Below are 204,049 nucleotides of genomic sequence, written 5' to 3' on the forward strand. Positions count from 1 at the left end.
TTCATCACCCAGGCTGGAGCACAGCGGCGTGATCATAGCTCACTGCCGCCTTGACCCCCTAGGCTCAGGCCATCCTCCTGTCTTAGCTTTCTGAGTAGCTGGGACTATAGGCACATGCCAGCATGCCTGGTTAATTTTTAAGTTTTGTGTGTGTGTGTGTGTGGAGATGGGGTCTTACTATGTTGCCCAGGTGGGTCTCAAACTCCTGGCCTCAAGCAATCCTCTTGCCTTGGCCTCTTAATGTTGGGATTACAGATGTGAGCCACTGTGCCCCACCCTATGCTGCATGTTTCAGTGGGGTAACAACAGAGTGGGATTTGCAAAAACTGTGTGTGGGAGAGACATCGACTCCCTTAGCCTTGGGTACTGGAGGTGAGGCAGCTGCAGAGAACTGCACTGGTGGCTGGGGGGCCATACCCCATCGACCTTGATGGAACAGCTGAAGGACAGGGTCGTTTCTACTCTGACGCTGGCTTTCTGCTCTTTGCTCTCAAACGCCTCAGTGCTCCTTCCACAGGCTCTCTGAGTATCCCTTGAAATATTCAGAGGAAAGTGACTCTAAACTTTATGTTGGCCAAACACAAAGCCAGTGCCCATCACGGAAAGAACTCAAGAACATGGGTGTATTCTTGCCTCTTATATTTGACGTTTTGCCCGACTCCAGTCTTTTATCAACTTTTGGACTTATAACTTTTAGAAGTTTTATTTCCCCTGCAGTGAGGGGGCTTGATCTTGTCCTTAGTCATCTCTCCCACCAGCAGGATTTACCAACTCTGGCTTAGCTGTTTCTTCCTCCACTTACTGGCTTGCCTTTGTCCTTAGGAGAGTAAAGCTGGCTTTAACACATTCCATATCCCAGGCTGGGCACAGTGGTGCACGCCTGTAATCCCAGCACTTTGGGAGGCCAAGGTGGGCAGATCACTTGAGGCCAGGAGTGGCCTGGCCAGCATGGTGAAACTCCGTCTCTACTAAAAATACAAAAATTAGCCGGGTGTGGTGGGGCATGCTTGTAATCCCAGCTACTCAGAAGGCCGAGGCACGAGAATCACTTGAACCCAGGAGACAGAGGTTGCAGTGAGACGAGATTGTGCCACTGAACACCAGCCTGGGTGACAGAGTGAGACTCCACCTCAAACCCCTGTACCCCCATCTCCCCCAAAAAAACCCATTCCAAATCTTTTCATCTCCTCTCTCTGTGGAGTGCTCTCTGTTGCTCAGCGCTCCATGCCCATTGCTGTGGAGCTGACCTGGGAGTGACTGATGGCTCCTGAGGCTGAAGGGTGGAAATAGCAGGAGGGCTCCTGGCTGCCCTGCCTGTGGCAAGAGCCAACCAGCCTGCCAGGTACCGTGAACAGCAGCTGTGGCTATACAACCCTGAATGAAGAGGCTCGAGTTTCCCGAGTGGGAATGGCATGGCAATGACATGCTGTTCCTGAGTTGTCTGGGATCTGACATCTCTGCCAGGCCTGCTGCCAATGGGGCCTGGTGAAGCAGGGTTGGTTGGTGCTGGGAGTCCCCGCAGGTTGGATGATTTACACTGTCATCCAGCCAGGGGGAACACCATGACTGTATACTTCACCCAGAGAGGCAGGTCAACAAGAGAAAAGCATGCAGGTTTAACGTGTCTGAGTGATAGCACGGGGCTGCTTGAAGTTTATAGAAGTGAGCAGAAAGATGATCTGAGAACTTTAACTTCTGTATTTTCTTATGCTTTCCCTGAGTGCATTTGTGGAACTCACAGTGGTTGAGGTCTTCATGGAGCCGGTGATGCTTTAGTAAAAGAAGTACAAACTCAAGATACCTATGAGAGCCAGGTAGGCAACAAATGAGTGAAGCAGGCCTAGTGTAGGACAATAGGGAGTGGTGGAGACTGCAGTAAATTGGAGCATGTTGGCCAAAAAAACAGAGCTATCTGAAAATCAGATTCAGACTACCAGCCACCTTCCCACTGCAGACCAAAATTGTATATCTAATTGTGTTTCAGACTGCTGAATTAAGAAACTTATTAGTAAACATTATTTTGCTTAATGTAAAAATAAAGACAAAAACTAGATTCAGTAAAATTGCTTAAGCGCTTCTGCTGTTCCACTTTTCATCATGGAAACTGGTACTTCTGGAATGCCCCAGTTTAAACCCTTGAGTGAGTAATACCATATGTGAAGGGTGGGCCCTAAAGTCAGCACACATAACACTGGGAGAGTGAAAATTACCATGAAAATCTCCTGGGAAGGTACCATGTTGGGCATTAATAAAGTGCATTTCTTAGGAACTCCACATGCCTGGATGCTAAAAAGTGGAGAATGTTTTTCAGTTGAGCAGCCGATGAGATTGTTGGCTTGTGTTTAGGAGCCAAGTTGTTTGAAAGATTCGAGTGTTGTACCTTCAACCACCAGGATCACTCTTAGCACACTGGAATTGAGGCTGAGGGAGTGGGATTTTTATATCTTCCGTCTTCCACTCATTCTTAGGCATCTGTTTCCTGGGGAGAAGGGGAGAAGGGAGAATGGTCTTTTCTTTCTACACGTATACAGGTGCTTCTCTTTTCTTTGCCAAACTCACAGAGTTGAATTCACATAGGCCACCACACATTTAATGTAATTTCAGTGTTCTGAAGCATGGTCCCAGAACCTAAAAACCTCACATGTGTACAAAGAAGAAGGAATTGCTGGTCTTGCATTGAATCTTCAGGTGTGTTTCAGGCACCCAAACCAGCTTTGACTAATGACAAAGTACCATCCCATATTATACCCAAGAGTTTAAGTTGTTGCCAGTGAAGCAAGGGAGCAGGAGGGGAGCAGGTACAACTGTAGGGAATGTATTTACAGAGAAATAAGCTCTAGGGTTGGGCTATATCCTTCAGGGAAGTCACATATTTGCCTCATGGTTTATGTGCAGGCCTGATTTTGAAACGCAACTCTGCTAATTATCAGCTCTGTGACATGGGTACATTAGTTTATTTCCCCAAACCCCAGTTTCCTTACCTATAAAATGGACATAGAGCTACTTCACAGCTCGTTAAGAGAATTAAATGTGCTAAGTAATTGTTATAACTTTAAAAAAAATTTCTTTTAGCATAATTTGGCTCTGTTGTTTTACTTGGTCTTTTAGAAGGAGAAGTTTATTTGAAATAGGGGGAGGAGGACTGTAAGAGGTTTTAGTGAGAGTTGTTTAAATAAGTTTTTGTATTAATTTTTGGGCACAGGGTATGATGCAGTATTTTATGAGAATAATTAACTCTATTTTAATGGCTAGAGAGATGAGGATTGAGGACATAAGGTTTTTTTATTTACTGAACCAATTTTTTATTAAATTTGTGAAGGGATTGTTTAAGTTCAGAATTTTTGGCTAGCTTATTTGATAGGACAGTAAGATTCTGTAATGCTTTAGTTATGGTTCCATTGGGAGTAGTGTTGTTAGGCATATAAGTACAGCATTGGGTTTTGATTATGACACAAACTCCACTTTCTTTTGCTAGTACTATGTTTAATGCTATTTTATTTTTCCAGGCCATTTGACTGGCAGGTCCTAATTGTTTAGCTATTTTTTAAAATAGTATTTTTAGTATAATTGATAAATCATTGCTGATTGTAATACATGTAATTTATTCAATTTACATTTTTATTTACAGTTAACTATTAGAAGAACGTAGATTCAAATCCAGCAGCTATTTGGTTTTGGGCCTTAAATTTATTTGACACTTTTCTTGGGACTTCAATGGCATTTATATAAATATGAGAATTGAAGAACCTATGGGGAGCCTCTTTTGTTTGATGATATTTGGTTTTTATTTTTTCCGGTTGATGAAATGCCAGGGTGAAAGGGATGGCCAATTGAATTACAGCACAAATTTTGCTCTAGTTATTTGGCAGAGTGTTCAGTATTGGTTTATTATAATATTACCACACATCTGCTAGAGGATGGCTAAGGGCAGACTGATGGGTAAGGTTTTGGAAGGGCTAAAGCTCACTGAGTTTTTGTTAAGGCTCCCAGGAACGCTAAGTTTTTTTCCCAAACCCTAGTTTCCTTACCTATAAAATGGGCACAGAGATACTTCACAGCTTGTTAAGAGAATTAAATGTGATAAGGTATGGACAGCACTTACTGCAGTAACTGCCACCTAATAGGTTCAATAAATGTTGGTTTCCCAAGGTTCCTCCATGGACCTCAAAGGGTAAGTCGGCAGAGGTGGTTGAGTGGTTACGGTGATTGATGATTGACTGTTCATCAGTTGTGTGCTGCAAACATAACTTTCTATCCTAACCTAGTTAACTGTTACAGATGCGGTGTGGAATAACAGAATCAGCAATAAGCCTAGGGGACCTGTGTTCAAATCCCAGATTGAAATTTTAATTGTTGTGTAACCTGTAGCAAGTTATTTACCTTTTCTATATTCCTCCTATTTAATGGGTAATAGGGCTTTGTAGCTGTTGTGAGGACCGATTGAAGTGATATATATAAAACACCAGGCACATCCTAAGTACCCAATAGTTGTTAACCCTCCCTTTCCTGACCTCACTCTCCTTTTTCTTTCACCATTTAGGTCAATTTTCTAATGTTCATCACAACTGTCTCTTTCTTCCTCCCCCAGGTATAGAATCTCCAGAGATGTTACTGGTACCAGCATTTGAGAAGGATTTATTTATTTATTTGAGATGAAGTCTCGCTCTGTCACCTAGGCTGGAGTGCTGTGGCGTGATCTCGGCTCACTGCAACCTCCGCCCCCCAGGTTCAAGTGATTTTCCTGCCTCAGCCTCTCGAGTAGCTGGGATTACAGGTACCTGTCACCATGCTCAGCTAATTTTTTGTATTTTTAGTAGAGATGGGGTTTCGCCATGTTGGCCAGGATGGTCTCAAACTCCTGACCTCAAGTGACCCACCAGTCTCAGCCTCCCAAGGTGTTGGGATTACAGGCGTGAGCCACCGTGCCTGGCCTTGAGAGGGATTTTAAATCACTTAGTCTAACCATTCATTTAGAGATGAGCAAAAGGAAGTCCAGAGTATTCAAGTAACTTGACTGAGATCACACAGCTAAGTTTGTGGCTATACTTGATAGAGATTTTCAGGTCTACTAACTTTGGATCTAGATCTGATTTGGTTTTATTTATTTTTTTCTTTCCTTCAAGCATCCATGCACCTAATTTTTTTTTTTTAATATGGTCAGACACTTTTCTAATCACTGGAGATGCACTGGTTGAAAAAGCCAGTGAATGGAGCTTACATCCCAGTGGAAAGGCCTGGCTGCCTTCTAAGGCAAGTGGGCACATGTCTCATTTCCACTGTACCCATGAGAAGGGCATTGTCCCACCTGGCCCCTCACCAGCTAAACCTTTTTCCCTGCAGAGCATCAGGGGGACATAGCCTCTGCATCAGGGCCAGGGGGAGCAAAACCATGTTGAAGAGAGATGAATGAATGTGACAGAAATCTGCCTGTCTTCCTCCATTCTTTAGTTATGAAAGTAATCGGGTTCCATTTTTATTTGGAAAAAATGACTGATTGAAAGTGTTTTCTAATCTTGGTTGTGCTTTTCCTTTGGAGTCAGTAGGGTCCAGTAACCATGTGGATTAATACCAAGCTTATCATTAGAATTGAAGATGCTGCCACTTCCAGAAAGTTTTGTTCCTTGGGGAATAAAAAAAAAGATGAGATTCATTCACTTCTGAACCCATCTGCAACCATCCAAGCATGGCAGCTGATTTCTAAGGACAGAGCCAAGGAGGGCAGTAAACACTCAGTATTCACCCATCTTTGAGGTGTAAAGGGGAGTAAAGACTTGGACTGTAGGCCCAGAGCAGACCTCAGCAAGTAAGAACAAGTGATGCTGGCCATTTGGTGTAAGCCTCCACCTTTGCTGATCCCAGGCTCTAAATAGAATTTGATTGTGGACTCCACCTCTCTGAATTTGCTCCTGCCTTCTTCTGAGTGTTGAAGGATCCTGAACTATCATCTCCGTTTCTCCTTAAACAACAGCTCCTTAAGTAGCAGGCTTTACTCTTGCAGTTTAGTGTGATACAAGAGTTGGCCTATTTTTAGTCGGCTTTTGTGCAAATGAGTGCTCTGCTCCAAGCTCTGAAAGGGGAAACGTCACCACTCACAGGTAGCAGAAGGGCAGGCATTTGGAAGGAAGTTAGTATTTAGTGGGGAGGAGCTGGAGTTTTATTTCTTTTCTTCCACTCATATGACCCTCTTTCTCCCCTCTTTCAGATGCTGTTTGTTTCATACCAGTGTATCTAATTTGCAAAAAATATGTAGAACTTATGAAAGGTTGTTTAGTAGATGGGGGGATAATTGGCTCACTGTATGGAGAAAAAAACAGCAAAACTTATCCCTACTTAACACTGTAAAGGAAATAGGACAAAAAATGTAGGTGAATATCATGAGAGAGGGATGGGGAAGGATTTCTCATACAAAACTTCAAAAGCATAAAACAAAAAAATTGATGAATTTGATTATATTAAATTAAGGATTTCTATTCAACAAATACCATGGATACTTTTAATAGACACACAAAGGATCAGAAAAGACCACCACAATGTCTGAAACCAACAAGGGTCTATTATTAGTCTAGAAAAAGAAGGAACTCCTGAAAATCAATAAGAAAAGTACAGAAACTCCATTAGATAAAAAAGCAAAGAAGTCGAAAAGGCAATTTTCAGAAGAAGAGTCCTAAAAGGTTGCACAGGCACATGAAGAGATGCTTAATGGCATTAGTAATGAGACAAATGTCAATTAAACAACAATTAGGCATCCCTTTACATTTTTCAGACTGGAAAAAACAGATAGTGAGGCAATGCCAAGCTTGGGGTTGGGGAAAGGGATGTAGAGATGCAAGGACACTTCTGGAGGTCAATCTGTTTGTGGGTCTACACCCCAAAGAAACTCTTCTATGGGTTCCTAGGGTCTCTGGAGGGAGGTGGAGGCAATTGGGACAGTATGTAAGTGAGATATAAGACATCCTGGAGTACGCAGCGGCTAGAAGCAATTGGGGCAGTAGATAAGATTTACAAGAGGGAATTTGGGAGGATCTGAAAAACATAGTACTAAGTGAAAAATAAACAGATGAGACCTATACTACAAAAGCATTTGCACACAAAACAATATGCATTTTATAAGAATGTATACAAGCAAAGGGCTTCATGTTAAACAAACTAAAATAGTTAGGATGGGGAACGGGATTGTGGATGAAGGAAACAAACTCAGGGGCAAACATGAATGAACTTCAGAAGGCGTGTTCTTATTTCTCAGGACCTGCAGAGAGAGTGGCAGATCCATTAGGGAGGATGGGAGGGACAGAACTTCCCGGACACTCAGCTTTAGCGGAATGCCTGACACTCAATAGTTGCTTAATGTTTCATGAATGACTATGAATACAAGTCCAACTGGTGACATCATCCAGGATTTCACCAATTCCTTGATGTTATTCTCCTGGAAGTCTGAGGCAGAGGAATCCATGAGTTTGCTTGGCCCAGGGAAGGTAGTAAACTGACCCAATCCTTTGTAACTATTTTCTACTAAAAAGTCCTTTCTACATAAAGTACCAAATTACACGTCTAGAAGATACAGTTTGTTCAGTCCTAAGAAAGACACATATAAAAGCTGAAGCTAGATCAGTTGTCTATCCACAGTCTAGCAGCTTATTGGCACAAGTTCTTCAATAATATTGGTAAGAATTTATTATTATTATTTGAGACAGACTTGCTCTGTTGCCCAGGCTGGAGTGCAGTAGCATGATCTCAGTTCACTGCAACCTCCGCCTCCTGGGTTCAAGTGATTCCTGTGCCTCAGCCTCCCAAGAGCTGGGATTACAGGTGTGCGCCACCACGCCTGGCTAATTTTTGTACTTTTTTTAAGTAGAGACAGGATTTTGCCATGTTAGCCAGGCTAGTCTCAAACTCCTGACCTCAAGCGACCTGCCCGCCTTGGCCTCCCAAAGTGCTGGGATTATTGGCATGAGCCACTGTGCCGGATCTGTTGTCACTCTTTATATAAACTATAATCTAAGGAAATTACAATCATGCCGGCAATGGCATTTAGCTACTCTTACTGGTAGGAGCCATTCAAGGAATCTAAGCATGAACCTCGGGGTTCAAATCTGATTTTTCTGAATTGGAGATATCAGATCCTCTATCATCAAGGGAGAAATGGTAATTATTTCACAGCTTGTACATAGAATAGGAATTTAGCCTGTTGCTGGGCTAATCTGTTCTCTTCTAGTTCTATTTCTTCCTCTAGCTCATCTCTCATCATTAATCTCCTTGATGGTTGTCTCATTTTTACCTTCTTATTGGCCTAAATCAGCTTTCTCAAACTTGGTATATTGGGCCAAATAGTTGTGGACGTCTGTCCTGTGCCTTGTAGGATGTTTAGCAGCATTTCTGGCCTCTACCCACTAGATGCCAGAAATACTCCCCAGCATGACAACTAAAATTATCTCCAGACATTGTCAAATATCTTCTGGGTGCAAAGCCATCTCTGGCTGAGAGCCACTGGCCTAGACAAAGAACCTGGAACACACCAGCGCTTTTGTGCAAAACCCATTTTAGAAACGTTCTTATTAGTTTTCAGGATACAAGATACAACATTCCCTTTGCTGCTTCTGGCAAATGTCTAAAATTAGAAGATCAGAGATGATTCTAGGTAACCACCTGGCCACATCTACCTGTGGCAAAAGGAAGGTTTGAGTCCACTTTCTGAATTAACTCAGAGACAAAACAAAATAAAACACAAAAACGTAATCTCCAAACTGAATTAATTATTTGAGCAAATGTGGTTTTTGGGTCTCTATTTTACAGGGAAATTGGTGTGTTTTCCATTTGCCATGGCCAGGCATGAGCTGACTGCACAGGTGGAGGTGATGAAGAGAGAGAGTTTGGAGAGAGCTGAATGTTTGTTAGGATTCTGTCTCTCAAGCTTTGCCAGTGAATAGGAATATTTTTTCTGGGTTTTGTAAATTTGCAAAAAGAGAATGATCCTGGTATTCTTGAACTGGTTCTTTCGACTCAGTGGCCATATGAGTGGAAAAGCATGTCCCAAAAATTAAGGTCCATAGAACTAAAAAAAACAAAAAAGCGTGCAAAAGTATTGAGGACCTATCTGACATAGTTCAACCAGACGAAATGAGGAAATCCTTGGTTGTTACTGTTAATAGCCCAGCACATCAGAAAATGATTGTTGTTGATCATGTAGATGATTGTGATAAGAGAGGGGCAGGGGGAATTAGGTTTCAACCTGCTCTTGCTTAGGAGTTTTTACAGTTGTAGTTGTTCTTTCTAATTAACTGATCCAGGACCAGGTTTAGGGAGATTAGATACCTCAAGAGGGTCTTCTAACTTTGCACCAGGGGTTCTAAATCCTCTAGATTTATAGTGGAGAAAACAGAAGCAACTACTTTTCTCCAGTTCCATGTTTTGATTGAGGGGATGGAGACACATAACGGGTTAGAGGAGGAGTTCATTGCCATGGTGATGAGGCCTAGGATATGGTGGACAGTGAAGAACTATGACAAAAAACACTGCAGAGAAAGAAGATGTGGGAGGAGTTGGGAAGCATATGAAAGGAAAAAAAAGCCAAAAGAGAAATGACTACATTAATAATTTGGAAGCTTAATGGTGTGTGTCTTAGAAGAAAAGTTTTCTGAGCCAGGCACAGTGGCGCATGTCTGTAAGCCCCAGCTTCTCCGGAGGCTGAGACAGGCAGATCTCTTGAGATAGGGAGTTCAAGGCCAGCCTGGGCAACATAGCAGGACCTGTCTCTAAAAAAAGAAGAAAAGCTTCCTGAATGAAAGAGGTTAGAATCCTGTAGAATAAGTAGATCCTGGCAAACAAGTGACTAAATGAGGAAGAGAAGAAGGGCTTTTTCTGAAGTTCATAGTGAATCCATGGGAACATTAATCCCCAGTCATGCTTGCCATCCATACAGTGCTGCTGCATTCCCAGCCTCCTCTCACGACGCCTCATGAAGGCCCAGTGAAATGAGCCAGAAAAGAGCCCATTTTACAGATGAGAATAAGAAGTTCAGAAGAACGGAGACTTGTTCAAATTTATAAAGGAAAACACTGGTTTTCCTTATCCCATTATAACACATGGCCACTTGGGCTCAGTAGATTCTCAGAGAGTAGATTTTATGACAATAAGATCTCAGAAAAATGACCTAAAATGGAATCAAGCAGGGTGTGGTGGCTCATGCCTATAATCCCAGCACTTTGGGAGGCCAAGATGGGTGGATCGCTTGAGGTCAGGAGTTCAAGACCAGCCTGGCCAACATGGTGAAACCCCGTCTCTACTAAAAATACAAAAAAATTAGCCAGGTGTGATGGCAGGCCCCTGTAATGCAAGCTACTTGGGAGGCTGAGGCAGGAGAATTGCTTAAACCCAGGAGGTGGAGGTTGCAGTGAGCAGAGATTGTGCCACTGCACTCCAGCTCTGGGCGACAAAGTGAGACTCTGTCTCAAAAAAAAGAAAAAAAATTGAATCAATTTATCTGGAGAAGAAGGAAGCTAGAGGGGAAAACACTAAAAAGAAGAGGTGTATTTTTAAGATTTAAATAAATATTTACTTTCCTGGCAAATTTTACATTTCTCCATTCCATTTAAAATGTTTTCCATAGCTTAGCTGAACCAGGCTGAAAGTGGATGCCTGGAGTGGTGGAGGCGATACACCATGAAGTAGACAGGACAATAAAGGAAGGGGAGATAACAGCCTTCTTTGTTTTGCTGGGGGCCAGTCATCTCTAAAATTCTTGGAAAATTGGGAAAAAGTTAGTGGGCCATTTCCTTACTGAACTGCAAACCCCAGCATCAGGGCAGAGTTATCTCTACAAAGCAGGGAGAGAACGCAACAAAGAGAGCTTGGCCTCACCGCACTCTCTGGCTTTTGGATCACATTTAATGTGAGAGAGTTGAGCCTGTTCTTGGAACGGGCAAACTCAAAAGATTAAGCCACCAGGCCATGTGACCATTCATCCAGGTGGGTGAAGGTTCCAGGACTCAGGGAAAAAGGAGCTAGGTAGGCAATGAAATCAGGTACATGAGAAGAAATCATTTTGTTTTCTTCAACCATGGTCTGTGTTGAGTAAAAACTCATTTTAGAATTAATAGAGAATTTCTTCATCTGCTCTGAGCAATTGCTGGCCTGATTTTATAGCTGAATTCAACCACATGGGCTCATTGAGCATGTCATAATTTAGTTTTCATTGCAAAGAGAAAATGAGAGTCTATCTCAAATTTTGAAGAAATATTGAGGAAATTAAATAATTATCTGGATCAAAGTGCATAAGGGGCATGTGGAAGCAGAGATAAATGAACACTGCCAGCCCTTCATAAATGTATTATTATATTTGTGTATAATTTATCACCTTGGATTTAGGAATGAAAACTGATTATGTTTCAAAAACAGCTAAGTAGATACTTACTTGAATTTGAGCAACCGACAGAGCCAAAGAGAAGAGAATAGACAGACTGAAATTGAAACACCCAAGAAAATAGCATTAAGAGCCTGGTGACTGGGAGAAGGTTAGGGATCATGCCTTCTAGAAGTGTTATATTGGCTCTTGATCCCATAGTCTATACGTAGTGCTTTGGGAATAACGGGGCTTTCCCAGGTGCTGACACTACCAACCAACATAGAGAACCATCAAGGTGTAGCATTTCCTCTAATATTATTTCTTTTCAGTCCTTTAAGAAAAGTCAGTTAAAGTAAATGTCATTGCTGTCATGCAGCTTGGAGGCCTGGGAGATATGAGGTCTTGTGAAAATGTGCTAATTTTAACATTGCTTATCAGGAGGAGTTGGGGAAGGGAAGGAGGGTCCTGCCAACTTTTTTCTGTCATGAAAAATGAAGAGGACTATGGCTGGTACTCCAAGCTGGAGCAATGCCCCTCTCTATGAAAGCATAAAAGACGCAGGGAGGCTTGAGCGGGGAGGACCCAGAGAGGCCCTTGAGGCTGGAGAGATTTAGCCTGAACCTGTGAGTTGGGCATGCCTCCCTTGGGGCATCCTCCAGAATGCTGGGCAAATTGCTGGCAGATTCAGGGCCGTACACATAGCACAGGGCAGTGAGAAAGCATAATGGTTAACAGTGTGGGCTCCTGAGTCAGATAAACCTGGGTTTGAATATGAACACTGTCACTTCTTGGCTATGTGATTTTAGGCAAATACCTTACTTCTCTAAAGCCTGTTTCTCTTGTCTTTAAAATGGAAATAACAGTATATCAGTCTCGTAAGATTCGCTGCTGCCTGGAACAGTGTAAGCACTCAATAAATGGTAGTTTTGAGGGTTATTTTATTTTTAAAGCCATATGTAGTCAAGTGCCATCATATGACAAATGGTAAGTGCAGCAGTTGTAAGGCATGGCCTAGGCACTTGGGAGCCCACGACAAACAGCCGTCCTGAGAGGTCCCTGGGAGGAGTACCAACATCCGATCCCCATTATGCAGCTCTGGACCCCATTAGCCTCCCAGCTCCAGTATCCTACCTCATTCCCAAATGACCCGATAGACACAGTAACTGGTCCCGTGTTGCGACACGATTAGGATTTTTGCATAAGAGTTCAAGTTAAACAGATGTGAGTCATCTTATTCTTTGGTTCCATAGCATTTGGCTATGCAAATTTCATATTCTCTTGGCTTCCTTTTTCTCCAGTGCCCAAGACCAAATAGTGGAAGCAGAAAGAAATGTCAATGGCTGCAAGGACATGGGGGGAACCATCACTCCTATATGCCTTCCACTGGAAGTGAGACTGGAAGGGTATCAGGCTGGATTTGTTGACACTTTTGATGATTCTGTAGGAGGCTCTGACAATGTCTTATATTTTGAAATTCATGGCAAGACATAAGCAACAGATTTGGCAAGAGGAAATATTATAACCTGAAAAATGGGACAGATTACTAGAAAAGCAGCACAACCAGAAAGAAGGGAAGGGAAAAAAAGGATGACAGAATAAAGGGGAAAGAGAGAAAAGTAAAAAAGGAAATTGAAGAGAATTAAGTGTTCTGGTGCTGAGGAAGCTTAAGAATCAGGAAGTGATAATAACAATAATCGTTATAAAAGTAGGAATGAGATGGTTAGAAAGCCTCAAACAAAAAAGTTAGGAAGGAGGGGGTCTTTCAGGCATTAGGTGATCCATCTCCTTTCTTTATGGCTAAAGAAAAAAAGAAAGAGAAAAAAGAAGAGAAATAGAGAACCCTGTGTGTCTGGGCCTTTGGGTCTAGGGGATTGGACTATGATCTATGAGACTCTTTCCACAACTAATAATCTATGAATTTATAAGTCATGTATGTTTTTCAGATTCCTTTTTTTTGGTTAAGACTTATTTGGCTAAGTCACTGTGGTCTGTGTAACTTCCGATGAAAGCCATGTTGTGATGGACGACGTGAATGCGTTTGATTTTTCACAGCTCTCAAAAAGTCAGGATCATAATGCCCTTCAAAGTTCTAAGTAGCTTATACAGTGTGATCATGTTTTTAAAAAGTCGACCAGCCTTCAGGTATGTCCTGGGCCTAATATGCTGCTTTTGGGGAGGTAAGAATCTAGGCTAGAACCAGGTCCTAGAACTTTGCGGCACTCATTTGGGTGATTCCTCAGTTTCCTTGTTCAGCTCTATGATATCTGTTTCCTTGGTGTCCAGGTTTTCCATTAAATACAGCATATCAGGAGAGACTCGAGAGCCAGCCACAATGTTGATCCCACTGATCTCTGAGGATGTTTCTGTGTCAATTAAAAGAGCTGGCTGAGAGCTCATGGGGTCTGGACTTAGGTTTCCCAAGGAAGTGGGGCTGGACTCCAGGAATCCCGGAAGACTCCACCTTTTTAGAAAGGTATCACCAGGGTCTTCTTCACAGTTGAATATATTTTCCTCAGCGCTGGCTGAAACAGTCTGGGGACTGGGGCCTCCAGGAGGTGTCTCCTTCTCTGAGGGAGACAGGATGGATCCCATGGGGCCCTGCTGCTGCTCAGTCTTGCTTGGCTGAACCCCTGTAAACTCAGAGCTCAAGATGGAGGTAGCGGAGTCATGGTGGTAGCCGCCTAATGTGGGCACTGGTGCTTCGGCCGCTGTGATCAATACCTCAGGTACCAGTGGCATTTTGATGGGGGAAGTTCTCACACTGGACTGTGGGGTCAGGCTCTGTAAAGTGCTTGTCTGGCTGGTCTCCCTGATGGTGGACAGCTCTCCCATGCTGAAGTGCAGCGTGGGGCTTCCTTCTTGGAAGCAGGATTTCTTCCAGGTGGGTGAGGCCCTGGGGGGGTTTCTTGAGGGCACATCCAGTAGGTCCCTGGCTGGGCTGAGGTCATCTCGGGGTAAGAACATGGAGCTGTCACTAGTCTGCCTCCTGTAGCTTCTTCTTCTGGGGCTGGAGGGGTGTTCGTGGGCACTCAGGAACCGCTTGACTCTTCTTATCATGGAATGCCGATGGCCATGCTTCTCATAATCCCACAGCCACTCCTCATCAGGAAAGTCGGACCCAGACAGCCTGAAACACACAATGACAAGATCCAGGCAGAGTAGCTTCGGGGGCCTAGCTTTGGGGGCAGAGTCTCAAAGTTAAGAGATGACTTTGGTATTTTTGCCTTATAGATTTTTTAAATGGGGGTTTGAGGACTTGAGATAGTCTAGCAGAGGCTCACACACTTTTTGATCTCAGATCCCTTTTAAACTCTTAAAAATTATTGTGTATCCCAAAGAGATTTGCTTATGTGGGTTATATCTATTACTCTTTACTGCATTTAAAATTATAACTGTGGAATGTCTGAAACACAAGCATGTACATGCACACATTCTGTTGACTGCTAAGTGATGACATCATCACATATCTTGTGGCCTCTGGAAAATTCCACTGGACACTCTTGACAGAATGAGAATGAAAAAGGCAAATAACATGTTGTGCTATTATGAAAACATTTTTGACCTTCAGGACTCTCTGGAGTGGTCTTAGGGATCCCCAGATATCCCCAGATTACACTTTGAGAATCACCGATCTAGAGACTTGGACATTAAGAAATATCTATATATCTATATCTATGAATCTATCTGTCTGTCTATCTATCTATCTATCTATCTATCTATCTATCTATCTATCTATCTATCATCTAGTATATGTTCTTTCTCCCTTAGTACAGTTGAATTAAGGCCAAGTTTCCCAAGGACCCATAAAACCCCCCTTAACAATGGATCATAGGTAAATTCACGAGCGTGCAATGCCCAGCTCACATTTATTGACTATATACTAAGGCCCAGCTAAGCACCTCCTATGCATTGATTCATTTAGTTATCACAATAATTAGATGAGTTGGTATTAGTATTATATCATTACTATACAGTGAGGTATTACTGTATTACTATAAAGTGAGGTATTAGTATCCTCACTTTACAAATCAGGAAACTGAGGCCTGGAGAGATTCACTAAATGTACGTAGCTAGTTAGAGCAAATTCGGAAGTCTGGCTCCAAGCCCTTGCTCCTAATCGCTTTGATGGAAAGCCTACTACACAGGGGTCAAGGGATGAGCTAGAGCCAAGGGTGGAATAGTGAGTAAAGCACAGTCCTTGCTCAGAGGTAATTTGTAAACATTCCTGATAAGGCTTTGCATTTCTGTCTGTACAATTAGGGTTAAAAAAGAGAAATTGGAACCTTGTGGAAAGGATATATTCATCCAGTTAGGGTGAACTCGCATCGCGATTGGGCTCTGCTTGTGATAAAATTTGATGGATCGGCTACCAAGAATTTCCTGCTGAATTTTTACCATTTAAAAAATAAAACAAATAATTCTACCATTTAATTAGTTAATTTATTTATTTGAGACAGAGTCTTACTCTGTCGCCCAGGCTGGAGTGTAGTGGTGTGATCTTGGCTCACTGCAACCTCTGTCTCCCAGGTTCAAGTGATTCTCGTGCCTCAGCCTCCCCAATAGCTGGGATTACAGGTGGGTGCTACCACACCCAGCTAATTTTTGTATTTTTAGTAGAGACGGAGTTTTACCATGTTGGCCAGGCTGGTCTCGAACTCCTGACCTCAAATGATCTGCCCACCTTGCCCTCCCAAAGTGCTGGGATTACAGGCATGAGCCACCACACTTGGCCAAACCTACCATTTTAAATCTCCTTCAGGACTGACATAAAATGAATAATTGAGGTGAGATAAGCCTGTTTGGTAGTTTGGTCTACTCTGGCCTCGGATTACATAGTTATTTGCCACACATCTCTGTGGAATTACAGCCTTAATGGGGTTTGAAGAACAACTTAAAGCCTTGTCCTTGAACTACAAATGCTCATCATGGTAGCTCTGGGAGCAACAGTAACCAGCTGGTCCCAGTTCACTATTGGTAGTGACATCTCTGGTGACAAGATGCCGGGTGCATTTTATGTGACATGAAGGAAAACATTGGGACAGTATAATATTGGTGTAACTTGAAAGGGCAAAGCAAGCAGCCAAAGAAACGTCGTTCCTCATGTTTATGAATAAAACATGGATGACTGAGATGATTAACCGGCTGAATGTCCCGGGACGGCGTTCGATTACAACCTTGTGCTGTTTTTCTAAAGCTCCAGCAGCGCCCTTGGCTACCAGATAGCCTTCTGACCCACCCTCCACTGTGTGAGGGTCAGATTCTATTACATCGACTTGAGAAATGCAGACTCATGCTTCAGTGGCCTTGGTGACCCTGCTGGGTGGATTGCATTTGGTCAGCTCTCCAGTCACACTCCACAGGCACCCATTTAGTTAGGGAGGAGGACACCCGAGGAGTCACAAGTGAACTTGTTCACTAACACAGCCACTCCGGATGTGTTCTGGGAATCAAGGACAAGCTGGCAATCTCTCTATATAGGACAGGCGTCTGTCTTCCATTTGGGATCTCAACTATTTATTTAGGATTTGTTTTTTTAAACTACCTCTAAAGGTTGCAATCTTGTAAGAAAGACAATCTTCTAGGAAAAAAGTTTATATTTTTAATACTTCAAAACTTTGTGACTCAAAAGACAAAAACCTTATGCCCTGGTATAGGACATATGTATTATACCTTCAACTGCAGCAAGAGGTATAAACCCCTGGGTCATAGATGGGGGAAAATAGACAAGTTGCAACAAGCAAACTGCAAAATGCCTGGTGCTCTTGCTAATGTCGTACTGAATCATAACTGACATTGGGTAGGTCTGCCAAGAAGACCCTATTGTACCTTCCTGGCTCATAAGACTATGGAGTGGATGCATGAGGTTTATCTGTTTATTCACCCGACTAAATTTATTGAGCACTTATCATAAACAATTTGTTGCATTAGGTACCTTTAAATTATCACTTAAAAGGAGAGAGAAGACATATAAATAAATATCTACATTTGGGGCAAAGCAAGTTTTTGAGCTGGGCTTTGACACTGAGTGGGAATTGGATAGATAGAAAAGGGACAGAGCATTCCAGGTGAAAGAAGTGACTTGAACAAATAAGGCAGCGGGAAAGTTTAGGGTGTTTGTGAGAAATAGGAGATACTTGAATCTGTGTGAAACACACAGAAAAGTGTCAGGCCTAGGCTGGAAAGAGGTCCTTGGACCGTGCCATGAAGAGTCGTATACCAGGTTGTGGGATGTGAACTTTATCCCGGAGACAGAGGGCAGCTGTGGATTGTCTTTGAGAATGGAGGGCATTGCTAGGGTTGTGTGGTGTGGGTAGGGGTGTCCATGGTGGAAGGGTACACAAAAAGCAACGTTGATGACTGCTTTAGATAAGAAACATGACTTGAAAACTTTTCACTCCTTTAGTCTGAAACAGGGTCTTTAGAAGCACACTTGGTGATCAGTGCTCTGGGGGGCAGTTTTCAGTATCTTACACTGAGTGGTGAATGATGCCCTCCAGGTCTTAATGCTGTAACAGAGCAGTAGGGAAACTCCCCAGCATGACAAACCTAAAGACGTTTCTTCTAAATGCTTCCATGGAAGATCTCATTGCCAACACACAGTGTTCATCTCCTCCTTTCTCTGGTAGCCACTATTCCCAATATGACAGCAGAAGCTGTGCTTTAAGAACAAAATAGTTTAAAATAGAATACATATTTATTTATTTATTTAGAGACAAAGCCTCACTCTGTGACCCAGGCTGGAGTGCAGTGGCACAATCATGGCTCACTGTAGCCTTGACCTCTTGGGCTAAAGTGATCATCCCACCTTAGCCTCCCAAGTAACTAGGACCGTGGGCGTGCACCACCATGCCTGGCTAATTTTTTATTTTTGGTAGAGATGGGGTCTCCCTATGTTGCCCAGGCTGGTCTTGAACTCCTGGCCTCAAGTGGTCCTCCCGTCTTGGCTTCCCAAAGTGTTGGGATTATAGGCGAGAGCCACCACACTCAGCCTTAGAATAGTTTGAAAGAGTATTTCCCAAATGGGAGGCTGGAGTATAAATTTTAGTTTCTTTTATGTTTTTTTTTATGCTCCTTATTTGATATTTAAAGTGTCCTCTTAGTCTAGGGTTAGTACAATCCTCAGGCTCAATATAATACCACTTAACCAACTAATAGCAGAAATATTATATGATAGAATAAAAGTACCCTCATTATATTCCTATGTATTAGGGAGAGTCAGCTGAAAAAGCTAGGTTTTATGTTCTGGAACTTATTTGGACTGAGAGAGGCAGGTAATTAGAGATAGGAGGACATTCATGGAAAGTGTCATGAGGCCATCAGTTTCCAGGGATAAAATTTGAGCACTGTCTCTGTGGTGGGAAAAATAATTTATTTTGAGAGCTTGCAGAGCCAGGATTGCTGTGTCTATGCTGACACCAACCAGCTGTGTGATCTTTGGGGACTCATTTAATCTCTTGTGACTTAGCATCATTCTTGGTAAGCTGGTGATAATTATCCTTTACCTGCCTTTTAGGTTGTTTGAAAGTTCAAAAGGGGTGACCTGTGTAGAAAAGCTTTGAAAGTAGAAGATGTAAAAAGGACTCTGTCAATGACTGGCAGACTTTCAGAAGTGGTTTCCAAGTTATCATTGACTTCTCAGACAGGGTTGGAGGAGATGATAATGTGTGTCTGAAGGTCACTCCCTTTTCTTTTTCAAGATTGTCCTTTTAAAAATGTTACTACACCTAGGAGATATCACTTAACAATTAACACCTTCAAAAGGGATGACTTAGCCATTTAATGATAAGCCATTTAATGATAGGGCACTGGGTGGGTGAAGAGGAAATATAAGAACTGGAAGAAGCCGGGTTATTTGAGGGAAGGAAGAGAGGTCTGCTCCAATGGTGAAAATTGTGGAGACAGACTGCCCTGACCTTGCCTCTCAATATTGTTTTTTTTTGTGCCATTTGCCAAACATCATCAAGCCCTGCAATACACACTTATTGTGCAATAGAAACCATCAATACAAAAATATAGAAAACATGAGAATGAGAACAGTTGTGTCACATATTGGGCTATTTTTGAAAGGGAGAAGAGTAAAAGAAGAAGAAAGAGAAAAGATTATGTTAAGCCAGTCAGGCTGGTTAGTTATAGTTGAGTCCAGAAGAAGGGAGAGCATGCATTATTTCCACAGGTTAGGTAGATGTCTGGATTAAAATTATTTTAATCTCAAGTGTTAATAAAAAACCCAAATTTCAAAATACATATGGAATACCTACACAAACATCAGCCCCACGGTTTCTCTTGCAAATGACAAATATCCGAGGGCATAAGCAGCCATGATTTAATTAGAAACTTTAAAAGATGCCTGGGCTGGTCAGGGGTGCAGAAGAACATGCTTCCCCCTCTGCTGCCATAACAAAGAGGCAAGAAACAGGCTGATGAAGATGTCATCAGACTGCTATACTTGTTGGGGTGTGTCTAATATAGGAAGACAAAAATAGCCCTGATTGCTTGAAGGATTTAATGCATTTCTCCAAAGAAAGCTTTTTGCAAAGCAACCCCCTTCTCACGAGAGTGATTAGGTAAATATAGAGCTTCAAAAAGATTGAAAGATAAAACTGGATGATGCTTGTCTCTCTTTCTCTGCTCTACTTTTGAAGCGGTATTTTGACAATTTAAATTCGAATAATAAGAGGCCTTTTTAACAGAATTGAAATGAGGAATTTAGGAAAATGATATTGAGTATGATGAATTCTACTTCTCACTGCAGATTTATTGTTTTCAAATTGCTAGTGTACTCACAGTCAGGCGACTGCCTTGGAGGGAGCCGATAATTTGCCTGAGAATCTATCAGGGCAGAGACATGTGTGGAGAAGCATTTTTTTCATGGGCAAAGCAAAATGTACTCTTCAAACCCATCTGAGGCGCATGCGGCTATTTTTAACCATCTGCACTGCAGAATCATCATCAAAGCTGTAGCCAAGGATTTATAAAATGGGCAAGGCAACCCTCCCTCTGAGCTGGGAGGTGTGGGGCTAAGGGTTATGAGGAAAATCCAGTGGACCAAATATTGTATTCATCCAGCCTCCCTCAGCCCTCTTTCAGGTGGACAGTTCCAAGCTCCAGAGCATCCTAGAAGGTAGCCCAGAAAGCTGCATTTAGGGCTGATGACCCCACTACTACCCGTGTTGGCCTATCTGGTCATTGAACCAAGGGCTTTGGCAAATCTGGTTGAAGAAGTGGCCTCTTGTGCCTTTAAAGAAGCTTATCTAGCTACATCCTACCACCCTGGTTATGTTCTCTCGGCTCTTGCTGGCTGACACAAAAAGAAGTTATGGCCAAAAGTGGGGGTTCACTTAAAGTTCCCTCTTTAATATTGTTATATTCTATAGGAATTTTGTTAAAAAAGGAAATCAAGCCATGTACACATCTGATACCATTTAAAGATGAAAACTGATTGCCCATGGTGACCTCACATCACGGTATGAAAGAATCCTTGAGTAAGTTCTAAAATTATAAACTTAATGCACATTCATCTCCTTGGAAGTTTCCATTTCTCCTTCCTTTCTGGTACATTAAGTGAAAAATCAATGTTCCCAGAATACACTTTTGTTGAAGTTAGTAATTCAGAATTTGAGATATTTTTGGTAGTTTGTAATATAAGCATGCAATCGTATGTATCAGACTACGTATTTTCTTGTAAAGCTAAAATATTTGAATATAGTTGACTAAAAAGGATTACTAAGTATCATCAACATAGAAGTATATTTAACCACGCTTTAATAAAGTCTTCACTCACTAAAATATGTATTTTGCTATATTTGAATTAATATCACTAAAAATACTTCTGACCTACTGTATAATCCTAAATATTTTGTGCACATTAAGTACATTTGCATGTTTGTATAATTACCAAAAAATCATGTTATTGTTACATATTCCTAGAACTTTTCGAATAAAGATAAGTAGAAATTATTATTTCCGACAAAGTTTCATAGTACCAAATATGTCTTAAATAAATTCCTCAACTCCTAGCCAGAAGGAGCTCTTTAAAATTTTGAATATTTTTCCTCTTTACTAAGTGGATCCTTAATTGACTTCATAGACCCCCTTTTTAAGATTATTATATATGTGAGAACATTTTGACATAATTATTTGAATTATGGCAGAAGAGCCCAATAAAACAAAGCTCTTTAAATGGGATTACAGTCAGCAGTTTAAAGTTTACAGGCTTGGAGCATGCTTTTAGATTAGCAAGACAGTTAGAGCAAGCACTCTGGACACACTTGAGTGATCCATTTCATAAGCAGTTACAGCCTCTCTTCTCCAGAATTTCAAATCCTTTAGCTGTTATGAATGGATAGTTTGTTAGGGTTTTTCCAATGCCCTTAAGGGATTATCTTCTTTACTGTTGGCTGTTTTGATTTTCAAGATAGGACTAAAGGGCATTATGAGACTTCAGGTCTTAAATTTCTGTGTTTCATTCCTCAGAGTCTTAAACATTTGTGTTAATGGGTAATCCCAAGTAATTGAAAGATAGTAAGAATTTTGAAGTGACTTATGATGATATAATCTGAAGACAGGCATTCTAACTCTACCTCAAGCCAGTTGTGACAGGATAGTTCTGGACCTTGATTTTTGTTCATTTGTTTTTAAAAATTATTTTCAGCAACACTGGCTTGAATTTAAGCATTTAAAATTTCTTTGGGTAAAGTTATTTTTATTATGCATGTGTTTATTATTGTCCCAGGAAAACTCATTATTGCATTAGGGTTTGGGTATATTTTCTCGCTGTGCATCTTACAGACAATGTTCTTTTGGCTACTTGTGGGTGTTTTCTCGATCTTGGTTAATAGTATCTCCATAGTTAAGCTAATGAAAAGATGCCTTAATTAAAACGCAGATCAAGGCTGGGTACGGTGGCTCCCACCAGTAATCCCAACACTTTGGGAGGCCTTGGTGGGAGGATCTCTTGAGATCAGGAGTTCAAGACCAGCCTGGCCAACATGGTGAAACCCTGTCTCTACTAAAAATACAAAAATTAGCTGGGTGTGGTGGTGCACGCCTGTAATCCCAGCTACTTGGGAGGCTGAGGCAGGGGAATTGCTTGAACCCGGGAAGTGGAGGTTGCAGTGAGCTGAGATCATGCCACTGCACTCCAGCCTGGGTGACAGAGAGAGACCCTATCTCCAAAAAAAAAAAAAAAAACCACAAAAAACCAAAAAAAAAAAAAAAAAAAGCAAGTAAAAAATATGCCATTAGCCTTACCCAAGACAAAACAAAAAAGCCATCCCTAGAAGTCTGAATTGAGGAGGGAAACAGACCAGAGTCCCTGTCTCTTAGTGAATACAGTCTGGTCTATTTACCCCATCAATTCAGACTTCTCAAAAAAATAGTCCATGGATACTTAATGAATTGAGGAATTATATGCGTTTTGGGTTTGTTTTATTTTTGTTTTTTTAAGTATGAAAATGGCATTATGATCTATTTGCTTTACCATGATCAAATGGTGGGGAAGATAAAGGCGGGTGGAGAATGAAACAAGACTGGCCGTAACTTGATAATTGAAGGGGTGATGGGTACATGGAGCTTTTTCATAGCTTGTTCTCTACCTTTGGAACTGCTTAAACTTCTTTTTTTTTTCTGAGACAGGGTCTCGCTCTGTCACCCAAACTGTAGTGCAGTGGCACGAGCTTGGCTAACTGCAACCTTCCCCTCCTGGGTTCAAGTGATTCTCCTGCCTCAGCCTCCCAAATAGCTGGGACTACAGGTGTGCACCACCATGCCGGCTAATTTTTGTATTTTTGGTGGAGATGGGTTTCATCATGTTGGCCAGGTTGGTCTCTAACTTCTGGCCTCAAGTGATCTGCCTGCCTTGGCCTCCCAAAGTGCTGGGATTACAGGCGTGGGCCATCGTGTCTGGCCCGGTTTGAATTTTCCTACAACAAAATTATTTTTTAAAAACAGCTTACACTGGCAATTTGACCTTCTTACTTATCAGTCACTTCTAACCTACTACGGTTTAATTTCTACCCCACACTCTCACTTAAGCCTCTGATGACCCTAACATGCAAAACCTATGGCATGCTTTTCAGGCTTTATTTGGAAACTTTGTACCTTTGGCCTCTTGACAGGGCATTTTCTGGGTTACTCTGCATCTATATTGACCATTCCTACTGTGACTACCCTTTTCCTCTGACCACCCTTTCAGTAATAGTATTCTACCCTTCGTATTCTGCTCTGTTTCCTTGATACTGTTCTGATTGCTCCCACCCACTCTTTGGTTCTACGTACTGATACCAGTAAAATGCATCTTCTGTCCCTGGACTCACTGCATGCTGGCCATCTCCGTGTGAATTGCCCATAGAGGTCTCAAATTCAACACATGCAAAAGGGAGAGCTCATAATCTTTTCCTTAGAGCAGTTTCACCCTTACACTCTCTCATCTTTGGTTTATTACCGTTCTTCACTCCTTCTCCTTTCTTGAATCTGTCCCTTCTGTCACCTCTACCGTCTACATCCCTTGTGATACACCTACTTCAGGCCCTTATCCTCTCCTGTTTAAATGACAACAGCCTGCTAACTCTGGCTCTGGTCTTATCCTCAGCTATCTGTCTTTCAGCCAGCTGCCAGGCTAATCTCTCCAAAGCAAAAATGTGACCCTGTCACTTAATAGCTTTGAATAATGGCTGAAACCCTTACGTGGCCTATAAAACCCTCCATCTTCTCCCTTGCCTCCTCTCCAGATTCATTTCTTGGCTCTTCTGCTTTGCCTATCAAATTGTTACTCTGAGTACACTATTTATTATTCCCTTCTGTCTTTGCCCATATTGGCCTGAAATGTGCCCTCTGCTGAATCCCCTCAATTCTATCTGTGCACTGGCTCCTAATTCATTCTTTTTTTCTTTTTTTGAGATGGAGTTTTGCTCTTCACTCTTGTCGCCCAGGCTGGAGTATAATGGTGCGATCTTGGTTCACTGCAACCTCCTCTGCCTCCTGGATTCAAGTGATTCTCCTGCCTCAGCCTCCTGAGTAGCTGGGATTACAGGCTGTGCCACCATGCTCAGCTAATTTTGTATTTGTAGTAGAGACTGGGTTTCACCATGTTGGCCAGGCTGGTCTCGAACTGCTGACCTCAACTGATCCACTTGCCTCAGCCTCCCAAAGTACTGGGATTACAGGCATGAGCCACCATGCCCGCCTCCTAACTCATTCTTAAAGATGCATATTAGAGTCCCTGACTCCAAGAGGCTTTCTTTGCGTCACCAGGCTGGGTGAAGTGTGTCTTCATTGCGTGTGTTCCCATAAGGCTGAGCGTTTCTCCACTGTAGCATTTACCACATTGTATTGTCACTTTTCTCCGCCTTACATCTGTGAGCTTGGGAGGTGTTTTTTTCTTTTCTTTTTTTGACTACCTCTAGCATCTGGCATAGAACCTACCTCATAGTAGGCCCTGAAAAAGATTTACCAGAATAAATAAACGAGCACATTCTGTATGTGAGGGTCCAAGGGAAAATATATTTTAAATTTGTGCTTAAGATAGAAAGAAGGAAAATTAATTTATTTGAGTTATATATATTTGGTAAATATGCAGAAAATAGGGCCATGTTTTGAACATGTCCCTTAATATAGAGAGTAAAGACATTGTCTCCAAGGAGTTTCCTTCTGAAGTGGAAATGAACAGTGTGCTGAATGTGAACAGCGCTGTTGAATGTGCTGGCTGGGAGGCAGGTCTTCTTGCAGGTGGCCCTTGGAGAGTAGTACTTTTGCTCTGTTCTTGAAGGACATTGCTTTGATTTTAGAATATCCGGGTTATGGGAATTGTGGCTACAAACCCAAAACATTGATATGAAAAGGTAAGGAAAATTTGATTTCTGAATTAAATATGCTGGGAACATACACCTTAAACAGAATAAGAAAATTTAAAAAAATCTCATCCAGGAAAGGATTTTATATGGTCATCAAGAGGCAGGCACTTTTATAAAATGGAATGCTTGTGTCTACAGCATCTTGACACGTGATCTTCACTCTCATGCAAAGAGCTCATTGGCTCAGTCAGCACCAACAAGACCACCAGTGCTACAGTTCTTAACTTTTACCTTCCCCTTGCCCTTAGCCTCAGTCAGGTGGCTCATTTGACATTGACCTTGTATTTGGTGAGGGAACCATTCATTGCTTAGGGAATTATCTTCTGTGATTTTAGAGAACATCTACTGTTTTTGCTAGCCCAGCGAAACCATTCACTCTTCTGCTGATAATAGCACCCTGCTTTTTCTTGAGATATCACATACTCCATATGGTTGGACGGGGCTGACTAGAACCCTTGGTTCAAAGATGGACCTATAAACCAGCCATGAATAGTCAAAATATTGTCTCCCTGTTGACGGTAATTAGCTCAGAAATGGATATGTGAACCCGAGCCCAGTCAGTCATAGCAAATCCATCACTTCAGTTTCAAGAGTTGGAAAAGAGACGTGCTCTTTCCACAGGTTAGCTGAGAAGGTAAGCTGTAAGCCTGGAGCTTGCCATTTTGCCATTTTTGCCCTCAGGATGGGAGAGCCTGCCTGAAATCTGAGCCAGTGGAGAGAAAAGCAGACCTGAGAGGGACGGGGCAACAGTGAGTCTTGGTGACATTCTCTGAGCCTCTGGATCTAGTGACACCCAAAGCTAGGCTCGTCTCTGGATGTGACACTATAAACCTCCTTTAGCTTAAGAAAGTTTGAATTTGGTTTTCTGTCATAGGCAACCAGAAACACTTTTTCTAATACCACAATCCTAGGAAAAATAGGCATTAAGAAATCCAAAGGGGGCCATTTCTATCAACTCAGGGCTTCTGATCACCTATTTTCCTGCAGTAAATTTTCCTGGATTGTGGTCCACTTTAATGGTCCTCATTTATACAGAAAATCAAGATCAAGTGAGCTTTTGCCTAATTGTTTCTTTGAACAATTGGTTCTAGCAGATCGAGTTAAACCTCTCACAAAACCCTCTCCCAATAGATTCTGGCCTTTGTCTGTTCCTCTCTCCATCCTGCTGGTAAATAGGCCATTTTAGTTGGAGGACTTCTCTCTGACAACTGATAATTTTTTGCTGCAGTTTTAAATATTGTACCTCCTGGTTTTCTCTCAGTTGTTTTATTTTCTGTACCAAATTTCCAGGGTAAGTTTAATATGAAAAATAGCTTAAAGTGATTTAATCTTTCTCTGCTTCAGTCTGACATCCACAAATAAAACTTGACTAGGTGATAATAATCATCATGCTCTATGGTTTTATATAGAGCATCTTAATGTTTACAATCTCATCTAATCTTCCCAATGATCTTTTGGGGAAGGAATTTTCTCTGAGATCTTGTCAATCCCTATTTCTGTTTCTGTATTTAGAAACAAGAGAAATGTGTTTTAATATTTGCTAAAGAACATGAACATTTATGTAGTAATCTGCAGAATTATGATGATTAGGATGAATAAGTAGATCAGGATAAAAATTTTGAGACCTTCAAAAAATTATCTTAACCATGGGGTAACAACAACTCAATGGACATAAGAAATAGAGTGTGTGGAGCATTTGCAGTCTAAATAGAGTCATCACAATGATGCTCTGATTCTATCAGTATTGCTGGTCTCTTTTCTTTCCAAGTTAAATCGTCAAGTACTTTGCATTAATCAATGGTGAGAGTGAGGAGAAGGATAAAGCATATTTAATTATCTAAAATCAAACTCACAGAAGAACAGCTCTTATTAATTCTGAAAATTGAGATGATTGCTGGATGTCCATGAAGCTCTGCCCCTGCAGAAGGTATCATGAAGGCTGAGACATGCATACAACAAGAGATTCCTATCCATGGAAACTGAGAATACACTGAGGGCAGGGATGAGCTCTCTGGCCTGGAAGGAGCCCTGGGTGGGTGGGTCTGGTCTTAGAAGGCTAGCTAGAAGCAGAACCAAATCTAGCCTGGAGTAGGCAACCTTCTCTAAGATGTGCTTTGCGGGCAACAAGGCAAATCTCCTGGCTCCTAAATCTTTCTCATTATTTGCTGGAACTACTGAAATTCCACTCTCAGTCTTCCTTTTCTTTGGGTCTTGAAAGGTTTTCAGCCTCAGAGGCCCCTTTGGAAGAGAAGTGCCACAAACCATCACTGATGGGGATTAGGAGACATTCGGCAAAGGGAACAGGGTTGAAGCGAGATCTCCTGAAAGTAGAAGGAGGAGGGCAGGCCACTTCAGGGAGGAGGGAAAGAAGGGTCACAGGCAGCAACCACAGGACACAAACCCACTGCACAAATCCGCTTACAGCAGGCCTCAGGGAACTATGAGCCACAGTCTTGCCAAGAATTATAAGAAAAATTCCACGAAAGTTTCCCCTTTTGCTACAGTTTTTTTTTGTTTTGTTTTGTTTTGTTTTGTTTTGTTTTTGAGTGGAGAGTTTCTTACTTTCTGAATTAGTCTGTGCTTTTCTCTTTAATTTACTTGGAAACTGTGGCATCTGCCTTCAGCAAATATACTTAAACTTCTCCCACATTCACACAATTCTCCAATATCAAATACATGCTCAGACTTCATGAAATTATTATAGAACTGTACCTGATTTACTTCAGGCCTCAACTCATTTATTTAAAGCTCATTATACTTAGGGGTGATAGCTGTGTTAAAACCACTGAACAGAGACTGACTTACATACTAAGCCTAGGTAGAAAAAAATGCCAAAAAAGGTAAAAAGATTAGAACAGTGATCTATCTGCTCATTTCCTAGATATTGGAGATATTTATTTTAACTTTCGTGAATTAATTAATTATTTTTCTTGAGACAGGGCTTCACTTTGTCACCCAGGCTGGAGTGCAATGGCACAATCACAGCTCACTGCAGCCTTGAACCCCTAGGCTCAAGCAGTCCTCCAACTGCAGCCTCCCCAAGTAGCTAGGACTACAGGTGCCATCACAGTTGGCTACTTTAAATTATTTTATTTCTTTTTTTTTTTTTTATAGAGACAAGGTCTCACTATGTTGCTCAGGCCAGAAAATATTAGAGATTTTTTAAAAATGCACTTACCCCATCTGGACTGTTGACCCCAGAAATGAGGGTATGCAGTAGTCAGCAGCTGCCAATGTGTATGGTGGGCGAGCAGCAGAATCGTCCCAGTAAATGTCCTTCTTCATCTTGGGTAAGCTCATGTGCATTTCGTCCACAGCTAAAAGAGAGACCTAAAATCATTGTTATATTGTTAGAATAACTCAGATGTAAATTAAATAAAAAGGAGAAGTTTTTGTGGGCAGATGAGAGTTAGAGTGGCCTAGGACACAGTCTAAATGAGTGAATATACAGATGTCTATAGTTCATACTTGCCATGACCACAGCTGCCACAGAGAGTTGTATCTGTTGTTTACTACTCGAGAGCACTTGGCGATGAGGATAAGTGGGGCTTGAAGCCTCCCACACTCCGGGATCAAACCACACACTCCAGAGTGGAGCTGCCTCTTAGCTGGAGGGAGGGGAGCCATCTTTTTATTCTTTGCTCACAACTGTGGTGTTGTTTTACCTGATAGCACCTACTTAACCCCAAATGTTACAGAAAGGTGAAGATTCCGCTTTTCATTCTGTTAACCCTGTAAACACATTTTTACTTGACATCACTTCTTATATGCCCTGGTTTCTTGTTCATTTCTTTGTTTGGAAAAACATAACAAGAAGTCTATACTGCTCAGTGCTATGGTGCTCTCTCCTCTTGGCTTTGACAAAGTGATGCATGAATACATTATTAATCCTCTGGGATTCCAATTTTGACAAAGTGAGTGACCTAGGCATTATGCATCCTCCCTAAGAGACTGACATTGGGATCTACTGTGAGATGTTCGAACTTACTTAACTGCCGAGTAAGGGCTTGAAACAAATGAACAATGTGAAGGCCTTCACAGGGAAGAGAATGGTCTAGGGAGAGTCTTGCCTAAAAGGAAAATTCCTTAGTGCTGGTTCTTCATGAAAAGCTCTCTGGAATAGTGCTTCAGGGTAAGGGCCCTGGGGCCCATTTAGTGCATTTCATGCAGATTTGAGACACAAGCTGGCATGGCCCAGGCTCCCAGTGTCCAGCTGGTGGCTATCTGACTGCTGGGACTGATGTGATACCACTTGGGAACTCCCACCAGCTTGTGTCTGGATGCCATTTTAAGTCGCTATTAACCTCTCTGGTTGGCAACAGAAAACAAACTAAAGATCAATTTAAAATACTCCTCTATGCTGCGATGAAAGAGGCTGGAAAAAGCTAATAGAGAGGCTTACAAAGAAAATTGGCTTGAAATTCTACTTAAAAGGAACTAAGTTTCACTGGAGCTGAAATCTCGGATGTGTAAGCTTCCGAAAGGACCTGAGACAGCACAGTGCACAGCCAAGCCTCTTTCATTTGTGGCTAAAGCTCTGAAGCCAAGGGGTGTGCATTTAAAATCTGCTGAGATTTGAAATATCGCAAGTGATTTATTATTAATATTTGAAAAAGAAAGAAAAATTCCTCTAACCTGCAAATTTCTGTCAATGCACCAGTTAGTTTCAAAATCATCATCGTCTTCTCCAAAAGGGTTGATAAGCTGCTCTGCTACCTGTAGTTGAGAACATAAAATAAATCCATCATGATACCTGTGAAAACTAAGAATAGAGACTGAAGATGATTCCTGTTTTCCTCTCTGCTTCCTTGTGTGACTTTCATAATATGAAGAGTAGAGGGGAGTAGATTGTTCTACCGAGATATTTATTAGCAAGCAAGACATGATTCTCAAACCATGAATGATGCACCTTTGTAGGTATGCTCTCCAAATGGATCTGTCCATTCAGCTGGTGACAATGCAGGCCCTATCAGGGGAAGCCATGTCCTATTTAGGAGCCAAATCAAATGACTGAATAGTGAAGGAGAACCAACTATTTGCAAGGCACTCTGAAGGGTACACAGGCTATGCTTTCAGGGAATTACAGGGCCCAGATGATAAGACAAAATGTACACAGGGAGAAGGTTAAACAGTAAAGAAAGACTTAAATCACAAAGAAAATAATATAAGAGGCTTTCAAAATTTATTTTTATTTTTATTTTTTTAGACAGTGTCTCGCCCTGTTGCCCAGGCTGGAGTGCAGTGGCATAATCACAGCTCACTGCAAACTCTGCCTCCCAGGTTCAAGCAATTCTCCTGCCTCAGTCTTCTGAGTAGCTGGGACTACAGGCGAGCACCATCACATCCAGCTAATTTTTTTTGGATTTTTTTCAGTAGAGATGGGGTTTCACCATGTTGGCCAGGCTGGTCTTGAACCCCTGAGCTCAGGTGTTCTGCCCTTCTTGACCTCCCAAAGAGTTGGGATTACAGGTGTGAGCCACTGTGCCTGGCCGAGCTTTCATAGTTATTGAACGTAACTGCTAAGTAAATGAGTTAGAGAGCTAGTAAGTCCTAAAGTTGGAAATTGAGGCTTACCTAGTTTTACCCTAAAGGATTTACCCTTATCCAGTAAGTTAGTTTTCCTGCCAGGAAAATGTTAGGTAGCTATTGTCACAAATCTTTTAACATTTGATCAATATTAAATATTCTTATCATGTTCCTGAATTGAATAGCCTTCTTGATGAGAGGTTTATATGTCAAATACAACTCATCTATCATTTTCCTTGTTGAAAAATTTCCCTTGGTTTTTATTATCTGGACATGCGTGCATGCTCGTGTGTGTGCATGAGAGAGAGAGACAGGGAGAGAGTTGGGGGAGAGGGAGATTTTACATTGAGTCTAGATGGAAAAAAATTTTAAATGTGTAAAATAAAGGCACCATGTGATTAGTTTCTAGAGTCTAAACATTCTAGATTCTGAAACTATTCAGTAGAAAATCTACCTACTTATCTTTTAGGATTTAAGTCAACGTATTAATACTTAGAGCAGTTTTTTTCAACCTTGGCTGCACATTAAAATCACCCGAGGAGCTCTTAAGAAAACCCGACTGATGCCTGGGTCCCTCCCCGAGAGATTCTGATTTAAGCAGTGTGAGGTTGAGCCCAGGCATCAGTGTCGGGTAAAGCTCCCAGGGGATTTTCATACGTGGCTCTTATTTTAAGTGCCTTTCCTTAGTCAGGTCTGTGCCCTGAATCAGTAAGCCTCACAGTGATATCTATGTTGAAGTTCTTGTCACTAGTTCCACGGGGCTATCTGCCCTTTCTTGCCTGGAGATTTACTTAGATTAATTAAGGGTACTGGTTGAGTCCTGAAACCTATTTTTATTCTATCCAGATTTTCATTTTTATGCAATCAGTCCTGCATGTATTATCGTAGTCTACATTAAATTGACAAAATGGCATGTATGTTTCTGAATTGACCAATCTCAAAATATATCTTTTATTCCACTGGGGGCTGCATTTTCAGCAAGTAACTGAGTGATATACTATTCATAAGGTTAAGATGGCTTTTCTACACTTTGAAAAGATTTATAAATATCCTAATTGTTGAGACAGAACAGCTGTTTAGAAATGGAGGCACAACCCATTGGTGTTTAGATTTGCCTATCTTTTTTTTTTTTTTTTTTGAGATGGAGTTTCGCTCTTGTTGCCCAGGCTGGAGTGCAATGGCATGATCTTGGCTCACTGCAACCTCCGCCTCCCAGGTTCAAGTGATTCTCCTGCCTCAGCCTCCCAAAGTGCTGGGATTACAGGCATGCGCCACCACACCCAGCAGGTTTGCCTATCCTTTAATGGAGCTAAGATTGTGCCTTTTAATATTTTGTCTTTTAAGATTTATTTTTTTATTTTAGACAGGGTCTTGCTCTGTTACCCAGGCTGGAGTGCAGTGGTGTGAACATGGCTCACTGCACCCTCGGCCTCCTGGGCTCAAGTGACCGTTCCACCTCAGCCTCCCAGGTATGTGGGACTGCAGGCATGCGCCACCATGCCCGCTAATTTTTTGTATTTTTTTTTTTTGTAGAGATGGGGTTTCGCCATATTGCCTAGGCTGGTCTTGAACTCCTGAGCAGTCCTCCTACCTCAGCCTCCCAAAGTGCTGGGGTTACAGGCATGAGCCACCGCACCTGACTTTAAAACAGTTTATAAAGGAAAAGGATGTATATATTTTAGAAAGCATGTCAGAAGGAAGGAACCATTGTCTGCTCTTTATAGGCTGGTCAAGCACCTTACATTGACACAAAACAAAGAATAAAAAGCTTGGTGCAAGTCGGGGAAAGAAAGAAAAGTACTTTTTGAGAATGATTATTTGGGCCACTGTGGTGATTTTATATTTATAAAGCTAAAGTCTACTTTTTCCTCTAATGGAAAATGAAAGTCATTAGTCTCTTCTGCTTTCTTGCTCTTACGCAGGTAGAAATAATTAAGAATCACGGTAATCTGATTAAAAATTCTTTTACCATTTGTAAGGGACTTGGCTTTACTCTTTGGAGTATAATTTGAAATATCAACATATTATTTTTTTTGGTGAAGAGTCAAACCAATGAAAGGAAAGGCTTCTGCAGGGAAAATTGCACTGCAACCTGAAGGCCCCAGCGGGTCACGACAACGTATGGCTCTTTGGAAGGCCAAACATTTGAAAATTCTACTTTACGAATATCATCTGCATATCATCATTGCCTTTCAATGAACTTAATGAAGCCATTGTCATTGATTTTTTTCTATCACATACTTCCCATTTGGAAGTTTACAGAGGTGATGGAAGAATCAGGTCTCTGATATTGACACACATACATTTGAGGAGGTGGTGGTGAAGGGAGGGGAAGCAAGGAAAATTCTACACAGATAGTTAGGCAAACCATTCTCACCTCCTGAACCTGTTTAATTCCCTGGCAAACCAGATGTTGTCATTGTTTCTGGTGTTTCTGATTCTGATTCTGATGAATTCTGAGTCTCAGTTCTGGTTTTGAAAATGGGGTACATTTAGACCAGGCGCGGTGGCTCACGCCTGTAATCCTCGGGAGGCTGAGGTAGGAGAATTGCTTCAACCTGGGAGGCGGAGGTTGCAGTGAGCTGAGATTGCGTTACTGTACTCCATCCTGGACGACAGAGCAAGACTCTGTCTCAGGGAAAGTAAAAAAAAAAAAAAGAAAATGGGGTACACTTAACGTTGTGGGACACCTAGCAGAATTTCAGGGAATTGCAATAACTATTTATAGAGTTGAGCAGAACCAAGATTCTACTACAATATTAATGGTTAAGTCTGATTTACAAGGCTTCTTGTTGACTCTTTTACTCTGCCTAGTTGCTTGTTGTGGTATACAATATCAATTCAAGTACACTTACTACTTTAGTTACATTATTATAATCCTAATGGGAACACACAGAGACTTAAAAGAGAATTAATAGCCATAAGAGTGTTCTTCTAATGTCTTTGCACAAATGAGCTGTTTCTATCCCTCTCATTTGAATCTCTGGGAGAAAAGTAATAACATTGCTGAGCCATTACATGTTAAATCTACCTTTGACTCACTCATGAATGATTTGCTAAAGACTCAGTAAAGGATCAGTGTGGAGAGTCTGGAACATAACACATTACAAAGTGGGGCCCTGAGACCGTTGGCTACCTTAAGCCATCCTGCATAGAAGAAGAATTGTAGGAGGGTGAAGATGGGAATGTAAAGATCCAAGTCATGCCCTGCGTAGCCTTTGGTGGGATCCAAAAACTGGCGTCCAATCAGGCACGCAAAGAAGAAGGTGTAGACAGCAAGAGTGACAACCTGGAACAGAGAGAGACCAGAGTGAGGGGACAGTGCTGGCCTCCCGCAGCAAAGCTACAGTGCCAAGGTAGGCAAGTAGAAATAAAGAATTCCGTGCAAAGTATTTCTTACCTGGGTGTAAACCAGCGGAATCCCAACCCAGTCATAACCGAATAAGAGGCTGCACCAAGAGCGGTATCGATTCATTTCCTAAGCCAGAAACAGATCAAGCATGATTTACTAAGATGACGGGTGTGGTAATAAGTACTTACTGGGACTCAGAATGTGAGCATGTCTTTTACAGGACTGACTGTAAGGCTAGTAAATTGATTCCCAATGATACTCCAAAAGGAAAGTTCTAAAAATGACAATCAATCAATGAACATCATTGGAGCAATGAGTTTGTTGACAAGTACATTTGGACATTTTAAAAAATATTAAAATAAGTCATGGCCAGGTGTGGTGGCTCATGCCTATAATCCCAGCACTTAGGGAGGCCGAGGCAGGAGGATCTCTTGAGCCCAGTAGTTTGAGATAAGCCTGGGCAACACAGAAAGACATTGTTTCTACAAAAAATACATAAATTAGCTAGGCTTGGTGGCACACGCCTGTAGTCCCAGTTACTCCAGAGGCTGAGGTGGGAGAATCACTTGAGTACAAAAGGTCAAGCCTGCAGTGAGCCATGATTGTGCCACTATGCTGCATGTAGCCTGGACAACAGAGTGAGACTCTATTTCCAAAAAAAAAGGACTTCATAGAAATATCCCCCCGCCATTCTATTGAACCCATAATTTCCAAAATGTATATTGGCCCAAAGTCATGGTGAGAAGGAAATTGTTAATATTTTAAATAAGTAATTTTTATCGATATTGGTAGGTAATCTGGAAAGCAAATTTTTTGTTTCTCTCATTTTAAAACATGCTTACTGTAGATCTTAGAAAAGAGATATAATTACTCCTGTTTCCTCCCACAAATGGAGACTATAACACTCATATTGATAGAAAATCTATCTCTGAAGCAGGAAGGACAGGATTCTTTGATTTTTTTCATCGATTGCACACAAGTTATTATGGAAGACTAGGGAAAAGAGTTCACATCAATTTGGGCGCTATTTTTAAACAATTCACTTCCGTTAGCCTAATCCAGGGAGGGGACTGTCATGGCACAAATATACCCAGCCCTTACATAAAAAAATTTTTTTTCAGATGATTTCAGGGTTATTTTGATTAATGAAAATACTATTTTACTTACTAGAGTATCTGAAAGGCTGGCTTAACCTCGCGATATTCCAGTTTTGGGGAAATATTAGGCTGGGGAGGTTTATTTCTCCTCCAGGTTTTTTTTTCAAGGATCCTGGAGCCAGGGATGGCAAATATACTACATGGGCACCATAGCTTTTCGAGCCCTTGGCGACCCTTGGCTAATCAATCAAGGAATACTTTCTTACAGAGCCTATTACAAAGCATGATTCTGTTTAAAACGCAGCTTCCAAGGAACCATTTCCAAGCAACCTGAGTTTAACCTGTGTACCACCTCTGTCCTGCATGTTGAGGGGTCTGACACTAGTCCAATCTTTCCAGTTCCTCTGGAACCAGGACTGAACAAAGCTGACTCTTCCTGGTCTAACGTGTTATATCCAGGTCCTTCTTGGTCTCTGATTAGCGTATTTTTCTTATGATTTATGATATACTTACAGTCATCAATGATTGCAGATCAACACTGTCTCTGATTCTACCTTCATTCCGGGCTTTAGTTGCAAGATTTCCAAACCAGATGAATGGAACCCAATATTTCAGATGAGGAGACTTGAGGTGGTTGAATAATTTCCTTTCATCTGTTGTCATAAAACCTTTACAAAAAAATAAAAATAGGTAGGTATACAGACTTAGTTTGACACTAATACGTTACCATATTTCAGCATCTATATAAAAGCATATAATGAGGGGATATTAAAGAAATATGGAATAAAGCTTCCTGTCTCAAGTAGTTTATACTTGCATTAGAGTTAAGGAATGTGTGTGTGTGAGCGCACATGCACACACACATACATATACATGCACACCCACAAGTTATATAAAATCCCTGATAGAGGAGGCCATTAGGAGGTAAGGAGACATTAAATGTGAACTAGAACATTTGGGGAAATTTCTTCTTTAGGTTTTGGTTTAGTCATCCAAAGTTGGGAACCATAATACTTGGAATTGTTACGATTAAAATAATAAAATATGATAATGTATATAAAGCACTTGGCATAGTGCCGAACACATGATTCACATGACTTTTCTCCTGATCTCTCCTTTCCAAGTCCTACTTAATCATGTCCTCCTCTCTGAAGCCTTCCTTGAGTCCTTCTTACTCTTTCCTGAGGGATTTCTTCCCTTTAAAGTTCCCACATGGTACTCGCTCTTGGCTTGCATCATAGTAATATTACACATAAATGTTTCCCTTACTATGACCCTTTTGAAGGGCAAAGAGTATATTAATGTTCATCGTCCCCATAGCATTTTGCACATACTTTAAAATTGTTTCTTTGTGGCAGGGTGCAGTGGCTCACGCCCTTAATCCCAGCACTTTGGGAGTCCAAGGTGGGTGGATCACTTGAGGTCAGGAGTTCAACACGAGCCTGGCCAACATGGTGAAACTCCATCTCTACTAAAAATACAAAAATTAGCTGGGCATTGTGGCACACGCCTGTAATCCCAGCTACTGGGGAGGCTCAGGCATGAAAATCGCTTGAACCCAGGAAGCAGAGGTTGCAGTGAGCTGAGATTGTGCCACTGCACTCCAGCCCAGGTGATAGAGCGAGACTGTCTCCCCCGCCCCAAAAAAAGGGTTTCTTTGTGTGTGTGTGTGCATGTGTGTATGCATGCGTGTGTGTGTGTGTGTGTGTGTATAAAATGCAATTTGCTTGGGCTTGCAGTGACCTCTCTGAGCCTCAATTTTCTCATCTGTAAAAGAGAGATAATATTTGCTTCACAGGGATGTTGTAGAATTACCTGACATGATGAACATGTGTCAAGATGTTATTTAGCATAATGCTTAGCACACACTTAGCACCCACAAAGCACTAAGGTATATTGTATGAAACTTTAATTTTCCTCTGCCTTCTCCTCCCTCCCCAAACACCAAGGGAAGGGGAGATTGAATGACTGAATAAGAGGAATAAGGTAACAGGTTTATTTAATAAACATTTATTGAATGCCTGCTATATACCAGGGTTTGTTTGCAACAAGATGCACTTTAAAACTTACAGTTTACACTTGATCTTCTTTTTTTTTTTTAGATGGAGTCTTGCTCTGTCACCCAGGCTGGAGTGCAATGGCGCGATCTCGGCTCATTGCCAGCTCTGCCTCCAGGGTTCAGGCCATTCTCCTGCCTCAGCCTCCCGAGTAGCTGGGACTACAGGCACCTGCCACCACGCCCGGCTAATTTTTTGTATTTTTAGTAGAGACGGGGTTTCACCATGTTAGCCAGGATGTCTCAATCTCCTGACCTCGTGATCCGCCCTCCTCGGCCTCCCAAAGTGCTGGGATTACAGGCGTGAGCCACCGCCCCAGCCGATCTTTTCTTTTTAAAAATTTTGACTGAATAATTCAAATGGTACAAAAATCCCAAAGGGCCAAAGGACTGTTAGTGGAGAAAGTCTCCTTTTCCCAGCCATAAAGTTTCCCTCCCTGGAGGAAATCACGATGATCTGTTTATTGTGTATCTTTCCAGAGAAATCTCATGGATTTTCATACAGGCCTATTTTTAAAAACACAAATGATTTTATACTACATATGTATCTGCCATTTGTTTCTATTTTTCAGGTATATCTTGAAGATTTAAAAAATTAATATATAGAGAGCAGCAGCATTCCTTTTAATGGCTGCTCTCTATATATTAACATTAATTAATAGTTAATAGTATATAATATTTTATTTAGCTAGTTCCTTTTTGAATAGACATTTAAGACATTTAAGTTTTTTTTTATTTTTTTGCTACTAAAAATAATGCTGTAATGACTCTCCTGGTATTTACCCCCTTGGCTCTTTATTTTAAGTAGCTTTTAAATGTTAATTATGATTTAATATAAATAGTGTTTTCTGAATTAAAACTTACTTCTAAAACTGATTTTTATTAGATATTAATTTTTGAGTTTTTTTTTCTCAGAAATGCAATCATTTGCTTATGGAATTCTGATACTACATTCAGACGAAAATCAACTTTTGCCCTAATATAACACATTTTTCTATCTTTAACCATCTGTAATCAGTTAACAAATCTGGTTGTCCTATTTAAGGTAATCCTTTTGCCGGGTGCAGTGGCTCATGCCTATAATCCCAGCACTTTGGGAGGCCCAGGCAGGAGGATTACTTAGGCCAGGAGTTTGTGACCAGCCTAGGCAATATAGCAAGACTTCATCTCTAATAAATAAATTTAAAAAATCCTCCCTCCTTATGATGCAGGCCAAATTTTATTTAAGAGGTAGTGTTTCAGTAAAAAAAAGTCAAAGGAGGAGTGAGGTATGCCCATTTTTAGAGTCATCAATTTATAGAGCTTTGGTGTTCTCTAGATCTTTGACGTGACCTAGGCTGTTGTTCTTAAGAATAAGATCCAAAGGTCATAGGTCTGAATCACCTGTGATATCTATCAAATATGGAGAGGCCTGGACCCCGACCCTGACTACTAAATCAGACTCAGTAGGGCACGAGTTCTCAACCCAAGTCTGCACCTTAGAATCTCATAAGGGGACTTTTAGAAAATACCAATGGCAGCAGGGAGTGGTGGCTCACGCCTGTAATCCCAGCACTTTGGGAGGCCGAGGCGGGTGGATCACTTGAGGTCAGGAGTTTGAGACCAGCCTGACCAACATGGTGAAACCCAGTCTCTACTAAAAATACAAAAATTAGCCGGGTGTAGTGGCAGGGACCTGTAATCCCAGCTTCTTGGGAGGCTGAGGCAGGAGAGTTGCTTGAACCCGGGAATGCAGAGGTTGCAGTGAGCCGAGATTGTGCCATTGCACTCCAGCCTGGGTGACAGAGTGAGACTCCGTCTCAAAAAAAAAAAAAAAAAGAAGAAGAAAATACCAACGGCTGGGTCTTATATCCTTAGAGATTCTGATTCAATTGATCTAGGATGAGGCCAGGCATCAGCATTCTTTTAAATTTTCCTGGGTGATTTAATAGAATTGGGTCTAGGCAGTTGCATGTTTACCAAGCTGTGCAGAAAATTCTGACATATAGTGGTGTTTGAAAATCACTGTCCCACTAACTGAAGGTTCTGTTTATTCAGGATTTGAAATAAACAAAGTAACAACTACAAAGCCAATATTTACCAACAGGAGACTAGTTTTAGATAACACTCGGGTTATTTATACTAGCTTAGAAGGGTTCTCTCCATGTCTGGAGAATGGTACTCTCCCTGGAAGTGTAAAATAAAAATGAGCTTGGTGATTCTCTTCTTGTTTCTCAGTGCATCTCAGAGTTGTTGCACAATCTAAAAAATCTGTTTTGTTGTTTGTTTTTTAAAGAATTGCCGAGTATGATTAAATCTTTTTTTTTCAATTTTTAATGGGACAGAGTCTCCGTCTGTCATCCAGACTGGAGTGCAGTGGTGTGATCTTTGGCTCACTGCAGCCTCAACCTCCCGGGCTGAAGCAATCCTTCCACCTCTGCCTCCTGAGTAGCTGGCTCTACAGGCGCATGCCACTATGCTGGGCTAATTTTTGTATTTTTTGTAGAGACTGGGTTTCGCCATGTTGCCCAGGCTGGTCTTGAACTTCCTGGGCTCAAGTGATCTGCCCACCTTGGCCTCCCGAAGTGCTGGGATTACAGCTATGTGCCACTGTGCCTGGCCAGTTAAATCTTATTGGACGAAGTTAATAGATAAACTTGATCTGTCTTGGCTTTATGCTTAAAGACTTGCTGTAGCCTATTCTCACATATTCCATATCAATTGTCTAAAAGTTATATTCTTGAGACCTATAGTGCAATTTTAAAAAATGATCTCATTTATATATTGGCTTCAATCTCTGTCATTTGACCAAAGAATAACTTTATCTCTGGTTATTTTTTATTCAGAAGCATGGATCAAATTGTGCTAGCAAATCCTTTCTTAGCTTCTAAGCAGAAAGCAAATATGCAGAGTGAGGGTTTATTTGGTGCAAACACTAAAGCAAGAGATTGAAAGAGGACAAGTACAGCAAGAAGAGCTGGTGATTTTGTTTTTAGCACAAATTTATTGAGTATTTTGCTAGGTGCTGTGAAAGATGAATGACAATCACTGAGACATTAATGTATCCTCTAAGAATACATAAGCAGAATAATTTTTGTTATTCCTTGCAGGGTCACACATCTTACTTATCCAAAGTGTGAAAGGAAAATATCTTGGGTCCCCAAAATCACTAAGCTAAAGGGAAAAGTCAAGTTGGGAACTGCTTACGGCATACATGCCTCCCATTCTATTAAAGTCATTGCTCCGTTCACTGAGATAAATGCATATCTGATTTCCTCCTTTGGAGAGGCTAATCAGAAACCCAGAAGAATGCAACCATTTGTCTCTTACCTACCTATGACCCGGAAGCCCCCTCCCCACTTTGAGTCATCTCTGGCTTTTCCAGACTGAACCAATGTTTATCTTACATATGTTGATCGATGTCTCATGTCTTCCTACAATGCATAAAACCAAACTGTTCTGACCGCTTTGGGCACATGTCATCAGGACCACCTGAGGCTGTGTCACGGGTGCACAACCTCAACCTTGGCAAAATAAACTTTCTAAATTAACTGAGACCTGTCTCAGATTTTGGGGGTTCACAAAAGTAACTCCACCTTTGGAAATCAAAGTCGGTCAACTGAAAGAAAATCTCTAGATTGCTGGTCAAGTCCATTCCAAAAGTATTTGTTATGAAATGGAATGTCACCCTTATCAGGACTTCAAGCCATTTTAAGCAGAGACCAATATATTTTTTCAGAATATGATCATTATTGTCATTGCTGAGGCTATGCTAATTATAGTTACTGATTTGCTACAGTTCGGCAACACTCTGAGTGGGCTTGTCCTCCCACCACTTGGTTCCCTGCACGTGTCTGTCTCCATGCCATGCTCTCCTCAGGCCCCATCACACCCCTGGCATAGCTATTTTATCCTGCCGTTGCATCTGCCTACAGTTTCTCTTGCTATCGCTTTTTCTTCTGGCTGGCTCAGCTCTGCTCAGCAATTTTCATATTGTTTATCCCCAAATCCCTCCTTCATCTTTCTAATCAGAGTAAAATCTATCTCTCAATATAGACACATGTTTGCATTTACTCCCAATTGAGTTGTGGTTTGATGGAGCAGGATCTGCTACTTTAAGACAAAATTTTATTGCCCTCGAGCCAAAGGATTAATTACATCCATTGATAGACAAAATTCCAGTCATCATAGAGATTCTGCCTGCTGTACAGTTGCTCTATTTTTCCTTGATTGAAGTTGAGGCAGATGTCTTTTGCCTTTCAAGCAGAGTATTCAAACGAGGCTCTATTAGCAGAGGAACTAAAAGCTCTGCATCTCAAAACTTGAAGGCAGAATGGGTTTCATGCCAGTTCTTTCTGAGAGAGTTGTGTATTCAGCATCTGAGCCCTTCTCCAAGGGATGACACTTTTTCAGGAAGAGTGCAACGTGCCTGGCTTGTTTTTATCTCTGTGTTTTCCAAATGAATGGAATGAAGCCACCAGCTTCAGCTACAGCTGTCCTTTCCATTCAATTGAAGAGGTTTAGAAATCCCTGTCAATTGGGAAAATCAAGGGGGGAGCAAAATGAGATTGAGAGAGGGATGAAATCACATTGCAACAACATCATGCAGCGCAGGATGTCAACCAGGTTTTTTTGTTTGTTTGTTTTTTTACCATAAACCATAGTAAGATATATGTTGTTCACAAAACAGTTATTGGCCCTGCCACATGATGTGCTTTCTGCTGTTCTATTCTATTCTATTCTATTCTATTCTATTCTATTCTATTCTATTCTATTCTATTCTATTCTATTGTTCTCCATTCCATTCCACTAAAAATGCTGGTTACAAGCCATTAACCTGATTTAAGAATCCCATAATGAGTTACAAACCACAGCTGGAAAAGCCTGAAATAGGCTACGGTGGAGCAAAATCAGTTTCTGGGAGTAGCAATAAGGAACAGAGACAGACACTCCTCTATTATATTGATATGAGCAAATCTCTAGTTACCCATATCCTTGTCCATAAATTAGTATCCCATCTGGTAATTCACTGCCTTCTCCATAATCACACACAAGAAATAACATACAAAGAAATCAGTGCTTTTAAATCCTCATCTGCACAGTGGCCCAGAATTTTATTTGCCCTGGGTAGAATAGATCTGAGGCAATTTGCAGATGAAATCGGAGGAATTAATTGATGTGTTCTAGTGCAGCTGTTCCTAAACTCTGCTATACATTACAATGGTCTGGGGAGTTTTGAAAAATCCTGGTGCCCAGGTTGCTCTACATACCTAATGAATCCTAATATCTGAGAATGGGAGTCAGGCATCAGAATTTTTAAAAGATCACCAGAGATTCCAACATGCAGCAAAGTTTAGGTTGAACAACTGCCCTAGTGCTGATCATTTCAGCATTCTCAGTCTGGGTCAAACATCCTGCAGTGCTTCTAGGGAGACTGTTTAAAATGTCAGTTTCTAGGTCCTAAGCCCTAGATCCAGATTCTGATTCCCCAGGTTGCCTAGTAACCTGCAGTTTAAATAAGCACCCTGGCTAATCAGTGAATGTGGTCTGCAACCATACTTTGAGAAACATTGAGTGGATAGCCTTTATTTAACTCCTGAAACAGAAATGTGGGGGGAACCTTCAAACACTGACCAACCGACACTGCCTATCCATGCTATTAATTCAAGAAGGGCTAGTTTTGCATGCACTTTCTCTCATGTGCAGAGCAACTACACATAGGTGAGTCAAGTTTCACTCGCAGGATGACATTCTGTCTGTTCCAGACTCATCATGTGAGACTACAGAGGGGTGACTTACTCAGCCTCTAAAAGTTCAGCCAACAGAGGAAAAACTGGCACAGCTGTGAATACCACTATCCCCTTGGCTCTCACTCTTGTAACACAAGGCAGTGGAGATTCAGAGACCAAGGAGCCCCAGAGCTGTGTAATGGATCAGGAAAAAAAAAAAAAAAAAAACAAAAACAGCCCACCCAGGGCAGAAATGTTATACCAGATTCAATTAATTTTGTGAATGTTACATAATATGTTATATAAAAGTCATTTTAGTTTACCTAGTGAGAGAGGAGAAGATCACAGATTAAATGATCTATCTGTGCCAGAAACGCAAATGTGGTTCTAACACTATTAATTCCATGTTAGAGAAAAGCTTGCTTGTTTGAATAATATTATTGTTTTCCTTGAGTTTGTACATTAGTCCCAAAAAACAGCCTCAAGAAAACAGGACCTTCAACAGAGATAAAAGAAAATATGCTGGCTGGGCTCGGTGGCTCATGCCTGTAATCCCAGCAATTTGAGAGGCCAAGGTGGGATCACTTGAGGCCAGGAGTTCAAGACCAGCCTGGCCAATATGGTGAAACCCTGTCTCTACTAAAAACACAAAAATTAGCCGGGTGTGGTGGCCTGTGCCAGTAATCCCAGCTACTTGGGCAGCTGAGGCAGAAGAAGCACTTGAACTGGGGAGGCAGAGGTTGCAGTGAGCCAAGATTTCAACACTATACTCCAGCCTGGGCAACAGAGCAAGATTCTGCCTCAAAAAAAAAAAAAAAAAAAGAAAAGAAAAAAAGAAAGAAGGAAAATATGCTGACCAACAGCTCTGGGAATGGGCTGACTAGCCTGTAAGAATATGCTGATGGCACCTGCAGAAAGTCGCAAAACTTTCACCAAGAAAGCAATGATTAACTGCCCAGCTGACTGAAACTGCTCACATTTCACAAGACTGTTTTGATCTTCATTTCTCTTAATTTCCCTTAGAAATCCTTTACCTAGAGGCACAATTCTGAAAGGTGGCCTTTCAACCCAGTTCACTGCCTTCCCCTGGTTGCTGACTTCTCAAATAAAGCTAACGTTCATTTTACCAAAGTTCCTGAGTTGTTTGGCTTTTAAGCAGTAAGTGACCCAGACCTGAGTTCCATTTATAGGGCTAGACTTATAGCCAGAGCATCTGAAGTTAGAACTTTTATCTCAACATCCATTGACAACTGGTGGCTTGCTTGGTTATATTAAGGTCTGTTAACCATAAGTGTCACTGGAAATTCCAGTGGAGTCTCATCAGGCTCCCTGTAGTCATAGAAGACAGTCAAGAAACTTTACATTAAGATTCCAGGGCAGGCCAGGTGTGGTGGCTCACACCAGAAATCCCAGCCCTTTGGGAGGCTATGGTGGGAAGATTGCTTGAGGCCAGGAGTTCAAGACCAGCATAGGCAACATAGTGAGACTCTGTATCAAAAAAGAAAAAAAAGAAAAAAAGGGATTAAACAAATAAATAAGTAAATTGGCCAGGCACAGTGGTGCACATCTGTAGTCCTAGTTGCTCAAAAGGCTGAGGCAGGAGGATGGCTTGAGCCCAGAAGTTTGAGGTTACTGTAAGCTATGACCGTGCTACTGCACTCCAGCTTGGGCAACTGAGTGAGAACGTGTTTCAAAAAAAAAAAAGACTCCAAGGCTTTAAGAAAATTAAAGGGTGTTTTTTTCCTCAGAGGTTACTGTCTTATAACTACTCTTATGAACTACTAAATACAGACAGAAACTATTTATTTTAGAGAGAGAGAATTGCAACGCAGAGATGTAAAGTTTAACTGTAAATATATTTGTGCTTGTTTATGACAATGATTAATTTAAGATAAGATTTGTAGTAAATTTTACTAATCCTTGAGGATGGGGACCATATTTGTTCTGCTTATAAGGGTATTCCCAGTGCCCAGCACAGTGCCTGGCATATATTGTACACACAGTAAACCTTTGTTGCATGAGCAAAGGCATAATAGATCTAGCACCAGCTTGGTAATGTTTCTTTAAGAGGAATGTATATAATTTCCTATTACGTATCATTGTGCTTCTGGTAAGTAATTTTGAAGATAACTACTTTCCTCTCCTGATGCTTGTAAATACTAGATAAGATGTTTTGATTCAGTATGAGACCATACTATATGCACACAACTAAGGTCATCACTTGACTCAGCCAGGATCTGGAACTGTGCATCTGACTTGACTTGGAATGAATGACATCTCCCAGGGCAGGTGATTGGAATGACTGGAATTTTCCAGAGCAGATTTGTAGCCAATAGGCAAAAGTAACAGAGACTGTTGCAGTTTCTCTGATAAATAACTGATCACAGACCAGTTCAGGGACTTTTCAGCATAATAGACATTATTCCAAATTCCACTGTTCTATTTTTATTTTCATATAAGCAGAAACAAAAACTTTTTTATTTTTAATTTGAGAAATTTAACCTGTAGCATCAAATTATATATATTTCCCCAGCAGCATGTGTTTTGGTCTTGTTATTTTTCAGAATAATGTAACTTGACTGTCCAACTTAAAAGCAAGAAAAGTTCAAGGATGAGCAGGTATGTGACCTAGTTCATCCAGCTCTAGCCAAGGAATTGCCACATGCTTCAGAAGGAGGTGCTGGTCCTCACTCTTGGCCCTCTCGCTTATTTCCTTCTGGCCAGCACTGAATCTATGGAGGCAAAAACCCTCGCAGAAGAAAGAGAAGCTGGAGGGAAACCGATTGCCTCAAAGCCCGTTGCTTCCCAGAACACAAGCCAGGGACCACCAGCCTCAGAGTCTCCAGGAGTTTGTTCAACACATTGATTCCTGGAGCCCATTCCAGACCTACTGAGTCAGAATCTCTGGGAGTGGTATCGTGGGATCCAAATTTTTAGCAATATTGATTTTAACAATATGTAATGCACCCTGAAATTTGAGAACATGTACTTTTTCTTACAGGTGATTTTATGTAGAGAATTCAACTGACAAGAAGGTCCTTCGTACCCTTAACCTTGTCCCCACCCCTTTGGGGCCCTCAGTGCTTTACTTACCAGTCCTCTCTGCCCTCAGGCAGGAGCAGGTGCTCCGGCTTTGGACTCAGGGGATCTGCCAAACATTTTCCGCCATCCCTGAACTTCCTGTTCTTCCCAGAAACCTTGGCACAGGCAAAGGACAGTCAGAGAGTGGCGGAGGCATATGCCCAGTTGGAAGAACTTGGAAGCAGACCCCATGTGCAGACTCTGAGTCAGCCCTCTCTGCTGGGGAAAGCAGCAGGAAGTTCAGTGAGTCAGCGCTGCCGGTGACAGCAGGTGCCGGCCTGGGGCAGCCAGGAAGACAGGCCTCTGAAGCGTCTCTCCTGGCTTAGAGGATAGTGGCTTGGAACCTTTGCCCTGCCGCCTAACACACAATGCGTGCGTATAGTATGGTCTTACACTGAATCAAAACATCTTATCAAGTATTTACAAGCATCAAGAGAGGAAAGTAGTTATCTTCAAAATTACTTACCAGAAGCACAGTATATTCCTGTGGGGACAAGCTGTACCTACTACCTCTTTTCTGCCTTTTGAGAAAATACTTAGGAATTAATGAGAGCAACTGGGACCTTTTCACTGAGATAATCAGTGATTGTGTCACAGGACCCTTGGAAAGGCTTTCACCTCATCACAGCTCCTCTGTCAATTCTCTTCTCCCTTCATCCGCTTCAGACAAACCAACCAAAAAGTTTAAGTCAGAACAATGCTTGTTACATCCAAGCAGGTGGAATTCAAATCCCTTATACAGTAGCCTCCCACCAGACTGCTTCCTCAAAGCTCTTCTTTGTAATTCATGACCCTCAAGCTGAAACCTCGAATCCATCCTTTCTTAATTGCTGCTGCTTTGTTATCAGTAATGAGTTGGTGGTTGCCAAAGCCTTTTGCCCCAGGAGTGAGAAAAAGGGTTTAAAAAATAAGCATCCCAGAAAAGATGCAATACTTCTCAAACTTTGGGGTACTGAAAAAACCAACACAGGAGCATGTTTCACTGCAGATTCCTAGGCCGTACATCCAAAGGTTCTATTAGGTTCTATAATAATTCAGAGGGACTGACGTGGGTGGGACCCAGGAATATGCATTTTAAATAAATAAACTCAAGTTATTCAAGATGTAGAGGGCCTGTGGGTCTGTGGATCACTCCTAGAGACTAGTTTAAATGTCCATCCAGAAGTGAAGGACTCATTTTGAGATTCCCTTGGAATGGCAGAAACATTGGTAGCTGAGCAGATAGAAGTATTGCAGTATTCCACATGCCTTGGAAAGGGAAAAGTCTGAATGCAAGTACATGGCAGACATCTGTACAAGTTTGAGAGGGAGTGGGCCTTGGTATTCTGAAAAATACACTCAAAGGAAATGAAATCATGTCATTTTCCTATTTGCCTCCCTATATCTACTTGCCCCTCAGACCTGAGCACAGCTCAGTCCTCGGAGCTCATGTCTGACCAGAGGCCCCAGAGGCCTCTCCATTGCCAGCCAACCTGGCTTCTTCCTGGTGTGCTTTTAATATGAAGGTGACACTAAGAAGATGAGATTTGCTTTGAGGATTGGACCCGGCATCTGATTCCTGTCAGAATGCACTCTCTTCATTTCAAGGATGCATCAGAACTAGAGAAACATCACCTCTGTTCATCCAAGTAAACTTTAGCTCATCAACTTGGAATAGGTCATACGTTTCTTGTTTGTTTTTAGGTCTTTCTTAGAGATGGTAATTCTTAATCTATTTGTTCCTGGAGACATTAAGGTAAGATAAAATTGAGCTGTCTAGTAGCATTTTTAACTAGGTCATTCTGAAACAGTATTCTACTTTCATATTTGGAGGAAGGATGGCAATTAATTTTTTTTAAAGTTCCTACTGGTTTTACATTATCATATACCTGTACATGTGCCAGGCCTTCAGACCCTCCCCCTGAATCCCCCTTAACCAACTCCTGGCACCCATTACTTTCTCATATCTCACTCTGCATCTCTAACAACATCATCTACACCCTTCTTCCTTATTTCAACCTTGACATTCATAACCTCTTGATCAAAGTAGATAAAAAAGACCTGGGATATTATATTAATAACAAGTCTTCTAAAGTGGCTAGGGTGCTATGTTATGCTGTTGTTTGAGATGTAATTTCATTACAATGGCAAGAAATTATGCAGCACTTACTGTGTGCCAGGAATGCTCTAAACATTTTGCAAATGCTAACTTTTTTAATCCTCATAACAAGCCTGTGGGATATATGAGGTAGGTGCTATTATAAGTTACTTTAAGTCCATTTTATGGATGAGGAAACTGAGGAACAGAATGGTTAACTAACTCAGACAAAGTCATGTAGCTAGTAAGCTGTGAGATAAAGTTTCAAACCCTTACTCCGTGTTCTTAATCATTGTGAAATTTGATAACATAATTGGGTCATTCTTGTCGTACCCAACTAAAACAGAGTCAAGAAGCCACCAGGAAAAAGCAGTTGAGGCCAGGCATGGTGGCTCATGCCTGTAATCCCAGCACTTTGGGAGGCCGAGGTGGGCGGATCACAAAGTCAAGAGATTGAGACCATCCTGCCAACATGGTGAAACCCTGTCTCTACTAAAATACAAAAAATTAGCCAGGCGTGGTGGTGTGCGCCTGTAGTCCCAGCTGCTTGGGAGTCTGAGGCAGGGGAATCGCTTGAACCCAGCAGGCAGAGATTGCAGTGAGCCAAGATAGCGCCACTTCACTCCAGCCTGGCCACAGAGCAAGACTCTGTCTCAAAAAAAAAATTCTTTGCAGGCCTGGTTACTGAAACTGCCTGCTATTACTTGAAACCAGTTTTATAGTTGCTGAAATGATCTGCTGCAACTTGAAGACTAATTTTACCCACCTCATCACTCACCAGTCAAAACTTGCCAGCTCCCCCAGAAACTTACTAGTGCCAGTGAACTTTCTCAAAGAGCAATATGTAACATTTCTGTCTTTTTATAAAACCTCCAACCTTCTCTTTGTATTTTGGACATACTGAATACCATCTGGTCTGTGTGTATGCCTCAAACTGGAGTTCTTTCTTCTCAAATAAAATGTGAAATATAGACATTCATCTCTACAGTTTTATTTTGACTTCAGTAGTTACTATCTGTATTAGCCATTTAAGAAGGCAAAACAAAAACAACAACAACAAAAAAAGCCAACACAAACTCCAAAACAAACAAAAACTATTATCTGAAAATATCTATTTTTCAGGACATGTCAGAAAAGGAGACTAAATACTGCAAACTAATGTGAGACTGGACTCAATGTGAAGGCAGAATCACCTCACGCTTCTTATCCATATGTGCCAAGAATTATCTCATTTAATCCTCGCCCTACTGAAGGCTGACTTAACAGCTTCTTTGCTAAATATTTACACACCAAAGAGAATCATCCTTTAACTATCTACATCTCCTTTGAGGCACAAGAGACAAGAGGTCCATACTAAAACAGCTTTTGACTGTCACCTCTCAGTGTCTGCCTAGATGAAACTGACATTGCCAGTTCCTACCAGAATCTATTAGAAAGTATTAACTTAGGAGTTTGGAGCCTAAATTTTAATTCTGGCTTTTCCACTGATCAGCTGTGTAATTCAGGGCAGGTTATAACCTTTCTGAATCTATTTTCTACCTTTTTCATGTTTTCTTGAAGTCCAAACGAAATAGCTATAAAGGAGACAAACCGTATAGTGCTGGAAAACTGTAAGTTAATGTGACAGATTATTTTTATTTTTTTTTGGGGGGGGACTGATGGGGACCTTGTCACCCAGGGTGGAATGCAACGGCATGATCTTGGCTCACTGCAACCTCCAGTTCCCAGGTTCAAGCGATTCTCCTGCCTCAGCCTCCCGAGTAGCAGGAATTACAGGCAGGAGTCAGCAAGCCCAGCTAATTATTGTATTTTTAGTAGAGACAGGGTTTCACCATGTTGGCCAGGATTGTCTGGAACTCCTGACCTCAGGTGATCCACCCGCCTGGGCCTTCCAAAGAGCTCGCCCAGCCAGATTGTTTAATAAATATGATAATTGTTATGTTTACCTTAAGGCAACGTTACTATCTGCCACTTTCTCTCCCCCACCTCTGAAGTAAACTTGAGGGCAGGAACCATGTCTTATTCATCTTTGTCTCTTAGTTTGCTTCTGGCACATAGTAGGTAATCAATAAATGTTTCTTTTTCTTTTCTTTCCTTTTCTTTCTCTCTCTCTTTTTTTTTTTTTCTCTTTTCTTTTTTTTTTTTTTTGAGACAGCTCTGGCTCTGTGGCCCAGGCTGGAGTGCAGTGCTGCAATCTCGGGTCACTGCAACCTCTGCCTCCGCCTCCCGGGTTCAAGTGATTCTCGTGCCTCAGCCTCCCCAGTAGCTGGGATTACAGGCACATGCCACCACGCCCGGCTAATTTTTTCTATTTTTAGTAGAGATGGGGTTTCGCCATGTTGGCCAGGTTGGTCTCAAACTCCTGACCTCAGGTGATCCGCCCGCCTCCACCTTCCAAAGTGCTGGGATTACAGGCATGAGCCACCGCGCCCAACCAATAAATGTTTCTTGAGTGAATAAACAAACATAAAGAATTTTCAAAGGAATTCTGGAGGTCCTGTCTCAGCTGAGAAGAGCCCATGGAAGGAAAAGCCATTCATAGTACCTGCTTCAACCACGTGGTCCATTGTGGGAAATCTTTTGTACACAGCAGTGCTCACCGAGCGAAAGATGAGCAGGGAGGTGAGATTGACGTAGCGCATCAGCGTCCTTCTAAGCAGGCGCCCGTGCTCGTCGCTTCCGTGAACACTGCTGGAGATGAGGAACATTAGCCTGTCTGGCCAGGGCAAATTCACAAACTGGTTCCACCATCGGTTCACTACCAGAGTAACATAAAACCCTGTAGAATAACAGGAAATTATAAAGCAGTTTCTTACAGCAGACACGTTGGTGACACTGATGCTTTTAGCTGAATTTTAGCCTTTTTAGAGGTTGGAGGACAAAAATATATTATTATCCATATCTTCTGATTTTGCCTTCCAGAAAAAAAATGTCATTTGTGCCTGGCAATGCCTAAGCACCCTGTAAGTGGGTATTAGATCTCAAATATTGACTGCAAAAATGGAGAGTTAGTGAAGAGAAAGCTTAAATGTCCAATAGCAGATTATTTCCTCAAACTTGTTTGGTGTTAATTTCGCAAAAGCAGCCGTGAAGGCAAACCTTATGGATGATTCTGGTTCTATTGCAAGCGGTGGCTTTTCAGGCATGCCTCTCAGCTTGGAAACACTCCCATGCAGAGTCATCGGTGTCATCCTAACGGAGACAGCTATGTGGCTGCAATCTGCGTGTGACCTATACTTACCAAGCACAAAGGTTACTGGAATTTGTTCAGCATATCTGTCACAGTAAATTGATAATTTTTCAAAGTAACGTTTTTGGGCTCCTGTAAGTAACAATCTGGAGCAAAAATAAAATGCACAGCCCTTTATGATATTATACTTCTGCACCTGCTTTGCAAGTGACATTAAGTGCAAACAATTAAGCACAAATAATCTGTTTTATTTTTGAAGGATCAATAATTTTTTCCTTTTTTCTTAAACTGATGTGTCTCAAAAGCTTTTTAATTGCTTAATGTCTCAAGTGCTAACATTTTGTAAACATGATTAGCTATTAAATAGTAGGATTAATTAATCATTTTATTTTAAAAACTTTATATTTTAAAAGTTTTATATGATTGATTCATTGGATTTAGAGCAAGGTATGTTACAAAATAGTTCAGTTTTCAATTATTCATCAGGAATACCTTAAAAAGAGTGTATTATTGATTAAGTATGAATTAGCATTATTAAGTAATTGTTAAATAATCACACTGAATTTGACACCTTGATATTTCTCCTGAATATGCAACTTAGCACATTCTTGATTATCATGTGTATAATATCCCTTCAAGGGATATTATATCTGTTCATTTTAAAGCCCAGAATTGTTTGGAGTCTAAAACAAATTTAACAATGAGAAATGAAAACTTTCATTATTAAATTTAGTCACTCTCTCAAAATTTATATTATAGATCTAACCCAATCTGCCCAAACCCCATTTTCTGGTATTGTTAAACATAAGTGCATTTAATGAGACCATTATTGATATTTACATTGTAGGGAAGAGATTCAGAGTCTGGAGAAATGTTTTAAGGCAAACTAATAATAATGACCAAAATACAGGAAGGAAAGCCAAACAGATGAATTTGAATAAATCGACGAGTGTAGCTGTTCCAAAGGAAGAAGGAACTCAAGGAAAGATCCATTATAACAAGCATCAAAGGCTCATTTGGGTCAGTAGAACTTTGATAAAGGAAGCAAAGGGATAATGAGATAACAGTAAGCAACCAATTAGATTGCAGATAGAGAGCTGTTGGGAGCTGGTCCTGACAAAGAAGGTGTGTGGGCTACAGGGTGAGCTTGGAGTTCCTGCCCCAGCTTTGGAAGAGGTGTTAGAATTACTGAAGTCAGGGAAAGCTGACAGGAGAGGTACCAGATTGTTGTAGAGGTCTATCAGGGTTATGCTGATGACAATTACAGCCAGAATGGTTTCTGATGTTCAAATAGACATGGTCAAAGACGATTTAAATGTGGAAAGCATGGACCTTTTTTAAGGTCAGACAAAGCCAGATTTTAATTCCAAGTCTGACACTTATGAATTTGGACTTTCAGCATATTTTTGAATCTCTCTGAGTCTCAGTTTTCTCATCTGTAAGTGGGGATAAAAATATCTATATATAAGAGGTATTGTAAAGATTAAATAATATATGTATACATATATATAACCACTTAACAAATTGTCTCATACTTAGTTAATAATAAAATGGTTCGTATTAATAGTTGGCCAAAGAAAAAATATTTGGCTAATAGATGTAGAAATTTTAATAGCTAGAAAGTATTTCAGAAATTATTTTGTCAAATTCCTCCAAAAATAGAAATAAATGTAATCAAATTAATGAATCTGGTTCCTCCTTATAATTTTTGTTAGGAATAATTATGTACCTATAATAGAGCTAATAAAGACTTAGAGAATGAAACTACATCTATATTTTTCTATAGATGTGTTTGATTTTCTTGACAAATTCATCCTATAGTTCTTGGTATACCTTTGATTAAGATAGAAAGATCTATTTTAATAAGGTATTACAATTGAACTTTAAAAATTTAAGGATGACTTGAACTGATAATTTTTGTTATAAATGTAAGCCCTCTGCTTTAGAAGAAATATATGAATAAAATGTTGTGGGGTATAAGTATGATATTGGAACAAAAGTTGAGGCCCCAAGGAACATTTCTAGCTGCATTGCAACTGTACTAACGGCTATTCTGTTCTATTCTTAGCAGAAGTAGCAGCAATAAATTCACATTAGTAAAAATGAACTAATGAGATAATTATCACGAAACACCATTGTATCTTTTACCATTTCATATTCTGAAGGCTTAGGTGATACCTACCTAAATTGCCAAAATAATATCATATTATATGACATGTCTGAAAAATTATTAGAGGTTGTTAATAGGACTTGCCCTCTAAAAATATTTTGTCAAAATATATACCAATGCATACACTTGCTTGGAAGGGTTGTTTTGACGTATGGAAAAATAGCTCTACCTATTTTACTTTTAATAATTATCAGTCAACTACATTAATATCCCTCTTTTCCAAAGGAGATCCTGTTGCTGCAAGGAAGAATGTGAGAGCAATGAAACACAAATTTGTTTATCTGTATGCAGAAGAAAAATAACAAACTATGAACATAGAAAAAATGGAAATACAGCCTCAAAAACCTTTAGCTTTCCTGTTTTAAATTTTAGCTTCCTCCAGAGAAGAAATTTATGCATTCAATTTTAATAAAAAAAGCTTTAAAATCTCATAAGTCTTCCCTTTTATCATACTGATGAAATTTTATTAAGACTATAACTTTTCATCATAAAAATATTTCTTGGACTTGATATTGCTCAAATTTCCTGTCAATCTGACAGGCATATGTTGTAATGTTATAAAGAATAAGCACCTCCTTTTGTGAACATAATATACCCTCAACTCAGAAAACGGAAAGAAAATAAATTAGTCTACAGGCCTTTGCTTTAGTTGAGGTACTGTTAAGTGTGGCAGGCATCATCCTGGATAAGATATTTTCATTCCAGTCCAAAAGAAGGAAAGCTTTTCCCTGACATACAGCAATCATGAACATGTTGATTATATAGGTAGTTGCTACAAGCTGTCAAATCATCAACTATGAATGACAAGTTGACAGAAGCACAAATAATTATTGTCTGTGGACTTTGCCCATTCAAAAATCTTTACATAGTAAAGATCTAAGGATAATCCTTCCATTTTGTGCCTATTGCAACAGTCTCGAGGCACAACTGGGGCTGGAATGAAGGCCACCTGAATCTTACAGTGAGGGTCTATTTTACAACCTAACAATGGTTAGTGGTGGATTAAAATCTGTCCTGAGGGGAAGAAGACAAAAGAGAGGCTCACGCAAAAATGGAGTTACATAATGCAAAGTCAGTGGCAATCAAAAGGTTCAGATTTTTGAGACTGTATTCTTACACAACATCTGATGGCCATTTAAGGAGACATGCAAAGAAAAGTACCTGTACACCAAACTTATTGCTGTATAAAGAACAGCAAAAACAATAAATTCCCTGTACAGTAGTTTGTAGATGCTGCCTCTCCACTTGAGGAGTAACCTATGAAATCCAAAAAAAGTTGCATTTGCTACTTTACTGGAGTAAGTGACAGTCATCTTGGACAGTTTTTTCTAGAAGAGCAAGAAGACAAAACACAAGTAAAAAAGCAATGTTTAAAATAGGGCATAAATCTGTATGTCTGTATATCAAGGAAATTCAAGCCAGCAACTAGTCAGCCATATCTCTGTTTTGTCTTTCTTAGTTTCTATAATTCGGAACTTTCAGATAACCATTATCTCAGTTTAGCAGAAAGCAGGAGGAAAGCAGTCTCTGGGAAGAGTAATATTAGACATCTTAAACTTGCCTTAACTGTTAAATATTATTTTTAGATTATATAGCTATTGGTCAATATATATTTGAATAAACAAATGAGACAAACAAGGCCCTCGTGAGAATTTAATTGATGGGGCACTTTTGGTGGGTTTGATTGCATGTAGATGTCTCTCTAGTGGAGGTCCAAATGCATCATTAGCACTCATTGCATTTCAAAAGGCAGCCAAAAAGTTGGGTCATAGTGATAAATAAGAATGGTGCAGTTTCCCCATGACAAGTTGTACATAAATGCTTAGGGATGGTTCACATTCTCTTTGGAGTTGAACAAAATGAGGTCATTATTTACAACTCTTTCTACTTGAGTCCATTTCATGAATGTGGTTAGGATGAGCACTGGGCCCAAAAGCCTTGTTTTCGGTGAGTTCTTTGGAATTCCACCACTTTTCACCAAGACATTAAATATTCAGGTTTTGAAACAGACAGCGCAAAGCTAATCTTTGAAAATCCTGCTCAATTACTGGCTAAGATAGAACATATGCAAATAAAATGAGATGTATTTAAAATCTTACTTTTCTCAAAAGGATCTATGAAGAGAGTCTTATAGAGCTACTTAGACTGAAATCATGAAGCTTTTAGATAGAATTGTACTAGACACAAAAAATAAATTCTGTAGCAGATTTCTTTTGTAAAGTAGCCTACACCACACATTTTATCATAAACAAGAAAATTTTCTATCTTTACTCATTGCTGGAAAAACAATTCAACTCTGATTTGCCTATTTTCCCTAAGGAAATGAAACTCTGGAGCTACATTTACAGCATTTTCTAAAATCACAAACTTAGCTTTCAACATTACTGATTTTAATAAAGAAGGCAGGGCCTTTTGGCACAAGTAAGTGGCATTACAAAAGGATGGGACTCATGCCACAAAACCGGTTTTATTTTTCCATCTTTACCTTGTCTATTTGCCTAGTGCGAATACAGCCAAAATTGGGAGAGGAGCATAATAAATTAAACCCATTTCATAATTTGTTCTCATGGACTCCCGGTAGTTTTAAATAACCGTCCTTAATTAACTTTCCTTTCTTTCATTTAGTAGTTCACTCTTCTTTTCAAGCTCTGCCAGGAAAATGAAAATCACAGCAAGTAGAGGTCAGAATTAAAATGTATAGGTTTACTCTGGGCACTAACCTATTTATTTGGTTTGTAGTCTCCGACAGGAAAGAGAATCTTCAAATTTCGGGCTCCCCCTGAAGAGGTGCCTTCAGGTCGGTGCTGCACGCCCGGTGTCACCCTTCGCTCGTGCACAGTCAGATTTGCTTTCTGTTCTCTGGCCACTGAGAGGACCCAGAGTGTGACAAGAACAGGGGTTAAATGTTTTTCCACTTGTAGAGGCCTGTTTATGCCAGTTTACCCACTGATGACAGTTATAGCTGGGAACAAACAGAAGCAACAGCTGCTGATGCTGCTTTTTTCTAAGCTATAATTATAACTCCACCTGCCGCCCCAAGTACCCCTTTGAATGAGAAGTTGGCAGTGACATGAAGGGTGTTGGGCCGTTTGTCTGTTAGATTCATTTTGACTCCACCCTGGGATCAAGGAAGAAAGGTTCATCTGGCCCTAAAGAGTTCAAAAAAGAGGCCCCACCAGCCAAAAAAAAAAAAAAAAAAAAAAGTCTTTTTGTGCTTGAAATGAAGATTAAATTCTTAAAATGGGGCTGGAATGCGGTGGCCCACACTTGTAATCCTAGCACTTTGAGAGGCCGAGGCAGGTGGATCACCTGAGGTCAGGAGTTCGAGACCAGCCTGGCCAACATGGTGAAACCCTGTCTCTACTAAAAATACAAAAATTAGCTGGGTCTGGTGGTGGGCTCCTGCAATCCCACCTATTTGGGAGGTTAAGGCTGGAGAATCACTGGAACCCAGGAGGCGGAGGTTGCTGTGAGCTGAGATCACACCACTGCACTCTAGCCTGGGCGACACAGCGAGACTCTGCCTCAAAAAACAAATGAAAAAATTCTTATGAAGCCATAAACTGGGGCAGACAAGAATATAAACAGGATTTTTGCCACTTGAGAGGTGTTGAAAATGTTCTTCAATTAAAAGCAACGATTATGTGTTAGTGTGTGTGTGGTGTGTGTTTGTGTGTTAGAAGAGCACATAGAGAATCATGATATATTGATGGCTTAGTGTAGTGGGAAATAATAACACATGGATTCATCACATTTTTTTTCTTTTGAGATGGAGTCTCGCTCTGTCTCCCAGGCTGGAGTGCAGTGGCACGATCTTGGCTCACTGCAACCTCACCTCCCGGGTTCAAGCGATTTTCCTGCCTCAGCCTCCCAAGTAGCTGGGATTACAGGTGCACACCATCATACTGGCTAATTTTTTATATTTTTGGTAGAGATGGGGCTTCACCATGTTGGCCAGGCTGATCTCGAGCTCCTTACCTCAAGTGATCTGCCTGCCTCGGCCTTCCAAAATGCTGGGATTACAGGCGTGAGCCAACGCACACAGCCAGATTCATCACATTTGTTATCCTTCCATGGTCAGCTAGGAAATTTTTTCTTTTTTTTTTTGAGATGGAGCTTTGCTCTTGTTGCCCAGGCTGGAGTGCAATGGTGCCGATCACGGTGCACTGCAACCTCTGCCTCCCGGGTTCAAGCGATTCTCCTGCCTCAGTCTCCTGAGTAGCTGGGATTATAGGCATGCGCCACCTCTCCCAGCTAATTTTGTATTTTTAGTAGAGACAGGGTTTCTCCATGTTGGTCAGGCTGGTCTTGAACCCCCGACCTCAGGTGATATGCCTGCCTCGGCCTCTCAAAGTGCTGGGATTACAGGTGTGAGCCCACCGCACCCAGCCCATAGTTTCTTTCTTTTCTTTTCCTTCCTTCCTTCCTTCCTTCCTTCCTTCCTTCCTTCCTTCCTTCCTTCCTTCCCTCCCTCCCTCCCTTCCTCCCTCCCTCTCTCTCTCTCCTTTCTTTCTTTTTTTGAGACACAGTCTCACTCTGTCGCTTAGGCTGGAGTGCAATGGCACAATCTTGGCTCACTGCAACCTCCGCCTCCTGGGTTCATGCAATTCTCCTGCCTTAGCCTCCCGAGTAGCTGGGACTACAGGCATGTCCCACCACACGTGGCTAATTTTTGTATTTTTGGTAGAGAGGGAGTTTCACCATATTGGTCAGGCTGGTCTTGAACTCCTGACCTCGTGATCTGCCCTCCTCAGCCTCCCAAAGTGCTGGGATTACAGGCGTGAGCCATCGCGCCCAGCCCCATATTTTCTTTCTTAAAAGAGAGAATTCACCAGCGTTCTTTAAGTAATAAAATAAATAATTTCAGGGCCAATTCCTGGGACTTTTCCAACCTTCTAAAGTAACTTGTGCACCCTTGCACCTTAACTTAAAGAAAATGTATTTTTGTGGAGAAAGATATAGAAAAAAATGCTTATTCTAAAATTAAGGTTACATATAATTAAATTTTTCTAAAACATTAAGTTTTATATGCATTTCGCTGGATTCTTTATCAAATTCTAGGTACCTTAGATTAGAGCAAAGCCAGGGCTGTAGGTATCTTTTTTAATTTCTTTCCCCCATCCCTGTTCATAGTTCCAGTATGGAGCCCTGTGAATAATGAATATTTAGTATGTATTTGCTGTTTGATTATTCCTTACCTTCACTATTATAATTCTGTTGGTTATTTGAGGGAATTTGTGAACATTTAAAAAGCATATATACAATGTTGCACATCTTATGTTGTGTTGCCATGAAAAGTGGTCTGATAGATCTGATGTTATGTTTATAAAGGTTTGCAAGACGAATCTCAGCAAATCTAAACCCAAATGCTTATGAAATAGGAACATCGGAGGTATTTTGTAAAATTCTCACTCTTGCGTCTCCTATTGGATGTGTGGTGGCCCTGACAGCTGGCATATTCCCAGCAGCCATGACTGCATAGCCAGGGGATCTGCCTCTGTGGGGCACTGTACGCACTGTTGGTTGGTTTCATTTCTAAACAGAGATAATTATGTTCCTCTCTCCCATTGGGTTGTTTTGAGGAATGACTAATTAATGGTTGGAGACAGCATTCTAAATGCAAATTAGTCAATAATGATCAGATTGAATGAACAAATTCCCATTGTTGAGCTCTGAATCTGGTGGTTATTTCTAACAGGTACTGAAAGAGGCCTTGTCGAAGTAGCCCTGCTTAGAGGAGACAAGCCACTAAAGCTTATTTTAAAATATCCAACAAACACCGGATTGCAAAGTTGAAGGCTCATATCACTTTTTAAATAGAACTTTAAAGTTTCTTTAGAAATTTTTTCCAGATTCTAAAAGTAAAATATGATTATTAAAAAATAAAAAGGAAAACAACATATAAAGAAGACAGTGGCACTCTGTCCTGCCACACTAGAGGGGTGGTATCATTTGGCATAAAGTTAATCTTGCTAGACTTTTGTGGAAAATATTTTAACCCTATAATTAATAGCAAACAATATGATAGACGCTTAGGCAATTTCAGGGCTCTATGAAATAACTATACCAGCCGTATTTTCCCTTGACAGTAAACATCAAGTTATGTGATTTTGACCACTCTGATTTTCAACAGTCCAGAGTAGCACATTTGTCTTTGATTCCAGTAAACCTCCAATGACAGGGCAATTCATAGAAAAGAACAAGGAATCATTTCCACTTGGAATCCTGATATTCACCTATAGATGTCAAAATAAATCTCTTTGTTCCTTAAGGAAACAGGAAATAGTAACAACAACAACAAGTTTACGTAGCCAATACCACCTTCTACTTGAGAAGCAGCTATTTAGAAAGCCCCACATTCATTTTAAACTGATTTGACATGTCTCCACTGACATGAGAAGTCTCTTGTCAAATTTCTTCTGAGTGATTAGTTGAACATAAATTGTATGTAGATAACACATGTATTCAAGTATTAACCAAAGACCAGACGTTGTATTTTGGAGGATTTGATTCTGAACCTAAGACTTTGGGACATTACTAAGTGGGCAATCAATCAATGTTTTTGACGGGGAAAGGGTTCGAAAAAATCTGAGCTGCAGAAATGTGAGTCTCTGGGAAGAGTGTGTGATGAATTGGAGTGGGTAGGGACTATAGAAGGGGAATCAATTTGAAGGTTATTTTGGTTGTTCTGGGATAAACTGGGATGGTGGGTGGGTGGGTGGGTGGAATGCAGAGGAAGGATGGTGGGAGAGAGCCCAGGGGATAGCTACCACTGCAGGGAGGGGAAGAAGAGTAGGGGTAGGCGAGAGGAGGAGGAGAAGGAGGAGGAGGAAAAGGAGGAGGCAAGAGGAGGAGGAGGAGGAAAGAGAAGTATCATATGACACTTCCTTTGTCCTTTGAGCCTGTTTGCTCATGAAGAACAAACATTATGGAACATGATTCTCAAATTTGTTCAGGTATGCTGTTCTTGATGACATGCCATGAACTTTTGATGTGTTTTATTTTATCCTGCAAATAAAAACATTCTACCAGCAAAAATGGATACAAACTCAAGTTTCAAGTGGGAGCCCATGTGCCCATAAAAAATAAATTTGCTGAATTAAGTATGATTAGTCTGGCCCAGGCACAGTGGCTCACGCCTGTAATCCCAGCACTTGGGGAGGCTGAGGCAGGCAGATCACAAGGTCAGGTGATCGATACCAGCCTGGTCAATGTGGTGAAACCCCGTCTCTACTAAAAATACAAAAAATTTAGCCGGGCATGGTGGCACATGCCTGTAGTCCCAGCTACTGAGGAGGCTGAGGCAGGAGAATCACTTGAATCCAGGAGGCGGAGGGTGCAGTAAGCTGAGATCGTGCCACTGCACTCCAGCCTGGGTGACACATCAAGACTCCGTCAAAAAAAAAAAAAAAAAAAAAAGAATGATTAGCCTGCGGTCAGTGGTCAGTTTTCCTGTTAATACTTCTTTCTGGAACTTATGTTGCTATGTGCTGGATTTCTCTAGAAAAAAGATAGCAAACAGTGCTAAAAGTTCAAGAAAAATTCAGAGTAAAACATAGAGAACAGTCTTCATTTTTTTTTCCATAGCAGAATACACTGGTTTGGTTAGTTTCAGAACCACTTATAGTGATCATGTTTTCCTACAGGTAAATTTTTATTTGCCCAGTTGGATGGTGATCTTCTTGAGAACTCATGTCCTACTCTTTCTTGTTTTTTTTCTTTTTTTCCTATTTACTGCCTGCAACAATGGATCCAACAGCTGCATAACAAACACTGTTTGGGGTAAATCATGTGGCACTCCAGGTGTGCAGAGGTTTCTGTGTATGTCATTGGACATAGAACTGTGCCAAAAAAAAAAAACCAAAGAGGATGGAAAACCTCTTCAATTAATTTATTATCTTTGATTTCAGGGGAGATATAGTGAACTCCTCAGACTAGAAAGACTATTGAGTTTTATTACAGCTGAAGCTCTAAGCTCATAAGAGACTGGATATTTGAGGAGTCATCATTACTTTCCTAGCATAGAGTAATTGCTAACTCAACAAAACAGAAATGCACTAGTTCAAATTTTGAAGGTTATCTTTTTCTAATGGAAGGTATGGAAACTTTGTTCTATTTTAGAGATGAAAGCTTAGAGTCTAGAGTATTATGATTATGGTGCTGAATGTGTATCCTGTACTCTACAATTGATGACTTTTTAAAAATGAATGGTATTATTCATCTCAAATACATTCCAGATTGCTAAAGAAAAAAAATTTCACATAGAATCAATTAAAAATCAGCTTAATTTTACAAGAAAAGGCACACAAATCCAAGAATATTGTTTATTCCAAACAGCTGTGAAATTCCGTTACTTTACCACTGTGATTGTAGAAGGTAGTGGAAATTAGGTTACTGTATGGGTAAAGGCAAGATATAGGTAAATAGAAAAATGCTATGCATAAATATGTGGGCAATTCTAAAATACCTTTTTTCGTGTAGTAAAATGCATGTGGAAATGAAAAACCCATGTTGGTTCTGGTTTTCTTTTCTTTCTTTTTTTTTTTGAGACAGAGTCTTGCTCTGTTGCCCAGCCTGGAGTGCAGTGGTGCAATCTCGGCTCACTGCAAGCTCTGCCTCCCAGTTTCACGCCATTCTCTTGCCTCAGCCTCCCAAGCAGCTGGGACCACAGGCGCCCGCCACCACGCCCGGCTAATTTTTTGTATGTTTAGTAGAGACGGGGTTTCACCGTGTTAGCCAGGATGGTCTCGATCTCCTGACCTCGTGATCCGCCTGCCTCGGCCTCCCAGAGTGCTGGGATTACATGCGTGCGTGAGCCACCACACCCGGCCGGTTCTGGTTTTCTAATATGGTATATTGAGCATTCTTCAGACATCTTTTCAGTCCTTTAACATATAACAGCTCCTTAATAGTGGTTACTGCTGGGGAGAGTAGTAGGTTTGGAGTAAGGGGGGGAGAAAAAAACTTCAGTTTTTGCTCCATATAATTTTATATTTTAAAAAGTAACATCTATATTTTAATATGTAATCATATTAAATAAATGAAATAAAAATCAGACTTGATGCCACTTCCAAATTCATACCTCCAGCTCAGATCTTCCACCCAACTCCAGACTTACCTTAATATTTCCATAGACATCTCAAACCCAACATGCCCAAAATGGAACTCCTGGCCTTTTCCCACTAACATGCTCCATCTGTAACCTTTCCCATCTCTGTTGATGAACATTCCTTCCTTCCAAAAGGTCTAGAACCTTGAAGTCATCTTCAGCTCCTCTCTTTCTCTCACACTGCAATCCAATCTTTCAGCAAATCGTATTGTTTCCACCTTGAACATATACTCAGAATCTGTCATCTCACTATTGCACAGATAGGGAGCTATCTCCACTGCCCCTGCCTCTTCAGAACCCGCATCGTGGTTTTCCGGGGTCACTCCAGCAGCTTCCCACAGGTCTCCCGGTGTCTGCACTTGCTCCCTGCAGTCTGTTGTAACACAAAGGCAGAAAAATCTTATTAAAAGACAAGCCAAGTCAAGCCATGTCTCTCCTCTTGTCACAGAGGAGTGACAAGCCATGTCACTCCTCTGCTCAAAACCCCTCATTCACTCCCTGCTCTTCTCAGAATAAAAGCCTACATCCTTCAATGGCAGCTAAGGTCTTCCATGACCTGCTCTCATTTCCTCTTTGGTCTCATTTCCTCCTTGGTCTCATTTCCTATTACTTTCACCTGTGGACTCATCTCTAGCTGCATTTGTCTCCTTTGTTTCCTCAAACACATAGGCATGTCCCCAGCCTCAGTAGCAGTGAATCTACCTGCCTGGAATGTTCTTTCTCCAGGTATCTGAGGCACTGTCTCCTTCACCTCTTTCAAGCTTTTGCTCAGGTATCTTCTCAATGAGCTGATGACTCTACCTAAAACTTCGTAGTGCCCTGCACACCTCCCTCCCCACAGCACTCCTGATGCCCTTACCCGGCTTCACTTGTGCTCTTTCTCCACACCATTCTCCTTTGTATGTACCTTGTAATTGACACATTTGTTGTGTTTATTGTCTTTTTCTCCCTACTAGAATGGGAGTTCCACAAGGGCAGGGAGCTGTCTGTTGTTCACTGATGAAAGCAAACTGCCTTGAATAGTGGCTACTTCAAGAAATATTTATTGAATGAAAATTTAAAAACAGCCTAGAAGGGTTTCCACTATTTCTCATATGAGAATGCCAATGTCATGAGGACCAGTTCCATGAGTATTTTGTTAATTACTTTATATCCAATGCCCAGCAAAGTATCTGCCATTAGTAGGCACTTAATAAATGTTTGTGAAATGAATAAATGAGGATGTATTTTTTATCCAGATGTTTAGCCCATCTTTTTAGTATAAATGTGGGTTTATTTATTTATTTATTTTTTTGAGATGGAGTTTCTCTCTTGTCACCCAGGCTGGAGTGCAATGACGCGAATTGTGCTCACTGCAACCTCCGCCTCCCAGATTCAAGCACTTCTCCTACCTCAGCCTCCCAAGTAGCTGGCATTATAGTCACCCACAACCACACCTGGCTAATTTTTGTATTTTTAGTGGAGATGGGGGTTTCACCATGTTGGCCCGGCTGGTGTCAAACTCCTGACCTCAGATGATCTGCCCGCTTTGGCCTCCCAAAGTACTAGGATTACAAGTGTGAGCCACCACACCCGGCAATACAAGTGATATTTACTGAATAATTTTTTTTAATCTCAGCATTTTTCCTCTGGAGGTGTGGGTTTTACAGCATTCTGGAAAGCTAAAGACAGGCGTTATTCAGGGACCTCTGAGTACCAACTTTGCATTCTGTCTGCACCGTGGAATGCTTCATCTGCATTCTGTGTGGTTACCTCTCTTCTGAGTTTCTGTATCCTTAGCTACTTAAATCAGAAACTTAGAGTGGGGATGTGAGTGGCCTCTTGTAGCCAATCCATCTGAAACATGGCCTCTCATCTCTTTTCTTTTCTTTCTTTTTTTTTTTACTGACCTCAAGGAGATTTAGACTAGACTACTGCACGTTAAATAGCAATATAATATTTGAATGGATAGAGGCAGAAATAAATTGATTCCTTCTACCTCCTGTTGACTACTCCATAATATCATTACGTTATAGGCATTGGACTGGGCACTCACATGGTGAGTGATAAATGCATTGAACACCCCTTAAGATAGCAGTAAGCAATAATAATGAAAGGATGGACACAGTAAATGTTCTTTGATGATGGTCTAGGTGGTGGCAATATCATTCTTGTGGCTCATAAGATGCCTCAGGGTTCTTGACCTTGAATGCCCTTCTAGGATAGGAGGGTTTTGGTGATGATTAAATTATAAAGGTCCTTTAGTGAAATTTGACTGACTACATTCCAACAGCAGAGTAATAGTATATAAGAGATACGGATGTTCAGATCCACTGTTAAGGTGGTATCTCAGAGCACATTCTGATATGTTTTAATATTTCTGTGAGAGAAAAATGGAAGTAAATTGAGAATCGAGTATACTTCCTCTTCCCACACCTGGTAGTTTGGAGATGACTTGTGTTCTTGCTCATCCTGTTTTTTCTCACAGGTACATAATTAGATTAAATTAAAAACATAAGAATGAGTTGTGTAAAGGATACTCATAGGACTCAGCTTCTACTAGAGCTCATGGCATTCTATCAGACCATTTAATCCTGCCTTTAGGAACATAAGATCTGTTTGCGTGCTGACAGGGCTACTTTCCTTAGCATAGCATTATCTTGTTATAAGAAGACGAAAGTAAAAGGTAAGTTGTATACACGTTTCCATTTCCTCAAAGTGAAAAACCAGGTGGTTGTATCTCTTGGGCTTCCCTTCTCCAAGCCCTTGTAGAAAGAGTTTGTTTTTACATTTGTCGTTAGAGTAAGACAGCCAGGATTGTTCCTTGCTAACTTCATTAATAACTAACAAAATTACATATGAATTTACCTTTTGACCCAGCAATTCGGTTTCCAGGAATCCACCTAACGCACACTTCCAATAATAAAAAAATGCATTTGCACCAAGTTATTAACTGCAGCATTGTTTGTAACTGAAAAATGCTGGAAAAAATCTAAATGCCCCTACACAGGAGAGTGGTTGAATAAACTATAGCACATCCACAAAGTGTAGTACTGTGCAGCTGCAAAAGGGAACAAGAAAGATGTTTACGAATTGATATGGAGTGATTTCCAGGGTATACTGATGGGTGGAAAAAGTATAAAATAAAACCTATGTCAATAAACATGTGAAAAGATGCTCAACATTATTAATCATTAGGTAAATGCAAATCAAAATGACAATGCGATACCACATCCACCCACTAGGATGGCTATAAACAAACAAACGAAACAGAAAATAACAAGTCTTAGTGAGAATGTGGAGAAACTGGAATCCTGTACATTGCTGGTAAAATTGTAAAATGGTACAGCTACTGTGGAAAATGGTTTGGTGGCTCCTCAGAAAGTTAAATAGAATTATCCTATGACCCCAGCAATTCTACTTCTAGGTGTATACCCCAAAATATTGAAGACAGATATTCAAAGATGCATATGTAATGTTCATAACAGCACTATTCACAATAGCCAAAAGGTGGAAACAGCCCAAATGTCCATCAGCTGATAGAAAGATAAACAAAATGTAGTATATCCATTCAATGGAATATTATTCAGCCATAAAAAGGAATGAAGTACTTACACATGCTATAATGTGAATGAACCTTGGAAACATTATGTTAAATGAAAGAAACCAAATATAAAAAGGTCACGTATTATTATGATTCCATCTATATGAAATTACCCAGATAGGTGAATCCATAGAGACAGAAAACAGACTAGTCACCGCCAGGGCTATAGGTAGGGAGAAATGAGGAGTAACTACTTGATGAATATGGGGGATTCTTTTGAGACATTTTTGAGAAAATTTTGTGGAACTAGAGAGACATGGTGGTTAGAGAACATTGTGAATGTGCTAAATGCTACCAAATTATACACTTTATTATTTTATTTATTTATTTTTTTGAGACAGAGTCTCCCTCTGTTACCCAGGCTGGAGTGCAGTAGTGCAATCTCGGTTCACTGCAACCTCCGCCTCCTGGTTTTAAGCGATTGTTGTGTCTCAGCCTTCCAAGTAGCTGGAACTACAGGTGCGTGCCACTATGGCTGGCTAATTTTTTGTATTTTTAGTAAAGACAGGGTTTCACCATGTTGTCCAGGCTGGTCTCGAACTCCTGGCCTCAAGTGATTTGCCTGCCTTGGCTTCCCAAAGTGCTGGGATTATAGACATGAGCCACCATGCCCAGCCTGAATTGTACGCTTCAAAATGGTTAATTTTATCTTATGCAAACTGAACCTCAAAAGGCAGAGAGAATAGCGATAGTGTACTACCTTTCATGGAAGAATAAAAGGGGAGATAAAATATGCATGTATCTGCTCACTTATGGAAAATAACTTTTTACAAAAATAGATGCAGTGAGATTTGGTTATTCAGAGTTTGAGAATGAAATGGAAAGAAGAAGTGGAATGGGGTAGTGGTTGTGGGGTGACATGGACTAGATAAACTTCTTGTATAGCTCTGACTCTTAGAACCAGGGAATGAACCACAAAGTGCCCCCTACCCTGTCCAAATAATTAAAATCTACAGGATATGGGAGGAGCCCAATTAGAATGCAAAGGGTAACAAGTGGATCTAACTGTATTACAAATGAATATCATAACCATACTTAAAGAGTTGGGGAAGAACCAACTAAGTTTGGAAAACAGTATTTTGACTGTACAATATAAAGCTAAAGACATAAAGAACTGTACAAAAATATATACTCTAGTTGGTAAATTTGTTTCCACAGACAGAGGCATGGGTTAGCAACTCTGAGACTACTTTATGTATATATTAGGATTGAGCAAATAAGTAAAGTGTTCTTTAGAGAAATAATCAATTCCAGGAAATATATAAGATGAGCCTGAACGTTTTATGGTGCCAGAAACTAAGGAAGTACTAAAAAATGATGGAGTATGTCAAAATGACACAGGAGCCATATCGAAGGAGGTCCCAGTGAAATTTGGGACGAGGTGTGCTAAAAAATGGATAATCATAGTAATGGATTATAACCCATAAAATACAATAAATGTTCCTGAGTCCATACTGATATAAACAAGTAAATGAATAAGTAAATAAATTAATGAAGCAAAGGGCCAGCTCTTCTTTAATAAATATAGAAGGAATAGATCATCCTGGCTAACATGGTGAAACCCCGTCTCTACTAAAAAATACAAAAAATTAGCTGGGCGTGGTGGCAGGTACCTGTAGTCCCAGCTACTCGGGATGCTGAGGCAGGAGAAAGGCATGAACCAGGAGGCGGAGCTTGCAGTGAGCTGAGATCACCCACTGCACTCCAGCCTGGGCGACAGAGCGAGACTCTGTCTCAAAAAAATAAAATAAAATAAAATAAAAATAAAAATAAATAAATAAATATAGAAGGCAGGATGGAAATGGAAAGTCACCATTAGCAAAGACAGGAATCAATATACACTAATAGTACAGAGAGAAGTTGTGTTAAGAAACAGGGCATTTGCATGATCTCAAAGTATCTCCCCATAAGATACTTTTAGTTACAAAGGGAAAAGCAGTAGCCTTATAGAGATGAAACCTGTCAACTACCACAGAATCAAGTGACCAAAGTTAACTTCACCAGTAATGCCATATTGACGTCAGGGATTCTTAACATGATGCACCGAGAAGGGCACAACATCACTTCTGTGATAGTCTTGCCCAAAATGCATAACCTCAATCTCATCATAAGGAAACATCAGACAAGTGTACATTGAGAGACTTTCTACAAAATAATTGATTAGTACTCTTCAAAAGTGTCAAGGTAGTGAAAGACAGATTGAGAAACTGTCACAGATTGGAGAAGACTAAGGAGACAGGAAAGTTGGACCTTAGACCAGTTAGGACATTAGGGGACAACTGTAACATTTGGATAAGGTCTGCAGATTAGTTAATAGAATTATCTCAATACTAACTTCCTGGTTTTGATCATTGTATGGTGGTTAGGGAGGATGTTAATATTAGAGGAAGCTGGACAACAGGTATATGAGATCTCTGTATTGCTCTGCAACTTCTAAAATTTTTCAAAATAAAAAATTAAAAACATAAAAAAGCCTTTTTCACTTAAACTTTTTTTGTTTATTTTACTTATTTTGATTTTTAACTGGGCCCAGATTTTAAAAATATGTTTAGAGTGACATCATTTACTTTTCCTTTCAGAATACTTTAATGGGATTAAGGAAGGAAATTGAGAACATTGAGTTGCCCCTGGCCCTTTCCCTTCCTAGAGACAAGATTCAATCCCAACAGGGAAATGGTGGGGCAGTAGGTGGTGGAGGATTCAGGGTGGATCCAGTGGGATGGAATTTTCTGGGAAAGTATTGTCACTCCTATGCCTGAACGACAGAGGGGAGGGAGAAGTTACTGGAACTCAGAGAGATTAGCTGAATGAAAAGAATACTGGACAGTATTCATGGCTTTCAGGGGCAGGACGCAAGCAACCCACAGCAACCAAGCAGCTGGAGCAGGTAAATAAATCGTCTAATTTTACTTCCTTTCTGCCTTCTGAGCTCTTGCCAGGGCCTCCCATTGACTGAACCCAATCAGAAGCCACAGGGGGAGGGAGCCCATTGATACAGTTTAAACATATCTACTTCTAGTGCCCAGAGCAGGGTGGAGAAGACTGGAGAGTACATCTGGAGAAATAAAGGTAAGGTATCCAGCATGAAGATGATCTACTCCACCCCTCTCATTTTGTAGATGAAAAAATCCTCAAAGAAGTGAAAAGATTTATTCAAGGACACAATAAAAGGCAGTTTGGTAGAGTTGAAACCCATTAATCTGCAAGTTGGAAGACAGGTTCTAGTCTTGGATGGGCCACTGCCCTGGGCTTTAGTTTCTGTATCTATGAATGAATGGAGGCAGACTAAAGCAACGGTCTTCAAACTGGGGTATCCATACACCTGGGTTTACTTAGGAATTTGTAGGAGGTATAGGGTATGGATAATTTTAAGTGAATTATTTTCCAGACCCACAGCTTCCTTACTTACACTGTCTTCTAAAATTAATCTGCTTTTCCCTTTCATAATCATCCTTCTCCCACTTGACACAAGAAAAGCATGCCTTTCATGTATCATACATATGACTATAGTGCATTACCCCAAGGTGTGAAAATTTTGAGACACCAAACAAAGGGGCATTTTGAAAATGCATAGCTTTTGAGACAGATTCCTCTTACAGTACACCAGACAGCTTCAATTAAGAAATACTGAAAGGGGCAGCATTTACTCATGGCAAGTATGCATCGGTACATAGTCTTTCTGAGAAGGGTTTGTATCTCGCAAATGAATGTTTCACATTTCAAACATAAGGTTGGAAGTGGGTCTTTGTTCATTTAGGAGGAAAGAAGATTCTAATCTGATTCAGATGATGAGCAGCTTCTAGGAACTGGTTGTGCCACATGCCAGGCTGACTGGCACAACCAGGAGTGATGATATGTAATTATCTCTACCTCTCATACACATGATTTTATTCTTGTATAGTGCTCTGTCTTCACAGAAAAACCAGTTCACAATGCACTAGATGGAGCCAGGAGTTTCCAAGACCAGTTGTCACTTCCCTTTGAATATGTTTAAACTAGGACACAGCAATTGCCACACTGGGTCAGGCTTATGTATCACTCGTCCCACTCTGTTGTCTATTTGGAGAGCAGCAGTGGTCTCCTTGGTGCTCACCTTAAGGTTAATAATTTTCAAGTTTCTTTTACTTGCCAATTATGACTCTGCCTTCCTTACATTTCTCTATAATTATCCCTCCAATTCTTGAAAATACTATTATTTTGTTAAAATGACAACATGCTCACTAAAAATTCAAACAAATTAGGGAGTATAAAAAGGAAGGACAAAAACATCCCAAATTCGACCAATCAACAATAACCGTTAACATTTGGTGACTGTCTTTCTATGCCTAGACACATTCTCTGCCTAGATACACATGTATATTAATTCCATAAATAAGACCATACCACACATGCTGTGCAATAACCTGCCCTTTCCCTCAACAATGTGTAATCCGTATGCAGCATATCACATATGTTTTATTTATGTGCTCAACACTCCTTTATTGAAATCCATTTGGATTACTTCCAATTTTCCACTCTCTCTATGCCATGATGAACATCCTTGTGCATATTTCTTGTCATACTCTGAAAATATCTGTTTGAATTTATGAATTATATTATTTTTGGATCATAGGCTCCTTCAATAATCTAATGACAGCTGTAGATCACCTCCCTTCCAAAACACATGTCTTCGTATAACTCATTTTGTCTTTGATGTTTGTTTTTGTGGTTCATAAATATGCCCCCTAAAATTCATCCTTGGACTTGCTAAAGATCCATGAGCCCTAAATTAAGAACTGCTACTTTAGGGTTAACTCCAAGACATGTAAATTTTAAATAACCTTTAAAGTAGTTTATGTTAATTTATCACTTGTGTGAACACTCATGTGTCCCTCTGCCTCTTTTAGTTGGTGGGTTCACCCTCCAGTCTGTGCCCAACTCTGGAGGTTTGGTGATACAATAAGTAATCAGATTATATAAATTTCCATTGACTACCACAGGGGCTGAAGGGATTTTGAACACAAAGCAATGCATTCAACCTTACTTCATAGCCCTTAAGAAAGTTTCATAAGTCAAAAAGTTTTATGAGGCCAAAAGTTTCATAAGGTGCAAAAAATGAAAAAATGTATTTGAGTCTTTGCTTCCTTCATTCAACAAAAAGATACTGAGTAACAGCTTTGTGCCAGTCCTGATTCTAGGAGCTGGGGATACACAGATGAAGACTAGGTTCTGCTTTCAGGGAATTCCAGGTCTAGGTGGGCGAACAGACATATACACAAACCATTGTCAGGCAGGCAGAGATTATAGTTGGCTATAATGAGCAGCATTAAGATAAAAGTATGAAACCGCGTTGTGTACTCAGGTCATCCTCCGTGAGGTTTATTAGCAAACATGCTTCCTTCACATGGCTCATTCTTCATCCCCACCCATGTGAATCTTCTTTCCTTCTCTCCATCCAATATTTATTTCACTTCTCAGGGAGACTTAATCTAATTTGAAACTCAGTAATTTCTAGGGTGGCTGAAGTGAATCAAGGAAGCTGAAGAATGTAAAAAGTACTCAGGACACATGTGGCAAGGCTACTGGATGACAACATTCACTTTGCAGATTTGCAAATACAGATGGCCTAGTAATTAAGTTACTCCAGCAGATGAAAAATAGAAGAACTTCAAGTCAAACTTACACATGTAGATAAGTAGATTGCTTGCTATCCAGTGGAGTGTATAATTATTATAACCACAAAGCAATAGGCTATCTAAGAAGCTTATTTTTGTGGTTATTATTATTATTATTTGCCAAAGGTACTTTATACCTTTCAGCTCAGACTTACTCAATAGTTGAGTGCCCTTAGAAATAAGCCATTTTATTTGTTTCCGTCACAGCCCAGGGATCTCTTCAGTAGCTTGATTTTCGTTTTTAATTTCTTTATTGAGTTTTTCGGTTCTAGCATTTCTATTTTTTTAAATAATTATTTATTGATGCATAATAGATGCGCATAGTTTCAGGGTATAGGTGATAATTTAATACATTCATATAATTTGAGTCAAAGATCAAATTAGTGTAGTTGAGATATTCATCACCTTAAATATTTGTCTTTTCTTTATGCTAGAAAGAATTTCCTTTTGAAATAGGTGAATCTAGCCTATTTGCTGTGAGTTTGATGCCATTTGGTCCTCTGCCTATATCCATTCCTCTCATTTTTTCCCATGTTTTTATTTTTCTTCTTCCCTTGCTGACCACCATCTTCTCTTTTTCTAAGCTTCTCACATTCAAATTGTCATTCATTGGTAAATTCTAGGTCTTCACATTTGCAACAATCTTCAGTCACTGCTTACTTGTCTCTCTGAACCAGGCCCTGGGGTTCCGAGGACACAGCAGGAAACCATCCCTCAGTTAAGGTCTTTTCCTGTATCTGGGAATGAGAGGAAGAAGGTGAGGGTAACTATTTCTCCCAAATTCTTATTTCTTAAGGACAGTACTCACACAACTATTTTAGTTATGTTGATTTCCCTTAGAATTTTGATTCATGGTTATTTTCAATAAATATTGATTTTTTTTTAAAGAAAATGTTTGGGTTGTGTGCACTTTACATTCAAAATGAAAGTATCTGTTGATGCATAAAATGTGTTTTTAATACATGTATTAATTATTTACAAATATGAGTCATAGGCACCTGAAATCAAGCATTCAAGTCTATCAAGAACAGAAGCCATGGTATTTAAATAGTACAAAGGAGGATGGCTGTAACATCTGTCAGCATCCTTGCTACACTTCTGGGTTAGACAGTTTTTTTCTAAGGATTCTTCATGATACAAATAAAAACATTTAAAAATCTCTACAATATTTCTTGCACATTCAGTGCCGACAAAAATGTTTTATGTTAGCATCTCATATTACTTAATTTGTTTTTGATGTAAAATGTAACTTATTTCCCTTAACTTTTTATATTTCATTGATGTTTTGTGTTTTTCAAATCTAGTTCACACTTACAGCCAGAGATTCTCTTTTAGGTTTGAATAGTGTTTTATGCTATGTTTTCATAATTAGTATAACTTCTGTTTTCTCATTAGTCAAAGGGGGATCACAGTAAGGTTGTCACAGGATCATAGGGTTGTCATGAGGTTAAATGAATCAATACATATAATGGTATAATGACAGCAACAACAACTAACATTACTTGCATACTTCCACAGGCTAGGCACTATGTCATGTGTTTTACGTGTATTAACTCATGTACTTTTCCCTACAACTGTATATGGTAAGTACTATTATTATTATACTTTTTCTCTGTACTGTTTAGGAAACTGAGGGCACAGAGCATGTCAGTAACGTTCCTAGGTTACAACAGGTAGCAAATGGCAAAGCTGGGATTAAAATTCAGGCAGATGGATTTCAGAGCCTGAACTCATCCACTGTGCTCTACTGCCTCTCGGGTAAGATAATACTTAAAAGAGCCAGGCTGTGGATAAGTAGGAATTTTTATACAAATTGAAAAGTAAAACCTGGAGAATACGAAATGAATGCTTTTTATCTTGCTAATGCTCAGTACAGTCTGGCTAAGGCACCTCTAGTACTTAATGGCTGCTATTTTAATAAATTTTTCAGGTCTCTTTCTTCCTTCTTTTCCTGAATGTTCTTAAACATCTGACTTCAGGGGGAATACCAGTGGAATGAACGTGAGGATTTTAATCAGAAAGGGTTCTACTCTTTACCAGCTGTGTGACCTTGTGCAAGTCACACGCCTATCTGAACCCTTATTTTCTTATCTGTTCAGATGGCAATAATATCTACTTCAGCTTCTACAAGAGGAGGCATGAAATAGCTAAACATTAAAACACAGAGGAAGGCAATCAGGAAACTTAGACTATGAATACAGAATATGACCCTCACTGATTGGGAGTAAGAACATTGCCTTAGATGCCTCCAAGTCTCAGGGTTCCACCAATTCTCAATGAGGATGGAAATTAATGTCATATGGAAAACTGTATATTTTCCTCAATCCTTAATCCATGTAATAATTCCTATTAGATCTTGTACTTTTTTTTTTTTTTTTTTTTGAGATGGAGTCTCACTCTGTCACCCAGGCTAGAGTGCGGTGGCATGATCTTGGCTCACTGCAACCTCTGCTTCCTGTGTTCAAGTGATTCTTCTGCCTCACCCTCCCGAGGAACTGGGATTATAGGCACACACCACCATGGCTGGCTAATTTTTGTATTTTCAGTAGAGACAGGGTTTCATCATGTTGGCCAGGCTGGTCCTGACCTCAGGTGATCCACCCGCCTCGGCCTCCCAGAGTGCTGGGATTACAGGTGTGAGCCACTGCGCCCGGCCAGATCTTGTAATTTTTATCAAGTCAAAACATGAAGAACTCTTTAAGGTAATTTTATAGATATTTAGAATTTGTACTTTTAGTAACAACTCTGGTGTACAAATAATATGAACAAAAATAGAGAAAATGCAATTAGGTTAGTCAGTATATGGGAAAATGCTAGGTCTCTGTAGAAATCAAAGAAACGCAAAACAAAAACCACATGTTTCATATATGAAAATATTCAGTGCTGGTAAGAGTCATATTTATTTTTGATGGGTGTGTAAACTGAAGAAAAACCTGTTGGAAGGCAATTTTAAATATGTAACAAGAACCTAAAATATGTTCATTTACTTTAAGATAATTTCAGTTTCTGAAATCTAGCTTCAAGAAATAATATGAACTACCAAATGAGCTTTTAGTATGAAGTCTTCATTGTGGCATTATTTATAATAAGAAATCGGAAGCAACTCAAATGCCCTACAAACTAGGAATAGTTAAGTAAACAAGGTGTTTCTCACATAATAGATTACTGTGATTAGGCTTATAAACAATTCATAATGGGATGGCAAAATATGTGTAATATAATTTAAGAGAAAAGCAGGATAGTTAATATAGTACGATCACAATTAAGTCAAAAATAGTTGTACAAATACAAACATTTGAAAAAATACATCAGAATGTTACTAATGGTTATTGGTGAGGTGATGATTAAGGGTGATTTATTTTGTTTTCTACTTTTCTATATTTTTCTAATTTTTTGTAATGAGCATGTATTATTTTACAATATTAAAAAACAAAGCTAATGATATGAATAAAGATTTTGTTGGTAGGGTGGGCAGTAGTATCTGTTCTAGCATGATATCTTAACAAGGCACACCATTCCACAGGCTTTCTGTGAGAATTAAATGTTCGACTATGTGTAGCAGCAGCCAATATATATTGCATGTATTAAGAAACTGTTATGGAAAATTTAAACTTTACAGCCTTACATAAAAGATAGTAAAGTGTTTTGTGAAACTTTTTTTCTTACGTTTCCAGAGAATTTATAGTTAAGAATTTCCTTAATTAGCTAGCTTTCCTATATATTTGAAATTTCATTTATGTAACATGCAATTTTTCAGGACTTCTTTTGTAATCAATTATCATTATTATTATTATTTTTTTTAAAGTTTTCACCCCTTGTTCGGTGGTGAAATGTAGAGTCCTGGTTTACACCTGTTGTCCTGGTGTAATTATTTAATAGCGCCTCCTTTTTCTCTCCTTTTTCTCCCGGACAATAGTTACATGGTCACCCTAGCAATATCAGATATGGGGGGAAGGGGAGAACAAATCATATCTTCTGGATGCTGACTCTGGAGTGGGGATGAAGGGGGGCGGGGTGGGGACAGCTGGCTCCTGACAACCAGCATGCAGAGAGAAAGAACTGCAGCTGCACCAGAAGCGTCCTAGTTGCCTATAAACACTGGCCCACGGCTGTATTACTTAGTCTAATCAGTCATATATCTATTACTTGAAAGTGATTCTGACAGCATTGGCTCTATCTGAAGGTGTAAAAGAAAATCTATCTAATTTATTTAAGATATCACAGACACACCTGCCCCAGGTGTTCTTTTCCACCAGCCCACTCTGGAGCTCTGCATTTTTACCCATAGCGTTATTATAATTAAATGTGATCAAAATAATTAAAATTCTATCTGGAGAGAAATGGCCCCAAAAGTACAGAGGCAATAACACTATTAAGAAGTTAGAAGGATCCTCATGTTGACTCTGCTCTTCCTAGCTGGATGACCCTGGGCAAAGGATGTAACTTCTCAGACAGTCTGTTCAGCAGCAAAAGGAGGAAAATAAAACCTGTTGTGACTATATCACGGGAGTTGGAGTATGAATAAAATGGTTACTGTAAGTGAAAATGCTCTGTAAATACAAAAGCACTCTGCAAATATCAGAGACTATTAGTATTACGAAGTTATTAAAATAAAAAAACACATTAGCTGAGCTAACAGCCTTGAAACACAATGAGCAACTCCTGGGGGAAAAGACACACAGCTGACCAGACACACAGCCCAGAGTAAGTCTTTGGGAGGGGTGGAAGTGGGAAAGCTGCTAAACATGGTGCAAAAGGCTTCTAGCCCCAAGGAAGGAAATGACAGAAATCTTGCTTTGACAAGTTTTTTTCAGAGCTGGCTTTGCTAGGAAACTAAGGGCTACAATGAATTTTTGATACCCTTGGTTACTGTTCCTCCAATCCACTCCCCTCCAATTCTAGAAAATAAACTCCGTGTGGGTGAGGATTTTTGTCCCCTTTCTTTACTGCTAAATTCCCAGCACTTAGAACATTTCCTGGCACAAAGTATCAGGATAATTCATATTGCATAAGTAAATATAATTTGCCTGTGTCACCTGTGTTCTCCATTCACGCCTGTCATTTAAAGTTGGACAAGTGTTGTTATTGCAGTTCTGGAGCTACTTAAAAGGAGACTTAGACCAAGTTTTGGATACAAGGCCTTGATCTAGGTCACAGAATGATAGCTCTCACTTGTAACTGCTATTTCCACCACTAACCTTAATTATTTGGTCGTATTCTGTTGAGAAGTCTTAAGAGCACCATTTCACAAGGGACCTGGCAAAGACATAGCAGATGCTTGGCAGACATGTCCACTCAGCATGCAGGACACCTCTGGAAAAGCTGCAAGAAGAAACCACGCTTCAGAGTAGCCCACTGCAGGAAGAAAGGGGAGGGATTTTTTTCTCCTTGGTACCCTCTCATATCCCATGGGCCAAATTTCACCCCCTAAAAAGATAATTTCCTATATTTCCAGCCCTTGGCAGACACTCAGGAAGCCAATCCTGCCCCCTGCCCCACTTGCTCCATAGTGTGGCATTTCATCTAAACCTAGAAAAAGAGTGACAACTCAATGCTGATAGGGCTCAGCATGTCAGGACTAATGGCCATGCAGGCTCAGGGTTCCAATCGAACTCCAGCCAGCCCTGGGAGCTCAGTAAAGGCAGTGGTTGTGGTAGGGGTGCAATAGGGGTGTGGAGATTACTTTCAGAAAAAAAAGAGGCAGTAGAGAAAATCTGAGGAGGTGCACAAAGATTGCATCCAATACACTTGTTTTGCAAAACTGAATCGTATTTTCCTGTCCTATTTGCTTATTTGTTAAAAGCTCCATTTTTTAATGTTAGTATTTTGAGATCAAACTTATCCTTTTTAACAAATGCCTAAGACTCAAGAGAATGGATATGCTATAATTTATTTTGCCATTTCCCTATTGATGGACATTCAGGTTGTCTCCCAAGTTTTACATTATTGTACGAGTCTTTGGGGAGGACAGCTTTAACGTACAAGAATAATTTGAAAAGAAAGATCTTATTTAAAATCAGTCACCATGCCTGTCTGGAGCTTTACTGATCGGATAGTTGTGACTGCATTAAAATGATGGCCCATTGCACTTTGCCCTGGCTCTGGCAGTTGAGCTTATGCCCCTGACTGGGATCTGCTAGCTTTTCAAATGGAGGTCTGTGACATTGATAAGGTATGCTTCTCTCCCAGGAGGCTCTGAACCCTGAGAGGAGATTGTTTTTTATTTTTGCATATTACCAAAGCTTTTCCATTTGAGTTACTTTGTTAGTGAATAAGTGTCTTGAATGGATAGAGAAATAGAATTCTATGGATCAGACTGCCCAGCCTGGTTTTGTGAGCCCTATCGTGGAGGCAGATGAAATTAGTCAGGCAATGGCTAAAAGGTGAGACCTTGGGAGACAGGTCACACTGCATTCCCTGACAAGGGGTTTCAAGTGTTCATTGATAAGAAAACTACCACCACATGGGAAATTTTACATGTCTTCCACATCAAAAGCACCTCAGTTTTCAGGCTTGTTTTGGAGGAAAACCTTTTATCTTTTGTTTTTAATCTTGTTAATGCTTTGACATCTTGACAGTTTTGAACTTAATGATCCCTTATGGGAAAGAACAGGAATTCCATCTGCTTTTTCTATTTTCTAGGCAGCTCTTCCTTCTCTGTCTCCAACTCACTGCTGAGCCTCTGAAGATCACTCTGGTACCCTTCCCCCAATTACCCTAAAATATTTAACTATAGCATTTCTGAAATCTGCAAATTTTCCTGACTTTAATGAACCCTGTTACTTTATTTTAAAAGTCAACTAACCCCTTGAGATAGTAATTGTATTACAGAATACAAAATATTCTTTCTTCTTGTACCCTTTTGATTTATTTATCAAAGAAGCTTAATAACATAGACTTTGCTATAAAACAAAAGGCAAATTCTGCATGAAACTGTTTAAAAATTGATCAGACCAAATAGACAGGACAAAATTCTGTGTAATCCAGCCCTGAAAGGTGCTTGACTAGTAATGTTGAGTGAACCAAAGAGTGCTTCCAGACTCTTAAAAAAAAATCTAATCTGACCACTAAATTTAGAACCAGAACAATATGTTCCTATTTTACATGATATTATTTAATGTTTTTAATGTAAACATGTTACACTGTTGATTATTTATCACATAGTCAATAATTCCAGGTAAACAAACAGCAATATATATCTTTTAGTTATGATATCCTAATAATGGAATATATTTTGTGATTTTTAGTGGTAAAATAATTTTATAAATTATAAACAGTACCTCCTGGATTCAGTGACTGTCTACAATTGAGAAAGACCTAGAACTTGCCTATTCTTGGAATCTACACTTGGGTTCATTTCTCTTTAAAATGATGCACGTTTCTTTATTAATCAAAGTTGTATAAAACCACCTATCACACTTCTGGTCGGCATTGAGTTCATATTACATCAACTCAAAGCTAGAAAACATAACATTTCAGTTTGCTTGTGCAGTTTTATTAAGGATGGATGTACAATTGCTACGTGATATCTTTTTGAAATGTTGAAAATAGTTCAATGAGCTCCATAACTACTTTAAGAGTCCTCAAGGACCCAGAGATCTCCAGGTTGGGAGCTACTTCCTTAGCTAAGGGTTGACATGGATTCTCAGATGGCACTAGTGTTGTGATACTTGTACCTTGCCTAATAGTAGTGGCTGTTGAACCTCATCTTCTCAAAGTGACCCAAAAAAGGTAATTTAATAACTATTATTCGGTTTCTGAGTCAATGGCAAAAAACAAGAGAGAGTGATAAGAGGGAGGTTGAGTATTTATTTCCAAGGTTCATCCCTTGCAGTGTCACCACCACAGGTTGGCTGCACCTTCTGGCTGAAGGTGACAGCTCCTATCAGGCAACCCTCTCCATATACTTCTTCGTTTCCTGGCTCAAGTAACTGCTCCCTTCCTTAAATACATTTTTTTTTTTTTAAAGACAGAGTCTCACTCTGTCACCTAGGTTGGAGTGCAATGGTGCAATCTCGCCACACTGCAACCTCCACCTCCTGGGTTCAAGTGATTCTACTGCCTCAGCCTCCCAAGTAGCTGGGATTACAGGTGCCTGCCACCACACCTGGCTAATTTTTGTATTTTTAATAGAGATGGAGTTTCACCATGTTGGCCAGGCTGGTCTCGAACTCCTCACCTCAAATGATCCACCCACCTTGGCCTCCCAAAGTGCTGGGATTACAGGCGTGAGCCACCACACCCAGCCCTTAAATAATTTTTTAAACCTAGCCTTTTCAGATGTACATTTGGTTGTTTATAATATTCTATCAGGGACAATGCTGCAATAAATAACTTTGTATATATGCCACTTTTCCCCCTTGATTAAGGCTCAAAGGATTGTTGTCGTGTGTATTAGTCAGGGTTCTCTAGAGGGACAGAACTAATGGAATATATATATAAATATATATATATTTATAGATAAAAGGGAGTTTATTGAGTATTAACTCACACAATCACAAGGTCCCACAATAGGCCATCTGCAGGCTGAGGAGCAAGGAGAGCCAGTCCAAGTTCCAAAACTGAAGAACCTGGACTCTGATGTTTGAGGACAGGAAGCATCCAGCATGGGAGAAAGATGTAGGCTGGGAGGCTAGGCCAGTCTCTCTTTTCACATTTTTCTGTCTGTGTATATTCCGATCTTGCTGGCAGCTGATTAGATGGTGCCCACCCAGATTAAGGGTGAGTCTGCCTTGCCGAGTCGACTGACTCAAATGTTAATCTCCTTTGGCAAAACCCTCATAGACACACCCAGGGTCAATACTTTGTATCCTTCAATCCAATCAAGTTAACACTCAGTATTAACCATCACGGGGCATCAAAGGGAGTAAATTGGAAAGACGGAAAGTGAGATGTCAGGGAATAGAATGATGAAACTAAGATAACTAAGTTATTGATAATGACACAATCTAGAGCATGACCATAGGGTGAGTGACTGAGGTATGGTGGAGAACAAGGTTATTTGAGCAAAGAAGTTAAAAAAAAAACTAACAAACTATGGTGTTGGAAGGATCACCTACCTTAGTTGTTGAAATCACTAAGAATTAAGACTAAAGAGAGATATTATCAGACTGGAGCTAATAGCACTGAGAAATGAAAAAGACTGACCCAGGTGTCAATAGATGACAGCAACAATGAACATTTTTGGGTGAGTTAATTTGATAACATGCGATTTAACTTGGGAGAATTTTAGGGAGACAAGTGAGAAAAGTCTGAAAGTGGCAACAAGGAGCAAAGAGGTGGCCTTCCCCAAATGTAGGCCCAGATATATAAGGACAGTGGAAGAAAAAAAGCAGCCACTATGTAAGATGGCTTCAGGGGAAGCATATCCTCAGGAGAGAGCTGGTTTTCTAGAGCAAGAGGGTGAATGAAATGTTCAGAGAAGAGGCTAAGGATATAGGGGATTTGGCTGGTGATGGATGAATTCCAGGAGGGCACAAAGGAAAGACATCATTCGTTAATGATACAATGTTCACAAGCAGTCCTTTTACTGGCCTTGTGTCCATTATCTCTTGTTACCTAAAGTTCATCTTTAGTAGTTTTCCTAAGAAGGTCTAATAGAAACAATGCTAGCTGAATTTTTGCATATTTTAAACTCTTTGTAGTTTTTATACTTGAAAGACAGTTTGGCTAGACATAAAGACTTTGTGTCCACTTTTTCTACTTGAGTATCTTGTATACATTGCTCTAATGTCTTCTTGGAACAGATGTTCTTGTGTAGAGATTTAAGGACAGCCTGGCACTTCCCTTTATAAGTGGTTTGATTATCTGCAACCTCTACAAAGGATTTGATTGATTATCTGTAACCTCTCCAAAGGATTATTTCCTTTTCATTGTAGTCAGTAATGATGTCAGGTAAAATGCCCCTGGCATATACTACATCCTTTCAATAAATAGGTGTACTTTTTTTTTTTAGAAAAGTTTTCTTCAATGATATCTTTAAGTATTTGTTTGTTCCATTATTTTGGATCTTTTCCTTGGGGGCACTAGTTGTAAGTTTTTTTTAAAAAACCTCCTTTGCCTGTTTTCTGTATATATTATTTTGTGTCTAATCCTTTCTATTTTTCATTTCATTTTGCTTTTTTTCATTTCTTTTCTCTATATTTCTTATTATCTTCCCTTATGTTTCTTTTCTTTCTCACTTCCCTTCTAATTTTGTCTTTATTTCTGTGATGGTTTTGTTTTTTCTACTACTTCTTTTCTGAATTCTTCCGTTGCATTTTATCACCTCCTATCTCTCTACATCTTCCTCAAATTCCTATATTTATGTTTTATAATTGTATTTTTATTGGGGTTATGGTCTCATTCTTTTCTCTAATTCAAGGAAAGTTATTTCTAAAAATTTCATCTGCCAAAGCTACCATTTCACTTGTAAAGCATTCTTCATCTGTTAGATTTTGCTCCTTTTTCTAAAATTTTGTTATTGTTTCTTTGTATTGGTGATGTGCTACTTCCTTTCCCTTTCCTATTTATTATCATTGAGTCAACTGGGTCTTCCTGGACCAACTATTTGCAAGAGTTCTGGTATGTATGGGAGCAAGGTTAGGAAGAAGCTGTTTTTGACTAAGTGCAGACTCACTTCTCTGCTGCCACATGAACAGACTGCTTCCTGTGAATATGGCTTATCTGTGTGATTCTTTGTGTAGTCTCACTTGCACTGTCTTTTTGAATCAAACTGGGTACAGGGGACTTTTGTTGCTAGCATGGTTTGCCCCAGTTCCCACATCCACTTTTGTAAACAAGGATAATGTTTCTGTAACTCAGGATATGTCTCTTACCTTCAGGAGTTATACTTTTGCTTGCAGCGTCTAGCTGAACCTTCTTGCAGCTGAGATTGGTCTCTGTGTTTTTCCTATTTTTTCCTATACAATTTCTGCTCAACCTCAGCTGATTTTGTTAACTCTTATACATGTTTTAGAACCTGGGCAGTATATTTGTGTTGTACTCTGCAAAAGAAAAAAAAATGGACTTGCAGATTTTGGAGGGTGGGGTTTGTGTTTTTATCCTTTTGTATCCAGAATGATTTTCAAATATAGAAAAGTGAAAATACGAATATACCCACTCACGTTCATGCCAGAAGTCTTCTCTAACTCTTTAGAATAGTAATGTTCACATTTTTGGAATAATTAGAAATCTATAAGCATGTGGCCTGAATTCTCTCCTAATCAACTCTTGTTAATAAAAATGCATATATAGCCTACCAAAACTAGGTATGACTCATATCTCTTGGCTAGATGTTACTCAAAGCCTAATAATTGGGCTGGGAGTGGTGGCTCGGGTCTGTAATCATAGCACTTTGGGAGGCTGAGGCGGGCAGATAACCTGAGGTCAGGAGTTTGAGACCAGCCTAGTCCAACATGGTGAAACCCGGTCTCTACTAAAAATACAAAATATTAGCTGGGCGTGGTGGCAGGTGTCTGTAATCCCAGCTACTCAGGAGGCTGAGGCATGAGAATTGTTTGAACCTAGGAGGTAGAGGTTGCAGTGAGCTGAGACTGCACTACTGCACTCCAGCCTGGGTGACAGAGCGAGACTCCATCTCAAAAAAAAAAAAAAAAAAAAAGCCTCATAATTGCAATATGCTGGAAATTTCAGGACCCCAAGAGACAGATCAATTAGGAGTATGTGCTGTTCATTTACTTCTTATAAAATATCAGGCTAAACAATATTCAGGTATTTCTAACACTGTTTCCAACTCTTTGCCTCAAGGTCAGGTTCTACAATTACCTGAATCATCTGAGCCCTAAGTTGGCATTGCTAGCATTGAATTGGGGACAGATGCCCATTTCTTGTGGCCAAAAGTGCCTGCTTGTCTGGCAAGAATAATTTCACACAGGGATGATGTCAGAGTATTTTTGGTCCTGAAAGATACTTACCTGATTCAGAAACTTGTTAATTAATTTTGATTATGTCAATGATAATCCAGTTATACATGTGACTAAACAATTCTTGAACCATCTAGACTGTATTCAAGTAGCATATAGCTGAATTTCTACTCCAAATTTTTGTTTCTGACAGTATGATTGCCATCAGTCTGGATTTCAGTAGTTTCATGGAAGAATAAAATTTAGGATAATTTTGTGATTCATATACCACTACTCAAATTCTAATTAAATTTTGTCTTTTTTGATAGCATGTTTCCCTTTCAGGTCTGTGAAATTAAATTCCTCTTGCAATCAAGCTGCACAGATAGGGGAGACACTTGGTAATTCAAACACATCTTGGGGTTTGCACACCAAAAGCAGCTGCAGAAACTTAAAGTATGATTCACGTTCATCAGAATATGTCTTCTAAAATTCGGACTTTATTTCTACCAAAATAGTACAGCAACTCCTCAAAATCTGTAATTCCATTAAGCTCAAGGCGGTTGACCTGAGCTCAACTCATATGCCTGGTTTATGCCTGAGATTTTTACTTTCTGAAACAAAAGCCCTTCCTTTCCCCTGTGATTTCAAGTTCAGTATATTCAGATGTTTCATCAGAACAAGAAAGCACAATCTCTTGGGCCCCTGAATGTTGAATAAGTTGGGCCAGTGAGAGCTCTTTAATTCCCCAAAGTTCTTGACCTCAAAACATCTCTTTAACAAGTACCCATAACCTACACTTCTGACTGCATTCAAATAAACCCAGACTGCATACGCTGTTTTGTCTTTGCCCAAACTGATGACGGTTAGGAGTACAGGCATGAAGAATGTTGACAACCATGATAATTTCTATTCTTAGACCAGGAAAAGCTTTCTTGCAAAGCTCAAATCAAAAACACACCCGATGAATGATGCAAGGAGCATCAGACCACTTTAATGCTTAAATTAGTATTAAAGCATTTCTCCCCTCTTTCACTGTAGATACCCCACATACAATAAACATCCATGTTTACACCAAACTTCTCAAATTCCTTTTTGAGATAGTCTTTGCAAAGTTTCTGTGTTCTACCTAACCAGGATCAGTTAGATCACATACTGGATACTGCTGCTTTGGAGCATTCCATTCCATATATTTTCACATGTGATGTACATCTTAAATTTAAAATAAAATATATGTTTACATTGTTATTTAAGTAAGTGTGTGTCATAATGGTTTTCAAACTTTTTTTTTTTCCAAGCTGGAAGTTCAATATGCAAATGAAACAAAAGAGAAGCTAGCTGCAGTTAAAAGGAGTTGAGAGAAAAGACAAATATATAGACAGAAAACAGATCAGTGGTTGCCTAGAATTGGGGTAAGAGTAAAATTATTGCAAATGGACATGAAGGATCTTTTGGGGATAATGGAAATGTTCTTAAACTGGAATGTAGTGTGGTTGCACAACTCTATACATTTGCTAACAATTATTGATTCATATACTTATAATGAGTGAATTTTATGGTATGTAAATTATACCTTAATAAAGTTAATAAAGAAACTAAATATAAAATAATGCAGGATGGCAAGAAGTTGTTGGAGATATAGATGAAGCAGATTGGTACTTCATTGATAATTGTTAAAATTGGAAATGAGTGTGTACAACCTTATTTCACTCTTTTTCTTCATTTGTGCTCATTTAAATTTAAAAAAAAGAGCTGAATTAAAAAAATAAAAAATAATAAAGGGGGCTGAGAATAAAGGAGCATTTCCCTTGTCCATTAGAGACAAAATTTTTAGGCCTATCTGAAGCACCTTTAGATACTTAATGTTTGTGACTAGTCTATGGTACATGAAAAGAAAATGTATTATTCTCGCTCACATATTTATATAAACTTATAAATATATAAATGTACATATACAATCTACCTTGCTAATTATGTTATTTAGGCCTTCTATATCCTTACTTAATTTTTGACCACTTGATCTGTTCTGGATGAGATAAATTAACTAGTCATGTTTTCTGTGGATTTCTCTTTGAATTTGATGTAGTTTTCCTTTATAAATTTCAATTTTATGTTATTTGGTACATTGATATTCATAAGCATGAAATCTTAATTTTGCATCTCATGTTTTATAAAGTGCCTATCTTTGTCTTATTTAATACTTTTTTCTTGAATTTAACTTTGAGATAAAATCTTGATCTTGGTTTTAATTTGCTTGGTATGCCTTCACCTATCTTTTTATTTTCCACCTTCCTAAATCATTTTGTTTTCACTGTATCTTATGTATATAGCACAAGGTTGAGATTTGCCCTGATATCCCAGTTCAGAAAATTAATTGAAAATTTTCAGTGCTTACTGAAAAGAAAGTCATGTCATGTTTTATCTTACTTTACCTATCTTTTGATTTTTGTTAGGTTTTGTTTGTAGTGCTCATTTATTTTTCACTATATGGCCTGTATATATATTCTTTGTGTATGCATGTTTTTTGAACTTGAAAGGTTTGCATTTTTGTTCCAGTGGTCATCTTAATAACTTTGAAACTATTTTTTATATATTATTGAAAGCATTGAACAGTGTATTTCCTGTTTCTCACCTCTTTACCCTCTAATTATATTATTTTTGTTATGTTTACCTTATTTCTTTTCTCTTTCAGCTTTTGTTGGTTGTTTCATTGTGATATTGTCAAGACTTACAATGGTTACTTTCTGTTCTATGACCATAATTCTCAACGTTATTTTAGACTTACTTCTATAGATAATGGATTTAATGATTGCTACCAGTCTCCTCCCACTGCCCATATTTCTAAATTCGTCTCTTTGGTGGTTGAAATTCATTCTCTATGAATATCCTATTAAAAAGGGCAATATTAAAACCATGTTGCTTGCATGTTCAAAAGTGTTCATTATATTTTTATTTGAATAAGTTTCTCTGGTATGAAATCCTTGGGTATGAAACCTTTAGAATTACATTTTAATTTTTTCCCCCTTATAGATGTCTTGATCATTTTGCTCTGGATGCATGAAAGATTCTTTCATTATCTTTGAAATCCAGTAGCTATGCTAGACTAGGTCTTGCTTTGATTATTCCTGACATTTTTTAATTTGGGATATGATATGCTCTTTCAATCTATAGATTTAGGTCTTTTATTTCTGGAAAGTTTCTCAAAATATTTATCTGCTTTTTTTTTTCCTGTTCCAACTTCTAGATTCTTTTGTTAGATTATATACATATTGGATTTCTTTTGTTTCTTTCCACTTACATAATTTTCTCTCTAATCCCTTTTTTTCATTTTCATTTCATTTAACTTGCTTTTCTCAATCTGGTATTTTGTGATTCTTAAAACATTTTTTATTTTGCTTTTTTTCCCCCCCTTAACATGTGTTTATTCCAAGTTTGTGTTAATTTTGTCTTCATTTTTTAAACAGTTATTTTTTTCCTCTCCCTTTTTCAATTCGTATTTAAGTTCCTTTTGTGGTTCTGCTGCTTTTAAAAAAATTTTCAAGTGAAAGGACTTAAGAAAGTTGAGTTAGTCATACTTATTAGTTCATGCCACATTACCATAATTGATTCATGGAAGGCTAGTTTTATTTATTTGTGGTTTCCTTTTTATTCTTATTCCTATCCTCCCCTGGATAAGCAATCATACAAATGCATCAAATATGTAACTTTTTGTTTGCATATATTTTTGTAAAATGTGTATAGTTTTTATATACGCACTTTTAAAATTAAAAAAAATATTTTAGAGAGAATCTTACTATGTTGCCCAAGCTAGCCTCGAACTCCTGGGCTCAAGAGATCCCCTACCTCAGCCTCCCAAGTAGCTGGAACTACAGGCCTGCACCACCATGCCTGGATGACTGATTACTTTTTGATTGATTGCTCATGTTTGGAGGAGAGGTTTTCCAAGAAATGCTGCTTGCAGAAGGTTTGTGCTGAGAGGCCTGGACCATGTTTCAGCCTAATAGGAATTCTGCTTATAACACAGGGGTTGTGTAGATGAGTTCCTTTAGCTTCTACTTTTAACTAAGAGAAATTGGCAATCACAGGGCTGCTCACATCACAGTCTATATATATTTTTTCCATTTTGCCTCACAAACACAATGCTTCCTGCATATGTGGTATGTCTGAATGATTCTTCTTCCAATGGCGCCCTACCACCTTCTCTTTTATGATAAACCAGGTTGAGGGAAGACACTGCTGCCTGTCCACATACTTGATTCCTTTATTTCAAATGAAAGATTGTTGGTTTTGTCTCTAAGATAAGTCACTTACTTTTGTGAAGTGTGCTTTGTTGATGTTGTCTTCTGCAGTCCGTAGGCATTTACATCTTTTATCGAAGTATTTCTGCCATTCACTGTATTTCACATATATTGTAGTTCAGGGTTTCAGGTATCTACTGTTTTCAATGAAAATGAATTTTGTATTATTGTCATTATACTTGTTACTGAGTAATTTCTGGGAGGTGGAAGAATAGAGGATGCTATCTTTACTCTCTGGATACATTTTTAAAATCACTGTTTTATGTATATATTATGTTAACCCAACTAGATTGTAGTTTGGAGAATTTTCTGCTTTACTTCGTACCATGCATTCTTTACTGTTGATTCCTAAAGTGTCATAAAAATTGCTTCTAAAGTTTGTTGAAAAATTTCAGATAGGGCCCAATTCTTAAAGTTTCTGATTCATAAAGCCTGAGTTAACTAAGTATCTCAGGTGATTCTGATGCTAGTGGTTCACCAGCTGGATACTGTACCTAGTAGCCACTCAATAATTAACTGAATGACTTACAAGGGCATGGGTATTTATGTGAGAACGCTTAGTATAGGAAACAGAGTAGATATTGTTTTTATAAATAAGACTGGCTGAGGGTACACAGTAAATACATACAATTTTATCTGTCACTTTAAAAAATAAAAAAACACTGGCTGAGATAAAATATGCAGCAATAGTGGGGGTACTGAGGCAAGAATATTTTCCTTGGAGAATACAGAAACTTCTTTTTTCTATCTCGGGAATATTCTGTCATCTGTTTAATTGAATATTACCTAGCCCACTAATGACACACAATAAATAACTGATGAATGACAGCATCAAAATTGGGCAAACACTGAGAGACAAGACTCCCCCAAAGTAACCCAAGAAATACAAATTATCTATGTGTTTATGTGAATAATCAGGCAAATACTACCTTAAGGTTAATTTAAACAAAAGATGAATTGTTCGTTAATTTGTGGATGTGTTAGATACATCAAAGTGTAACTTCTTCCCTGTTTCTACTCGTACTTTTTTCATTTTAATTTTTATTATTTTTTAATTTTTTTTTTTGTGGCAGACTGCTAGTTCTTTCTTCCTGAGCAGATGACTGCTGACATACAGACCAAATTTTCTGTCTTCCCTTATAGCCATGTTTGGCTATGTGATAAAGTTCTCATGAAGTAATGAGTCCTGCTTTATTTTTCTTCATAGCACATATTATTACTTGACATTATGTTATATATTTATGTCTGTATTGACTGTCTCTTCCATTAGAATGCAAAAGCTATTAAAGCAGGGACATTATTTTATTCTCTGTCACTTTCCAAGTAGCTGAAAAGTATCTGGCATGTAAAGGACACTCAATAAGTCAAGGAATTCATGCATAATTATTGCAAAAATATAGAGATTAGGTATTACAGGATATGTGGACCCCAGTATTTCTATAATGAGGATGTAGTAAGCCTAATGAAGAATAGTTTATCTTGATTTGGGTTACCAGTTGAACTTGAATGACCACCCTCTGTGTGCATACTTAGCATTCATATTTGCAAAGGGAGGGGGACTGACTGGGTTGATTTCCCTCGAAGGAATAGAGGATCCCTATTGGGGAGAGCTTCATGCCACTTCTAAAGTTTGGCCTCTCTCATCTTCAATCTAGCCACACAGGGTTGCTTTTGGCTCAGGTATCTAACCAGGTCCAGTTATTACTGGTTAACACAGCATGGCTGGTTTCACTTAATGTACAATGGCATGAGTCACAACAACACTATGCAGAAGACCATCTATCCTCACAAGAATATGGTGAACATTGCTGCCACTCCCATGCTTTCAAAATAAATATTGTCTTTTCAAAATAGTTGCTTCATGGGAAGTTGTCTGTATTTGTGTTATATGTATCTCAGATGTACTCAACAACATTTTTTAGATGTCCTGTTTTGAAGTTCAGGATGATACAATGGAAATACATAGACTAGTATTGCAAAGACCTGTTCAAGACTCAGCTTTGGGACATTTTAGCTCTGTGACCTTGGATAAATCACTTCCTCTTTGGGGGTCTCAGCTTTCTCATTTGTGAAAATAGATGTTGAGGGGAGATGACTTAAAGGTCTCTTCTAACTCCAATAATCTATGACTCTAATTATTTTCCGAGTTTTCATGGCATTACTGTGAACATTCCCAATCATACAGAACACCTTTTCTTTCCTTTTCTTTTCTTTTTCTCCTCCCTCCCTCCTTCTTTTTCCTTCCTTCCTTTTCTTTCTTTCCTTCTCTTTCTTTCTTTTTTGAGACAGAGTCTCGTTCTGTTGCCCAGGCTGGAATGCAGTGGCCTAATCTTGGTTCACTGTAACTTCCACCTCCCGGGTTCAAGCGATTCTCCTGCCTCAGCCTCCAGAGTAGCTGGGATTATAGGCGCCCAACACCACGCCCAGCTAATTTTTATATTTTTAGTAAAGATGGGGTTTTACCATCTCTTGGACAGGCTGGTCTTGAACTCCAGACCTCAGGTGATCTGCCCAACTCAGCTTTCCAAAGTGCTGGGATTACAGGTGTGAGCCACTCTGCCCAGCCCCAAACATCCTCCTCTGAATGTAGATTTGATTTTTTGGAACAGATAAAATTGATCAGAGCCAAGTCTGGGTAATACTATGTATGGCAAAGGTAGATGATACTATCTTTAAAACTTGGAATTCTCATTGATTCCTTTCTCACCTTTATTTCTGTATATTCAGTTGCTAGTGACAGAAAACCCTACATAATCTGGCATAAGCGAAGAGAAAATTACTGGTTCATGTAACTAAAAATTCCAGGGTCTCTGGCTTCAGTCACAGGTTGATCCAGGAAGTAAAATGATGTCATTAGGACTCACACTTGGTTTTCTTCTCTCTCAGATCTGCCTTCTCCATGTTAGTTCCATTTTTAGGCATATTCTCCAATGGGGGCAAGATTGTTGCCAGCAGCTTACATTTGATTTTCTCAGCAATCCACATAGATTCATTTTTCCCAACATTAACCCAAAACTCCCAGAACTGACTTTTATTGGCTCTACTTGAGTCATTTGCTTATCAATGAATCCATCACAGAGACTAGGATTCTCTGATTGGTCAAGCCTGGGTCACATATTCACCCCTGGAGTTGGGGGAATTCAGTTCCACTGGAATCATACAGACTAAATATGGTGGAAAGATGCTTCTCCAAGTAACATCAATGTGCTGATCTCAAAAAGGTATAATGGACGCTGAGTAAGCTCTGTGTGTGAGTGTGTGTGTGTGTGCATGAGAGAGGTGTGAGACATCTAATCACTTGTTGCATTAGACACCCTTTGAAATGTTTCCTCTTCTCTGTTTTGATGAAGTATAGGCACTATCTCATTGTAGCTTCCTATCTAATTTCCTTGCCTGTAGTCATTCTCTCCTCAAATATATTCTAGGCATTGCCAGCACAAGTCTTCCTAAAGCATTGTTTTGATCATTTTACTCTCCAGCTCAAAAATCTTTCAGAAACCTTCTTCTATCAAATTCTATATTCTTCAGCCTGGCATTTATGATCTTTCCACAATCTGGCTCCTGCATATCTTTCCAGGCTTATCTATCCACCTGCACTTGTTCCATGAGCCAACTAAGCTGCATTGCTTACCATCTCTGAACACACTGCATGTTTTCCTAACACCGCCTTTGTTCTATTTGTATGTTCTACCCCATCACCATTTCTCTCATCCTAAGTCTCATGCCAGGTGATGAAGTAGAGACTGCTAGTTCTCTTTAATATATGTTCTCCCCTTCTTCATTAGTGTTAGAACCACTGATTTTTAGCTGGGCACATGGCTACCCAATAGAGACTACACTTGACCAAGAGAGCATAGTGTAGTGATGTATACAACTTCTGTAAGTGGCTTAGAATAGACGCGTGTGTTCCTTTCTGCCCCTACCTCCTTTATGCTTGCTGGAAAAAGGATATAAGGAACTTGAACAGCCATGATGGATCATAAGGTAGAAGCTGCATTTCAGGATGGTAAAGCCACATGATGGAAGGAGCCCATGGATCTGCTGATTAGAGAGTCACCTACACTGATGTGAGAGTAATACATTTTATTTTCTTTAAGCTACTGTTACTTTGAGCTTTTTAACTGCTACGGAAATCAATCCCTGTATGAAAATATATAGTTTAGGATAATTTTCTGGTGGCAGTAATAGGAATCATTCAAAGCTATGTAAAGCAAAAAAGGGAGAATTATTTTAAGGACAGAAGGATTTCTCACAGAACCTATGGGAAGGGATGAAGGAAGCCTCAGTAATAGAGCGATAGCTGGAATTAAAAAGTAAGGGGAGGCCAGGAAGCCCTCTCACTGTGTCTCATCTCTCCTTCTCTTCCTTCTTACTGAAAATTATTTACACAGTTGTCACAGAGAAGCTACAAATAAATATTTGTTTGATGGATGGCAATTTGTGTGTGTGATAAACTGGATCTAAAGTCAATTCTCAAAACGTTTTGTTATATATATATATGTAGCTTGTTAAAGTGATTCTTTTGAAGGGGGGAATCATACTTTTTAGAGTCTAAGCTCTCTCTTAAACCCTTTCTCTCAGCTTTCCAATTTTTCCCAGTCACTTATTCCAACATCAGAAAGGGGGCCTGAAATACAGGATTGTCCATAATTAATATCATGACAGACACTTTTGAGATTGCTCTGCTTTTTTACAGGAGTTGCAAAAGCCAGTTTTTATGAGAACACAAGCACTGGCACTCACTAACTATTTTGGCAGACAAGGAAATGATAGATTAATTACTTTTGGTACATTTTTCCCATAACTGTCTTTTTTTTCCATTTCATTTTTGCATTGTTATTATTTACCAGTCTGGGTTCTCACTTATACCTAGTTTTTGCCCTTCAGGGTTTCTTATATTCTTGCCAACTCTTTGATATGTTTGATAAGATGTTTTATATATATTTATATATATTGCTTTTGGTTTGAGAATCAGCCAGAGCCTCTAGTCTGCCATACTACTGGACACAAAAGTTCAATATGTTTTCACTTCATTCGTTTATAAGATATTAACCTGCATTCCAAACACCAGGGCCCTAACTCTGGTGGCCTAAGCTCCCCATCCACAAAAATGAAGAATAACTACCTTTCCACCTGCATCAAATTGTTTTTTGTACAAGACTCATGTAATCATTAACATGAAGTCAGTTTGCAACTGGAAAATACCATGAAAATACACATTTTCTTAACTCTGAAAACAAAACAGAGGCAAACAAGTAATAAAAGTTATAACTAAGGGTAACAACCTTAGAATGGTTTGTTCAATTTACAATGTCTATATATTTGCACTCATCTGCTTTTTTTCTGGCCCAAGGTATAAATGAGAAAGTCTTAAGATAAAAAAAAAAGCAATATTATTTTATACGTTATATTTGGCACTAATTGTATAATTTACATTTTTAAAAAATAAAGAGAAAAAGGCAACCTTGAGCACACTATAAAATCTTTCACTCTTTTTTTTTTTTTTTGAGATGGAGTCTCACTCTTGTCACCCAGGCTGGAGTGCAATGGCGCGATCGGCTCACTGCAACCTCTGCCTCCCGAGTTCAAGTGATTCAAGGTTCAAGTGATTCTCCTGCCTCAGCCTCCCGAGTAGCTGGGATTACAGGTGCCAGCCACCATGCCCGACTAATTTTTTATATTTTTGGTAGAAATGGGTTTCACCATGTTGGGCAGACTAGTCTTGAACTCCTGACCTCAGGTGATGTGCCCACCTCAGCCTCCCAAAGTGCTGTGATTACAGGTGTGAGCCACCGCGTGCGGCCTTTTGTTTTGTTCTTTTGAGACAGGGTGTCACTCTGTCGCCCAGGCTGGAGTGCAGTGGCGTGATCTCGGCTCACTGCAGCCTCCGCCTCCCGGGTTCAAGTGATTCTCCCACCTCAGCCTTCCAAGTAGCTGGGACTACAGGTGTGTGCCACCATGCACAGCTGATTTTTTTTTTTTTTTTTTTTGGTAGAGATGGGGATTCACCACATTGGCCAGGCTGGTCTCGAACTCCTTACCACAAGGATCTGCCCACCTTGGCTTCCCAAAGTGCTGGGATTACAGGCATGAGCCACCGTGCCCATCCAAATCTTTCACATTTTTAAATTTTGTGAAATAGCTGTCCTTTTTATATATGGGTAAGCTATCAAACTTAAGATGCTCCCAGCCCTTTACATACTTTGTAGGCTGAGATTCTGAGTGTCTAATATTCTGTAATGTATCTTGGTCTCTGTGCTGCAAGAACACTGAAGTATTATTATAGGTAACAATCTATATCACTCTTCTCAAACAGCGCTAACAGGTTAAGTATTCAAGAGGAACATCTTTCAGTATATTTCAAAAAGCCTCATGGATGGTAGGTGATTTGTAAACGGACCAACACAGGACTCAGGCATATATGGTTACTGCTTACTATTTCCTATAGATCATGATGTCTTAGGTCTTATGTAGAATATATCATAGGACTTGTCCTCTAAACATTCACATACCAAGACTGCACTCTGCATGCACGCCATTCACTCATTCTGCATTTACTGAGTCAGTCCTACTGCATGTCAGACCTTGTGCCTGTTCTCAAGAAGCTCGCAGTCCAGGAAAATGGAGAAATACAGATACAATTATAACTCTATGTGATAAGTGTTACAAAGAGATACGGTGTTATGGAAGCCCTGGTAGGGGCACTTAGCCCATACTGGAGTGGCTGGGATAGGGCTGAGTGGCCAACAATAGGGAAGGGTTCACAGTGGAATTGATGTCTAGGCTAAATAATGAATAACAAATAATTAGCAAGGCAAGGAAAAGGTAGGAGATCAAGACATAAAAAGAAACAGCATATGGAAATACAGGGTTGTATGTGAGTACGGCAAGACTGGGGAGCCTAAGTGGTTTGCTGTATATTTAATTTATTCATTTCACGTTGCTACTATTGACATACTTGTCTCGCTATATATGTTTGAGTCCGTGGATGGTGGGGACTTTGTAATGGTTTCTCTGTCCCTATGTCTAACAGGAGGCACACAGATGGAGTGCAATAAAATGTCTGATGAATAAATGACCAGCTATGAAGTGTAAGGGAGAATAGGAATCCATTAATGAGAAAGGTCATTTCTAGTGGCAATGAATATCAGATAAGATAGATTTAAGAATTATTTAGAAATTAGGATGAATAAGACTTGGTGATATATTGGCGATGGGGTATAAAATAAGAAAAACTGACTTTCTAGGTTTCTGGATTACAGATGCATGATAATAGTTATAATGGTATAATAACAATAGCTAATATTTATTAGGCACTCTGTGTCATGAAGTACGCAAAGTGTTTACATGAATTAAGCCATTTAAACTCTTAATGACTCAGTGAGGCCAGTAATTCTGACTCCAACAACCATACACATAGTCTACTTTTCTTTACTGCCTCTAATAGATGAGATTAATACCCAGAATGATGGTCCTATTCAATAAGTGTATCACATAAATGCACGTTTCTCTTTTGCTAAACATAGAGACACATACTATGACTGCCTCTATTATTATTTTTTTTTTTTTTTTGATTTTTGGGATCTTGGCTCTTTCTGTATTTTTCCTACCTGGAAGACCTAAAGTGGGGTAGAAGTTTGATAAAACAGTTGGCAGAAAAGATGAGAGAAGACAGGTACAGACATGACATTCTCGAACGCTCTGGCAGTTGCTGGAATGATGGGATCTGGGTTCTACAGGATTCCTCCCCTCCCATCCCCCGCCACACACACACACGTCGTAAGGTGTATATGGCCGCGGAGTCTCAGGTTGGTTCTAGGAGTCCTCCACCCACGGCAAAGGTGCCTCTTCTCCCTCCTGGAGAGCCCAACATGCTTGAAGTTAACCTGAGGCCGCCTCTCGGGCCCGGCGAAACAGAGCGCAGCTCCGGCTCGCGCTGGTTCCCAGGGAAACCGCCCGCGGAGGAACCTGGGGCCAGGGCCGTGACACCTGCGACGAGCCCCGCCTGGCGCCAGGGGGCGCGGAAGCGCGTCCGCCCCCAGGCCCCATGCCGGGCTCGCCCCGCCCCTGCCGGCCACACCCCCCCTACCCCGCCCTCCCTCCGTGAGGACCGGCCGCTCCCGGCTCCCGGCCCCCGGCCCCGCTTCCGGCGCAGGCGCAGTCCCGCGTTCCCTCGGCGGCTGCCGGCGTAGTGAGCCCGCCGCCGTGGAGTGTAGCGGAAAGGGCTCGCCGTCCTCCTCCGTTTGTCGCTGCTTCGGGACGCGCTCTCTGCGGCTCTGTGAGCGCCCCTGAGCGCCGGCAGCGGCCGCGGTGGGTTCTTCAGGTGAGTGCGGCCGCGGGAGGGAGAGGCCCGGAGCGTAGAGCACCGCCCCCCTCCGCGCCCGCCTCTGGCGAGTCGGCCAGGAGGGGCGGCCGCGGCAGGTGCAGGTGCTGGCGCCGTGGAGGGCGCGGCACGCGGGTGTTTGGCGGGATGCCCAGGCCCGGTGAGCTCGCTCTCCGCTTGGGCACTTGGGCTCCGGGCCCTTGGGGGCGGCGTGTGGGGGGGACCTTGGCGACCCGGGTCAGCCGGCCGCCCCCTGGGCTGCTGGTGGGCGTCGGGCGGCGGCTCCTCCCCCGGGCACGGGCGCGTTACACATTAACTGCGCGGTCCCGCGCGCCCGGGGCAGGGAGCCCGAGTCCAGCGGGTTACCCTGGCGGCGGGCGGGCGCGGCCGGGAGCGGAGGGCCGCGGTCGCGAAGAGGGTGAAGAGAGAGTTCCCGAACAAGTCGGAAGCAGCTCACAACACCGGACGCCGCGCGGCAGGGCTGTGGACCTGGGGTGGTTTCGTGCCCCAGTCTTAGGAAACTACGCGCGAGGCACCGTGCTGAGGCGTAGAGGTCACCCTCGGGAGGTTTCGGTGAAACCTGGTGGGAAATTCCGGGTAGGCGCCTGGAGTTGTGCCCAAGTGGGCAGCTGCGTGCCGCCAGACTTGTGTTCGGGGGAGTTGAGACGAACTGCACGGGTGGGATTGCATGGCTCTGCCCTCCCAGCGTTGACAACTCGCCCCGACCGCCCAGGAAGCGCGAGCTTCCTGGCTCCAGAAGTGATGATGCTGGGTGGAAGTCGCAGCATGTGAAGAGTTGCCGGTTGTTATGGGATTAAAAAAGATGAAAGGGTAAGGTCTTGAAAGACACGAGCGCTGAGTTAGTACTGATCACTGAGAGGCAATTTAGTTTCATGGAAACGTTGCCTGTTCGGAGGCTACCTGTTATACACTCTCCTGTTTCACCCCAACTCCTTCCGTTCAGTGTCGGGTTAAAAGCCTTGTAATCTCTTGCAGTGGAATGATTGCATAATTGGAGGAGGGGCCCATAAGAGGATTACAACAAAACTGTTCCATTGTAAATCAGTTGAAAGACCCAGTTCTTGTTCATTATCCTTTTTCTCATTTTGTTATTCATGAAGGTTTTTTTTTTTCCAGTGCTGAATGACAAATCAAGGAGAAAAGAGGCAGAATAGGGTTGTAGACCAATCGTAGTAAATATTTGATACTGTTAAATATTTCATCAGTTTTATGGGGCCTTGTTCTGTTATCATTTGTTATTTATTTACTAGTACTGTGCATTTTGATAGGACTTTTCGTGTTTGGACAGATAGTGTATTCCAGATGCGGCTTATGTGATCTAATCCTAAAGCCCTTGTGGAATTTATAGAAATAAACAGTTATACAATTAAGTAGTCCATTTTTTAACTATTAAAGGAAAAGCCATTGCATTTTTTTCCATTACAGTAATGTTACATATTAATGTATACCTTTGTGAACCAAAGTGTTTGATACAACTCTTCCTTCTGTGTTTGGTAAACAACTCATCTGTGGTACTGAATACTTGTAATCTTTCACCAGGATGGCCATTTAATGTTTAGCTGCTTTGTGGGATTTCTGAATAGATCCTATTGTACTTTTTGAATTAGTGTAGTTATCCATATGTTTCCTTTAATATTCTTTACCTTTGATTTTGTCTAAACTCTCATCCTCCCCCAACACACACATCCTCTACAAATAATTTTTAAAATGGAAAGGTTCTTAGAAATCTGTTTCACCCCCTCATTTTTTAAATATGGCAGGAAAAAATACGTTGTAGATTACAGTAGTTTTATATGCATTATAGTAGTTGCTATACTTTTTTCCTCCTCAACAGGAGTCAGTGAACAAATTAGTGAGCTGGCTGAATGAAAAATTATTTAATGTTCAGCTCCATCACTTACTGTGCATAAAACCTTGAGTAAAACATTTAACCTGTTTGAGCTTATTTTCTCCATTTGTCAGTGGAAATACTATTAGGTTGAAATTGCTAATATTCTGCTGTTTTTTATGTTTCAACCTAATATGAACTTCATAATGGTAAGATGAGGATTTAATAACATACTCCATTAGAGATGTGGGGAAGGGGAGAAGGAACCAGTGTGAGCTTGATTGTGTGCAAGGCACTGTGTGTGCTTGTTTTCGATACCTTGACTCCTCAGTCCTCTGGACATTCCCGGGATATAGGTGGTTTATCAAATTTTACAAGTCAGGAAATGGAGGCTTAGAAAGTTGCGATAATTTGTCTGTGGTTACTTAGTTGTAGGTGGTCGTACAGCTGGCCAGTGACAGAGCCGGTATTAAAAACTGTATCCGACTGCCCAAAATGGAACGTAGTGCTTTTGTTTCTTACATTCCTGGTCTGCACCTTCTATTAAAGAGCTTTGTAACTATAAGGAGGCACACAGATGACAAGTGTTACCATTTGTATTTCTGGTTTAAAAATATCCAAGTTTTCTGAAGACGGTGATACCAGCATTGCTACTACAGTTACTTTTAAGTCTAGTGCTTATCAAGCCAAGTCCTGGTATAAGCTTTATACTTATTTACTCTCAGAGTGAGCGAGGAGATAATACTTTATCCCTGTTTTGTAGTTGAGAAAATTGAGACTCTGAGACCTTATGTAGTTTGCTCAAGGTCACATAGTTAATTAAGTGACAGGTCTAGATTAGATGTCAGACAGTTTGTCTTCCATGTCTGTGCTCTTAACCACTACAGTCTGTCATTTCTTCATGTATAAATGGTAATGCTAAAGAATTGTTTGCTCATAATCACTACATTATCACTTCTTTATGTGTAGCTTTTAATGCTGAAGAACTGTTTGTAATTTAGCTTTTATGAGATACGTAATGTTAATGTAATATGTAATTCTCATTGTGTCACCAGAGATTTTTTTAAATCAAATACTCATTGAGCATCTACTCTGCAAGTCACAGTAGGGGTTAAAGGAAACTGTTCTTAAGGAATATGGAAGGTAGGGCCTTATAATCATTCCCGTATCTTTTATAAGTTCTTCAAAATGTAGAACGCACTTTACATATTTTAATGAATGTCAACTAAGACAAAGTGCTAGGATAGTTGAGTAGTGGAGAGGAAGGACAGATGGATAGTGGGTAGAGATATTTGTGCATTGAGGTAATGAGGGAAAGCTTTGAAGATATTCCAAGGGAGTACGCTTTTTCAAACTAAACTTTTTTCCGATATAATTCTGATTAAGATGCAGTTCATCAAAGGATAGTAAATTGGTTACTACGCATTTGATATCCTAAAAACAAAATATCTGAGCTTTTGTAAACTGCTTTCTAGCTTGTTTCTCCTTTTTTATACTACTATCCTTAGTTGTACCAGATGGTACTCTTTTTAAAAATTTTATGCTTTTATAATACTGAGTACCTCTTTTTTGGTATTTATGAACTTTGATATTTGTGTTGTATTTGTAATTGTTTCTAGGGCCCTAGAAACATGTTTATTGACAAGGTGGTCTCTTCCTCTAGTCTACAAGTGCTTCGAGAGTAGGGCTTACCTCATTTTATAGCTTTAACATCGGGCCAGGTAAGTACTGTGCTGTGTTTGGTGATGGATGATCAGTTGAGGAATGTTAGGATGTATTGAAGCTGCTCTAGCAGTAGAAATTGAAATGAACATTGAGAAATGAAGGGACAAAGGAAGGAAGAGGAAGATATTTATACAACTGGGAGCATTAACTTGCTATCTCTATTTTCCCTTCTGCTTTCCTTTTCAACTTGCCACTAAATGAGGTAGTTTTATAAGTTTACATCGTACATAGTCATGGTTAAAGTGGAAAAAGTAATCTGATTTATCTTAGAATATAGGGCAACACGAAATTAGATAACTATAGCCATAAACTGATATTACTTAGAGGAAAAAGAATGAAAATTATTCAAATAGTTCAAGTTCATGAAAGATTTGATGCTTGTCGTTAACAGTAGGATTGTAAATATAATCATAATGGCAGTTGATGAAATTCCCCTGAGGGATATGGATACATACACAAATAAGTATATGAATTGACAGCTTAGTATGGAGAAACTAAGAATGTGAGAATGCCCTATGAGCATAAAGGAGCATATAGATGATAGCTTACAACCACTTAAATAAGTGAATTGTAATTTGATATGCCCAGATAAAAGTAATAGTATTGAATATTTGTTTGGGAGCATCTGGTTGTCAGATAAGGCTAAAGTATAAAAGAAAAACCAAAATAAGTTTGAAAAAACAATAAGCAAATGTGTATCAATTCCCTGTGGGGAAAAGAATCATTTGAACTACATGCCTCATAAAGACTAGTTTTCCCCTTCTTTCCTTTTACCTAAGATAAATAAAGATACCTTCTGATTTGTAAGACAAATCCCTCAGTATGCTTTTGCTGTTTCCCCCATTACATTTTTTTCTTTCTTAGATCTTTATAAAATCATACATTTGTGTTGTGCTTTACAATGTATACATTTTTACATTGATATGCCATTTGATTTTCTCAAATGTAGGCAGGGGAGATAATATCACTACCATTATAGAAGTCAAAACTGAAGCTTAGAGAGATTAAATGACTTGCGTCAGTTCACACAGCTTGTCAGTGACAGAATCTGAACTAGAAGGAAGGTTTTCTGAAGTTAGTCTGTTAAAATGCTCAGGTTTTCTCAAACTTCAATTTCTCCAGTTTTGATACTCTTGCAAAGTATTTACTGTTTCATTTCTATCTTTTTCAGCAAAAATGTAGCCTGAATAACTGTCTCCACTCTTTACCGCTTTGCTATTCATTCCTTCTCTAAAGACTCTTGTTTATTTATTCAGTCAGTGCGTATTTCAGCACCTGTTGAATGTTTAGTTGGCATATATTCTTAAGAGAATATGTAAAATGAAGCTTGCATTATTGAGAAAAAGAAATTTGGAAAATGTTTTTTTTTTAAAATTATACTTTTAAGTTCTGGGATACGTGTGCAGAATGTGCAGGTTTGTTACATAGGTATACATGTGCCATGGTGGTTTGCTGCACCCGTCAACCCATCATCTACCTTAGGTATTTCTCCTAATGCTATCCCTCCCCTAGCCCCCCACTCCCCCACGGGCCCCGGTGTGTGATATTCCCCTCCGTGTGTCCATGTGTTCTCATTGTTCAACTCCCACTTATGAGTGAGAACATGCGGTGTTCTGTTAATTTAAATAAATATTTAATTACAAATAATATTTATAATTAAATATTAGCTCATATTGTATTATTACAAATAATTATCTGTAATTAAATATAATATTAGCTCTTAAGTTCAGAACATTTTCTGAAAACTGTCAACATAACACACTGCAATAACTAACATCTCTACACATGTCAGGTTGTACATTGAAGTATTGTGGAATTAGGCCGGGCATGGTGGCTCACACCTGTAGTCCCAGCACTTGGGAGGTTGAGGCAGACAGTTACTTGAGGTCAGGAGTTCGAGACAAGCCTGATCAACATGGCAAAACCCCATCTCTACTAAAAATACAAAAAATTAGCTGGGTGTGGTGGCAGGCGCCTGTAATCCCAGCTACTCAGGAGACAGATGTTGCAGTGAGCCGAGATTGTGCCACTGCACTCCAGCCTGGGCGACAGAGCGAGACTGCATCTCAAAAAAAAAAAAAGTATTGTGGAATTAGTGGGAATTCATTTGTGATCTATTATAATAAAAATGGGAAAATCGTGTAGCCTGATTGACCATTTGACTAATTTTGCCCTTGGGCTATTAATTACATTCACATTTATAAACAGAATGCTTCTTAAAAGATAAATGTGATTTTTTTTTGTCATAACTAAAATGCTAGTTTGGGGAGCCAACTTTAAAATTATTATGAAAGCTAATGAAAAAATGACTTTATATATATATACTTGTTTTGTTTTTTCCTCCTTTATTATACAGTATTTGAATAAATTTTGAACTTTCCTTTTTATTTTGAGAGCACTATGAATTATGGAGAGTTTCAAATAAGGTAAGTAGACACAATAGTATAATGAACCTAAAAGTTTCCATCATGTAGCCCAGTAACTATCAACAATGATCAGTCCTCATCCATCCGCTTCTCCCACTTCTGTATTATTTTGAAACAAATTGCAAGTCCTGTGTAATTTCACCTGTAGATATTTCAGTATTTCCCAAAGATAAGAGCAGTTAACTACAGTACTTTTACAAACTTTGTTCTTTATTTATTTTTTCATTTTAATCTACATTTCCTTTTATTATTACAAATTTTAAAAAATTAACACTAATTCCTTGGTATAAAATATCTACACTTTAAAAAAAAATACACAGGAATATGGGTACTATAGTAAATTCAAGTTTCTGTTTATTTTGATTTATGTGCTGTTTTTTTTTTTCCAAGTCCTGTAAGGAGCTGAATAAGTATTTTAAATTCTGGCATAGTAACAAAACAGAGGAGGAAATGATAACAAAAATAATATAGGGGAAAATAATAGAGCGCAAAGCAATAGCAAATGCTCATTTCAGTAGCAGTGCTTTAGAGAAACTTCAGTTTTGTCTTTGTGAAAGTAAGAGAAAGGTTCAGAGATTAAACATTATTATTCTATTTGGATTGTTCACTTCTTTTTTTATATACTTTAAGTTCTGGGATACCATGTGTAGAACATGCAGGTTTGTTACATAGGTATACACGTGCCATGGTGGTTTACTGCACCCAGGATTGTTCACTTCTTAGAGATCCTTTGCTGTGATTTAACCTTTATTCCCATCTCCCTACTCCCTATCCATTTCGGCTTCTAAGTGTATCTCAGATGTAGTGGAGTTAGGTGTTAGAGTCAGACACACCAGAGTTTGAATACTAGCTCTGTTACTTTTTGTCTATTTGACAAAATTAATCTCTCTCAGCCTCATTTTTTTTATATCTGTAAAATAGGGATAAGAACCGTTTCAAATGAATGCTCTGAAGGTTAACTGGAATAATTGTGTGTTTGTGAATAAATATAAATGAAGCTGTTCTGAATGTTTTCCATACGTATATATGCCTCCATCCCCTCATTCCCAGTGCATGACCTTGGCATTAGATCAGACAGTAATCGTTTAACCAGCCTCTAGTCTCCAGTGAAGTTCTCATTGCCTTGGGAGTCATTTTTAAATGACTACATTACAATACATCTATACTTTCTAAAATGTAGATCTCACCATGTCTTCAGGATAAACTTTAAGCAACATTTTCTCTTTTAAAGAAGGCTTTTAATGGTCTGTCACAGTCTGCCTCTCCAGCCAGCTTTTCTGTTACTGTCTCCTTTGTTAGTTTTGTTAGTGCCAGACCCTTATTCCCTGACTGTCCTATCCTATTCCCCTTGCCCATCTACTGGACTTGTATTCAGCATTGAAAATCTGACTTATATTTTACTTCTCCTTGAGACATTCTCCTCTTCCCTCTTCCATCCCCACAACCCTCAGAATAATCATGCCGTGGCTCGTAGAGGCTGTGTGCCATCTCTTTGGTCCATTTGTATCTGTATTCTTAGCACTTAGTATCAGGATTTGCCCGGAGGTGTTGAAGCTGGCAATCATCCTTCCATTCCAACAAGAATAAATATAATTTATCACATATATGTATGAAATAAGTGTATTTAATATATATAGTAAATGTTGAAGGTTTTTAAAGAAGTGATGGAATTTGTAACTAATTCATGGAATTTATAACCGTTCAATTCATTATATGCTATTGAAGTAGCAGTCTCATTTTTAATCTCAGAAACTGTTTCTTTCATAATTCATGTTAAATTAAGAAGTCATTTGGGAATTTAAAAAGCATCTGGACTTTCCTCCCTGCCCCCCTTCCACAACTGTCTGTGAATAAATTGAAAGAGGAAAATAGTGCTTACATAATCTTTAAACCTTTTCTTTTGACATGTCTTGGAATATTTAATTTCTATTATTGTGATAATACAAGTAAAACAAAATTATACTACAGTATTTATAGATGTTTACTTTTTTTGAGGAAAATCACTCAAAACAATAAGCTTTTAAACCCAAACTCAACAATCATTGCTTTTTGTTCTTAGTGATAGTGCTTGTGCTGATACAATATGATCAAAATATTTGACCAGTATTAGGAAATGTCCTAGAGATCATTATAATAGTAAGAGCCAGTCTTAAGTGGTAAGTGCCAGATATGGTGCTAAGCTCTTTAATTCTCATGACTACCTTAGGAGATAGGTACAGTTATCTCCCCTTGCCCTTTCGTGTGTGTGTGTGTGTGTGAGAGAGAGAGAGAGAGAGAGGGTCTTTCTCTGTTGCTCAGGCTGGAGTGCAGTGGCACAATCACAGTTCGCTACAGCCTCAACCTTCTTGGCTCAGGAGTAGCTGGGACCACAGGCGTATGCCACCACACTCTGCTAATTTTTAAATTTTTTGTAGAGATGGGGTCTCGCTATGTTGCTTTTGGTTGTTGCTTAAACATCTTGGGCACAAGCAACCGTCCTGTCTTGGCCTTCCAAAGTTCTGAGATTACAAGAACCACTGTGCCTGACCTGTCATCTCCATTTTTAGATGAGAAATTGAGACTTAGATCTCCAGGTCACTTTATTAGTAACTGGTGAAGCCAAGATTTGAGACTGATTCCAGAGTACAAGCTATTTCATGAGATAGTGAATACTGGTTAAGTTACCCTGTTGGCTTTTCTTCTAGTAGACAAGTACATTCCTTTATCTATCAGGATTATTTGATCCAATTCTGCACTGAAATAGATGAAGATATTTGGGCTCAGATAAGTTACCTGCCCAGGTTCATAGATAGATCTCAGAGCTTGATCAGGAGCCTTAGCTTTCTTCTTCAGGTACTGATGCTTCTACTCTGCTGTGTTGCCATATTACCTCCTTTGTTGGAAATGATTTACTTTCTGAGTGTAGTGCTTTGAGGAATTTTAGTAAATATAGAATTCAAATTATTTAATTTTCACATATATTAAATTGATATGAAAAAAGATAAAAATCACAGCTTTAGTTTTTTTTTTTTTTCCCTAAAATTAAAATTCTGTGTTTCCCATTTGTCAAGGTAAGTCCAAATTAGGGGAATGTGCTTTTTGTGGAAAAATGGATTTTATTTTTTCTTTTGGACTACTGATATAAATCAAGTTGCTAGATTTCATTTAAAATATGTATATGCATTTTATTCATGTTCTTCAGATGTTTCATTGAAAATATTTTCCCATTAATCCTGATTTCTTGAGTTGTCCTAGGGATGGCTTTTGTTTTCAAGAAACATTTTAAAAATTCACTTTAATTAGAAAAAGTAAATTTCATAAGTTATTAGGATCTTTCTAGGTATTTATTAAATGAGTTAATATGTATGAAATTCTTAGCACCACTATCTGACAACATAGTTAACCTTCAGTAAAGATTGGCTGTTGTTTTTGCTGTGATAGTACTGATTTCGAGAAAGAAAAATTAACAGGAAATGCATATTAGGGATCAGAAGCAAATTGTTTTGATCAACTTTTTCTTGTGGTCTGCAGTCTGCTTTATTACCTGGAGCTCAGTAATAAGGCCAGCCAAGTTGTGTTGGTAATTCACCCATAAGAATTTAATGTGATCATCTTTTTTACATATTGGTCATGATCCTTGACAAGTTTAATTTACTAATTGGGATAATCAGTTGAAATTAGTTCTTTTTGAATCACTCATTGCTTAATGCAAAAGATACTACTGCTTAAAAATAGTAGTTTATTTTACTCTTATAAAGACGTATGTGAAATAAATCTTAAAGCTTCTATATATTTAAAGGGCAAAAGATTTTCAGACCAGTGAGATTGGCAGCTCATTACCAGCTAAATTACATTTTATGGAAATTTTACGTGCTTGAAAAAGGGATTAAATTTAATCTCAAAATAATCTCCTTTTCAGAAGTGACTTGAATTTAGACAGTATTTAAATGTATCCCCCAGAAGGGAAACATTGTGGGTTAGAAGCACTGCTCAGAGGCATTGTCCTAAGTGCTATATAACAGGGGTCCCCATTTCCTGGGCTGTGGACCTAAAGTGGTCTGTGGCCCATTAAGAATTGGGCCGCACAGCAGGAGGTAAGTGGCAGAAGGTAAGTGGTGGACAAGCGAGCATTCCCAGTTGAGCTCCACCTCCTGTCAGATCAGCAAGCTGCATTAGATTCTCATAGGAGTGCGAACCGTATTGTGAACTGCACATGTGAGGGATCTAGGTTGCATGCTTGTTAAGAGAATCTAATGCCTGATGATCTGAGGTGGAACAGTTTCATCCCGAAACCATCTCCTCCCATCCTCTGCCCTGTCTGTGGAAAAATTGTCTTCCACGAAACTGGTCCCTGGGGCCAAAAAGGTTGGGGACCGCTGTTATATAGTATTATCCCTTTTAATTTTCATTCTGTTAGGTAGCAAAACCAAGGCACAGATTTCCAGATGGGAGAACCTAGGCTCAGATTGTCTCAGTAATTTGACAGAAGTGGGATTCAAACCTGCCTCTCTTCGAGACTTGTACTTTATATTCATAGCTTGTGCTCCAGCTAATGGAGTATCTGCGTTTTGTATAAATGCTTTGCTTTCACGTGGTGGACATGTCTGGAAAGCCCTTACAAAGGTTTTGTCTTTCTCATTTCTTGCTTGTTGTTTGGATCTTTCCTTTGGCTTTATTTTTTCGGGAATCCTTTGTCTCTGATTTATTTGTCCTTCCCGTGTGGTCTCTGAGTTTATTTGCATCTTCTGTGGCATTTATCACATATCATTGCCTCTACTTGTCAGTCTCCTACTCTAATAGGCTGTTTGAAGGCAGAGTAGATTTTTCTTCTTTCCCCAGATCCTGGCACAGAGTAGGTCATTAGTAAATACTTGCTGAAAGAATGGCTGAAATACTGTGTTTATATGTGGGAAAAATAGGGTTAATGTTGCAGGCATGATGGATTTTAATTCAAAACTAAGAGAAACATTTTCACTAGAACAGTGGAACAATGGAGTGGCAAAGCAGTTCTACTTGTAAGTGTGTCATGGTGGTTAAGAGCTTGGACAGTAGGGTCTAATAATGGTAGGCTTTAATTCTGACTACTCTAAGCTGCAGTTTCCTCAACCATAGATGCGCTATGCTTAATATTTAGTAAGTGCTCAACGAATACTAGCTGTTATGGGAGGAGCCACCTTAACTTCCTGTGAGATTGGGGCTGGTAGTTGAATGACTTGGCTCCTTGGCTTCCCATTCCCTTCCTCTCTCCCTGGATTATTTTGAAGCAAATCCAAGTAATCTTATTTCATCTATAAATACTTCAGTGTGTATCTTTTTTAAAAGATAAGGATTTTAAAAATACAACCATTATACCATTATTATCCCTAAAATTAACTATAATTCCTAATAACATGATTTGTTTTTACAGTTGGTTTATTCAAAGAAGAATCCAAACAAGGCCCACAGATTGTGTTTAGTTACTTCTCAAGTTTATAAATTCCCTCTACCTCTTTTTTTTTTTTTTTACAGTTTTATTGGAAAAACCAAGTAGTTTGTTTATGATGAGAGTTTCCCAAAGTCTAGATTTTGCTGTTTTTTGTCCCTGTGGTGTTATTTAACATGTTCCTTTCTCCTCTGTATTTACTATAAACTGATGACCATCAAGAGGCTTGTTTGGTTTGGGGTCTTTCTTTTTTTTTTTTTTTCTTAGGCCAGAATGCTTTATTAATGGCAGTGATGTTCATTTCTTATTTGCCACATAATATACATAATGTTTGATTGTCTCTGTTTTTGTGACAAGATGTGATCAGTGAGTTCAGGTACTGTCATTCTGATTGATTAACTATAAAGTTCCTCAAACAACCTTTTACCTTATGGTTTTAATAGCTATTTAAATAATTATTGCCCTAAATCCATTATTTCATTAGGATTCCAAAGTTATATTTATTAAGTGGAATTCTGCTAAAAAGAACTTTTTCTCATGAGCTGTTCAGTTCCTTGATATACAGGAAAGCCAGATAAAATACTTCATTCTTTCATTTTATTTACCAATTTTGAAAATAATGAATTGGTTCCATAGCATTGATCAAAGAAGGCCAGTGAGGTACTTTGCTTTATTTTTAGTGTCATTATGACCTCATGGATTTAAAAATATTTGCCTTTCAGTTCTTTGCAGATACTATCCTTTTTGATGTTCAGATTGTCCCGTTTTTGGTTAGTGGGAGTCCGTTTGATATCAGTCCAGTAGTTTTTGATGGTGTACTTGCTTTCTGGTATAACAATATGTTCCAGGGTCCTTTCGTACATTTCTGTCCCAGGCTGGAATCAGCCATTTTTCCCAAGGAACCTGTGTTCTATTTTTGGAGGACATGGTATTACTCTGAGTACATGGGTGCACGTTGCTCCTGAGTTGGTCAGCGTTGCTATGCTGACCAACTTTTCATTGGATAAACTTAGAATTTTTTTTCTGGTGTTTCTGAGTCAAATTTAGGCCTCTAGGATTTAAATTCTTTGATTTTATATTTGTATTTTTTCTAATATGCTGAAAATCTTAGTTCCAAATGACATTAGCATAACTTATTTGCTTCATCTTATAACAAAGTTTCAGAATCACAGTATCAATATTACTACTGTTATTAACATTGAAAATAGGTTATGACTTTTTTCACTTCCTTTTGCTTTTAGAATGCATTCCATTAGGGATATATATTTATGTTGTTATGTTTTAAAATCACTTGAAGTAGTTCTTTTCTGTGTGGTTAAGCTACCATCTCAGTACACAAGTTTATTTGCTTTATGTTTAGGGATTCTTTTTTAAACTTTAATTTTTACTGTTTACATGGTTCCAAGCTCAAAATCAAATCTGTAAAGCAAGGTACTTACAGAAAAAAGTCTAGCTTTCATATTTTTCACTCTGTCATCTCTCCTTCTTTTTTTTTTTTTTCCTTTTAATTACATTTATTTTAATGCTGAATTTACTCCCGTGCCATAAGTTTTTGTTTCTTCAGTTTCTTCTGGGATATCTTTTTCTTCTGGGCAACCTCCTCTTCTGGTTTAGGAACAATCTGTTCCTTTTCTGTAAGGATCATCTCAATGTGGCAGGGAGAGCTCATGTATGGGTTAATCCGACCATGAGCTCTGTAGGTCCGGCGGCGCATCTTAGGTGCTTTGTTCACTTGGATATGCTCAATGACCAGAGAATCTACATCTAAACCCTTAAGTTCAGCATTACTCTCTGCGTTTTTAAGCATGTGCAGCAAAAATTCAGCACTCTTTTTGGGCCACCGACCTTGTGTCCAGCCCCACTGCTTGGCCTGCTCACACCTGCCAACTCCACCATTGTAACGTCGGAATGGTACACACTGTTTCTGTAAAGTGACATCTTTCAGATACTTCGTGGCTTTTCGTATATGCATACCCTTGATGGCCTGAGCAGTTTCACGAGTGTTCTTAAAGTGAACACGAAGATTGGAACCTCTTGATTTGCATGATTTCGTGGGGTTCTCCGGGTCAAGTGAATAGCGAACCATTTTCACAGATTACCTCAGGCTGCTTAGAGAAAGAGCTCTCTCCTTCTATAGGTAACCATTTTGCCTGCTTTTTTTTCTTTTGTTCTTTTTTTTTTTTTTTTTTTCAAGATAGGGTCTCGCTCTTTCACCCAGGCTGGAGTGCAGTGGTATAATCAAAGCTTACTGTACCCTCAAATTCCTCAGCTCAAGCCATCCTCCCATCTTAGCCTCCCAAGTGGTTAGGACTATAGGCCTGCACCATCACACCCAGCTAATTTTACAACTTTTGTAGAGACAAGATCTCACTATGTTGCCCGGGCTAGTCTTTTAACTCTTGGCCACGATTGTCCTACTGCTTCTGTGTGTCAAGTTTTTGGGATTACAAGTGTGAGCCACTGAACCTAGCCTTTCCATTAAAAAAAAACTATATATATATATTTATTTATTTTTATTCTCCTTTTTTAGATAAAAGGTAGTTTACTGTTATTTATCCTGTTTTTTATCTTACTGGTATATCTTCGATGTCACTTCATAGCGATACATGGATATGTATTTTACATCTGTGCAGTGCTTCATTATGAGGATGTACCCTGGTTCATTGAATCAGTTTTTTGCTATTACAAAGAGTGCTGTTGTCATGTTGCCAGTTTATCTTTAGGATAAAGCCCCAGGAGTGGCATGCTGGGTCACAGGTTTAATATCATTTTGAAGTTATTGCTAAATTTTCCTCCATAGGATTTGTACTATTTTGTATTTCCAGAAATGCAAATGCTTTTACGTTTTATGATTCAGTGAACCTTCAGGATATAAAGAGGTGAATTCATAGTATATGGGATAGAAGAAAGAATCATAGTTACTGATTAAAATGTCAAAATTTAATGCAAACGTAATACAAAGGTTTTTTATGTTAATGAATTGGTTAGTGTACTTGCCTGAACTATATTCAAGTGAAAATGAATTATGTACTTTGAATATAGCAGTTTTCTTGGTATATGTGGGTATATGGATTATGAATAAAAAATGAAAATTCTTTTGGGTGAAAAAATAATAAATTTTAATGGAGTATTAAACACCTTACATTCCGTATTAATCTCATCTTTCATTTGGCATAGTGAATATTTTACGTGAAAAAAGCAAGGACTAGTTTCATTTTGAAGAATAAATCATTTGCTATTAGTAAACAGCTGATTGGATTTGAAATTTGTCATTTGTAGATTTAATTGTTGCACTTTGGGTTGTCTATATGCTGACTACATACTAATTTGTAATTTTGAAATGATACTGAGTCAGATCTCTTTCAACTTTGCTGAAATCTTTTTGTTTTTATTCTCTACTTGTATTAACACTTTTTATTAAGGATTTGAGAGTTAAATTTTTCAGCTAGTTTAACAAATGACTACTTCTGTATCTTATGGAAGAAATGATGTGCTATATTGTTTGGTTTGGCATTTTTTTTATTTTTATTTTTTGAGTTGGAATCTCAGTCTGTCGCCCAGGCTGAAGTGCAGTGTCTCAGCTCATTGCCACCTCCCGGGTTCAAATGATTCTCCTGCCTCAGCCTTCCGAGTAGCTGGGATTATAGGCATGGGCCACCATGCCCAGCTAATTTTTGTATTTTTAGTAGAGACAGGGTTTCACCATGTTGGCCAGGCTGGTCTAGAACTTCTGATCTCAAGTAATCCACCCGCCTCGGCCTCCCAAAGTGCTGGGATTATAGGTATGAGCCACCAAGCCTGACCTGTTTGGCATTTTCTAAGTTCCGGGAAGATGTTATCCACAACTGTCAAAGTACTATCATAGGAAGGAAAAAAATTGGAAAGAGAGATTGGATTCAGATCCTAGAAGACCTTACTTTTTTGGCTAAGAAGTTTGGTCTCTATTCAGCAGACAGGGAAAATCAATAAAGAATTTGTAAGATGCCATTTAGCTTTGAATTCTTCAGAGGAAAAACTTGAGTGGTACACTCAAGTTAGTTTCCATGTAAACTTTGTGATGTAATTGAATAGTTACATGAACTGTTTTTTGCTTATGGAGAACCTGAAGCATATGTGGTATTGTTAGTGCCTGGGCTATGATAATTCAAGTTTATTGAGGCCATACTCTGTGTCAGGTACATAGTACTCTACAAAATACTTTACATGGATTGTCTCCTTCAATCCTCACGGCAACCAGGGCAAGGGAGGGGCTGGTGTTATCCCCATTCTAATCTCATCAGAGGAGAAATTTAAGGCTTATAGAAATGAAACACATCCAGGATTGGATCCTGTACATATAAAGGATATTATTGGAACAATTAGTGAAATTTGAATGGGGCCTGTTGATTAGATGGTAATTTTAATCAATGTTAACTTCCAGATTTTGATGATGATTTTGTGGTTAGATAGAATGTCCTTGTACTTAGGATACACACACACATACACAGATACACGGACACACACACACACACACACACACAGTGTATATGTATACATTGAGATATTAAGTGGGCATCATGTCTGAAACATTCTTAAATGACTCAAAAATATTAACAATTTCATAATCTGGGTGACAGGTATGAGAGAGTATGTGTGTGTCTTTACCGCCTTTCTACTTACTCTAACCAAGGTCATGTATAATCAGAAAGTTAAATATAAATTCAAGAGATCTATGGTACAGCAGGATGACTGTAGTTCCTGACGATATATTGTAAATTCTTGAAAAATGCAGAGAGTAAATGTTGAGTTTTCTCATCACAAAATAATGGCATGAGGTAATGCATTTGTTAATTAGCTAGTTAGCTATTTCACAATGTGTATATGCCTTCAAACATGTTGTACATGATAAATACAATGTTCTCTGTTAAAAAAATTATTTTAAGAGTTTCACAGCATAATTGTTATTGAGTCTAAGATTGCATAATACTGTTAGATTTTGTTTTTAGCATTTTCATATTTAAATAGTATACTAATGAGATAATTTATTTTAATATGAACGTTTAATAATTTTAAAATATTTTTAAAAATTAAGCCAATTTTTATTCATTCCTCATACTAATTGATTATTCTCACTTTAACAGCATTGCTTATCACTTTCAGGTTTCTTCTAAATCAGATTGTTTGCCTTTTGTAGTAGTTATACTCTGAGATCGCTTAGTAAATGTTAAGTGATTGTGGTGTTTTGTTTTTGTTTTTGTTTTTTGAGTGGGAGAAGGTCTTGCCCTGTCACCCAGGCTGGAGTGCAGGATTGTGATCACGGCTCACTGCAACCTGCATTTGGGCTCAAGCAATCCTCCCACCTCATCTTCCCAAGTAGCTGGTACTACAGGCATATACCACCATGTGACTGTGGTTTTTTTAAAAAAGGCTCTTTTATTGTAAGCTTATAATTTACAATGGACTATTAAACACATTTTATAATTTATGCATTTTAATTTAGTTTTAAATGTTATTATCTAAAAATAAGTATCTGCTTTTTGTTTTAACATAGGTTATCTTATGATGAGGCTTTTGCTATGGCTAATGATCCCTTGGAAGGCTTCCATGAAGTAAACCTTGCTTCACCTACTTCTCCGGACCTTCTTGGTGTGTATGAATCAGGAACTCAAGAGCAGACTACCTCACCGAGTGTCATCTACCGGCCACACCCTTCAGCTTTATCCTCTGTACCTATCCAGGCAAATGCATTAGATGTTTCTGAACTTCCTACACAACCCGTGTATTCATCCCCCAGACGTTTAAATTGTGCGGAAATATCTAGTATCAGGTAGGAAATAAGTAAATCACTTATTTGATTTTTTTTAAAATGGACAGTTTGCTTAGTTACTGTATTTTAAGTTTTACTATTTTTAGAAAATTTGAATAACTTAAGTGTGCCTAGGTAAAGAAATACATGACCTGATAATGTTCTAGAACAGGGTTGACAGACTTTTTATGTGAAGGACCAGATAGTAAATATTTTAGGCTTTGCAAGCCATACAGTCTCTGTTGCAACTATTCAACTCTGCCTTTAGAGTTTGAAAGCAGCCATAGGCAGTATGTAAATGAAAGAGAGTGGTTGTGTTCCAATAAAACTTCATATATGGATGCAGAATTTTGAATTTCATTTAATTTTCATGTGTCACAAAATATTCTTTTAAAGATTTCTTTTCAACTATTTGAAATTGTAAAAACTATACTTGGCTCATTGATGCCTTATAAAAACGGGTGGAAGGCTTGGTTTAGCCTGCAGGCTATAGTTTGTTAACCCCTGCTCTTGAGTAGCACTGTCCTGTAGAACTTCCTGTGTTGATGAAAATGTTCTATTTCTGTGCTATCTAATATGAATGATAGGTATTAACCACATGTACCTATTGAGCACTTGAAATGTGGCTGATATGACTGAGGACATACTATTTATTTAAATATAGAAGCTACCAAATTGGGTAGTACAGTTCTAGAGCTGTGTGTTTAAGCCAGTTCTATTGGAGCATATGCTGATATTTTCTGAAAAATGTCTCTCTCCTTTACAGCTTTCATGTTACAGACCCAGCACCTTGCTCTACCTCTGGAGTCACAGCTGGATTAACTAAATTAACTACAAGAAAGGACAACTATAATGCAGAAAGAGAGTTTTTACAGGGTGCTACTATAACAGAGGCTTGCGATGGCAGTGATGATATTTTTGGGTTGAGTACTGATAGTCTGTCTCGTTTACGAAGCCCATCTGTTTTGGAAGTTAGAGAAAAGGGCTATGAACGATTAAAAGAAGAACTCGCAAAAGCTCAGAGGGTAAGAAAGAAGATATTTTATTCTTCCATATATTATATTAGAAATTAGTATTTCTCCATGGGGTGGGGCAACCTACAGAAATGAAATCATGATAGTTGTACATTTATCTGTCACATATGCCCAGCCTCAGCTCCAGTTAGGCAGCATTTAGGAATCCGTGAAACTGGTTGGGTAGTAAAGAAGTTCCTCTAAGACTACTAACTGGAAAAATGTGGCTCTGTTAACTCTTCTGTGCCCCACTGCATTGCCTGCTCCCTGTCTTGTATTATCTGTAATGCAGATTGAGTGGGCTATATTCCATATGCAGGGTTTTTCCTTCTTACTACATGGCTGACTAAATGGTTATTTACTTGAAGTCACTCAGTCTAAGTCATTTTGTTTTGAGTTTAAGCTGAGTTTGAATATTTTCTGTATCTTACCTTGGAGAATTTTCTTGGTAAATTGTTGTGTTTCCCATTTGGTCATTTTTAAAGTTTCTGCTATTTATTTCCAAACTTGTGGCCATATCTTATTCTTTTTCTGAGTCTGCAGTTAAATTTCAGAGGAAAATTTATAGAATGAAATGCATACATTAGAAAACAGGAAAAGTCTCAAATGGACAATCTAAGCTCCCACTTTAAGAATCTGTAAAAAGAAGAGCAAAATAAAACCAGAGCAAGTAGAAAGAAGGAAATAATAAAGAGCAAAAATCAATGAAATTGATAACAGAAAAAATAGAGAAAATGAATGAGACAAAATGTTGGTTCTTTAAGAAGATTAATAAAATTGCAAACCTCTAGCAAGACTGACAAAAAGAAGACAGATTTATCAGTAGTAGGAGTGAAATGCAGGATGTCACTGGAGACTCATATCAAAAGTATAATGGAATGATATGAAAAACTGCATATATAAACCTGACAACCTAGGTGAAATACCAATTCACATGTAGAAAATTGAGAAGGTAGGGCAAACATTAATAGGTGTAATTTCCAACCTACCATGACATTTCACAAACGTATTCCCACTCTTTCCCTAGCATACTTGTCTCTCATGAGCGTAGTATATTCATTTTTTTAATCCCCAGTTCCTTCCCAAAGGAAAGGGATGTGGTGAGATGTGGTTGCATTTTGTTTCTGTCATCTGGCTCAGACTTTGTTGTCTTAATAGATAGTATTTTATTAAAATCACACATTATATAGAGGTAAAATTTTGAGTATATGTATCCAACTTTGAGAACACATGGTTATTGATCAGAACAGATTGCTAATTTCTTAGCTCACTTGAGAATTTCCTTTGAAATCTCTAATATGCTGTATTTAGAGATACTGTTGAGATAATTGAAATGGTGATGTGTGAACACATATGTGGTGACTTTTATGAAGAGTATAACTTAGTATTAATGTTTACTTAGATCTCAAGGCTTGAAAAGGACTCTTGAATATAAAAATACTTCCTGAATTGTGACAACTTGTGAATCAAACTATGTCAACAGCCATTTTCTTCAGTCTTATTATCTTAAGAGAAGCCATTTTCTATACTTTTTACTTACTTGGTTAACTGTTTGTGTCTTCCTATTTAATACCAGTTTCTTATAGATAGTGTATAGTTAGGTCTTGTTTTGATCCTTTGTAATTATCTCTGTCTTTTAATTGGTGTTTAGACCATTTACATTTAATGGATAATGGTATAGTTTGGTTTAAATTTACCATCTCACTGTTTGTTTTCTGTTTGTCTCATTTGTTTCTTTTTCCCTTTTGTATCCTTTCTTTTGAATTAATTCTGTATTTTTAAAACAATTTCATCTTCCTGTGGCTTTTATCTTTGTTGCTTTAGTGTTTATAGTAGACATACTTAACTTATCGCTCTCTACCTTCCGGTGATATATTACTTTACATCTGGTGTACAAACCTTACAAAAGTATACTTTTATTTTTCCCCTCCTAGTTTTTGTGCAATAATTGTTGTATGTTTCACTTCTTTGTGTGTTTAAACCCCACAAAACACTATTGTTTTGCATTAAACAGTATTATCTTTTAAAGAGACTTAAATAATAACAAAGAATCTTTACATTTCTTTACATAGATAAACATCAGAAATGTTAGCTACATGGGCATCTGTGTGTTCATTCCTTTTTTTTTTTTTTTTTTTTAACAAGTTTTACTTTTATTTTTGAATGATAGTTTAACGGGGCATACAATTCTAGGTTGATGGTTGTTTTTTTTTTCTCAACAAACACTTTGATAATTTTACATCTTTGTCTTCCGGCATCTATCATTGTTGATGAGTAGCCAGCTGTCAATGTAGTTGTCATTCCTTTGTAGATAATTGGTTTTCTTCCTCCTTCTGGTCACTTCTAAGATTTTTTTTTTTTTCTTTTATTGATCATTCTTGGGTGTTTCTCGCAGAGGGGGATTTGGCAGGGTCATAGGACAATAGTGGAGGGAAGGTCAGCAGATAAATAAGTGAACAAAGGTCTCTGGTTTTCCTAGGCAGAGGACCCTGTGGCCTTCTGCAGTGTTTGTGTCCCTGGGTACTTGAGATTAGGGAGTGGTGATGACTCTTAACGAGCATGCTGCCTTCAAGCATCTGTTTAACAAAGCACATCTTGCACCGCCCTTAATCGATTTAACCCTGAGTGGACACAGCACATGTTTCAGAGAGCACAGGGTTGGGGGTAAGGTCATAGATCAACAGCATCCCAAGGCAGAAGAATTTTTCTTAGTACAGAACAAAATGAAGTCTCCCATGTCTACTTCTTTCTACACAGACACAGCAACAATCTGATTTCTCTATCTTTTCCCCACCTTTCCCCCTTTTCTATTCCACAAAACCGCCATCATCATCATGGCCTGTTCTCAATGAGCTGTTGGGTACACCTCCCAGACGGGGTGGTGGCTGGGCAGAGGAGCTCCTCACTTCCCAGAAGGGGCGGCCGGGCAGAGGCGCCCCCCACCTCCCGGATGGGGCGGCGGCCGGGCGGAGGCGCCTCCCACCTCCCTCCCGGACAGGGCGGCTGGCCGGGCGGGGGCTGACCCCCCACCTCCCTCCCGGACGGGGCGGCTGGCCGGGCGGGGGCTGACCCCCCACCTCCCTCCCGGACGGGGCGGCTGGCCGGGCGGGGGCTGACCCCCCACCTCCCTCCCGGACGGGGCGGCTGGCCGGGCGGGGGCTGACCCCCCACCTCCCTCCCGGACGGGGCGGCTGGCCGGGCGGGGGCTGAGCCCCCACCTCCCTCCCGGACGGGGCGGCTGGCCGGGCGGGGGCTGACCCCCCACCTCCCTCCTGGACGGGGCGGCTGCCTGGCAGAGGGGCTCCTCACTTCTCAGACGGGGTGGCCGGGCAGAGACGCTGCTCACCTCCCAGACAGGGTCGCGGCCAGGCAGAGGCGCGCCCCACATCTCAGATGATGGGTGGCCGGGCAGAGACGCTCCTCACTTCCTAGACGGGATGGCGGCCGGGAAGAGGCGCTCCTCACTTCCCAGACTGGGCAGCCGGGCAGAGGGGCTCCTCACATCCCAGACGATGGGCGGCCAGGCAGAGACGCTCCTCACTTCCCAGACGGGGTGGCGGCCGGGCAGAGGCTGCAATCTCGGCACTTTGGGAGTCCAGGGCAGGCAGCTGGGAGGTGGAGGTTGTAGCTAGCCAAGATCACGCCACTGCACTCCAGCCTGGGCAACATTGCGCCCTGAGTGAACGAGACTCCGTCTGCAATCCCGGCACCTCGGGAGGCCGAGGCTGGCGGATCACTCGCAGTTAGGAGCTGGAGACCAGCCCGGCCAACACAGCGAAACCCTGTCTCCACCAAAAAAATACGAAAACCAGTCAGGCGTGGCGGCACGCGCCTGCAATAGCAGGCACTCGGCAGGCTGAGGCAGGAGAATCAGGCAGGGAGATTGCAGTGAGCCGAGATGGCAGCAGTAGAGTCCAGCTTCGGCTCAGCATCAGAGGGAGACCATGGAAAGAGAGGGCGAGGGAGACCGTGGGGAGAGGGAGAGGGAGAGGGAGACCGTGGGGAGAGGGAGAGGGAGAGGGAGAGCCTCCAACTCTCCTCTTGCTCAGGATCCGTTTGGGGACTTGCTCTGTGTGTTCATTCCTTTGGTATTCATTTCTTCATGTGGATCCAGATTTCCAACTCGTATCATTTTTCCTTTGGCTTGAAGGACATCCTTTTACATTTCTGTTGTGCATGTTTGATGGTGATAAATTCTTTTAGCTTTTGTATGTCTGTGTTCATTTTTGGTTTTTGAAAGATATTTTTGCTGAGTAAAGAATTTAAGATTGATAATTTTTTTTCTTTTGTTACTGTAAAGATGTTGCTTCAGTGTTTTCAAGCATGTACATTGTTTCTCACAAGAAGTCTGCTGTTACCCTTACCTTTGTTCCTCTGTGTATTAGGTCTTTTCTCTCTGGCTGCTTATGAGAGTCCTCTCTCACTGGCATAAGCAACGTGATTGTGATTTGCTTTGGTATAGTTTCTTCAGCTTTCTCATGTTTGGGATTTGTTGAGCTTCTTGAAGCTGTAGGTTGTTAGTTTTCATAAAATTTGGGAAATTTTGGCCTTTATATCTTCCAAAAGTTTTCCATTCTTCCTCTCTCTCTCTCCTTTCCTCTGGATTCCTATTACATGTACATTAGACTGCTTAAACTTATCTTACAGCTTGCTGGTGTTACAGTCTTTCATTTAAAAATCTTTTTTTCCTCACTGTGTTTCATTGTGGGGTAGTTTCTATTGCTATGTCTTCAAAGTCACTACTCTTTTCTTCTGAAATATCTAATCTGTTAATCCCATACAATATGTTTTTAAACTAGACATTGTAGTTTTCATCTCTGAAAGTTTGATTTGGATCTTTTTTATACTTTGCTTGCTCTGCTTAATATGTTGGGATGCAGTTTAATAAATGTTTTGTTTCTAATAACTATTTCATCTCTTCAGATAATAAGCTGTGGCAGATATGGGTGCACATTTTGTTTTTCATTTCTAGGGGATCACTGTCTTTTATTGCCTAATATCAAATGCTTCAAATTGTTGATCCGTGTATTTTTTCAGAGTTTTAGTTGTGTCAGATGGATGGTAAATCTAATCCCTGTTCCTCTATCTTAATTGGAAGTGAAAGTTCTACTTACTCATTTATATTACTTCATTGTCTACCCCATTCAAGTAATCCACATAGAAAAACCTGCATTTATACACACATGCTTCAGTACTTCTGAGATTCATGAGGATAAGGATTGCATATGTTTTTGCTCATGATTATATCTTGAGCATATAATGGGTTTTCAATACATTTTGTTGATTAAATGAATATATACATGTATATGCAGTTATACAAGTGTTTGTATACACACAAGCCTGATATATTAGGGTGATGCTTATAAGTAACCCCCAAATTTTCGTGACTTTACCTAATAGAAGTTCATTTTTATTCATTTAACACTCTGAAGCAGATGTTCATAGTTGGTAGGCAGTTCTCTGTGAAATAATTCAGAGATCTGTTTCTCTTCTGTTTGGGGCCTTTGTAATTTCTCAGGGTTTTATTGTTATTTGTATCTAACCAATGAGACAAAAGGGAAAGACAGCTTAGAGAAGGTACAGCTTCTTCTAAAAAACCTTGGCTTAGATATGATACACATCACTTTTGCTCACATTCTATTGGTGTGAACCTCTTTCATGCCAATACCTAGATGTATGGTGGGCTGGGTAATGTAATCCCTGGGTGGACAACCACTTCCCAGCAACAAATCCATACTGTGTGTGTAGGGGGACCAATCATGTGGTCACTTATTTTCAGGTGCAGGGATGCCAGAGATTATGATGTAGTCATTTAGCTGTTTGGCCTTCCATAGGATATTGCTGAAGAGCAGCTTTTAGTGGAATTCTCAGGAGGAAGTTGGGCTTTAGTGCATTCTTATTAAGTATAGATCCTTGCACTCTACTCCAGATCTGCTGAAATCAAATTATTGTGTTGAGGTTTGGGAATATGCATTTTCATCAAACTTGTTGATTCTTACATTCACTAAAAGGTGAAATCTGCTGTAAGAGGTTATTTTCAACTTTTATTTTTCTTAGAAGAAAATGAGCTGGGCGCAGTGGCTCACGCCTGTAGTCCCAGCACTTTGGGAGGCCGAGGCAGGCAGATCACCAGGTTAGGAGATCGAGACCATCCTGGCTAACACGGTGAAACCGCTTCTCTACTAAAAATACAAAAAATTAGCCGGGTGTGGTGGCGGATGCCTGTAGTCCCAGCTGCTTGGGAGGCTGAGGCAGGAGACTGGCGTGAACCCAGGAGGTGGAGCTTGCAGTGAGCTGAGATTGCGCCACTGCACTCCAGCCTAGGCGACAGAGGGAAACTCCGTCTCAAAAAAAAAAAAAAAAAAGAAAAAGAAAAAAGAGAAAAAGAAGAAAAAAAAGAAAATGAAATGACTTAGAAAATAAAGCCCAGTAGGATAGCTTGCAAAGAGAGTCATTGAAAAACACATACTTGCACTAACCCTATTCAGTATTGGTTCTACTAACTGTAGCCAAAGACATTTGTAAACATTAACAAATATTTTTTATGAGATAAAACTATAAGTTTTATTTTGCTTCTCAACATAAGCTCCGTCAAGTTGAAGACACTTTTATAAGGGATGATACCAGCCATTTAGTTCATCCTTAAAGAACTGAGGGTGCTGGGAATTTAACCATGTTAATGCAGTCTTTTTTACATTATTAGCTGAAGAAAAATGGATGCTTTTTAAATATTTTTTTAATATTGTGAACAAAGAATTCCGAAGGAGCCAAATAAGGATTGCAAGGTGTATGCCTAATGATTTTTCATGGAAACTCTCACAAAATTGCCCTTGATGAGAGGAATGAGCAGGATCATTGTTGTGGTGGAGAACAACTCTGGTGAAGCTCTCTTGGGCATCTTTCTGCTAAAACTGTGACTGACTTTCTCAAAACACTCTGATAGTAAGCAGGTGTTACCATTCTTTGGCCCTCCAGAAAATCAACCAGCAAAATGCCTTGAGCATGTAAAAAATTGTTGCCATGACCCTTGCTCTTGATCAGTCCACTTTTGCTTTGACTGGACCACTTCCACCTCTTGGTAGCCATTGCTTTGATTGTACTTTGTCTTCAGCATCATACAGGAAAAGTTATGTTTCATCTCCTATTACAATTCTTTGAAAATGCTTCAGGATCTTGATCTCACTTGTTAACATTTTTTTTTTCTTCAACTTTTATTTTAAATTTAGGGGGTATATGTGCAGGTTTATTACCTGGATATATTGTGTAGTTCTGTGGTTTAGGATATGAATAATCCTGTCACCCTGGTACTGAGCATAGTACCCAATTGTTAGTTTGTCAGCCCTTGTCCCCCTCCCCTGTCTAGTAGTCCCCAGTTTCTATTTTTCCCATCTTTAGGTCCATGAGTACAATGTTTAGCTCCCACTTATAAGTGAAAAAAATGCAATACTTGGTGTTCTGTTCCTATGTTAATTTGCTTAGGATAATTGCCTCCAGCTGCATCAATGTTGCTTCAGAAGAATTTATTTTGTTCTTTTTAATGGCTATATAATATTCCTTGGTGTATATGCGCTACGTTTTCTTTATCTGATCCACTGCTGATGAGCATCTAGGTTGATTCCATGTCTTTGCTATTGTGCATAGTGCTGGGATGAACATGTGAGTGAGTGCATGTGTCTTTTTGGGAGAACAGTTTATTTTCTTTTGGATATATACCCAGTAATGGGATTGCTGAGTTGAATGGTGGTAATTCTTTCCCAAGGCTGATGTCCAGAATGGTGTTTCCTAGGTTTTTTTCTAGGATTCTTATGGCTTATGGATTCTTATGGCTTATTCCTAGGTTTTTTTCTAGGATTCTTATGACAAAGATTTCTTACATTGAAATCTTTAATCTATCTTAATTTTTGTATACGGTGAAGGGGGATGGGTATTCCAGTTTCATTCTTCTGCATATGCCTAGCCAGCTATCCTAGCACCATTTATTGAATAAGGAGTCATTTCCTCATTGCTTATTTTTGTTGATTTTTGTCAAAGATCAGATGGCTGTAGGTCCAGGGCTTTATTTCTGGGTTCTGTATTTTGTTCCATTGGTCTATGTGTCTGTTTTTGTACCAGCACCATGCTATTTTGATTACTGTAAACTTATAAAATAGATTGAAGTCAAGTAATATGGTACCTCTGACTTCTTTTTTCAAAGAATTGCTTTGGCCATTCAGGCCCTTCTGTGGTTCCGTATGAGTTTTTAAATGCTTTTTTTTTTTAGTTCTGTGAAAAACGACATTGGTAGTTTGATAGGAATAGCGTTGAATCTGTAGATTGCTTTGGGCAGTATGGCCATTTTAACAATGTTGATTCTTCCAGTCCATGAGCATGAAATATTTTTTAAATTTCTTTGTGTTGTTTATGATTTAACAGTATTTTATAGTTCTCTTTGTAGAGATCTTTCACCCCCTTGGTTGGATGTATTCCTAGGTATTTGTGTGTGTGTGTGGTTATTGTAAATGAGATTGTGTTCTTGATTTGCTCTCACCTTGAATGTTATTGGTGTATACAAATGCTGCTGAATTTTGTACATTGACTTTGTATCTGGAAACTTTACTGGAGTCATTTATCAGTTCCAGGAACCTTTTGGAAGAGTCTTTATGGTTCTTCAGGTGTAAAATCATATAGTCTGTAGGAGAGGTAATTTGACTTTTTCTTTTCATGTTTGGTTGCCTTTTACTTTTTTCTCTTGCTGGATTCCTCTGGCTAACACTTCCAGTACTATGTTGAGTAGGAATGGTGAGAGTGGGCATCGTTGTCTTGTTCCAGTTCTCGGGGAAGCCTTCCAATTTTTGTCCATTCAGTATGATGTTGGCTGTGGGTTTGTCATAGATGGCTCTTATTATTTTGAGGTACATTTCTTTGATGCCTAATTTCTTTAGCGTTTTTATCGTGAAAGGATGTTGGATCTTATTGAAAGCTTTTTCCACCTCTGTTGAGATGATCGTATGGCTTTTGTTTTTAATTCTATTTATGTTGTGAATCACATTTATTGACTTGTGTATATTGAACCAGTCTTGCATCCCAGGAATAAAGCCTACTTGATTATAATGAATTAACTTTTTGATGTGCTGTTGGAATCAGTTTGGTAGTATTTTGTTGAGGATTTTTGAATCTGTGTTCACCAGGGATATTGGCCTATGTACTTAAGTGTGACCAGGAGGTCTGCCTGAGCATGGAGCAGAGAGGACCCGCCTATACCAAAGCCTGTGCACAGGAGGAGTGAGGCAACTCAGGCTGCCGAACAAAGCATGCAGGTGCTTTGAATGCCTGGAGATCTGCCTGGGCATGTGGCAGAGAGGATCTCTAATTTTTGTGGTAGCAGGTATCATTCTTTTGTTTCTATGTTTAGAACTCTCTTAAGGGTATCTTGTAAGGCCAGTCTAGTGGTAATGAATTCCCTTGGCAGTTGCTTGTCTGGAAAATATTTTATTTCTCCTTTGCTTATGAAGCTTAGTTTGACAGGATATGAAATTCTTGGTTAGAATTTCTTTTCTTTCAGAGTGCTGGAAATAGGTCCCCAATCTGTCCTGGCTTGTAAGGTTTCTGGTGAGAAGTCCAAAGCCTGGTATGGCTCCATTTGTATGTGATTATGTTATCTCACCTTTTTCTCTACCTTTAAGTATTTTTGTTTGTTTTGTTTTGTTTTGCATTGACCTTGGACAGTCTGGTGACTATGTCCTGTGACGATCTTCATTTTGGATAGTATCTTGCAGTTCTCTAGATTTTTTGTATCTGGGTGTTTACCTTTCTAGCAAGGTTAGGGAAATTTTCTTGAATTATTCCCTCAAATATGTTTTCCAGGTTGTTTACTCTTTCTTCTTCTTAGGAATGCCAATAATTCATAGGTTTGTTTCTTTTATGTAATCCCATATTTCTCAACGACTTTGTTCATTTTTTAAAATTCTTTTCTCTTTATTTTGTTTGACCAGATTAATTCCAAAGACCATTTTTCAAGCCCTGAAATTCTTTTTTCTGTTCAGTCCCATCTGTTGCTAAAGCTTTCAATTGTATTTTCAAATTCCTTACGTCAGTTTTTTGGTTCCAGAAACTCTGATTTCTTTTTTTTTTTTTTTTTTTTTAAGACAGTTTCACTCTTGTCACCCAGGCTGGAGTGCAATGGCACCATCTCGGCTCACTGCAACCTCCGCTTCCCAGGTTCAAGTGATTCTCCTGCCTCAGCCTCCCGAAGTAGGTGGGATTACAGGCACCTGCCACCATGCCCAGCTATTTTTTTTTTTGTATTTTCAGTTGAGATGGGGTTTCACCATGTTGGCCAGGCTGGTCTTGAACTCCTGACCTCAGGTGATCCACCCACCTCGGCCCCCCAAAGTGCTGGGATTACAGGCATGAGCCACCATGCCCGGCCCAGAAGCTCTGATTTTTTTTGAATATGTTTATTTCTTCTTTTATTTCCTGGATTGCTTTAGAAGTTTCTTCTATGTTGATTGTCAACTCTGTCTTGGATCTCATTGATCTTCCTTGCAATTCATGTTCTGAATTCTTCATCTGTCATTTCTGAGTTCACATTTTAGTTAAGAACTGTTGCTGGAGAGCTAGTGCTATCCCTTGGTGGTGTTACTACATTTAGATTTTTCATCATGCCAGAATTCTTCCACTGGTTTCTCCTCATCTGGAGATGATTGCACTTCTAATTTTTGTAATTAATTTCATGTGAGTAGGATTTTTTTTCTTTCCCTATAATTGTTTTTTTCTTTTCTTTTCTTTTCCTCCCTATTGGGGTGTGACTGTAGAGAATGCTGGGTAGGGTCTTTTGGTTTTGTTTCTATAGTTCTGTGCACTTCTTTCAGCAGGTTTTATATTGGGTTGTGCATTTGACCTACAAGCTAGTAGGCCGTGCTTATCGATAAGAGTCAGCTGTAGCCAATGCTGCTGGGTATATACTTGTTTAATGGTAGAAACTCTGTTGCCTCAGGCAGTGGTCTGAGCTCCCTGCTGAGCTCCAGGGGGATGGGGCCATGATTGGTGAGAACGACTGGGCAAATCTGCCAAAGGTTCACTCATGGCAAGCACAAACACCAGTGCTGACGGTGAATCCAATGGGCGGCCACCAAGTACCCAGAAGTGTGCCTAGGCATGGAGCTGGGAATCCCCTTCAGCCCTAAGTTCTCTGCATGGGAGTCGGGGTAGCCTAAATTCTTGATCTAAGGGAGTTGGTGCTCTAGGTGCCTGGAGGTCTGCCTGGGCGTGGAGCAGAGAGGACCCCCCTATACCAAGGCCTCTGCACAGGAGGAGTGAGGCAACTCAGGCTGCCAAACCAAGCATGCAGGTGCTTTGAATGCCTGGAGATCTGCCTGGGCATGTGACAGAACCTGCCTGCCCCAGGATCTCTGCACAGGAAGGTTGGGGTGGCTCAGACTGCTGATTCAGGTGAGTGGGATCTCTGAACTCCTGGAGATCTGCCTCAGTGTGAAGTGGAGAAGACCCCCTTTCACCAAGATTTCTGCACAAGAGGGGTGAGGTTACTCATGCTCCTGAACCAGACAAACAGGTGCTTTGAATGCCTGGAGATCTGCTTGGGCATTTAACAGAAAGGGAACCCCTCCACCAGGATATCTGCACAGGAAGGGTGGTGGAGCAGCTCAAGCTGCTGATCCAGCAAGCTGGTTCCCTGAATGTCTGCAGATCTGCTTGGGTGTGTAGTGGAGAGGACCTCACTGTACCGTGATCTGTATCCAGGAAGGATGGTGCCAGCTCAGGCTGCTGAACCAGATGCACAGGCACTCTGAATGCCTGGAGATCTGCCTGGGCATGGACCAGAGAGGGTCTTGCTGTACCACAATCTATGTCCAGGAAAGGGTGGGGTGGTTCAGGCTACTGATTCAGGTGAGCGGGTGCTCCAGATACCTGGAGATCTGCCTGGATATGGAGTGGAGAGGGCTCTGCTGCACCACAATCTATGTCCATGATGGGTGAGGTGGTGCAGGCTGCTGGTCAAGAAAAGTAGGTGCTCCAAATGCTTGGAGATCTTCCTGGGAATGGAGCAGAGAAGGCCCTGCTATGCTACAGTGTATGCCCAGGAAAGGTGGGGCTGCTCAGGCTGCTGGTCCAGGCAGGTGGGTGCTCTGAATGCCTGGATTTCTCCCTGGGGTGGAGTGAGAGGACTCCACTGCACCACGATCTCGGGAACAGACTGAGGCACCCAGCAGTGTCATGCAGATCAGTTCACGTTGCCAAACTGGCCCTGGCTGCAAGCCTTGCTGCCCAGGAGAAACTGCTGTGGTAATAGTTCTCCTCCTGCCCCAACCCTGTGACAGGGAAGAGTACAATTCCAGTGTCTCCTACTCCAGTACTTTCCACAGTTCTGCTTGTGGAGGCCCTGACCTCACTCTAAAACAGGTGCTCCAATCTCTGTCCTAAGACTAAAATGCATGAATGGCCATGTTGCCAGGTTGTCAAAGAATGGCTGACTTCGTATGTGCCCTGATAGGGTTTGGCTGTGTCCCCACCCAAATCTCATCTTGAAATCCCACGTGTTGTGGGAGGGACCCTGTGGGAGGTAATTGAATCATGGGGTCAGGTCTTTCCTGGGCTGTTCTTGTGATACTGAATAAGTATGAGATCTGATGGTTTTATGGGGGGTAGTTTCCCTGCTCAATCTCTCTTCTGTTGTCTGCCACCATGTTAGATGTGTATATCGCCTTCTGCCGTGATTGTAAGCCTCCTCAGCAATGTGGGAACTGTAAGTCCGTTAAACCTCTTTCTTTTGTAAATTGCCCAGTCTTGGGTATGTCTTTATCAGCAGCATGAAAACAGACTAATACATGCCCAGATTAAAAATGGCATTCTGCTCTTGGTCCTGGATTTGGGAACATGTCTGCAGCTTTTCCCAGTGTCTTTCCTTCATAGCATCTCCAAGCCTCTCTCCAAGTTAACTCCAGGGATTGGGAGAAACAAAGTGCTCTCCTTCAGCCGGGATAGGGAACCCCAGTGGACAGGTGAATCACAGAGGGAAGTTCTCTGCCTCTCTCACCTCCTGGGACTTCACTCACTTTTATCAGCCAGACACTATCATGGGGGCTGTTTGTCAGCATTCTCCTCCCTGGGATCTGGGGTGTCTTTTGTGATTCTGGTGGATTGCTGTTTACCTTTTATGCCTTATCTTGTGACTTCCAAGTGGCCGAGGCGTGCCCAAATCCTCTAATCTACCATCATGGGGAAGCAGAAAACCAGAAACAAATATTTATTGAATAACCAAAGTACTCAACAGCATTACAGTAGGTTGTGTAGGGGGCAAAAATAATATAGATATGTCTCTCTTTAAGGAGTTTACTAGTTGGGGAGAAGTAGCATGTATTTTATGGTGATGTTTCATTGATTCTGAGTTGTACATTTTTTTCAACTAACATCTCTGAAATCAGTAAAAGTCAAAATTGCAGTCAGCTAGACATTAATCATGACATTTATCATTGCCTTCTTGTGTGTGAACTTGTCATAGCTGTGTTATAAATTTAATTGAATTATGTGAGTTGGGTTCCGTATTTGTGATCTTAATTACCGAATTAAATATCTTCAAAAGGATCTCACTGTGATATGACATCAAAACAGAAAGGCACAAAAAAGCACAGTTACATATGATAAAAGTCTATGTCTTCATCAGTTTAAGAGAGTCTTCCTATAAGTTTAAAATAAAAATTCCAGTTGGAAAAAAGAACATTATAGATTCATTAATAACATATTTTTAATGTCTAAAATTTTTTCTAAAAAATGATGAAGTCTTGGATTTGATGAAATACACTTGATTATAGAGTTGTAAATATACTCATCCCTTGGTATCCACTGGGGGTTTTGTTCCAGTCCTCCAAATCCGCCCCCCTACCCTGCCGGGGATTCCAAAATCGATAGATCCTCAATTGCATAGTGTTTGCATATAACCTATGCACATTCTCCTGTATACTTTAAATCATGTCTACATTACTTATAATACCTAATATAATATAAATGCTGTGTAAATAGTTGTTATACTGTATTGTCTTATACAAATTTGTATTTTTATTGTTTTTTCTCAACATTTTGATCTGTGGTTTGGTGAATATGCAGATGGAACCTGCTGATGCAGAACCTGTGTACACAGAGGGCCAACTGTATCTCTCAAATTTCTTGTCTCCAGTATTACCACTCTGAATCCATATCTCTTGCTTGAAATACTGCAGTGATTAGTTTTCTTTCCAGTCTTTTTTTTAACCTAGCTATAATGTCCAAGTTACCATTTAAAAAAAAGTTTGATTTTTAACTGACAGGTAGTAATTTTATATATTTATGCAACACAGTATGGTGTATATATATTTACACATACACATATACATATATACACACACACATTGTGTAATGATCAAATCAGACTAATTAGCATTGCCATCACCTCAAATATTTATTGTTTCTTTGTGATGAGACATTAAAAATCTCTTCTAGCTATTTTGCAATATATAATAGATTATTAACTGTTGACCCTGCTGTGCAATAGAACACCAGAACTTATTTCTCCCATTTAAACTAACTTCTTATCTGTTTACCAACCTCTCCTCATTCTACTCCTCCCTACTCTTCCCAGCTTTTGATAACCGCTATTCTCTGCTCTACTTCTATGAGATCAAATTTTTTAGATTCCACATATGAGTGAGATCATGCAATATTTGTCCTTCTGTACTTGGTTTATTTCACTTAACATAATGTCCTCTAGGCTTACCCATATTGTGACAAATGACAGGATTTCATTCTTGTTTATGGCTGAATAGTATTTCATTTTGTATATATACTGCATTTAAAATAATCCAGCAGGGCGTAGTGGCTTATGCCTGTAATCCCAGCACTTTGGAAGGCCAAAGTGGGAGGATCGCATGACCACAGGCCTTCAAGACCAGCCTAGGCAACATAGCAAGATGCCATTTCTGCAAAAAATAAATTAACCAGACATGGTGGTGCATGCCTGTGTTCCCAGCTACTTGGAAAGCTGAGGTGGGAGGATTGCTTGAGCTTCTGTGGTTGAGGCTGCAGTGAGCTGTGATCATGTCACTGCACTCCAGCCTGGGTGACAGAGTGAGACCCTGTCTCCAAAAAAAAAAAAAAAGTTCATTCACTGATGAACACTTAGGTTAATTCCATGTCTTAGCTTTTGAGAATAGTGCTGCGGTAAACTTGGGAGTGCAGCTGTCTCTTTGACATACTGATTTACTTTTCTGTGAATTTTATTCCCAGTAGTGGAATTGCTGGATATTCTATTTTTAATTTTTGGGAGAACCTCCATACTGTTGTCTGTAATGGCTGTACTAATTTATATTACCACCAACACTGTATGAAAGATTCCCTTTCTCCACATCCTCCTCAGTGTTTGTTATTTTTCATCATTTTGATGATAGCCATTCTAAGTGGGTTGAGATGATACCTCATGGTTGTTTTGATTTGCAGTCCCTTAATTATTAATGATGCTGAGCATTTTTTCATATACCTGTTGGCCATTTGTATGTCTTCTTCTGAGAAATGTTTATTCAGGTCTTTTGCCCATTTTAAAATTATGTTATTTGTATTTTTGCCGTTGAGTTGTTTCCATTTCTGGGAGTGAGTGAGTACTGAATTTCCTTACTGTTATTGTATGACAGTCTATCCTTTTATGTCTATTAATATTTGCTGCAATGTAAGGTGCATATATATTTACAATTATTATATCCTGTTTATTGGCCCCCTTATCATTACATAATACTCTTGTTTCTTCTTACAATTTTTGGCTTAAAGTCTGTTTTATCTAATATAAGTATAGGTAGCTACTCCTGCTTTCTTTTGTTTTTCTATTTGCATTGAATGTTTTCCCTTTCAGTCTCTGTATGTCCTTACAGAGGATTTGAGTCTCTTGTAGGCAGGCAGCATGGAGTTGGGTCTTGTTTTTTAAATTCATTCAGTCACTCCGTCTCTTATTGGAGATTTTAATCCGTTTACATTCAACACAATTACTAATAAGTAAAGACATACTACTGCAATTTTGGTACTTCTTTTATAGTTGTTTTGTAGATCCTTCCTTCCTCTCTGACTGTCTTCCTTTGTGGTTAAGTGATTTTCTCTAGTAATATGTTTTGACACCTTGCCTTTTACTTTTAGTGTATCTATTGTAGGATTTTGCTTTGTGGTTACCATGAGGCTTACAAAAAACATAACCAGTTATTTTAAACTGCTAACAACTTAATTTTTATCTCAAAGAAAAGAAAGAAAACGTACACTTTAACTCCATTCTTTTCCCACATTTTGAATTTTTGATGTTACAATTTATATCTTTGTGTATTGTCTATCTCTTAACAAAGTATTATAGTTCTTATTTTTAATAGTTTTGTCTTTTAGTCTTAATAACTAAAGATGGGAGTGGTTAATATACCACTATTACAATATTAGAGTATTCTGAATTTGTCTGTTTACTGACTTGTGCCAGTGATTTTTATACCTTCAGAAGTTTCTTTGTTACATGTTAGCATTCTTTTCTTTCAGGTTGAAGAAATCCGTTTAGCATTTTTTGTAAGACAATTCTGATGGTATTGAATTCCTTCAGCTTTTGTTTTTCTGGGAAACTTTTAATCTTCATTTCTGAAAGATGGCTTTGCTGGGTACAGTATTCTTGGTGTTTTTGTTTGTTTTTTCCTTCAGCTTTCTGAATATATTCTCCTACTTCCTCCTGATCTGCAAGGTTCTTGCTGAGAAGTTTGGTGCCAGGCATATTGGAATTCTTTTGTGTGTTAACTTGCTTCTTTTCTCTTGCTGCTTTCAGAATCCCCTCCTTGTCTTTGATCTTTGAGAGCTTGATTATAATATGCCTTGGGGTAGTCTTATTTAGGTTGAATATGATTAGTGATCTTTGACTTTCCTTTATCTGGATTTTATTTTTCTTCAGGTTTTGAAAATGTTCTGTTATTATTTTTTTGGATACGCCTTCTACCCATTTGTCTTTCTTTATTCCCTCTTGAACTCCAATTACTTGAACATTTTCTCTTTTGATGCTATCCCACAGATCTTGTAAGCTTTCTTCATTCCTCTTTAGTCTTTTTTTTTTTTGTTCTCTACCTGTATATTTTTCACTTATCCTGCCTTTGAGCTCACTCATCGTTTCTTCCGCTTGGTTAATTCTGTTGTTGAAGCTCTATTGCATTTTTCACTGCTTTCACTGCACATTCTAGCTAGGGAACTTTTTTTTTTTTTCAGCGTCTCTCTTAAATTTTTCTGATAAATTTCTGAATTGTTTATCTGTATTTTCTTGAAGTTCACTGATGATCCTTAACACAGCTAGTTTGATTTTTATTCTGACAGATCACACATCTCCATCTTTTTAGGGTCTGTTATTGGTACCTTATTTTGTCTCTTTGGTGAAGTCATAATTCCCTGATTGTTCTGAATGCTTGTGGATGTACACTGATGTCTGCTTATTAACGAATTAGTTATTTATTCAAGTCTTTGCAGTGTGACTTTGTGCCCATCCTTCAGTGGGTCTATCTAGAGATCTGGCTGTTGTCAAGCCTGTGACTGCTGCAGCCATTTCAGCGGTAGAGGGCGCCTTAAGCCCATTTTTACCACGAAGATGACATGGTGCTCCTGCCAGGATATACCTAATGATGACTCAAGGTAGGGGTACCCTGACTGTGAGGAAGTTGGCCAACGACCCGAACCTGGAAGCCTGTCCCATTTGCTTAGACAGATGCATGTTTCCCCGCAATTCCCTGCACAGATGAGATAGTTCCCCAACTGCAGCAAAAGGAACTGGAGCTGAGACTGGGACCCCTTACACTCTGCTGTAGGATGGAGGCTGGTGAGCTTGCCCCAGTGGCCCACATCCATGCTTCCCAGTAATTTCCTGCATGGATGGGACAGTTTACCAACTGCAGGTAGAGGGGCTGGAGCCAAGTCTGGGCCCCTTCACTGCTGTGGGACAGAGGCTGGCAAACCCACCAGGGTAGCCCAGGCAGGCAAGCTTCCCCTAGAAGCTCCCTGCACAGGTGGGGCATTTCCCTGACTGTAGTGAGAGAGGCTAGAGTAGAGAGTGGGATCCTTTAGGACCTGCTTTGGGACAAAGGCTGACAGGTCCTTCAAGGAGGCTCAGACAGACAAATCATTCCTGGGTTGTGGGATATGGGTAAATATTTTTCTGGGTCCTTGTGCAAGCAGTAATAAACTGGGCCCATGGCTGGGTAGCAGAAGGGTTGGAGCCAATTTATAGGGTAACTTTCAGGTCTGCTGCCAAGACCGATGTCAGTGGGCAGATGAAGCTTGCTGCCTAGGCACTAGTGTGCTTGATTCCTCCTAAATCTTTTTTTTTTTTTAATTAGTATTTTGGAAGGTTTGATTTTTGTTTTGTTATTTTTAATCAAATGCATTTATATATCTTAAAAGTTCTTTATATACTACCTTTGTTTCCTGCCACAAACAATACTAAACTGTCTCTTTCCTTTTCCTGTATCATTTGATTTTAGTTACAAGTATTATCTTAATGCCAATCACTGTGTTCATAAATGTACTTGGGTTTATCCCAGTTGATTTGAGAGCTTCAAGTTGTAACTCTTTTTCCAAGTAATACTTAAGAAGTTAGTACACTTAGTTTCACCTTTCTTGTAATTTTTTTAGTTTTTAAAAATAATATGTGTTATTTTACATCCCTTGAGCTTATATCATTTTTATACCATTTGGTCAGTTTTATCTCCATTTTTAAAAAATTGACACTTTTAGAGCAGTTTTTAGAGCAGTTTTAGGTTCACAGCAAAATTGAAAGTACAGAGTCCCCACGTACTTGCTGTCTCCACACACGCACAGCATCCCCCCCATTAGCATTCCCTACCAGAGTGGTACATTTCTTAAAATTAATACACCTCCATTGACACATTGTCTCCCAAAGTTCATAGTTTACATTAGGGTTTACTTTTGGTGTTGTACATGCTGTGGATTTTGATGAAGGTATAATGACATGTGTCTACCATGATAGTATCTTACAGAATAGTTTCACTGACCTAAAAATCCTCTTTGCTCTGCCTGCTCATCCCTTTCTCCCTAAAAACCCTGGCAACCACTGATCTTTTTAACATCTCTGTAGTCTTACCTTTTCCAGATTGTCATAGAGTTGGAATCATATAGTGTGTAGCCTTTTTAGATTGGCTTCTTTCACTTAGTAATGTGCATTTAATCTTCTTTTATGTCTTTTCATGGCTTGTTAGTTCATTTTCTTTTAGCACAAAATGATATTTCACTGTCTGGATGTACCACAGTTTATTCATTCACCTAGTAAAGGCCATCTGCTGCTTCTAAGTTTGGGCAGTTATGAGTGAATAAAGCTGCTGTAAATATGTGTTTGCAGGTTTTTGTGTGGACATGTGTTTGACTAATTTAGGCAAATACCAGCAAGTGTGATCGCTGGATCCCATGATAAGAGTATGGTTAGCTTTGTAAGAAATTGCCAAACTATCTTCCAAAGTAGCTTTCCCATTTTGCATTGTCACTAGCAATAAATTAGAGTTCCTATTCTTTCACATTCTCTTTAGTATTTGATATTCTCTTTAGTATTTGATATTTTAATCCCCCTTTGGGGGATTAAAAAACTATATTACCACCATAGTTACAATACCACTAACTCGTGTTCTGAGTTTTGGCCATTCTAGTAGGTATGCAGGGTATCTCACTGTTTTTTTGTTTTGTTTTTTCTTTTTGAGATCGAGTCTCGCTCTATCGCCCAGGCTGGAGTGCAGTGGCGCGATCTCGGCTCACTGCAATCTCCGCCTCCGGGGTTCAAGTGATTCTCCTGCCTCAGCCTTCTGAGTAGGTGGGATTACAGGCACACGCCACCATGCGTGGCTAATTTTTGTATTTTTAGTAGAGACGGGGTATCACCATGTTGATCAAGTTGGTCTCGAACTCCTGACCTCGTGATCCGCCCACCTCAGCCTCCCAAAGTGCTGAGAGATTACAGGCATGAGCCACTGCACCCAGCCATCTCATTGTTTTAATTAGTGGTTCCTTAATAAGATATGATGTTGATCATCATTTCACATGCTTATTTGTCATCTGTGTATCTGCCTTCTCTGGTGAAGTGTCTGTTTTGGTCATTTGCCCAGTTTTTAATTGGGTTGTTCTTTTCTCGCTGTTGGATTTTAAATGTTCTTTGTATATTTTGGATAACAGTAGTTTATCATGTAGGTCATTTGCAAATATTTCTTTCCCAATTTGTGTCTTGTCTTCTCATTCTCTTGATATTCCCATCTTTTAGTTTTAGTTCTAAAGTTGCATGTATTTTCTTCTTACCCCAGTCCATCATGTTACAGCTTATCCAGTTTTTTTGTTTTGTTTTGTTTTTTGTTTTTTTAATCTGAAACATTCTCTGGTCCACTCAGGCAAGCTTATAGGAGAGATATTTTCTAAGGTCTTACAGGTTTATGACTTTGTGGTTGTACACTTGAAGGACACTTTGGCTGGATATAAAATACTCAGCTCACATTTTTTTCTTTGAGTAACTTAAAAATGTTACTTCATTGTTTTCTAACATAAATGTTGCTGTTGAAATTTGGTACCAGTCTGATTTTCTTTCCCTTGTAGGTGACTTGGCTTTGTATTTAACTTTATTATTGTGATAACTTTACATATTTTTGTTTCCCATGTTTAAATGATCTGGATTTCCCTGGACTATTAGGAAGAGATTCCTATGAAAGAATAAATCAGGATAGCTTTATCAGTTTACATTTGAAGGTCTTTCTCCTCTGTTGTTTTTGGAGTGTGTGTGTAGCCACTTTGTCTCGTAGGTAATCCTTGGTCAAAAAGGTTTTTCTTTTCTAGCGCACTGTTTCTGAGAGCTTTACATGCTTAGCATCCCATCATAGGATACTTATTTTCTCTCTCTAGTATTTTCTGTCAACTGTTTCCTTTGGAACTTTGCCATTCCCTTCCCTCTTTATATCTGATCCTTCCTTCTCCCTATCTTCATTGCTCTGCAGTTTTGTTTGAGACTTCCGAGTTTTTTTCCCCTTAGGGTGAGACTCCGTCCTTCTGGTGAGGGCTCTTTGTTACGTACTCCTCTAAGATGCTTGAGGGTTTAGAGCTTCGTAGCACTCTTTGCTGCCTATAGGACTGACTATACAGGTTTTTGCAGTCACCTGCAAGTTGGAGCCTGTGAAAACCTTTTCCTTTCTCTCCGTTTATTCTTAGATTTGCTCTCCGAGTTTTCTCCAAAGATAGAGTCCTTTGTTTGTGGAGTATTTCTTAGTGATTTTTGGGTTTTGTTGCTTTGTAGGGTACCTCTGTTGTAGCTTTAATTTCCTGCTGCTTTTGTACATCTGGTGATCATGCATTGTGAGCAGTTTATCCACATTCTCTTAGTATTCTGAGAATTATGGAGATTCTCTTTTACTTAGTTTCATTGGGATCTTCTCATATCCCTGTTGGTATATCTGGTTTTTAGGAGTTATCTTTGGGGGATTAAAAGACTATACTGCCACCACAATTATAACACCACTAACTCATTATTTTATTAGTTTAATTGTGACTAATATGTAAGGAGCTTAGATTGTCCCCCCCTATGTTTGAAAGATTAGTTTAGGGCTACTTAAGCATACAAAATTGCGTATGCTTAGTATCTGAATAAAGGAATTTTAAAACATCTATATGTGACCTGGTGAGGAGTTGAATATAAATGTAGAATGTGATTTTTGGTAACATTTTTCTTGATTTTAAATGCAAATATGCATCATTTATATCTGGTTACATTGTTTAATGGATATAGTCTCCTAATAGATATTTTAGGTTAGTTGCAGTGTGGTACATGAAGTTACCTATAAGTAAATAGCTTTTAAAGTAAACATAAAAAAAGTGTATTTTTATTGAAATATGCATAATTAAATTCCTTACTTGATGGAAATAAATATGTATAGCAAAAAGTTAAAGAAAAAAAGTCATTTTGTTTATTTTCACCTGTAATATATGTTATATATATTTTATATATAATATATATTTTTAATTTTTGGATATTTTATGAAAGAAATGTGAAAATTTAATTTGTTAGTTGGGATTTTCTGTAATTTTGGACTTGCCTGATTGTCTTCCACATAGCAGGTGCTAGATAAATACTTTCAATGTGAACATTGTCGGAAGTGACAGTATTCATATTTTATCATTTTATTAGTAAAGATTATATAGTCTGCTGAATCTAACTTCAAACTATGGAAATCCAAAATAAAATTATCAATTTCTCTTAGGAACTGAAGTTAAAAGATGAAGAATGTGAGAGGCTTTCAAAAGTGCGAGATCAACTTGGACAGGAATTGGAAGAACTCACAGCTAGTCTATTTGAGGTTGGTCTATTTACATCTTGGCCAACAGCAACATCTTGACTTTTATATATTGACAAAATTGTATTTTGAGGGAATCTTGAAAAAGATTTGCTTAGCTTCATGTATATTTATAAGTCCTCTAAGCAAAAGAGAAATCTTTAAGCAATGTAGAGTTTACAACTTAAGATGATGTGAAAAGAAATAAAAAACATCTATGGGCCACCAGTATCAGATTATTTAAAAATGTATGTGTGCAAAGAAAGGAGGCAAATTTTAGTATTGGTTTTTATTTTACCAAGTATTTACGGGCTACTTTAGATTAACTACATATGACTGTACAACTAAGAGGGCAAACTCTTTGAGATAGTCATCTTACATGGGATGATTTGAGAAATGTTAGAAGGCACATCTACTTGTAAGAAGGCATACTTTTTATATCCAGCCCACCACCAGGAAAAATTTCTACCTAACTGGAGCAGTGTTTCTCCATAGGGGTGCCACTAACATTGTAGGACGTTTAGTGTCCTTGGTGTTTTAGTCAGCGTTCTCCAGAAAAACAGAACCTATATACATATACATGTATAGAGAGATACAGAGAGGGAGAGAGAGGGACAGAGGCACTCATTATTATAGGGAGTTGGCTTTTGCTGTTATGGAGGCTGGCAAGTCCCAGGGAGCTGCAGTGGGAGTCAGCAAACTGGAGGCCCAGGAGGGCTGATGGTGCACTTCCAGTCCAACTTTGAAGGTCTGAGAACTGGGAAGAGCAAATGTTTCAGTTTGAGTCTGAAGGCAGAAAAAAAATCTCTTCCTTGAGGGAGCGTCACCCTTTTTTGTTCTATTCAGGCCATCAACTGATTGGATGAGGGTCACCCACATTCTAGAGGGCAGTCTACTTTACTCAGTCTACCAATGTAAATGTTATTCTTATCCAGAAACATTCAGGATAATGTTTGACTACATATTCGAGCACCCTGTGATTCAGTCAAGTTGACATATACACAATTAACCATCATAATAGGCTTTGCTCAGAAAAATGCTGGTAATACCCCCGGTCATTTTGACAGCATACAAATACCCCTGGGGGTGAGGTGAGGGTAGTACTTCCATGAGTAAGAACTGTTGCCGTAAAGTGTCTCCTTTGGGTTAAGACCTTGAGTCTTTAGAAGTTCCTTAACAAAAACATTGATGTGTTACTGGAATGGCTAATGCCATTATCATTTAACGGTATATATATGTTTTTTTCCTAAAGATTTGTTCTTAAAACTTTTATTATAATAAACTTGGGGGGATGGAAATTCCATCACCTTTTGTTATTATTTATGCATAATCTATTTCACAGTCTCAGGTATGTATGTATTCTTACCTAGTTGTAATTTAATATTTTGTGTTTTTCTAAATAACATTTTTAATGTTGCTGCACCATCACTAATTGTAACGATAGTCATAATCTACTAGGTGCCTGTTCCACAACTTTTATCATTACAAGTAACATTGCCCTGAATGTCTTTAGACATGTAGGGCTTTCCATGCCTTCTCTGCTCCATACCCCTTTGCCTTCTTTTCTGTCTTTTTGGGGTCATTTTCTTTCATGAACATTTTAAAATTAATCTGTTTATTTATTTAGCTAGCTAGTCATCAGAGATGAGAGGAGAATAAATTTAAGGATAGGAAGAGTGGAAAGTTAAAGAGAAGTTAAAAGTTAAACTTTTAACAGTTTATTATCCAGATGAAGGTCTGGTCTAAGTTCCATTTTCAAAAATAGATCTAATACTGCTGATAACTCACACATCTATTGGTCTAATATAAAATACATCTTTCCCTATTTTAAATCATTATTTTGTCATTATAGATTTCATCGTGCAGAAATCGGTAGAGTATGCTTACACAAACCAAGATGTGGTAAAACCTAGATGGTACAGCCTATTACACACCTTGGCTATATGATATTGCTTATTGCTCCTGGGCTACAAACCTGTACAACATGTTACTATACTGAATACTGTTGGCACTTGTGATACAATGGTAAATATTTACGTATCTAAACATAGAAAAAGTAAAGTAAAAATAAATATGGTATAATTTTATGGGACCACTGTCATATATGCAGTCCATTGTTCACTGAAATGTTATGTGGTGCATGACTGTATATATGCACCCAACATCAAAGCACCTAAATGTGTAAAACAAACTGACAGATCTGAAGGCTGATACAGTAATACATTAATAATAGGTGACTTCAATACCACAGTCTCTCTAATGAGTAGATTATTCAGACAGAAAATTAATAAGGAAACAGCAGAACTGCATAACGCTATAGACCAAATGGATCTAACAGATACGTATGGAACTTTTAACACAACAGCAAAAGAATATACATTCTTCTCAGGTGCACATGAAACATTCTCCAGTATAGTTCATGTTAGGTCACAAAACAAGTCTCAAATTTAAGAAGATCAAAATCATTCTAAGAATCTTTTCCACTCACAATGGAATTCAATTAGGAATCAATAATAGAAAACAGGAAAACTCAAATATGTGGAAACTAAACAATGATATCCTTTTGAACAACCTTTGAGTCAAAAAATCAAAAGGGAACTTGAAAAGTTTCTTGAGACGAATAAAACTGAAAACACAACGTACCAAAACTTAAGAGATGCAGAAAAAGCGGTACTAAGAGGGATAAAGGCCTACATTAAAAAAGAAGAACAATCTCAACCTAACTTTATACCTCAAGGAATTAGAAGGAGAACAAACTAAGTCCAAACTTAGCAGAGGGAAGGGAATAACAAAGATCAGAGTAGAAATAGAGAATAGGAAAATAATAGAAAATATTAAGAAAACCTGAGTTTCTTGAAAAAAATAAAAACCCTTAGCTAGACAAACCAAGAAAAGAGAGGACTCAAATCAGAAATGAAAGAGGAGGTATTACAATGGATGCTTCAGAAATAAAAAAGATCATAAGTGACTTTTATGAACCACATGCCAATCAATTGGATAATCTAGAAGAAATAGATAAATTCCTAGAAACTGACTCAGTTTTCTGGAATCAGATTCCGGAAAATGGAATCAAGAAGTAGAAACAAAAAAGCCCAAGATTAGATGGCTTCACAGGTAAATTCTACCAAACATTCAAAGAAGAATCAGTGCCAATTCTTTTTACACTCTTACAAAAATAGAAGAGGGAACCCTTCCAAACTCATTTTATGAGGCCAATATCACTCTGATACCAAAGCCAGTAAATGTACCACAAGGAAAAAAACTATAGGCCAATATTCTCAATGAACATAGGTGCAGAAGCCCTTAATAAAATGTTAGAAAATCAAATTCAGTAACATATTAAAAGGATTATACACTGTGATCAAATGGGATTTGTCCCTGGGATGCAAGGATGCATCAACATAGGCAAATCAATCAGTGTGATAAACCACAGTAATAGAATGATATAATAATATACATTATAATCTTAATAGAAGCAGAAAAAGCATTTGACAAAATTCCACATTCATTTATGCTAAAACTCTCAACAAAATAGATATAGGAACTTACTTTAAGACAATAAAGACCATATATGGAAACCCATAGCTAACAATCATAATCAATGGGGGAAATTGAAAGCTTTTCCTCTAAGATCTGGTATAAGACAAGGATGCCCACTGTTCACCATTTCTGTACAGCACAGTTCTGGAATGTTAGAGCAATCAGTCAAGAAAAAGAAAAGGCAACCAAATTGGAAAGGAAGAAATAATCTCTGTGTGCAGATGACATGATCACAAATGTAGAAAATTCTAAAGATTCAACAACAAAAAAGTTAGAACTAATAAATGAATTTGATAGGGTTGCAGGATACAAAAATTAATGATGTTTCTATACATGGACAACCAGTTACCTGAAAAGGAATTTAAGAGAACAATCTCATGATTTCAGTGTCAAAAAGCATCAAAAAGAATAAAATACTCAGGAATAAACTTAACCAAAGAGGCAAAAAGACGTGTATACTGAAAATTATAATACAGTTAATGAAGGGAATTAAGACACAGATGGAAAGAGATTTGTGTTCATTGGTTGGAAGAATTAATACTGTTAAAATGTCTATTCTACCCAAGTGATTTACAGATACAATGCAATCCCTGTGAAAATCCCAATGGCATTTTTTACAGAAGTAGGAAATTCATATGGAGCTACAAAAGATGTTAATAGCCAAAGTAATTTTTTTTTTTTTTTGAGATGGAGTCTTGCTCTGTTGCCTAGGCTGGAGTTCAATGGTGCGATCTTGATTCACTGTAACCTCCGCATCCTGGGTTCTAGCTTTTCTCCTGCCTCAGCCTCCTGAGTAGCTGGGATTACAGGTGTGCACCACCACACCCAGATAATTTTTGTATTTTTAGTAGAAACGGGTTTCACCATGTTGGCCAGGTTGGTCTTGAACTCCTGACCTCAGGTGATCTACCTGCCTCAGCCTCCCAAAGTGCTGGGATTACAGGCGTGAGCCACTATGCCCAGCCCCAAAGTAATCTTGAGCAAGAAAAATAAAGCTGGATGCATCGCACTTCCTGATTTCGAAGTACATGACAAAGTTACAGCAGTAAAAACAGTATGGCACTGATATAAAAACAGACGTGGACCAATAGAAGAGAATGGAGAGCCCAGAAATGACACATTTTTGGTTAGCTGACCCTCAACAAAGATGCTAAGGACACCTAGTGGGGAGTAGATAGTCTTATCAATAAATGCTGCTGAGAAAATTGGATATCCACATGCAAATGAATGAAATTAGACCCTGATCTTGCACCATAAAGAAAAATCAATTCAAATGGATTAAAGACTTACACATAAGACCTAAAACTGTAAATCTCAGAAGAAACAAGGAAAAAGCTTCTTGGCATTGGTCTGGGCAGTGATTTTTTTGGATGTGACACCAAAAGCACAGGCAACAAAAACAAAATGGACAAGTGGGAGTGCATCAAACTAAAAAGCTTCTGCCTAGCAAAAAACAGTCAACAAAATGAAGAAGCGGCATACTGAATGGGAAAACATTTGCAAACCGTGTATCTGATAAGGAGTTAATATCCAAAGTATATAAGGCATGCAGTAGCAAAAAACAACCCAATTGGAAGATGGGCTAGGGGCCTAAATAGACATTTCTCCTAAGAAGACATACAAATGGCCAACCGGTATATGATAAGGTACCCAGCATCAGTAATCATCAGGCAAATGCCAGTCGCTCCCCAATGAGATAGCACCCCACACTGATTAGAATGGCTATTATCAAAATACAAAAGATAGTAAATGTTGGCAAGGATGTGGAGAAAAGGAACTTGTGTGCTATTGGTGGGAATGTAAATTGGTACAGCCATTATGGAAAACAGTATGGAAGTTTCTGCTCAAAAAATTAAAAATAAAGCTACTGCATGATCCAGCAATCCCACTTCCAGATATATATCCAAAAGAAAATTGCTATCCTGATGAGTTATCTGTACTTCCATGTTCATTGCAGCATTATTCACAGTAGCAAAGTTATGGAAACAAGTTATATGTCTGTTGATGAATGGATAAAGAAAATGTGGGGGGTATGTGTGTGTATATGAATACTACTCAGTCTTAAAATGGAAATCCTGCCTTTTGCAACAACATGAGCGAACCTGGAGGACATTTTGCTAAGTGAAATAAGCAAGACAGAAAGACAAATGCTACATTATCTCACTTATATGTGGAATCTAAAATAGTTGAGCTCATAGAAGCACAGAGTAGATGGGTGGTTGTCAGGGGCTGGGAAGTGGGAGAAATGGGAGATGTTGGTCATTGGTACAAAGTGTCAGTTATGCAGGATAGATAAATTCTGAAGACCCAGTGTACAGCACGACTATATTGTATGTTACAAATTTGCTAAGAAGGTAGATCTTGTTTGCTCACCACCTCCCCTCCAAAAAAAAGGTAACTGAGAAGTGCTGGATATGCTAAAAGAAAAACAAAATGATATGTATATTTCAGTGTTCATAAATATTTATTATGTTTGCCACACTAATTTGTGTATTGTCTATGGCTGCTTTCATATTGCAACAGCAGAGCTGAGGAGTTGCAACTGAGGCTGTATATGTATACATAGTGTTTGACTCTTTACAGAAAACGTTTACCGACTCCTGGTATAGGTGATACTTATATCATTTTCAGCTTTGGAAGGGCAGTGTGATGGAAAATTTTCAAACTTTTTTTGAGTCTACCTTTTGATGTTTTTTGTCAATTTTTAAAAAATTCTGTAAAAATTCTGCATGTCATCTTTTTAGCAACTGATCCTGCCCCAGTCTTGTGCTCATCTTTCCTTTTAGGGCTCCAATTATATGTATGTTATACCTTTTCACTGTAACCCTTATGTCTGTAGTGGAAAAGTCACCTAAAATTTCACATCACTCTAAGTTTACTTCACTATTTTGTTAGTTCTCAAATACCTTCAAACACATTTTAAAAACAAACAAAAAACTTATCTAGCTTTTCTAATCATTCTCCGTTGGAGGTTTGGTACAAATTGCATAATCCACTATTAATGAAAACAGAGTCCATTTCCAAAAATTTAGTCAACTATTCTCTCCATAGTATGGATTACTTTTTCATTTAAAGTTAAAATGTTACTTATCTTGAAGGGTCAGATTAGCTGTGTTTATTATTTTTAAAACATTGCCAAATAGTTTTGTGTTGACAGCCACTTGTCCCAGAAAAATTCAGCAAATCTGAAACATTTGTTATTTTTAAAAGGAGAATATTTAACTCATTAAATTTGACAGCTCTTAAGGACTTTGCCAAGATAGCCAGAATAATAGTGCATGGAATATCTTCATGGTTAATATCATTTTGCTATAAATCATTGATAGTAAAGATTCTCCTATTTAAACTAGTATAAGCTGCAAATTCACATTCATGGGCACACACAAACTGCAATGTTACAATACTGTAAAAGCTAATGAACAAATGGGAAACAGTCAAACTCTGATGTAAAGAACTTCCACCTTTCCATTCTACCACTGTGCATTTTGACAGATCTAGTGAGGGTGCCATTGTCAAACTATTCATTAAATATATTTGAAGCTCATTTCCTTCCTTCCTCTGATAAATTGTAAACTAAAGTTCTAAAACGTAAGTTCTTAAATCTCGGGGCACTATCTCAAGCACCCTATATATGCTTCCAGTCCATTCTTAATCCCTTACAGGGATTATTCTATACAAGGGCGTAATATTTTAAAAATAAAATGATCATGTCTTCCTTAAAAAAACTGTAAGGCTTCATATTGCATTTAGAATAAAACCCGCAATTCTTATTCTGATGTTTTATTTGGTTAATACATATAATCAGAATGTAAGCTCCTTAAGAGCAGGGACTTTGTCCTTTCCCAGTACGTAATCAGCATCTGGAGCAGTACCTCACAAGAAGATGACATGAGTAAATGTCTCATGAATAAACATTATATGAATAAAAAGGAATTAAATACCTAGAGTTTCATATTTGTGGTACTAGAAGATTAAAACTCTATTAAAGGGTAAACTGATTTGCCTTTTTAGGTTGCTCTTCACAAAATTGTCACATAATAAAATTTTGTGAATGTTTTTATTGAAAGCTCTAAGGCTTCTTAGCTGTCATTACTATAAACTGCAACATTATTGGTGTGTTAATGTTTTTACTTGTCCCTCCTGTATGTCTTTGCTTTGACTAATAAGAACATATATAGTGACCACATTATAAAAAGCTGACTGCAAAGGAGTTGGCTTTGACACGTTGGTCATTGTTTGCCTGTCACATTCACAGTCCTTACGCAAGTATTTATCAGGATGATTGATCTCAACTTGGCTGCCTCAGTGGTAATAGGTCCTAAAAGAAGGCACCTATTCCTAATGTCTCATAGTTTGTCTCTCTGTTGTCAACTGCTGCTTCCATAGTTGACATTGAATACTTATCTTCAGGCTAACTTTTGGTAGTATATCTTTGCTTCAATCGTAAACATTTGGCAAGAGCTTTTTGAAAACAAATGCTACTTTGTTTCTAAAATTTGAGATGTTAACTTTTTCAGGAAGCTCATAAAATGGTGAGAGAAGCAAATATCAAGCAGGCAACAGCAGAAAAACAGCTAAAAGAAGCACAAGGAAAAGTGAGTTTTTGCAGCTCTTAATAGTATAAAATAAATTAGTGATAACTGTTTTAAAGATACCTTAACATCTGTTGGATTTTGTTCTGATCGTAAAGTAGTGCTTGTTTTCAATTTGGAAACTACAGAAAAATGGAAGAAAATAGCTACTATGTAGGTATAATTAATAGTAAACATTTCATGTCCATTTATATGAGAACCAAATGATTTAAAGCCTTGTAAATCACATGAATTATCCAAAGGATTATAGAATCACATTTTAATGTTAATACTTAGTTTTTAAATTCACTGAGAAAAGCCACCTAAATGTTATTAGGTTTTACTGTTTTAGGAGTGAACTTCTACAACTAATCATAAGCTATTATATTTTGAAGATTTTGAAAATTCACATAAATGTTAGGTATTTTGGTAATTTTCACAGTTTCATTTGACGTTGTTAATAATAGATGAATCCAAACCATATGGAAACATCAAAAAACTTGATTTTAGTTTCTTTTTATTACTCCACAGGAAATACAAATTAAACTTACTTTTCATCTTTGAAAGTGTTTTGACCAGATTGCTAATATTTAGCTGCATATGTCATGAAATGTATTTAATGTATGTGACTATGTTGATTTCTTTCCAAGATTGATGTACTTCAAGCTGAAGTAGCTGCATTGAAGACACTTGTATTGTCCAGTTCTCCAACATCACCTACGCAGGAGCCTTTGCCAGGTGGAAAGACACCTTTTAAAAAGGGGCATACAAGAAATAAAAGCACAAGCAGTGCTATGAGTGGCAGTCATCAGGACCTCAGTGTGATACAGCCAATTGTAAAAGACTGCAAAGAGGTAACTCATCAAGGACTATCCCCTCTGACTCTGTCGATACTTGTTAATTCTCATCACTGAGGTGTCAGTTATCATTTTTGCCAGCAAAATTTTTAGTACAAAATAATGCAGTATTAAGATGGGGGAGGCTTTATCTAGAGCTGGCTGCTTTCAGGGATTCTTCAGTTCCATTTTCTACCTGGCTGACCTTGGAGTACCTGCTGGAAACTTGGTAAGTTTCTTAATCTCAGTATTTCATTAAGGGAGGAAACTGTCATGTGTTTTCTAGAGGAGAGTGGGTGGCTTTAATGATCTGGCTAGTCAAAATTTATTGCTAGAGTGTACTTACAAAGTATGGATATAAGAAATATGTGAAAATAAGATGATTTTCTTAAAGATCAATACATTGCTTTTATTTAAATTCAGAGAGAAAGAATTTTATGTCAGCAAGGGAGTCCTAGAGTTAATTTAGATAATTAAGCAACAAAAAAATAGAAATAATGGTAGCCTTGCAATGACATAAGGCTGGAAGACATTTTGCTAAGTGAAATTTCAAGTTATAGTAGAACAATTACTGTCATTTTTGATCCCAAATTAGGTTTCACAGTTCAGCCAGTCTGTTATTCAGACACTTACTACTATGTAAGGCTACCATTATCATGTATCCATAACAATTAAAAATTTAAAAACGAAATAATGGGCCGGGCGTGGTGGCTCATGCCTGTAATCTCAGCACTTTGGGAGGCCAAGGCCGGAGGATCACCTGAGGTTGGGAGTTCGAGACCAGCCTGACCAACATGGAGAAACCCCATCTGTACTAAAAATATAAAATTAGCTGGGCATGGTATCTCATGCTTATAATCCCAGCTACTCAGGAGGCTGAGGCAGGAGAATCCCTTGAACCTGGGAGGCGGAGGTTGCGGTGAGCTGAGATTGCACCATCACACTCCAGCCTGGGCAACAAGAGCGAAACTGTCTCAAAATCATAATAATAATAATAGTCTTATTTTAAAAGATATGTTATAAAGATAACTGAAATAATATATAAATATTTTGGGCTGTTTAGAGTAAAAATTTTTAATCATTGTATACTGTGAGAATGCATTTCTAAGAGGATTGATCAATAATTTATGAAGCTTTCCCATTTCTTCTTAGAAGCCATCTTTTACATTGTTAAATTCAAGTCCATCATTAATCTTGAAGAAATGTGTGTGCTTGTTAAATTTTTGTATGGAAGCCAGGAGTTTATTAAATGGAATAACCAATGTTAACCTGTTTTAATTGAATTGCATTTTGACGAATTATCAATAAAAAAGATGCTGGTAAGAGAGAAGTTCAATACTTGGTTAAATCTGAATGTAACCAAATCCAAAATTCACATTGGTTTCTGTTAAACATTTAAGAAACTTCTTTGTCCTAACTTTAATTCTAATTCTTTGGAATTTAAATAGCAATTTTAATTGCCTGGTACAACTTGTATTTTTGGTGTTTCTTACTCAGTATGTGTAAGTAATTATGTACTTCCCCCCCCATTTACACTAACAAAATTATAAGTGTCTTCTCATGGAACTTGGTAAAGATTCATTTTTAGTTTTTGAAATCCCTTAAAATGTGCATAGGCAGCATATAACTTCAAAATAATAACCTTTGCTCTTCAGGTACATGTTATATTCTGATGTTTCATGAAAAACTTGTCAAAAAGTCTTACTAGGCAAAGGAATTACATAAATTTGACCTGTGTAAGTCTTAGAAAAATATGTAACAATCTGGGAGAAAATGAAGCATGTCCGTGTTTTTGTAGAAAATATGATGGGGCACTCAGTTACGACATTAGCAACATGTCTTCTGTAAACATTTAAAATACACATGCATGCATGCAGACATACATGCCCAGTGCAAGGCTTTGGGATCAAGCCACTTAGATTTGAATTCAGACTTTACTGCTTTCTTGCTATGCAATCTCCGGCAAATTACAAATGGCAATCATAATATCTGTCTTGCACAGTTGTGAGGATTAAATGTTTGTAAAGTGCTTACGGTGGTTCCTGGCAGAGTCAGCTCTTAATAAATGGTTTAAACTAGAATCTTTCCTTAGAATACCACTTACCTGCTTTGGGGTTTATGTCCTTTTTCTTTTCTTTTTTTTTTTTTTTTTTTTTTTTTATAAATTTGCATCTTTCTTTTTTTTTATTATTATTGTTATACTTTAAGTTTTAGGGTACATGTGCACAATGTGCAGGTTAGTTACATATGTATACATGTGCCATGCTGGTGCGCTGCACCCACTAACTCGTCATCTAGCATTAGGTATATCTCCCAATGCTATCCCTCCCCCCTCCCCCCACCCCACAACAGTCCCCAGAGTGTGATGTTCCCCTTCCTGTGTCCATGTGATCTCATTGTTCAATTCCCACCTATGAGTGAGAATATGTGGTGTTTGGTTTTTTGTTCTTGCGATAGTTTACTGAGAATGATGATTTCCAGTTTCATCCATGTCCCTACAAAGGACATGAACTCATCATTTTTTATGGCTGCATAGTATTCCATGGTGTATATGTGCCACATTTTCTTAATCCAGTCTATCATTGTTGGACATTTGGGTTGGTTCCAAGTCTTTGCTATTGTGAATAATGCCGCAATAAACATACGTGTGCATGTGTCTTTATAGCAGCATGATTTATAGTCCTTTGGGTATATACCCAGTAATGGGATGGCTGGGTCAAATGGTATTTCTAGTTCTACATCCCTGAGGGATCGCCACACTGACTTCCACAATGGTTGAACTAGTTTATAGTCCCACCAACAGTGTAAAAGTGTTCCTATTTCTCCACATCCTCTCCAGCACCTGTTGTTTCCTGACTTTCTAATGATTGCCATTCTAACTGGTGTGAGATGGTATCTCATTGTGGTTTTGATTTGCATTTCTCTGATGGCCAGTGATGGTGAGCATTTTTTCATGTGTTTTTTGGCTGCATAAATGTCTTCTTTCGAGAAGTGTCTGTTCATGTCCTTCGCCCACTTTTTGATGGGGTGGTTTGTGTTTTTCTTGTAAATTTGTTTGAGTTCATTGTAGATTCTGGATATTAGCCCTTTGTCAGATGAGTAGGTTGCAAAAATTTTCTCCCATTTTGTAGGTTGCCTATTCACTCTGATGGTAGTTTCTTTTGCTGTGCAGAAGCTCTTTAGTTTAATGAGATCCCATTTGTCAATTTTGGCTTTTGTTGCCATTGCTTTTGGTGTTTTAAACATGAAGTCCTTGCCCATGCCTGTGTCCTGAATGGTATTGCCTGGGTTTTCTTCTAGGGTTTTTATGGTTTTAGGTCTAAGATGTAAGTCTTTAATCCATCTTGAATTAATTTTTGTATAAGGTGTAAGGAAGGGATCCAGTTTCAGCTTTCTACATATGGCTAGCCAGTTTTCCCAGCACCATTTATTAAATAGGGAATAAATTTGCATCTTTCTTAAGAAAGAGTAACAGACTTAGGTCATTAGTGTGTGCTCATATAAATCAATATATGTTGCGAACAAATACATTTGAGAAGTTAATATTAAACAGACTGTTAAATTGGAGATGTGACATCTCTTATTAGAGCCAGGAGGTAAGTGAATTAGGAACGAAGATTAAAGAGTCTTATTTAGAAGATAAATGGAATTGAGGAAGTGTCCTTTTTCTCAGTAACTTTACAAAGAAAATGCATTTGAAAATATAAGTATTGCTTATATGCTAATATTATTTATCCTGTTGCTTTTGCTTTGATTCAAGGAATTTATGAATTGGGCTGAAAAAAATATTCACATGGAGATTGCCCTTATACACCTTAAAAGGAAGTCTGTAGGAAGGCTTGGCTACACTCAGCTCTATGTTACATTTTTGTAGACTACTTGCACATCTGATTGAGCTATCCTAGAGGCAGTCTGTAGCTGTAGTCAGTGCATCATTTATGGTGTATCCAGTGCCTCTGGACAAGAGCAGCTTAGAGCTGTAGGATGGGGGAGACTGCTCTAGTTTGGGTGGCTGATGTCAGTGCAACTTTGTATTCCAGCAGATGCTATTGAGCTGGACTGAGGGAATCTGAGAATCTGTAGGGAAGAATACTTGGGGAAAATTTATTAGGGAGGTGAGAAAGAGAGGGACAGCTGGAGGAGTGAATAGGAAGGCAGGTGCCAGCAGTGGATTATTATTGATGCCTAAGATGGTAGTTACTGGAAGCCAAAAATATGTCAAAAATATCTAAATAAATGTTGTATTTTAAGGTCGTTTAGAAGGCTTTACATATTCTTTTTTTTTTAATCCTGTTGGTTATGCAATAACATTTTGACAATTCTTTTTGGAATGCCTTCAAGTTATAGTAGAACAATTAGTGTCATTTTTGATCCCAAACTAGGTTTCACAGTTCAGCCAGTCTCAGTTTATTCAGACACTATAATTAATTAGGTTCCAAATTACCTTTTGATTGTTTTCAGAAAACACTTGTCATCATTTATTATATTCTGAATAGTGTGCCACCTGTGTCTTAAGAGGAACTCCAGCATTTTTGGTGGGGATGGGAGAAGGAGCTCAGAGTGAGGATAATAGTAGTGTTATTGAACATGGTAGTGAATGATGCTTGGAAAAAGGCTAATTGGTTATTTGAGAGTCATTTTTTAAAAAGGAAAACTGCTACCAGGTATTATGCTACCAGGTATTATTTGAGAGTCATTTTTTAAAAAGGAAAACTGCTACCAGGTATTGAACCACCAAGAGTGGTTCAATTTATTATTTTAAATGAAGAGCTTTTTTTCAGTGATGTTTAAATTAGTTTTGGTTTTGTAAAGCGGTTTTTATGTTTATATGTTTTAAAACATGTTTTTGTGTTTTCCTTTGGTTTTTCTGTTAGGCTGACTTATCCTTGTATAATGAATTCCGATTGTGGAAGGATGAGCCCACAATGGACAGGACGTGTCCTTTCTTAGACAAAATCTACCAGGAAGATATCTTTCCATGTTTAACATTCTCAAAAAGTGAGGTAATTTTTTTCATTTTAGTAGGAATTCATTATAGTTGTTTCTGTACTTCTTTTAAACTAAATCATATTATGTATTTTAATATCTCTTACATAAATAAGTTATTATAAAATGTCATGTTTTACTATTTTTGCCATTCCGTACTAGAATCATGATAATTTCTTGGCATTCAGTTACTGAACATCTTTTCTTATATGAGCAGAGGATCATTCACACTCAAATGTGTACTGCATTGGTGTCAGGTATTAAATAGGTATGGGGGATAGGACTTATTTCTTGATTTGCAGTCCAAGGTTCAGTGTAAGGGAGGTTCTCTACACACTCTGTTAAAGGCATTTGTTGTGTCTATCTGTACATGATTTAAAAATCTTATTTTTTATCTTTAAAACAGGAAAAGTAATGCCTTCTTTGCCTGTGCCACAGGATTGTTAAAAGGATAAAATGAAGTGGATTAAGTAGATGCAAAAACCTTAGAAAAATAAGGCAGTATAAAAATTTAAAGCTGTAATTTTAATTTGTTCTTACATGTGAAACGTTTGTCTACAAATATCCTGTCAATTAAAGTATAAGAAATTTAATCCTAAGAGTTTTATGTTAAGTCTTTCAAGCATTTAATTATAACGTTGCTTACCAGGAGAAGTTAAGATGAACATTTTTCACACTTTTGGTATGAATATATCTTGTTCGTTGTGGCTCTGTATCTGGTTTCAGGTAGGCCATTCAGTATTAGTAACCTTGCCAGACTAAAGAGGTTTTCCTGTTTCATCTGGTGTTAGTTGCTACCGTCTTCATCTGGGCATTTAATATTTGATAATTCAGCTAATTCTTTTGTAGACTCACTCTTGTGCACATAAATACAAATTCAGAAAACATGCAGCTAATTAATATATATTGCTGTGGTATAAATGACCAGTGTTTAAAAATATTGTATATATTTAGCAGAATAAAGCTTTAGGATATTCATTTTGAAGTGGCATTAACTGTGGATATTAATCGTGGGTAAGGAGTGAACAGAGACTGGAATTGATGCCTTGAATCCTCGTCCAGATAATGAGGAAAGTTATTTTACCATAAGTGAATTGCCTTTCATAACAGTGTTTGGACTATAAAATAAATCAAACCAAAATTATCTGATTTCTTCCTTTTTCATTTGCTAAAGCCAAGCTAGTGGAACTTGGGAGAAGAAGAATGTATAAAATTCGTTTACTGTAGAATACAATTTTGATATTTTTCTGCCAGTATAGCATCTAGTGCTTTTTCTTTTTTTTTTAAGTTGGCTTCAGCTGTTCTGGAGGCTGTGGAAAACAATACTCTAAGCATTGAACCAGTGGGATTACAACCTATCCGGTTTGTGAAAGCTTCTGCAGTTGAATGCGGAGGACCAAAGTAGGTTTTTACGTGCATGAACTGTGAAAGTGACTGAGTTTTTAAAATGTTATGGGTTGCAGTTATTTAGTTTTTCTGGTTTTAAATGTAGTTATATTTCCCTCAGATTTCTCTTAAGCGTCTATGTAGCCCAAAGACAAATTCCTGAGACAGTGTGGAATATAGTATTTCAGATTTAGCATTGAAGGAGAGCCCTTTTAATTATAGGTTGGTGCAAAAGTAATCGTGCTTGTTGCCATTGAAAGTAATGGCAACAAGCACTATTACTTTTGCACCAACCCAATACAATAATATACATGTATGATAGAAATCCAGGTAAACTAGAGATAGAAACCTAAGTTTTGTTTTTGTTTTTGTTTCTAACCTCGTATTGTGACCTGTTAGTGGATTGTGAAATCAGTTTAGTGGGTCATAAGCAGAATTTTTTTTTATTACACGTATATGTATAGCCATGTGTCCTGGGTTTCTGTATAAAATACTTCTCTCTGAGGGTGACCATCAAAAATAGTTTGGGAAGGTACTGAGTTAGACTAAGTCTTATCGATCATGAAAACTGTGTACCAAAAAGACTTGATGAGATCTCTCTTTTCATATTGTGTTTATAAAGGATTCTCACTTTAATAAATAATCAGTTTTGTCTTTCATATGTGAGTCTTACTTGAGAATTACAAATCTTCAGAGATAAGACTCCCACATTTCATAGCAGGGCAGACTTGTTTTCCATCCAGTCCTATAAGGAGGAATGACTGAAACCAACAGTGCTTAAAACATCTGGCAAAGATGTTTTGCCTAAAACCATGGCATAATTGTGTCTTGGCTTCTGTTTAAAAAATAACTTGGAAAGCTTTTGAGAAAGATGCTTATTAAGTGCTTACAGCCAGATCAATATAGGGGACTGGAAAGACTGAGAGAGCTCATAGAAAGCATAACTGACTGCTGTCAGGGTTATTTTGAAGCCAGAAGAGGAAAAGACTGGTTGAGATGAACTAATAGGTCTGTGTTAAAGCTGTTGTAGGAATTGTGTGCTTCTTTCTATTCCCTGTTATGCACGTTACGGTCTCAGCAAGATTACAGAATGTTGTTGTTTAGGTGACCATTGGTTGGAGGGTTCCTAGTCATACGTTTGCTCTGTGAGCCACACGTCCACCTCGCTCCCTCAAGCCACAAGTGTAGCACAGTGGCCTCTGAATTTTAGGGAAAGAATTTACATTCTTAAATTCTACAAATACCCAAGTATTTTTGTTCTGATCCTTCCACCCCAAATATGGAGAGTTAAATTTAATCATAGCAGTGTTCTTATTTTTAAGGTCTGTGTCATGCCTCATTTTAAATATAGCATATAACTGTTTTTATTGTAGAATTTAAAATTTGTGCTTGCATTATATATCACACATATATGTGCAGATATCATCAAATGATAACAAATGGGGATATCAAATTAAAGTGGATTTATAGTATCTTTAGTAAAATAATTATAGTTTAGATTTAGAGAACAGTTTACAAAGTTTAAGGATATTGTTCTTGTGGGAATGGGGCCAGAAACCAAGGTGATGCATATCATGTGGAAAAAACTAAAGGAAGATACTATCTTCCTTTATGAAATGTGAAGTGTGGCTCTGGCCGTGGCTCTTGTGAGCTAGAGTGTGAAGATAATGACTAAGGGAGTGGCACAGCACTGTAGGAATTTTGAGGAAGACAAGATCATTCAAACTATGATTAGGTACTCTTCTTGAAGGAAGGGAGATTTGGTTTAAGTTTTTTTTTTAATTTTTTTATTATTATTATTATACTTTAAGTTTTAAGGTACATGTGCACAACGTGCAGGTTTGTTACATATGTATACATGTGCCATGTTGGTGTGCTGCACCCATTAACTCGTCATTTAGCATTAGGTATATCTCCTAATGCTATCCCTCCCCCCTCTCCCCACCCCACAACAGTCCCTGGTGTGTGATGTTCCCCTTCCTGTGTCCGTGTGTTCTCATTGTTCAGTTCCCACTTATGAGTGAGAATGTGTGGTGTTTGGTTTTTTTGTCCTTGCGATAGTTTGCTGAGAATGATGGTTTCCAGCTTCATCTATGTCCCTACAAAGGACATGAACTCATCATTTTTTATGGCTGCATAGTATTCCATGGTGTATATGTGCCACATTTTCTTCATCCAGTCTATCATTGTTGGACATTTGGGTTGGTTCCAAGTCTTTGCTATTGTGTATAGTGCCACAATAAACATACGTGTGCATGTGTCTTTATAGCAGCATGATTTATAATCCTTTGGGTATATACCCAGTAATGGGATGGCTGGGTCAAATGGTATTTCTAGTTCTACATCCCTGAGGAATCGCCACACTGACTTCCACAATGGTTGAACTAGTTTACAGTCCCACCAACAGTGTAAAAGTGTTCCTATTTCTCTACATCCTCTCCAGCACCCGTTGTTTCCTGACTGTTTAATGATCGCCATTCTAACTGATGTGAGATGGTATCTCATTGTGGTTTTGATTTGCATTTCTCTGATGGCCAGTGATGATGAGCATTTTTTCATGTGTGTTTTTGCTGCATAAATGTCTTCTTTTGAGAAGTGTCTGTTCATATCCTTTGCCCGCTTTTTGATGGGGTTGTTTTTTTCTTGTAAATTTGTTTGAGTTCATTGTAGATTCTGGATATTAGCCCTTTGTCAGATGAGTAGGTTGCAAAAATTTTCTCCCATTTTGTAGGTTGCCTGTTCACTCTGATGGTAGTTTCTTTTGTTGTGCAGAAGCTCTTTAGTTTAATTAGATCCCATTTGTCAATTTTGGCTTTTGTTGCCATTGCTTTTGGTGTTTTAGACATGAAGTCCTTGCCCATGCCTATGTCCTAAATGGTAATGCCTAGGTTTTCTTCTAGGGTTTTTATAGTTTTGGGTCTAACATTTAAGTCTTTAATCCATCTTGAATTAATTTTTGTATAAGGTATAAGGAAGGGATCCAGTTTCAGCTTTCTACTTATGGCTAGCCAGTTTTCCCAGCACCATTTATTAAATAGGGAATCCTTTCCCCATTGCTTGTTTTTGTCAAAGATCAGATAGTTGTAGATATGTGGCATTATTTCTGAGGGCTCTGTTCTGTTCCATTGGTCTGTATCTCTGTTTTGGTACCAGTACCATGCTGTTTTGGTTACTGTAGCCTTGTAGTATAGTTTGAAGTCAGGTAGCGTGATGCCTCCAGCTTTGTTCTTTTGGCTTAGGATTGACCTGGCAATGCAGGCTCTTTTTTGGTTCCATATGAACTTTAAAGTAGTTTTTTCCAATTCTGTGAAGAAAGTTGTTGGTAGCTTGATGGGGATGGCATTGAATCTATAAATTACCTTGGGCAGTATGGCCATTTTCACGATATTGATTCTTCCTACCCATGAGCATGGAATGTTCTTCCATTTGTTTGTATCCTGTTTTATTTCATTGAGCAGTGGTTTGTAGTTCTCCTTGAAGAGGACCTTCACATCCCTTGTAAGTTGGATTCCTAGGTATTTTATTCTCTTTGAAGCAGTTGTGAATGGGAGTTCACTCATGATTTGGCTCTCTGTTTGTCTGTTATTGGTGTATAAAAATGCTTGTGATTTTTGTACATTGATTTTGTATCCTGAGACTTTGCTGAAGTTGCTTATCAGCTTAAGGAGATTTTGGGCTGAGACGATGGGGTTTTCTATGTGTACAATCACGTCATCTGCAAACAGGGACAATTTGACTTCCTCTTTTCCTAATTGAATGCCCTTTATTCCCTTCTGCCTGATTGCCCTGGCCAGAACTTCCAACACTATGTTGAATAGGAGTGGTGAGAGAGGGCATCCCTGTCTTGTGCCAGTTTTCAAAGGGAATGCTTCTAGTTTTTGTCCATTCAGTATGATATTGGCTGTGGGTTTGTCATAGATAGCTCTTATCATTTTGAAATACGTCCAATCAATACCTAATTTATTGAGAGTTTTTAGCATGAAGGGTTGTTGAATTTTGTCAAAGGCCTTTTCTGCATCTATTGAGATAATCATGTGGTTTTTGTCTTTGGTTCTGTTTATAGGCTGGATTACGTTTATTGATTTTCTTATGTTGAACCAGCCTTGCATCCCAGGGATGAAGCCCACTTGATCATGGTGGATAAGCTTTTTGATGTGCTGCTGGATTTGGTTTGCCAGTATTTTATTGAGGATTTTTGCATCAATGTTCATCAAGGATGTTGGTCTAAAATTCTCTTTTTTGGTTGTGTCTCTGCCAGGCTTTGGTATCAGGATGATGCTGGCCTCATAAAATGAGTTAGGGAGGATTCCCTCTTTTTCTATTGATTGGAATAGTTTCAGAAGGAATGGTACCAGCTCCTCCTTGTACCTCTGGTAGAATTCGGCTGTGAATGCGTCTGGTACTGGACTTTTTTTGGTTGGTAAGCTATTAATTATTGCCTCTATTTCAGAGCCTGTTATTGGTCTATTCAGAGATTCAACTTCTTCCCGGTTTAGTCTTGGGAGAGTGTATGTGTCGAGGAATTTATCCATTTCTTCTAGATTTTCTAGTTTATTTGCATAGAGGTGTTTATAGTATTCTCTGATGGTAGTTTGTATTTCTGTGGGATCAGTGGTGATATCCCGTTTATCATTTTTTATTGCGTCTATTTGATTCTTCTCTCTTTTCTTCTTTATTAGTCTTGCTAGCGGTCTATCAGTTTTGTTGATCTTTTCGAAAAACCAGCTCCTGGATTCATTGATTTTTTTTGAAGGGTTTTTTGTGTCTCTATTTCCTTCAGTTCTGCTCTGATCTTAGTTATTTCTTGCCTTTTGCTAGCCCTTGAATGTGTTTGCTCTTGCTTCTCTAGTTATTTTTTTTTTTTTTTTTTTTTTTTTTTTTTAGTATTTATTGATCATTCTTGGGTGTTTCTCGGAGAGGGGGATGTGGCAGGGTCATAGGATAATAGTGGAGACATGGTCAGCAGATAAACACGTGAACAAAGGTCTCTGGTTTTCCTAGGCAGAGGTCCCTGTGGCCTTCCTCAGTGTTTGTGTCCCTGGGTACTTGAGATTAGGGAGTGGTGATGACTCTTAATGAGCATGCTGCCTTCAAGCATCTGTTTAACAAAGCACATCTTGCACCGCCCTTAATCCATTTAACCCTGAGTTGACACAGCACATGTTTCAGAGAGCACGGGGTTGGGTGTAAGGTTATAGATTAACAGCATCCCAAGGCAGAAGAATTTTTCTTAGTACAGAACGAAATGGAGTCTCCTATGTCTACTTTCTACACAGACACAGTAACAATCTGATCTCTCTCTCTTTTCCCCACATTTCCCCCTTTTCTTTTCGACAAAACCGCCATCGTCATCATGGCCTGTTCTCGATGGTCGCTGTCTCTTCGGAGCTGTTGGGTACACCTCCCAGACGGGGCGGCCAGGCAGAGGTGCTCCTCACTTCCCAGACGGGGCGGCCGGGCAGAGGCGCTCCTCACCTCCCAGACGGGGCAGCCGGGCAGAGGCGCTCCTCACCTCCCTGACGGGGCGGCCGGGCAGAGGTGCTCCTCACATCCGAGACGATGGGCGGCCGGGCAGAGGCGCTCCTCACTTCCCAGACAGGGCGGCCGGGCAGAGGCGCTCCTCACCTCCCAGACGAAGGGCGGCCGGGCAGAGGTGCTCCTCACATCCCAGACGATGGGCGGCCGGGCAGAGGCGCTCCTCACTTCCCAGATGGGGCAGCCGGGCAGAGGCACTCACTTCCCAGATGGGGCGGCCGGGCAGAGGCACTCCTCACCTCCCAGGTGATGGGCAGCTGGGCAGAGGCGCTCCTCACCTCCCAGACGAAGGGCGGCCGGGCAGAGGCGCTCCTCACATCCCAGACGATGGGCGGCCGGGGAGAGGCGCTCCTCACTTCCCAGACGGGGCGGCCTGGCAGAGGCACTCACTTCCCAGATGGGGCGGCCGGGCAGAGGCGCTCCTCACCTCCCAGATGATGGGCAGCCGGGCAGAGGCGCTCCTCGCCTCCCAGATGGGGCGGCCGTGCGGAGGCGCTCCTCACCTCCCAGACGGGGCGGCCGGGCAGAGACGCTCCTCACCTCCCAGATGGGGCGGCCGGGCAGAGGCGCTCCTCACCTCCCAGACAGGGTGGCCAGGCAGAGGCATTCCTCACCTCCCAGACGGGTCAGCCGGGCATATCTCTAGTTCTTTCAATTGTGATGTTAGGGTGTCAATTTTAGATCTTTCCTGCTTTCTCTTGTGGGCATTTAGTGCTATAAATTTCCCTCTACACACTGCTTTGAATGTGTCCCAGAGATTCTGGTATGTTGTGTCTTTTTTCTCGTTGGTTTCAAAGAACATCTTTATTTCTGCCTTCATTTTGTTATGTACCCAGTAGTCATTCAGGAGCAGGTTGTTCAGTTTCCATGTAGTTGACCAGTTTTGAGTGAGTTTCTTAATCCTCAGTTCTAGTTTGATTGCACTGTGGTCTGAGAGACAGTTTGTTATAATTTCTGTTCTTTTACATTTGCTGAGGAGTGCTTTACTTCCAACTATGTGGTCAACTTTGGAATAGGTGTGGTGTGGTGCTGAAAAGAATGTATATTCTGTTGCTTTGGGGTGGAGAGTTCTGTAGATGTCTTAGGTCTGCTTGGTGCAGAGCTGAGTTCAATCCCTGGATATCCTTGTTAACTTTCTGTCTCGTTGATCTGTGTTGACACAGTGGGGTTGTTGACAGTGGGGTGTTAAATGTTGACAGTGGGGTGTTAAAGTCTCCCATTATTATTGTTTGGGAGTCTAAGTCTCTTTGTAGGTCACTAAGGACTTGCTTTATGAATCTGGGTGCTCCTGTATTGGGTGCATATATATTTAGGACAGTTAGTTCTTCTTGTTGAATTGATCCCTTTACCATTATGTAATGGTCTTCTTTGTCTCTTTTGATCTTTGTTGGTTTAAAGTCTGTTTTATCCGAGACTAGGATTGCAACCCCTGCCTTCTTTTGTTTTCCATTTGCTTGGTAGATCTTCCTCCATCCCTTTATTTTGAGCCTATGTGTGTCTCTGCACATGAGATGGGTTTCCTGAATGCAGCACACTGATGGGTCTTGACTCTTTATCCAATTTGCCAGTCTGTGTCTTTTAATTGGAGCATTTAGCCCATTTACATGTAAGGTTAATATTGTTATGTGTGAATTTGATCCTGTCATTATGATGTTAGCTGGTTATTTTGCTCATTAGTTGATGCAGTTTCTTCCTAGCCTTGATGGTCTTTGCGATTTGGCATGTTTTTGCAGTGGCTGGTACCGGTTGTTCCTTTCCATGTTTAGCGTTTCCTTCAGGAGCTCTTTTAGGGCGGGCCTGATGGTGACAAAATCTCTCAGCATTTGCTTGTCTGTAAAGTATTTTATTTCTCCTTCACTTATGAAGCTTAGTTTGGTTGGATATGAAATTCTGGGTTGAAAATTCTTTTCTTTAAGAATGTTGAATATTGGCCCTCACTCTCTTCTGGCTTGTAGAGTTTCTGCCGAGAGATCAGCTGTTAGTCTGATAGGCTTCCCTTTGTGGGTAACCCGACCTTTCTCTCTGGCTGCCCTTAACATTTTTTCCTTTGTTTCAACTTTGGTGAATCTGACAATTATGTGTCTTGGAGTTGCTCTTCTCGAGGAGTATCTTTGTAGCGTTCTCTGTATTTCCTGAATTTGAATGTTGGCCTGCCTTGCTAGATTGGGGAAGTTCTCCTGGATAATATCCTGCAGAGTGTTTTCCAACTTGGTTCCATTCTTCCCTTCACTTTCAGGTACACCAATCAGATGTAGATTTGGTCTTTTCACATAGTCCCATATTTCTTGCAGGCTTTGTTTGTTTCTTTTTATTTTTTTTTCTCTAAACTTCTCTTCACGCTTCATTTCATTCATTTTGTTTTCCATCGCTGATACCCTTTCTTCCAGTTGATCGCATCGGTTACTGAGGCTTGTGCATTCGTCACGTAGTTCTCATGCCGTGGTTTTCAGCTCCATCAGGTCCTTTAAGGACTTCTCTGCATTGGTTATTCTAGTTATCCATTCGTCTAATTTTTTTTCAAGGTTTTTAACTTCTTTGCCATTGGTTCGAACTTCCTCCTTTAGCTCAGAGAGTTTGATCTTCTGAAGCCTTCCTCTCTCAACTCGTCAAAGTCATTCTCCGTCCAGCTTTGTTCCGTTGCTGGTGAGGAGCTGCGTTCCTTTGGAGGAGGAGAGGCGCTCTGATTTTTAGAGTTTCTGGTTTTTCTGCTCTGTTTTTTCCCAATCTTTGTGGTTTTATCTACCTTTGGTCTTTGATGATGGTGACGTACAGATGGGTTTTTGGTGCAGATGTCCTTTCTGTTTGTTAGTTTTCCTTCTAACAGTCAGGACCCTCAGCTGCAGGTCTGTTGGAGTTTACTGGAGGTCTACTCCAGACCCTGTTTGCCTAGGTATCAGCAGTGGTGGCTGCAGAACAGCGGATATTGGTGAACCGCAAATGCTGCTGCCTGATCGTTCTTCTGGAAGTTTTGTCTCAGAGGAGTACCCGGCAGTGTGAGGTGTCAGTCCGCCGCTACTTGGGGGTGCCTCCCAGTTAGGCTACTCGGGGGTCAGGGAGCCACTTGAGGAGGCAGTCTGCCTGTTCTCATATCTCAAGCTGCGTGCTGGGAGAACCACTACTCTCTTCAAAGCTCAGTTGCAAATGCAGAAATCACCCGTCTTCTGTGTGGCTCGTGCTGGGAGCTGTAGACTGGAGCTGTTCCTATTCAGCCATCTTGGCTCCACCCTCCAGAAATAAAAACTGGTTTAGGTTTTTGAAGCATAAGGGTAATTTGGATAAAGAGCAGTACATAACAACTGAAGGCCTAGAAACAAATCAAAGTGTGTTCAAAAGATGGTCACTGTATGGAGAGGAAAGGGAAGATGTGACATTTTAAGAAAGAAAAGTTAGATTGGGGTGGGGGGATGGGTAAAGGAGAAAGGAGTTAGAGATATCTGACTGGAAGACTGATTTGAAGTGATTGTGGAAATTAATAGAAAAGGCTTTGGTTTGTGGAAGAGGATTACGGTCTAGATTTAGACATATTGACATCCTCACATGAAAATGGCAAACAAGGATTTGAAATCTTGGGACTAGAGTTATAGAGATTTATTAATGTAGTGTAGCATGTTTGGAAAAAAAATGGAGTTGGAGGTCAGAGGTCTATTTGCATTGAATCCTGGCTTAACTAAAAATACATTAGGTGTGTCCAGTTTACAAAATAGCTTAGAAATGAGATCTTTTAAGAAACACTATACACCATGGAGTACTATACAGCCATAAAAAAAGAATGAGATCATGTTCTTTGCAGGGACATGGATGGAGCTGGAGGCCATTATCCTTAGCAACCTAATGTAGGAGCAGAAAACCAAATGCTGCCTGTTCTCCCTTATAAGTGGGGGCTAAATGATGAGAACACATGGACACATAGAAGGGAACAACACACACTGCTGCTTATGGAAGGGTGGAGGATGGGAAGAGGGAGAAGATCAGGAAGAATAATGGATACTTATTCTTCCTGAATCACCCAGGGTGATGAAATAATATATACAACAAACCCGCATGACACATGTTTACCTATGTAATAAACCTGCACACCCTGCAGGTGTACTCCTGAACTTACAAGTTAAAAAAAAGAAACACTTATTATTTTAAAAGTTGATACTTAAAGCCATCTTACCAGATCCCTTTCAAAATTAGGCTAAATAGTAGACCAGCAGGCATATGTCTGTTTCCAGAATAGTGTATAAATTGGTTTTTAGCAGCTTAATGGCACATTTTCTTCTTATGCAAATTATACTTTTGGAAGTTCCACAGACTTCCAACACTTTGTGCTTTAAATTTCTATATCTTCTATCCTCCCCAAGCTAGTAGTTAGTGCTTTTAAATATTGTTACAGATCATTAAAGGAATTTGCTAATAAAGAAACAATGAAGAAATATCTATTTGAAAAAAGACAGGAATTGATTTGTGATTTGAATTGCCCCCTCCTCAAAAATTATCCTGTTTCAAATACACATTGTTGTGTGTTTTCTTAATACAAAGGCACATTTGTATTATATTTCTTGTAAGTATCACTAAAATGTAATGTTATTTAATATATTTACTATATAATTTATACTGTCATATAAAATGCTATTTGCCACTTACTTAGAGCTATGCTAATTTTGCATTGATGGGGAGTGATAGTTGTATTGAGCCAGGTTCCTAGCTTAGGGTGACAGCTGGGCTGCTGCAAGTCCGGCCTGATAGACATGCTAGCTTTATCTCATGGAGCCATAGGGTAACAGATGGCTCATTACTTATTCAGCAGTCATTGAATGTGTGCTGTGTGCCAGGCACATGCCTGGTGCCAGGCATTTAAAGATGAATCAAAGTCCCTGCCCTCAAGAGGTTGATAGCCTAATCCCAGCCAGAAAGCCCTCATATAAAATTTTAGTTTTTGTCATATGCAAATAGAAAGGATCGTGTGAAATTCAGTTAACTTGTTATATGATTGTTAAGATTCAGTATTTTTATAAGGTGGCTTATTCCTTTGTACTTCTCCCTAGGTCCCACATTAAATGCATATAGAGCAACCAACCAACCAAATAAACAAATACCCCATCTGGAAACTATTACCCTGCAAGCTATCAATAACATGCTTTGAGACTTGAACAGTCATCATGAGGATATTTTCAGCTGAGAAGCTGAAATCCTGATGGAAAGCTGAGAGCTGTCCTGCAGCTGATTACTGATTTGTAAATTTGTTCCAAGATGGGACATACATGGAAAACACCTAGTTTCTGTTTCTAGAATCATGGTTAGTGTTATGGCATTAAACTTATACTACTAATAGAATGTAAGTCTCACAAGGGCAGAGACTTTGTCCTTTTCATCACTTTAGCCCAGCATCTAGAATGGTGCCTGGTACACAGTAGGTTCTCAAATATTTGTTATCTAACTGAATGAATAGGCAACTTGTACAGAAGGTAGGGGCAAATGCTTTTTATTTCAAAAAACTGAAATTTATCATTATTTCACAGAAAATGTGCTCTCACTGGCCAGAGTAAGTCCTGTAAACACAGAATTAAATTAGGGGACTCAAGCAACTATTATTATATTTCTCCTTTTTGCAGATACAGGGTAAGTGACTTAACCATGAATTTTAATAAAGCTTGCTTTGATATGAGACATTTGACCATTCATGACATTTTCTCCATTTGGCCTAGATCACTTCTGTATGTAACTTTTTTACATACATTCGATACATTCAGCAGGGACTTGTGAAACAGCAGGATGGTGAGTGTTCTTGATTCAATATAAGTCTTTACATAAAAGTTCAGCAAAAAGTATAAGTATAAGTAAAGTTCAGCAAAAAGTACAGAATAGTAGTAATGCTCATATCAACTTTATTGTTGGTACATTTATATTGAATCCCTTCTATAGTTCTAATAAAATTTGTGGAGAATTTGGGAACAAATGTCTTTTAGAAAAATATTGTGTTTAATTTTTTTTTTTTTTTTTTTTTTTTTTTTGAGACAGAGTCTCGCTCTGTCGCCCAGGCTGGAGTGCAGTGGTGCAATCTCGGCTCACTGCAAGCTCCGCCTCCCGGGTTCACGCCATTCTCCTGCCTCAGCCTCCCGAGTAGCTGGGACTACAGGCGCCCGCCACTGCGCCCGGCTAATTTTTTGTATTTTTAGTAGAGATGGGGTTTCACCGTGGTCTCGATCTGTGTTTAATTATTTTATTTGCCTCATTTTACTCTTAATTTTGAATTTTAAGCAGGGTCAGTTTTAACTCATAAGGGGTATATGATAAACCAGATGGTAAATGAGAAGAGAGTTCCAAGCTCATTGAATTGACTCTTTAAGAGATGAAAATGAGTAGGCCGGCAAAGTGGTCAGATTTATTTTAATTGATGGAAACCATGATGGAGCTCACAATTAAGTTTTCCCTGTATTTTCTACTTTTTGCGTGTGAATTAATAAAGCAGTCATGAGGATAATTCTGAATGGAATAAAGATTGCCATATTCTAAATCAGCAGAAACGTGCAGGTGATATATCCAGGAGAACCAACCTCATGAAAGTGTGTTAATATTTTTAATACAATTTTATAGCTAAATATCTTAAATATCAGGCATGAAAACTAATATGGCCTGACAGCTCCAAAGCAGTATCTCTCGAGCACAAATGATTGTTTAAAAAAAAAATAGCAGATACTAGGCTAGGGACAAGTCTGTGCCAGTTAGTATTTAAAGTTTTACAAAATTTCCCTGTTTATATTTTTTAGGCACTGAAAATATTATCTTGCTTAAACACTGGTAGAAGCCTACCATCTTTCAATCATGTAAAGCAGTGAATCTTAATTCTATGGAGAAGTTAGTCACGCTGATAGAAACTTAGTTTAGCCTTTCTCAAGGTCTGGTATGTTGAAAAATGTCATATTTCTTTAAAATCCCATATAGTTGGATTTTAATGCCTAAAACAATAGAGATAAAACCTGTTAACCTAATAACCTGATAACCTAATTAATGTTGAATTTCAAAAGGCCTAATAACATAAAAACAGTCTTTAAACTGTGTAATACTTTTTTTGACTTTAATAAAACTGAATTCTTTTTGAATACCTGTTGATGGATAATATAATTTAAGCCAGAGAACAGAAAATTTATGTTAAGTATAATTGCCAAGAATATAATATTTTTCTGTTTGTTTAAATAAGAAGCTTGGAAAGACAGAAAGATAATTTGCTTTATGAAAATAGGAAGAAAGTGTTACGAGTAATGAATGGTGAGGGTGTTGATAATAAAAGTAGTATATCTTCTCTGGTTTCTGTCACTCTTCCACTTTATGATATTTAGTACATATCATTTAGTATGTGTGTTTGCTGTAAACAGGTATTAGTCTTAAAATCTGTTTATTATATGTGCCTTGTGCCAACAAAGGATTTAGGGCAGCTAAATCTAAAGCAGAATTTCTCGACCTTGGTACTAGTGACATTTTGAGCTGGATAATTCTTTGTCGTGGGGGGCGGTCTTGTGCATTTGTAGGATTGTTTAATAGCATCCCTAGCTTTTACTCATTAGATACCTGTAGCACCCCCGAGATGGGACAGTGAAAAATGTTTCTATTCTTTGCCAAACGTACCCTGGAGTGGCCAGGGAATGAGGAGTGGTGGTGGTGGTAGTGGTGGAATCTTCCATGATAGAGAACCATTGATCTAAATGAATATAATCTGATCATATATCAAATGAAGACCTTTTATTGTCTGAAATAAGGAGCCAACGTTTTTCCACTTACAGTGGGAACTTACAAAAGTATAGGTAATTGAATTTACAATTCATCTTCCACATGCATTTTTATTTCTAATTTGAGCCATACACAAAACCTTTCTGTTGCTTCTCACAATGTTACTGAGTTTTCTGGATTGTCTTTTCTTTTTTTGCCCTTCACCCTCTGTTAGTGTTAATGAAGAGTAAAATGGCCGCGATATAACAAACTAGAGCAAGAAGATTCGTAAGTTAGAGAATAACTCGAATAATTGAGTATTGAGTATACTCACTTAATGAAGGTAACAGCATTGACATTTACTCAGGATGCTGAATGTCTACCTTTTCTTGGGCTAAAATGATAGTCTCTGATGTATTTAACAAATAATTGTGACAAAACTGGTGACTTTTGCTTTATTGGTAAAACTGGGATGGTCACAAGTCTGTGGAAAAGTATGTGAATTATTGAAAAAATGTAGGTACATCTTTAGGAAATGCACAATTGACATTTCAGCTAAAGTTTTCAGTGAAACATTAAAAATAATGAAGATGGTATTTTATGATTTAAATATCTATTTTCTGTTTGTATAGTTGATCAGATGTTTTGGGAAGTTATGCAGTTGAGAAAAGAGATGTCATTGGCAAAGCTGGGTTATTTCAAAGAGGAACTCTGATGCTCTGCGTGGGACCATGCCTGAACTCCCCGAATAACTGAAAAATGGCTGAATATTTTTATGGTTACTTGATATTTATTTCCAAGGAGTGGGCCTAATACTTTTTTCCCTTTTTGCAAATTGCTCTAAGAAGTACCATGATTTCTTTTAAACAGATCTATGCTGTGTTTGCTTATTCTTTAGTTGAACACACTATGAAGAATTCCAGGTGTACTAGTGAATGTAATTTATAGTTGCAAAAAAAAAAACCTGAAATAAATAAATGTTAGATTGAATGTGTGTACATTTTCTCTTCTAGCTCTGACATGGCATTTAGGGTTAGCAGAATGTATTAAATAGTAATTTTCAAACTACACAGTAGCTTCCTTCCTTGTGAGAGGCAAGAAAGAAGTCTGAGTGGATAGGACTCACTTTCCAAGGCTCCCACCTCTAGAATGGCTTTATTTTTGTCTGTTTTCTATATTGGGTTTCAAAAAAGATTTTATTTGAAGAAATACTTCTGCTGCTACAAAGTTTGAAAGTTACTATTTTAATTATTCTGCTCTCTGTAATTGAAAGAATCCCTTTATTTTGGTTATTCATTAAAATATAGTAGAAGGCAGTCAGATTTTATCCCAGAGATGTATTCCTGAGTGTCTTGATATAGTGTATTCATGTTTTATATGTGTTGACCACTATATTGTCATTGGAGGGACATAGATGTAAATGAGTTTGACGTGTGTCAAAGGGGTTTAAAGGGGTGTGGGTTGAAAGAATGGTACATGCGAAGTATATGCTGATTATAGAACCACTTGACCTCTGCATTCCAAATTGTAAAACTGACTCAACTGGAGAAATTATAACAAAGAGGTTTGTGGTAGAAATGTAATAAGTATAGAAAAGCAAAAAGAAAAAATGAGAAACCACTTTAGTCTCTGTTTAGAGAAAGCTGCTGTTAATATTTTTGGATAGTAGCCTTTCAGCTTTCAGATATTTTCTACTTACATATGCATATTTTTGAAACAAAAAGTAGGCTTTTTTTTTTGCTTTTTAAACCTAAACATTAAATATATTTTCCCTTGGGTAAACCTATACATCCTAATCCCTGTTTATAGAATTTTAACATAATTTAATTGTGTTTGGAGATGAGGTGGTTTTCAGTTTATTTTTCATATTATAATGCTGTGACGAGTATCCTTATCTGTACACTTCTGAACATTGTGGAGTTCTTTCATGTGGATGCCTGGAGATAAAATTGTGTCGAGATACATACATATTTTTAAATGTTTGATCTGCATTGCTAGATTGCCATCCAGAAAAGTTAATCAATTTGTATTCACAGCAGCAGTGTATAAGAGGGCTGGTTTTCTGAAGATAACATTTTTTTCAGTCCTGTTCAGAGGTTTGGTCAATCTTACCTGTAGATGACTTCAGCCACCAGGCTGGATGGGAGCCCACAGACAAAAGGACATTGGTGTATGTTATGGTGAAAACCATCAGTACCATGCCTAGCTCAAGAATGTGAAATTGCACCTGAAAAAAACTTTGAACCTACAATTTTATGTTCTGAAAATAGTTATTCTAATGTGAGGGCATTAATAAGAATATGTACCATCAAGGCTTCAGAAGATTTTCTATACAAACTAAAATCACTTTTGGAGAAAGTACCTAAATAAAAAGAGAAACAAATCCAGGAGATACTGTAAGATTTGAAAGAAAGGTAATCAAATACTCAGAAAATGTTTGTTGATGACTTAAAAAGGATAAATAAAAAGTAAGACTAAAGAAAATCAGTATACCCATTAATAATAAATCTTTAGTAATCTATAAGGGGAAGAATGCTTTTCAACCTTATACACTAGAAGCATGCTCTTTAAAATTAATGCGACAGGATGATGACTTGATGTAGAAACTATATGTGGAATTATAGATTAAAATGTGATTGAAACATATTTAGAAAATGTGATTATCTTCCTGATCCTACTCCCTTTAGGAAGAACTTCTTAAACTGGAAGCAGAAAAAAAAACCATAAAAGATAACCATAAAAGAAAATAAGTTATGCTATATTATAAATTCTTAATTTAGAAATCGTGCATCAGTGGTTAGGCATTGTGGCTCATGCCTGTAATCCCAGCACTTTGGGAGGCAGAGGCAGAAGGATTACTTGAGCTGCTTGAGCCCAGGAGTTTGAGACGGGCCTGGGAAAAATAGGGAAACTCCATTTACACACACACACACACACACATTGTGTCACACACACACACATTGTGTCACACACACACACACACACACATTGTGTCCATCAACTTGGGAGGATGAGGTGGGAAGATTGCTTGAGCCCAGGGGTTCAAGTCCAACTTGGGCAACATAGGGAGACCTTGTCTCTTAAAAAAAACTAAAGCTAAACTACAAACTGTGAGGCAATATCTGCAACATTTATAACTAGTAATAGCTTAGTATCAAGAATGTATGCAGAAATTCTACAAACCAACAAAAAAGGACAGTGTCACAGAAAAATAGGCAAAAGACTGAACCAGGCCTTCCACACAATTAGAAGTGCATATGGGCCAATAAACATTAAGAGGTTTTCATCTCTCAATCAGGAAAACGTAAATCAAGATGACAATGACATGTTCAAATTCATTCGATTGTGAAAATTAAGAAACACAATAAAGTCAAGTTTTGGAGAGGGTTTTAGTCAATAGGATCACTCACATATTGCTGATGGGGGTATCAGTTGGTACATCCACTGTGAAACACCATTCACTAGAAAAGTTGGGCCAGGCCCAGTGGCTCATGCCTCTTGGCTTTGGGAGGCCAAGGTAGGAGGATCACTTGAGCCCAAGAGTTCAAGACCAGCTTGAGCAACATAGGGAGACCACATCTGCACAAAAAGATTTTTTTGAATTAGCTGAGCATGGTGGTGCATACCTGTGGTCCCAGCTACTTGGGAAGCTGAGGTGGAAGGATTGCTTAAGCCCAGGAGGTTGAGGCTGCAGTGAATCATGATTGTGCCACTGCACTCACCTTGGGTGACAGAGTAAGGTCATACCTTAAAAAAAAAAAAAAGTATACCCATGGGTCAGCAATTTCACTTTTCAGTATATACTTGAGAAATGCTTGCACAAGTCTCCCAGATCACACATATAAGAATGTTCTGGAATAAATTAAAATGTCTATTTTTAGGAAGGTGTAATGTGTTCACAGAATGGGTGATTATTACATGGCAGCAAAATGAATGAATACCAGCTACTTGCAGCACAATAACTCAGAATGAAAAAGCAATTCTGAGAAAACTATATATGACATGATACTTTTCTCATAAAAGTCAAGAACAACTAAAACTGAACAGCTGTTTAGGCATTGACATATGTGACAAAACTTTTAAAAAGTAATAAAGTTCAAGATAGTGGTTACCTCTGGAGAGGTAGAGGAGGAGCAAATCTATGAGTAAGTCACTGGTAATGTTTTAGTCCCTGGGTTAGGTGGTGGGTTTTGGGGTGGTTCATTTGTCATTAAAAGTAAGTACATGAGCTGGGTGTAGTGGTGCGTGCTTATAGTCCCAGCTACTTGGGAGTCTCAGATAGGAAGATCCTTGAGGCCAGTTCAAGGCTATAGTGTGCTATGATTTCACCTGTGAATAGCTACTATATTCCAACCTGGGCAACGTAGACCATGCCCCCCTTTAAAAAAAATTCAAAAACAAAATAAATGCATGAACAAATGAATAAGAGAGTTATGCATGGAACATCGGTGGTGTATTATGAATCAAGCATTATTACTAGCTCAGTTATATGTGCCTTCATTCCAAAACAAAAAATAAAAGGTAACAAAATTGTTGAATTGCATTTGAGAGAGAGGAAAGGAAAGAATTCAGGTCTGAATCTTAGGCTTTTGGCTTGAGCTATTGCAGTTTATTGAGATGGGGAAATACATGGTGGGGGAAAGTTTGGGTATGTGCATAACAGAGACAGAAATTCAGTGTTTGACAGATCAAGTGTGAGGTGCCCACTGAGCATCAAAGTGGATATGTTAAGCAGGTATTGGATATACAAATCTAAATTCAGTACGGTCAGTCCAGGAGATAATTTGGGGAGTAGTTAGCCATGGGATCAGATGGGCGCTTTAGGGACACTTTGGAGATGAAGTACAGCACTGAGCCCTGAGTTCCTGTGACAGAGAAGCAGCCTGCAAAGACAAAAGGAGAAGCTGTTAGGAAGAGCAAGGCAACAGAAAAGGAAGAACCAGCATGCTGATTATGTTCAGGAGAGTGTTTCTACGCTGAATTTAATTGCCAAGATTACCAATTCTAAAGAAGAGGAGGACTCTTGGACAAGTTTTTAGAAGTTGGTTTGGAGCTGGGGTGAGAGCCTGGCCTAATGGAGACAGCTCTGGATTGGAAGTCACTTAGACCTACATTCTGGTCTAGGTTTGGCTCCCAAAAACTGGGATGGTCAGGTAGGTCGCCACTCCTCTCTTTTCGTGGTCTCTCTCAGCTTGAAGACAATTTACAGTCTTTGACTAAGCATCCACACTGGAAGAACAAGATTTGGTTTCTGAACATTGGGTCTTAGTCCTTAAAATAATTTGCAACCTGTTACCTCTTCACTTACTCCCATCGCCACCACAAGAATCCTGTGTGTTTTTGTTTTGTGCATCCAGAGTCTAAAACGGGTCTGCTTTTATTCATAGGCTTTTGTTTTCAAAGGTTTTTATTGTTGCATTTTTCCCTAGATAAAATGTTTTTTCTATAAGACACTGCTTAAAAGAGTCCAATGCAGTATGAATTTGTATTTGTGTTTAACTTTTGTGCTTAACAGATCTGCCATGGCTGAACTCTCAGTTGCTTAAGCAAAATTCTGGGGCTTATTCTAGGTTCCTTTATTTGTCATTGTCACTCCCATTCCAGTTATCAGCAAATTCCATCAGCTGTCTCCAAGACATCTTAAATCTGTCTACCTCCCTCCATGTCCACTGCTACCACTCTGTCCAAGCTATTATCATCTTTCACCTGAACTCCTGCACTAATGTCTGCTGTCCTTTCATCCACTCCTGCCCTCCTACAATCACTGACGGCAGCCACAGGGATGTTTATAAAACGAAAATCAGATAATGTCACTTCCCTGCTTAAAGCCCTTTGAGTGGCTTCCCATTGCACTTAGAAAAAAAGAAAAAAAAACTGGCCGGGTGCGATGGCTCATGCCTGTAATCCCAGCACTTTGGGAGGCCGAGGTGGGCAGATCCTCTGAGGTTGGTAGTTCGAGACCTGCTTGGCCAACATGGAGAAACCCTGTCTCTACTAAAAACACAAAATTAGGTGTGATGGCGCATGCCTGTAATCCCAGCTACTTGGGAGGCTGAGTCAGGAGAATCGCTTGAACCCAGGAGGCAGAGGTTGTGGTGAGTTGACATCACGCCATTGCACTCCAGCCTGGGCAACAAGAGTAAAACTCCGTCTGAAAAAAAAAAAAAAAAAAAACCCAAACTCAATAGAAAATCAAGTTTTCATAGTGGTAGTTAACAGAGAAATAACAATGAAAGCTTTAAAAAACTCCATGAAAATTTGCAAAACTTAAAAAAAAATGTAGAAGAGGAGTAAACTTGATAAAATATTAAAAGAATTGAAACCCTTCCTAAAGGCAGCTTCTTAAGGGAGCACAAGTTCACACACAGTTTACTTTTGGAGGAATGTCTGAGGTCATGAGGACTAGATTCTAGAGCTACAGGTCTCAGGGACAGTCTCAAGAGGGATCCAGGGCCCCCATCACCGCATCCCCAGATTTAACCGCAGCAGCTCAGCTTTTATCTGTATCTATTGGAGCTCTCTAGGAAATGTCAATACCAAAGCAAACCCAAATCACAACTAGATTAGATTACTATTCAAGAGGATGATTCTCTACCGAAAATGTGCAAAATGGGGATATCAAGAGAGTTGGAAAATGTAAGAGACGTAAAGACCATAATCAGGAAAATAAGCATCATATTTGTTATTCACTGAGAGGGAGGAATTTCCACTTAAATCCCATTTCCAGCAGCTGGATTGTGCTCTCAGCGGAGTGCTCTGGATTCTGATTAATAGAGATTTTCTAGTCTTCCCAACAACTTCCTTCTCAATTCTCTTCACTTTCCGCGGATCTCGGCACCAGGGTTGCATCTTGTGGGCTCCATTGTGTTTTCACACAATGTGCTATTTGTCCTTCACAGTGTTTTGGTTTATTTTTCTGTTTGTCCATCTTGTTTTTGAACAATTGCCAGCATTTAAAAATGAGGAAATCTAAAATCTGCATTTCAAGCTGCTCTTTTTTAAAATGTGCCGTTTCGACAACACTGAGCCCACATTCTTGAATGACAACACTTGGGTGAAGCTGAGTGATTCCACCTGTCGGGTGGCTACACCCTTGCTCAGGGTATGCACTCCATGGTTTGCTCTATGGCCCACCACCCTGGATTGTCTCCCTGACACCAAGGCTAAGGGACCCACTTTACTCACTTATCTGCTGGGCCTTGGAAGTATTTCAGTTCGGAACCCCAATTCTAACCTTAGCTTCTCAGGCCATTAAATGAAATCTCATTTCTATGATGCTTCCTGTCACATCACTGTGCTGCTGAGAACATGAAGTCTGTGGGTGAATTGGTGGACGGGATCCAGAATCATTACTTGGCAGTGGATTATAGTGTGATGACTCATTTCCGGTGGTCTCCAGGAGACTTGGCTGGGAGCTTCTCTTGGAGTCTAGGGTTAGCCAGAGGCTACATGTTTTAGGCATCTTAATTCGTATTTTACCTAAAGGCATATAAATCCTTAAATCATTTGACTTCATCCTTGCTCCCTACATCCAGCCAGTAACCATTGCTTTGTTTTACATCACCTTGCTTCAGGCTTTACTACAGCCTACCTGGATTTTGCAGTAGCTTCTTAAACTGCTTAAACTTTGGTTATTGCCCCAGCCAACACATTCTGCCACAGAGATCTCTCTGAGTTAAATGGGATTGTATCATGCCCCACACCCACGCAGATAGAAACTGTCAATAGATACACTTAGAATGAATGTGCATGGAATCAAATTACATTCAGAGTCTACCACTATAGGTAGTGAATACAACAGAGGATAGCAGAGGCTGGGAAGGGTAATGGGGGTTGGGGGGTGGGAGGATAAAGAGGGGTTGGGTAATGGGTGTAAAAATCTATAGAAGGAATATGATCTGTTGTTTGGTAGCACAATAGGGTAAATACAGTTAATTATCGTATATTTCACAATAAAGGAGTGGATTTGGAATGTTCTCAACACAAATGATAAATGTTTGAGGTGATGGATACCCCAATTACCCTGATTTGATCATTACACGTTGTATGTTTGTATCAAAATATCATATGTACCCCATAAATATGTACAACTATTATGTATCCATAAAAATTGGAAATAAACTACCACCATCTTTCTTCAGCCTATTTTCCTGTCTCCTCTCGCACCATACTAGGCACACAATCTCTGTACCTGTGCTCTCTGTCTTCCAAGCCATTGCTCATGTTTTAAGAAATATACTTATTGTTTAATATATCCTGTACCACTGTAGGATGACTGTAGTTAACAATAATGTGTAGTTTCAAATAGCTAATAGCTGGAAGGAGGTTGTTGAATGTTTCCAACATAAAGAAATGATAAGTGTTTGAGATGATGGATATGCTAATTACCCTGATCTGATCACTACACATTATATGTATGGAAATATCATTGTGTACCCCATGAATATGGGCAATTATTATTTGTTAATTTTAAAAATAAAATTAAAAAAAAGACCCACCCACTGTTTAAGTGTATCTACATCCTAGCTCTTTGTGGCACCTTTCCAGATCCTCCCAGATTAAATTACTGTCCTTTCTCTGTTCTCTTGAGACATTTTCCCAGCTATCAGTCTGCCCTGAGTTACAGTCACTTGTGTTTTTCTCATGCCCTAGATTTCAGTTTATGGAGGGCAGGGACTATTATTTATTCATTTTTTTTATTTCCTGCACCCAGCAGATAGCTTCACACAATTGTTGAAAATTCATTTCTTTAAACAACTTGATGACTTGTCCTTATAGATCTGACAGCCAGTGTGACCGTCAAAAGAAGCTCCTAAACCTTTTCTTTTCTAAGCTAAACTTAGTTTGCTCATTTTCAAGTAATAGTATATGTGTGTAAAATATGTTTGGAATTATGTCACCTACAATTCTAATAATGAAACAATAGACAAATTTGGAAAATGGGTATTCTACAAGGCAATGAGCCTGGACTATAGAAAAAAGTCAAAATCATGAAGAGCACAAATCAAAATGACAAGGGGACTGTTCTATAGTTTAAAAAGACATAACCAAAGGCAGTGCATGGACATCCATTGGATCCTTAATCAGAAATCAAAAGCCATAAAAAATATTTTGGAGACTGGAAGAAATTATATATGAGATGATAATATTACATTTCTTTGGTATAATGATGATATTGCAATTACGTGTGAAAATGTCCTTATTGTTGGGACACATATACTGCGTTATTTAAGGGTGATATGTCAAGATGTCACCAACTTATTTTCAAATGGTTCAGTCAAAGAAACGGTATGGATATATATATATATATACATTCAGAATCTACCACTATAGGTAGTGAATACAACGGAGGATAGCAGAGGCTGGGAAGGGTAATAGGGGTTAGGGGGTGAGGGGATAAAGAGGGGTTGGGTAATGGGTGCAAAAATATATAGAAGGAATATGATCTAGTGTTTGGTAGCACAATAGGGTAAATACAGTTAACTATTTTATATTTCACAATAAAGGAGTGGATTTGGAATGTTCCCAACATAAATGATAAATGATAAATGTTTGAGGTGATGGATACCCCAATTACCCTGATTTGATCATTACACATTGTATGTTTGTATCAAAATATATGTACGCCATAAATATGTACAACTATTGTGTATCCATAAAAATTAGAAATCATATATATAAAAACTATATGGATATATATATAAACAAACTATATATGGATATATATATCCATATCCTTCCACACACATATCCATATCCACACACATATCCATATCCACTGCTACCACTCTGTCTCATATATATATGTATATATATGTATGTGTATATATATATATATATATGAGAGAGAGTGTCAATAATTGGTAAGTGTAGATGAAGAGTATATGGATATTTTATGATACTATTTTTTTTTTCCAAATAGTTGGGAAAAAAGAGAAAAGGAAGGGGCGAAAGGATAATTTAATTTCCTAATTGTATTTTCTTACGCTATTATTAAATGAATTATAGCTAAGCAGTGAAAACAAAACATTTATTTGGGTATGGTTTTATATTTAGGAGTGAATCAAGTTACTAGTGACTCAACTGTAAGAATTATTAAATTGGTAATGCAGTTTTCATTGCTTGTTAGAGAGACTTCTTATACTTTATGGTTTATACTTTGGAAGCAAATAAGCTCTAGAGGAAATGGAACAGGTATGTATTAAGGAATTTAAGTTTTTGCTGTAAGTTTGGAAATACTTAACAAATTCTAACTTTTCATTATCACAAGCCTTTTAAAATTACCTGTGATTATAGGTATCTATAAAAGTAATTATATTGATTTATCCCTTTTTTCTAGGTTAAAAAAATAAGTATGTTTTATTGGTGGTAGCTAAGTGGATCTAGTTGATAAAGGTGGAGATATAAATATATTGGTGTAAAAGGACAAATATGAGATAAGACTATGTATTTATTGCCCATTTATGTAATTACATGTGTCACTAAGGACAAAGGTCCTTAAAGACGAAAAGCAGAGTAGAAACAGTTCCTTATACTAAGACAGATGAATTTGCTACCTCTTCCCTCTTCATGAATTTTTTTTAAGTGTATGGTTGTATATCCTTCCAGTTTTATAATCACATTTGAAAACTCAACCATCTTTCTGGGCACAATTTGATGGCTGAAGATATGCTTCACTCCAATAAAAAGAAAGTGAAGATTTTTCAAGAGCATTCGTAGGCTTCGAATCAAAAGGACAGTACTTATTTCCTGAGGTCTGATAACCGTTGTTTTATGAGGAAATAGTACTAGGATCACAGTACCATGGATGTGGTAGGCGAAAATGAGGCCCTGCAGCAGTTCTTTGAAGGTAAGAGGCCAATTTCCAGCATGAATTTGCTGCTTCTGCGAAATGCTCACTATCCCTGTTTCACCTTTTCCGTATTCACTTAAACTTTGTTTTGAAAGAAATGCTATCATACTTAGGTAACTCTCCTAATATCGAAAGTAGGGGTTTATTTGCTACATTGGAAGCAAAAAATCAATGGTATGGATAGAGATTTTAAACAAAACAGGATTTTCATCTTATAGTTTGGTTGTTAGAATCAAGGAGTCAGCATATTTATGTTGTTATTACTTGTCCCTGTCCTGTACTAGATTTTATTTTTTCCCACGCCCTATGTTTAAAAAAACTACATAGCCATGCTCAAATTCCATGTGAAGGGAAACGTGACCATCATTTTTACACGGTAAGGTATTTTGCATGAGGGAGTATGAGAAGAAGTGAGGGAAGACCTGCTCATTTACAGAATCTAGGGATCAGTCAGCAGCACATCGAGAAAAGTGCTTTTGGTATTTCTTGTGCTTTGTAAAGTGCCTGACAAATAATATGTATTTAAAAGTTGAATGGAATGGGCTGAATAGTAAACAATGCTGAACACTAAAGAGTGACGGGGCGTACCAAAGAAATAGTGAGATTCTATGTCACTATTGGGAGGAATCAACACCATAGGGTAGTTTCTGTGGCTTGGATTTTTCCAGAAATGGCAAGAAGAAACATAAGACCAAGAGAATTATCACATTATCTTGTCCTACCATCCATCCCATTGAGTGTTCTGTCTCTGACAGTGGCCAAGTTGGTATTGTCTACCTGGGTCATGCTTGGCACATGGTAGGCACACTAGTGTTGCTAGACTGTTATTGCCTGATTTTATATCATATATAATTTTCATTTGAGCAGCAGGTGGCAAGCTTCAATCTACCATTGCATCTATTTTAGAGAAACCAGCAATTTATTGTATACATGCAAAAATCTACTCCATTTCCTTCTAGAGCTAGGGAAGACCTGAATATTGAATCTGGTCTACCTTCTGTTTTTTGAAAGAGCTTTTATTTCTATGGGATCCCTATACTGTCCTTGTTTATACTATTTTTGGAGGTTTCTATGCATATAGTTTCTACAAGTCCCCTCTACAGCTTGTTGCAATTATCTGATCATTATTATAAAAGTATTTGTCTTCAGTGTTTTTCTTACATTATCTGTGAATAGTTGGAAAAGGTGGTAGACTTCACAAATTAAAATGAAGGCACTAGCTTAAGTGAGTCCCATCCCCCTGAAAATCACACAGCTAATTGTCAATTTTTTCTTACCTCTACTATTCAGCAAATATTGAGCACCTACTCTGAGTCAGGTTCAACAACCACTTTCTTTAAATGGTAGCTTGTAGGACTTTGGATACCTTCTCTTACATTTTAATAATTTCCTTTCTCTTGACCCTTTTCAAATGAAGGCAGCTGAACTGAAGCTGATATTCTTGATCTGCAGTCCAGTGCTCTACCTCTGAGCTATACCCTCTCTTTGAATCTGATATTCTAATGAGAAGAGCCAGTTGTTTCATGTCATGCTCCTATTGATATGTTACTGTTTCTAATCAAATACCATCTCATATATAAAAAATTCAGGGTTTGAAAATCAAGAAAAAAATTTGACAATTTGTTACCCACCTGAAAGCTATTTTCTCCATTTCCTCAGGCTCTTCATTCTAAGAAACTAAGCCCTAAATAATGTATGTTTTCCTTATAAACATTTTTGTATTAAAAATTATCTTTAATTAAATGGCCTTAACTGTCAAAGCTCATGATGATCTTAGTTTTTTTTTTTTAAACTTCCAAACGTGACTAAATCTTCATGGTGTCTCAGGAAAATGACAAGGGTGGTTGTTCTGGGTAGCTGATAATTCTGGTTCTAATTCAAATCCCCGTCTGCCACTGATGCAATAGGTAGGCTTGTGAGCTAAAGCAGAAGAGGTGCCATCAGGCACTCTAGAGATCGCAACATCCTCTGGAAACTCAGATGCCATGTGAGATGTTTGGTTTTTTCAGCAAAACGGTACCACTTCAAAAAAAAGGTTGTCAGAAGACGGGTGCATTGTTTTATTTATAATAACTAAAAATTGGTTACAACCTAAATTTCTAATAGTGGTGGATTTATTAATTACGGTTCTAACATATAATGGAATATTTTGTGGCTATTAAAAATGATGACAAGGAAAAATGTTTATGATCTTAAGCAAAAAAGTGACTTACAATGTGGAATATATAAACATAATTAGATATATATAGATAACTTTCTATAACAAAGTTTATTAAAACTGGGTTGAAAACAGTTAATATATTTCCATTCATGCACACACAAATACATAGAAAAAACCATATGAATATACTTTAAGCATTAATAGTAACTGCCTCGGAGTGATAGGATTATGAAGATTTTTATTTTCTTTATACTTTATTATCTAAGTGCTTTATAATTTGAATATATAATGTTATAATCAGGGAAGAGTTTATCTTAAAGGAGAGTAGGTTTAATTCAGCAAAATGCTTCTGTTTAAGATCCACGTGTCAAGAAAAATTGTAAAAGATTTTGACATGGATTGAAAGATTACTGGGTGTCTTCCATAGAAATCTGTGCCTAAATCACATCATTCTGGGCTATGGGATTCTATGGTGTTTGCGCCTTTCAGTGTGGTAGAGCTATGTTAAAACTCTGTAAATTGCAGGTAACTGATATCAGTGCAAATGATTTTTATATATAGATACGCAAATGAAATATGTTCTTGGGGGATCAATAGTTTCAGTAAAAGCCATTTTTGCATTTATTTATAAATTCATTCTATACAGTGTATGTGTGTATCTGATGTTTGAATTCTCCTTTGAAACAGTTGTAACATCTTCCTGGTCCCTTCATTAATTAAGTAGTTAAATACAATCTCTGACATGCATTCATATTATATTTCTATGAGAGTCATGGTTTTATCTTTAGAAATCTATATGCTTTAACATTTGCAAAGTTTTAAGTTAACTTGAAACTTTAACGTTTGCAAAGTTTTAAGTTAACTTGAAAACATTGTCAATTTCACCTCAAGTTTGAACCAGATTAATAACATCTGTTGAGCATTTACCATGTGCCAAGCGCCGTGCTATTTACTTTACATCATATCATTTTATTCTTACAACAACCTTCTGGATAAAAAGGAATTAAAAAATGAAGTACAGTAAATCCCATTCCTCACTTTACTTCATTTATCTTTGATAGCTATAATCTTAGACTCTTAATTTGTACTATCTTGATATCAGAGGACTCATTATTTGTTTTCAAGCTCTTAAAAATAGTTTATTAAAAATGATTTGAAAACAGTATTGATTATATTTAATCTCTAAAGAACAAATTTTTGAGAAGCTATTTATTTATCTTCTTCATCCTGAAGTAGGTGCTCAAATGCTTTGTTGGCTTAGCATTGAAAGCAAAGAGGAGATTCCGGCCCAGATTGAGCAGAGTGGGGAAAAGTATGCCGTGGGAAAAACTACATACTAAGATCACAAGTAAAAGCTCAAGAAGGAAACTGGCAGAAACTCCGGCTCACTTGTTGAGGTTTGTGGGAGTAGCTGCTAGAACCTGTGGAAGGACAGTAACCACCAGGCAGCTCTTGAGATCTACGAGGAAGAATAGTCTGTTCAGGAATCTGCCATCAAAAAAGCTTTGAACATTTTCTGCCCCTGTCTCGCTGCTTAAGATTTAAATTCTCCAGATAGCTATTATCAAAAGAGGGCAGTGGGGATGCAGGGAAGGCAGAAACATCTGCTGTCCATAAGCTGTATAGGAATACCACGGAAGTGCCCCATGTTCAGGAAAATGGGGGAAATGCTGAAGGCTTTGGAGCAGGCAAGCAGTGACTGAAGTGCTTAATTCAGATGGGATTAATCTAGAAGGGCTTCAGGGAGGTTAAGCAGAATTGCTGTGTAGAGGAGAGCCGTTGCTTGGAAAAAGTGCCTATATGATATTGGCGTATAGTAGGCACTTACTGATATTTATGTAGTGAATGAATGAAAGAACAGTGCAAAAGACTAGTCCATTACACAAGCAGATACTGAATTCTAACCAGGGCTGGGGCACCCAGCAAGTTCAACTGTATGAAGAGGGAAAACTTGCCCAGTAGCAGAATGGTCCGGTGAATAGAACAGAGATGTTGATAGAATGCCTCAGATTCCATTATTAGCAGAGATAAAATGATAAATGTCTTAAGTGGTTCCTGTATATTATTTCTCTAAAACGTGAAAACAACTTTGATTAGCTGGTTTCTGAATTTCTGAAAGAAGAATCAGAAGCTCTGAAAGCCGAATGCAGTGTAGAGAACAGAAGCTGCCCAGTGCTGGCACTGGGCAAGTCTGTCTTATGGGTAAAGAGTATCTCTGGCCTCAGGCCAGTCTCTCAATTCTCTGTCTTTGGGGCCACAACTTTCCCACTCTCTTACACAACCAGTTTCCTATGCCCTCTTCCTTCTGTCCTAATAAAACCTAAGCTTGCACAGAGGAGCAAATGGCAAATGATCTAACACCACCTTACACCTCTGTAGAGTCTTGTATTCAAAGTGCTTTCATAGAACATTGAAACTGTCTGCATCAAAAGCAGCAGAAAGATTACCTCCTCCAGGAATAGGTCTGGTTAATCTCTAATGGTGGAATTTTAGGTATTATATTGTACCCAGCATCTCTGAAATTATCCCACAGATATATATAGATATAGGTATCTATATATAGATAATATATAGAGAGATAATGTATCTGTATAGATATATTCTACCTTCTGTTTTTTGAAAGAGCTTTTATTTCTATGGGATCCCTATACTGTCCTTGTTTATAGTATTTTTGGAGGTTTCTATGGATATAGTTTCTATATATATTATAGATAATATATAGAGAGATAATACATTTATATAGATATATAGAGATATCTATATATATCTCTCTGTGGGATAATTTCAGAGATGCAGGAGTTCATTGTTCATCTGTGCAGCAGCCTCTGGTTCTGTGTAGAAACAGCAGGGACTTCCCAGGAGACTGGGAACAAGAACATGCCAAAGACAGGAAGAACCAGCCAGGTCATGCAAGGAATTTAGGATTATCTGAACATTTCTATGAAATTATCTGAACATTTCTAAGAAATACCTTTCTTCTTTCATTCTGGGATCTCCAAAATGAAGGTGATTTAATTAGAATTTGAAGTGTGCCGTAAGGAGATTAGAGCTGACCTTTGTCACCTGCCCACGCTACCTTTGAGACCTGTCAGATTTATCACCATCTCTGGGGAGTCCTGGAACAAAATCACCCAAACAAACCCTTCTGAGTGGAGGACTCCCCACCTTCTTTGGTGTTATTGATACTGTCATCTTTCAACTTTGAAGTTAGAACCTGGTTTCTGGAAGACTCTACAATGTCTTGGAAGCTAAACATTCAATACGTGGACAATTGTGGATAATATAGATAACCTAAAAGAAGAAGATCGTTATCACTAGTAATTTTACTATTTAGTGCTAAGTGTGTTCAGTTTGGTGTGTATCTTGTGTGCTTTTTAAAACAAAAATGGGATTATATAATTTGTGCTTTTTAGTAAACATACAGTAAGCATCTCTTAATGTTAGTTATTCATCATCAACAGGGGTCAGTAAATTATGGACCACAGGCCAAATCTGGCCTGCAGCCTGTTTTTGCAAATAAAGTTTTACTGTAACATACTCTTTTACATATTGTCTGTGGCTGCTTTGATGCTGTGAGCGAAGAGGTGAATGGTTGCAATAGAGACCATATGGCCTGCAAAACCTAAAATATTATCTGGCTCTTTACAAAAAAAGTTTACCAACCCCTGATCTACAACCTAACTAATAATCATAATAACTGTTGTCAAGCACTTACTATGTGCTGAGTGCAGAATCATCCTTAGGAACATGGGTTCTGAGTTAGTCATCCTGGCTGTGATTCCTAGCTCTGCCACTGACTACCTCTGGGACTATGGATAGGTTCATAAGGCTCTGCAGGCCTTAATTTCCTTGCTTGTAAAATGGGGATAACCCTATTATCTCAAAATGTTGCGAAGCACTATGCCTGGCACAGAGAGACAGTAATTTTTAGTTCCTATTATTCTCATTGTTTCTTAATTATTATTTTCTCCGTTTAGCATCAAGGCAGCCCTGGGGGATTTCTATCCTTGTATGAGAAACATGAGGCTGACAGAGGTTAGGTAACTTGCTTGAGGGTTATCCACATAGTAAGTGGCTGCAAGGTCATTTATTCCTTACCTTGTTTATTCAGTCAGTTGTCAAAGTCAAAATAAAAATGTAGAGATGAATCTCTAAATTTAATGTTTTATTTGGGAAGAAAGAATTGCAATTTGGAGCATACAGGCAGGCTAGGTTGTCTTTGGTATGCTTGAAGAATAAAGAGGAGGCTGGAGGTTTTATAGAAAGGAGAAATGTTATGTCTTGTTCTTTGAGGAAATTAATTGGCACTATTAAAGTTTAGGGAGCTGGCAAGTTTTGGTTGATGAGTGACAGTGGTGGGTAAAACTAGTTTTAAAAGTTGTAGCAGGTTGTTTCAGCAATGATTAGATATAAAACTGGTCTAAGTTTATATAGCAAGCAGTTTCAGCATCCAGGCTTGTAGAGAATTACATTTTTTGAGCAATGTTATATGCCCTGCGTGCTTTCTCCCCCTGGCCTCATGACTCTGTTTTAGTTGGCTATGACAAGAATGACCTAATTTGTGTGATCAACTTTCACACAATTAAAAGATATTTGACTGTCTCTCATGAGCCTGCTGCTCTCCTAAGAGCCAGGGACTCTGTGATGAATTAGCAGAATCCTTGCCTTGTAGTGACTTCTTCTCTAGATGAAAGGAGAAGACAATAGGAGATAAATAAAACAATGATTTCAAAATGTCATTAATTATGAAGAAAATAAAACCGGATGGTGGTGCAGAGAGTCTGATGAAGAGAGAGTTACTTGAGCTAAGACAATCAGGAATGGTTTCTGAGGGGATGACATTCAAGCTGAGACCTGAAGAATGACCAGAAGCAAGTCATGCATCTGTCTGGGAGAAGAGCATTTTAGGTAAAAAGAGCAACTGTGCCGTCACTGAGCTTGAAGTGGTTGGGAGAGGGGTAGGAAAGGAACAGTGAGGTGGAAGCACTTGAAGTGTGAGTGACAATGGGGAGGGTGGTAGAAAATGACATTAGAGTTTGGATTTTTATTCTCAGTGTGGAGAGTTTTAAGCAGGAGAACAGGCAGGGGCAGATGGGTGGGACGTGGGGGTGAGGAAGATGGAGGAATCTGTTTAGGATGATGCCTAGGTGTTGGTGTCAACAATTCATGGATGGTAGTACAATGTCCTTAGATGTGGAAGACTGAAGAACAGGCGTGTGTGTGTGTGTGTGTGTGTGTGTGTGTGTGTGTGTAATTAAGAATTCATTTGGGACATTTTACGTTTGAGATCTCTTTTAGACAACCAAGTGGAAGCAATGAGGAGGCAGTTGGATTATTGAATTTGAAACCCAAGGAAGGATTAGAGCTGCTGATGTCAATTTGGGAATCATCAGCTTAAAGAGTCATCAGTTTAAAGCCCCTGAGACTAAGTGAGATCACCAAGAAGAGTACAGATAGAGAAAAGGGTCCCAGATCACATTTTGGGATCCAAGTGAAAGTAACTAGTAAAGGAATGTTTAGTGAGGTAGGAGGGAATCCAGGAGAGTGTGGTTGTTAAAGTAGGAAAGAAAGTGTTTCAAGAAGAATATGGTCAAACGTTTCAAATGTTTCTGAAATACAAGACAATTGCCTATAGAATCTGGGGAAAAGAAGGTTGTATGTGACCTTGAAAAAAGGATTCCGTGCAGTGGGGAAGGATGTCCAGTCAGTGGGTCGAAGACAGCAGCCTGTGATCAGTAAGAAAACCACTATCATTTAATGAAGGAAAACCACTGCCATTTAATGAATGCTTTACTTTATGTTAGATATTGTACTAAGACTTTAGCTATATTAATTCTTAATTTGCACAACACAATGAATGATAATGTTGTCAGTATTTTAGAGAGGAGGAAACAGATTCAGAGAAGTTATGTACTTTGCCCAAGGTAACACAGCTATTAGGTATGTGAAGTGCTTAGATTTGGACAGAAGTCTGTTTGACTCTGAAGGCTTGTGTCCCTATCCACTGTGCACATTGTCTTCTATTCAGGTCACAGGGAACATCTATAGAGATAGTTGTAGAACTCATGTCTCCTGTTAAGCAGAAGATAGGCAGGGCTTGCTTTTTTTTTTTTTTTTTTTTTTGGTACAATTTGCATGTAAAATTATTCCGGACTGCTAGCAGTTGGCACTTTACTGCCATCTGCCATTATTCCTTAGAAAATCCCAGCTCTAGCACAATAAGATGAGGTGTTAGTGGTAAAAAGGTAATGGTTTATGTTCATTGAGCAGGCAGCTCCAGAAACTCATAATTTAAGTCTACTAATAAGAGTACAAAGATATCAGAACACCATCACTGTTCTTTAGTACTGCTCTGTGCGTAACAAAAATATACAGAGGAAAGTTAGGCAGCAGGCTATGCTCAGAAGTGCAGTATAAGTATTAACTCTTAATCTTGTAATTTTGGGTAACCTGACTCAGGACAAAAAGTCCAGCAAGATGGGACCCCAGTGGTTGATACCCTGGTATTAACAATATAAGAAACAAATGTCATATATGGCAATAAGAAGTAATGTGTTCTGAAGAGAGCATCATGTGACTTGATGCTGAGAATTAGTGTCATTCTCATAGGGTTAAAGCTACCAATAGCTCAACTATTAAGAGCTGAGAAATATGCTTCCTAGGAATCTCTGTGGTATGCAGGCTAATGGCATATGTCTTGTTTCAGGCACACTTGGCTTTGAATCCTGGTTTCTTTGCATCTTAGTTGTATGACCTTTTAAAGTTTCAATGTTCTCCATCTGTCAAATGGGGATAATAACACCTACCCTCTTACGGTTGTGAAGATTAATGATAAAACGTTAAAATGACAGAATAAATGGTAGTGGTTTTTGTTATAGTATTTGCAAGTGTGAAGGAACCAAATTGCTTGTTTTATTTATTGTGAAACGAGAACAAGTACAGCTACATACATAGATCCATACATTTCTTTTTCAAAGAAACACTCTTGTCTCCAGGGAGTTATTAAAAGTTTTACATGTTCACATTAATTCCAGAGAATTTATAATCATAAAATCCATTTATAGCCCTTAGTTGCCAAGCAACAAAGGACAAAGTACTGAGTATTTCCTTTTATTGCAAAAGGTTCAGCTTTTCCATGTTGGTCTTGAAATCAACATTTTTCAGAAAACACAGAACAGTGAAACTTAATATATTTCCAAGGTTTAGCTGGCATTCTTTGTTTGGGGTTAGACTCAAAGCTGAAAGAAATATATCGTTATTATTGTCCTGTTCTTAGATTGTCTGAAGCATTTTGTTCTAATTTTATAGTAAATGTGTAAGAAGTTCTGAAGTTGAGAGACTGCAAATTCATTTTAAGGAGATAACTTTTTTCAGTTTACCTATGTTCTGTGATGCTCTCACTTTAAAAGAACCGGTTCTTGTATCTATCAACTGTCTTTCAGGAAAGGCTGGGGTGGTATAAAATTCATACAGAAAAATGCTATCTGCTGACCTTGTTAATCACTAACCTCAAGTAGGTCATTCAGCCATGCCTTGGCAGGGTTTGGGGAAGCTGGCTCAGATCTGAACTAAATTCTCTACTTTCTTAAAAGGGATAGAAGTTTTTAACTACTTCTGCCGTTTTTGTTCATGAAAAACCAGAAGTAAAGGTTTGAAAGTCCATATAATCCAGAAGGATATATTACTATTTAACATCCCATAAAGAACTCCAGTACAACTCATATATTTAACCGCTCATAAAAGCATGCATGGGAAACAGTTTTTTAATTCGCATAGCTATTTTTTTATTCATCTGTATTAAAACAGTGCAAAAGCAGATTAGACATCTTTGGAATTTTACTGCCCTTGTTCCTATCTGTGTTCTGTATATGTAGTGGATTCCGTAGATGGAAAGAGAGAAAACAATTATCCTCTTTTTTTCTTCCATTGTTGGATTAGGGAAGCCTGTTGCTTTGAAACAAATCTATTGATAAGTCTCATGAAAGTTCCTGAAATGGAAGAGATTCCCTTGTCCGCCTCACAGGGTGTGTGACAGGGGCAGTGGCTCGCTTCTTCAGTGCCCTGCTGCTCAAACCTCTAGGGGAGCATACAGACGGGCAGGCTGTGGGGCTCCAACACCATGGCAGTGTCTAGAGGTGAATGCTTACAGCTCCTAAAGCCCCAGTGGATGTGTGTTACAGTGTGCTCTTTTAGTTTTGCCGTCTATAGGCTTGTGTTAACCACCTCAACTAGACCCTCTACCTTGTCTCAAGGACAGAGGGCTTTCTTTATCCTGGGTTCTCGCCTTGGTGTACCGGAAGAATCAGATCACACGTGGGTTTGGAGAATGAGTGCAAGGTTTTATTGACTGGAAGTAGCTCGCAGCAGGTGGGGGAACCAGAAGGGAGTTGGTTTTCCCACTCAGTGGCCCGGATTGCCCTGGCCAAATTCAGTGTGCTTCTGCCGGTCAGTGGCTAGCCGGCATGCCGGTGTGGGTCCATTCCTGTTGACGTCCAGCCGCCTGTGTGTTCCTTCACCAATGTGCTCCTCTTGCCCTCCAGCTGCTTCTGTCTCTGCCTTGCTAGGGTCTCGGGTTTTTATAGGCACAGGATGGGGGGACGTGGCAGGCCAGGGTGGTCGTGGGAAATGCAGCAGAAATGCCTTTCCTCACCTAGGTCCATGGAGGTGGAGCCCTAACTAGGGAACACACCCTCCTCTACCCAGCACTCCCGCATCAGTCCTATGTGCAGGAAGAGGCAGAAATGACACAAATGATTATAATTCCACAAGATAACAGCTAGTCAAAGCTCTTCTGCTAAGAGTAAATATTCCTTGGAACGATTTTTCTGTGTGAATATAAGAGTAAGATCTAGCTGTTAGCATGAGCAGGCTAATTCCAGTCAGTCAGAAGAGGGACACTTTAAAATCTATTATCCATCCATCTCAAGTGTTGTTCCTTAAGAAGCATTTGAAGAACTGCCATTAGCTCCTTTTATCCGTATAAGGATAAGACAAACAAAAAGTTGCTTCCTTCCCCTGAGAGAGGCAGGTTTCTGTGTGAGAATCTGAAATAACCTTTACTGGTGGTGAGGAGGTCAGGTCTGTGAAACAATGCTCAGGACCTGTCCTCCCCTTTGCTGGCTTTTTGTGAAAATGTTAGAAAAAACAAAAATCTATAGACGGCCACCAATATTAACGTGTGTTTATTTTGCCAGTTCATTCTTAACCCAACTTCAAAGTTTCTTTCTCACTCTGCCATTTGTGTTATGCTTGCTTATAGAGTTTGACATTTTACAAACTCTTGCATTTCCATCAACTTGTTGGTCCTTCACACATTTAAAAAAAAAAAATTGAGCCTTAACAAATTGACAGATATGCCTAAAATCGGATTGGTAAATTTCAGGCAAGACCCTGTGTTTTCATTCCAAGTCCAACACTCTTTTCATCTGCACACCACTCCGCCTACCCAGAGGGAAGAGCAGGGAAAGACATGTATTGGCCCATTAGCTTCCGTATTCTAGAACGAGATGCCAATAAATATAGTCAGTATTTGGGAAAATTGCCTCCCTTCTATCCTCCTCTCACTCACTTACCCCTAGCCATTGTATAATTGCTCACAAACTGGCCACTGGCTACCCAACTCCCTCTTCAGGACAGAGTCAAAGTTTCCATCTTTTTGGACTTTGCCTAACCCCCTGCTTGGATGTAACTGATCTGTCATGAGTTCAACAATTGGTTCATTGTTCTGAGCCCTGTCTCCGGGGGAGTGGAGAGGAATTGGAAAGGGATGCACATTTACTGTGTGCCATGAACCAGTAGTAGATTCATATATGTTATCACATTTCATCTGCAAGCCACTCTGTAAGGTGGTAAAACCCATCTCCTTCATCCAGATGAGGAAGTAGGCCCAGAGAAGTTAAGCAAAAGTAGAATTTAACCCAGGCCTGCCTGACTTGCAGTTTGCTAAGTCTCATGCTCTTCTTACCTCTGGGTCACATGGGGCTTCCTCCTTCTGGAGCACACTTCCGTGCCTTGTTTACTTGGTTAACTTGGTTCACTCAAGATTCTGGCTTTGGTGTCATTCCCTCAGGGGCTCCCAGTGTGTTTCCACAGTACTTTGCACTTCACCTTTCAAAGTGTGTAATGAATGCCTTTTTTCCATGTCTGTCTCCTATGGACACCTGAAAGGAGGGAACTATGCCTTCTTCATTCCTGTAGCCTCTGCACCTAGGGACTGGTACATAGCAGTCACTCAAATGTATGTGTTGAGTCAATAAATAAAAAACTCAAATCCCTTTTCCAGGATTCCAAGTCTTCTGGATTTCCTTCTTTATCCTGCAACTGGCTAAAGACTAGGCCCTCAGACAGTGCTCTATTTGACTGTCCTTTCCCTTTCTGCCTGACTCGGGAGGACAGAAAGGCATTGCTGGGGAAGGACAGGCACTCCTGAAAGCCATAATGAGCAGTTTTCTTGTCACATCTTGCTGAACTTGTGCCATGCAGTGTCAGCCCAGGGGACATTGATTTAATATTTAACACTGTACATTCCAGGTGAGCCAACTCACCTGCAGCGCCTGTGGGTGGTGTCTCCTCTTTAGCTGTCCTTCCTTTTGAAAGGCTTTTTCCCTTCCTCCCCTGCCTCCTCCTCTTCTCCCCTCTGTTTTTCTTCTTCATCTTCCACCTCCTTTTTTGGCCTTGGGCAAATTAGACTTTCTAATAGGCCAAACCAGAATAATAATTCTTCCAAACCTTGGTTATAAAATCAATGAGATTATTCACTTCTATGAGACATGTTCCTGTCATTTAAAAGAAATTGTCAGCTTCTCTTTCCCAAATTTACCTTCTATGGCTAAAGTTAATATTGCTTAACATGTAGTCAATTGTGTTTTATTTCTTTTTGGTTGTTTTATTTATTCTTCTGTATATTAACATTAATGTGTGTTGTCGAAGAAAAAATGGATGTAACATAAAAGTTTAATCCTCACATTGTAGAACTGGAAGAAGGCTTAGCTGTAAAGTTTCTCAAACTGCTGGAAAAATTGATTCCCAGACTTCCAGAAAGGCCAGAGGATCATGCTTAATTTATATTTCAAATCACTAATTTAAAAGGAGAAGTGTGAACTTGATAATGTACTAGTAAAGACCCTGAAATACTTTTACCATGATAGAGGTTACATGATGCAATGAACTAGTCACTTTCCCTTCTTAGTTTGAATCCCATTAAAATTTTTAGATTATTCACTGAGAAGCTGTGCAAAGCCACAAGTACAGCTCTCTAAAGACATCGAGCCAACCAGCAGTCATTTATTCTTTACCCTGAGTGATTCCTAAGTTTGTGAAAAAGCAATGAAGGATGGATTCATCTGGCATTTTAGTAACTGTAATGCTAAAGGAATGTAGATCCATAATATTTTAAAGTTATATATGACTGACCCCATCAGCAGGCACACCCACCTTATTTCCTGCAAACGGAAGCCAAATTTGTTCAGATAGAGGAGGAGAGTCCTTGAACCCAGAAAGCACAGGTTCTGACTCAGCTTTATCAGATGGATTGTAATTCATTTAAACTAGTTATCATCATCTCAATTTCCCCCTCTCTTTTCCCTTGGTCTTCATAATTCAGCACTGCAACTCTTCTTTGCAACCCCTTCTAATATTTCCAAATAAAGGCTAAATGCTAATATTTGCTGAAGTACTTAGCAATATTAATAATAATTTAACATGTCTTAAATTTGTATTAGACATGTCATTGTTTTTATTAACTTTTAGTGTTTTTCTTCAACTCTACATTCTTCTGCTATTTTTTACAATTCTGCAAAAAGCAAAGTTGTTCAGGAACACGTACATTATGTTATAGTAGAAAACACCTGAACCCCTGCAATGACACTTGTGTTACTGAACTTGAGCAATACTTAAGCTCACTAAGACAACTTCTCTGAAAAATAGGGATAATAATAGTACCTATCTCATAGAATAAAATTGTTTTGAGTATTAAATGAGAAAGTAAATGTAAAATTCTTAGCATAGTATTGGTACATAATAAGAGTTCACTAAACTTACCAAGTATTATCAATCTTCTCCATTGACTGTCCCTCAAATGGCTTAGCTCATGATTCTTTTGCTCCTTACTGGATCTCCTCTGGATCCCCTACTACTTGTTAGCATTCCTTTTAAAACCTGGGTCCCACATCCTCAAGATCTGACCTATGCATAGAGGAACAGGAATTGCACTGTCCTAGTTCTGTACTCAATACTTTTATTATTATACTCTACATTAGTTTCCTTGTCTTTTCAAAACCTATGACAAAACTAAAAGACCCATGTCTTTGTCATCTATTCATTCATAAGCCAAATTTCTCCATATTATATTTACATAATTAGAAAAACCGATGCAAACATGTATGCTTAACCTACTAAATCTTATCCCACCAAAGTCAGCTATGAATGCAATCAGTCAAGGTTAGAGTCTGACGCTTTCTACTGTATTGTACCTTGCCTACTTCCTTCAGGCTGTCTGAATGTATGTCCAGTTTGCCTTCTCTATATTTTTCCGAATTACAAATAACATTATTGAGAAGGATGAGAGCAGGTAATTTTATGCTGAATTTTAGGATTTTCTTCAGGTTAGCTCTCTGGGGGACAGTTATTCTCCCAGGTACAAATTCACCTGATTCTAGCATAATTTCCTCTACATTTCTCCATCTTAGCTATAAATACAGCCATTTTTGACCTCTCCTCTCTACTCCCCAAGTTGTATCAAAAGCTCCTTCCAAATGTCTGCTTGGGTCTGACATCCCACTGCAGTGTTCCTGCCTGTTGACTTCCCTGTGCTCCCCTCTCCTGTCTTAGTGCTGCTCACTGTTGTATCCTTGGTGCCTAGCACACTGCTCTTCATTACATATGCAATAATTTTGAATGAATAAGTTCATTTAGCGTCTAGTTGAAATAAAGATATACATTTCCTTCGAGAGTCTCCTAATCTGCCAGTCAGGCAGCTGAACAGGAAAGGCAATGAAGTCCATTTGCATGGCTAGTTCTTGGTAGACACATGCAGGTTTCTGGATGTTTTCTGCTGTTCTTAGAGTCCAGCAGCCAAGTTTTTAATAATCCTTGCCAAATTTTTGCATCTGTGACAGTTTTAGAAAACCCATGTGGGGGTTGCCATCCTGTTATACAATGTGCTTGAGCTATTTATTTACTCAAGTTGAATAAAGGTTAATTTTTATTTTATCTCTCAATTATCAGGCACATAAATTCCAGATGATTCATGTCATGTTAAAGTCCAGCCAGAGACAGTCTTTTAATTCAGTTATTATTTCCAACAATGGGTCACGTTACTTCTGTTTGAAATAACTGATTAGATTCTTCTTGGGTCAATGTAAAACTATCTGCACAAGGAGACTGGGAGATTCCCAGGATTCCAGGTTGTTAGGTGGAGTTTTTCTTGGGGGCAGTGCCCTGCTGCTCACTTCTATCTCCAAGAGTACAAAAGAGTACATGGCCCCATGCAGATAAACTCATGCTCCTTCCCCGGCTCCTCATCCAATTCTCTCATATTTGCTATTTCAAGTGACCAACATGACCATCAAGACAGGGACTGGGGAATCACCTAGATTTCTTACAGTCAGTCACAAAATTCAATGGCTTATCCTCCCAAATACTAGCCACATACAGTGATGTGGTAAATGTTTAATGAGCAACTCTCTAGTTTTGGGGGAAGGGAAAGTTGGGAAGCAGCCCTGATTTGTAGCATTTGCTCATTTCCATGGTGTAAATGCTCTCACTATGGCTGATTTCAAGCTACTCACATGATGTTAAATATGAAGTTGGAAGAGATGTGCACAAGCTTGTACAACCTGGCTCCAGCACATTGCTGCACATTCTTCCACTTTCCTGACCACACCACACCAGGTCAGACTTTCATAGCATTCAAGGCCCTAGGATCTGTTTCTGTTGATAGTTGTAGCCTTGTTGACCCCCGCTCTTAGAAACTTTTCCTGGCATCTTTTTGCTCCTGTTGAGTCATTAAAGTGCCCCACAATGCCCTGTGTGCATCTCTGTTGTCACATTATCTTGCTATGATATGTTTTTATGTCAGTTTTTCTTACTGGTCTATAAACTTCTTGAGCACAGAAACTAATGGTAATGACAAGGGGTAGAATTTATTGAGCTGGGACCTATGCTAAGCACTTTGTTTGTATTATCTCATTTAATTCCCACAACTCCTCTATGAGGTAGATGCTTGTATTAGCCTCATTTTGAAAATGAGGAAAGTAAATAAAGGAAGACACTGAGAGGCTAGCTAACTTATCCCGGGTTACACAGCTAAGTCTCAGCAAAGATGTAAGCCCTAGCCTGACTATAGAACCAGAATCCTTAACTACTATTGCTTCTTTGTGTTTGGGTCTCTAACCCTTAGCACTGTGCTGGCCCATATCACATGTCCACTGTGTTAAGAAATGCAATGTGGGAAGTTTAATGCTGGCAATGTCCTTGAGTAGTCTCTTTAAACTAGTCTTGCCCAGCTTCAGTGCAGTCTCCCAACTGCAGGCTAAATGATCTTTCAGAATTATAAACCTAATCACATCACTCCTCTGCTTAAAGTTTTTCAATGACTCTATCACTTTCAAAATAAAGTTCTTATCATAATACACTTTCCACCATTCATAATTACATTTATTCATTCACAGCTTTATTTACTCACCTAACAAGGTCAACATTTATTGAATAGCTATAATATTCTAAATCCTGTTCTGGATGCTTAGGATTTGTATAATAAAAAATAATTTTTGCCCTAGAAAGGCTTAGAGTTGAGCAGAGAGAAAGAGATGCACAACACATAATTGCTATGGTGATTGAAATAAAAGCACATACAGCTGGCAGTGGGGTCCAGGAATGGTGCGGCCCTCAGTCTCTACCATGTTCTTCACCTGCCTCCTGGCTGTGGTCAGACTATGGGCATGTTTCCAGAGTCCTGCTGTTGATTATTTGAATTTATTTGCACATGCCTTTTCTGTTCCTAGGATGTTTATCATCTTTTACCTAGTGAATCCCTACTTAACCTTAAAAAGCCCTCTCAGGTGTCACTGATAGGAGGTCCTTGGCTCACCCCAGGCCAGCCTAATTAAAAGGCTTCCATAGTATCCAAGCACACGTTCATCATTACTTAACACCTTGCATTGCTATAGCTGATTTTCTTGTCCCTCTCACTGGACCGTGAGCTTGTTTCTGATTTTATTTCAGGACACAGAATGAACACTAAGTAAATGTGTAAGTAAATGAATAAAGCAATTAGTCAATTAATGATTGGTAATATCTCTAAGAAAATGTCATCCTTACTTCCCTAACTCTGGACTGGTTGTGTCTCTACACACCAACATTAGATTTTAGATCCAGTACTACATTTAATGGATTTTTCAAAGCAAAAGTATTCTAAGCAAATGAGAGAAGTAGAGTATTTTATTTCTCTTTATCTCCTCTATCTTGTTTTCTTCCTCTCCTCTTCCTTCTTCTTCGAAATATATATTAACATTTCTGCTCCAGTTTTTCATGAACACTGGCATGTCAGAGGGAAACTATCTTTATGTTTAAATCCAGAAAGCAACCCTTTGGGAGATCCTCATTATTATTTTTAAAATCCTTTAAACAACTAGAGTCATTGGAACAAATTTTGTCATCTTGCCAGTTGTCTGAATTCTCTGGGCATCACTGTGTGCACCAAGTGTGAAAGAATAAATCAAGAAGAGGGCCTTATCACTGTTGGGGAAAGTGACGAAGAAAGCTGTTGGATGGAAATAAGAAAAGATCTTTATATAGGACTGGTAGGTGGTGAGTGGAGAAGGCAGGGAGTCCTGAAAGCAAGGTCTTTGCTGTGCCTTCCCTGCTCACGCCCTTGGAGAAGCCCCATAGGCATATGTAGATTTTTTAGTAGGTCCTGTGGGTACAACTTGGTTGTGTTTGTAGTACTCCCTGATGGACTCATCTTCATAACCAAGTGCCTTTTTATTGTCTTCCTAAGGCCAAGAGCAGCAGGACATGTTACTGTCTTACAGCTCTTGCTGCTCCTGGAAAGGGAGGCAGAGAATGAGGGTGAGGAAGAGCTTTGCTTTACAAAAGCGGTGCGGGGACAGCTTCTCTGACACACCCAGGAGGCCTACGCAGCTTCTCCCTTTGTAAGCAAAACTGTGGCAGCCCTTCCTAGCTACAGAAGTAAAGAGTGGAACCTGATTTCAAACTAAGCCTCCCTGATGGGGGATAGGATGCTTAAGGGTGCCCTCTTGGCAGGCTTGGGTGTTATAAACAAGTGTTAAAAACATTTAGAGCAAAGCGATTATTTTTAAAAGCATGAGATTTATTTTAGGAGCCATTTGAGAGTTGTTCTCTGTGTGTAAAACCTCCTGAAAACAATTTTATCTGACACCGTGGATTTATCTTTTTGAGTAATTTCCTTTGGATTTGGAAAACACAGATAGGATTTTGGAGTCCAAGAGGAAGCCAGTTACTGCAGGGATCATCTCTCCTTATTCATTAAGGCGTTTGGGCAAGCCACATCAGGCAGGTCCTAGAGCTGTGGCCCATCTCCTATTTCTACCTGGGGGAGCAGGTGGGGGCCGGTGGGTGATCTAAAGCAAGTGACACAGGAGTCAGGTCTTAGAATCTATGGGCCACCTCCTATTTCTACCTGGGGAATTGTGTGGCGGGTGTGGAGGGGAGAGTGAAGGGTGCCATATAAAGCAGATGGGACACCAGCAGGGGCTTCAGAGGAAAACTAAACAGATTCTTCCCTCCATCTGCTTCTGTTAGCAGTCAGCTTGCCCTAAGCCCAATGAAGCAGTAGAAGCAAGTCAATCCGCCCTGCAGTTGGCTGGCATTGCTGGGGAGGCGGCGGGGCACGGGGCGGTGGTGAGAGCACGATCAGTAGCCTGGGTTGTCTTCCCTGTGTGTCACTTACAAGCTGTGTGACTCTGGGCAAGCTGGTTAACCTGTGTAATCACTTGGCCTTATCTGTAAACTGGGAGTAGTATTGATGGACACCTCCTAGGGCTGTTAGGAAGATTAAATAAGATCACATAAGCAAAGTGCTTGTTCTTTTGCTTGGCTCAGAGTGAGAAATTCAAACTCTGAGCGTCCCTGGGTAACTGCAGAAGTATTTAAATTGATCTCCTTCTCTTCTTGTCCCCTTATAATCTTCCCACAAGCAACCAGAATGACCCTCGAAAACATAAAGTATATGATGTCACTCTCCAAAGGCTTCCTATTGCTCTGCCCTCCTGTCCTACACCCATGCTCCTGTGCTCTAACCCATTGGATGATTTGTTTCTTGCTACTGCCATTTTTTCTCCACCTGGCATGCTCTGCCCTTGATCCCTGCATGGCTGGCTCCCTCCTGAGAGAGGCATCCGCATAGAAAAGTGTTCCCTCCATCACAGTCTGTTATACCAGCCTGTTTTGCTTTCCTCACACTCTGAAAATATCCTTTTATTTGTTATTTTTTATATGCTATATGTGTCCCACCCTACCCCCAATGTCACCTCCTTTCGCTCCCTTAGAATGCAAGCCCTCTAAGGGGTTCTTGTCTTCTTTTTCACAGCTGGGTCCCCAGAACTTTGTGCAATGCTTGGCACATGGTAGGTCCTTAGTAAATTGTGGTTGAATCTATGAAAGAATGAAGATGTCTTGTCCATCCTAGCCTTTCTTCAAAGTCTAACTGAAGACTCAACTCCACTATGAGGTCATTTCTGACCATCTAAATCTCTAGGAATCACTCCTGTGAATCCAGGAGGCATGTGGGATATATTCCACTCATTTTCATCTTAGCTCATGTCAACAAATTGAGCTGGTGATGTCTCCTCCACTATTTTCACAATTCTAAAATGTAGAGAAAGAAGAAAAGCCTCCAAATTCTTTTTATGAAGCCAGCATAAAACTTGAGGGGTATTGGAGTGAGGGATAGAAAGCAGAACTATTATGTATTTAAACTGTACCTGGAAAAAACCCACAAAATTTATTAAGAACTCATTCAATTATCTGTCATCTATTTCAGATTTTAATAAGATGAAAGAAAAACTATGACTTTCCACTGTTGGGAAAAGTGAAAAAAAAAAAACCTTGTTATTTCAGGTTCTACAGATGTGAGTATTATAATCCTCTAGCAAAGCAAAGCACGGAACAAAGTGTACCTCACAGAATGGAGATTGGGAGTTGCCAAAGATAATACGTGCATCATGCAGTGCTCTTGACACCCTTCTAAATGATGGGATTGAGTGCATTTGTTTATCCGTGGCAGCTTAGAGAACAGTTGACTCCAGCAAAACTGGCTCTCCTCTGCATTCAGCACAAATGAACTCCTTGCCTTAGTTTAACCCTTGGATGCTGGCTTTTAGATGTTGGCTATTGACTATCTTTTTTTGTGTGTGTGTGACTGCCACAGTACTAGATACTTTTGTATGTCTCATTCTTTTTTTGTTTGTTTGTTTATTATTATTATACTTTAAGTTTTAGGGTACATGTGCACAATGTGCAGGTTAGTTACATATGTATACATGTGCCATGCTGGTGTGCCACACCCATTAACTCGTCATTTAGCATTAGGTATATCTCCTAAAGCTATCCCTTCCCCCTCACCCTACCCCACAACAGTCCCCAGAGTGTGATGTTCCCCTTCCTGTGTCCGTGTGTTCTCATTGTTCAATTCCCACCTATGAGTGAGAATATGCAGTGTTTGGTTTTTTGTTCTTGCAATAGTTTACTGAGAATGATGATTTCCAGTTTCATCCATGTCCCTACAAAGGACATGAACTCATCCTTTTTTATGGCTGCATAGTATTCCATGGTGTATATGTGCCACATTTTCTTAATCCAGTCTATCATTGTTGGACATTTGGGTTGGTTCCAAGTCTTTGCTATTGCGAATAGTGCCACAATAAACATACGTGTGCATGTGTCTTTATAGCAGCATGATTTATGGTCCTTTGGGTATATACCCAGTAATGGGATGGCTGGGTCAAATGGTATTTCTAGTTCTAGATCCCTGAGGAATCGCCACACTGACTTCCACAATGGTTGAACTAGTTTACAGTCCCACCAACAGTGTAAAAGTGTTCCTATTTCTCCACATCCTCTCCAGCACCTGTTGTTTCCTGACTTTTTAATGATTGCCTTTCTAACTGGTGTGAGATGGTATCTCATTGTGGTTTTGATTTGCATTTCTCTGGTGGCCAGTGATGATGAGCATTTTTTCATGTGTGTTTTGGCTGCATAAATGTCTTCTTTTGAGAAGTGTCTGTTCATATCCTTTGCCCACTTTTTGATGGGGTGGTTTGTTTTTTTCTTGTAAATTTGTTTGTGTTCATAACTAGTGGCAATCAGGAGCTACAGTTCTTTGGTAATTGTCTGGTGGGGTGGGAGGTTCTTGTGCCACTCAAACTGCTGCAGTAAGACAAAGGCTTAGTCAGAGGGCTCTGAAGGAAACTCACATTTCAAGGCCCTTTTGTTGTTGGGTGCTAATGTATTCTTCTGCTCAGAAACTGCAGAAAGGATGGGGTGAGGGAGGGCATATAGAACAGAGAGCATATGCCCCAATTATGTCACCTCTTTACTAAGGATTGTCAATCCAGTCCTTGCTAGTGAAGACATTCATTCATTCATTCATTCAACAAATATTGTTTTTTTCAAAGAAAAAGGTCATTTTATTCTTACTCAGAGATGAACTTCTTTTATAACTTTATGATTACAAAAGTAATACATTTAAAGAATAAAACAAGTATAAAGAAGAGAAAACAAAACAAAGCACTATCACTGAAGATAATCACCATTAACATTTTGGATTCCATCTCTGTGGCTTTTCTATGCATTTGTTATCCAGACACATATACCTCCTCATTAGCTGGCTCTGGAGTCCTAGAAAATATTTACCTCACTCTTCAAATGACTTCTCTCTCTCTCTTTAAAAAAAGAAAAAGAAAAAAGCTTTAGTACTATGAGGTTACAGTGACGAATAAGACAACTATGATTTTTGCCCTCATGAACCTTTTCTAGTAAGATATAGGCAATCATTAAGAAGCTTTGATTTGAGAATTATTAGTCCAAAACCTTAGAAGCAGCATTTGCTTTCAACCTTGCTTTTCATGTAGTCTGAAAAAATCAATTATTATGTAGTCAAATTTATAGACCTTTTTTTCTGTATATTTTTTGGTATTCTTATTATGGTTTAAGAGTCTTTTTCTCTTTCCAGAATATACAGACATATGTGCCTGTTTTCTTCTAGTAATATTATGGTTTATCTAAATCCTCCATACATCTAGGAATTCATTTTGGTGTAGAAGTGAGACTCTAGTATAGAACGTAGCTTTTTTTCATGGACATAAAATGATACATCTATCACAAACTAAATTCTCATAAATATGTTTGGGTTTATTTCTGGGCTTTATTATGTTCAAAATATTGGTCTGTTTATTGTTGCAACACAATATTTATATTACTTTTGTACATCTTGTTGGTAAATATCCCTTTTTTACTCACATGTTTTTTATTATCATGGGTATTTTCACATTAGCATTCTTTGAGATAAACTTTAGAATCAGTTTGTTTCCTTAAGAAATTTTTGATTGTAGATATATTAAATTTATAAATTAATTTAGGAGTATTTACATCTTTATACTATTGCCTTTTTTTATCCAAACAAAAGATGCTCTTAATTTATTCATCTTCTCTTCATTCTTTCAGAATTTTAGAGTTTCTTCTTTTGATTTAATTTTATTCCTGACAATTATATTCCTATTATAAATGGATCTTTCTGCATTACATTTTCTCAGTAGCTGTTGTTTGAATATAGAAATCTATTTTTTATACGTTACTTTTGTGATGGTCTCGTTATTGAAGTTGCCTATTATTTTAAACAAGTTTTAGTTGGTGTTCTTTGATTTTATAAGTTTAAAATATATGTCATATGCAAATTATTTCCACCTTTCTGACATTCATGCCTCTCTTCGTTTTCTTGATTAAGTGGGATGCTAGTGCATTTAGCAGTGTATTGTGTAATAACATGGTAACTAAAATACTTATTTCTAACATTAATGAAAATACAGTAGTTCTAATTTTCTAAATCATTAAACATGACACTGGCTCTTATTTGTTTTTGTTTTTGTTATTGATTATTGAGACAGATCTTGCTCTGTCACCCAGGCTGGAGTGCAGTGCTGTGATCTCGGCTCACTGCAACCTCTACCTCCCGGGTTCAAGTGATTTTCATGCCTCAGCCTCCCAAGTAGCTGGGACCACAGGTGCCTGGCACCACACCCAGCTAATTTTTGTATTTTTAGTAGAGACAGGGTTTCACCATGTTTGCCAGGCTGGTTTCAAACTCCTGGGCTTAAGTGATCTGCCCATCTCAGCCTCCCAAAGTGCTGGAATTACAGGCGTGAGCCATTGCGCCCAGCCAACACTGGGTCTTATTTGATGTTAGTTTTCTATCATAAACATAATATATATGTGCATATGAATATATATAATCTTAAGGATGTATTCATTGGAATTGATGTTGAATGTTTAATGCCTTTTGGCATTAAGAAGGTCAATACTATTTTACCTTTGATATATGAATTCTAGTATTCAGTCATCTTTGTGTTTCTTGATGATAAATTTTTCTTTTAATGTTGAATTTCATTTGACAGCATTTTATTTAGGATTTGAGTATACCATTCACAAATTATATTAGTCTATGGTTTTCGTTATGCATTTCATCTCTATCAGATTTTGGCATTCATTTTATGCTAGCTTCATGAAAATACTTTGGATACTTTTATTCTTTCTCTGTTTCACAATTGTGAAAATGGTAGAAGAGTTATATTGTTAAAGTTTTAAAAGCATGATCCTTGATGTCATTGGAACCTTGCTTGTTTATGCAGGGGTAGGGTGATGGTTATGGGTGAAATTTTTCTCTATTTATTCCAGGGCTATTTGTCATTTCAGACTTTCTCTTTATTTTTGAGTTGATTTTGGCAATTTGATTTTTTAATTGTTTTAGAAAATCATTTTACCCAAAGTTGTATAAAATATTTTTCCAAAGTTTAAAATTAGGACTTGAAAATAATGATCAATTGCCCTCAATCCTATAATCTAACCAGTGTTAATGGTGGTGGGATGTTATTTCATCATCTCTCCATGAATTTCTACAGATAGAAGGATATGTGGGTGGATGGATGGGTGATGTGGTTTGGCTCTGTATCCCCACCCAAATCTCATCTTGTTGTAGCTCCCATAATTCCCACGTGTTGTGGGAGGGACCTGGTGGGAGATGATTGAATCATAGGGGGAGGTCTTTCCTGTGCTGTTCTTGTGATAGTGAATGAATCTCATGAGACCTCATGATTTTAAAAATGGGAGTTTCCCTGCACAAGCTCTCTTGTCTTGTCTGACACCATGTGAAATGTGCCTTTCACCTTCCACCATGATTGTGAGACCTCCCTATCTATGTGGAATTGTAAGTCCAATAAACCTCTTCGTTTTGTAAATTGCCCAGTCTTGGGTATGTCTTTATCTGTAGCATGAAAACAGACTAATACAATCAGTAGGTAGATAGATGGATAGAAATTATCATTATAAGAAATGATCTTATATGCACTATTTTAATAAAATATTAAATTTAATATAAAATATTAATTTTACTTGAATTTAACAGAATAAAAATAACTTGAAGGAAAGCTAAAGGAATTACAGAATTTTAATTCTGAAAAAAGTAATTCTTTACTGTTAAAACTATCAGTTCTAAAGGATTCTTCCAAGATTAAGGAAAGGGGATTTAGAAAATGACTAAAAAGTTGAAGAAGTTTTTTTAACCAAATGGTACAGGTTTAGGTAGTAAAGATGCATTCTGAGATATGAGTGGTGAGATAATTAGTATTACATCTCTTCCCACCTCCCATCTCCCTGCCTTCCAATTTTTGTTGATTATATTATTTTTTCTTTGTCAGGGTTTATTACTTTTCCATTTTGATCTGTAGCCAAAATCCCCTTAGAATTTCAGTCTAAATCCTATATTTACATGAATTCGCTCTTCATCCATGCTTGTTTTTCACCTCAGTTTCTGTGTTCTTTGTTTTTTTTCTTGTGATTCATTCTTGATTGGCTGAATTTTATTGTTAAGGAGCTACTTTCAAGAGGGACTTAAAGGAGTCTTATACCCTCAACTTTTTCATTTTGGAATTGTCTATCTGTTGCCTTTATATTGGGAAACAAATTCACTGCATACAAGATTTTGCAACCCACTTTTTTCTCTTGAGACATTGTAAAATTTATTAAAATGGCTGCATAATATTTCATGGAATGGATCTTACTTATGTAATATTCTTGTCAAACATATACAATTTGAATTTAACCATAAGATAATAGGAGGCAAACTAAAACTGAGGGACATCCTATAAACAACTAGCCTGTACTTTTTGAAAAATCTAAAAAGACATGATAACCCAATGCATTATGTTATTCTGGATTAGATTCAGGACTGGAAAAAAATGTCTATAAATGCTTATTACCTGGATGATGGGATCTATACTTTAAATCTCAGCATCATGCAATATACTTATGGAACAAACTTGCACATGCACCCTTTATTTCTAAAATCAAAGTTGAAAGAAATAATTTTTGCTGAATACCAAGGCTTAAACCAAAACAGAACATACAGTTTGTTTTTCATTTTTTGTATTAAAATACTTATGAACATCAAAACATGCTAAAACTATTGGGTAAAAATTTGATGAGAAACAGTATGTATGCAAAATCTCAAAGTATCTCCCCACAAATTATAAAAGGAGAGTTTTACAGTGAGGAAAGCTGGCAGACAGTACTTTAACCAAGGAATCAACATTAACATCAGTCATAACAGAACATTATTATCCTCCTGATGTAAGGCACTGAGAAGGACACAATATCACTTACATAATATTTTATTTTGAGACAAGGTCTAGCTTTGTTGCCCAGGCTGGAGTGCAGTGGTGCGATCATGGCTCACTGTAGCCTCAACCTCCTGGGCTCAGAAGAACCACCCACCTTAGCCTCCTGAGTAGCTGGGACTACAGACACACACCACCATCTTGGCTCAACTTTGGGGGAGTTTTTTGTGGACATGGGGTTTCGCCATGTTGCCCAGGCTGGTCTGCAACTCCTGAGTTCAAAGAATCCACCTGCCTTGGCCTCCCAAAATGCTGGGATTATAGGCGTGAGTCGTGGTACCCAGCTAGGATCAGAAATATTTAGACTATCGCTCTAGTCCTCTGCCTTAGCTATTGTATGACTTAATCTCAACTACCAGCTTTAAAGTCCATGAGTTCAAATTCTTGGGAGAAATAGTTGAATTGGTCACTGTCCAACCAATGGATTGGTTTTCCCTGATTCAGATGCCTGTAGAGGTTATGTATTACAATTATGGCTGCAGGAGACTATCTTTGTAAGGGGAAATTCTCAGAAAATAAATATGTGGGGTTGGCAGGCATCCTAAATAATGTGTAGTAAGGTTTTTGCAATGTTGTCTTTCAGCCTAAGAACAATGTAGGTCTCTTCATTTATTCAAATCTTTTCTTAAGGCCTTTCATAGAGTTTTTAGTGAAACAAATTGTCTCTAAATATACATTTAGATATCTTATGCTTTTTGTTGTTTTGGTTATTTTGAATAAAATCTTTTTTCCCAGTATATGTATCTGCATGATTGAATGGTTCTTATTTCTTTATATACAGCAATTAGTTTTCATATTTAATTTTAACCAACTACCCTATTTATTTATTTATTTTAAATAAATAAATTTTGAGCTATTTTAAATAGCTCAAAGGCTTGCAGGCAGGCTGTTTATTTTTAATTTTTAATTTTTTTTTTTTTTTTTTTTTTTTTTAGTATTTATTGATCACTCTTGGGTGTTTCTTGGAGAGGGGGATTTGGCAGGGTCATAGGACAATAGTGGGGGGAAGGTCAGCAGATAAACATGTGAACAAGGGTCTCTGGTTTTCCTAGGCAGAGGTCCCTGTGGCCTTCCGCAGTGTTTGTGTCCCTGGGTACTTGAGATTAGGGAGTGGTGATGACTCTTAACGAGCATGCTGCCTTCAAGCGTCTGTTTAACAAAGCACATCTTGCACCGCCCTTAATCCATTTAACCCTGAGTTGACACAGCACATGTTTCAGAGAGCACAGGGTTGGGGGTAAGGTTATAGATTAACAGCATCCCAAGGCAGAAGAATTTTTCTTAGTACAGAACAAAATGGAGTCTCCTATGTCTACTTCTTTCTACACAGACACCGTAACAATCTGATTTCTCTTTCTTTTCCCCACATTTCCCCCTTTTTCTATTCGACAAAACCGCCATCGTCATCATGGCCTGTTCTCAATGAGCTGTTGGGTACACCTCCCAGATGGGGTGGCGGCTGGGCAGAGACGCTCCTCACTTCCCAGACGGGGTGGCGGCCGGGCAGAGGCTGTAATCTCGGCACTTTGGGAGGCCAAGGCAGGCGGCTGGGAGATGGAGGTTGTAGCGAGCCGAGATCACGCCACTGCACTCCAACCTGGGCAACATTGAGCACTGAGTGAGCGAGACTCCGTCTGCAATCCCGGCACCTAAGGAGGCCGAGGCAGGCAGATCACTCGCAGTCAGGAGCTGGAGACCAGTCCGGCCAACACGGGGAAACCCCGTCTCCACTAAAAAATACAAAAACCAGTCAGGCGTGGCGGCGCGCGCCTGCAATCTCA

The 204,049-nt window shown here is 39.0% G+C and overlaps 3 protein-coding genes and 1 long non-coding RNA gene across 15 annotated transcripts; 1 reads left to right on the forward strand and 3 right to left on the reverse strand.

The window, feature by feature from the left end:
* Window positions 1-2,170: 2,170 nt before the first annotated feature.
* On the reverse strand, window positions 2,171-56,295 carry BEST3 (bestrophin 3). 3 transcript variants are annotated; one of them, XM_019037818.3, is made up of 9 exons: window positions 54,607-54,758; window positions 51,327-51,421; window positions 50,631-50,864; window positions 35,677-35,831; window positions 34,115-34,192; window positions 33,851-34,003; window positions 29,824-29,904; window positions 28,367-28,518; window positions 2,171-2,479 (listed from the first exon to the last, which is right to left on the reverse strand). In XM_019037818.3, the coding sequence occupies exons 1-9, from the start codon at window positions 54,756-54,758 to the stop codon at window positions 2,383-2,385; spliced, it is 1,197 nt and encodes a 398-aa protein (XP_018893363.1). In that variant the 3' UTR covers window positions 2,171-2,382. The 3 variants fall into 3 exon arrangements, with proteins under 3 accessions (XP_018893363.1, XP_018893362.2, XP_004053601.3); XM_004053553.5 differs by lacking the exon at window positions 2,171-2,479 and adding an exon at window positions 12,407-14,465; XM_019037817.4 differs by lacking the exons at window positions 2,171-2,479; window positions 51,327-51,421; window positions 54,607-54,758 and adding exons at window positions 12,260-14,465; window positions 56,166-56,295.
* Window positions 56,296-62,565: 6,270 nt separating this feature from the next.
* LOC109029161 (uncharacterized) lies at window positions 62,566-95,932 on the reverse strand. Its single transcript, XR_002008205.3, has 5 exons — window positions 95,543-95,932; window positions 87,946-88,069; window positions 82,609-82,776; window positions 76,990-77,113; window positions 62,566-62,927 (listed from the first exon to the last, which is right to left on the reverse strand). It is a non-coding gene; the product is annotated as an uncharacterized lncRNA (long non-coding RNA).
* On the forward strand, window positions 95,718-171,502 carry RAB3IP (RAB3A interacting protein). Of its 10 annotated transcripts, XM_055357033.2 has the most exons (12): window positions 96,330-96,415; window positions 112,902-113,073; window positions 113,187-113,462; window positions 114,208-114,466; window positions 136,714-136,809; window positions 144,843-144,920; window positions 145,547-145,750; window positions 150,607-150,735; window positions 152,007-152,119; window positions 163,144-163,243; window positions 163,330-163,399; window positions 165,961-171,502. In XM_055357033.2, the coding sequence occupies exons 1-12, from the start codon at window positions 96,403-96,405 to the stop codon at window positions 166,041-166,043; spliced, it is 1,593 nt and encodes a 530-aa protein (XP_055213008.1). In that variant the 5' UTR covers window positions 96,330-96,402; the 3' UTR covers window positions 166,044-171,502. The 10 variants fall into 10 exon arrangements, 9 of the variants coding, with proteins under 9 accessions (XP_018894075.2, XP_063550735.1, XP_018894076.1 ...); XM_019038530.4 differs by lacking the exons at window positions 96,330-96,415; window positions 112,902-113,073 and adding an exon at window positions 95,718-95,740; XM_063694665.1 differs by lacking the exons at window positions 96,330-96,415; window positions 112,902-113,073 and adding an exon at window positions 96,069-96,255.
* LOC101137306 (large ribosomal subunit protein uL22) lies at window positions 109,158-109,794 on the reverse strand. Its single transcript, XM_019038534.4, has one exon. It carries the CDS (start codon window positions 109,740-109,742, stop codon window positions 109,188-109,190), a length of 555 nt encoding a protein of 184 aa, XP_018894079.2. The 5' UTR covers window positions 109,743-109,794; the 3' UTR covers window positions 109,158-109,187.
* Window positions 171,503-204,049: the final 32,547 nt, after the last annotated feature.

The sequence above is a fragment of the Gorilla gorilla genome, chromosome 10, assembly GCF_029281585.2.
Source record: "Gorilla gorilla gorilla isolate KB3781 chromosome 10, NHGRI_mGorGor1-v2.1_pri, whole genome shotgun sequence".
NCBI lineage: Eukaryota > Metazoa > Chordata > Mammalia > Primates > Hominidae > Gorilla > Gorilla gorilla.

Excerpts from the sequence above, each read along its gene's own strand:
- BEST3 (XM_004053553.5), bottom strand. The coding sequence starts at position 54,758 with ATGACTGTCACTTACTCCAGTAAAGTAGCAAATGCAACTTTTTTTGGA. Across the intron at positions 51,422-54,606 it reads GCAATAAGTTTGGTGTACAG|ATTGTTACTTACAGGAGCCC; the intron begins GTACTTTTCTTT and ends TTTTTGCTCCAG. Across the intron at positions 34,004-34,114 it reads TTCCGCTGGTTTACACCCAG|GTTGTCACTCTTGCTGTCTA; the intron begins GTAAGAAATACT and ends TCTCTGTTCCAG.
- RAB3IP (XM_055357033.2), top strand. Across the intron at positions 144,921-145,546 it reads TAAAAGAAGCACAAGGAAAA|ATTGATGTACTTCAAGCTGA; the intron begins GTGAGTTTTTGC and ends TTTCTTTCCAAG. Across the intron at positions 150,736-152,006 it reads TAACATTCTCAAAAAGTGAG|TTGGCTTCAGCTGTTCTGGA; the intron begins GTAATTTTTTTC and ends TTTTTTTTTAAG.
- LOC101137306 (XM_019038534.4), bottom strand. The coding sequence starts at position 109,742 with ATGGTTCGCTATTCACTTGACCCGGAGAACCCCACGAAATCATGCAAA.